Consider the following 283,693-nt stretch of genomic DNA (forward strand, 5'->3'; position numbering starts at 1 on the left):
GGGAGGTGTTGGCGTCACCATTTAAGAACCGTGTGGATGTGGCACTGAGGGATGTGGTCAGTGGGCACGGTGGGGATGTGTTGGGGTCACAGAATCACAGAATGACCCGGGTTGGAAGGGACCTCAAGGATCATGTAGTTCCAACCCCCCTGCCTGGCAGGGCCACCAAACATACACCTTTACTAGATCAGGTTGCCCAGGGCCCGGGTCGGACTGGATGATCTTAGCAATCTTTTCCAACCTTACTGATTCTACAGTTCAATAATCACTAGCACTGGCCTCAGCTCAGTGCTGTGGTCCTTACGCAGGGACGGCAGCAGGGGATGGTTCTGCCGAAGCTCCCTGGCAGCGATCACCGCTCCTGCAGTCTCCTGGACCGCATCTCCTGCTCTATTTTTAACATCACCGCGGTGCCGCGGCCGCCACCACAACCCGCTGAGCCGAGTGCGAGGGCTCCCACCGCTCCGGACCGGGGGTCGGCACCAAGCCCGACGTGCCGCTGTCATCCTGAAGAGCGCAGGGGAGGGACCGCGCTGCTGGGGGCGGGGGGTGCCGGCGCCGCGCTCTGAGGAGGCTCCAGCAGCTCCCCGGGAGCCGCCGCACCGACGCGCGCTCCCGCCCGCAGCCGCAGCCGCCTCCCCGGGCCGCGAGGCCGCCGCAAGGCCGGGGGAGGCGAGAGCGGAGGGGCGACGCTCGGCCGGCCCCATCTCGGCCCGCATCCCCATCCCCATCCCCGTGCCCAGGTCGGCCGTGCCGGTGCCGCCCCTCTGCCGCGCCCGCCCCCTCGCTGCTTCGGCGGCGCGGCGACGCGGTGCGCGGCAGAACCGGCGGGGCTATGGCTGCGGAGGAGGTGCTGCAGGGCGCGGATCACTACAAGAGCGAGATCGAGCGGCTGACCAGGGAGCTCTCCGAGACGACCCACGAGAAGATCCAGGCGGCGGAATATGGGCTGGTGGTGCTGGAAGAGAAGCTCACCCTCAAGCAGCAGTACGACGAGCTGGAGGCGGAGTATGACGGCCTCAAGCAGGAGCTGGAGCAGCTGAAGGAGGTGAGCCGGACCGGGCTTTTGTCTCTCCCCGCCGGCTGCGGGGCTGCCCACGCGTGTCCGTGACGGGGGAGCCCCGCTCCGGCCCCCTGCGGGTGGGCGAGACGACGAGCGGGCCCCGGAGACTGCGGGGAGCAGCGGGGATGGGAGCGGGGATCGGCCGGAGCCGGGGGCTGGAGCCGGGGGGAGCTCGGGGCACGGCTGCGGATGCTGAGAAGGGGAAATTAAACCTCGCGGAGCCGAGCGCTGAGCTAACGCTGGGACGTGGGAGCCGTGTAAACAGCTGCCTGCAGTGCACGGGAAGGGAGACGGCTCCTTGTGAAGTTATTTATAGGCTGGTTTCGTTCCGGCTGTGAGGGGAATCGCTGCCATCCGGGCAGAGAAAGTAGACCTGAGGTCACCCCCGCTCGGTGGCAATTAGAGTTCTGCGTCATGCTGGAAGGAGAAATGTTTGATGCGAGGGCTGCTTGGAGTTGGGTTTAACAATGTGGTTCTGTAGCATCCAGAGCACACGGTAGGTGAGTGCTATACGGCACCTTTTGGACACGACTGAGATATCATCACGCCTCCTGTGTTCATCATGGAGGGAAATAACCAGAGGTTGAGGCTGTGCACACACATGGGATCCCAGAAGGGGTATGTGCACACATCTGCAGCGCTCATAGCCCTGCATTTCAGAGTGTCTCTGTGCTGTATTAGAATGTAAATGATTCCATCTTTCAAATGAGGAAGGGAAAATATTAGATTATTTTCCCCCAGATTTAAAAGGAATGTTTTGTTCTGCAAAAACATCTCACTGTACACAATGTGCAGAAATTCCCTTCAGTCAGAAATTGAGACCACATTCCATATGTGGAGGGAATGGAGGGAAATCACTCGATGAATTTAGATCAGATACAAGTGTTCTCAAGAGCACCAGCTTTGCTGCACTTCTAGAAACACTTCTAATAAAACGAAGGTTTCATTTTACTTGCAGGTAAACATGTTATGCTACAGGTTTGCCCCATTGCCCACAAAAACTAATTTCCAGGAAGAAAGCCTATTCAGTTTGATAACTGGCTCCCCAGCTCTGCTGAGGCCCTGCAGTAGGCTCGGCACATTGAAGTCAGTAGTCCAGGGGTGGGGATATGGGACTGGAAGGGACATGAAGGCACTAATGGGATGGATGACACGTCGGTGCACAGGTAGAAGGGGTAGAGCAAGGAACTGAGTGTAAATTCTGAAGCTAGAGAGATTAGTCAACATGGTTGACTGAAATCGAAGATGGGCACAGATTCCCTTCCTGTTTACTTCCCCTTGAAGTCAATGGGATTGTGCACTCTGCAGCTGTCCCACAGGTCAGTGCTTTCATGCTGTGCCAACCACAGCACGGATATGGAGACATCCATGGAGAGCAGAAATCCTGATGCCAAGCCAGAGAGCAGCCAATCCTGTTTCCAGGTCAGGCCATGGGCTTTCAGTTCCAGAGCTCTCCATTGCTGCAGATGGGGCATTTCTGTCCTCCATGTATTCTCCAGGAGATTTGTTCTTGCTTGGTAGGAGGAACTGCACTGATTGTTGCCACACATGCAGCCCTGCAAAGGAGGATTTGCTCATATTCCTTCCTGTCACTATAAAGTATTTTCTAATCTTTTCTGTTAACACCGACATTATGACTGTTCTATGAGTGCAGATCGGATTCCTGTCTGTGAGTGGAAGCAAGTGATGACTGTGGCTGTGAGGATTTGTACTTCCCCTCTTGCTTCTCTACATCTATAGCATCTCTGAAGTCAAAATGAGGTGTGGAAGTTGTGGTTGCCCAGTGAAGCTGTGGGTTCCCCATCCCTGGAGGCATTCAAGCCCAGGTTGGATGGGGCCCTGGGCAGCCAGAGCTGCTGGGTGGCAGCCCTGCCCATGGCTGAGGATTGGAAGTAGGTAGGATTTATGGTCCCCTCCAACCCAAAACATTCTGTGATTCAATGAAATGAGGCCTCAAGTGTGCACTGAAACAAATGACTCATCCATTCAAGAGAAACAGTAGGTGCAACGGTGTGAGAAGAGCTATGTAGCTATGTTTAAGGCTATTAGCTCTTCTTGTGCCGACTTTCTCTGAACAGATTCATTTACCAGAGTCAAATCTTAGAGTTTTATCTATGCAAGTCTTCATTTTTGGACTATTTTATTCTTGTGTTCTGTTCTAAGGAGCTCATTGTATTTATTGCTGCCTGTCTTTCCTTACTTAGTCATGGCTTAGACATCTACAATCTGAAGTCTTCTCCTACGTTACTTGGCAGTTCAAAACTCAAGTGAACTTCATTGGGGCTTTTTCCATATAGGCTGCGATACAGAACCACAGCTATACAATAATTTCCATTGCTGGAGAGTGAGATGGGAATGTAAGACCATTATAGAATGTAAAAGCAAATTGCAATACATTACATTAAATATTAATACTTGTATATAGAATATATGCTACCCACCATGCAACATGAATTGTTCTAGTAACCTCTGCCGTTTCTTTTTCTTTGTTTTTCATATATTTCTCCTTTAGCATAAGATTTGGATGCTTTGAGGCTTTCCATGCCTTATTTAATTATACCTCAAGCTAATGGAATTTTGACCGCAGTAAAAATGCTGTAGTTTTAGGGTTCCCGTTCAGAAAGTTTTTTAACAAATGTGCCCTTTACCCTGCAGTTACTAAGAGTTCAGAGCAAAATACTCATTGCTATCAGTCATGTGCATGAAGATAACCTGCTTTATTGGGGTGGGAGTTTAATTAGCAGCATATTTTGTGGAAACCATCTTTCAGCATTTTTCGTATTGGTAGCCTGCTCACACAGTGCCACTCAGAAGGGCACAGCAAAGTCAGACAGAGCTTTGGGTGCTCCTCCAGCTCTTCTTCCATCACTCCGTGCTCTCCTTGTATGCATAGGCCTACAACAAAATAGCCTGAGTTCAGCAGAGGGCTGCAGGCGCTGTAAGGAGAGACTGAGGGAGGAGGGCCTGCTCAGCCTGGCAGAGATAGGGCTCTGAGGAACCCTACAGCAACCTGCCCAGTGCTGCAAGGGTGTTACAGAGAAGATAGAGCCAGCCTCTGCACAGCTGGGTGCAGTGAGAATGCACAAGAGAACCCATGAGGCCAGAAAGTGGCATAGATTGCCCACTGAGGTTGTGCTGCCTCCTGAGCTCAGAACTGACCCTGCTTTGAGCAGGAGGTGGGACTGGGTGAGAATGGAGATAGGCTGCAGTGAGCCTGGTACATGCAGAGTCTCTGGGAGTGCCCACTGTACCCAGTTCAATCCCAGCAGCAGTTTACTGTGCATTACCCAACACGGAACAACATGCTGCCTGGAAATAGTGACCATTAACAGATCCATAGCCTCGCTCTATGCCTGAATTTCACCTTTGGTTGTCATTGACCTCAGGTTAGTGAGGGAGCGTTTTGATGTGCCTTTCTCACAGCGGGACAGCCCTGCATCTCCCTTTGTCATTCCTGTCCCTGTTCTGGCTTTCAGATGTGCAGATGTTTATATTAACCTCAGTTAAAAATAACAGAGAAGGGGTGGGATGCTGTCTGTAAGCAGACAGGGTACACGATATGGTTCACAATACGTTCCCGTAAGTTGCTATACCCTCATTGCCAAAAGTCAGTGTGGGGATAGGAATTACTGCCAAAGAAACAGGGGGACAGAATGAGCTGTGTAAACAGGCACTGATGTTAAAAGAGATGCTCATCGAATTATGGTAGGATGGTTTCCTCTAAAGGGAAATGTATCCTGTGCATTAGACTACAGAAAACGTAAGCAGCTGAAATAACGTTATGGGAAATTGCTGGAGCTTTGGCAGCAAGCAAAGAAAAATAGAGATGATCTTTTTTTTTCCCCCTTCTCTTTTTGTCAGAGGGACCTGTATTGCCAGTTCCTCTAGCTAATTGCACCATGTCCTTATGAGACAGTACAGATAAACATGTAATTTGCTAGACATCCTGCAATAGCCAACCCTTAAACAATGATAGCTTTAAATGGCTGCGGCTCACAAACTACCAGAATAAATCTAAATAGAGTTCATTTCATTTTCTCCCCATCGTTCAATTGCTTTCTTACTTTCATTCTTCTCAGAAATTTTTAAGGAATTCTTCTTTAATCTGAGGATTTCAATTGAGGCACCCATGTGTTGAACTCTGAGATAACTGGGAGTTGGATTTTATGTCATGGAAAAGTTAATTTTCCTTAGATTTTCTATAAAATATTGAATTAGTACCGAATCTAAAATGACTGATTGCAGTGTTAATGGGGGAGCCGGGCACTAAACTTCCTGTTTAAGATTTGTTAATGTAGAATGGTGGCCGCTGAACAGACTTCAGTCTAAAGGTCTGCATCTGTTTGGAATTAAGCCCTTTGTAATTACCTTTAAAAAATATTTCACTACCCTCTTTTCACCCTCCTTTATGTGAAGTATTTTTCCTTCCCTTCTGTATTGCAGCGTAGATTTTCTTTCTGTGATGTGCGTGGGTGCAGCCTATAAGCAGAACAGGAGTCAGACTTAACACCTGGCTTTATGGAAAATGCAACCGGGGGAAAATAGTGGTGGAGAAAATAACATTTGGCATAAAACTGTAATTTATGAGCATTCGTCAAGGTAAAATGAGGAGCATTGTCAAAGTCAGATGCATAGACTAAATGTGCACCTGGCCAATTTTTACATACCTTGTGCAATTGCCACTTGGAGGAATTACATGCAAGTTCTTACATATATTTATATATTTTCTGGCTGCATTAAGGGCTTCTAAAAATAAATAAAAGAAAAAGCTTCCTGATAAACCTTTCAATTTTTCAAGCTCAAAGGTGTCCATTTAAGCTCCTCATTTTTCTGTTACATTTTTGCCTTGGTGTTTTGTTCAGCGTATGGACAGTAGAAATGAAACAGGAATCACTTGTGTTTCTGCATCTCTCGTAGCTCTGCGATAACGTAGGGCTTTGCTAAAAAGTTGGCTTTGCCATGGATTTCCTTTCCCATTTTTTCCGATACCTGAGAGGGCAATGTTTAATTCAGTACAATTCTATGCTATCCACTTTTTTCTTTTTGGTGATTGTAATTTATAATGGCAGAGATGAAAAGCATGCATTCATTTCTGCCCAACTGTGGCACGATTTTTCACTTCCCTCATCTTTCCTCATTTCCTTCTGAACTTCACAACATCGTATTTTACAGGGGAGGAGGGAGGGCACGTTCTTAATGTAGAGGAATTGATACGGCATGCAAAGATATGAATGTTCCCTTTGTCCCTATACCCAGGACTGCTTGCATTGCTAGCAGCAGATGATTATGAGGATAAAACAGCAATTTTTCATACTGTCCTGTGAAGGCAGTCCACAGTACAGACCAGATACAGATGGACGCCATTAGGACTATTCCAAAGGTGAAAAACACATCTCTGCAAGGGCAGGTACCTAAAGCTGAAGTAAGCAGGTAGGAATTGAGCTAGACTGCAGGGTAGTGCTCTAATGGGAACTCTGCTTCTCTGTGGAGAGTTTTATTAAATAAAAATTTCATGATCCTAATATTGGTGTGTCTGAATGTCTTTCATTATCAAAGTTTAACAACAAACCTAATAGTTGAAGGAAAAAGCAGACCTCTGTTCTAAACCTGTAGTTTATTATATTATTTATTAAGACTATTACCACAAAAAGGCTTTTGCTAAGATGAAGATCGGTCCATTCCCACTTTCAGCATATCTCTTGTGGTTCCTCTCTCTCCGTCTGTAGCCTTTCGTTTTCTGCTGCTTATTCTAGTACAGCATTCGTGTCCTGTCCGTGATGGTTTATGCTCTTTTTTGTCTTCCCCTTTGCAGTCTCTGCAAAGAAGTGACCCCAGACAAGAAAACTGATGCACAGTGAGATTAGCACTGCATTCGAGTACTTGTGATCAGGGCTGTGAATAGAACCTATTACCCGCACAGCCGTGCTATACCTTCTCCTTTCTTTCTCCTTTGAATCACATTTAATTTGTCCCTGTGCATTATGGCTGTGTTAAATTCATCTATGCAGCAGGTAGGTTTCCATTGCTAGGAGTAATGCATACAACACCGTGCTTAACCCATAGGTTAACAAGTCCTCAGTTACCGTTTAGTCACCTTTCACTTCAGTCAGTCACTTCTGGGGTCCTTTCAATTAAATTATCTGAACTCCAAACTCCATTCCTCCTTCCTGTTTGTTGTTTGTCTATTTGTTCATTTTTAGTTTTGTGCTCTCAGACATTGGAGATGACACGTGGCAGGGTCAATGCTCTACATTCAGCATCCTCTCCGAGAAGGTTAGCCAGCACTGCACAGCCTTTCCTTTGTTTTCCTTGTTAGACTGGACAGGTTTAAATGTCGCTGCACTCAGAATGAACTGTGACATGCTCTGTCACCACTGACCAATGCTTACCTCCATGGAAGGAGGTTGAAAGCTCTTAACAGCTGCAGTTTTGGCTTCTGTTTTGGATACCCGGAGGAGGAGAACCAGCTCCTATTAGCTGTAAGTAGTTAGAGGGGCTTGGAGCAACCTTGTCTAGTGGGACGTGTCCCTGCCTATAGCAGGGGGATTGGAACTAGATCTTAAAGGCCCCTTCCAACACAGACCATTCTATGATTCTGTAATTCTATAATGCTCATCTAGGAAGATGAAAAAGGAGGGACCCCCTTCTATTGTAAGCAAACAGGTTTGTGACTGCCTGAGGAACCTGAACATCTATAAGCCTGTGGGCCCCAATGAGATGCATCCCATAGTCATGAGTTAGTGGAGCAGTAATTTATTTGTTGAGCCTGTGCCCACCGCCAGCTGGCAAAACGCTCTGCCATCCAATATCATTGGTAAAAATGCTATAAACTCAAAATTCACATTACCTCCCACCAAAGCAGGGAGAACTGGGATTGTTATAAATACTAGGCCTCCAATATGTGGACCACAATGATGCTTAGAGGGCTAGGGCATCTCTCCTGCAAAGGGAGCATATTAACAAGATGGTGAATGACATTTTATGTGATCTGATAGTGATGAGACAAGGGGGAATGGTTTTGAACTAAAAGATGGAAGGTTTAGGTTGGATGTCAGGTGGAAATTTCTTACTTAGAAGGTGGTGAGGCACTGGCACAGGCCGCCCAAAGAAGCTGTTGATTCCCAATCCTTGGAGGTACTCAAGGCTAGACTGGACAGGGCCCTGGTCTGCTGGGTAGCAGCCTTGCCCATGGCAGGAGATTGGGACTGGGTAAGGTTTGAGGTCCCTTCCAGCTCAACCATTTTATGATTCTATGGTTCTGTGATCCTATTCTTGAAGCTTAATGAATTGTTATAACCCATGATCAGTAGCTGGTCATGTGTGTGCACTTGGCTGGCTCCAAATGCATTAAGGGCAAGGTAAAAACAAACAAACGAACAAACAAAAAACACAAGAAGAAAACAACCAGGCAGTAACCTGAAGAAATGAATTTTCAGCTGATATGCACCTTACATCTACAGTGAGCTAAAAACGGGCACTAAATCTATTACTTATGAATCCGTAAAACTTCAGTCAGAGATCTGGATAACAAGTTGTAGTTTTTTAAAGTGAGATGTAAAGATATGAGCAGAAGGACTTCTTTTTAGAGTAACATGTATGATATTTGACTACGTGTAGGAGAAGCAGTAGACGGTATATCTTTGTATGGTATGTCTTTGTATCTAAGAGGGGTGAAGGCACACAAGGTTTGTTAGGAGTTTAGAACTTTGGGCATTAGGTAATTCAGTTTCTTAGGCATTAGGTAAGATTCGAAGTTACAGTGATGCTGTATATTCTTTGATGCTTACTATAACCCCCCCCCCCCAAAAAAAAAAACAAACAAACAAAAAAACCACATAATAAATGAACAACACAAAAACCCACCCTGAAGTGATATAACTGAAATATCAAACTCAGGTACTGAGAAGTTTGCACCATCAAATCTGTATTTCACTTGTCACGGAAAACACACTTTGTTATTTATTAAGCAGGCTGAGCAGGTTTGTATTGAAACCTATGTCATCTTTTTACTCAATTACAATTACAGATGATATTTGGGTAGATTCCAGGATGCACCTTTAAGCCCCTGCATTTATTTGCGTATTTCTATAGCAATCTGTTTAACACTGCTTTATGATTTGTGAGATTTGTGATTTTCTTTTTTTGCCTTCTTGCTTGCTGTAGAGTTCAGGAATGTATTCAAGATCAGGAGATGAAATGACAACTTGAGTAAAGCTTTGGCACTTGGTGTTTGAAAAGTACTTCAATCACTGTTCCAAGGGCTGAGATTATACAAGTTCAGAGTCATTCCTATGTTTGGTGTTTTTTCTTTTCTTTCTTATTTGCTTTTGTATCAGGTTAGAAGGATGAGAAGAACCTTACATCGAAAATGAGCACATAAGCCTTGTTTGGGTATAAATAACCCCTTCCCTGGGTATAGCAGGCGGTTAAGTGTTACAGCTGAAGATTATGCTGTATATGCTTTCTGTGCTGTAACAATCCTTTAGTTGTAAGATTCTTCCTGAGGGAGAGCCCTTGGTTTCTCTATCAGAGAGAGTCCTCTATTTAAACCCACTATTTATTTTAGCAGAAAGCAGTCCAGAATCTGATAAGCAACATATTTTCAGAGCTTGCAGTCCAGTGCTTTGTGTTATGTAGAGAGCTGCAGCTGTGTGAGCAGCAGTGTTTCTTGGTGCTGGAGGGAGCAGGGGAAGGGCAGAGGCAGTGAGTCAGCACGGTGCTGCCAAAGGGATGGCTCAACACCCAGTGAGGCTGACACTGGTCGGGGTCTTCACCAGGAGTGAAGTGCATGCGTCAGACAGGCAAAAGGGATGAGATATACATAGTGGCGATGAGGGAATGCATCAGCATAAAGAGATCTGTTGTGATTGCAAAGTAATTTAGTTAGTAAACATACAAAAATTGCTGTGCTAAGAACAGGCAGCACTCTGAGAAAGTGGAAACATTCTGAAAAATCAAAATCAAAATACTGCTTGTTTCATGAGCTGCTGTTTTGTCCACTAGATCTCAGTGGGGTGGAATAAATTGTTATTTATTGCCTGACAGCAGTACCTGGGGACTCTGGGATGCCTGGCACAATGAATTCAAGCATATAAATGAAAGGTTAGAGTTTTTACCGTGGAAATAGACAACCTTGTTGGGGATTTGCTATTAAGGAATAATAAGGGGCTTTTACAGATGAATAATGGAGGCCCAGAAGCTCTGCAGAGACAGGTTGCTCCATAACTGCATCAAAAATCTAGGGCTAAATAACAAAGAAAATAGAGATTTTCTCAGCTGTAATCCAGTCATTTATCTTTTAAAAATCCATCCATGTGAAAAGATTGATCAACCAGAAAGCCAAAGAAAACAGCAGCCTTGTTCTCACTGGCCGGCTTGTGCAGTAGCTTGCTCTGGTGCCAGTGGGACCAGTAAAGCCAGTTAAGAATGATCTTGCTGGTAGTTTTGCTGCTGTGATGCAAGCAAAACTTAAGGAAAAATGGGGATTAAAAACTTACGGAAACCTGTTTGGTTTCTTAATGAGTCTGTCAGTGTTTCAGTGAGAAAGCCCTTGTCATGAGGGACAGTCAGTAGCTCCTCACCAGTACCCCACTGACTTATGGGGCTGCCTTTTTACCCTCCCACCCTTCCCAGTCCCTCTCCCACATACTGCAGTGATCCCAACGCACACTCAGGGTACCTGGCATCCCCAGGTGTGACCCTGTCTCTCCTCCCCAGCTGCCCTTTCCCTTCTCCTTGTGCTTCCCCCTTTGGCTGCTGGCCATTTTTTGCTGCCTTCACCATGCTTGTAGCAGTCGTCCTACTCTTTCCCACTCAGCCCTTTCCAAAACACAGCTCCTCTCAGCTGCAGTTTTTTGTTCTTTCCTGATTTTCAATCGTTCCTTGCAGGAGGAGACCAATTTCAGCCAGCTCCCCCTGTGAAGGATGCGCCATACCTCTCCTCCTACAGTGCTCTCTCACCACAGAGTGATGCTTTGTTGTCAGTGCTGTATGTGGGAAGGTTACATGGCATGGGTTATTGTAATGGGCTGGGCATGTGGGCTGCCCTTTGTCATGGTGGTATGTGGGAAATGTCTGTGAGGCATGACCTTTGTAGTTGGCTGAGAGCTCAGGCTGACCATGATCAGGCTTGAACACTAAATTAGACTTCTTGCCGAACTGTCAGTAGTTAACATGGAGCTTGGCCTGGGATTTTGTAGGCAGCAAGCTCTGTGGGGCAAGGCCTGCCCTTATCTGCCTGTTAGTATGGAGTGCAACACAGTGAGCCTCTATTCTTGGCTGAGACAAAGAGGTCCTATGGCAATATGAGTAATTAATAATAATAATAACGGGGCCTCTTCTATGGATGGGTTATTAGAAATAATTCCTTTCTGCCAGTTGCTTCTGTAGAATGTGGTTTTGAACTCAGAGATCCTGAAAGAGATAATCAAAACACAAGCAGCTGTCACAAACCTTTAGCTTTGTTTATCTAGGCTTTTTGTACGTCCTGTTGCAGCACTGAGGTCTTATGCAACTGAACCTTCTTCTATTAAAGACCATTCTCAGTACAAGTGGGTTTCATCTATCTATTTTAAAGGGAAAAGAAGCAAGGTCATGCAATGCAAACCAGTTATCCCCTATTGCTCTACACTCAGTTCACTTAGTGCATGTGGTGTTGCTGAACAGAATGAGCTGTGATGGGTACGATGGTACCCTGCTGCAGGATGATCCAAGTAGTCACAAGAGGTGGCCTCTTGTCTGCAGATGTCATCTATGAGGTGGTGGTAGCTCAGAGTCCATGCAAGCAGATTGGGCCTAAAGGATGGATGAAGCATTTGGTTGCGTTGACACATTGAAGTCCTTCAGCAGCTGTTCTTCATTGCAATCTCAGTAGCGGTGGCATCTAGGCCACAGGTTGTCTTTTAAATGAACCTGGTGTATGATAGTGAAAGAAGCACTGTAACGTTGGTCTGCCTGTCCACATGGCTCATCAGGGTCTGGAGGCTCTTTCTGTCCATCTTCTTCCTCATATGTACGGGCCTTAAGAAGGCCACAACCTTCTTTGTAGCCTCTGTCAGAATTCTTCTAAAAAAGGCAATAGTGACTCCTGAATTTAAGGCTAGGTATCCAAAACATACTTTGTCCTTCCAATTAGTTCCATAATGATACAAAACATATTCATTCAATGAATGCAAATCTGATTTATTCAAGAAGCTGGTGACATGATGGTGAAGATGAATGTGATTAGGAATGTCACATCGTAATCACTCTTTTAGTGTACTGGGCTCCCAGTAAGCAAGTAAGAATGCAGTCAGCCTCAGCAGATCATTGCTAATGAAGAAGATAGTCATTTCAGAACTTACTTTTCAATCTCTGGTCTATTTCCATGCTATGGTAACCATAGCAATTACAGTACAGCTTCACTGTTTTAATCTTGCCATCACCAAAACCTCTCCTGGTGACCAGCATGTTATTACAAGGAGCACACTGTGGCCTACAGCCAAAGCCACTGGTACTAATGCAAAATTAGATTTTATCTGTTCTCATAAGGTATGCAGAGCCAGGTACACTGAGTATTTTTTCAAATTATTTTTTATAAGCAGATTGAGCTCCATGACAACACTGTGAATTATTATCTGAATTCTCTGCTGCTGCAGCTCTCCTAAATTATGCTAGCAGAAGATTTGGCCCTCTATAGTGTTAATTCATACAAATCTAATAGCAACCGTCATTACAATTTTCCCAGAACTACAGGGTGTTTTGATGGGAGGCCTTGGCAGTAGAATGCAGGTGATGATGCTGATGATGACTCAGTGGTCAGTGCTCTGTCTTCTGAGTCTGGAGTGATCTACAGTTAGTAGTTTGGTATTTTGTGTGATGTTGTTATGAGAAATAAAGCCATCTATTTTCATAAAATTGTTCCTTTTCTTTGCAAGAAGACAGCATTTTGTTTACCTTTTTGTAGATTTGGTGTCAAGATGGCTACTTAGGATGATGAGTTTGCTCTTTCTAGTATTGAACTGGATGTTTCGCTGCTGTGCTACTTTCTCCTCTGAGGGAAGAACCAGCTCAGTTCTAGAATAAACAATTGAAGAAGGGGATGTGATGGTTGAGAAATAATTATGCTGTTTCCATTCAATGTTGTCTGCATATTGTAAGGGTGAAGTGATTTCTGCTTTGAAAGAGCTGAGTAGAGTCATGGGAGCCTGTATGGCCTTACTACGGCCTCTTTTAAGAAGCATTTGGGGAGAAGGTCCATATTGCTTTGTGCCTTTTCCCTACTGGTTTATCCCTAGCTAGCTACTCTTATAGAGCTGGTAGGAAAAATTAATCACATTCATAGTCTTTATATCTCAGTGAAATTTGGTCATAATTTGCCAACAGATTCTAAGTTATCAGCAAAGGTGAAACTTTTTAAGAGTTCATAGGAAATGGGCTAAGACTTGCTGTCTCTTGTGCCTTATGCGTAGCTAAGTCTTTATGATACTAAACTGTGCCCAGATACTTGCAATGCTCTAATACATCCTAATGAAGTTTAAAACCAAGTTCCTTTCTCAAGCACCTTGTTGCAAATTCTGAGATACTCTACTAATGTCAGGAGGAATCCAGGTTTTTGTGGAGTTTTCCACAATTGGGATTTGTTTGCAGAAAGAGGATTTTCTTTCATGATAGTTATGCCTTAGCTGGGTTATGAAGCTTTTGCTTTGGTGCAGCATGGAATGAAAAGGGCAGCAGTACGAATGTCAGCTTTTATAACCCAGGAAGCCGCTTACATTGGAATAGGTAAGAGAAGAAACTGGTCCTAACAGCTAACCTAAAAGTTGTTGTTTTTTTGTCAGCGTTAGCTGGAAATTTGAACTAGTATACTCGAGGACTCCCAGTGAACAAGCTGTTTGTATTAGCACTCACTCTAAGTGTGAGTCAAATACTTGACTGACAAAGGACTGAAATGTGGGCACACCAGTTCCCAGGTTAATTACCTACTCATTTAGTGCAGTGCATCTTTCAGAGTCTGTTCAACAACCTGAACTAAGAGATCACCAGAAACATTATACAGCAAGACTTTTTCTATAACATCTATAAAGAGTGTTGCTATGAAAATACTCATTAAAAAGGCCTAATTTTAAGTTTTGCAATCTGGAGGAGGAGCTGATAAGTAATTTATGTTATGTGGTTTATGAAAGATAATTTTGTGTCTGGAATCCATTTGACTTGCTGACTATAGAAGCAAATGAGTGAAATGGTATGCTCTTAAGAGACCTGCTTTAACCCAGAACTCTAATCTCACGGTAACAGTCAACATTAAGAGGTTAAATAGATAATCATGGAACAGTAGGTCTCCTAAGATGTACATTCTTTCCACCAAGCTGCTCAGGATTGCACGTGTCATATCTGTGCACAGTGATCTATAGTATCTGTGAACAGCCACCTGCCAGGGCCAGAGGCTGGGGATACTGGCAGTGTTGGTTCTTGTAATGGCAGCATTAAAGAGCTCCAGCTTCAAAATTGCTCACTGGTTGGCCAATGTATAAATGGTTTTAAAAATAACTACTAACATATGCTTTTATCATGCATCTTTTTTTTTACCATATAATATAGGCGTAGAGTTTAAGATGATGTTATCAACTCTTTTCCTTCAAAAGATCAACTCTCCTGTCCTCTCTGTGCCTGTGAGTGGGGGTTTATGTAAGTATACAAGCATCACTGGGAGTTAGGTGAGATGCCTGTCAAACCACAAATGTAAGCCTGTTTTCAGCAGTCACTGTATTTGTGATCACAATAAATTTGATTGTGATGCAGAAACTAAACTTGCGTCTCTAACTGGCTGAAATGAAACGGCTTCTAAATTAAGATTAAAACAATTCAAAATAGCTCGCAGCCTTTCCTTTCAGTTTCAATGGAAGCCTGTTTTATTTCCTAGATACTGTCTCAATGTTATCTACATATCCATGTCGTTCAGAGTAGACGGTTCTTAACTTCCTTTGTAGTGGAAGCACAAAGTAATTTGACAAAGCAGTGAGAAAAAGAGCTTGCAATTATTATTCATTTCAAATTATAGCATAGTATAGTTCGTATTTTTATGACAGTCCTCGTAAGAAGTGCAGGTAATCACGCTTTGTGTTTGCATCCAAAGGAGGACTGGAAAGCAGCAGAAAGATGGTTGTAATTTCTAACTGATAAACTGGACTGCCACTATTGACACAGACAAAACAACACGATTTCTTTTTTATGCTACGATCCTTGTCCGAAATAATCTCAACAGTTAAAGCAATCTTTGCAATATTGACATTTTTGTAAGGTATTTCTGTGCAAACATTACATTTCTGCATAGAGCTGTATACATATAATAATTACCCCCGCTTAAAGAAGCCTTGTTCATAATTTATGAATTACACTCACATTCCCACAAGCTCAGAATATTGAAGTAGTTTATTATAGGTGTACACAGACAGTCATGAAGAAGCTCATTTTTAATTCATATGGGATTCAGTATTGCATAAATTGACAGCTTTTAGTGTCAAACACACAATGAGATGATCTGGGGAATATTCCTACATGCACACGTGAAATCTGCTGGTGGGTACAGGTGCAGCACTGGAAGCCTTGCAGGAAGCAAAGCCATTGGGTGCAGTTAGGTGTGGGCTGTCTGTCTTTCTGATGAAGTGAAGCTTGGAGAGATGTAGAATTTTGATGGTACATTTTCCTAAAGAGAGCAGCAGAGGATAAGAGGCTGGTTGGGAACATTTTAAGGAAACCAGGCTGACCCAGATTTTCTGCACAGGTGGGGTTTACAGCAGTCCAAAGAGACCAGGTATTCTCACCGTCCCTGAAATCCCACAGTGTGAGACCAAGGATGATTAAGCCTGCAGTCATATAAATTATTCTTGCTGTTGTCTTACCGGAATAAAGGATTATTGCCTTTACCTATTGATCTTCTCTCCTTTGCTCCTCACTACATTGCCCACTTCTGATGGCCTGATTGCTCCTTAATGCATTTTTGGAAAACATGTGATGACAAGCAAGTCTAAAGTCTTTGTGTTTTAGTAATATTAAAAGGAAAAGCAAAATGCGGGCTATTTTTTTATGTGTATGGCATAGCATTAGGATCAGATGAGAGAGAAAATGAGAAGGGAAAGGAGGTAGGCCTTGAGGGGTGGGGATGTTCCATGGTTATAACAGGGAAGCCATGTGGATTGTGAATTGACTAAAAAGCTACGGATTGATCTTAATCAGTATTCCAGGAGCTGTTTCTCTGTCTGAGCTTTCAAACTGGAGTTGGCTGTTACTTCTTTGATCTGGATGCTTCCAGTGCTATGCTAAATAAAGCCACAGCAGTATTTGAGACTGTTAAAGAATCTTTCTGATTCAGCTGTGTGTCCCTAAGGGCTGGGTCAGATTGGTATAGGGCAGCTGATGGCACAGGAGCTGTGATGAAGGATGTGCTTTGGCTTGGGGTCTGCTATGTTTATTCTAGAGGTTTTTGATGCTGCAGGGTGCTTTAATAATTAAAAACAACAATCCTGCCTTGTTTGCAGTCAAGAAATGAGACAAGCTAACTCCTGGCTACCTGCTCTGCTCCTCTGCTGGATGCGAGTTCTTTAATGATGCTGTAGTGGCAGGGAGCATCCCTCCACATTGACTCCTCATGCAGATGAAAATGAACCTTTGTTAATGCAGTGTTGTGAGTTTTGCTATCCCTTGCAGGGAAGGAAAGGCAGTATTGCTTTATTACTGCCTGTGAAGGCCACTGTCTCTCCAAGAGAAGAGGAGGGGGAATCTAAGGAAAGTGGTCCATGGTTTTGTTTGCAGCAGGGGGCGTTAGCTGGATGGATGCATGTAAAGCAGCTGAGGGATCTCTTCAGGGCTGTGGCTTGTGCTTACCTCGAGAAAGAATGTTTCACTTCTTCTGAATGTATTTTTACAAATGTAGCTTGAAATCATTTTCAGTGTGGTCAGAAATATTCCATGTGCAAGCTTGAGAACTGCAGGAGCTGCCAAGCCGTGAGTAGAGCTTCTCTCGGCTGTGGGTAAATGTGCTGCTTTTGCTGATGTGTCCTGAAAGGCACCAGAATCTTCTCAGTTTTGTTGAGGTAAATAAGGTTTCAAATAATGCTCTTTCTGCGTTTCTGTCATTTAGGTACCTCAGCTGTGGAAATATAACTGAGGTAAGAACTGAGCTTCTGGAGTCCTTTTGGCTGAGAGTGTGTGAGAAGTGGTGAACTCAGCATGGCTTTCATTTCTGATGGCAGCTATTTGGGAGATGCATTTAGAAAAGTCTTCAGGATTCTTTTTTCTTTTTAAAGTGTTTCCTATGGATTGACCATGAAATGCTAAGCAGGAAAACCTAAAATGTGAGTTTTTTCCACTCCTCTTTTCTGAAGGATGGATAATAAGTGGTTGCCTACAAGTATTTAGAGCATTCTTACCCTGGCGCAAATCTTTGTCCTAGAAGCTCTGATTTAATGGAGGATATGGTTAGGAGGCTTTTCTGCAATCAAATTACCATGCATTTTTATTAAAAGAATAATTGTTGATTATACAGGATATTCTTAATAGGAGTGATACTACCAGGTTATGGCTTTGTCTCGTGATTCCTTAATTAAAGCTGTGTTTTAGGCTACTCTATAGCAGAGCCTGAAACTTAAGTCCTGCCTTTATGTCTTGTTTACGTGCGCAAGGCTTTCATGGTTTGCACAAAGCCTTGATCTGCAAACAGAAATGTGGTTATTCTTCCAAATTACTGTTTAGACTGCAATGTCAGTGGGGACCATAAAGACGCCGCTTAAACTGGAGGCTTGAACTGAATGTGAATTCACCTGGTCTTCGCTTCCATTGCAGCAAGTTTGGCTAAACAGTGTTTAGGAGGAATCACGGAATTACAAGTTGATCTTGTTATGCCCTGTGTCTAGCCTGTAAAATTACCTGTAATGATTGAATAAGAAATATTTATTTTATAGTTATATTAAATAGTTTTAAGCTATAGATATTTGCTGATGGGTATGTGTTTTCTGTCTGTATTTCCTGCTGTGTTGCCTTGGTTTCTTGATTTCTTGTTTTTCTTTTCAGTGGCTCTGTCATCTATTTCCAATTACCAGGCTTTCTTTTCTTGAGTGCTCAAAGTAAACATCTGGAGAACTGCACCATGTACAGCTGTCTAAGCTTTCCCAGATATTTCTTTGGTTTATATTCAGGGACTACTGTAGCAGCAAATAAGCATGGGATTATTTTGGCAGAGAAAATATCTATTTGCTGGTGATTTTTATATATGCAAAAGCATTTGAAATTGCATTTAGTTTGCAAGTTATTATGGAAATTAGTTACTTCACTAACGGAAGAAACAGTTGACAAAAGACATCACAAGGCTTCTCTGGATGGTGTTTTTTTTAATTAGTTTAAGTAAATCTTATGTAGCAGTTGAGCTGGAAATCTGGGCTACAGTTGCCCCATTGCAACACCCCTGTGTGTGTGTATGTATATATATATATATATATATACACACATATATATTCGCTGCTGTGAATTCTTTTCTCTAAGCAAGCACTGTGCTCTGCTGTACATGTTAAATATTTAAGTCTTCCACTGAAAAAGAGATTCGACTTGCACAACAATGAAGTACAATTTTTGCTTTAACAGACTGTGTCTTGTAAGGTGAATTCACCTCATGCGTTTGGGAGAGATGCTCTGTAAACCTCTGAGGAATCTCCTTGTCTTCCTTTCAGTTTTCACAGAGTATTTCTTAGTCTGCAGTAAATCTGGTCACCTTTCTATCCTTGTCTTAGACTGTGAGCTCCCTGGAGAAGGTGATCCCCAGCTGTGGGGGCTCCTGTGCATTTGTGGCAGTGAGTGACATGGTTAGTAGTGATGGGTTGATGGTTGGACTAGATGATCTTAGTGGTCTATTCTAGCCTTAATGATTCTATGGTTTTGTGATTGACTAGAAGGATGTTTGGCACTACTGCCATATTGGTAACTCACCATTGGGATACAAGTCTTACATCTGCTGAAGTTAAACACAAACCTCCTCTTGGCTTAAGCCAGGCTGGAATTTAATTCCCAGCATCTGACTAGCCAGTTATTGTTTTTGTCTTTAATTAGCCTTACATAGTGTAATGAAATGGGTTTATCTTGCTGACAGTATAGACTGTGGGGCTCCTTTCTTACCTAGTAGAGGGAGAGGGACAGACTAACAGACTGCAAGAGGACACTTCCAATAGTGCTACCACTGAGAGGAGCTACAGTAGATTGGGCAACAAACTTCTGGATGGCTTGATGTTAGGGGAGAAATCCTATCCAAGGTACTTACAGCCCCATCATTCTGATTAGCATTTGGCTGGATGAATGAATCTGTAGAGTTTAAGGCTAAAAACACTTAACAGTTTGTGTAAGCTGACCTCGTGAGTAAGTGCTGGAATATAAAATTCCCATTAGCTCTTTGTTCAACCCCACAGTTTGCATCTGGCTCACGGACGTCTTTTGAGAACGCATTCAGTCTGGATGTGAGGGCATGAAGAGGACTCTAACATTTCCTTAGTGATTAATTTTATTAGTTAATTCTTTCTGTGATTAAAAATGTGTTCCTTACTTCATATTAAATGTGTTTGGTTTTAAATTCCACCTAGTGTTTCTGTTTGTGCTTGTTTCTCCTTCAGGAAATAGCCCTAAGGACATAACAATATTTGCCTGAGGTGTTTTGTTTTTTCTTCTTAGTCAAGTCACCTATTTATTGCCTTTCATCTGTTAAACAAAATGAGCTGCTTACCTTCAGTGCTGAATTTTCGTACAACCTTGAGACGATACTGTAATTCTCTGTATTCCCACTACATTTTCAGTGTCTCCAAAAAGAAACAGGCAGTTGGAACTCTGAGTTAATCCAGTGTACGTGTAGCTAATTCCTTACTTGAGGAGAAAAGTACCTCTGCCAGCTTGAAGAATGGCCTCAGCATGCTGTGTGATTGGCCTGGCCAGGTAACTATTCCAGTTGGGCCCTCTGCTGTGGTCTTTATTTTGCTTTGTAGGAATCCTTGTTTTTTGAGATGAGACAAAATGTAGGTTCAGAATTAGTTCTGACATCTGTTGCTTCAAGGGTCAGTTTGTTCACAACTGAAGTCCAGCAGCGCTTGTAAGAAGCAAAACACATATGAATCTGAACCTTATTTATTTCAAATAAAGCCTGCCAAAGCTGAAAACTATGATGTTTGAATGTACAATTACTATAACAGCCATTTTCCATCAGTCTGCAAAGGAATGAATACTAGCAAGACTTGCATTAGCCTTGCATTGAATTTGTTCAATCTGAAGCCTCAGCATCTGGCTGTTAGTATCTTAGAGTGCTGTGATGCTGCTTTCAGTCTTCCTTAGTGACCTCAATCTGACAAACCTGGGGGACTTCAAAGAAGAGCTAGTAGCAAGGTAACCAAGGTGACCAGTGGGATGTTAGTAGATTGAGTGGAGGATACTTGGGTATGTTACTGCAGAGTAATAAGCTATCATTATACTTCTACCTAGTCAGTCTCAGTGTAAAACTTCAGGGCTTCTTGTAGAGTTGCCTGGTGAGAGTCTCACTTGGTGAGACTGATAAAGGACAGCAGTTAACAAGTGGAGAAGATGGCAGCCTGGATGGTGGCACATTGCTTGGCAGCAGGCCACCTCTGAGGATGGTGGTCAGCCTTTCTGCTGGTTCACTGTGGTATGACATTTCAGTGGTCTGCACTGGCAGCTGAGTTACTGGATTGGCACTTGCATTCTCATAGCTAAATGTGTTTGACAGGCCACTTTTTGGGGGGGGGGTGCAGTAGCTGCTCAGCCCACCACATTAGTTAAATATCTGTGAGCTCAGGATGGCCAGTCACTCAGCTCTTCTGAGGCTGATCACATTATTGCTCTAATGTTGGATCATATCCTCCCCAAGGAGATGCTGTTGCTGTTCACCGGAGCTGTGCTAGCAGGATATCAACATCACGATGGGGCTATTGTGTTTGTGTAGAGGTTGTCTAATGGAGTGGTGGGTCATGTGAGTGGGTGGTTACTCATCTCTGCTGCAAGTTAGCACATCTCCTTTCTAGTGTCTCTTTGGGAAAGCATATAATTTTATCTCTGCCAATCACTGTTTGTATTGTTATGACTCATTGAGTCTTGGTAATGAAATGGGACCTCACTGAAGTAAACATTGCACAGGCACGGGACTGGAAGATAATATTTGTCCCTGAAATCTTATAACTGTTAACATGTGGGTACACTTGGGTTTTGGGAATGTCCCGTTCAGGTATAGTGAAGGCTTAAAACTCAATTGAACTTCCAATCCAAGAATGGGCACAAAAAGAAAGAAACAGTAGCATGGATAAGGTCCATAGTCCAACTTGAGGGGAAGTTGCCGGTAAGGGGCTTAAGTTAAAACTTGATTGTAAAGTGCTGACAGACCTTTGTGGAAATCTTTTCTAAGTAATTATTTGTATGAGAGCAATTGCTTCCCTGCTGGAGTTGCATGATGGAGTGGGAGCAGGAAAGAAATATCGTTTAGGTATCTATAGCGGTTATTTATCACTTTGAATAACTAGTAATTATGTATTGGGACAGCTCTAGGAGGGAGTCTGGCCAGCAGCTGGCTAAGTATTGCCACCCTGAACGTCTGATTTGCAAGTGAATGGGCTAAATGTAGTGGTTTGTCATATCCTACCAATCCAGTGGGATTTATAATCCACTAAAAGCAAGTGTAGTTGGGGCGATTGGGCATCACCAGCACTACGCCTCACGTAGTGAATGCTAAACTACATGGTTTTCTCCCCAAAATGCAGCCAGCTGATATTAAGCTCATCAGACTACCCTCTGTAGTGGCAGCCTTTGCTGTTTTTGACAGCATATTAAATTGTTATTTATTATTGTTATTGTTATTAATTGTTAAATTAATATTGTTTTTTAGGATGTTGTTCTGTTTTCAGTCAAAATCGCTGCAGGTAATACCCACTGGATTTATATGTGGGTACAATTTAGCTCAGGAATCTAAGATGATAATTGCTTAATTTGATAACACACGCTGTGGAAACCTCAGTATGTTTAGATTGCTGTAACTAATGAACTTTGCAATCAGACACCATAGCAGCTTAAATCTCATAAATAAGATGCCTTGTGGGTTTTTAGATTGTTTTGGTTTTAATCTGTTTAAGGTAAACTGTTGATCACAGCCTGAACCTCTGATTAACCATCTGAGGCAAGCGACGGGTCAGCTGTGAGAGCACAGGTGAAGGTAATTCAGCTGTGCTCCCAGAAGGGGTGGAGCTCTCCAATTAAGGGCTGACCATCACTAAGGTGGCATTTCTTTTTGGAGTTTGTTCCTGTGTGGAGTTTTTGTGGTGAGTCTCAACATTGGTGAGCATCGATCTTGACTGAAGGCCTCAGCTTTGGTGAGTCTTTTCTTTGATACTCTCCGGCTGTTCATTTACTTTGTAATTACAACTATATACTTGTATTATTCCAAGTATGTAACCTGGTATTGAAATCTATCACTGAATCAAACAATTTTAACTACAGTGCTGCTGCTTGTAGCCTTTTACTGATTATTCCAGCTAAAATGAGATAAAGTACTGCAGTTGTTTTGCTTAAGAGAGAATGAAAGCATTTTAATTGAAAAATAATTAGTTATTAGTCTCGTGCTGTTGATTGTCTACATATCCAGAGCGGCTGTTTCTCTGTGTTACTTCCTAGGGGGTAAGAGCAGGTCATGCACAACGTATATATTTCAGCTCCAGTAGATCAGTAGTTTTTTTTCCAGTATACCACTTAGTTTTTTAAATATCTTTTATGGATGTCCTCAGAATACATTTAACTACACTTAAAAATAAATAAGCATAGAACAGGAGAAAAAAAATTCTTTTCCTGTTTGTGCATATTTATGAAGCGGTTTGATATGAAACAAAGCATCAAAGAGTTTTGCCGACAATGCAAATGAGGCAGTTTGGCACGTCTCTAACTCGTGTTGCAATAAAACAGGACAGACCTTCACTTCCTAAACCAAGGTTATCTCAAGTGGAAGTAGCACTCCTTCTCTTCCAGTTTCGTTTGGCTGCAGCTAAAATTGGTTTTACCTTGTCTGCTTCAGATTTGACAAAGCTATGGAGTGTACTGGTTCAGTTTGGATTTGGGGAGATGTAATTGCACAGGCTTTCTCTAAGTGTTTTCTTAGGTGCCATCTGTTTCTTCTGTGACATGTTCTCGTGTCGCAGATTGGCGCATGTGAGATGTAGCGCTGCTGGATGTTGTGACTGCTACCAAAAGATGTGGTTTTGCAAGGTGCAGTACTCCTTCAGTATTTCATATGCTTTGATTTTATTTTTTTTTTGACAGCTTGTCTATGGATGGTTCCTGTGATGCTCTCAGAAAATTTTGTTACCAATTCTGCAGTTAGCGTCATTCCTTCTCGCAAGTTTAGGCATGCTCTAATTGTCATTGGAAGCCTCCTCTCAGCTTAAGCTGTGCCACTCAAAAGAACAAAAAAGGCAGGAAACTTACATTTTGAACAGGCTGGAAATTTGGTGGGTAAGGTCACAGCTTGCAGTTCATCCCTCTACCATGCTGTGGTGGTGCACTCTGTAGGTTACTACTCCAGGGTAGCTCTAGGTTAAGGTCTGACATGCACAAGAGATGAGGAAGCCTAAAATGTTGGCTTAAACGTGCCTTCTCTCTAGCGTCCTGTAACCAAAAACAATTAGGAGGTGGTGTTGCCAGGACCCAGTAGTACTCTAGGAGTGTGAAGGATACAGTCGTGGCAGTGCTGAGATGTTTGATGAGCAGAAACAGCAAGGAAGTAGGTGGCTGAGGGTTAGATCTAGATGATCCTTGAGGTCGATCTATGATTCTGTGAACTGAAATTAGATCTGTGGGTATTTGTGATAATATTCTTATCCATGTTGTACCTTTTTAAAAAATATTATGTTTGGTTATGTTTTGCAAGCATAATTGTATGCTAATGGCATCACCAGTATGTTAGTTACCTCAAAAGTAGCAGTGCTGCAACCTGGATTATAACAGATGGCTAATGATTTGGGAAGAGTGGCTGCATCTTTATACCTGAATTTCTAGATCATTAGTGCATCTGAAGACAGGAGACATCTAAAGCTTATTGCTTCCACAAGCAGTAATTAGTTCCTTTCCAGCAGTTCATGGATAGTTATTTATTCTGTATGATGTGCAGTCATTGATTTTTTTTTCTTTTTTTCTTACATTTACTGTCTGAGAAGTAAAAGATGGAAGTTAGGAAGAGACAGATGGCAGTGGAATATATTTTATTGTTACACAAAGCACATTTAGTACTTTTTTTTTCTTGTATGGAAAAGCATTTTGGTTATTAAATGATCCAGTATGATATTAAGTACAGAGCTTGACTATTTGCCAGGCTTTCATGGTCATGGCTCATGATACTATGACTTGCTAAGCAAAACTACCATAAGCTTATACTTGCTTCCTTGCTGTGACAATGTGTGCGCAGTGCTATTGCCAAGATGTCCACACTGTGCTGCAAGCTGCTGCATTAAGTTCTGCTGGGACTATCTGCTTAAGAGCTGGCTTTTATTTTGGTCAGCGATGAACATACTCGAGGCAGACTATATAATGGAAATAGAATTAAAGGAACTGCATACAAAACTACAAACACTCAAAGCCTGCAAAGCAAATAGGGACTTTACTACTGTGCAGTGGTGGATCATTTCAATGGAAATGCTGAGTCACAGTCTGAACCTGTGATTGAGCACCTGGTGGGAAGGCATGGCCAACCCAGGGGAGCATAGGTATGTACAATGTACCCAAGTCACTAGAATAGTGGAGCCAGGATGCATCCCTTCCCAGACCTCATTTAATAGTTGACAGTGGAGGCAAGAGTATCCTGCTGGAGATCTCTGTGTTCCTGAGGCCTTCTGAAGGTAAGCAGTGCCTTTCCTTTATTTATTTCCTCACTTACTGCAGCGTAGGACCTTGTTACTCTGCTGTCATTGCTGTGCTTTCCATTGTGTTACAATCACAGAAGGGATTAAGCATGAGTGTGGTGGCGGCAGAATCTGAATTAGCAGGTTTGCTTGCTCTAGACCTTCGTTCTTCAGGCTGTGGTTAAAACCAACCTTTTTAACCCCTGAGGACTGTGGGCAGTTGCAAGCATTGTTTAGTTGGAATCTTTCTATTAGGGAAGTCCCTGCTTAGTGAGGCTGGGCAGCCAGTGGCTGTTTTGTGTGGTGCTGAGAATCAAGTCAAGTGGAACATAACTGGATCGAATGGTGAATGCCTTGACTGACTTACAGTTAGCTCCTTAATTGTAGGTGGTCATAAAAATGCTAATCTTCTATTTTTGGGGGTGATACTAAATGCGTTCCTAGGCTGCAAGTCCCCATGTGGGAGAAATCGTTTGTAACGTGTACATCTCTAGCCAGATACTGAATTAATAGTGTGGAAGGTGAGTTGCAGTGCTTCAGGTTTGTTTGCATCTGTTATGGTAAAAACAAAATCTGCAACTTTGTTCTTTGAAATAAGATTTCCCCTTCTACCAAGATATGGAAGGCATGAGGAGCACATTACATGGAGTTGTAACTCCTGTTAGTTATTTCTCTTGTAGTTTAGTCTACATCAGGCACCTTTGTAAGTGTTAGGTGCTTTATTTCCCTGACTAAGGAGAACAGGACAACTTCTTGATAATGCAGTGTGGTTCCAAGTAACTGGCAAGGTAATAACTGCTGTGAGTGAGGTTATTCTTCATGGCTCTTGCCCCACATCCACCTGTAGGTATAGTGCAGTTTGCCAGGCTCTGAGGCTCTGCTTTGCTCTTCACCTGTTCCTATTTTCCCCATGCTTCTCTCCTAGAGTTTGCTGCTTCCACCAACTTATTGGCTCAGCTGCATATGTGCCTGTTGTTCCAGGGAGGCTCTGCATAAAGAGTGTCCTTTTCCATCTGTTCCCTGAGAGTGTTACTCCCATCTCAGGAGGAGTCTGACCTTCCTGGATGAACTCCATGCTTTATCTCCTCTGTAAAAGTGTACTGATTTCTAGCTGTGTCTTTGCAAACAGAATTGGAAGGGTAAAATGGGAAGAATGGAAGATATGGCCTGAATTTGTGAGACAGGAGCAAATGCCTTCATTTCTCTTAGGGAAGCTGCTGAGGGCTGTGCTGGTGGTTTTGTATATCCACATGGGGCTGAAGAAATAAAGGATAAAGCAACCACGGCAGACTACCCAGTCTGTAGGTTTTCTATTTCTGTATTTCCTGGATCCTTATGTAGCCTTGCCAGGATCTCTTTGCTCATCATTTGAACAGCTGATTTCCGGAGAACTCTTCATATTTGGTTGCAGCCTCTTCCAGCTTTTTGCTTAGATGTTTCTTGAGAAGAGCCGTTCACTGTGAATGCTCAGCAACTGCTTAAGGATCAGCCTTGGCAAGATTCTGCTTGCTTCTGACAGGTGAAGGGGCCAGCTCTGTAACATGCAAACCATCTCAAAGCCTCCAGTCTATGATATCCCAGTTACTCTGGTCCTGTGGTGGTAGCTGAGAGTGGTCACAAGTTAACACAGAGAAATAATACAGCTTCTGTCTCATAGCAACAGCTTCTTCCGTGCAGCATGTGCCTCCCTTTCCTTTTTGTAGGCTGACTTGTAAATGAGGAGAAATCAGAGAGCCTTCTTGTTTCTGCTGCTAAGAAAAATTATTTGTCTATCCAGTTATTTAAGCTATTTAGGAACAATCTGATGAGCAAACTATTTATATCCATATATATATATCCATATATGTGTGTATATATGTGTGTGTGTATGTATTAACAGAGCATGAAAGTAAAAATCTCAGTATGCATCAAAGATTTTGCTGCAGTTCTGATAATCCTTCTGTTCTTTGAGGAGGTAGGAAGAGACAGGTGGAGGCAGGACAGAGCTGCTACAGTCTCCTTGTAGAGGGGGACTTACCTGAATGAGTTCTTTTATGATGTTGCTCTCTTCAGTAGCTTTGGTTTTGCAACAGTGATGGATAGTTCTATTTTATAATGAGAGATTCTCTGCTGTATAATATTCTCTAGGATACTTCTGAACGGTAGTGAAAATTAGTAGGAGATATTAGTGGCTTGTCTTTGTTGCCACTTAATATCTAGTACAATCTGTTTTTGTAAAGGAGATTTAGAATCCCAGCCACAGTCCAGCATGTTTTATTGTAGATATTGTATAGAGAACAGATTATTTGTGCCTGGGGTTATTGCAGGCATATCTCCCAGACTAATCTGGAAGTGAGCATGAAGTTGTGTGGACGTAATGCTTGGTTGCTGTGAGAACTTTGTGATAAGGAGCTCTGAAAAAGCAAAGTATTGATACATAATGGTTGATCTAACTTTAGTGCATGCTGCTTTAGTGCCTTTTTACCGTTAACCCACAAACCCGTCCAAAAGGATGGAGAGAAGGGGTAATAACAGCTCAATCAATTTAGAAAACCTGTCTTTCAGGTTGCTATCTGTCAGCAGAACCTCTGCCTTTCAGAAACAGTTCTCAGCAGTCTCCCTGAATTACATCTTTAGAGTATTTCTGAGGTTTCCACTACAGTTTTGTTCTACTTGTAGATGAACATTTTATGGTTGTGTTAGATAAGATGCAATGCCATGCTGTCAGTATCAGCTGCTGATACATGCAGTAAGGAATCATGGAATCATTATGGTTGGAAAGACCAGTAGATTATCTTGTCAGTCTGTCAACCTATGCCTGTAATCGTTCTAGGCAGTGTCTCTCAGTGCCACATCTACATGATTCTTGGACATCTCCAGTGTGAACCAGGTTGACTCCACCGTCTCCCTCTGCAGCCTGTTCTAGAGCATCACCACTCTTTCTGAGAAGAAAATTTACCCAATATCCATCCTGATCCTCCCTTGGGGCATTGCCTCTCAGCCTGTTGTTGTTACCTAGGAGAAGGGTCTAACACCCACATCACCACAACTTCCTTTCAGGCTGTTGTAGAGAATAAGATCTTTTGTGAACCTTCTTGTCCCCAGACTGAGCAATCCCTGTACCCTTAGCTGTTCCCAACATAACTGGCTTGTGCTCCAGACAGCTTTGCTGCCCTTCTCTAAACAGGCTTCAGAACCTCAATATCCTTCTTATAGTGAAAGCACCAAAACTGAACACAAGGTGCTGCCTCACCATATCTGAGTACAGAGGGACAGCTGACTTCCTGTTCCTGCTGGCTGCTCTATTTCTGATACAAGCCAGGATGCTGTTGGCCTTTTTGGCCACCTGAGCTGGCTCACATTCAGTTGGCTTTTGAACATCAATCCCAGATCGTTCCATGCAGCTTTCCAACCACTTTGCCCTAAGCCTGTAGCATTGCATGTGGTTGTTGTGACCAAAGGACCTGTCACTTGGTCTTGTTGGAGCTCATGCAAGTTGGCCTCAGCCCAGTGATCCGGCCTGTCTAGATCACTCTGTAGTGCCTTCCTGCACTCAGGTTTATCAGCAGAATCAGTCACTTTCTGAAAGGAGGCTGCAGTGAGAGTGGGGTTGGTCTCTTCTCACTGGTGACAGGATAAGCCTTAAGAAGTGCTGGGGAGGTTTAAACTGGATTTCAGGAAAAGCTTCTTTACGGAAAGGGTAGTTAAGCACTGGAAGTGGCTCCCCAGGGAGGTGGTTGAGCCACCATCCCTGGTTGTGTTTAAAAACCATTTGGTTGTGTTGCTCAGGGGCATGATTTAGTGGAGAGTTGTTTGTTAGGATCGTATGGTTAGGTTGTGGTTGGACTGGATGATCTTTAAGTTCCTCCCAGCTTGGTGTCATGAGCAAGTTTACTGAGGGGGTGTGCTTGATCCTTTAATCTAGATCATCAGTGAAGACATAATATTGGGGCTGGCCCTGTTTTGACACCCAGGTACACATCGCTGGTGACTGGATGCCAGCTGGATTTAACTGCATTCACTCTCTGGGCCCAGCCCTCCATCAACTTAGGAGCATAAATGTTTAACCAAGGAATTAATACTTTAAAGAAGGCTTTTCTGTGTGATCTGTACTTCACCCATTTTTTTTGGGTAAGAGATTGCTTTGAATATAAACATGTAATATCTGTGTGTCAGAAAAGGGACAAAAGCCCTAGAGCTGATGGCACCCCTAGGGCTTAGTTTGCTGTCCAAATCTGAGGATTTGCAAAATCAGTGAATATTTGAATTTTAAGGTTTGACAAACATAGATGTTTTGGACTAAAAGGCCCAGAAAGCATAGTGAAGATCTAAGGAAATGTTTTAATTATATGGTAAATCTGAAGCATGTGAATGTGACTAATCCATCCAAGACTTGCATTTTTGGATTACTGCACAATGACGTTCAGGTTACTGAGTATTTGAGTGAAGTTTTCTCTCTTAGTTTATGCATGAACTATTCCAAATCAGCAATCCCTGACTTTCCTTCTAACTTTCATTCTACTTATCTTTTTTTTCATTTTTTTTTTTTTTCTTTTTTACATCAAACAAGTATCAGGTAATCTACCATAGTGTGTGTGGTAAACCATAATGTTTGTTTGAATGTACATTGATTTGCAGTAGGAGACGATGTGGTCCTTTTGCACAAGGACTCAGTTATTTAGGAATGTTTATACAATTAATATCTTCATGAAGGTGTTGCAAAGAAATTGCTGTTGGGAACTAAAACTGATGAGTCTTACATTTAAAATGACAAAAAAATCACAGGAAGTAATGCTTATGTTTCTAGAAATAAATGGGTGTACATGTTCTAGGTTGTAACCACCTCAGGCTAGGTTTAGAAGCTGCTTGAAATGTAAGAGCTTGCAACTTTCAGTACAGTTTCAAGGAAGACCATTACAGTTGCAGTAATATTAAAAAAAAACTCTAATAAGTGAAGTCAAAGAGGAAACGTGATAGCTTCTATTAGACCAAATGAGAAAGTAGTAAAAGCAGTCAAGGTTTTCAAGGCTTAGGCCTTTGCTCAAGCTTGAAACTGGAGCATTAAATTTCTGTGAACAGCTGACTCAGGCCTTTTGTCTTGTCTGTGTGTGCCATCTCTTAGCACCCGGTTGCTCTGCAGCAGGAATACTGGGTTATGTACTTACTACAGAAATGGAAGATATTTGAACTATTCATCAATATTTCTTACTGGTTGGACAAAACAAGGAGCACTGCTCTATTCTGTAACATAGAGTGCTTTCTCTTGGCATTGCAAGTAATGACAGCATTGGCTAAATGCCCACAAAACTCTTCTTGTGTTTAACAATGCGCAGATTTAATAAAGAAGAAATGCTTCATGGCTCTATATAATCATGGTTTTGTTAGGAGGATTGCAAAACAAAACACTTTGATCTATTAAAGAAAGTGCTTGTAACATCATCATATGTGACAAAGCACAGGTGTAACTGTAGTGAGTCTTTCACAGATACAAAGGGAGAAGTTGCACAGCAGCCCTGGTTCATTCCTTTCATAGCCTTTGTGTTTAATGCATTAAGTTAAATGTATTTATGACTCTGCATGGCAGTGATAAAGAGCTTATTGGATCAGAACTCTGGGATAAATCAATAATGAAACTCCTCCTTCACTGTACTTATATTTGCTGATACCTGGAGGGATACTACTGAATATCAGAGATGAAGGAAAGAACTCCTGAACAACTGACAAACTGTTTTTATCAGATAGGCGCACAAGAGCTGTTGGGGGATTTAAAATTCATCCAAAGTAATTTAGATGTAAAGTACATCAGTAATAACTTCATGCAACAGCTGTCGAAGAGTAACACCTCTTGCATATTTCCAGAAGCAGGAGTTTGGAGTAGCTAGCAGAGACTGGAAAGTTCCTCATGCAAACCATTACCTGTGTCAGCACCTTCTTCTGCACTCAGTAATATGAATAATTTAGTTCTCTGCTAAGGTTGGTAATATAAGTTTCCCAAGGCCTTCTTTACATTAACTCTTTATATTAGGGCTTCCCCCTTGCGCCCCAGAATTGTGTATATAGGCACAGGCTGCACAAAAAGAAGCGTTATGTTGGTGAATTGAAGTCCTCCTTAATATATTCTCTGAAGTCTTTATGCTAACTGAAGGCCTTCCCTCCCAACTCTTTTCTGTGTTAACATTGCTAGTCTGGATTGCTTATGAAAGTTGATCACCACTTAAAAATATATGAAAAGATATGTTGTTTGCAGTGTTGGGATGCTGCTATAATTTCTGTGAAAAATTCAGATTAGTGTTGTTAGGCAATTAATAGTACCAGCTGCCAGGCAAAGTAGAGGTACTTAATATGGTTCACATTCATGCTTTCCAGCTTTGTTGAAACAGTGGGAGATCTGCCATGATTATAAAATGCTGTTACCAAAGTTCAGTGCTCCTCTCGGTGTAGGGAAAGGAGAAGGAAGGGGGAGAAGCAGCTTTGTATTAATGGATGAGCATCTTGCTGAAACTTGAGTTGTTAAGTAAGCAAACATGCTGTTGATGAATCTTTCCATGCTCCCAAGAACAGAGAAGCTGTGTATGTACAGTGCAGTTTTTGAGCTGCAAAAATGTGACACCTGTCTCTAGCAGGGTTGTTTTACTAAATGAATCTAGGTCACCTGTGGAGATTACATCAGGTCAGTTGTCTTCCTTCCCAGTGTCTGAGGTTCAGGTAATTCTGCAGCTCAGAGACAATCCAACTGGAAAGCCTGTTGAATCCAATTATGTTGCATGGACGGAGACCAGTAAATTCTCTTTAGTATTGTGAATGAATTGTGAAATATATAGTTTAAAGGACTATGTGGATGTGGACTAATCTTGAACAACAGCCTTCAAATCAGTGAAGCATAGACAGAGGTCCAACAAGGGACAGGTATGTCCTTAGTTTCCTGTTTCCAAAACTTGGTTTGTCTTTGCCTCTGAGAATGGCTGAGGCTTCTTTCTTCTGATATAAGGAGCTCACAGACACCACAGTTAAGAACAGGTTTACTTTTAGCTGAGCAATGCAGGTGTTGCTGAAGAAGGGCAAAAAATGTTAGAGAAGTTCCATGAAGAGTTACTCAGGAGGGCAGTCCCATCTCTTACCTTGGAGCCCCAGTCAAATGGCAGGAAGGCAATGATGTGGCAGTGAGGAAATTGATTGCTATAATGACTTCCTCCTTGTAAAACATCCAGTTGCACTGAGCTTTGCATTTTGAAATGGGGAACTATTAAGTTATGAGGAGTATTTAAAAGGTGGTATTCAGGCGAAAGAAGTGAGAGGGCTCAGTGGTCTGTCACCTCATAAATCCTTAGCACAGTGAATCCAGAGGCTCTGGAAACAAAATGCAGGTGGCAACTGCCCTGCTGAGGTGGGCAGAAGATGACTTAGCAGCATCTAGGTGAGGAATAGAAGGGAAGTGTGGGACCAAGTGGAATGCTGTTACATATAGGCAGATAGTAAATAAGTAAATCAAACATGGCACAAATATTTCTGCACTAATACTGGGGAATTGAGAAGCAAAATAAATACTTCAGTACTTAATACTTAAGAAGATGATGTTGACGTAGCACCTATCTTAAAGTTAGTAGTGCTATGGCAACTGAGGGGGATAATGCAATATTAAATTATAGGGGAAGACTGAGTGGGCTTAGCTGATGGAGAAACTGTGTTGCATGATAAAGCTTAAGGTCAAGTCAGATTAGCAGCTTGTCATAAGTAAGAAAACTCAGGATGAATTCAGACATTAGATATAGGAAAAAAAAGTGTGTGTGTGTATGTGTATATATATATATATATATATATATATATATATATATATATATATATATATATATACACACATATACTCGAGGTGTGGCCTCACCAGAGCTGAGTACGGAGGATAATCACTTCCCTGTTCCTGCTGGCAATGCCGTTTCTGAAGCAAGCCAGGATGCCATTGGTCTTCTTGGGCACACTGTCAGTTCATGTTTAGCTGAGCATCAATCAATACCCTCAGGTCCATTTCCTCTACAGTCTTCCAGCCACTCTGCCCCAACTCAGTAGCACAGCCTGGGGTTGTTGTGGCTGAAGTGCAGGATCTGGCATTTAGTTGAACCTCATCCCATTGGCTTCAGCCCAGCTCTTCAGCCTGTCCAGATCCCTCTGTAGGGCCTCGCTACCCCCAAGCAGATCCACACGTCCAGCCAACTTGTTGTCATCTGCAGGCTTGCTGAGGGTGCACTCAATGCCCTCATCCAGGTCATCTGTAAGGATATTGAAGAGGACAGGCCGCAGCACTGACCCTTGGGGGACGTCACTTGTGGCTGGTTGCCAGTTGGATTTAGCTCTGTTTACCACCACGCTCTGAGCCCAGTCTTCCGGCCAGTTCCTTACCCAGCCAAGAATGTACCTGTCCAAGCCATGGGCTGCCAGCTTCTGCAGGAGAATACTGTGGGAGACAGTGTCAAAGGCTTTGCTGAAGTCTAGGTAGGCTATGTCAACAGCCTTCCCTTGTCTACCAGATGGTACATAGATTGTAGAATCTATTGATTCTACAATCAATAGATTGTAGAAGGAGATCAGGTTGGTCAAGCAGGACCTGCCCTTCATGAACCCATGCTGGCTAGGCCTGATCTCCTGGCTGTCCCCCATGTGCCATGTGATCTCCCTCAAGACAATCTGCTCCATAACCTTCCCTGGCACTGCGGTCAGGCAACTGGCCCGTAGCTCCCCACATCCTCCTTACAACCCTTCCTGTAGATGAGAGTCACATCGGCAAGCCTCCTGTCTTCTGGGACCTCACCAGTCAACAAGGAGCGCTGATAGATGATGGAAAGCGGCTCAGCTATCACCTCTGCCAGTTCCTTCAGCGCTCTCGGGTGAATCTCATCTGGCCCTGTGGACTTGTGGCAGTGCAGTTGGAGCAGTAGATCTCTGACTGTGTCCTCCTGAATTGTGGGGGGGTTTAGTCTGTTCCCCAGCTGAGACTACCAGGTCAGAGAGAGGAGTACCGTGAGGATAACTGGTCTGACCTTTAAAGACAGACGTAAAGAAGGCATTAGAACCTTTTGTCTTTTCCTTATCCTCAGTGGTCACATTCCCAGCCTCATCCAGTAAAGAATGGAGGTTCTCCTTTGTCCTCCTCTTAATGTTGATGTATTTGTAAAAGAGTTTCTTGTTCCTTTTTACTCCAGCAGCCAGGTTGAGTTCAAGCTGGGCTTCTGCCTTTTTGATTTTTCTCTCTACACATCTTAATAACTTCTCTATACTCTTTCTGAGTCACTTGTCCCTTCTTCCACAGGAGGCAGATACTCTTTTTCTCCAAGAGCCTCAAGAATAGCTCCCTGTTCATCCATGCTGATCTTCTTGCCTGCTGGCTCATTTTGCGGCTCAGGGGGACAGCCTGCTCCTGCACCTTTAAGGCTTTCTTCTTTAAGAGTGACCAGCTGTCTTGGACCCCTTTGCTCTCTAAGACTGAATCCCAGGGGGCTCCCCCCACTAGTCTTTTGAACAATTCAAAGTCTGCCCTTTGGAAGTCCGAGGTAGCAGTTTTGCTGCTTCCCCTCCTGGTTCCACCAAGAATCAAGAACTCTACCATTTCATGGTCATTCTGTCCAAGACAGCCCTGAAACATCCACATCTCCCACCAGACCTTCTCTGTTTGTGAATAGTAGGTCTAGTGGGTCAGTTCCTCTCGTGGGCTCTCTCACCATCTGCATCAGAAAATTATCCTCCATATACTCCAGAAACCTCCTAGATTGCTTCTTCTGTGCTGTGTTGTATTCCCAGCATACATCAGGGAAGTTGAAGCCTGCCATGAAGACAAGGGCTGGTGATTGTGCAGCTTCTGCCAGCTGCTTGTAGAATGCATTATCTGTCTCCCTCCAGGATGTCTGCCTTGTCAGCCCTTCCCTTGATCTTTACCCACAGGGATTCAACCTTATCATCCCCAGCCACAAGCTCAGTAACATCAAAGCAATCTCTAACATAGAGAGCCACACCGCCACCCATCCTTCCTTGCCTATCCTTACTGAAGGGTTTTTAGCCATCCATTGAAGTATTCTAGTTATGGGAGCTGTCCCACCATGTTTCTGTAATGGCAACTAAGCCATAGTTTTCCTGACACACAATGGCTTCCAATTCTTCTTGTTTGTTGCCTGTGTTGTGTGCATTGGTGTAGATGCACTTCAGATGAATCCCTTGCCTCACCCCTAATTCTGTTACCACTCCCCAAGGCTCATCTCTAGTGGGTCTGGTTTTATCCCCTTCCCCCTTCATATCTAGTTTAGAGCCCTCTTTACAAGTCCTGCCAGCTCCTGGGCTTCTGCTTTGAGACAGGTGATACTCATCAGCAGACCTCAGGCCAGGCGCCGAGTAGGCAGCCCCATGATCAAAGAACCCAAAATTCTTACATTTGTGTCAGCCTCTCAGCCATGTGTTTATAAGGTGGGTTTTCTTGCTCCTCTCAGTGTCCTTCCCCGCCACTGTAGGAATACAGGCAAATACTACTTGTATGCCTGCACCATCAACTAGCTCCATAGAATTAACATTTGGATAGGCGGGGTACTTAGCACAACAGTTGACATGGCTTTTGAAGCAGGAAGTTAAGCCTCACAACCTTACTGGAGTTCCTTTGAAGCACATGATGGACATGTAAACAAAGATGACCCCTAGATGATATGATATATATGACAAAATCCTTCATTACTCTTCATTTAAAGATATATAAAATATAATTTCATAGCTATTATTGTCCTAAAGGTTAAATCTTTATACAAATCATTAATAGATGAAAAATTATGAGCTGCAGGTATGAGTAAAATGAGCGAATCTCATGGGTAAAAGTACCAGTGAAATACCGCAGAGGTCTTTGCTGGATCCTGTACTGCTCAGTGCATTGATGAATGACTTGGAATAGTCAGTGAACAGGGAAGTGATAAAATTGCTGATGATACTCAGGTAGTCATGGTAGTCAAACTGAGATCTTGCACAGAAATTGCTGGCAGGCTTGATGAGTTTGTGCAGCTGGGCAACAGAAGGGCAAATAAAAATCAATGCATTGATTAGAGCTGACACTTTCACTTGAGAGCTGACATCTGAAGGTTATAGAAGACATTCTCCTGAAAGCAGCCTTTCAGAAGTGGTTCAAGAAGAAAAAAGAAATCAAACAATAGGAATTATTAGGGAGGGAATGAGCAGTAAAATTCAGTTTTCCTGTGTAGGTCAGTGGTTCACCCACGTCTAGAATATGGTGGTGCAGTCCTGGCCTCCTTTCTCTGGTGTAGTTTAACAGAAGTAAGACAGACAGGAGTGACGTGGATGATTAAAGAAGGATTTCTGAAAGCAGAATGATTAATCACAGTGTGATTCTTCAGGCTGGAAGAGAGCTACAGAGACAGGGATATGATGGAGGTCAATGTGTGCATGGCTCTCAAGGAGGAGATGCCTGGGGAATGGCCATTCACTGAGTCTTCATGTGAAGGAATAACGTGGCATCAAGAATAACTAGTAGGCTACAGCTTCAGAGCAAATAAAATAAGTCTCTGTGCAACGTGGTTAAGCTGTAAAACTTGTAATGTGGCACTTCACTGCTTTGTTTCACAGGGTGACAGAACATGTTTCTGCTCGTACCTGCTGAAGGCTGCAGCACTGCCAAACATACAAACTAGTGTGCCTTCTGAGGAACTCTTACTGTGCTTCTCAGCTTCTCCCTTCCATAGGACTCTTCTGTTGTTAGCTGTTGGAGATGGTAGTTCAGCCTCTGATTTGTACAGCCTTTATTACCTCCTTGGAAATAAGAAGAAAAAGGGAATGTAGGAACAACTATCTGTGATTTACAACCGTCTTTCATAGATCTGTATTTATAACGCATACAAGTAATTCCTTGTCATCCGTTCTCTATGTGTAGCTGCTTCAGAGCTGTGAAAGAAGCAGGTGAGAACTCTGCTCCCAGAGAAGCTGGTGCAGCTGCAGGTTTTATGTATTGACATAAAGCAAGCTCACTACCTTATAGGCAGAATCACTGGTGAGTGAAAAGTGAATGAAATGCTGTTTGCAGTTGTGTAACGTGCTGGCTTTCTTGGTTTCCTGTTCTGCCTGTCATCATGGTTGCACTCATCCTAGCGCTGACTGAAGTGAGAAAGTAGGAACAAGGGAGGAGGAAGAGGAAGGCCAGGGAAGACTGTTCATGTAAGCAGCTTGTGCTTAGCTTGGATTGCCAAGCTTTGCTTTTCATGCTGTTCATAGAAGTCTCATGCACGTGATCGTTACGTGAGTGTTGCATTTGTTTAATTAAAATAGTTTTTCTTTTTGGAAGCAGGTGTAGAGTCAGAGTTTGGTAAATCCGTTTGATCCTGTTAGCTAATAGATAAGCACGCGCTTGCAGATAAAGTCTAAAGTTTTGTTAGGTGAATTGCAATTAGTGAGACAAAGTTTTGCTGCACTTTTGCAATAGGATTATTTTTTTTAAGCTATTTTGCTGGTTAGGCTTCAGTTTCTTTGTCCTGTCTGTATTGCTGTAGGGCTCAGAAGCCTCAGGAAGTCTTTAGAAATCTTTCATGTTCTTTCACTAAGAAGGTGACCCAGCAACCGCTTGAAGAACTGGACTCTTCAAATGCTTTCTATTTGTGGTGTTTGCAGGGCAGAACAGAAGAATTAGGCTGGCAGCAGGAAATACGGGAAGAAATAAACCATTCATTCCTTGCAAAATAGGTCAATGCTCCCAGCATCCAGGGGGTAAGCAAGGGGCAAGCTCTCCAGTGTTTGTATTGGCTATGAATGGGATGGAGAGCGTAAACTGTGCGTAACCCTATCAGAGTAAGGCATGGGGTGACTTAGAAATAGGGAGGTTCATCTGAGGATGGGCAGTGGATGGTGTATGTTTGGTAGTCACCTGGAACTTCTAGAGAGAAATTGCACAATGTGCTGAACTCTGTAGTGGCTGGAGGAAGTCCATACTTAGTTAACGTACAATTAAGCAGTCTGAGAAACAGCTAAACAGCTTTAAATAACACAAATATTGCCAGACACTAATTAAAAATGATCTACGTGGTTCTGTTTTAATAGCCAATTGTTTTTCGTTACTGCCCTGGTAAGCGTTGTGTTTTGTCTCAGTGGTAAAAGTCAGTTCCTGTTCATGATTCTGAATACCTTTGCCTTCCACTCTCTTCCTATGACACATGAAAATTAGTGTCTATGGTTCCTACTGCTTCAGGGTGCAGGGAAATGCTGAGTTTAAATCATGTAAGTGCAAGAGTGTAACAGTCCTATTTTTTGAACTCACCTGACAGAGATATCTTATTAATGTGAAGGAAAAATCAAAGCAACGTGTACTTCAAAAAGCATAACTTTTTTTGGTTAAAAAACAAACAAACAAACATTGATGACTTTTACTTATAAAAGACAGAGATGAGCTGCAGGTAAAAATATAAATTATCCAGGTTTAAAATGGTTGCTGTAGTAATTAACAATGTTAATATTCTGAATAGTTAATGCTTGATTTTTAATGAGCTGTTTAGTGATTTTTTTCATTCATTCCCAGGGTCTAATTTTGTATATACTTAATTGAGATTGCACACATAATTGATTTTGCTCTTATGAACTCTACCTGTGTTAAAGCTCTGTGAAGCAATTTACACCAGCTGGAATTTGAAGGCGTTCTTTCCCTTTTCATAAACCAGCCAGTTCCTTTAAAGCTGCAAGGTGCCTGATAAGTCTACTCCTTGTGCCACAATGGATGTTTTGATTGAATTACTCTACTTACATTTCTGTTATGCAAGCTCTTCTGTTCCTTTTCAGCTGTCCTATGGAACTGGTAGAGATATTTTCAAGTAGTAGTTCAATATTTTATTTTTCTTTCTCCATCAATTTGATTATGATCCTCATGGTCACATGCAGAGAGTATGGGGAAAGAATTCTAAGGGCTATGTGGAACAAGCTACCTAATTGATGTTAGTATTCACTTTCTTGTGCAAAAGGATGGAAATCTCCTTCTCCAGCACTGTCCACAAGAGCGCTTCATTAAGTTCATACCTTAGACTGTCACTATGATGTAATAACTTATCCTTTTAGCTCCTGGCTGTTTATATAACTGATACTTTATAATACTTTATAATACTGAAATCCTTACTCATACATTCATAATCATAGAATGGCCTGGGTTGAAAAGGACCTCACAGATCATCTAGTTTCAACTCCTGTGCTGTGTGAAGGGTCACCAACCACCAGATCAGGCTGCCCAGAGCCACATCCAGCCTGGCCTTGAATGCCTCCAGGGATAGGGCATCCACAACCTCCTTGGGCAACCTTTTCTTCTGTTGTGTCAACTGTACAGTTGGGGATGCACTCAGTCCCATTCTCTTTGTTGATAAAGGTGTTGAAAAGCACTGGTTCCAGGAATTAACCCTGGGGGACATCACTTGAGACTGGTCTCCACATGGAGCCATTGACCATGAAACTCTGGTTGTGACTACTCGACAAATTATTTATTTATTGGACAGTCCACCCTTCTAATCAATTGCTCTCTAATTTAGAGATAAGAATGTGGTGTGGGACCATGTCAAAGGCTTTGCACAAATTGAGGTAGATAACATCAGTTCCCCTTCCTTTGTCCACTGATGCCATCACTCCATCATAGAAAGCCACCAAATTGGTCAGGGACAACCTGTCCTTTATGAAGCTGTGCTGGCTATCTCGGATCACCTCCTCATCTTAACATCTTTTTCAGGAGGACCTGATCCACAAGCTTCCAAGGCATAGACATGAGGCTCACTGGCTTGCAGTTCTGCCAGGTCTTCCTTTCTCCCTTTCTTGAAACTGGGGGGGTGATGATTCCCTTTATGATATGTGCAATTACAATTTAGGTATCCAGATAGTGTTAAAATGGCAAAGCAGATTTTGTTGTTGTTGTGTTTTTAGTTTTCTATAGTGGAGCAAGTTCTCTTATGGTGGAAGCAGGATTCTTGTAAGTTCTCAATAGAAATTCCTGGGTCTGATGTCTAGAGGGCTTTCTTTGTGGGAGCATCTCTTTAATTTCTGTGTTTGAATACATGGTACTTTGACTGTGTTTAAGTACTGGTGGTAAAAATTATTTTTCTGCATGAGTATTTTTGGAGAAAATTGAACAGCTCATGAATTGTGTCATTTTTTTAATAGACCTTTAGTTTCTAGTAAAACTTTGTTTGTACAGCTAAGTTTCTTTAGAGGTGAGGTGTGTTTAAGCCAATGTCTCCCATGTTTTAGCCATCTGGTAGTGGTCCTTTTATGGACAGATAATGGTTCTTTTTTCCTCCTATTGTTTTACCTGTTTGTGGGTGAATGGCATGCTAATAAAACAAAGCAATTCTCATTCATAGTGGGACATCATCCAAAAAAGAGGCATTCTGAGCAAGAGAACAAGGCAGTTCGCAATTAGTGAAGAAATATTTCTGGCAGGAGGATTTTATCTGTAAGAAAACGGTGTAGTTTCTATATAAAGTTCCCAGCTTTGCAGATCTGACATATGGGGGTGTTTATTCAGGAGTGTGATTCATCTCATATTCTAACTATAGTTATAACATTTTGAAAGGCGTTCCATAATTTATTCACTGACATGAGTTTTCACAGCTGTCTGCATGGCGAAATCTTTCACAGCACTGCAGAAGCAGGGCAGTTAGTTCTTCCAGTGGGATCTGACTCAGGGGCCAACTCTGGATTTGGATAAATGGGGCAGGTGGACCAAATGTGCATTGCTCTTGCAACGAGAAGCAGGCATGACCTCTTCGTAGTGCTGATACTATTAGTGATGGTCTTTGAATGCAGGCTTGCAGAGATTTCTTGTTGCTCTCCTATAGACAAGAAAAAGAACAAAACAAAAACCTCACTGTAATGATATTGGCTGTTGTACTGTGTGACCCTGAGTATAGTTTACTTTATAGCCAAGAGATATTTTGCTCCCAGATGTCAGCACACAGAAACATTAGCAGAATCAATATCACATTAAAGATGCAGGCTCCATTAGGCTGATGTTACGGATGATTTTCTGCGAGTGCTGATGTCATGCTTGGTTATGTCTGTTTCTGGATCTTCATGAGGTAGCAATAAAGCTTACTCAGCCCTGCGAAGGACTTCAGCCTCTCAGGAGAGCCTCCCATGTGCCTCCTCCTGCGGTGCTGTCCCTCCAGGCACAGTTGCCCAGTTGCCTCCGGGTGTTCGGGTGCTGCGGTCTCTCCTGGGCTGGGTGCAAGCTGGTATGCTGGATGCAGGCCTTGCAGGCCTTGCCAGATGGCCGAGTCACCCAGAAGAGGAAGGTAGGTTGGAAGCTACCAAAGGAAGAGTGCAATGCTGGGGAGGTCACCAGGTGCATAGATTTCTTCTCTGTCATTCCTGTATCTCTTTGCATGACAACGTGTGGTGCTATCTCAGGGTGCTGGCCTCGGCTTTGCTTCTTGAGTTGTGCCATTGGCTTACTTTGTGGCCTTTAGCAATATATTCTTAACTTTCACCACAGGTAAATCAGGGAAATAATGCTTCTTTATCTTTTTATTCCAGATACCTTATGTAAAGGTGGTAAGTACTATTATTCATGGGTTAGTTTGTTTTTTCCATTCCTTTTATGAAATTTTGTATATTAAAATTAAATTATTACATACTGTACTCTGGAAAGATTTGTTTCTCACTTAGGGTAGATCTTGCTTGCTCGCTACTCTGTTGCTTTAATTAATATTATGCCAGTGCTCTTCTGGAAAGGATACATCAAAGGAAAGTGATAAGAGTTTGAATTTAATGATGTTACCTATATAGTGTAAAAATGGCTGGTGGGGACTTCACTAGTTGAATATTCAGCTGTGCTTCTAGGGAACTTCATTAATGCAGTTCCATCAAAGCCCAGGAGAAAAAAATTGTGAAGTCATTCATGCAATTAGAGTTTTCATAATTACATTAGCAGGTCCTATGAAGTTTTATCAAGTAGAGAGGTAAGGTAGCGGTTTATGCAGCCACTTTTATAACTTCATTTACAAATAAGATCAGTGATTTAAGTTTCTGACCATAGGTTTTGACTATTGAACTCTATATTCTTGGTATTTAATTTTGGGTACATCTTTCTAAAACATCACTTTAAAATTTGATTTTAAAGTGTTTAATCAGCTACTCCTTCTTCAATTTGATTCTTCATCAGTGCAGATTTTCATCTTTCCCTCACTAATGGAGTAAATAAATCAATACAAATGACTCACAGTCATAAAGTCTACTGAGTTACAAGCTTATGCAACACTATGAACTGTGCAGATGTATTGTGTTAGTGCTTCAGTTTTGTTTTACAAAGCAGCAGGTTTGATAGGGAAGCTAATATGGCTGACAAGAAAACTAAGACAATTTTCTGTTCCAAAATGGTCCATTTTGGACTTTTTCTGCAGTTCTGTCTAGAATTTCTTCATAGGTTTTGCTACCACCCCAGTTCTCGTTAGGCTGTCAGTGTGCCAGGGCCTCTGGATCTGGTCACAGCACCCGTATGGCCTCCTTACCAAGGGAAGCTTCCCAAAGCCTCTGTCCTGCTATAGCAGTGCTGTTGGGAGCTTGAAGCTTTGTAGGGGCTTCCTTTTCCATCTTCTGGACTTTTCCCATCACTTTCTACTTCTGCCCCCCTTGGTGTTATTTTCTTTTAGAGTAGCAGTCACTTCTTTACAGGGAAATGGATTTCACTGGGAGGCAACAAGTGACCAGCTGCCATTTTATTTAACTACAGCTGTCTGTGTATGCAAATATACTTACAAAATTCTACTTAAAACTACATATGAGCAAAAACATGTGCAGAGTGCATATGTAATGCACAGTTCTTACAGTTTAATACCTACATATAAGAGATTTTTTTAAGCCTCCTAGATGAAGACGTACTCTGAATCTGGCATAACCTTCTCATGGTATTGTTACTGCTGTTAAAGACTAAATCAATTGGAATTAAATTGATGTGAATTATACAGTTCTCTGGGAAACTTGCAGCTAGGGGTAATCGAGCAAGGATTTAATATCTTCCCAAGCAGTGCTGCATTTTTGCATAGGAAGGTGGTGTGGTGCTGGAGGCAGAACCCGGCAGTGAGGCTGTGGCAATGCATGCTTTTGTTCTGCCAACTAGTTAGTGTCTAATTGATCTCAGATGGTTTTCAAATTGTGCCTAAATCATGTCAGTGGCAGAGCTGGGAAGGAACCTGAATAAACCTGAGTTAGTGAGATTGACTCTTGTGACTGCCCATTCAGTTTCTCCCCTTTTGCAACCCAGTTTATAATAAAGACAGTTGTTCACACCTTTCTATACCCTCCTTGGAAGAGAAACAGTTTTGGCAAATAAGTGGAATTCCCCATTCCTTTTCTACTAGAATCCAAACCTGATAAAATAATTGAACTGATTTACTGAACACTGGTCAGGTCAGAGACCGGGACGTTACATCATCCATCGGCCTCAGAACTGCAGCCCACAGCTGTGTGGTGGGCAGTGTCTATCTCCTAGTTACGATGGGAGGTGAAAACTAACTCCATCCCAGCACATTGTGATACATTTAGTTCAAAGATAAAAATTACCCTCAATTTCCTGTGAGCGTACAGATGTTGATGCAATTTGTCATGCTGTCAAAATTTATTTTAACTGTGGGTAGAAGGTAGAAAATCTTTTGCTTCTTTTCTCTTGCGTTCTGTAGCTGAATTGGGGCAGATGAGGTGTAAGAAATAGAGATGGTTCCTTTTAGAGAATGTAAACTTTGCACTTTTAACTTGCCAAGCGTGCAGCTTTCATAGCTGGAATACTTCTTTCATTATTCCTGTTCTAGAAATGAATTCTTCATTGCCAGAACTGAAGTGTTCACATGCTGCACATCTCATGAACAAATCTGGTTCAGATGACTTTGTAAATGAATTTTATGTGGAAAGTTTCAGATGAAGGAGCTCTGTAACATCCTATTTAACACTGATTTAATCTACCAGGATGCAAGCTTGCCACACATATGCACATATTAAATAAAACTCAATTTTTTTGAGGTATAATCCATTTACGATAGTAGCTAATATATTGTGTTTCAGTGACAGCTTTAATGGGACTGTTTCCATTCCTGAGTTCTCTGATGACTTTGGATATTACAGCTCTCTGCAGTGCTTTGACAAGAAGTTATTCTTCTGTGGTCTTAATTTGCTTCATTGGTTAGTCATTGAACATAGAGAAAACTGGAGCTTGTTGATGCAGAGGTTGTAGCACTGTGTTCAGTAGCTGCATAAACATCTATTCTAGTGAACTGAGGACAATTATTCCTAAAATATGTCAAAATGTTCTTCTCGCTTTAATCCTATAAACCCTGTATTGCAATTGGAAAGGAAATATGCAATAAGTTTGAAAAACAAAACGTTAGTTCAGAGTTCGTAAAAGTCAGGGGTGAAAGGTTTTACTTGCTTTCACAGATTTGACCTTGACTTAAATATGTCCTGCTGTAGGTAGTCTTAAATGTAGTAGGCATGGGATCTCATGTTACTTTCATATATTCTTTATGCGCTCGTGTTTCTCTTTAGCTTTGTCTTTTTACACTGCACTGAACTGAATGGATACTTTTATTATTAAATAGCTGATGAAAGCTCTATAAGTGAAAACTGTTAGCTAGAAAAGGAAGTGGCTGAAGGAGTGAGGAGAAGGTATATAAGCCTTCCTCCCATGGATTTGCCGCCTTGTCTTACCAGGGATGCGGATCAGGCTGATGCTCTGTGGATACGAGAACCTTCTTTCTCCATCTACTCCTACTTTTCCTCACCCCTCCCTGTTACTCCCCTTATGTGGTTTCCTAAGTAGGCTGTGAGGAAAGCATCATAAAGCTCTAACTCTTTTGGAAAGACAACTAGAGAAAAATTATGTACATTGCAGGCTTTGTGAGATCCTTGAGAATCCTTTGTAGCAGTTCTCCTGTATAAATGTTGGAAGAATGGCACCTTAGTGGCTGCACTGACAGGTAGGCAGAAGAAGAGTCTCCAGTTGAGTAGGCATTCTATCATTTCAGCTGTTGAAATGGCACATAATGTAAATTCTGCAGGGAATTGTTCTTGTTTAATTAGTATTCCATATCATCACATCATGCGACAAGCTATTGGGTGCAGAAATACAGCACAGTGCAGAACTGTGTTTCCTGGTTTCCCTACCAGTCTCATGTGAATTCTGGTGCTCCAGAAGGAAGATGCAGTGGGAGGTACTGCATTTCCCAAGAGCCTCCACATGATTTCCAATTCTGGATGATGTGAGAAGGGCTCTCTTGTCTTTCCTGGGCTGATAAAGGCTCAGACTCTTCCGTTTGTGTTTTGTTTCTTTGATTTATTATTCTGCATTATCTCACATTTTTTTTAACCAATTAGTTTTCTTCTATATCAATTGGGCTCTTTTCCTCTTCCTTCTCCTGAGAAAAGAGAGGGTGATTAACTCTTCAAATCCCAGCAGGAATCTAGTGTTCCAGTAATTCCATTGTTTTTTCATTTCATCAGGGGGACTTCAACAGGCTTGAGAGCTGGGCCCATGTGAGCCTCGTGAAGTTCATTGGAAGAGTAGTGGCCAGCAGGGTGAGGGAGAGGATTGTCCCCCCTTTGTTCTGCCCTACTGAAGCCCCATCTGGAGTCCTGCATCCAGGCCTGGAAACTCCAGCACAAGAAAGGTGTGGAACTGTTGGAGCAGTTGCAGAAGAGTCTGCAAAGATGATCAGAGGTCTGGAGCACCTCTCTTATCACAAAAGGTTGAGAGAGTAGGGGTTATTTAGCCTGGAGAAGAGAAGGCTTCAGGGAGACCTTGTAGTGGCTTTCCTTTACCTGTGGGATAGAAGAGAGAATGTATATCAGGGAACATAGTGATAGAACAAGAGGCAATGGCTTTAAATAAAAAGGGGAGTTGGAAATGGATGATTTTTTAAAAGTCCCTGCCAATCCAAATCATTCTATGATCAGTAACAGAAATAACAAGGGATGAGGAAAAAGTAGATGTAGTGCTGCTGTAGGTCCAGTATTCTAGTATGAGTTGAGAAAGTGCTCTCTAAATGTTTATTTCTAGATCTGATTCTTTGTGGGTTCAATATAATGATCTGACAGATCCCTATAAACAAGGACTCATCCTGCACCTGTAAAAGAAAACAGAGAAATCTTCCCTTATTTGCACCTTCTTGACTTTTTTTATTCCTAATTTCGATAGATCTATGCAAGAAGCAAGGCATGATGAAATCGGTGCCTTTACATAGCATTAGAAGCTGTTTATAGTAGTATTAAGATTTCTTAAGCTAATATTTGAGTCCTGATGAAACAGGGGAAGATGTATCCCCACAAATCATGGTTGCTACTGAATGAGTGTTTGTATAATTCTCACTGGTGAAATGCATCTTCTTGCTTTCCTGCCATCTATGGTATAATTACCATGCCCTACCATGTGGTTAGTGGAAATCTGTTTTCATTTCAGTTTCATGAAGAAGTTTAATTTTGATTTCAAATTTGATATCCTTAGGAAAACATAAGCAGCTGCTCTTCCTGTAATTACAAGCTTTGAAAAATGCTAATCTCTCATGTTTTCATCTTCTTTCCTCTGTGGTCAAATTCATTGCCATGATTCTTGGCAATTAACTGCTTTATTAGCAAGCTCACTGCATGCCCTTAATTACCTTCTAAGCAAAAACAGTCATTGATTTAAATCTGTAATGGCAAATAATAAGATCAATGGGAAGTCATTCCTTCTAAATGAAGATGCATAGTAGCCATGTTTAGATTTGTGAAGTGTGGAATCATTTATCTCTTTGGACAGGCAGTAATAATGCTATCACATACTTTCAAGTAAGTTTGAGGGTCAGCTAAGGAAACAAAGAAAAATCCTTTCGGCTTTTCTCTTTCTCCTCCATCGCTGTGGGAACACTAGGCAGGATGTGAGACAATGCATTGTCTGTGCCTCTAAGGACAGCCACAGGTGACATGAAAGAGGTAAGGCATTCCATTCTGTCTTTTAGCTTGTCAGTTATGTTAGGATTAAAATACATATACAACATTTAGAAATTACCTCTTTCCTTAACCTTGTGACAATACATGTGTTGAAAGGGTTGATCAAGCCATTCTGTCATCTCTGATGTTGTTAAAACAGATGGAAGTAATTGTTTCTGGGAAAGCTGGAAATTTCAGTAGACCAGCTGTAGGTCAGTAACAGGTTGGTATTCTTTAAACATAAATTTCACTATGTATTGATATCTGTTAGCGTCCAGTATTCCAGAATCCTGAGTAGAATTGTCTGTTATTTGATATCCAGGATTTTCTATGTAATGCTCACCTGCCGTCTTGGGATATTTGCAAATGGGTACAACACTGAGGACTTGGAGTTGAGATCCATTGAATTCAGTCAAAAGGCTCCAGCTGTCATCTTCGATCTCTTGGTGAGGTGATTGTGAGTGGTGGAGGTGGAGGTTGATATGCTCCAGTTCTAGATGGAATTAGGATTTTAGTGGCAATTTGATCTACACCTTATTCTATATGGCTGAATCTGATTTCACCAAAAAACAAGTATTGTGCTGAAGGTGGTTTCACTGAGCCCGAAGCTGATTTTCATCTCTTTTGCCTTTTTAAAGCAAAAACTATTTTTGCCTTGGTTCTACGACAGTCATCTCTGTACAGTGAAGGACAAGTTGTTGAGGCTGTGACTATTTTGAGAAGCATTAATTGAAGTGACATAAGCACTTGAGATGTTGGCATGCTGCATGAGAGAGAAGCTGGGTAACTCAGGCAAGCTTGCAGGACAGGACTCAAACTCGTGCACAGGCTAATGTGCAGATTTGCAGGCAGTGCAAAGAAATATTGGCAGTTTGGATAACAGTGAAGGCAAGGAAAGCCCTGAGTAACATATGACATAGAGGACGCAAGGGATGCTTCTGTCCCTCTATCCAGGGATGCTCAGAGCAGCAGAGCTAAGGTTGCTCAAGGGCTGCCAGCTCAAATTTAACCACTTGAAAAGATACCATGCCTGGATTACCTTGTCGGAAGCTATCATTGCAGAGCCTTGGGACCTAAAATTGGATTGGCATTTTGTCTTTAGGGATATTGCAGGATTGCATTTGCTATGAATATAAGGATTTCAAGTAAGGGACGGGGTGTCTGGTATCTTGGACACAGATTAATGCAGAGAACAGTAGCTTAAGAAATAAAAATAAGCTCAACTAAAGCATTACCTAAATAATGAAAAATTTAAATTTTTGCTTGATCTTCAAGTTGTTTTTCTATGCTAGTGCTAGCAACTAATTAACCTTGTTAGCTGAAGGATCAAGGAAAGACTCTGCTAAAGCCAGGTGGAAGCCTGCCCATGTCATTGAGCAGTCCTTGGCAAGGCTCTTTCCTCAATCTGATTTTATATGCATCTAAGAGAAAGAATGCCAATACAATAAGAGAGAAGACATGTTTTTTTGGGGGGGTAGAAGTGCCAAATCTGTCTTCTGCTTTATTAATGTCACTTGCTGTGTTTGCTGAAAACTCCAGTCATGCTGGCCATTATCCATCTGATATGATACATGTGCTGTGTGACCACTTTGAGCAAATCTGATTTTACCAACTCTGTGCTAAGAAAATTGTATAAATTGCACTGAGGTTGTTACTGAGAATGTGAAAGTTAAGGAATACTCTGGAAACTTCATTCTGAGAAGGGTGAAATTTAAAGTTCCTCTTCAGAGTGAGAGGAAAACCGCATTATCAGAACTGGAGCTAACGTAAGTTCACGTGTTTCTGTCAGATAGATTGGCTGAAAGAAGAAACAATAAAAGACTGTGGTAAGAGAAAGGGCTCCATCTTCAGCTGAGTTGTAAGACATCAGTAGTGCGATGAAAAGGATCATTTTAAGGAAAGTCAGGCTGTGAGTAATTTCTAGGGTTCATGGCCATGGAGTGTACCTTAAGAGAACAAAATCAGATAGACCGCTTCTCATCCCTAAACAAACTGTAATATATATATATATGTATATTCTGACCTTATGTTCTTGTCTACCCTACCTTGAGCATAAGCATTCAAGTACAGTCTTTTCAACCTCAAGACATGAGACTACAATGCTAGTACAATACAATGCTACTACTAAGGCAGAAGTTTATTCAAGAGACCGTGTATGAGATTAGCTCGTCAGTACCGTAATTATAGAAGTGAATCCCCTATTGATGAGCCATCCTGTCAGTCACAATAGATCTGTCCCTTGGAGAGAGCCTGTATGGCATCTTTCTTGTATGAGCAGTTTATTTTTCAATAGTTAAGAAAAACACAAGGGTTTTAGTTTGTGTTGTATATCCCTTCCCTCTTGTTCTCTATGTATTGTTTTGTTGGATTGATTTAAGTTTCTTAAGAATATGGCAGGCAACAACTGTACAAATCTCACTGTAAAAACTTAGGTAACAGAAAAGCTCATTATTCAGTGTTTTATCTGCTGCAGAAATCGTTTTATCAACCAGTGTGACCCCACATGGTATGGGATGTCTCTTTGGTCAGTCTGCATCAGCTCTCCTGGTTCTGTCCCTTTCCAGCTCCTTGTGTAACCAGTTTCCTCACTGGTAGGGCAGCACAGGGAGCTGAAGTGTCCTGGATTTGTGTTGGCACTGCTCAGCAACAAATAAAACATCACTATGAGATCATTCCTCTCATCCTGAATCCAAAACACGCACCATACCAGCCCATAGGAACAAAATGAATATTCAAGCTGAAATCAATACGCTGAAGAAGAAAGACTCTAATAGGCAACTGTGCAAATGATGAGCACGAATCTCACTTAAGGTTGTTGGTGGACTAAATTTGTAATTGCAAAGAACGAACAATAGGTTAGAAATGGTTATGAAAGCTCTTGGTTAGGGAAACTGGAGAAATGTAGTAGGGGCTTCTGTTCACATGTGGCTAATTTTAATGTGTTGGTTTTTCCTATTTCAGTACATTCTATTTCTCTTCTGAAGCGGTTGCTGCTACTGTTTAGGGCTGTAATTGAGTTCTGTCATTGTGAGGCAATGGGCGAAAGGAAATCTTTGTTCTGTATGATGATTGGGGCTGTACTGAATACATTTAATGCACAGTATTTCTGAAAAGAGCCTGGTCATTGATTTGTTACATGAAAAAATGTCTTTTTCTAACTTTTCTTTACTTCCTAAACTGAAGTGATCCACACCTGTGTTAATATTCAAGCACAGAAAACTAGTTCTGGTCTCTGGAATTAAAGATGCAAAATAATCTGCATGTGCCTCCTTGGAAGTACTAAGGGTCATTGATTTATTAAGTGGTTTCTGAAGAGACAACTTTCATATTTTGCTGCCATCAAAAGCATTCTCTCCTAAGGAATTAGCAAGAATTTGCTTTCATTTGTATGTTTTGTTGCATTTTTAATAAGGGAGGAGGAAAGGGAAGTCTAGTTAAGTGCCAGAAGTGTGTACATTGGGTGGGACTCTCTGCCGGATGACCAAAGGCTTTCTCTGATCCTGCTGAATGTGTATGGGTGAAATCAATGCAAATATTTTGTGTGCAATTCTCTTAGCCTCAATTTCCGTAATTTAGCTGACTGTAACGCTAATAAAACGTAGGTGAATCAATCAAATTCCTGTCCGGCAAAGTATGAGCCATTACAAAGCATGATGTGGTGGGGGAAGAAATGTCTCATCACAGGAAGGCATTTGGAACTGGGTGGAAGTAGTAGGAAGAACACATAGCCTCCAGGCAGTAGCTATCCCATCTCTATCCCATTCTCTCCCTTTTTTGTACTTCTTGTGATCCACAGAGATTTTGCATTTTCCCCAGCGTTCGTTTTGAATCTGTTTTTTGGTCTTTGTGGGAACTAAGTGGATGGTTGTACCAAAACAGGAGCTTGATTCTGAACACAAGGACTGTATTTTATTACAGGAGAAGTTGCTATTTTAGGATACATATGAAAAATAACGTAGAGTTTGATCTGAGATAAACAAGACTGGTTAGCATTAAGGATATGAAATATTAATTCAGAATGTTAAATGTGGCTTTTATTCTAGGGTTTTATTCTAGGTCTGCTCAATAAAGACACAAAACAGATATAAAGTGCTCTTAATGGTGATGTCTGGGATTGTTGCTGTCAAATATGAAGCTTCGAATGTGTGGGCTTTTTTGTTTTGTTAATCTACCTTTAAAACTATTTTTATTTGCTTTGCTATCACTAGGGGAAGGTGAGGTGGTGGAAGACTCAAAGATGTTCTCTCAATTATTGAGAGCAAAGTGTAGGGGCTGAAGCAGCCTTTTGTGCATGTGAAGAAGCAAGCTATTTCAGGCTTTCCTTAAAATATGGGGATTTTGTGCCAGCCTAGTTTGATGCACTTGGTTGTAGTATGTCACATAAGAAAGATGTTATATTGTGGTTTTAGTCTGTTCATATTCACCTTGCTTTTCTACGCTTGGAGATCTTGTGTGTTGTGGTTTTATGATCTCTGTTATCAGTACTCCATATCATAACATCATGTAGTGTACTGGGAGTTAAAGAGTTAATGCTGCAGTTCCATGGGTTGTTGGTAGTTCTGGGTACTTCCTCTCACAATGGATGAACTACAGCTCCCAGCTGACTTCAGTATTCCATTTCCATTATCCATTGAGAGGAAAAGATAAAACAGACTGGGAGTTATTAGTCTGCTCCTCTTTTTCTGTACCTACAGCTTCTCTGAGCAGCCTGTGCCAGGGCACTGCTGCCTCTGAGTAAAGAATTCCTTCCTAACATTTATTTATATATTATTCCTTCCTAACATTTATAACCTAATTTAGGTTAGAACCTAAATTTCCTCTCTTCTAGTTTAAAGCTGTCTACTTGTCCTGTTGTTATTAAAAAGTAATTCCCCTCCTGCTTTTAATCTCCTTTCCAGCACTGGAAGGCTTAATTGAGGTCTCCCTTCTCTTCTTCAAGCTAAACAAGCCCAATTCTTTTGACCTTTTTTTCATAACAGCACTTGGCTTTGTCTATGATGGCCCAGTAGAACAGGTTGTTTGAGTAGAAATGTGAATGCATTTTTGTTAAGGACTGTACGTTTCCAAATGTGTTGCTGTTCCAAGCAACCAAGTTGATTTGTTTTGAATTTTTTCCTTTATACAACTTTAGTTATTCATTTGAATGGAACTGGACTGAGTTGCACCTTTGATTACTGCAGACTGCAAGAAAAACAAAAAAAAACATCCCAAAAACAAACCCAAAACCTCAATTAGCTGAAAAAGATGCTGCAATCCTATGAGATCATCTACTGCTTTGGTGATGTTATTGAACTTGATTCTAATGAACGTTGGAGTAGCAAAAGCAGAACCACAAAAAGCAGATGAGGTTTTCTGGCAAGCTTATGTTTTGGAGAATATTGCTGTGTGATGCCAGCAGTTCAGTCCATCCTTAAAGAGACATGTAATATTGGTAGAAAATTATGTCAGCCATTGCTATGAATACAGGGGTAGCTGGGATAGATTCTGTTGTTTGTGTGAAGTAAATGCATGCTGCAGTGATTGAATTGTGATTCAGATTCATAACTCAGCAGGCCAGTCTGGTCACTTGGATATTTACTGTTCCAGTCTTACTAAAAACATAGAGGGTAGAGGGTTTTTTTGTTGTTAAAAAGCAGGTATGAAGTAATTTTTCTCTATTAAACTGAAAGCTAAGTTTCACTGGGGAAAACTGAGAACCCAAATGCTCATTACTGTGTATTTTTTTTCTATAGAAGGTAGTTGGAAGAGTCACTGCTTTGAAATAAGAATCAGATAAAGGTTTAACTTAAAGAAAAAAACAAACATGGGAGTTTAAATATAATACAGATAGCCAGAATATGCTATATCACATTTTCTATGAATGTTCCAGGCCTTATTCAGCCTGAAGTAATTGAGTAGCTGGAGGGAGAAAATAAGGGGCTCTGTCATGATCCAGTGAAACTCCTTCTTTGTTATCAGTGCCATGGAAACCTGGAGGCCTGTTGACATGCTTAAGGTTATCACGTGCCTATGAGCTTTCTTGGATTTAGCCCTCTTTTGCATCTTTATTGAAAATCCACTCAAATAACCTCTAGATCAGTCTTGCTGCAGTTTTAACTCCTAAACCACAGTTTGCAGCACTGTTGCTTTTCTTCTAGTAGTGCTGTGTCTCCAGTACTGCTTTAGTTGCTCTTTGTGGCTTGAAGTGAGCCCAGTTTCCTCTCTTAACTCCTTGTAACTGATGTGACAGGGTAAAATGTCTCTGGCATTTAAAAGATGATGATATTGATGCTGTTGTCAGTGGCGGCAGTGTGGTTAGGAATATTTTACTCAGTAGTCCTAAGCCTGGAGTGTACTCCCACATCCCGCCTATAGCTTAGCTGCTAAGTGGTACCAGCAACCTTACAGCTGGTCTTGGATATCATGCTGATAAGTGTGAGAGGTGGGAGAAAACTGGCGTTTTCTGTAGTAGAACAGGAACATCTATAATGGAAAGCTATCTGATGGGGACGTTTGTGGTTGTGTTTTTTTGGTGCTTGCATCCTCTGGAAAATACTAATCATGCCTTAAGTTGCATCACCTAATATTAGCAGCTGTTCATAGCCTAGCTTTATTTCATGGCCACAAAGAGAACATATGAAGAGAAAATCTGGAACCCATTAACTTAAACATTTGCATAATAGTGTTTCAGCAAATGAGTCTGTCCAGAGAGAGTGCATGGCTCTCCATGCATCGTCCAGTAACACCTAGCGCCTCTGGAAGGACATTGCTTAAGGGGTGCTTGAGAGTAGGTAAAAATGCTGTAGACTGAAGTACGTACGTAATGTCAGTAGGCTTAAACTCACTTAACAGCACACTCACTTAACAGTTCTTCCAAGGATCTGGAAGAAGATGAAGGCAGGAAATTGTTGGCATAGAAAGATTCCTAGCAGGAATCTCTGAACCCTGTGGGTAAACCTATTCTAAGGCAATACATAGAGAATACATAGAGAATATTAAAAATAGCTCCGAATGAGCATTGAAGATACTTTAAAAAAAAATGAGCAGATGTTTGATTTTTCTTGTGTGATGCAAGTTAACGTGACTGTAAAATCCACCTTTTGGCAGTGGTATTTTCCCATAAAAGGACAACAACTGCCTGATGGGCTTAATTTTCTTTACGTCTTGCATTTCTGCAACTAGTTGGAAACGATTTGTGTGGAATGTGATTACACTGTAAGAAACTTTTCTTTCCTTGTCACTACACTCAGCTGCCCTCTGACATCTATTATGTCAGGTAGCCAGATGCATTTCCTTTCATAAGGTTAGACACCTCCCAGTCCTTATACTGTGACCCCTGTAGTACTATTTTTTGTTGCTTGCTTCCCTGGAGTTGCTAAGCAGAAGGCTGATGAGTTCCCTGCTGAATTTCCAGGACTGCTGAATGAATAAATTGTGTAGGGGAGTGAGTGGGAAGAGAAACAGCTTTTTTCTTTTTTTCTTTTTTTTTTCTTTTTCCCATTTGAACTGAAAGCAGTTTTCTTTATAATAGCGAAGCAAGTAAATCATTAAAGTGAGCAGCACCAACAAGTAACGATTAGTCTGAAATGTGCCAGGGTGTAACTTCTGAGTATGGTTATTTTGTAGATAAGGCACGTGATTATTTTCAGAAGACGTTAAAAGCAATTTGCCTGTAATATATTCATGGAAAATAATCTTTGGTGTTTCAATAGGTTGCTTTGTATCACAGGCTGTCAGCTTGGACTACGTCCAAAGCAGGGAGGAGAGTTTTTGTAGCAGTGCTCGCTCCCCTGCCATCCCCAGCTACATAAACTCAGTAGGCTGCAAGATCTAACAATCTAAGTTCTTGCTGCTTTTGTTACACTATGTAATAATTACGAAGGACAGGAATGATTATACTTATTTATTCACATGTATTGGGATGTAAAAATATGGAAAGAGCTACATGCCATTATCACTGAACAATTAACTCATGGAGTTCCAGCTTGCTTATCCCGTATACAAGAAAATATATCTCCAAACTCTTCAGTATTTGATGCTGCTGTGATAGTACAGTCGACATAGGTGTGAAATGTCTGTGGAATAATAGACAAATGTTTTAAAGGAATTTGTAGGGAAGATTACGTGATGGAAAACAGCTTGTTTAGTCTGATACAGTAAGATTCTGTTTCAGCTCTTTATAGAAAATGTGAATAAAAGCAGTGGAAATAAGATGTGTTCTGCCTGGTAGAGTAAGTGGAGTAATTGGAAGCACACTTATTACAAAGCAGCCCGAAAGTATAATTGATAGGTCTCTAATTAGCTGCCAGAAAGAAAAGAAGAAGGGACAGTATGTGGAAAGCAGAATTACTGGAAGATTTTTTGTCAATTAGAGATTTTGTTTAATGTGAAAAAGATGTGTTGTAGGCTTGTTGGATGCTGTGGACATATATTCTATGTGATGTTTTTGTTTCAGCTGATCCAGATATCCAAGGTTATTGTGCATGAGGGTGATAATCTTTCGGAGGCTGTTTGTATTTTAGTTTGCTGTGAGGTTCTAGAAGTAGACTGCAGCTACAAATGAGATCCTTGATGTGCTAGAATTTACTTTTACTGCCTGTGTCAGTATCTCAGATGCTTATATGAAGCTGCCTAATTCTCCATCTTTCTGAAATTTGTTTCTTCTGTTCCCTCTTGTCTCTTGTAGCATTTCCTCATTGTTTGTCTCTGGTCTTTGCTGATACCTTACATTGCAGCTAGATTGTTTCTGTGCAACCTGGAGATCTGGGTTTTCTTGTCATGGACTCATAAGCTAGGAAGAAACTTAGTTCAAAGTAATTGAGACCTCAGCTATCAAGAGACAAGCCACAAGTCAAAACCTGCTTGTTTAGATGAGGAACCTGCTTTTAAAAGGAATCAGTTATTCACAGTCCTAGTGAAGAACATGATAGGAACATGAACATATCTTTATACAAGTTATGTAAGAGGTCTGGGGAATCCTTTTTAATTCACGGCTGTCCTTCACAATAGCTCCCATCTTGAGTATCACCAGTACTGGCTATTAGCACACCATTGTCTGCTGATCTTTCAGTGGTCATTTCAAAGTACTTTCAGAAGACTAATTCCTGTTTCTTATTGCATGTAGTGCTTTATCTTAAAAAGCTTCTAGTAAAGTACTGTTATTAACATAAGGGTTTCTTTCTGGTTCAGCAGAAATAATAGGGCAGGCAGCCAGGCCATCACTCACTGTCAGTGTTATAACAGCTCAGAATCTAATTAGTTTATCTCAAAACTGTTATTTGTAGTAGGGACTTTCCAATTTAAATTCTGAGTACAGAGATGCACTGAACTCTTACGGTTTGAAGAATAGTCACAGTTGACAGTTATGGTACTTTGGGTGAAAATGTGGATATTTTCTTCAAATCAGGAGGTTATTTCAGCAGCAGTAAAATTGACTGTAATTTTATGGTTATGGTTTCTGTCTACTTGGGCCACGGTTGTTTTAATAAAGAATTATGGTACCATTTCTGTCCTTTCTGCTATGTGATTTACCTTAAAACATCTATGCAGGCTTTCTAAATTATTCTGATGAGTCTTTAAAAATACACCATTGTAACATCAAGTGATGATTTGTACATACACAAACTATTTTGAAGCTTTGCCAGGAACAGTGCTTATACTAGCTGTCTTACTTTGTAGAATCACTAATATTGGAAAAGATCATCCAGTCCAGTTGTCAACCTGTCACTGCCATGCCCACTAACCACGTCCCTCAGTGTCACATCCACGTGCTTCTTGAATGCCTTCGAGGTCTCCACCACTTCCCTGGGTATTTAAAAATAAAACATAAGCTCTTCTTTCTTGACTGCCCTTATCAAAAGTTCCTTAAAAATTTAAAGCAACCAGTTAAAGACAGTAAACAGTGACAGGTCCGATTTGGTAATTTAAACAGAGGAATCAAAGTATGATCAGTTGTATCACCTATTTCAAGACATGTGGAAATATTTCCTATTATTTACACAGTCCTGGAGTAGTGTGGAGAAGGAATTTTGATTTCTTTATCAAATCCCACATTCATTGCTCATCAAATTGAAATTCTGTTATAATTATTTTCCTTTATCTTAGATCTATGGAATGCCTTCTGCTCCTTTTTTAAGTGGAAATACTAACTAGAATTTGTCTTTCTAGGAAGCTTCAAAATAACATAAATTACTTATGTGTGCCTGATTTGAAACTAGGTTACAAGTGATTTGATGTTTCTAAAGCACTGATCTCCTGCCTTTTAAAATTCAAGGAACTTTGAGGTGTAGGAATGTAGGTGCTTTATACCTGAGGCGCTTTGAACCAAATGGGCTATTCTATTCAGTATTGAAAAACATTAGTGGGATGATGTGATGTGATGATGTTAAAAAGCATCATCACTGTAGTATCTACTCAGCAAATAAAAAGAATGTTGATCCATCTCCACCATCCTTCTGAGTACCATATTCCTGTTGATGTGCTATTATTTATTCATATCAGAAGAGGTAACTGTAAGTTTCAGCTACCTAAGAAAAAAATTGTCTTAGTTAATTACTAACTTAGTCAAGCAGCAGTGAGGTGTGTTGGTGCACAAAGGTAAGTCAAGTGAAAGTGGTCGTATTGGAAGTTATTCTGAGGTTTACAAGATAGGTATAAAAGAAACCAAGAAACTAACTTGCAGCTCCTGTGTAACTTCTAACTCTCCTCCTGGTTCCTTTTGATGATATCTGATTTGTTTGTTTTTTGGGTTTTTTTTTAGGAGTTATGTTAATATTGAAGATGAAAGATAGGGTTTTGAGGATGGTGACAGTGCTGGTCAGTGTAATTATGATATTAAAACACTGCTAACTGAAGTGAACTCAGTAGTTACCAGTATAATACTTTCAGTGTTAAATTTATATAAAGAGAAAGGTTAATGAGCTTCTTTCAAATGTGTTTTTAATTTTAAGAGCAGAATAAATCTGCAAGCCTCAAGAGACCATTACGTTAACTGTTTAATCTGCTGTAAAGTGCAGTCTATAAAATTGTAGCCATTTGTTGAGACCAAGATCTTGATTCATGTAGTAGTTGTATCCAAGCTTTACCATCAGTCTGGTACCAGTTAGATGTTGGGTAGGTATCACTGACTTATCTGTAGGAGTATAATTGTAGCAATTGTGGGTGAAGAGCAGGAGCATTCAGGAAAGCCTGTGACCTATTAGTAAAGCAGTGCTGCTTCTCTTGGGACATCAAAGTGAACTTACAGCAACATTATTCCACTAAGGGAACTGTAAAAATGGATTTGCTATGTGATTTGCTGAACACCATTCAGCCCCTCCAGTTGCAGTATTTTTAGCTACAGCTGGAGATGGTGGTGTTCAAAGATTTGCGGCTCATTCTATTGGATTTGGGACTGTTCCATGTATTTAGAATTCAGGCTGTTGTTTTGTCAGTGCTGCAGCAGACTGGAGAACTGCAGATAATGCAGTGCTCCTGCACAGTGATATACACCTGCTGCTGACCTAAATTATTGGTTGTAAACATCCACTGCTCCTCAGCTTCTGCAAGATATATGTACTGGCTCTGTGGGATTATGGCTGGACCAGCAGTAGGTGTTTTCATTCAGTTACTCTCATTTTTTATTCTTCTGTGCCAGACACTTATTGTCTAACAGTGGTGAACCAAAGAAATCCAGTTACATTCAAACTACTTCACAGACATAATTTAGTTTAATAGACACCAAATCACTGTTCCTTAGAAACAAGCTGCCCAATATATCTTCTTGTCTTCCTTTCAGTCCATCTTCATTTGAACATAGGCAGTCCTTTTCTTTGCTAAATAACTGTTTTCTTGCCCTTAGCAGCTGTAACACCTGGTCCTTTACATATGCTTTTTATCTGTTCATGAATTTCGTATGTAGTTCCTCTGATTGTCTCTGGTACTTAAGCCTGTTAAATACTGCTTACCCTTGCTTTGGAATCAAATAACATAAAGGGGTGGTTTGGATTAGGATTTATTTGTTGTTTTCCTTCCCTATTATAACAGTTATATAACAATTACTGCTATATTAATCTGATCTCTTCATTATTTGACAGAATCACAGAATGGCTTGGATTGGAAGGAACCTTAAAGCCCACTCAGTCCCATCCTCTTGCAGTGGGCAGGGCTGTTATCCAGTAGCTCAGCTGCCCATGGCCCCATCCAACCTGGCCCTGAGTACCTCCAGGGATGGGGCAGGTACTCTGTGCTCTGGGCAGCTGTGCCAGGGCTGGGTAAAGAATCTCCTCATGACGTCTAGTCTAAACTTGATTAGTTTAAAGCCATTCCCTCTTGTATGAGCTAGCAGCGTGCACTTGCAACCTGGAAGGCCAACTGTGTTCTGGGCTGCATTAAGAAAGGGGTAGCCAGCAGGGAGAGGGAGGTGATCATTCCCCTCTGCTCAGCTCTTGTGAGGTCCCATCTGCAGTACAGTGTCTAGGCCTGGGGCCCCTAGTACAGGAAGGACTTGGACCTCTTGGGCCACTAAGATGATCAGAGGGCTGGAACACCTTTCCTATGAGGAAAGGCTGAGGGAACTGGATTTGTTTAGCTTGGAGAAGAGAAGGCCCTTGGTGAGACCTCATTGTGGCCTTCCAGTACTTGAAGGGAGCATATAAACAGGAGTGGGAATGGCTGTTTACAAGGGTGGATAGTGATAGGACAAGGGGGAATGGTTTGAAACTGAGACAAGGGAGGTTTAGGTTAGATATTAGGAGGAAGGTATTCACGCAGAGGATAGTGACACTGGCACAGGTTGCCAAGGAGGTTGTGGATGCCCCATCCCTGGAGGCATTCAAGGCCAGGCTGGATGTGGCTCTGGGCAGCCTGGTCTAAGTGGTTGACAACCTAACACATAGCAGATGATCATTGTGATCCTTTTCAACTCAGGCCATTCTATACTTCTATGATATGATTCTATCACTATCTGTTCCTGTTAAAATTCAGTCTCCCTCCTAATTATAAGCTCGTTTTGAGTACTCCAAGCTGAACAAACCCAACTGTCTCAGCCTTTGTTCATAGGAGAGGTGCTCCATCCTCTCCAATTAACTTTGTGGCTCTCCTCTGGACCCAATACAACAGCTCCACATTTTTACTTCAGCTGTATCTTCATCCTATTTATCTAATTACTTCCAGACCCAATTCTGTTCCTGTGTTTTGTGCGACTTACAGTCTTTGTTTCTAGTATCCTTTACAGACATTCTCAGTCTTTCAGTTCCAACTTGTGAGATATCCATTTCCCTTTCTTATTGTTTCTTCCTCATCCTTAAATTTTGCTTGACTTTCTGGTCCTTCATTGTAATAGATTACCATTTAAATAGGCCCTTCTTCATCCTTATTAAAAAAGCATGCAGAAATTCATCTTTTTCTTCCTGTAAAATCATTCAACCCTTCAGATATTAGATCACTCAGCCTAACTGCTGCTCCCTAGCGGGGGCAGTAATCACCTTCAAGAGATGTTTCATCCTTCATACTCTGTTTGAAGCTGCCTTTATTGTGACTCTGTTCCTTCTTGTTCTTGAGCACAAATGCAGCTGCAGTTCTCTGCAGTGACTTCTGTGAAGATCAATGAGGGGAGATCTGAGGACCATATAACATAAAGGCTATCTGATAATGCAGTAAAGCCTTTAAAGCACTGCAGGACTCATCAACTCTATCTTTTTAGCTCATTTTTAGTTATTGGATTAGCTTGCATTTCTGAATTGAGCACAACCCTGTCATCTACTATTCTGGATGCTTGAGCAATTTAATTTTGATCTATATTTTACCCTTCCATTGCAAATCACTCATGTCTCCCAGTTTAAGGGCTTAATATAATTTGGTATGGTTCTAACTTGACTGGCATCTAATTTCATTTCAGTAATAATTTGCTCATTTCTGCTTCACTTATGATCCACATCCCTCTCCGTTTAATAATGTGCTCTGGCACAAAGTTTTTGTATTTGGTTGATTTTGTTTCTAACGGAGTGTAGGCAGACCATTCGCTGTGTTCTTCAGGACCTTCAGAATGTCCTGCTAAATGAGTACTACTGAATGTTTCTGTTTCTAATGCCCCCACTTTTGTGGCTGTTACTAGACCTGTTCTTCCTGCCATCTTTTGGAAGCTGCTGTTTGTGCGTTACTTGATATGTAATCACCATTCCTTTGATTCCACTTCTGTCACTATAGTGACTTGAATAGTAGCTTGTGCTTTACGTGTTTTTATTTATGTTTTTCTATTTCATTCTTGTGTCCTTTCTTTAAAAAAGATTCCTACCAGACTGAAGTGCTGAAGCTTTACTGTTTCGGAAATGTCTTAGAGCGATTGCTCTTACCTTTTCATTTCTTTTTTATTTAGTAGTACATTACATTGTGGCACTACACTACCAACCAAGCATGAACAGCAGTGTTTAGGTCATATAATTGAAATTTGTTTTCCTTTTAATTATATTAGGGCAATACTTCTGTATACGTGGATAGAGGACATGATATCATTGAAGAGATCTGGAAGCTCCTTCTGGTGGTCAAGAGTAATGTGTTTCTCGTAGTCCCTTATGACCAGTCTCAGCATGGCTCCTTTTTTACCATCAGATGGTTCAACGTGTGGTGGTTGTTTTCTTTGTATCACGTTTGTTAAACTTTCTGTCATGAAGGTTCCTGATTTTGTTCAGCTTGGACTCCTGTTTATTTGCAAACCAGTAACGGTATCGCCATATGACTTATTGCTTGCTCTAGAGGCATGAGCTTATCTGGCACTTGGAGTATGCACCCAGCCTGCAGTGGTGCTGTGTGAAATAGGTGTGCGTACAGTTGTCACTCCGTTGTCAGTTGTGTGCTTTGGTTGCTGTCTTTAAAACAATCTTTTTAGTAAATGTATCTTAAAAAAGTGGTGTTGTTAGTCGTATACATTGACCATGTAATACATTTGGTATGTGGTCCAAGAGAAATGCAGTTTCCTCAGTGTGTGCCAGGCATGGCAAAGGTTGGATGCCCATGCACTAGACCATGTCTCTAAGCACCACACGGATGCTCTCTTGAATACCTCCAAGGATGTGTGCATTGCACACATGGCGGTAGCAAGAGTGTTTTGGTTAATAAGGAGATTTTCTCAGTAGCATATGATTTTTAGAGAAATATATTTAGTGATTTAAAATGCAGTGTAAGCCCCACTAGAGGTGCCGTGGGGGTGGCCTCTTGCAGGGCTGTGGAGCCCGCTGTGTGCTGCCTGCCCTCCTCTTCTTGGGGCGCCGTGGCCCCCCATCAGAGCGCTTGGTGCTCCGTCCTGGAGCGGAGCGGCTGCAGTCGCAGTGCTGGGCGCTGGGTCCTGCTGCCTCGTGTCCCGGCTCCTGGTGGGGCTGCTGCTGCTGCTCCCCGGGGCTGGGTGCGGCACGGAGCTCAGCAGCAGCCGTGTGAAGGGCTCCGCTGGATGTGCCGGGGAGCTCCTCGGCGTTGGGACCCTCGGAACTGCTGGAGAGTGCGGCGCTGGGGGTGAGGGTTGTGTATGTGGAGGAAGCCGCGGGGCTGTCCTCCTGCCCCCGTGCAGTGCTCTCGTGGTCGAGGCCACGCTTCCTCCGAGTCTCCTGGCCGCAGCAGCTGATGATGCTGTCAATGAGCCAGTGGATGATCGGCACGGCAACGGGTCCCACGCTGGGCTCTATGCACCGCACCATGGCATCCCTGTCCAGCCCCAGCTGACACAGGCAGCATAGGAACAGGCTCTCGGTGGACCTGACCTGCCACCACTGGATGCCAGGGATGGCGGAGAGCTTGTGGTGCAGGCCGGGCAGCACAGGGTCGAGGATGTGGCGTCGCTCCCTGAACACTGCCGCCCACTCCTGCGGCTGGAGGCCGCCCGCTCTCGCCCTCATCTCTGGCCCTGCAGCCCTCTGCTGTGGTGGCAGCGGCGCAGAGGATGGAGCGTGTGCCGCAGTGCCGTTGGTGCTGCTGCGGTGGAACCGGGCAGGGACCGGCACTCTGGGTGGGGAGACAAGACACTCCATGTAGTCTTCATCATCTCCCCACAGGCAGACCTTGATGGTCCTCATGTCTGTCCTGCAGAGCGGGCAGCTGGCTTTCAGCATGGCCCAGCGCTGGATGCAGCCGAGGCAGAACTGATGGTTGCATGGTGTTGCATACGCAACGTCCCATCTTGCCTCACGACAGACGGGACACGTCCATGCCTCCTCTGCGGCCATGGTTTTTGCCCTGCTGCACGTGAGGAGAGTGTTCAGAGGCAAACTGCCCTCCTCCACCGGTGCTGTAGTGCTGGTGTCACGCACTGCAAGAGGAAGAGAGGTCACAGTCACTCACGGTCCCAGTGTTTTCTGAGGAAAGGCCCCATTTGCTCAGCAGGAATCCCTCCTGGCCTAGTGGCTGGGCTGTCTCGTGCTCCCCCACCAGTACTGGGCCAGGCACCCCAGGGGATTTGTCCCTGCCACACCACTCACCTCTGCCACTGTGGGCACGTCCCGTGGGGCCCTGGCTGCCTGCACTGGGCAGGGCCAGGGAAACACGAACGATGCTGTGAGGACGGGCACTGGGAACTGCTAGAAGCAGCCACAGGCACGGCCCAGCACAGCCAAATCCTTGATCGCCTTCCAGACCTCGCAGAACCGCTCAGTAGGAAGCCAGGAACAAGCCAGACTGAGGCAGGCCCTGCTGGCGCACCTATAGAAGCAGTGACTTGCATGGAGTCACAATCCGTTGCCCTGTGATATCCTAGCCTGTGTGCTTGGTGACATCACTGGGGTTGAAAGGAACTCCGAGGTCCTCAAGACCAACCGTTAACCCGGCTCTGCCAGGTCTAAAACTAATGCAGACATGTCCAACCCCTCTTTAGTGCTAACTTTTAACATCATTCTGTGTTTTTAGTGATGTTTTCATGAGGCAATAACTCACATTATTAAATAACGCATATGTTTTTTTTCATATATACGTTAATTGTATAAGTGTATTATTTATTTTATGTGTGTCCTGAGTTATATTTTTTTAATATTTCATTTTGACAGCCATCTCCAGAGCTGGGCAAGCTGCTCGTGCTTCTGGAGGCATCATGAAAGTGCAAAGTGGCCCTTGTTTTACTGCATTCTCTCAGTTGTCTGATTTCTGTTGGCTTACACTCGTTCTGTCATAGATTTCTTTCTGCCACTTGTACACTCAGTCACTTGCAAGGACCAAACACATACGTGTGTGCAAGTGGAGAACTGAGCATCACATCGGACTGGGGACACCAGTACTGAGTTCTCGTTGTGTATCTGGAATTATTAACTGGGATTGGCAAACTGGCTTATGTTTGTGTTAGCTGTGAAGTGTGGGTTTGATAGCGTACCACACTGTTTTGCTTTGTTCCTCATAAATGTTAGTTAAAAATCCTGAATTTCTTAGTTTTCATGTTTTCCTTTCCTAGATATTTTATTACTTCAGCCTTGTTTTTCATTGCCTTGACACCTCGTCTTTAGCTCAGGTTTCTTCTTTTTATTTACCTGAAAGTGCCAAAAGAACATCACTGAGGTTCTTTAGAGCTCCTATTCTGTTTCTTCTTATCCATTATCTTGTGTTTTGTTCTTTGTTTGTAGAGTCTGCTCTTAAACTCTTATTATTGTCTTAAAAATTTTTTCAAAATCATGAAACACTTGTGGAAGGCATCAGTATTTGGTTTCTGGTGCCGCAGCCTTGTCGATGGCCATCCAGGTTGTTCTGAGCTCTGTTTCTTGGTCAGCATGGTGTTCAGAGGCACACAGAGGCTTCCTTTCGGAAAGGAAAGCTCTGGCATCCGATGCTATTAACTGATTTAGCTTACAAGCTCAGCACTCCCTTGTTGACTGCTGAACGAAGCCTTCTCCTGTTGGTTCTGCTGCTCCCCTGCTCTGCAGGAGCATGACTGTCGCAGGAGGAAGGCAGCCTATCTGTGCTCTGGAAACTGCTGTGGTGAAAATTAGTGGTGGATCTGGACTGTTGTCACTTTCTTGTGTCTAGGTGGCACTTGGTAGCCTGTCCTGCTGCAGTGATAGAAGTAGATATCGTAGAATGTGGTCATATCATAGACTGGTTTTGTTGGATCTCAAATTTACCCAGTTCTAACTCTCTTCCATTGGCATTGCTGCCACCTGGAAGTTCAGGCTGTCCAGGCTCCATGCAACCCAGCCCTGGGCACCTCCACCCACAGCTTCTCTTGGCAGCTGTGCCAGGGCCTCACTGCCCTCTTGGTAAAGAATTTCCTCATGACATCTAATCTAACTCTTACCTCTTTTAGTTTAAAACCATTCCCCTTGTCCTGCTGCTGTCAGATCGTGTAAAATGTCATTGTCGAACATTTTAATAAGCTCTCCTTAAGAACTGAGCATACTTAATACAGGCAATGGGGCATGGTCTGCCCTCTTCTGTTTAAAACAGGTTGCTTTATGCACCTGTGGTGTGACTGCAGTGCTACTCAGCAGAATGCCAGTCCGCCATCTTACACAACCTTGTATGTTGGATGAGTCCACCATAGTATGACCTGGCAGAACTTCAGTGAAGCCTGCCTTTGAAAAGAAAGGAGTGTTTTTTAGTCTTGTTTCTTGTTCCCAAGGACATACCTTTGTTTAGAGCTTTCAACAGCTTAAATTAGTAGTTGCTCGTGTAAATGCCGGAAGCAGCAGAAATGTTTGAATATTCTTTCATTCTCTTTAAACTTTGAGTGTAGAAATAATGGTTCTCAAAGCTAATGTTGTCCCATGCAGGCCTATGTACTTCAGTTCCAGGAGCTGGAACTGGCATCTCTAACCTTGCACTCAGTTCTCTAATCCTGTTGTTTCATGTCCAACCGTTGTTTGCCACATGCTGACATTAAGTATGTTGTGTAATCACAAGGAACGAGTCTCATTAATGACCTGTGATGTAGTCAGCACTGATGTGCTATTGGTTGATGGAAAGAACTGGAAGCAATACAAATCTTAGTAATAAGAAACAAATTAAGAATTTAAGGTGCTTGTGATAATTAAATGTATTAGAGTACAAAAAGTGTATTTGTTATCAATTTTTAGCAGTTGGGAAGGTCTTCTTTCGCTGCCTTGGGTATTTTGAATCTGAGTTAAGACTGATATATTTTCCTTGGTATTGGCTTAGATGTAGCTCCTATTTCAGGAATTATTGAGACTTCTGCAGTAGAATAGATTGCGTGTGCTGGTGCTGCAGATAATTAAAACGGAAGGTCTGGTTGTGCTTGAATTCAGTTTTCTTAGTGTTGACTTTTCCAGTTTTTCAATGCTCTTCCATGTTTAAATAATGAGAATTCCTGCAGTTAAACCGTAATGGTCTCACTTTTGACCATTTTCATTATTTTAGGATGGTCTTGCAGATACGTAGGAAAAAGCCCAGTCTCAGTCATAGCTCTTTCTACTATAGGCCCTGAGGAGTTCTATTCCATGTTCCTGCTTCAAGCATCTCGAATGACGTTAGTGACCTTGTTCATTTCGTATCTGAAGCTCAAAATTAGGTGTTGCTCAGGATCTTGCCCAAGACAAGTTTTGAATATCTAAAATAATAATTTTAGATAATCTCACATGGCTCCTTTTTTACCATCAGATGGTTCAACGTGCGGTGGTTGTTTTTTTTGTGTCACATTTACTAAACTTTCTGTCATGAAGGTTCCTGCTTTTGCTCAGCTTGTACTCCAGTTTCTCTGCAAACCAGTAACGGTATCGCCATATGACTTAAGCTCTTACTTGCTCTAGAGGCATGATCTTATGTGGCACTTGGAGTAATCACTCAGCCTGCAGTGATGCTGTGTGAAATAGGTGTGCGTACAGTTGTGACTCCGTTGTCAGCTGTGTGCTTTGGATGCTGTCTTTAAAACAATCTTTTTAGTAAATGTATCTTAAAAAAGTGGTTTTCTTAGTTGTATATATTGACCATATAATATATTTGGTATGTGGCCCAAGAGAAATGCTGTTCACTCAGTGTGTGCCAGGCATGGCAAAGGTTGGATGCCCATGCACTAGACCACGTCTCTAAGCACCACACAGACACTCTCTTGAATACCTCCAAGGATGTGTGCATTGCACACATGGCACTAGCTGCAGTGTTTTGGTTAATGAGGAGACTTTCTCAGTAGCATATGATTTTTAAAGAAATATATTTAGTGATTTAAACTGGAGTGTAAGCCCCACTAGAGGTGCCGTGGGGGTGGCCTCTTGCAGGGCTGTGGAGCCCGCTGTGTGCTGCCTGCCCTCCTCTTCTTGGGGCGCCGTGGCCCCCCATCAGAGCGCTTGGTGCTCCGTCCTGGAGCGGAGCGGCTGCAGTCGCAGTGCTGGGCGCTGGGTCCTGCTGCCTCGTGTCCCGGCTCCTGGTGGGGCTGCTGCTGCTGCTCCCCGGGGCTGGGTGCGGCACGGAGCTCAGCAGCAGCCGTGTGAAGGGCTCCGCTGGATGTGCCGGGGAGCTCGTCGGCGTTGGGACCCTGGGAACTGCTGGAGGGTGCGGCGCTGGGGGTGAGGGTTGTGTGTGGGGAGGAAGCCGCGGGGCTGTCCTCCTGCCCCCGTGCAGTGCTCTCGTGGTCGAGGCCCCGCATCTTCCGAGCCTCCTGGCCGCAGCAGCTGACGATGCTGTCTATGAGCCAGTGGATGATCGGCACGGCAACGGGTCCCACGCTGGGCTGTATGCAGCGCACCATGGCATCTCTGTCCAGCCCCAGCTGACACAGGCAGCATAGGAACAGGCTCTCGGTGGACCTGACCTGCCACCACTGGATGCCAGGGATGGCGGAGAGCTTGTGGTGCAGGCCGGGCAGCACAGGGTCGAGGATGTGGCGTCGCTCCCTGAACACTGCCGCCCACTCCTGCGGCTGGAGGCCGCCCGCTCTCGCCCTCATCTCTGGCCCTGCAGCCCTCTGCTGTGGTGGCAGCGGCGCAGAGGATGGAGCGTGTGCCGCAGTGCCGTTGGTGCTGCTGCGGTGGAACCGGGCGGGGACCGGCACTCTGGGTGGGGAGACAAGACACTCCATGTAGTCTTCATCATCTCCCCACAGGCAGACCTTGATGGTCCTCATGTCTGTCCTGCAGAGCGGGCAGCTGGCTTTCAGCATGGCCCAGCGCTGGATGCAGCCGAGGCAGAACTGATGGTTGCATGGTGTTGCATACGCAACGTCCCATCGTGCCTCACGACAGATGGGACACGTCCATGCCTCCTCTGCGGCCATGGTTTTTGCCCTGCTGCCCGTGAGGAGAATGTTCAGAGGCAAACTGCCCTCCTCCACTGGTGCTGTAGTGCTTGTGTCACGCACTGCAAGAGGAAGAGAGGTCACAGTCACTCACGGTCCCAGTGTTTTCTGAGGAAAGGCCTCATTTCCTCAGCAGGAATCCCTCCTGGCCTCATGGCTGGGCTGTCTCGTGCTCTACCACCAGTATTGGGCCAGGCACCCCAAGGGATTTGTCCCTGCCACACCACTCACCTCTGCCGCTGTGGGCACGTCCCGTGGGGCCCTGGCTGCCTGCACTGGGCAGGGCCAGGGAAACACGAACGATGCTGTGAGGACGGGCACTGGGAACTGCTAGAAGCAGCCACAGGCACGGCCCAGCACAGCCAAATCCTTGATCGCCTTCCAAACCTCGCAGAACCGCTCAGTAGGAAGCCAGGAACAAGCCAGACTGAGGCAGGCCCTGCTGGCGCACCTATAGAAGCAGTGACTTGCATGGAGTCACAATCCGTTGCCCTGTGATATCCTAGCCTGTGTGCTTGGTGACATCACTGGGGTTGAAAGGAACTCTGAGGTCCTCTAGTCCAACCGTTAACCCGGCTCTGCCAGGTCTACCACTAACGCAGTCATGCCCAACCCCTCTTTAGTGCTAACTTTTAACATCATTCTGTGATGTTTAGTGATGTTTTCATGAGGCAACAACTCACATTTTTAAATAAAACATATGTTTTGTTTCATACATACGTTAATTGTATAAGTGTATTATTTATTTTATGTGTGTCCTGAGTTATAGTTTTTTAATATTTCCTTCTGACAGCCATCTCCAGAGCTGGGCAAGCTGCTCGTGCTTCTGGAGGTGTTATGAAAGGGCACATTGGCCGTTGTTTTACTGAATTCTCTTAGTTGTCTGATATATTCTGGCTTACACTCATTCTGTCATAGATTTCCTTCACCCGCTTGTACAGTCAGTCACCTGCAAAGACCAGACACGTACGTGTGTGCAAGTGGAGAATTGAGCATCACATGGGACTGGGGACACCAGTACTGAGTTCTCGTTGTGTATCTGGAATTATTAACTGGGATTGGCAAACTGGCTTATGTTTGTGTTAGCTGTGAAGGGTGGGTTTGATAGCGTACCACACTGTTTTGCTTTGTTCCTCATAAATGTTAGTTAAAAATCCTGAATTTCTTAGTTTTCATGTTTTCCTTTCCTAGATATTTTATTACTTCAGCCTTGTTTTTCATTGCCTTGACACCTTGTCTTTAGCTCAGGTTTCTTCTTTTTATTTACCTGAAAGTGCCAAAAGAACATCACTGAGGTTCTTTTGAGCTCCTATTCTGTTTCTTCCTATCCATTATCTTGTGTTTTGTTCTTTGTTTGTGGAGTCTGCTCTTAAACTCTTATTATTGTCTTAAGAATTGTTCAAAATCATGAAACACTTGTGGAAGGCATCAGTATTTGGTTTCTGGTGCCACAGCCTTGTCGATGGCCATCCAGGTTGTTCTGAGCTCTGTTTCTTGGTCAGTAGGATGTTCAGAGGCACACAGAGGCTTCCTTTCGGAAAGGAAAGCTCTGGCATCCGATGCTGTTAACTGATTTAGCTTACAAGCTCAGCACTCCCTTGGTGACTGCTGACTGGAGCCTTCTCCTGTTGGTGCTGCTGCTCCCCTGCTCTGCAGGAGCGTGACTGTCGCAGGAGGAAGGCAGCCTTTCTGTGCTCTGGAAACTGCTGTGGTGAAAATTAGTGGTGGATCTGGACTGTTGTCACATTCTTGTGTCTAGGTGGCACTTGGTAGCCTGTTCTGCTGCACTGATAGAAGTAGATATCGTAGAATGTGGTCATACTGTAGACTGGTTTTGTTGGATCTCAAATTTACCCAGTTCTAACTCTCCTCCATTGGCATTGCTGCCACCTGGAAGTTCAGGCTGTCCAGGCCCCATGCAACCCGGCCCTGGGCACCTCCACACACAGCTTCTCTGGGCAGCTGTGGCAGGGCCTGACTGCCCTCTTGGTAAAGAATTTCCTCATGACATCTAATCTAACTCTTACCTCTTTTAGTTTAAAACCATTCCCCTTGTCCTGCTGCTGTCAGATCGTGTAAAATGTCATTGTCCAAGATTTTAATAAGCTCTCCTTAAGAACTGAGCATACTTAACACAGGAGTGGGGCATGATCTGCCTTCTGTTTAAAACAGGTTGCTTTAGGCACCTGTGGTGTGACTGCAGTGCTACTCAGCAGAATGCCATTCCACCATCTTACACAACCTTGTATGTTGGATGAGTCCACCATAGTATGACCTGGCAGAACTTCAGTGAAGCCTGCCTTTGAAAAGAAAGGAGTGTTTTTCAGTCTTGTTTCTTGTTCCCAAGGACATGCCTTTGTTTAGAGCTTTCAGCAGCTTAAATTAGTAGTTGCTCATGTAAATGCTGGAAGCAGCAGAAATGTTTGAATATTCTTTCATTCTCTTTAAACTTTGGGTGTAGAAATAATGTTTCTCAAAGCTAATGTTGTCCCATGCAGCTTATGTACTTCAGGTTGCCAACATGCTGACATTAAGTATGTTGTGTAATCACAAGGAGGGATTCTCATTAACGACCTGTGATGTAGTCAGCACTGATGTGCTATTGGTTGACGGAAGTAACTGGAAGCAATACAAATCTTAGTAATAAGAAACAGATTAAGAATTTAAGGTGCTCGTGATAATTAAATGCATTAGAGTACAAAAGGTGTATTTGTTCTCAATTTTTAGCAGTTGGGAAGGTCTTATTTTGCTGCCTCGGGTATTTAGAATCTGAGTTAAGACTGATATATTTTCCTTGGTATTGGCTTAGATGTAGCTCCTATCTCAGGAATTTTTGAGACTGCTGCAGTAGAATAGATTGCGTGTGCTGGTGCTGCAGATAATTAAAACGGAAGGTCTGGTTGTGCTTGAATTCAGTTTTCTTAGTGTTGACTTTTCCAGTGTTTTTATGCTCCTCCATGTTTAAATAATGAGAATTCCTGCAGTTAAGCTGTAATGGTCTCACTTTTGACCATTTTCATTATTTTAGGATGGTCTTGCAGATACTTAACAAAATGCCCAGTCTCAGTCATAGCTCTTTCTACTATAGGCCCTGAGGAGTTCTATTCCATGTTCCTCCTTCAAGCATCTCGAATGACGTTAGTGACCTTGTTCATTTCGTATCTGAAGCTCAAAATTAGGTGTTGCTCAGGATCTTGCCCAAGACAAGTTTTGAATATCTAAAATGATAATAATAAAAATCATAGGATTATGAAAGTTGGAAAAGGCACTAAGATTGTTTCATCCTAGTGTCATCCCATCCCCTCCATACCCACTATCCCTGTCCCTCAGTGCTACATCCACGTGTTTCTTGAACATCTCCAGGGATGGTGACTCTATGACCTGCCTGGGCAGCCTGTTCCAGTAATTCATGTCTCTTTAGGAGAAGAAACACTTCCTACAGCCTGACGGATACTGCCCAGTTGCTCTGACCCCATGTTTTGCTTCTATGCCACTCTCAGTATGAATTTCCATTTCTCACCTGAGAATTTCCTCAGTCACAGGTTGTGACCATTGCCACCAACTGTCCTTTTCCAGTGCACCTCTAAAATATTGTCTTCTCTATCATCCTATCATCCCTCCACGCAGTAGAGGTAGAGGTATGCAAGTAACTTTCCGCTTCTAGGTCTTAAGACTCATGATTGGTTTTACTTTTTAATTGAGAACAGTACAAAACATTTAAGAAATGTAAATAAATGGGATGAATATAACACAACGAAATGTTTTGCCAGAGAAGAATACTGTTTCCTGCACAACTTGAGACCAGATCTCAGAACCTTCCCAGTACTGAGGCTCAGTAAGCTCAAAGCTTTCAGGTAGTCCGTGAGGTAGGTAGCGTCATATGTGTAAGTAGTTCTGTTCAAGTAATCCATGGGAATATGACCGTTACTTTTAAAGATTGCACAGACTTGTATTTCAGTAATAATTTGCTCCTTTCTGCTTCGCTTATGGTCCACAATTCTGTCTGTTTAGTAACTTGCTCTGGCACATAGTTTTTACATTGGTTGATTTTGTTTCTAACGGAACGTAGGTAGAGCATTCACTGTGTTCTTCAGGACTTTCAGAATGTCCTGCTATGAGTCCTACTGAATGATTCCATTTCTAATGACGCTCTCCCTTTCGTGGCTGTTACTAGACCTATTCTTCCTGCTATTTTTCTGAAGCTGCTCTTTGTGCATTACTCGATATATAATCAACATTGCTATGACTCCTCTTCTGTCCCTATTGTTCTCTGAGTGTGTCCCATGCACGACGAAGGTTGCATGCCCATGCACTAGACCAGGTCCATAAGCACCACACGGATGCTCTCTTGAATACCTCCAAAGAGCAGCATTGCGCACATGGCATTAGCTGCAGTGTTTTTATTCTGAAGAAGACATTCTCAATAGCGTATGGTATTTCAAAGCAATATATTTAGTGATTTAAAATGCAGTGTAAGCCCCACTAGAGGTGCCGTGGGGGTGGCCTCTTGCAGGGCTGTGGAGCCCGCTGTGTGCTGCCTGCCCTCCTCTTCTTGGGGCGCCGTGGCCCCCCATCAGAGCGCTTGGTGCTCCGTCCTGGAGCGGAGCGGCTGCAGTCGCAGTGCTGGGCGCTGGGTCCTGCTGCCTCGTGTCCCGGCTCCTGGTGGGGCTGCTGCTGCTGCTCCCCGGGGCTGGGTGCGGCACGGAGCTCAGCAGCAGCCGTGTGAAGGGCTCCGCTGGATGTGCCGGGGAGCTCCTCGGCGTTGGGACCCTCGGAACTGCTGGACGGTGCGGCGCTGGGGGTGAGGGTTATGTGTGGGGAGGAAGCCGCGGGGCTGTCCTCCTGCCCCCGTGCAGTGCTCTCGTGGTCGAGGCCCCGCATCCTCCGAGTCTCCTGGCCGCAGCAGCTGACGATGCTGTCTATGAGCCAGTGGATGATCGGCACGGCAACGGGTCCCACGCTGGGCTCTATGCACCGCACCATGGCATCCCTGTCCAGCCCCAGCTGACACAGGCAGCATAGGAACAGGCTCTCGGTGGACCTGACCTGCCACCACTGGATGCCAGGGATGGCGGAGAGCTTGTGGTGCAGGCCGGGCAGCACAGGGTCGAGGATGTGGCGTCGCTCCCTGAACACTGCCGCCCACTCCTGCGGCTGGAGGCCGCCCGCTCTCGCCCTCATCTCTGGCCCTGCAGCCCTCTGCTGTGGTGGCAGCTGCGCAGAGGATGGAGCGTGTGCCGCAGTGCCGTTGGTGCTGCTGCGGTGGAAGCGGGCAGGGACCGGCACTCTGGGTGGGGAGACAAGACACTCCATGTAGTCTTCATCATCTCCCCACAGGCAGACCTTGATGGTCCTCATGTCTGTCCTGCAGAGCGGGCAGCTGGCTTTCAGCATGGCCCAGCGCTGGATGCAGCCGAGGCAGAACTGATGGTTGCATGGTGTTGCATACGCAACGTCCCATCGTGCCTCACGACAGATGGGACACGTCCATGCCTCCTCTGCGGCCATGGTTTTTGCCATGCTGCACGTGAGGAGAGTGTTCAGAGGCAAACTGCCCTCCTCCACTGGTGCTGTAGTGCTTGTGTCACGCACTGCAAGAGGAAGAGAGGTCACAGTCACTCACGGTGCCAGGGTTTTCTGAGAAAGGGCCCTTTTTCCTCAGCAGGAATCCTTCCTGACCTAGTGGCTGGGCTGTCTCGTGCTCTACCACCAGTATTGGGCCAGGCACCCCAGGAGATTTGTCCCTGCCACACCACTCACCTCTGCCGCTGTGGGCACGTCCCGTGGGGCCCTGGCTGCCTGCACTGGGCAGGGCCAGGGAAACACGAACGATGCTGTGAGGACGGGCACTGGGAACTGCTAGAAGCAGCCACAGGCACGGCCCAGCACAGCCAAATCCTTGATCGCCTTCCAGACCTCGCAGAACCGCTCAGTAGGAAGCCAGGAACAAGCCAGACTGAGCCAGGCCCTGCTGGCGCACCTATAGAAGCAGTGACTTGCATGGAGTCACAATCCGTTGCCCTGTGATATCCCAGCCTGTGTGCTTGGTGACATCACTGGGGTTGAAAGGACTTACAATGTCATCAAGTCCAACCGTTAACCCAGCTCTGTCAGGTGTACCACTAACGCAGACATGTCGAACCATGGCCTGGACTGCTTGTGGTGTGACATCTTTTGACTGCTTACTTTTAACTTCATTCTGTGATTTTTAGTGATGTTTTCATGAGGGGAACACATTTTTTAATAAAATAAGTTTTGTTTCCTATATACGTTACTTGTATAAGTGTATTATTTATTTATTTTTTGTGTGTGTGTCCTGAGGTATAATTGTTTAAAATTTCCTTCTGAAAAGTAATTCTAGAGTTGGGCAAGCTGCTCGTGCTTCTAGAAGCATTATGAAAGGGCAAAGTGGCCTTTGTTTTACTGCGTTCTCTCAGTTGTCTGATTTCTGCTGGCTTACACTCATTCTGTCATAGATTTCCTTCACCCACTTGCAGAATCACTCACTTTTATGGACGAAGACATATATGTGTATGCAGGTGGAGAAGTGAGCATCATGTGGGACTGGGGACACCAGTACTGAGTTCTTGTCGTGTATCTTGAGTTCTTATTAACTGGGATTTGCAAACTGGCTTTTGTATGTGTTAGGAGTGAAGGGTGGGTTTGATAGCATACCTCGCCATTTTGTTTTGTTCCTCATAAATGTTCGTTAAAAATCCTGAATTTCCTTGTTTTCATGTTTTCCTTTCCTGAATATTTTATGACTCCAGCCTTGTTTTTCATTGCCATGACACCTCGTCTTTAGCTCAGGTTTGTTCTTTCCATTTACCTGATAGTGCCCACGTGTTGCTCTTCAGAAAAACATCACTGAGTTTCTTTTGAGCTCCTATTCTGTTTCTTCTTATCCATTATCTTGTGTTTTGTTCTTTGTTTGTGGAGTCTGCTCTTAATGTCTTATGATTGTCTTAAAAATTGTTCAAAATCATGAAACACTTGTGGAAGGCATCAGTCTTTGGTTTCTGGTGCTGCAGCCTTGCCAATGGCCATCCAGCTTGTACTGAGCTCTGTTTCTTGATCTGTATGATGTTCAGAGGCACATGGAGGTTTCCTATGGAAAGGAAAGGTGTGGCATCCGATGCTGTTAACAGATTTAGCTTACAAGCTCAGCACTCCCTTGGTGACTGCTTACTGGAGCCTTCTCCTGTTGGTGCTGCTGCTCCCCTGCTCTGCAGGGGCTGTTGCAGGAGGAAGGCAGCCTTTCTGTGCCCTAGAAACTGCTGTTGTGAAAATTAATGGTGGATCTGGACTATTGTCACTTTCTTGTTCCTGGTTGGCACTTGGTAGCCTGTTCTGCTGCAGTGATAGAAGTAGGTATCGTAGAATGTGGTCATATCATAGAATGGTTTGTGTTGGAAGGGATCTCAAATTTACCCAGTTCTAACTCTCTTCCATTGCCGTGCTGCCACCAGGTAGTTCAGGCTGCCCAGGGCCACATCATACCCAGCCCTCGGCACGTCCAGGGATGGGGCACCCACAGCTTCTCTGGGCAGCTGTGCCAGGGCCTGACTGCCCTCTTGGTAAAGAATTTCCTCATGACATATATTCTAATTCTTACCTCTTTTAGTTTAAAATCATTCCCCCTTGTCCAGCTGCTGTCAGATCATGTAATATGTCATTGTCCATCATTTTTTTAAGTATACTGTAAGAACTGAGCATACTTCACACAGACAATGGGGCACCTCTTCTGTTTAAAACAGGTTGCTTTAGGTACCTGTGGTGTGAGTGCATTGCTACTCAGCAGAATGCCATTCTGCCATCTTACACAACCTTGTATGTTGGATGAGTCCACCATAGTATGACCTGGCAGAACTTCAGTGAAGCCTGTTTTTGAAAAGAAAGGAGTGTTTTTAGTCTTGTTTCTTTTTCACATGGGCATACCTATGTTTACAGCTTTCAACAGCTTAAATTAGTAGTTGCTCGTGTAAGTGCCGGAAGCAGCAGAAATGTTTGAATATTCTTTCATTCTCTTTAAACTGTGAGTGTAGAAATAATGGTTCTCAAAGCTAATGTTGTCCCATGCAGCTTATGTACTTCAGTTCAAGGAGCAGGAACTCGCGTCTCTTCCCTTGCACTCAGTTCTCTAATCCTGTTGTTTCATGTCCAGCCGTTGGTTGCCACATGCTGACATGAAGTATGTTGTGTAATTACAAGGAGGGATTCTCATTAATGCCCTGTGATGTATTGAGCACTGATGTGCTATTCGTTGATGGAAGGAACTGGAAGCAATACAAATCTTAGTAATAAGAAACAAATTAAGAATTTAAAGTGCTCGTGATAATTAAATGTATTAGAGTACAAAAGGTGTATTTGTTCTCAATTTTTAGCAGTTGTGAAGGTCTTCTTTTGCTGCCTCGGGTATTTTGAATCTGAGTTAAGACTGTTATATTTTCCTTGGTATTGGCTTAGATGTAGCTCCTATCTCAGGAATTTTTGAGACTGCTGCAGTAGAATAGATTGCGTGTGCTGGTGCTGCAGATAATTAAAACTGAAGGTCTGGTTGTGCTTGAATACATTTTTCTTAGCGTTGACTTTTCCAGTTTTTTTATGCTCTTCCATGTTTAAATAATGAGAATTCCTGCAGTTAAACCGTAATGGTCTCACTTTTGACCATTTTCATTATTTTAGGATGGTCTTGCAGATACTTAACAAAATGCCCAGTCTCAGTCATAGCTCTTTCTACTGTAGGCCCGGAGGAGCTCTATTCCATATTCCTCCTTCAAGCATCTGGAATGACCATCACGTGAGCGACCTTGTTCATTTCGTATCTGAAGCTCAAAATTAGGTGTTGCTCAGGATCTTGCCCAAGACAAGTTTTGAATATCTAAAATAATAATAATAAAAATCATATGATTTTAAAAGTTGGAAAAGGCAGTAAGATTATTTCATCCTAGTGTCATCCCATCCCCTCCATACCCACTATCCCTGTCCCTCAGTGCTACATCCACGTGTTTCTTGAACATCTCCAGGGACGGTGACTCCACGACCTGCCTGGGCAGCCTGTGCCAGTAATTCATTTCTTTTTCAGAGAGGAAACACTTCCTACAGCCTGATGGATACTACCCAGTTGCTGTGACCCCATGTTTTGCTTCTTTGCCACTCTCTGCATGAATTTCCATTTCTCACCTGAGGTTTTCCTCAGTCACAGGTTGTGACCATTGACACCAACTGTCCTTTTCCATTGCACCTCTAAAATACTGTCTTCTGTATCATCCTATCATCCCTCCACACAGTAGAGGTAGAGGTAGGCAAGTAACTTTCTGCTTCTAGGTCTTAAGACTCATGGTTTGTTTTTCTTTTTAATTGAGAGAGAACAGTACAAAACATTAAAGAAATGTAAATAAATGGGATGAATATAACACAACGAAGTGTTTTGCCAGAGAAGAATACTGTTTCCTGCACAGCCTGAGACCAGACCTCAGAACCTTCCCAGTACTGAGGCTCAGTAAGCTCAAAGCTTTCAGGTAGTCCGAGAGGTAGGTAGCGTCATATGTGTAAGTAGTTCTGTTCATGTAATCCTTTGGAATGTGACCGTTACTTTTAAAGATTGCACAGACTTGTATTTTGACAATAATTTACTTTTTTCTGCTTTGCTTATGATCCACAATTCTGTCTGTTTAGTAACTTGCTCTGGCACAAAGTTTTTGCATTTGGTTGATTTTGTTTCTAACGGAACGTAAGTAGAGCATTCACTGTATTCTTCCAGACTTTCAGAATGTCCTTCTATGAGTTCTACTGAATGATTTCATTTCTAATGATGCTCTCGCTTTCGTGGCTGTTACTGGACCTATTTACTGCTATTTTTCTGAAGCTGCTGTTTGTGAGTTACTCGATATATAATCACCATTGCTTTGACTCCTCTTCTGTCCCTATAGTTCTCTGAGTGTGTCCCATGCACGACGAAGTTTGGATGCCCATGCACTAGACCATGTCTGTAAGCACCACACGAGTGCTCTCTTGAATACCTCCAAGGAGCAGCATTGCGCACATGGCATTAGCTGCAGTGTTTTTATTCTGAAGAAGACATTCTCAGTAGCGTATTGTTTTTTTAAAGAAATATATTTAACGATTTAAACTGGAGTGTAAGCCCCACTAGAGGTGCCGTGGGGGTGGCCTCTTGCAGGGCTGTGGAGCCCGCTGTGTGCTGCCTGCCCTCCTCTTCTTGGGGCGCCGTGGCCCCCCATCAGAGCGCTTGGTGCTCTGTCCTGGAGCGGAGCGGCTGCAGTCGCAGTGCTGGGCGCTGGGTCCTGCTGCCTCGTGTCCCGGCTCCTGGTGGGGCTGCTGCTGCTGCTCCCCGGGGCTGGGTGCGGCACGGAGCTCAGCAGCAGCCGTGTGAAGGGCTCCGCTGGATGTGCCGGGGAGCTCGTCGGCGTTGGGACCCTGGGAACTGCTGGAGGGTGCGGCGCTGGGGGTGAGGGTTGTGTGTGGGGAGGAAGCCGCGGGGCTGTCCTCCTGCCCCCGTGCAGTGCTCTCGTGGTCGAGGCCCCGCATCCTCCAAGCCTCGTGGCCGCAGCAGCTGATGATGCTGTCGATGAGCCAGTGGATGATCGGCACGGCAACGGGTCCCACGCTGGGCTCTATGCAGCGCACCATGGCATCCCTGTCCAGCCCCAGCTGACACAGGCAGCATAGGAACAGGCTCTCGGTGGACCTGACCTGCCACCACTGGATCCCAGGGATGGCGGAGAGCTTGTGGTGCAGGCCGGGCAGCACAGGGTCGAGGATGTGGCGTCGCTCCCTGAACACTGCCGCCCACTCCTGCGGCTGGAGGCCGCCCGCTCTCGCCCTCATCTCTGGCCCTGCAGCCCTCTGCTGCGGTGGCAGCTGCGCAGAGGATGGAGCGTGTGCCGCAGTGCCGTTGGTGCTGCTGCGGTGGAAGCGGGCAGGGACCGGCACTCTGGGTGGGGAGACAAGACACTCCATGTAGTCTTCATCATCTCCCCACAGGCAGACCTTGATGGTCCTCATGTCTGTCCTGCAGAGCGGGCAGCTGGCTTTCAGCATGGCCCAGCGCTGGATGCAGCCGAGGCAAAACTGATGGTTGCATGGTGTTGCATACGCAACGTCCCATCGTGCCTCACGACAGACGGGACACGTCCATGCCTCCTCTGCGGCCATGGTTTTTGTCGTGCTGCACGTGAGGAGAGTGTTCAGAGGCAAACTGCCCTCCTCCACCGGTGCTGTAGTGCTGGTGTCACGCACTGCAAGAGGAAGAGAGGTCACAGTCACTCATGGTCCCAGTGTTTGCTGAGGACTGGCCCCATTTCCTCAGCAGGAATCCCTCCTGGCCTTACGGCTGAGTTGTCTCATGCTCCTCCACCAGTATTGGGCCAGGCACCCCAGGGGATTTGTCCCTGCCACACCACTCACCTCTGCCGCTGTGGGCACGTCCCGTGGGGCCCTGGCTGCCTGCACTGGGCAGGGCCAGGGAAACACGAACGATGCTGTGAGGACGGGCACTGGGAACTGCTAGAAGCAGCCACAGGCACGGTGAAGAAACATTTCCTACAGCCTGACGGATACTACACAGTTGCTGTGACGCCATTTTTTGCTTCTATGTCACTCTCAGCATGAATTTCCTCAGTCACAGGTTGTGACCATTGACACCAACTGTCCTTTTCCAATGCACCTGAAATGATGTCTTTTCTATCATTCCTCCACACAGCAGAAGTGTGTAAGTAACTTTCCGCATCTATGTCTAAGACTCATGCCTTTTTTTTTTTTCATTTTAATTGAGAGAGAACAGTACAAAACATTAAAGCAATGTAAATAAATTGGTTGAATGTAAACACAACAAAGTGTTTTGCCAGAGAAGAATACTGTTTCCTGCACAACTTGAGACCAAACCTCATAATCTTTTTAGTACTGAGGCTCAGCAAGCTCAAAGCTTTCAGGTAGTCCGAGAGGTAGGTAGCCTCAGATGCATAAGTAGTTCTGTTCTTCTAGTTATGTATAGGATTGTGAAGGTTACTTTTAAAGATTGCACAGACTTGTATTTCAGTAATAATTTGCTTTTTTCTGCTTCGCTTATGATCCACATCTCTCTCCATTTAATAATGTGCTCTGGCACAAAGTTTATGCATTTGGTTGATTTTCTTTATAGTGGAGTGTAGGTAGAGCATTCACGAAACTACCAACTAAGCATGAACAGCAGTGTTTAGGTCATAGAATTGAAATTTGTTTTCCTTTTAATTATATTAGAGCAATACTTCTGTATACGTGAATAGAGTCCATGATATCCATGAAGAGCTCTGGAAGGTCCTTTTGGTGGTCAAGGGTGATGTGTTTCTCGTAGTCTCTTATGACCAGTCTCAACATGGCTCCGTTTTTACCATCAGGTGGTTCAACGTGTGGTGGTTGTTTTTTTGTATCACGTTTGCTAAACTTTCTGTCATGAAGGTTCCTGCTTTTGTTCAGCTTGGACTCCAGTTTCTCTGCAAACCAGTATCGGTATAGCCATATGACTTAAGCTCTTACTTGCTCTAGAGGCATGATCTTATCTGGCACTTGGAGTAAGCACCTGGCCTGCAGTGGTGCTGTGTGAAACAGGTGTGCGTACAGTTGTGACACTGTTGTTATTTTGTCCGTTGTGCTTTGGTTGCTGTCTTTAAAACAATCTTTTTAGTAAATGTGTCTTAAAAAAGTGGTTTTGTTAGTCGTATACATTGACCATATAATATATTTGGTATGTGGCCCAAGAGAAATGCTGTTCCCTCAGTGTGTGCCAGGCATGGCAAAGGTTGGATGCCCATGCACTAGACCATGTCCCTAAGCAACACACGGATGCTCTCTTGAATACCTCATGGATGCAGCAAAAGTGTTTTGGTTAATGAGAAGACTTTCATAGTAGGGTATGATTTTTAAAGCAATATATTTAGTGATTTAGAATGGAGTGTAAGCCCCACTAGAGGCGCCGTGTGGGTGGCCTCTTGCAGGGCTGTGGAGCCCGCTGTGTGCTGCCTGCCCTCCTCTTCTTGGGGCGCCGTGGCCCCCCATCAGAGCGCTTGGTGCTCCGTCCTGGAGCGGAGCGGCTGCAGTCGCAGTGCTGGGCGCTGGGTCCTGCTGCCTCGTGTCCCGGCTCCTGGTGGGGCTGCTGCTGCTGCTCCCCGGGGCTGGGTGCGGCACGGAGCTCAGCAGCAGCCGTGTGAAGGGCTCCGCTGGATGTGCCGGGGAGCTCGTCGGCGTTGGGACCCTGGGAACTGCTGGAGGGTGCGGCGCTGGGGGTGAGGGTTGTGTGTGGGGAGGAAGCCGCGGGGCTGTCCTCCTGCCCCCGTGCAGTGCTCTCGTGGTCGAGGCCCCGCATCCTCCAAGCCTCGTGGCCGCAGCAGCTGATGATGCTGTCGATGAGCCAGTGGATGATCGGCACGGCAACGGTTCCCACGCTGGGCTCTATGCAGCGCACCATGGCATCCCTGTCCAGCCCCAGCTGACACAGGCAGCATAGGAACAGGCTCTCGGTGGACCTGACCTGCCACCACTGGATGCCAGGGATGGCGGAGAGCTTGTGGTGCAGGCCGGGCAGCACAGGGTCGAGGATGTGGCGTCGCTCCCTGAACACTGCCGCCCACTCCTGCGGCTGGAGGCCGCCCGCTCTCGCCCTCATCTCTGGCCCTGCAGCCCTCTGCTGTGGTGGCAGCTGCGCAGAGGATGGAGCGTGTGCCGCAGTGCCGTTGGTGCTGCTGCGGTGGAAGCGGGCAGGGACCGGCACTCTGGGTGGGGAGACAAGACACTCCATGTAGTCTTCATCATCTCCCCACAGGCAGACCTTGATGGTCCTCATGTCTGTCCTGCAGAGCGGGCAGCTGGCTTTCAGCATGGCCCAGCGCTGGATGCAGCCGAGGCAGAACTGATGGTTGCATGGTGTTGCATACGCAACGTCCCATCGTGCCTCACGACAGATGGGACACGTCCATGCCTCAGCTGCGGCCATGGTTTTTGCCATGCTGCACGTGAGGAGAGTGTTCAGAGGCAAACTGCTCTCCTCCACCGGTGCTGTAGTGCTGGTGTCACGCACTGCAAGAGGAAGAGAGGTCACAGTCACTCACGGTCCCGGGGTTTTCTGAACAAAGGCCCTGTTTTCTCAGCAGGAATCCCTCCTGGCCTAGTGGCTGGGCTGTCTCGTGCTCCCCCGCCAGTATTGGGCCAGGCACCCCAGGGGATTTGTCCCTGCCACACCACTCACCTCTGCCGCTGTGGGCACGTCCTGTGGGGCCCTGGCTGCCTGCACTGGGCAGGGCCAGGGAAACACGAACGATGCTGTGAGGACGGGCACTGGGAACTGCTAGAAGCAGCCACAGGCACGGCCCAGCACAGCCAAATCCTTGATCGCCTTCCAGACCTCACAGAACCGCTCAGTAGGAAGCCAGGAACAAGCCAGACTGAGCCAGGCCCTGCTGGCGCACCTATAGAAGCAGTGACTTGCATGGAGTCACAATCCGTTGCCCTGTGATATCCCAGCCTGTGTGCTTGGTGACATCACTGGGGTTGAAAGGACCTCCGAGGTCATCAAGTCCAACCGTTAACCCAGCTCTGTCAGGTCTACCACGAACGCAGGCATGTCGAATCATGGCCTGGACTGCTTGTGGTGTGACATCTTTTGACTGCTAACTTTTAACTTCATTCTGTGATTTTTAGTCATGTTTTCATGAGGGAAACACATTTTTTTACTTGTATAAGTGTATTATTTATTTTTTGTGTGTCCTAAGGTATAATTGTTTAAAATTTCCTTCTGAAAAGTAACTCTAGAGTTGGGCAAGCTGCTCGTGCTTCTGGAGGCGTTATGAAAGGGCAAATTGGCCCTTGTTTTACTGCGTTCTCTCAGTTGTCTGATTTCTGCTGGCTTACACTCATTCTGTCATAGATTTCCTTCACCCACTTGCACACTCACTCACTTGTAAGGACCAGGCATATATGTGTGTTGGTGGAGAAGTGAGCATCACGTGGGACTGGGGATACCAGTACTGAGTTCACATCATGTATCTTGAGATCTTATTAACTGGGATTGGCAAACTGGCTTTTGTATGTGTTAGGAATGAAGGGCGTGTTTGATAGCGTACCTCACCATTTTGTTTTGTTCCTTGTTAATGTTAGGTAAAAGTCCTGACTGTATTTTGAGAGTAATATTTTTTTTCTTCCATTCCTTTATTTTTTATTATTTTTTTTTTTTAATGTATATTGAGCCATAGTCCTTCTATCTGCAGCAGACACTGATAGAGGGTTTCTCCACTGCTTATTTTATTCACGTGCATGGAGTATTCTCTTCTAAAACACAGGTCTCTCTTTCCTTGCTGCATCCAACTTCCTTTGACACATCCCAGGCAGTGACTTTTATATGGAAAGCATGTTCTTCCTTAGAGTCCTGGCAGTTTTATTTCTTTAAAACAACCCCATACCAACCAGCCTTCCGCAACACTGGAAATGAAGGAAAAAAAACCACTTTCTCTGTCACTAATCTGTGTTTCTTTTGATGATATTTCTATTGGTCTTAACGGTATATTTGTAATAGTTGTAGTTTGATCTGGTGGTATTGTGAACTCTTTAAGGTGCCTGCATAGACTCTGGTGCAAGTTTTTACATCATATGGTTCATTAATATTCATCTTGTTAATAGAAATAATTTTATTGTTGGTCTGACTCATTTTAAATGGAGCTGCTTTTAAATTACTGGTGTAAAACTAATTAGTTGTGTTGTAGATAAGTGATGCTCTTTGTTGCAAGCTTCCCTTTTCTTGTATTTTCTGTGCCTGGAGGGAATTCTTAGGAAGGGAATTTAAATCCTCATCTCGAGTGCTGTTGATGACAATTAAATGGAAATTCTTGTTCAATCTGCTTTTACTGGATTGCTGATGAACAGTGGAGGACAGTACTGAGCTTCATTTTCATGATAGTGCTTTCTTTATGTTGTCTGTAAATGTTTCCTGACACACTTAAGAATAATTTCATTCCTTATTAAAAAAAAAAAAAAAGATAATAATGGAATAGTATGGCTGCCTGCAGCCTCATACTGTGGCATATTGATTTAAATCAGCACAGTGTGTACTGGCACTGTGAAAGGATGGCTGTGCCTGTAGCCTGTAGCTGAGTTGAATGTAAATGCTGTTTAGACCAGGACTTTCAGAAGGTTTTGCTGATTGTTAACTAGTATATGAATTTCAGCTGGCCTGTAGACATCTATGGTGTGCATGTTTTTACCTGAAGCTTCCCTGGGGAAAAGGCTGTAAATTGTTTGCCTTTGTGCTACAGTCCTGCATCTGTAGCAGCCAGTATCTCTGTCTGTTAAGTGAACAGCAGGAGACATGCAATCTACATAAAGATTTAATCTAAACTATGGATGGTTAGCGGCATCGGACTTTCCCACTTTATTAGCAGGTGGATATAATGTGATGCTGGTCAACCCATCAGTCACTTCTGCAAAGACATCATTATTTTTTCTTTACATTGCAAAGCTGCCAACACACAAGTCAGGTTTAGGTTCATGGAGGGCACAGCTGCATACCAGCTGATTTTGAAGAGCCTTTTTAGCTGCTCCATCTCTATGCTTTGCTATGTTTGGCATAGAGAAAATCCCAGTATAGGCCTCTCTCTGCAACCACTGGCTCCTCAGCAAAAAAAAAAAGTTACAGAATCTTGAGCTTTGGTTAATGAATGGTGAAGAAAGATCTAAAATATATAGAAAGCTTAAAAGAGTTTTTTTATTTTCAGTAACCCCAGGAAGGCTTCTCTAGAAAAGATTTCCATCTGTGTTGTCATACTGAAGTTTGCCTTCAAAACATGCTGCCCTCTTGGATAATCCCAGCCTTCTTTCCCCTTGCTTTTGTGTTAGGGATGCGGAAATAACTGATACATAATGCATTCCGCTTTGCAGCAAGTTAGCAGCTGAAACAGGTAATCATTTGAACAAGTTCAATGCTACTGCATTATGTAACAGAGAAACTACATTAAGTGTCACAGTCATACAGGTAGGATGCTGCTCATCCTGATAGCAGTCATTTTTTGTTGCACCTCTTTATGGTGTTTTGATCAGTAGGATTTTTCTACTGCTCTTTTATAAATCTTTGCCCATTTTATTTATTTCATGCCAGTTTGCTTCTGTCGGTGGCATTTCCTTCTAGAATTGTCCTGAGTTCAGTCGCAGATGATTTTTTCCTCAGGCCTTTCTCTGTAATTAGACTGACCTCTTTCCTGTGTACATCCACTGCCACTGTCCTTTATAATGCACTCAAATGTTGAACATTGCTTAAATCTCATCGTTTCATAGTTGTCAGTGCTCAAATTTTAGGAAGTCTCAATTCTCCATATATACATAGTACAATTACATAATACAGTTTACAGGCCTGAGTGTTTAATGGCATCTTGTAGCTCAAGTTTTATGATGATCTTGAAATAAGTGAATCTCCTAACTTAGTCAGTGGCATCCTTTCAAGCAAGGTCTTGAGAACTGTAATGGGAATGGTGTGATATGAAATTCAGACTGTTAGGGTAGTCTTTGTCAGAATAAGTGTGGAACTAGCTGAAAAATACAAAAAATAGGCAACTGTGCAAAAAACTGTTGCTGTATGGCTTGACTTAGAAGGAAGGAATCTTGTGGATGTATACAATGGGCATGCTGGGAAAACTGAAACTTTCTGTCATTGCATATAGACCATGAAGAACAGAAGCAGGAATTGAATTAAAAGACATCTTGCATTATTCTCCATGCTGCATGGATTTGCATAATTTCCATTGATATGTAAAGAGAACTGTGCTTTCTTCCTTTTCATCCTCAAACTTTTAACGTATTGACAGCAATTTTATAAATAAACGGGATGATATAATATACAGTAATGTTCCATATGGGTTTCGTAGGAAAAATTTGATGCAATGAAATGATTTACCGTAAGTAAAAGAACAAATGGAGAGTTCTGATACTGTGCAAATAGAATACTGTGAATTTGCTGATCTTCTGGGAAGCTCATGTGTTTTTGGCAGTCATTTGTGCTATCCGTCTTTTAGGAATAAAGGTTTATTCCATGTTATTCCATGAGATTACAGGAAAAAAACTGGAGAACAATACCTGGTTAATTGCTGGTCTTTCTATTTCTCTGAGGCTCTATATGCTAATAGGAAAGCGTCCACTGTGCTACTACAAACATATACCAAAGAAATGTTTTGATTTTCATGTATAGAATATGATTAAATAGTAGTCTAGATAAATCTTTTGCTATCCTAAGTTCTGTTGGTGCCCTGAGCAGTTTAGTAAATGGAGCAGAAGATTTTATTTACTTTATTTTCTCAAATCAAAATGGAACGTGGCCCAAAATAAAGCCAAGTAGAATTTCTGAGAACTACATATCCAGCCACCTTCCTCAGTATCTGTATTCTTTACCATTCTTAGACATTACAGGTACTAATGTACACACTCACACTAAATTTGAGGAAAATGTAGTATGTATATGAAAGGCCATAATTGATGTGGTTTTTATCCATATGTTTTATTTTAACTGTAGCCCACTGTTAGAAGGAGCTCCAGCTCCCATTTCTTCATGAGCTTCTCTATCCCTGGCAGTCTTATATTCTGTTCTGTGTATTGGTTTTTCCCTTTGATACATGTCCTTTGCATTTGTCCTGAAGGGTATCTATTATACTGGAACTTTTTGCTTAGGTCTCAAATTAGGAACAGTGAGCCACTGAATATCATCATATTTTGTAAGATAAAATTTATTAGCGGTGTTCCTGAAAGCCTTCCTATATTTACAGACAGGGTGACTGAACCAGTGTTTAACAGTTTCATTAAATTCAGTTTCATGTTATTGGGAAAATCCTATTCAGCAAATTGCTGATGCTTGCTATTTCAGTCACTTGCAGTCTTTGGAGAAGACAGCTGGGTTAATACATTATTGAATATTTTTAGAATCCTTTAATGCTGAGTTCACAGGAATCTCCAAGTAGACTTAAAAGCAGCAAAGTTTTTTGAACAGTTTTGCTTTGAAGTTTCTAAGGGGCTGCTGCAGTGCCAGTAAAACTTAGTTCTGAAGGCTATAAATAACAATAAAACAATGATTTCCACTGGCAAGTAGATCCTAATGATGGGAAGGCAAAGGAGGCCACTGGGTACAGCAGGTACAAATGTGTACTAAACATTATGGTTTAATGGATCTGGGCAGAAGTTAGGGGTTCAGGAAGAATTTTCCTCTGAATGAACAGATACTAGAGTGACTTACGAGACATAATACCTCCTGCATTGGAAAAAAAGCCCAAACCTTTCAGTGCAAATACATTTTCTTTGAGTTAAGATAGATGAGGGACCTTTTTCCTGTGCTGGGCTAAATCCAGGATATAAGATGCCTTGTTTTATTTTTTGAAATTGCCAGTTAGACCGTATGGTTCAAAGTTACAAGAAGCCTTTTTATTCGTATTATGAGGTCAGCTGCTCTCAGAAAAGAACACAGAAGATGGAAAATGCTTTAGAAACTTGGAAAGATTTGGAGTTGTTTGGATGCTTTAAAACAAAACATAGAATCATTGAATTGCTCAGGTTGGAAAAGACCTTAAAAATCGAGTCCAACCACAGCCTAACAATACTAGCCTAACTCTTAACAGTCCTCCACTAAATCATGTCCGTGAACATCACATCCAAACCATTTTTAAACACATCCCATGATTTATTTTGCAGAGTGGGAGAAGAAAGGAATTGACGAATACCGATTGGCCTCATTTAGAAGAGTTAAAATAGGCAGTAATTAACAGCTAGTTAGCTGTACACCATCTTGATCTCAGTGGTGGCTGCCTGGATAGGGGCCATAAATCCATACTGCAAATGAGAACTGCTTCAAGATGCTTCATTTAGCTAAATGAGATGGTAGCCCTCAGCTGCTAGGAAGCTGCGAAGGTGGTATTTATTAGGTCAGAGATTGGTACTCACCAATCTATTTCATTCCCTCTGGCTATGCAGGTGCTCATTATTGTTGACAACTTTTTTAGAGAGCTTCAGTAGTTTAATAGTGTGCTCTGTTTTCCTCTGGTAGGCATTTGGACAGTCTTTCTCGATTCACCGCAAAGTGGCTGAAGATGGGGAAACACGAGAAGAGACGCTCCTCCAGGAATCTGCATCAAAAGAAGCTTATTACCTGGGGAAGATTTTGGAGATGCAGAATGAGCTGAAGCAGAGCAAGGCTGTGGTTACCAACGTTCAGGCAGAGAATGAGAGACTCACTGCTATCGTCCAAGACTTGAAAGAGGTAAATGGGTGTGTGTGAGGAGCAAGGGAGTGATTTTCTTGGAGTTTCTTGCACTGATTGTTACTGAATCATGAAAATGCTACAGGATGTGAAAAATATTCACCTTCCTGGCAGTCTGTGATCCTCCTGCAGGCCTGCCAGCTTGAGGGAGCTGTGGCTTAGAAAAGGAAAAAAAAAGAACTCTCATTATGATTTTTAAAGAACAAAACTCACTTCAGGCAGCTATAATTTTATAAGTACTCTTAGCATTTTGCTTTGTATTTTACAATGCCTACATGAAAGTGCAATTTATGTAACTTTTTCTTAAAAAAAACCCTTCTGACATTCATACAATTACTTTTTTTTTTTTCTCACCACCTGTACTGTTACTCAGGTATTTTTTGAGTTGCTTGCATTAGATAAAGCTTTCAACAATCTTCTTAAAAATCAAAATGCACGCTTGCTCGCGTTCAGAAAACTGACAACGCTGCACACTTTTATTTATCTGCTTTTGCATGCATACATCCACTCGTTCAAATCTTGATTGTTCTATGCATACCTGCTACAGTTTCAGTTCTCTACGCAAAGCAGCCAAGTGCTTGGGGGAAGTCAGTACTTGGTAGTAGCCCCATATCTTCCCTGCTTCCCTCATGAATACTTGGATATGAAGGCTCCCTGCTATCCAGCTGCAAGAAAAGACCTTTCTTGGGTGATTTTGAAGGACTCTTCCTATATGTGGACTTAAGGAAGATCACGTTTTCTATAGCTGAGTTGAGTGTCATTCTTTTTACTTACAGTAACCCCTTGGACAGGATCCCTTACTCTAGGTTTAAAGATTATTGCACACAAAAGGGTGAAGCATTCTTATTTAATTGTTGCACTGAACTTGCACATAATACAAGTTGGACTTCAGTAAGAAATAAATGCATGCTATTTATTTCCAATATTCAAGTGAACCACGTGATTATAGTTGCTGTCTCAGTGGTTAGCAAGTAATAAGAAGGAAAATCAAGTTTATACTCATCCTAAAATCAAATCCTAAAAGATCTGTATGTGTAGCTCATTACATGTTTACCCATGCTTGGGTAAAGCTCACAGGAGAGCAGAATCCTTTTAACCTGGGTTCAGTCACAAACAACCAAGTCAGAGGATATGTGTTTGTCTTTGTACTTGTTTCCTTCCTCAGGGGTCTCCTCAGGTTCCTTCAAACACAGAACTCCCATTTTCTGACACAGTTATTGATCTATAATTTATTCAGAATGCAGTTTCAATACCTCTCCTCCCTAGAATATTGATTGTCCTCATCTCTTTGGAGATAATAGCAACCCTTAGTGTGGGAGCAGCTGCAGTTGTTTCCTGTTCTAATGCTAAACAGAAACAAGCCCTGGTAGTTAATTAAAGTGTGGAGAAGTAATTTGCTTGGATTTAAAACAGGCTGATAGACTATTCATTTATTTATGATATTGGACTACAAGTATAAATCCTTTACTGTGTGGAACTTTGTATTTCATGGGGCTACAGTCAGTGTATTCAAACAGAAGTGAGATTAGTGTCTTCACTTCATGACTGGGCTAACACCAGACACTGTTGATGATTAATTATTTCAATATGGTAGTATATAGAAGGTGATTGATACCGCCATGGGCTGTTAGGCATCCTGTCACACTGGATTACACTTGTATCTCACCTTGTGCTCAGGAGTCTGATCCTTGTACCAAGCTCAGTCCAATCAGGTAAATCCTACGTCAGTAACATCCAAGTGGCCACAGTAAGGAGGTGCCCTTCTGAAATATGTCTGCTTAGTTCTGGGTACTGCTGACAAGCAGTGCATAGCTTACTTCAAGTTTTGATAGCACTAAGATGGGAAAAAAACAACAAACAAACAAACAAACAAACACCCCAAAAAACATTGATTTAAATGTCTGGTGCATTTTGGTGTGAAGACAGTCAATAGAAGATGCCACAGGATGATAGCTACAATAAGAAAGTAATTTGTCTCTTTAACAAGTTCATTTGACAGTTTAATTGGAGGAAAATAGGAAAGAAAAGTGGGCTTTATGTAAGCAGCCCTACTGAGTGCTGGAAAGATAGATTCTGGATTTAAGTTATTTGACTGTATTCAGTCTTCCTCTCCATGCCTCCAGCCTTCTCCCATCTCTAGTCTGTCCTGGGAATTCTCTTTTAAAGATGTTCGGCTTCCTGATTTTGCTAAGAAATTCATAATTATTTGAAAGCCTGTGAGCATTTTCTGAGCTGTTACAATACACTCACATAAATGCTGATAGCTTTTAGGAATCTTGGGAATTCCATAGCCCTGGAGTTTAAAAATTCATGCATGTTTGCAAGTATGTGCTACGTAGTCACAGCTGTTGTCTGCAGGGCAGCTTGACCTGCATCCCTCCTGTTATAATAGACTCGAGTCCCTGGGGATCCTTCATCTCATTCTCAGAAAGCAAACAAACTGATTTCAGTGCTCATCATTAGGAAAAAGGCATGTTTTGGAAAAACAAAAGTATCTGTTTTACACTGAGGATGGAGAATGAACGAAGGATCTGTGTACCCAGACGGCTTTTTAGATCCATGTTAAAATGATCAGAAGAGTAAAACACTGGCGGTATTATTTATGACTTAATAAAACTCCCTCCCAAGAGTTTTGGATCAAAATATTATCTCCTAGGCAAATAAAATATGCGCCTTGGGAACTAGGTAGATTTTTTTTTTTTCATTCTTTTCTCCCACCAGCACGTCAGATATGTAAGTAGAATGCTATTTGGAGATTGTTACAACTGTCATAAGCTGAACCAGAAAATAGGCTGATGCCAGTCAGAGACCAGATTTCATGTATTTTGTGTGCTGTATAACTTAGGGCGGATGGCCTCTTTGTGTGGAGAGATCAGCAGGGTTATTTGCCCATTTAACCTTTTCCAGCTGCATATGCAGTTCCTCTCCTTGTTCAAAAGGCCAAAGGAAAAAACTCGTAGAAGCATATTTTACAAATATGATCTCTTCTCATTTTCCAGTGGTTGCTTTCATTTATTTAAAAACAGTATGTTTACTTACAGTCAAGAGATGAGGGACTGTTTCTTCCATTTCTGCCACTGTGAGGTCTTTCTTTATAAGCATAACTCTGTAGGTGAATAGCAAGGATGAAATCACTTTCACAATCACAACCTACTGACAGAGGTGGCCACACTAGCAGAAATGTTGCAGCTCAGAGTCTAGAGCAGAAAGCTCTTGCAATGAAATCATGTCCCTATTCTGTAAGGAGGCTGAATGCCTTGGAGCTGCGTGTCAGCCTCAAAATTGGTGGAAACTGGAAAGGAAAATGCATGAGGGAAGCAGGGGAAGCTGTAAAAAAAAGATGCTTATACAGTGTGAATTTTGCAGGTGTTATGAGACTAAGATTAGGATATGTGTGAGGTGGTAGATTAATGCTTTTGTGCTTGAAGAGTCTAGCTTGAAGAGATGCTGCTCAGCTCTTCCCAGCACTCTTGCATTCATGAAACGAGACTAGTGAAAAAGAGAAGAAATATCCTATATACGTGGGGAACTGAAGAGTTAAACCTCATAGTCTGTGGTGCTAAATGTCACTGCAGCAGCTGCTGGGCTTGCAGAAAGAAATCAGCACTTGGGTACCTGCAATCCAAGAGATAACAGATGAACAGGGGGGTTTGTTATGGCACTGTTAATGAGCCATGGCAACAATATACATCTGGGCTTCTGGACAGCCAAAAAAAAAAAAAAAAGGGATAAGAGCAGTGGAAAGCAGATAGGGAGAAAAAGCAAATTGATGAGGGATTGTGTGCTGAAACCAAGTAAAAAAAAATATCTTAGATTAAGTTGTGTAGCCCCTCTGCCCTTGAAATCAATAGCAAAAAGTTTTATTCACTTTGGTGGTACAAAGATCTTGTACTTCCTACTAATCAGTGAGAGCATGAGAGTAATGGCTTGGACTCTGAGGGGAATATGTATATGATATGAAGCGTCAGCACTTGTTCTGGGTGAGTTATTGCAAGAAATCTCTCTGCTGGCTTATAGCCATTTTATAAATGCAGCTTCATGCTAGTGGTTACACCTGCATTCTGAAACATATGTACACGAGAAATGGGAAAAGTTATATTTTATATTAAATGCAACTCCAAAAAATTGATAGCAGGCTATTTCAGTTTAAAAAATGATACTTTTTCAGTTGGAAGAATCGGAAGAACTTAAGTTTTTCTCTCATTCGTGACAACCCAAAGTAGAGCTTAAAAACTTTTTATGCCAACACACATCTAGTAAATACCCACACTGTGTTCTTTTGTTGCTGAAGGCTTAGACTATGACAGGAGTTGTTGTACGTAGCGCTTCCTGCTTAATTCAGGATGTAGTTACGTCCAGAATAGATCCCTCGTCCTGGAGGCTCCTTCTGTAAGTAGATACCTTGGTTTCCATCTGTAGAATTTTCTGCCCACCTAGTGGTCTGTTTGAGTCAAGTCCAGGAACACCTCTTTCTTGAACTCAAGTCTGCTACAACTCTTTTGCTGGACACTGAAAACTTGCTGTAGGATCTCCCAAGGAGATGTTTCCCCATCTGACCTCATCCCAGGGTATTGTTAGCGCTGACCTAATTGGAGGAGAGAGAGTGCCAGCAACATCCTATACTTGGGTTCCATGACAGGACAAGGGGAGATATAGATTGGGTATAAGACAAAATGGTGGAACATATATAAGACAATAAGGTGGAACAAGTTGCCCAGAAAGGTGGTGGATGCCCCATCCCTGGAGGCACTCAGGGTCAGGCTGGACAGGGCTCTGAGCAACCTGATCTACCTGTGGGCATCCCTGTTCACCGCAGGGGGGTTGGATGACATAGCCTGTAAATGTCCCTTCCAACTCAGTGATGATTTTTTGACTGCTGCAAGGTTTGGGACTCAGGTATCTTCTCTGACTGAGAGAATATGAATCCATTTCTCCCTCTGAAGAAAATGCTTCAGCATTCAGTGTCAGACTATTTTTGGGGTGAGATTCCTTTAGGTGAAACTGTTCCATTTTGTTGAGGGGATGGTACTTTGTGGGTCAGAGTGAGCAAGCTTGTAATGAATGACTGTCGCCTAAGGGCTACACCCACTCAGCTGGGAATAGGGAACTAGTTCTAGTCTCTTTTTCAATTAATGTTTAATAAGAAATACTTGAATATTAATTGAAGCATGGACCAGAACCCCAGTCTCTCCTTTGTGAGGTTGGACGAAGGTAGCTGCAGATAGCAAATGAGGTAACTTTCTCCAACTCTCTGTTGAATAAAGCTGGAAAAGGTAAGCAAGTCCAAGAGAGGATCACTGCCATGAACTGTATGGAGATACTAGACACTGCAGTGTCCTTCATGAGCTCACCTGGCTTCCTCCTGGTGTGATCCAGTACTTCCCAGTGGCTGCCTCCACAGAGCCATCCTGCTGAAGGACAGTAGTTTCTTTTGGCACTTTCACTGATGAACTAAAGCTGGCATTATAAATTTATTTATCAACTACCAACATTATGCAGGTATTTGCAGCAATGGCTTCATTTCTAGAGAAGAAAAAAGAAATAGTTGTGAAGTATTCAGTGCACCTATCTATCACTAATGGTGTCTTCATCTTAATGCATCTCCGTGCAGACACTGCTTTTTGCAAAGAAGCTGCAGAAATGTGATGCAAGAGCAGGCTATGGAGATTGCTATAGAGGTTAGAGCAGGGAGTGACAGAGAAATAACAGAACTGTTTATCTTGTCAGGACAGCTCACTTGTCATAATTTAGGATAGTATTAGCATAGTCTTTATAACTATCTATATTTACATTCCTTTGGTTTAGGAAGTTTTCTTCAATTGAACTGGCTCTAAGTTAGGCTTAAAATATAAATTTATTATTTGCCAACTGGTGGGTACTTTGCTCTCTCTTCTTTCTGGAAAAGTTTACTGAAGGGAGATTTTCCAGCTTGCTGGTACCTAGCCACCCTCATAAATTCTTCTCCCTCCTTTGATGGAAGTGCTAATGTTTTAGCAAATTTTTCAGCTTCTTGAGACTAAACAAAACAAAACGTGTTGTTTCCTTCAGCTTTCAGAAGTTCTGTTCAGATAGGATGAGAGGTAACGACTTTACGTTGCATTAGGGAGGTTCAGGTTGGATACTGGGGATATTAGGCTCCCTTTTTCCAGGGAGGTTGTGGATGCCCTGTCCCTGGTGTTCAAGGTGTTCAAGGCCAGGTTGGATGGGACCCTGGGCAACCTGATCTAGTAAATGTGTATGTTTGGTGGCCCTGCCAGGCAGGGGGGTTGGAACTTCATGATCCTTGAGGTCCCTTCCAATCTGGGTCATTCTGTGATTCTGTGATACAGTCTGCAGAAACTCAGCAGTGTATGTTTGTGAGGCAGGCTGGATGGGGCAGAGCTGTGGATTTCATCTTCACTGGTGTTTGCTAACAAAGGTTTTTTTTTTTTTTTTAGCTAATTCTGACCTAGTTTGTGAAGCAGTTTTCTAAGGGCATTGTTTTGCAGACTTGGATACTGATACTCATTACTTTTTCAATTACTGTCTCTGTTCTCAGAACTTTACTGAACTTCTTTCTGAAAAGACACAAAATGGCTTTCTTTAGCTTGGAGACAGAAAATAAATCAGGCTGTGAATTGTAATCCTACCAAACCTCTTCTGGTGCTGTGAGACAAATACCCTAATAAGCTGATAGTTTATGTCTCAAAAGAGCTCAAAACATAGGCATCAAAACCTGTCCAGGCCTGATTAGCTTGTGTTGACCGCTCCAGAGTACCCTTATCAACTGATAAAGGTTTAATTATGAATCTACCATTCTGTTTCATCTACTTCCTAGTTATCACTAAACACTTCCTTGTGGTTCTTGTTTCACATGTATGCCAACAAACCACTCTCTCTAGCAAGTGAAACCCAAGGTGGCCTTGTAAGATTTGCTTTCATATTTCCTGAAATGTGGTTTATTGTCCTGTAATTACTCATAAATTTGCCATGTTTGAAAGCGTGTACTCCTCATGAGCAAAAAGTACAATAAAATAGGAAGGTTACCAGTGCAGGATAAATACATTTTGCTGTGATGCTCTTTTCTAGGGGTGATCCTCAGCTCATTGTTCTGCTGGTTTCACATCCAGATATAGCTGCAATCTACTCAAACCAGATTTGGTTGCTGTGTTTCCTGTTAATGAGCCCGGAACAATGACTTAGGATGCAAACTTGTGATCTGACACATGCATGACACTATTTTCTTTGGCACTGTTCGGGCATTTAGCTCTTCTGTGAATAAAAGAGTCAAACAATGGACAGTAGGGAGGTCAAAAAAAGGCCAGGCGGGATAATAGAGCATTACCAAGGGACTGTTGCATAAACACAGAGTGCCTTGTTACAAACACTCTAATTCCCAATTTCCTTCAGAAAGGGTCTTTTACAAGGCCTCAAATAGAAAATGAAAGAGGGTGTACCTTCAGCTGTGCTCCATAATCTCTAGGCACTGATTAATCAAGTCAGGACCGGGCAGTGAACTGTTCTTACATAAGGTCTGGTGAAATAATGACCTCTTATTTGTGCTGAGGTAGCATCTGAAAGCCTTTTGTGTACCCCCATGGACAAGGTACTCTGTGAGAATACGCAGAGAAAACAGAGGTAGAGGCCAGAGGTAAATGTGTTTAAAAAGTAGTTGGACAAACTTTATAGAGAAGGGGATTGTCAGTGCTTACTATACCTGAAGGTCCAGGACTAGTGCACAGCTGGGAAATTTCCTCAACCCCATGATGCTGGGGAAGATGCCAGGAAAATGTATCATATAGTGTCCCCATTTCTTGTGTCTTAGGCTCATGTGAGTGGTCACTGCTGAAGGCAGAATATCAGAGTAGCAGTGTGCAGCTGTTTTGTGCATCCTTGTTTTGTTTCACTTTTAATATATTACTTTGCTGAATTGTTTTTGTTTCTGGACATTTCTCGTATGAGCTGCTTATGCTGAATCAGTCTTTTCAGTATTAATTTTCCGGTTATGAATAATTTGGGCTCTAGCCTATTCAGGTGGTGTGGAGTAAGAGATTTTGGCAGCATTAGGATTAGCTGCATTGCCAGTTTTTAAAAATCCTTGCAATGTGATGTAAACCCTTCAGAAGCAATAGCCCAGAAGCACTGCTGATCTCTACCTTGTGACTTCATTCATTTGCCTGGGATTAAGTGAGAAGGAAGGAATACTCAAGTTGCCAAACTTCCTAAAGCTCAAGGCCAATGGCTTAAGCTTTGCTTGAGATTAACTCAGCAGGAGAAGGAGAAACTTGCCCAAAGTCTTCACCCTTTGGGTGCATCAGTAAGTCGAGCATAAGTCTCAGTAACAATAAAGAATATTAAACAAGGAAAGAAAATAATTTTGCTGTCCCTTCTCCAGTTAATTCCCTTTAGTGATAATATCCTGAGCAGTTTCCAATCTCACAAAAAGGAGAAAAAGAGTTAAAGCTTCTCTGAGAGACGGACGCTGTTCTTCGCAGCCCTTCAGTGTTAAAACTTAAGTGCCTGGCAACTGCCGAATGCTTTATGCCTTAAGGACTCCTTGGGGTTATACCCACAGTAAATGTGATGGATTCCCAGCCATCAGTGCACAAACAGTGCAGTCACATTTCTTTTCTCCTGGGAGCCCCATGTGCACTGTAGCTCTGCCTGGTTTAACCTCCTGCTGTTGACTTTCTCCCCTTCACTGCATACAGATATATATCTGTTCTCCTAGTCTGCTTTCTCCATAGCTTTTGATACTGCTCATGATTAAGAAGTACAGAACTGGGGTGGTTGATTCAGAGATGAGATCTACCAAGCAAATTCAGAATAGCTTCCAGTCTCCTTTGGAGCTGTTGTTAGTACTTAGACCTGGAGAGAAACTCATCATGCTGATCACATGTGGACAGCAATTACCAGCTGGGGCACACTGCTTCCACATCTGCTCTTAATTGTTCAAAACCCCTATTTATTTTCAGTGTTTTTTTTTCTTGTCCTTTAATCAATACTGATTTATTTTTTAAGGGTTTCTCCTGAGACTTACTAGGTAATTTTGGGAAATGCTATTTACCTTTTCCTAGGGAAATGTCTTAAGATGTCAGGGCAGAGAGCATTAATATTAACCTTACCCTGGGGCTGGATGATCTGTTGGATGTAGAGTGAGGCTGAGCATGATGTACCTAATAGAAATATTTGGATAATTGATGACTAGTAATTACTTCCTTGGCAAAAACAGTACAAAACAAAACAACCTCCCCCCAAAAAAACATCAATAAAACAAACAAAACAAACACACAGAAGCAAAGTCTACGAGACTCTGAAAAATATGAGAAAGGTGGGTGATTATATTGTCTGTGCTCTGTATGGTGGCATCTTCTATTTTGTATTCACTCAGCTTACATTATAGGAAATGGAACTCTGCCCTATGCAGCAACATGATGCCATCTTTGAGCATGGTCCTCTGTGGAGTAGGTTCTTGTGCTCAGATCTCTCTTCTGCCTTAAGCCCCCAAACTCATTACTAGTTTGGCACTGGTATGAATTGTTAATAAGATCTTGGCTTTCACTATGCGTGCTAATTGTGCTTTCTGCAAGGAACTCGGTTCTCGAGGGGAAAAATGTGAGAAAGATGACAGGGCAGTGAACAGCCAGAAGCTCAAATATGCCCCTTCTTTCTCTCCCTTTGCCCTTATTATAGTATATGAGACAAGCTGGTTATTTTTAGTCATTCTCAGCAGTTAGTGCCAGTCAGCATCCAGGAGGAGGGCAGTGAGTCAGGCAGAGGTCAGACAGTGTTATCACCCTTTCATTGTGATGGTCAAATCCACTTTTAAGCTTCAGGATTGAGAGAAATGCACTTTTGCTGGCAAATGTTTTAGATGTGTACGTGCAGATGCTCATACATAATCAGAGCTTGTCTGCTGCTGTGACATGATTGTTTTAAAAACACATCAGATAGGTAGAAATAGACATGAGTGCAATTTTTGTCTTTGGTGCTCATTCATTCTGGCTGGTGGGCATTTGGCTCTTTCAGCCAAATGTGTCTTGAAGGCATCATAATAGATACATGGTTTTCATGTTGGTGGCAGGTCAGGATGTCTGCTCTGATTCTGGCTGTGAACTGTATGTGAGGAATTGCTGTGGCATTACGGTGTCAGCATCAAAGTGGGGCGGGTTAAAAATGGGCCATGTCTTGTGCATAGGCTCAAAGGCAATGCAACACAGAGTTATGGCTAATGATACAGGGTAATTTCTATTTGTTGCCTATATTCCTTCCTGTCTCATTTTAGGAAGGGAAACAGCAACACAACAGCAGTAAAAAGATATCACATTATGGGTTTTTTCTTAGTAGCCATACTTGATTGAAAATGCACAGACAAAGTTCTGGTCAATATGGAGAAAGGAAAATGGATCTTTGCTAAATGGCTTTGCTCAAGTGGTATGCTCATGTATCTGCAGCTCTCAACTGAGGCATGCACAGATCTGGTAACAGATGAGAAAAGAAGGGAGTTAAGAGAGGAAGATCTAAATGATATGTATATATTGGTTTGGGTTTCTGAGTAACTACAAATATATCAAACAGAGAAATTCAGTATTTCGGCCTATATCAAGTCATCAGCAAGGTTCCACAAATTCATTCTGGCTTGGTTTGCTCCTGAAAACTGTCAGAAGAAGGATGGCTTGAGTTTGTTGTCCAGGTCTTCAAATGTAGACCTGCAGGCTTCAAATACAGAGCTACAGACACTTCACAAGATGGGAACTTTCAGTTCACAAAAAGATGTAAGCATGTTTTGAAGCAGAATGAAAAATGTGTAGGAAAACATTTGGATAGGCTTACTGATGATACTTTCAGATGTGTTCCTAGGCATCTTGTAGAGCTGGTACTCACCTTGTCTTGGCTGCAGTTCTAACAAACATTTTGCTGTTTGACAGGAAAGAAATAGATGAAGACTTACATAATTTGAGTGTTTTTGATGCTCATTTTGGAACTAGATGATCTTTGATGTCCCTTCCAACCAAAACCATTCCATGACTCTAAAAGTTTATTGTAGATCTTTGAGACATCATCAGAATATTTTTATTTTTGTTTTGGAGGTTAGAAGATACAGCAGATTTTTTAATACAGCTTCATCTCTCCGTGCTCTATAAACGTCGCTGGTGATTTGAAGTTGATCCTCTGACAGCTTTTTTGTATTTTTATGTAGTTTTCTGTTTTTATCCCTTGCAAACACTTTTAAATAGCCAATTATTAAATTACCATGACATTTTTCTGGCACTCCAAAACTTCTGAAAGGGGCTTCCTCCCAACCTGATTGCATAATTTCACCATATTTGTTCTGAGATGAAGTTGTAATGGAAACTACCATTTTTGTAAATAAACCATTGTCAGTGAAACTGAATGCTAAATTTACTGTTGAAGGTTAAAAATATATTGTATGGTTCATCCATATGAAATTATGTTGACATCCTCTAGGGAAAGAGTGCATGTTCTGAAGTTTAAAAGGTAAAAACAAGCAAACAAAACTGATGTGAGTCTGGAAACTTAAAACAGGAAATGTGCACCCCTGGTGATGTTTCTGTTTCGGAAACTCTCCTCAGTTTTGCATGTTATCGATAGCAATAAGCTCTTTATTTGTCATCAGCTGTGATGTAGGGCAGCTATACCACCTGCCTCCTTCTGAATTCAGGCTGTGAATTGCATGGGTGACCTAGAGAGGAATGCAAAGAATACTCTTAGCTTCTTACTGCAGTAGTCACTACGGCAAAGCAAGCCAACTGCCAGCTTGGCTCTAGTTGTATTCTGATAGTAGATCAATCAGTCTTTCATACCCATTGACTTTTGGGAGCCATATTTCCTTTGGAGACACAATAAATGCATCGTGCAAACTGAAACTTTTAAGTAAGTTCCCCTAAAATAGTGTTTGGTTTTGTTCTTAGCCAAACTCAGAGATATTATTGATTCTTTTTAGAGTCATGTGCTACAGCCTCCACAACTTTGTGCCTTCAGGCAGGAGGAGCTGTGATAATGTATTTAAAGGCAGGAATAGTTAGCAAAAATCGTTCTTATACTGAAATTGGAATATCTCTTTCTTCCAAAGGCAGCATAATAATTGGAGATGTTCTTTCAGTCTTGTTGCTATTTTATTAAAAACTATGGCAATAACTTAGAGCAAATTGGAAAGATAATCTTTCTTTCCATCAGGAACCAAATGCAAAGATTGGATTGTCTTGTGTTTCATACCATATTGCACGAAGCTTTGGCTGTGAGCAAGCTCACAACCATCAAAACAAAGAGGGGGGCTTATTATTTTTTTTCATTGGTACTTAAAGAAATTTAGCCATGGCTGTTTCTAGCCTGTCCACTACTGCAGCAAAATTCTAGTATGAGCCATGTCACCTTACAGCATCTGAAATGTAAAACCATACACATTTTCATTACCTTTTAGTTTTCCTTGAAGTAGTGGAGGCAGCTCCAGACATTGTCCCCGTTTAAGGCCTTGAAGGTCAAGTTGTATCTAAAGCTAATGCTGCAGCTGAAAATAGTTCAGACCCTATAATGGTGTCATTCAGTGGTGTGGGAAAATAGGTTGTGAAAACAACAGTGAAGTAAAGTAAACACATCACTTCCTCCACTGAAGCATGTAACTCAGCAGTTTCTGGAGTCATGGTGCAGAGCCATGTGCCGCCTTCTCCTCTGGCTTTCTCCTTTCCATCTCCTGCCTGTAATCCATTAGAAGAATCCATTATTTCACTGTGATTGGGGTTAGCTTCTAAACATGATTTATTGCTGCCTCCTCTTACAAATATACAGATAGAGCCTGTGCTTTCAGCTTAGATGTTCTCCAGTTAAATTCAGATTTTCTTTGTTCCTGCAATTTTCGCTTTATAGTGTGGGGCTTTATTGCACAGAATTGATAGCCTATTGCTGTTCAGCTGTGGATGGGGAAGAACAATTTGCTCTGGACAAATTATATGAAGTAGACATTTTGCCTTCGGTTAGGAAATGATTTTTATCTTCTTCAGAACAGAAATTGATTTTCATTTAAGTGTTTTCCTTGAGTTTTAGAGTTTTCGTGTATTTATTTTCTTCTGGAAGATAACAATAAGCATGGAACTGTTAATTTGGCCCTTCAGCAAAATGCATCTGAAACATGACATCTCCCAACTTTACGCTGTGCTGCAGCTTCTGTGTGTGTGCATGGTGCCCTGGTCCATGCCATACTGGTATCTTGCATTTTGACATACCTTAAAAGCTTCACTGGAAAATTTGCTTCCAAGTGCGAGGTGCTGCACTGGGGTTGAAGCAATTCTGGACACAAATATAGACTAGAAGAACTCCTTGAAATCAGCCCTACAGAGAAGGACTTCGGGGTCCTGACTGATAAAAAGGTGGGCATGAGCCAGCATTGTGCTCTCTCTTGCAGCCTAGAAGGTGAACTGTATCCTGGGCTGCATCAACAGAGAGGTGAGGGAGGTGATTGTCAATCTCTGCTCTGTCCTTGCGAGGCCCTGTCTGCACTACTCTGTCCTAGGCTGGGAACCCCAACACCAGAAGGATGTGGAGTTATTGCAGTGGGTCTGGAGGAGGGCCTCCAAGTCCTTCTCAGTAGGGTTGCCCTCAATGAGTTCTTCTCTTACTCTGCATGCCTGTCTGGGATTTCTTCAACCCAAACGCAACACCTTGTGCTTGGTCTTGTTGAAACTCATCTGGTTCATATGAACACACTTCTCTCATGCTTGTCCAGATCCCTCCGGATGACTTCTCTTTCTTCTGTTTTGTCAACTGCCCCATTCATCTTGGTATCAAACTTGCTCAATCCCACTATCTGTGTCATTGATAAAGACTTGGAACACCAGTCCCAGGCTGGACCCTTGGTGTATACCACTCGTGATCAGCCTCCAGTTGAGCATAAAGCCATTGACAATAACTGTCTGATTGTGACCATCCATCTGATTCTTTATCCACTGAATAGTCCATATTTCTCCAATTTAGAGATAAGGTTGTAGTGTAGAACTGTTTCAGAAGCCTTACTAGTAGTGTAATGCTGATGTCTAAACTGCCCATAATCTTCCATGCCAAGGTAAAAAAGAAAGTTTCTGCCTCAACCATGCAGGATTGTATTTGATAGGTGGGTCATTTTCTTGTGTTATGGAAACGATAAAGATCATCTGGATAAGCAAGGACTAGTGATTGCTGTTGTTACCTCAGAGGTGCTGCCATCTGTTAGCTCCCTGGGTACTTGGTGAGCTAATTTTACCAATCTGTTTTTATAGCACATGTTAATACCTTTCATAGAAGAGATAAAATACTTCAAAAATGCGTTCTGTTTCCAGTAGGACTGTTTTTGTGTTTTTTTTAAAAAATATGTTGTGTTCTACAAATCCTCTACCTCTTTATATGTTTTATTTCTCCTGTTAGCTGAATGCTCACACTGTCTTCTAACTATGCTCTTAAGTTCTTAAGGTTATACAATTGATTCAAATTTACTGTGATCAACTGAGTTTTTTCACCTAATGGATTAGTTAATGTGCAGAGGCTGAGTTTCCAAGTTTTAATAACTGTGTTCTCTTGCATTTGAAGGTTCACACATCAGTGATGTGTTTTGCAACTTGAAGCTCAGAAATACCCAAGATTCTTTTTTTCCCCAGTGCTGAGTGAAACGTGTATTTCCAGGTGCTCTTGATTAGTTTTTATCTGTGCTAGTATGAATCTATCAGGCTCTTCTTAATAACCAGCAAGAGAAGATGCAAACTGTCTTGCTGCAGCTTTCTTTACATTTGTTTAGTGTGAACTTCATTCCTTTCTTGTTTTCTGTTAAATTATAGGGACTTACAACTGGCTTTTCCATTTAAAAAAAAAAAAGCTTTTTCAGAGCATTCCTTCTTTTGCATCTATTCCTTCCTTCTGTTTCTCATTTGCTCTCGACGTTGTGAGCTGTTGATAAACCAAGTTTCTAATTGAGATTCTAAGCAGGAAAAACCACATCATTTGCTTTTGTTCTTCCATGAAAGCCCATATTAATGGAGACTGCCGTATATAAGGCAGTTCTCTTACACCTTTGAGAACAAAGAGGAGTTCCTGTCTGTAGCATTTCAGTGTTTTCAAATTGCTGTGCTGAGCCAGGAGATGCTTTACGCAGAGTCTTGACCGTCCTTATCAATGCAGCTCACAGTCAGCACCAGTGATGGCCTGATGAACATGGTGCACATAGGAGCTGCATCTCTGGGACAGTTCCCAGGGCAGAAAGAAGATGAGCCCTTGGTCTTGCTCAGAGCCTTGCTGAGAGCTGGTGTTTGACCTCAAGGCCACCGTGCAAACAGCTGAGCCACAGGCTGGTGCACTCTTTGCAGTCTGCAGCTGTCTCAGTAATGTGGGATCTGATTCAAAGCTCATCAAACTGACTCAAACTCATCAAATTTTAAAATTTCCCATATGACTTCTAAGTGAAATATTTCATGTAATTCAGAAAAAGGAAGAAAGTCAGGCTGAGGTGTGATTAGTTGAGTTCCGACTAACCTTGAGTACTACTCTCTATTTCAAGCAAAAATTTTGGGGCCTTATCAAACATATAAGAAAGAAAAGATATTTTCTCAGGTATTAGCTGGTAAGTATTAAAATCCTTTTGATAACACATGACATTATTAATGTCTGATGAGGATGAACTCAGACAAGTAACATGCAGGCATATTATGATTTACTTTCTCTGTTGTACAGTTTAAGCGCGCACTAACTGGAGCACAAGCTAAAACATGCATTTTAACTATAAGCAGTCATCTTGTTTGTTATTTGAACTATGCAGGCAGAAATTGTTAGCCAGGGTGTTTCTGAGCCTATGCTCAGTTTCATAAAGCCTTTTGGGAAAGCAGCATTGAGAGAGACCAGCCCATCCCTCTGCCCACAGCTCATTGAGAGAGATGCCTGCTGATTTCTGTTTAGGTTTTTGTCAATGGGGGGGATAATGCTGTTTTTATAGCAAATAAACAGCTTGTCATCACTGCTGTACTTTGTTGATGAACGTTGGCAAATAAGCAGCATGTAAGATTATGTTTTTCTTTTCTCGCCTCTTTAAATTTATCTATCGTAGATGGCATTTGTATGTCTTTCATCAGCTCCTGTTCAGCTGAAATGACACATATTTGAGAGAAATTAGTCTTGGCTACATGCTCATTACACTCATGTATCTAGATTTAAAAAAAATGGAAATAAGGAGAAAGGATTGGAGATGCAGAAAAAAATGCTTTGTGGTCTTCTCACAAATGGTAATAGAGAAAGAAATCCCCTGGAGATTGTATGGTCAGTCTTACTAGGCAGGGCAGGATGCTTGTATTGCTGAACACAGAACAAGGAAGAGCGGGAGAAGCCATCAGGATGGTGCTTACATTTGAAGCAAATTATTGGAAAAGATTCAGTGGGCGTTATCTGGGTCGCCAAAAGCATTCTTTCAAGAGAATGAGAAGAAAGATGAAAGCGTTTGAATGGCCTGTTTAGATTTGTTCAGAATCCACCTCCTCTGCTATGAAACTAGAATGTCTGCTCTTAATTACGTTGTTAGGTAAGCAGCTCCTAAATAAAATCTTGACATGATTAGTGTCAAACAGCAGCCTGAAGGAACTGTGTTAGGGCAGTTGCAATCCTGTAATGAGACAGAGTGAAAGTTTAGTCTTTGTTCTACTTTTGTGTATGAGAACAAGCGAAGAAGACTGTATCAGGAAGAGCTGTGATCCAGTGATGCGCTAGATGAATGCCAAAGAACACGTCTGAATTGTGCTTGGGTTCTCCTGAGGCTCAGCTAATGTGATCTCTGAGGGACTCAGGAGTGTGGGGAAAACATTTAGAATTCAGTGGCTGGTATCTGCCTTTGTTGCTATAGGAGAGATGTTTCCAAAAGCTTCAGGTTTAGTGATTGTAGCTGGAAAGATCCACAGAGAAATAAAGTTCCTACTTCCTCAACTTGGAAAGTTCTTACTTTCCAAGCCAGAAATGGATTTTAAACTCAAGTCTTTGAACTGCACCTAGAGGAAAACCACACTTTATTGATCCCCAGTGCCTCCTTTACCTACACCTTTAACATCTCTGATCCCAAAGTGAGGATAGGGATATTCTTTTCCTAAAGCAGCTCAGCTCTCTCCCTGATGCTTGCTCCAGCTACGCACTCCCGAAATGACATCAGCTTGCTGCAAAGAAATGCTGGCCATACTCTAGATCACCAAAATGGGTACTGTTTGAATTCCATAGTCTGGGCTCACACACTGCAGCAGAGCACAGTGAGCTTCTGCCAGCAGAGGCAGGATTGGGGCAAAGAACAGACAGATGTAGTTGCAGGGTTAATTTTTCCTGCTGATGGCTGTAATCTTCTTGAAGAGATGCACTCTGCACAAGCTAAAGCAGAATTACATGTGCCACTGCTATGTGATTAAAGGTGAAAGGTAAAGGCTATTGAACAAGCAGTCAGTGCCTGACAGAGGTCATGGTTTGCAGAAAATTATGATACCAGAAACTCCATTTGTGGGATTCATCCCATTTTGCCCTTATGTGTCATATGCTGCAGTGCATAAAGAGCATGTTGCAAGTGTATAGGCATGATGCATATTCCACCTACTGTATATGTATTTGTATGTGGGCAATGCAATGATCAGGAAGAAGCAAAGGGAATTCTGTGGTTAGAATAAAGCCCAGTATAATCATTAAGAGCACAAAGAATTGTTAGCAGCTGGGGTCATCTTCCTTAATAGACACTGATAGCAATATTTCAAAGATGAAAAACCTGAGAATGGTCTGCAACTGTGCAGGTATGTGACAGGCAATATATTGACCAGTTAAGGGAGGGAAGTTCATAAATCTTATCTTACTCCTCTAGCTTGTCTGAATCTTGACCTAGTTCAAGTGCAATGCTGATTTTCCCCCATGAGGATAGCTGTTGTTTCACTAGATTGATTGTTCTGCTGTGTTTTTTGCAGCATATGACTGAATTCAGTCATGCTATATCAAGCCGATAGAGCATACAAGAGAATAAGAACTGAAAAACTAGCTTTTAAACAGTTATTTGCTGAAACTGCTTTTGGATTACATCAGTAATAGTATTACACCAACGTCTTGATTGAATTCTTTAAAAACTCACAGAATTTTAGAACACTGTAATGAGCTTGGGGCCATCCTCGAATGTTCTATTTTATGTTAAAAATACAGAAGGAAAAAAGAAAAGGAGCAGAGGCTATCAATCAGCCCTGGCCTGCTGGGATATTAGAAAATATAGATGGAGCACTTTCAGACTGCAGTCCCTTATGCACAGGGACATTTCTTAGCTGGGGACACAATGTGGGGAGGAGGCTGCCTAGGCACGTGGGTGGCTGAGTTGGCACCCCCGTTTCATCCAGAGATCACGAGTTGGCTTTCAGACTTAGAAAATGAAGACGTTGGTGCTGAGATACTTAGAGATTAGATCTGTCTTTGAAAAAAAACACACAACTAGATGTTTTCCTGTCTGCTTGTGGTGTGGGTGTGTTCTTCTGGATTTCTCTAAATCTGGAAAAAGAGTAGTTCTTGATTTGTCAGTGTCCTTCAGCAAGGACAAAGGGGTGCTTTGCTCTTCTGCTGAGCTGGGGACTCTGCAATTCAAGGGCTGCTGAGAGCCTTTGCCCTACAAATGCTCTAGCTGTTGTGGGGGAGCTCAGTATTTGTCACAAGCTGCTCTCTTCCTCTCCCCATAAGGTGACTATAGGCAGTTATCAGTGATAGTGTGAATACTATGTTTGGGTGAAGTGTGAATACGCCCTTTGGTTGAGCAAAGGGCTGTTTTAAGATTTCGCATGCATTTCCAGTTCAGTCCTTTTAACCACATCTCGATAATTCAATAATCCTCAGAAGGCTCCTGTTAGACCAGTACCCATCATCAGCTGTATGGAAGTCAGTGGAAACAAAAGTTAAAAGGAAAACAGTGGTGCTTTTAAAAGGTAATACAAAGGAATAGGATAGATAGATAATCTCACTCTATTTTACTCCTTGAGTAAATACTGCATTTTGTGGCATTTTGTTCTGTTTTGATGCCTTGAAGGCACTGAGTGATATTCAGTGTTTATTCAATTTCCAAAAGAATAATTGAATTCCAAGGTGGTGCTGCCATGAACAACATGCTTGAGTAACTCCTGCAGAGCATGTTGTTAGTAGTCAGCCCTTGCACTGTTTTGCATTTGTATTGCTGTCCAGTGCAGCAAACAGCAAGAGCCTTGTTTGCTCAGCCTTTTATGGACTAGATAGAAAACTGTCAGCGTAAAAATTATTAATGCTGACTGTAATAGATACATGAAGTGGGACTGTGGAGTATCCAGTCTGTATTAAAATGAATAAAGGGAAGGGCAGATTCTAGAAGCCAAGATAAGGTGTCAAACCAATTCATGTTGAACTGTCAAGCTTACTACAGTGTTGCAGAGGCATTTTCTGAGTATGGGTATTTTCACTGTCCACATGAATAAATCCAGGTAACCCTTTGTGCAGTGTACATTATCAAATCTTCCACGTGTGCATTTGTATTCATGAATTACCATGTTTGCTGTTATGAATTAGGATTATGTGGAAAATTCAGTCCTAAAGGATGCAGTTTATAGAGAGATGAAGTGCTTATCCTCATTTATGTTTGCCACCTAAGTCACTCAAATATATTACCTAAAATAAAGATGCCAAGTCTTGGAGAAGAAGAAAAAAAAAAAGGCATTAGTCATCAAGTCATTTTCATCTTTTTCATATTAATCAGCTGTTGTTTCCAAACTGATGTTTCTGCTCCTGTCACAAAAATCAGTGTGCGGGGGTTGGTGAGGGTTCTGTACACAAGGTCAAATGTGCTGAAGAGCGCTGTGCCTGTTTTAGCAGCAGATGGGTAATGTTACATGGATCTTAATTATTGAAATGAATCCTGACTTTTAGGAAATGCTCTCCCTTATTAGTGACATTATTGGCCACATGATAATGGTTCCGTTCTGTGGCACAGATGTGTTCATTTAAAAACACCTCGTTTTTGTCCTTCTGGAGAAGAATGAGAATCACTGAAGTTTTCTGTGCTTTTTGTCCCTCCTCTCTGAGAAACCTTTTATACAGTATCGATGCTTTTCAAGGATAACTTGAAGTGTTTTGTTGTCCTTGAGAGGGAGATGTGTGCACGTTTGCAAGTAGCTTTTAAAACACCTCTGTAGCTGGTGGTCTGCAAGAATAATTTGAATAAGGGAAGCTGTGTTAGAAGCCTGGGCTTTTACAGAGCTCCTTTGATGCTGAGCATTTGCAGCTCCTCTGTAGCACAATAGCAAATGTTGCAGCAGATGATTACTTGAAACACACACATATATAATTATATAATTATAAAAAATAATTATAATTATATCATTATAATTATATATATATATATATAAAAATAATGTGTGTGTGTGTGTGTGTATATATATATATATATATATATATATATAAAACGTGTGAATAGTATTTTATCTGTTTATTCACACTAACTTCTAAAACATATTAAATAGTTCCTTCTTTACTTCATTCAGCATATTCCTTCTCTCTCAGTCCACAGTGAGGAAACGCTCTAGAAGGAATGTAGAATGTTAATTGTGGTCTCCTATTCTTTCTTCTCTGATATTTAGTTACCTCTATCATCTTCACCCATGTCCCTACATTCCTGCTGTATTTTGTGCAAGGGTGTCTTATGATTCCTCTGGAATCATAGAATCATTTGAGTTGGAAGGGATCTCTTAAAGGCCATCTGGTCCAACCACCCTGCAGTGAACAGGGACACCCACAGGTAGATCAGGTTGCTCAGCATCCAGCCTGACCTTGGGTGTCTGCAGGGATGGGGCATCCACCACCTCTCTGGGCAGCCTGTGCCAGTGCCCTTACTGTAAAAGTCTTTTTCCTTAAATTAATTAAAATTTCCTTAATTAAAATAGCTCCAAGTTGTAAGGAGGGGAGGTAGTTGCCATGGGGAGCAGAAAGCATACAAGGAGCATAACTTCATGCCTGAAATACAGGAGTTTGAAGTTCTTGTCTGGTGTGTTGGAGACAGATTGCAGCAGAGAGCTCGGAAAACACCCTGACATCAGAAGTTAGGGCAGTACAGCAGAGAGCAATGCAGCGCCAGCTGGGGCATATTTTTCTATAACAACCAAGCATAATGAATGTTAAAACAGTTGAAGTTGGCCTCTTCTTGTGTGTTGCCACTGCAGTTTCTTTTCTCTTTTCCTCCTTCCATCCTCAGAAATTCACTTTTGTTGCTCTCTGCTCCTCAATATTTCAAGGCACACAGTAAAATCTTAGCCCTGCTGGAAAATATATGTGTTTTATAATTTTCATTAATAGGGCTGGGTTTCATCTGAATGAAGTTACAGATTTGTGACTGAGCAGCAGGTATATCCTAGAGACGTCACTGGTTTCTGTTCCCTATATCCTGCTGGTGCTGCTGTCTCTGTGTTCACCCTTTCAGCAGTGTCGAAGAGAAAGTACTACTAAAACCATCTTCCTTTTGCTTATGGAGGTGGTTTGCTGCCCTCAGTCTGTTTGATGATGTGGAAGAGAGCTTTGGCCCAAGGGAGGCCAGGAGCAGCAGCTGTGCTGCTGCCAAGCTGGAGCTGAGCACAACTCCACACACTATTAACACAACTTTTCTTTGTCCATCAGCCAGTGCCCTGTTGGGTCTGGAAGGGAGTTTGGCACTTTTCACCGGACAGATGGCCTCTCAAAGGGATTCTGTGGCTGACAGATGTCTATCCCAAGAGATCAGTTTAGCTTTAGAACTGGCCCTGGGTTTCCTGAGCTTGAAAAGGCCTGTGTGAATTCTCCATCAAACAGCCTGCCCTGAGGCATTGTCATGCAGAATCACTTCTGTTGGCTTCTTAAATTGTGGGTAGAAAGTGACAACACTCACTGTTGCTGTAATTGACAAGAAAATAAAGAAAAAAGGCATTTAATCCCAAATGCCCTAGAATACCACTCTCCCCCCCGCCCCCTCATTTTATTCCTTTTTTTTCTTTTCCTGAGCAATTTGTTTTTAATATATTTGTAATAGTAGTCAGGCATGGGATAACAAGTGATACAGAGCAGGCAACAGCACCAGTTCAAAGAGTTTGTAGGCTTGGCTATTTGTTGCTCAGCACTATTTAGTGCAATGGGAATAGCAAGAGTACCGCCCCTCTCAGTACAAGAAGGGCACTGAGGTGGTGTGTGTCCAGGAAACGGCAGTGAGGCTGTGAAGGGGGTCTGGAGCACAGAACCTATGGGGAGTGGCTGAGGGGAATGAGATTGTTGAGTCTGGAGGAGGCTCACGGGAGACCTCATCGCTCTCTACAGTTGCCTGAAAGGAGGTTGTGGTGAGTTGGAACCTGTTCTCCTGTGTAAATAGAGATAAGGGAAGGAGATCCAAGTTGGATATTTGGAGATATTTCTTCTCAGGAAGGGTGGTGCTGCATTGCACAGGCTGCCCAGGGAGGTGGTGGAGTCACCATCCCTGTAGGTGTTTAAGAACCAGATGGATGTGGCACTGAGGGATGTGGTTAATGGGCATGGTGGGGATGGGATGGCAGATGGACTACCTGATCTTAGTGGTCTTTCTGAACCTTGATGATTCTACGAAATTGTTTTAACAGAAGTGCACTGGTAGGGGTTTGTGCCCATCCTGTGCTCTTCACCTAGCTTGGTGCCCAGGGCTCTTGCAGGGCAGTTCTGCTCGCTCAGCAGTAGGTCTGGGCAAACTGCAGCATCAACAGGACATGGGGGGAACAGGGCTGGACCTTGGGGTATGGCTCATCCCTGTGTGTATGCGGCCCATCGGCACCTGTAGAAATATGAAAACCAGAAAAGGCCAGAGGGGACTGTTGGTGTAGAGCTTGTGTCTGCTTGTTTGTATGAAATGTGGCCATAACCATGCTCCAGGGTGCAAATAGTTCATTAGCTTCCTTCTACCTAGTCAGTGTGGCATGTGAAATAAATTCTCCCTCTTTTCAGAAGTGTTTAATGCTGCCAGAGCTGCAGGAGACATGTGACCAGCAGAACTTCTCTTGAAACTAAATGACCTCCATTGAATCCTTCTCATGTCAAAACTCTTCTTCCAGCTAATTGATATTTTAGTATTTGCAATGACCGTATTTTAATGCATGACTTCATTGTGCAGATATGTGGAAGGAATCCTATGAACCGAACTGTGCTGTAACCCCGGAGCCTCTCACACTGCTTTAACACAGTTTTGTTCAGTGAAGTTTCTCTTTGAAGGAATGGTGAGGAATATTGCAGCATTGTTTGTTACAGAGTGCTAATATGAAATATGGATTGCTACTAATGCAGTCAAGATCAAACCATTATATATTTTTTCATGTTTTCACCAGATAAATCTATATGTTTAGAGATTTATCTCTTAATTTATACAAAAGTCCTTGTAACGTGATGTGACAGTGCTATTCAGTGGGAAATGTAAATGCACAAAAAGAACATTAATTTGTTCTGTATTTTTATATATACTTCTATATATGCGGAAATCAATGAAATAGGTTTTTTATGGGGATTTATATGTAGTGGGATTTATGACATTGAACATTATTGGTTTCAAACTGTAGTAACTACATAAATGGGCCATTTAACTGCTTTTGTTAGAAATGCACCTTTACTTCTTTAGATTTAGCTCTCCAATTAAATGTGTTGAGAGTTTAAGCTGATGAAATTATTAAATTATTAGGTGAATTGTAAAATGCTTCATTAAAAAGCTGTTGCTGGCGAAGCAACTTGAAACATACATCATTTTAATCTGGTTTCTATTCAGTGTATTATAGCTAATATGTGGCTTTTTTCATCCTTGTTTTTGATAGTGTAAATTGTTGTGTAAGTAAATCCACAGGAGGGGAAGATTACTGGTATTTATTATTCTATTATTTTCTTTTTTGTTGGTTTTTTTTTTTTTTTTTTTTTTTTTTTTTAGACAGTGAACTGTGTATCAAAAGCTAAGGAGATTGTTTTAATGATAAGCAAACATTAAGATCAGATGTGATACTCAAATAATGCCACCTGGATGAACCACTTTGAAGCATAAAATCATTGAAAATGAATCTGTGAAGTAGTTTATTTTGGGGTATAGAGATATCCATAGATTGAAAGGGAAAAACAAATGGTTCTGAAAGAGATGCTGTGTCCCAGTTGTGCTAGGTTGTCTACATCCATGAATCACTTGGAGGATCAGGGCTGCAAAGTCTACAAAATGTCAAACCAGAACAGACAAGGTCATCCACAAAATCCCATAATGGTTTTTAATATAGACAGAAACACAGAAAATGTCGCTACTTCAGTTCCAAGTGAGTATTCTTGCTCACAAACTAGGGAAGCTTTAAGGCAAGTACAGAATATCTTGTGTGGGGACTGAAAGCAATTGATGGTAAATAGAAGAAAATGGTCATTGATCTTCTATTCCCCTTTTTGTCCTCTCTTCTCTTGACTTCCCTTATCCCTTCTGAATGAGTAATCAGGTCATGCCAGGGGCAAGCTGGGTATCTCTGCAGACCAAGGCTGGCTTTCCAGCACTTTCAGATGGTTCATGACCCTGCTGGCTCAGCCCAAAGATTACCCCTGAGCCCTTCCCTCTCCTTACTGTGCAGCACCACTTCAGTGTCCCACCCAAGGCAGCAGTTTCTCTTTAGACATTTTCTCACTTGCTCTTTGTACCACATGAACTTTTCTGGTTTGCATACATCCAGAATTTTATGAGGTTACTCTTAGCCTCTATTACACCCAGGTAATGAACAGCAGAGTAGGTACTCTTAGTTAGTTGGGTACGATTTCCTTTTGAGGATGTGGAGATCTACAGAGCTGTGTCTCCCTGACATGGCAGATCTTTTCCTGGGTCTTTTCACTGTAATGTCTTCCTCTCTGGATCCATCAGTCTGGAGGGTTGGCTTTACAGTGGTATTCTCTGTTTCTGCTACACTGTAATTACAACTATATACTTGTATTACTCCAACAATAGAGCACTGGATAGGCTCTTCAGGGAGGTGGTTGAGTCACTATCCCTGGATGTATTTAAGAACCATTTGGATGTGGTGCTCAGGGCCATCATTTAGCAGAGGGTTGTTAGGGTAGTATGGTTACGTTGTGGTTGGACTTGATGATCTTTAAGGTCTTTCCTAACTTGAGCAATTCTATGATACTATGATAAAAACTATTAATTTTTGATGGAATAATCCTGAAGGAAGTCCCAAATAAAATTTTGGCTAAAGTTGTGCTGGTAGCCCTTCAGGACCTTCCCCATGCATCATGAACTTGTTCATAATTACATTTGAACCTCTGTTAAACCATATCTTCTGTGATTGAATTATTATTATTCTCCCTAGAAAACACGCCTTTTGTTTTCCTCTGTGGAGTAAATAGGATGTGCCGATCTACAGCAAGGTGTGTCAACATGTGTGTGAGATTGCACATATTAATCTAAGCATAGATTTTCTATTAGATTCAATTTACTGCTAGTGCAATAAAACTGTCATCATATCAAATAATGTTTTATATACTTCAGGCATAACACAGCTCCATTACATTGGAAGTATATAATTTTTCCTTTGTTCCCTTATTCGTGAGTTATGAAAATTATCAAGTAATGCACATCATCATGCTGCTGCTTGCATTTTTCCAACAGACAAGTGATGATTTAGTCAGGGTACTTGGGGGCATCTAATTAGTTTCTCATTAGAAGAATGAAAAATGTAGAATGAAAAATGGTGCAATTTACTGCAGTAAGGATCTGAAATCTTTTTGTGAAAATTTGCACGACTAAATACTGGGGAAAAGCCAAAAATCTAACTTTCCAAAGGGACAGAGAATCCCAAAGAACACAACAACAACAACAAATGCCATCAGAAATAAACCATGTACAGCAGGTCTGAAAAGGTATCTGAGCTTTTGTGGATAGGTGTCCTACACAGCATTTATCTCTGCTGGAGCCCTCCGTTCTTCACTTCTCATTATCTGTTGTGTTACATTAGGAGTGTGTTGAGTGATGTGACTGACATCTTCCACAGTTAGCGCTCACATATAATTAGATGCAATGCTGACAAGGACTCTGTGGCTTGCTATGGCTTCACAATAAGGTCTTTCCTTGTTTTGGGGTCAAATTTCAGCCATTAAAATGTTATTTGTATATCATTGGCTTCATCTCTTGGGTTAAATTGTTTTTTATACATACAGGATCTCAGAGTGAATATTCTCTGGAAGTATTAAAAAATACTGAGGGTGTGACCTTGCGAAGGTGCCTGGCTCAGTTGCCCTGTCCTGAAAGCTTAATGTTCAGTGCTTACTACCGGTTCAATTTAATGATGACTTATTTTCCTGATGGGAGAATAATTTGAGTCATATTGTCCTCTAGTGGCTCATACAGATAACTGCCCTGCTGACCGAATCTCTTTGCCTTGTGTTTTTGTATCCTCTGACAGTGTCTTCATAGAAGCCCTTTCAGAAGAAGATTGGTACAGTGATCAAATTGGAACCTTAATGACACTGTATCAAGTACAGACCTGTCTGTCTTCTATAATTATATGTTGTCTCTTTGAGAAACATATTTAAGATGATTCAAAATAACAAAGGGCACTTGTGAGGAGACAATATACTGAAAATATGAATGCTGGAAATAAGTATATGCTACTTACTGACAGTAACAGAGTATTACCTCAGCCTGAGGTTTGTCATACAGGCTGAAGAAGAGATCATTTGCACAAAACAGATAGAGATTTCCTATGGATAAAGCAGAGCAGCACTCCTGCATTTCCTGGGCTGAACACTTGTTAACGGTGACAATGGCTTTTGCACTGCAATGTCAAAGCTTCACCTTTCCTACAAAATGGTGAAAAGGTCATAAAATCACTAAGGTTGGAAAAGACCACTAAGATCGTCTAGTCCCAACCATCAACACACCCTCACCATGCCCACTGACCGCGTCTCCTAGTTAAACCATGTCACTCAGAGCGCCTGGGCACTTCATAGCCAGGCATCTGCCGCTGTGATGGAGGCATTTGCAAACAGAAGGGATCCTGAGGCAGGGAGAATAAGGCTATGGTGTTTTCCCTGACAAAATGCACACCTTCCATTAGAGAATTTGTCCTGGTTCTTGTTTGACCAAATACTGAGAGTAACAAGAAATGGAGTAGGCTCTGTAGAGATGGCCTTTATGTGTATAAAAGGAGCTGAAGTGCTGTAAGAGGCTCATATTTCCTACTTCAAAGATGAAGTAGGAGGGGAAACTTAATGGTGAAGAAATGTGGTTTCTGTTTACAATATGCCGTTTACAATAAAGGAAAGCAAAATGAGTATCTGAATCTTACAGAGTTACCTTCAGAGGATTTTGAAAGTGGTGTGCCATATTCTGTGTACCCAAAGTAATATCAGGATTCAGTAAAAGTCTTTGATTTGTGTCCTCCAACTCTGCCTTTTCCCTTCCCCCCTGTTGAAGAATCATTCCTTTTGACCACCAACATTGATGGCAGATACTGGGTGAGTAGCAGAGTAGCTTAATTCTGTTAGGCAGAGCTGTGCAGTCAGTGGTACCCATCAACAGCCTCTGACTTGCTCATATCCCCACACCTGGCAAGCACAGGTAAATGCTGCCACTGCAGATATGCCAGCAGAAACAGCATGTATGAGGGCAGCTCTGTGGTGTAAAATGCCTTCACCTTGTGAAATAATCTGTGGTGCCATTTGTAGAATTCACTCACAGGTTTGCTAAGTAGTGACGGGTGCAAGAATATTTGCAGAGTTGCTTTTATCTGATGCTCTGTGACTTCTTTGCTACTGGAGAGCCTGTAAACCAAAGACATGCTTCCCGTCAGTATTTCACAGTGCCTATTTGTTCTTTGTCTATGGAACCCACTCATTGGTTCTGTTATTCTTTGTTTCTCTCTCAGTTCAGGAACTGCATTTGCTAATAGGAAAATGAAAATGGTGACGCTGTGTGTTCCAGACACCTTGCAATCCTGCCCCATGCAGCAAGGCTTGGGTCGGTTTTGGGGCATTGCTGTGCAGCCCGCTGCATGGCAAGTCCCCCCAGCTGCCCATGCTTCTCATTAGCGCCTGCAGATATGAGTATGCACATGGGTCTTGCTCAGTAGCAGATGTCTTTACAGAACAGATGCCGTTATTCATTGCTTTGCTGTATGAATGTAGAGAGTATCTTTTGATGGAAAGCGGGTGGTAATTTTATTTAGATTCAACAGAGTCTCTGAGCAATGAAACTAATGAGATGATAAAGCCTTGCCAGGCTTACCATTTCAATAAACATCTAATCTGGAAAATGTTTTAATCAAGCTTCCCTATCAGATGTTCTCATTACTGCGCTGCCGGCGCTCACCGGAAGGTTTGCTTTTGCCCCGGATCAATTACAGTTTTGATTTGCATGTTGAAGTCCTTTCTATTTGGGGTTTACTTTTTTGTTGGACTTCTTCTGAAGGTACCTTCACTCTCTAGAAGGGCTGTGCACCAATGGTAACGCTCTTGCATTTTCTCTTGCCAGAATAATGAGATGGTGGAACTGCAGAGGATACGAATGAAGGACGAAATTCGCGAGTACAAGTTTCGGGAGGCGAGGCTTCTGCAGGACTATACCGAACTTGAAGAAGAAAATATCACTCTGCAGAAGCTGGTATCCACGCTGAAACAGAACCAAGTAAGTGTCGGGAGATACTAGGTACTGTGCTGGGAAATGACACTATTTTCTCAGGTTTCCACAATGTGATCCAGCAGGGCTTTTTGATAGAAGTTTCTTTGTTTGGCAGTTTGTTGTTACTCTTTGGTTAGATTTTTACTTGACACTTACTCATCCTGCAGCAGCGTTACTGGCCGTTTTTGACATACGGTGAGGCCCTTTCCTCATTTTTAGGAAAACTGAGGGACTGTTTCTTTGCAGAACTTTCTAACAGTGCGATCACTGTTACCATAGCCAAGGCTGCATCTTTTTCCTTCCTGTGTTTCCTCCCATCTCTCTGCACACTGACCTCTATGCCCAGCAGCAGATGTAGGTCGGCCACCATTTCCTCTCACTTTGTTTCCCTTGCTCTGCTTCCTCTTCTAAGTGGAGAAAAGAGGACATCATCTACTCCATTTTTTATTTCTATTTTGTTTTTCCTTTTCCCTGGGTTCTGCTGTTGCTCTCTGCTCAGAAATGCTAACCAACAAGTTTGACAAGCTCCAAAAATAGACAAAGAGATGTCAGGTACTCCTAGTTTGTCTTTCATGTTTTCCCCGTGGCAGTGAGGTACAGCTGACAGCAAAGCAGTGTGCTGTATTACTTGCTGCAGTGCAGAGCATGCCCCCAGGAGCCACCATAAATCACAGCCCCATTAAGTCAAGATGCAAACAGCAGCCGAGTCTGCCCTCTCTCCCTTATAAAGCACAGCTTCCTTGGCTGCTGGGTATAAATACTGCTGAGGAAGTAATCACAAACACAGTTGTCTTTTAAATTGAACAGAAGAAATTTGTTTTCATGTCAGAAAACTGAGTTTGCCATGATAAATAAGTAAGCATCCAAGCTGGAGGATGAATGTTTCTTTTAGACACTTCCCAGACCAATGTAACACTACATGCAGGAAGAGCATTTTCCCAACTTCCACCAAATTGCAGTAGCACTGCTCTGCAGCCCCCGCATTACGTCCCAGCATAGCAAACAGTTCCATTAGGGCTTTTAACAGATAGCTAAGGCTGCCAGTTTCTCATGGCAGCTTGTTAGCCACGCTTACTTATTCCTGCAGGAATATGCAGTACTATTTCATCTATCTTTGCTGTTCTACCCTGCTAGCTGAAATGCAATTGAAACGTTTAGAACAATGGAGCAGAGCCACAGGGAATGCACAGGTAATGTAAGTGAGTGTGGTGTTCCCTTATTTATGAAGACCCAGGCTTTCATGCTCCTAGCACTGAATTTCTAGCAGCTCATTTTTGTGTCAGAGTTATTTACCAAGCCAGCAAATTCCCTCATTGAGGGAGGCATATATTTTTTCCTTACCAAGCTTGTAAAAGGCATTTTTTGCAGGAAAAAAATAGAAAAGACCACTTTACAGGCCATCCTAGTTTCTGACAGAATAAAATCTGTTTGCCAGTGTTTGTATTTGTTGTAATACTTCATTCTTAATGGAACCAAATGCTGGAATGTGGGGAGAATATGGTCAGTATTTCTTCTTTCACCAAACCATTAAATTGTTTCATCCAGTATGGAGAATTTTTGGCATTTAGAAATTAAAAAGTGGATCTTAGAGTTTAAAGGGATTGTATGAATAGTTTGCTGTTTAATTCTTAAAACTAAATACCTGTTGAATAAAGGAGAATCTCATTTAACACCGAGAGCTGAGACTATCCTGCAGTTTCTGTCCCTTCCTTCAATATTTTTGAACACTAGGAAGACATCCAGACTCTTTAGAATATCCATGCCTGAATGACTTTACGTCTGGTAAGTATTTAGGTACAAAGTAATCTGCAGAGCACTTGCCATTAATAAATCAGATTACAATAACCTCAGATCTATACATACCATGATATACCAATGTTGCTTATGGTAATTCATAATACAGGCAAACCTGCATGAAGTATGAGGGCTACTCCAAGAGTAATGCCACATATTTTATTATGTTGGCCCACGATCTCAGAGGCGATTGTTGTTGTTATAGTAGTAGAGCTTGAACCTTCCCAACAATATTCCATTACACTTTGTTGCTGTGTGACAGGTGGTAGCAGAGGGGCAGTCTGGCAGAATGACATCTGACATGGAAGTACGTATAAAGCAAAAATGTGCCACTGAATTCCTCCATGAGGAAAAAATGGCACTCACTGATATTCATCAGTGCTTGCTGAATATTTATGGGGACCAAACAGGGGATGTGAGCACAGTGAGGTGATGGGTGGTGAGTTTCAGGAGCAGTGACAGCAAAGTGAAAGACAAGCTGTGTTCTGGATGGCTGTGCAGATTTTTATGAGCTCAGTATGCAGCCTGATGTTCACTTCTGGCAAAAATGCACAGCTAATGGTGGTGTCTGTGATGAAAGATAGTGTTTTGGAGCTGAGAATGTGCTCTGTCAAGTAGTGTTACTGTGCTCTTTGTATCTGTTTTAGTTTCCATGGAAATAAATAGGAGGCAGTACTTTTGGAGCCACCTAAGCACACTGTTTATAGTCATGTTACTATAGAACAACTATAGAACTGTAGTTAGAAAAAATTGTAATGTTCCCTGATTCTCTCATGCTGAAAAAAATGAGCAGTGGAATCTTCAACAGAACTCTACACACATTTTCTATGGGGACAATTCTTTGCAGCTGCAGGCAATGTGTGGTATTTCATGTTGCATTTCCTGTAGCACTTATTTCAACAGGGCTGATAAGTGGCAGGTTTTCATGACTCAAGTTTTAGTATTATGAATGTTCTTTGTCTTGTCTAATTCAGGTTGAATACGAAGGCTTAAAGCATGAGATTAAACGATTTGAGGAGGAGACAGTATTGCTTAATAGTCAGCTAGAAGATGCCATCCGGCTGAAGGAGATTGCTGAGCATCAGCTGGAGGAAGCTCTGGAAACTTTAAAAAATGAAAGGGAGCAAAAGAACAATCTGAGAAAGGAACTTTCCCAGTACATCAACCTCAATGATAGTATGTACAATAACCATATTAATATATCAGTAGATGGATTAAAGTTTGCAGAAGATACAAGTGAGCCCAACAATGATGACAAAATGAATGGACATATCCATGGGTCTCTTGTGAAACTTAATGGTGACTACCGAACTCCCACGAGTAGGAAAGGAGAATCTCTGCACCCTGTCTCTGACCTCTTCAGTGAGCTCAACATATCAGAAATACAGAAACTGAAGCAGCAATTGATGCAGGTAAGAGTTTCATTTTATGTCCTAAAGCTTTTGGATACGCAGCATATGTACTCCACTGCCAGCTTTTGCACTGACCTCAACTTCCTTCAGTGATGTTCTTGGCTGACGTTTAATGGGTAGAAGAGAAATAATGTAGGTACTGTAGTTGCAGGTAGTTGGATTCTCTTCTGTTTAGTAAGGGGAGGTTGCAAATGGAATCAAGTACTCTTCAGTATGACCAAAGCTATCTAGAAAAAGAAATAGCACTGAAATACAGACTTACCAATAAATGCAGTTTGAACAAGATTTGAGCACCAAGAGAGAACAAAAGGAGAGGAGCATTTCTTTTAATTTAGCGTTAGAATCATAGAATATCCCAAGTTGGAAGGGACCCACAAGGATCATCAAACTCAGCTCCTGGACCCACACAGCACCACCAAAGCATCCACACAGCACCCAAACCCTATGTTTGACAATATTGTCCAAATGCTCCTCGAACAACTGAGAAGAACTGTTCCAGTATTACAATAGAATCTGTATGTTTATTTTGGTCGTATATTAAGTTGAATAAAGATTGATATATTCCTATGCATTTATGCATGTTATATACATATGCGTGTTACATGTACCTTTTGATTTCATTCAGAAATACAGTGCTAAGAAATATTTGGCTTCAGAAAAAAATCTTCTAAATATTCACATTTTAATATGCATCTCAATTATTTTCAACCATAATTTACAAGTAAGTAAATGCAAAATAAATACGTAGCAAAATATGCTTGAAAATGAAAAAAACACAACTTTCTGTCTGTGTTTTGTCTTGTTTTATTGAAAACTGAGCATGATGAATCAGCAAACTACTTGAAAGTAACTGCAAATGCTTTTTGTCACCTCTGATTTTAACATCATTATTTTTTGTATACTTCCTTAACATACAGTCAGCCTTCTGATGCTCACTAGCTGCCCTAGGACCCTAGAAGGAGCCTAGAAAACAAATACAACCATCTTTTTTGGTCTCAATGTTTTGTTGAGCCTCAGCAAACTTGAACAAAATGCCTTTAACATCATTCAGCATTGTAAGGATGTTGACAGGGTTGAAAAAGAGAGACAGGCCTAGCAGGATGCTTCTATTTAGATACTGGGAAGGCTTGCTGCAAGCTGCTGATGTTTTCTCTTTTTAAAGCAATCATCTGCTCTATTAGGTTGTCTCAACTCACCTTGAGTCACACAAATTAACTGTGAAAAATTCCACCAAAAATTTTCTCCACAATAAATGGGAGATTTAATTGGGTTCAAGCTGACAAAAGGTAATTCTTCAAGAAAATTGGTTTTTTTTTCCTCCTTAGCAATTTCTTTGCCATGTGGCATTCAAACAGTTATATCTCAACATTTGGCATATGCTGCTCTCATTTACTCACAGAAGATGTACTGTGATGGATAGAGCTTCTGAAGATGACCCTCTCTTGGGAAGTATGCTTATGTCATTAGGAGAGCGGGCTCCTTTTTTGAGAGAATCAAATATTTCCCTTTTGTACCTGTTTGTGGCAAGTTTTTCACTCCGCAAGCTCAAAAAGAAACATGTACCAGAAGAGCTAGCGTGATAGGCTAAGTTCCTCTTGCAACTTTGGGATGCTAGCGCTGTGTTCTGTGTTGGCTCCTAGAAGAGATAAACGATAAATAGCAATGATAAAATTGGCTTTCAGTACTGCAGACTATCAAACAAATTGGAAGGAAGTCTCCTCTAGCTGAGATCTTTGAAAGGAAGAGTGCATTTCAAAATGGGTACAACTGCTTTTGAATTGCTTTTATTTTCACTTTAAGATTGTGGCATGGATAATTTCTGCAGCTGCTAATTTCATCAACAAACAAACAGACTGACTGAAAAATGTGGTAGTCTATTCCCAGAATTTTCCTCTATGTGGAAATAAAAATAGGTCGCAAACATGAAATACAGTTTCTGACCTTAGAAACAGCAGAGCTATTACTATTCAGAAGGAGTACTCCAAGTGCAGTTGGAGCTTTGTTCTTTTCTCCTTGGAAGTAGGAGCACGTATTGTTCATCAAACAGAAGTGGATTAGCTTCATCCATAATTACTGGACTAGGATGAATAAAATTCAGTAGGTCTGTGTGTTTCATTTCACCTACTGTCCAGGCTGGCAGATGGGTTTTAAATTTGTGTATTTTCTCTGGAAACAATCCTTTCTGTTTGAAAGAAGTATTTGTTCCCACAAGCCATTTACGTTCAGCAGAAAAATGGCCATAAATGTATCTACTATCTCTGATGTAGTTTTTCTTCATGATGGCTGAGATCAATAATCCATCAGTTTCAGTTCTGTCTGATGAAATTAGGCAGACTCTGCAACAGAGTGCCTCTTTAACACCAAGGTGCTTAATGGAAGGCCTGCTCTTTGGTAATGCAGGCTAAAGGCAGATGGGGGCAGCAAGTAGGCAACGGTTGTATTGATGATGTACTCATTGCCCTCTGCTGTCTTCCTCCGTGCTACAGCACAGGCTATGCAGTGCCTACGTGGAGCTGCCTTTATCTAAAGAGGCTAATATTTTTTGGATCATAAAATAATGATGAGCTTTCACCCTGTTTTTTCTTCTTGAGTCATCAGTCACCTGTACATAAAAAATAATATATGAGGACAATTTTGAGATGTTTTTAATGTGGCTTCTGTTTTCATCCTTACAATATTTACCTGCAGTCCCTTGCAGGTTGTAATTGAAACCGTGTTTTGAAAGCCTGTCTGTAAAACAAAGGGATCATCGTAAGTCTAATACTTTGGTATTTCTGAGCAGCAGCCACTGCTTGAAATCCTTGGTATGAGATAATAGGAGTTTGAACCACTGCTTGGAACATTTTGTGAGATGGTGTTGCTATCCTCAGAGTATCTAAAAGGCTTTGCTCTTCCGTCACTGAGTTTCATGGTGGCTGTTTTGACTCTTCCAAATGCTGCCTGGAGGGATGCTGATAGAGAAGGCAGTGCTTTTTGAAGGGCCCTTCAGAAGGGACAGCTTTGATTTCTCTGAATTAGCAATTCAGCCACTCACAGTGGAAGTGTGGAACACGACATTTTGTCTGCGTGTATAAACATTGGGCTGAAATACCACAGCAGTGAGAGAGAAAGAGCAGTCAGCCTAATAGGCTCTGGATCCTACTGCAGAAGCCATGAGAGCAAGAAGCATCCTGTATCATCTGCTTCCCAATTCACAGCTCAGAAAAGGAAAAAGGCAGAGAAAATAAAAGTAAAAAGAAGTTGGAGTACTGTGCTAAAATTATAAAGAGATTCATTCAGAGCTATTATCATAAGTAATGAACATCTGAGCAGATCAAACATTACGTTTTTCTTGCTTGCTTGCTTTAAGATGTGGTGTATTCAAACTTCAAAAAGGGTCCTCCAGGACCTCTTCTTCTTTTCAACATCCTTATTTCTCTGTGGATATTCAGTGAGGAACTTACTAGGTCAGAATCAGTGGACTGTTAGTTACAATGATGCAGTTACGCCTATTAAATTTCAGAGAACATACGTCTTGATCAATCCAGTATCATTACTCTTGCTGACTACCCTTAGTGCTTGGGCACTCATTCTTCAGTGAGCAATGTGTAAAATTGTGACCTAACAATGCTGCAAATGGTAGCACAGTTTTATGATTTAGGGGTATACATTCAATATTATGTCTTTTGGAACCCCTCATGATGTATATGCAGAGTGTGGGAGTGGATGTAGTGAATGTGTCTGGCAAATGTTTGGTGTTGAGCAGAAAAACACAGGTAGGACAAGATGCCGGGTGTTTTACTTTGCCTCTGTTGCAGGTGGAAAGAGAAAAGGCCATTCTCCTGGCCAACCTGCAGGAATCTCAGACGCAGCTGGAGCACACCAAAGGAGCCCTGACTGAACAACATGAGCGAGTCCACAGGCTTACAGAGCACGTCAACGCCATGAGGGGTCTGCAGAGCAACAAGGAGCTGAAAGCAGAGCATGACTGTGAGAAGGGGCGAGACCCCAGTGAGGAAGCACATGACTACGAAGTGGACATCAATGGTTTGGAGATCCTAGAATGTAAATACAAAGTAGCTGTTACGGAAGTGATAGACCTTAAAGCAGAAATCAAAGCCTTAAAGGAGAAATATAATAATTCTGTGGAAAACTACACTGAAGAGAAGGCCAAGTATGAGAGCAGAATCCAGACTTATGATGAACAGGTGACAAGCCTAGAGAAGTCAACCAAGGAAAGCCAGGAAAAGATGGTGCACATGGAAAAGGAATTGCAAAGGATGACAAGCATAGCGAATGAAAACCACAATACCCTCAACACCGCCCAAGACGAGCTGGTAACGTTTAGTGAGGAGCTGGCTCAGCTCTACCATCACGTCTGCCTGTGCAACAATGAGACTCCTAACAGGGTCATGTTGGACTATTACAGGCAGAGCAGAGTTACCCGCAGTGGCAGCCTGAAAGGCCCGGATGACCCACGGGGTCTTCTTTCCCCGCGGCTTGCCAGAAGGGGAATGGCATCACCTGTAGAAGCCAGGACTCCGACTGAGCAGGTGACAAAAGAGGCCGCAGAGCCTGGCAAGGATCAAAGCCCAACGAAAACACCTACAATTTCCCCTGTCATCACTGCCCCTCCTTCCTCCCCGGTCTCCGACAGCAGTGACATTCGCAAAGAGCCAATGAACATCTACAACCTCAATGCCATAATAAGGGACCAAATCAAGCATTTGCAGAAAGCTGTAGATCGGTCACTGCAGCTGTCGCGTCAGCGTGCTGCAGCCCGAGAGCTGGCACCCATGATTGATAAAGACAAGGAGGCCTTAATGGAAGAGATTCTGAAACTGAAATCCCTCCTGAGTACGAAGCGGGAGCAGATAGCAACCCTGAGAGCAGTGCTGAAAGCCAACAAGCAGGTAAGGTGCCAATAAAACAGGCGGTCGGGAGTGTCTGTTATTTATACAGGTCACTTGGCAAGCTTTCTCAAGAAATTTTTGGAGGAGAGGTTTCACTCACAGGTTACCGAGCCTTTCACTGTATCACAGTGAGGGAAGGCCTTTCTGCCCTAACACCCCTAAGCTTTTCAGCTCTGTGTTTTCTAGCACCTGTTCTTCTCTATAGCACTCAACAGGCCCACAAATCTTGAATGCCCACCAGCAAATTTAAGGGCATTTCAAACAAATATTGCAAAGCTAAAGCACACCTCAGGAGGAGAATGGCAGATGTGAAAGAGTGAGCGGTCACTTTGGACTGAACAGAAGCTGGACATTTCTGTGATAAAACACAGGGTGAAATGCAGAGTAATTTTCTTTACAGGTCGCTGGCAATTTTTAGAAAGATTTATGTTTTATTCTTATAACTTTTTTGCATTGATGTGATTAATAGATTCCAGGTCTGCAAGCAATTTAGAAGTTGTGTGTAAGCATGAAATTGTATTTACTACAGTTAGTCCCCTTATGCTCCAAATTAAGTCTGAATGTAAGAGGCTGCAAGGACAGTCGCCCAGGGCTTTTCCCATCTTTGAAAGTGCTGTGGTCACCACATGGGGGCACAAGTGCTGGCTAATGGAGTGGGATCCCATTTTCCAATGACAGTGATAGGATTTCTGTGTTAAAATTTCCAATAGTCAGGTAATCTGAAGTTAAGATTCAAATGTAATTGATGTTTGGATCTGCAACTTCATTTCTCAGTACTGGGGATTTTTAAATTGCAGCTATATTTCAATGTATGTTGAGTCTTTTATAGCATTTCCTCCCTCTCTGCAACACAACACATTAAACATTAATTCAATTAATCAAGTACCATGCCTAGCAAAGCAATAATAACCCTGAGCAATTATAGGAGGATTTTCCATGTAATTAAGATGTAATTGAAGTATGTGGCTTTAGGTTCCAAATTAAAGACTTTTTTCATTAGCATAGAGCTATCACTTATTTAGTGATACTAGAAAAGAATGTTGCTAAGTCCTACTCTCTTTATAGTGTTTTTTATTATCATTACTGTTGGTAGGGGAGAAATTGCAGGCCAGTCAGTGAGATCCATCCCATTATATCCATTAAACCCAACGCTAAACTCCTGGTGCTCACTCACTGGTTGAGCGTCTCAGGCTCACGATCTCCCCATCGCTGTTGCTCTGATATATTTCCACATAAAGCGGTTACCGACCTGTTGTTTTTGATGTACTGTACCATGAAACAGGAGGGCAATGTTTCTCAGAGCACGTTCACTCTGTCCTGTACTTGGCTCTCCCTCCTCCCTGCACACCTGTCTTATCTTGTTCCTCTACTCGATCCTACCCATGTCAAAACTCCCCACTGGTGGAATTAAAACGATCTACCCCTGTCAGTGCTCACTGAACTAGTGGAAGAGAAACAACTCACCTGACTGCTTCACTGCTTCATGAGAGGTTCAGTAAAAGCCAACACTACATACAGGAAATGTTGGACCCACAGCAAAGGCCTACATCACATACCAGAGGTACTTCACTGCAAAACCATAATCTACCTCTCACAGTTCTGCTGTGTTGTAGCAGTGCTACCAGCCTCTGCTGATGTGTCCCAAGAACCCAAAGCACATCTCATATTCAGGAAATGTGAGTCAAGATTAATTCCCTTGAGTTCCTCCCTCCAAAACAAAGCTTTTAAGCACAAATGGTTGGGAATATTTTTCCTCAGTTTGTTCTGTTTAGATGAGCCTACAGAGGACATCTGGTTCGGGTTTTTGCATTTTCTCTAAAGCCACAAAAGAGCATCGTAGAATCATGAAATGGTTTGGGTTGGAAGGGACCTTAAAGCCCACCCAGCCCCAACCCCCTGCCATTGGCAGGGCTACCACCCAGCAGCTTGGGCTGCCCAGGGTCCCATCCAGCCTGGCCCTGAGCATCTCCAGGGATGGGGCATCTACAGCTCCCTGGGCAGCTGTGCCAGGGCCTCACTGCCCTCTAAGTACAGAATTTCTTCTTAACATCTAACCTGAACGTTCCCCTTTTTAGTTTAAAGCCATTCTCCCTTACCCTTTCATTATTAGACTGTACAAAAAGTCAGTCTCCTTTCCTCTCATAAAATCCCTTCAAGTGCTGGAAGTCTCCCCAGATCCTTTTCTTCTACAAGCTAAACAAGGCCAGTGAAGCTGATGTTTTCATGCAGTTATGTCTTTTCATGCTGTATGTTGTGCTCTGAGGCACTGCAAATGCTCAGAGGAGCACTGGGGGCTCTGGTGGGGGCATTGAGCTGAGCAGCTGGATGTGTCCCCTCTTGTCCTTGGAGGTGTTCAAGACCAGGTTGGATGGGGCCCTGGGCAACCTGATCTAGTAAAGGCATATGTTTGGTGGCCCTGCCAAGCAGGGGGGTTGGAACTACATGATCCTTGAGGTCCCTTCCAACCCGGGTCATTCTGTGATTCAGTGATTCTGTGTCCCAGCTGCCACAGGTGCCAGCTCAGCTCCTGGCCTGCTTTGTGGAAATGCTGCCACAAAGAGCTGTGATTGTGCTGGTAGTGCAACCAGCAAGGATATTGAGGTGATTTTCTGGTTTGAATAATGCCAGAAAGCAAAATGAGCACAATCAAATACACTGAAAAATGGCAGTGTCTTCCTAGAGCGTTCCACCGTTCAGATCTGGATGGGGAGATCAGCAGCAGAGCCCTGGATCTTGTATTCGGAGGTGTTTATCGATAACGAACTCACACCCTTAATCAGGGAAGCTTTGGTGCCATCTCGTGACCACCTCAAGTATTGCGGCATCACGTAAATGAACAGCTTTCCCAGCCATATGCTACGTTGCTGCGTGCTGCCATCCTGTGTTATCTAGGTACAGAGACACATGGTTCAGCAGAAGAAAAAAGCAACGAACCTGAGCTGTGTTCACTTCTCTTCACAGTAAGTTACCCAGTTGCAGGAAATCACTGAAGGGCTCTCTCTTTCTCCTTCTGTTTCAGTGGGCCCAGCAGTGTGGCAGTGCAGTCAGAGCTTTTAAATCCTTAACAGCATGCAGTAAATGTTTGTACCTGACAACCCATTGCCTAGCTCAACTCATTTGGCAATATCTAATTCTAAAGTCTTTTTATTCTAGCTATGTTTTCTTTCAAAACATTTTCAAATCAACATTTTAGTGTTAGGCTGGGCCAGAAGTAGAAGACAGCGAACACTGTAACCCGGAAAAGAAGCTGAGATTTGCTATAGGACTCTGCAAACTTAAGGCCTAGGAAACTGATTATTAAACAAATCAACAGTTCGAGATAGGAAGTCACAACATCTTGTTGGCTTGCTTGCTTTATTTCGTCGTGATGTATGTGTCTATTTGTAGCCATAATTGCTATGTCAGCACCAGTTTAGTGGAGCAAACCCAAGTAGCTTTAGCATTAACAAGGAGAATAAATTGTAAAGTAATATGAAATTAATTATATAATACCTTTTGGGACTAGTTCAATTGTGGTTTTGATTTTGGTCTCTAACAACATACAGAAAGCAGAGCTGCCTATGAGAGAAATTTAATTTAAATTCCAGTTGAAAAATGATTGGATGTTTTTGCAAGTAAATAGTTGCATGGGAAGGAGCTGAGTCAGCAAGACCTTCACGTTTGTATTGACAGTAACTGTGATGCTTGCAGCTTCCATAACTGAGATACCTGTAAAGTTCAGAAGACATAATTGAATTACCCCGGATATGCAACATCTGATCCATACACAAAAGCTCAGATGTCATACAGACATTGTGCAGTGGATTTTGTCCAGTGAGGCTGGTGGAAAGATTGAGTACCACATTTGATTTCTGCGCTCAAATGGCGGGTGGCTGTTATCCCTTCTTGTACCTACCACTGTAGCAGTTAATATTCTTTTTGCAGCTATTTTTTTTTCACTTGGTTTGCTTTTTCTACTCTTTATATAAAGTAAATGAGAGTGAGTCTTCCTAGGATATGGAATATAGAGAAAATGAGGTTTGTTCACAGGTTTCTTGAAGGCAACCTTTAGGAAGCTGAATTTGGGCACGCTTCTCTTCTGTCAGGATAAGGAAGGGCATGGAAACCAACATGATTCATTAGATGTAGTCTTGGAGATTGGCAGTGAGGAAAAGCAAACAATTTTTTGCTACTTTTGCTGCTGGAAGAAGCACAACATGAAGCTGTGGCTTCAGTTGGCTATGTTCCTGGGCATGCCTAGCAGTGCAATGGAGGGGACCAGATGCTTGGGTACCTCTGAAAGAGGGCATCCAATTGCCTTTTTTCTCCTCATCCATGCTCCTTGTTGCACATCCTGACTCTGAGGTACCTCAGGCTCATTTTCTGCCTTCTTGGCTCCCCAGACCAACTCACTGCAAGCAGAGAAGAAAACCATCCGGCGTGCAAAAGGTATGGTTGGGGAAAAGCTGGGTAATTATTCTTTCAGTGGCAGCTAGCCAATATAGATTGACTTAGCTACTTCACATCCTTAGAGCCGAGGAGTCTGATAGCAGTCAGCTTTGGTCAGCATCCAGGTCCCAAACTGATGAGCTCTGGGTAACCTGAGATGTGCACAGTCTGAAGCCCACCAGCTCTTGTGAGGACTGACGGAGAGAGATGAGCGTTGCTTGAAAGCGATGCCCTTCTGCTTTGTTGTCCCTGGCTGCCTGGCTTCAGGTTTCTAGCAGAATCCCTCCCTGCTTTTTTCTCCTTTCTTTATCTTGCCTACTAAAAACACATTTTTCTTAGTTTTGTATACTTTGTTGATACTGAACTTGTGCCATCCATTCTTCACAGCTCTTCATGAAATTCTCTGGTACAGGATACTTTCCCCTTCAGTCTCTACTAGGACAGGGAGAGAATTTTGCTTGTGAAGAGTAACTGGAAGTTCAAGATGGAAAGGGACTGATTTCCTTTAACTGTTTCAGTCTAGTACTTGCACACAGTTTCCATGATATGTGGAAATACTGGGTTTACAGGGAATACGTATTCCCAATGCTGAAACAGTTAAACGAATCTTATTTTTTGAGGATTCTCACATTAGGTGGAAGGAAACATATCTTTTAGTCATTTTCATTCCTAAGGAAAGGAAAAAAATCTCTACATTAATTCTGTATTTGAACTGTCATATATAAAGAACCGGACACTGGATTTCTCTTGTATAACAAAGACCTTTGAATTCCAGCTTTGGGGCCAAACTTAGTTTGACCTATAAATCCTAGCGCTGCTCTCATTTCTGCCTCATTAGAGACCTGAAGATTTGTGAGTAAATCTGATTTAATCATGCTTGTTAAGTAGGAATTTGTCCCTCGACTCACTATGTCTGCATTTCCCTTTAAAAAAGCTTTATTAAACATTATTAATCTTTCTTCTCCATGTTAATTTACATGTATGTTTTTACTCATGCCTGAAAATGCAGAAAGCTGATGATTTCTGCTTTGTCCTGACAGGGCACAGGGTGGTGTTGAGCATCATACATTATACCACAGCATATGTCAGTGGGGATGATAAAGCCACATTTATTTGAATATATCCCTGAGTGTTTTGTTGTTACTGGTTTTTTGTTTATTTGTTATTTTTTTAATCAGTTGCTGAGGATTTCAACTTTGATATGGGAAGACTTTGAGCAAATACCTGTACAAGTACAAGTAGTTGCTGGGGATTTTTAAGGATCTCTCAATATAAAGTAGTGTGAAAGTGGAGATAACTTTATTGTTGAGTACACAGTTGTGGAAAAAAAAAAAAAAAAAAAAAAAAAGAGGTAAAATTTTAGTTTTGCCATCTGAAACTTTGCCATTTCCCTAAGTGTGAATTACTGTGTTTTCACAGACGTAAATATTTGGTTAAGAGACGTTGTTAGTGACAAATCCAGCAAGTTCCAGAAAACTGACTTTAAAATAGGTTTCTAACTGTTTGATCATTAGCATCTATTTCACATTCCCTTCCTTGCTGCTTTAAAATAATGCTGTTCTACAATTCTCTCCCATTCTGGTGGCTGGAGAACTCACGGGATCAACAGGGGAAAGTAATTGCTGAAATGCAATTTCAGCAGTGCAATTTATTCTACCCTAAATGAAGTGAAAAAATAACACAGGATGAGCTAGGCCAGGCCATGTGCAGGCCACAGGCTGTGGATTGGACACACCTGGAGTACAGCTTAAAGGCAGCATTAAAGGGCACCATCTTAGCTGTTATCAGATAACTGTGTGATAAGCAAATGTCCTTGTCTGTGTTTTCAGACAGCTGAAGTGGCATTAGCCAATCTGAAGAATAAATACGAAAATGAAAAAGCTATGGTGACTGAAACCATGACCAAACTACGAAATGAACTGAAGGCTTTGAAGGAGGATGCGGCAACCTTCTCATCCCTGAGAGCGATGTTTGCAACCAGGTAAGGGAAGTGATTTCACCATCTGCCTCAACAATGTAAAAGTAAGTGTGCTAATTGGGAGCAGGCTTAGCTGTGTATGTTGGGTGCTTAGGAGGAGAAATAGAAATGATTTTCTGCAAGGTCAGGGATTTGCTGGGTGAAGGTGAATGAGTCTTACAGTGCACGCTGTGAAAAACTTGCAGGCTTTCAAGTGGTACTGGAGAATAGCAATGTCAGTGCAACCTTGAGTAAAGTGTTAAAAATGCCAATATCAATCTCCAGTCTATTTGCATTTATAGGGCTTTGTTAAGTGGAAATCAAACAGTAGATTTATATGGCTGATACTCATATTCAGAAGTATGCCATGATTTGGTCATGTAAAGCTGTCGTACGGATAATGATGATCTTCAGAATCCTATGTTTTCATTATCATGAGATTTATTACTTACCACTGGAAAAATCTATTTCATCAACCAACCCGTGCTGTAATCCGGCACTAATAATTGTAAGGCCATTGCAGTTTCACATTCCAGCATGAATTCTTATTTTCTCCAGCTGTATTCAATTTATTAACTTCTTCTTCACAGGATCGAAGTTTCACTTATCTTCTGTAGCATAGTTCCTCCCAACAGGGCAGTAATTAATCATCTCTCTTCTTTCATTCTACCACATTCAGAATAGCCTTTGGTTTTAGCTCCTTTGTAAAAATCACCTACAAATAATTCGCTTTTGAAGATCCAGTGATTCCATCAAAAAATTCTGAAGACACAAATAGTAACCTCAGTAATAACCTCAGGAATTTTTTCTGTTCATGTCATGATTTTTTCCCCCCTTATGATTAAATGCAATGCAGATTTCTTGCTTGAGCTTTTAGTCTGTAAGCAGTAAGACTTCATGCCTCATGCCAATATCTCTCCAGCGCTCTCTTGTAGTATGTAGGTGCCATCTCACCTCTTCCAGCCTTTTTTGGTCCTTTGTTGCTTAGTGACGGTAGCAGCAGCATCTAGGAAAGATGGAAAAATGGAGGAGGGGCCATTTGCATGCCATGACTTTGGTGCTGTGTACAAATTCATCATAGGTTCATCGTTGGAAGAGTACGTGTAGTGCCATAATGGAAATGAAGAACCAACTCACCAGGTGAAGTGAACCAAGGTAGCTCTGTTCATTTCATTGACATCTAGAGATTGCCTTCAGGAAAGCAAACTTCTGTATATGTTTTAAAAATACATTTGTTGATCTGTATTTACAAACTCATTATTCTAGGAGTTATACAAATGTACTAACTCTGTAAGACTGCCTGGAGGGCTGCTAAGCCCTGAAGAGAGAGATGGTGTCTTGGGTGTAAAGCAAGCAAGGGACTTATGTGGAGCCAAGTTATTAACCTGCAAGATAAAACAAGTTTGGAAAGATTTAAAAGTCACACTTTTGCTGGACAGAACACTCCTATCCTAAAGGTGGCAGGAGACTGTGTCATATTTTCCATGAGAATTAAGCTCAAATGGTGCCATCCATCTAGAAGCCTATTCTAAATGTCGTGTGTAGGCTGCAATGAAACTTCTGTTTCTCTTCTACAAACTATAAAGGGAATCTGAGTGACTTGCTGAGTTACCGATTTCCCCTTTATAGTTTCTAATATTAGTAGAAAGAAAACTCACACAAATTATCTACCGCTGTTTGTAAACTCCATGCAGTTGTGATCTAAAACGCACTGCATAGCCTATGGAATTTATCTCTGCCCTTGAGATCATAATTTCTGCACAGTGTTTTCTAGGGGCAGTGATGAAAAGTTATTCACTCACTGAAAAATATTGCGCATCAGTGGGGTCCTATAGATTTTTCTATAAAATATTATAAAATATTACTTTACCTCCCTTACCCTGCAATATTTTCACCCTCATAACAAAATCAATTTATCTAACTGTTCACATCATTGGCTCATTCTGAGTGCTTCATTTGGTATAGCATCCATTTCCAGCTTTGGAAAGCCATGATATACTGTAGATGGGGATCATGACTGGTTTTTTTCTGTGATTTTGTCCACTCCTTAAGTACTTTCTTCAGTTCTGCTCTTCCTCAACTCTAAAGTCCTTCTGTCCAACTTGTACCTCTACTTTTCATCTTTTTATTTGCCTGGATTGTTTGTTTCCTAATCCAAAGTCTCTGTGGTCCTGGTCTCTACAGCTTCTTCTTTCTATCTTCATTAGCCTTTATCCCTTTTCAAATTTACATCAGAGCTGCCAAGGATGTGTCCGCAGTTCAAACTCCCTTTTCCTCATACTCTTCTCTTGGATCTTGAAACCACAAAAATTCAACAGACTTACAGGTGAAGGAGGGTCAGTTTCCTAAGCCCTTCTTGTAATCTATTTGGAAAGCTTGCAATGCTGGAGAAAGTTGAGATGGTGAAATTAACTGGAGAAATACAATTTATCTAAGCTGAGAAGAACAGCTAATGTTACACCATAACAGTTCACTTTCAGGCATCATAAATATGACAGTTTTTAAAGTCAATGTCTTTTTACCTGTGATACAGTTTTGGGGGCATGCAGTAGAGGCCACTGATGGGGTCTCTTCCATAGCAGCACTAGGAAGTATGGACAGATCCTACAGCTATCCTGGAGGAGAAAGCATTTATGAGCAAAAGAGAATTATGTTTAGGTTGGTAGAGCAGAGATATGTCATTGACACTGTCTGTGGGTTTAGTTCAAGCTCTGCTAAGATTTATGTGACCTAAATTACGCCTAGGTCCAACTCAGTATTTGATTTGCATTCCTCATGTGTTAGTTTATACAAAATAAGCAGTTTTATGGATTTGTCTGCTTCCTTTCTGAGAAAAAGGAAGTGAGAAATAGGAGAAATCTTGACTTCTGTGCCCATGAGAAGTAGACCAGCATACAACAAGACAACAATGATATTTACTAGTCAGTTGCATTTTACACTCATCACAGGACAAGCGACAAACTGGGAAAGAGCTCTGATGTGGGTGACCCCACTCTGGAGGTGTTCAAGGCCAGGCTGGGCTTTGAGCACCCTGGTCTAGTGGGAGGTGTCCTTTGCCCATGGCAGAGGGGTTAGAATGGGATGATATCTAAGATCTGTTCCAATCCAGACTGTTCTCTGATTCTGTGCAGGAGGATGTAATGTAATTTCTGTCATCCACTGTTTCTTGAGGCTCTTTTAAAAGGCCCATTCAGAGCCCTGGAGCCCTGCCTACTCTGCAGTGCTCTGCAACGTGTCAGGAGTTATTTCTCTTAATAGCTCTTAACTTTTTTCTTCCTCTGTATGCTGTGAGACTGCACTCATGTTTATAAAATATGTGGGCAAAAGGCAGTATGGACACGTAAAGTTTTTTTCTTTTTAAATTGGCAGCACTTCTATTTTTATCCCTTACTCGCACGTAGCAGGGATTATTTTGTTGCAGGGAAATGCCATAGCTGCAGGCAGTAGCTACCTCCCACTACATGGAATAACCTTTGTTGCTGCAGACTTCAAGGAGATCTCAGGCTGTTAATTCAGTGGTTTCTATAGTTAATTATGGCCTTTACTTGTTTGATTTAGGTTTACCTATTCTGAATGTTGTTTCTCAAAAAAAATATGTATTCTCGAGCAACCGACACAGGGACAATGGCCCACATGTTTGGGCAAAATAATAGGAAACTTCGAGTCGTGGAGGTCAGATGACTGGAACCACCCAGACGCTGCAGTGAACTGCCAAGAATGCTGGATTGCTATTATGGGGAGACTTCTAGAAAGGGCATACACTTAATGAGAACAATTAGAAAACGTTGTATTTATGGAATTGTTTTTATCTTGAGTGTGAGGCCAGCTAACAGCGTTTAACTCATCCAGGTTTCTAGGGCCGTTTTTGTTAAGAGTTCATATCAGGTTTGTCTAAGTCTGCATCAGTTTCATCCATATCCATGGAGGTTGTATTAATTGTTCAGTTATGCTGTTTTACAAAGCAGATTTCTAGATACAAGAACATCCTGAGGCATGAGAAAAGAACAGTCCTCTTCCAAAAAGAAAATTGGCTTCCAGGCATCCAAAAGCAAGGCAGTTTGTTCCTCTAGTGGCACAGTGCTACGAGTGTTGTTGCAGATGTCACTTCTTTATTTTATTTCTCAACAGAAAACATATTTGAAAAGAAGCGTCCTCTTGAAATAGAGGAAAGCAGGAGAGAATGAAAGATTGACACAGAATCTATCTGGTTACAGGAATGAATCTTTAAAACTCTGATAGCTCAGACACTATAGTAATTCCTGTTTCAAATGAATTTAATTTCCAGAATGCTTGTTTCATCCTAGTGTTTCTGTCAACAGCACCAGCCATGACATCTGTAAATATCTCACAGCCTGCAACAGACTGGATGTGCGAGTGCACTTCAAGTCAACCAGTGTTTTAGAAATATCTCTCTTCCTCAGGGCTTAAATACAGTCATGCTTGCTAATGTCCTGTAGGAGGAAGGTAATACTAAAACTAGAGTTGAAACTGTGGCTGGCTTGACCGTTATTCTTCCATTTAAAGTGTCTACGTTATTCAAAAGGAGAGTGCCATGCGTGTGTGCATTTGAGAAGTGTGAAGTTTTGCTTATGCTTTAACTCTGTTTCCCAAGAAGTTTAAAATTACAAAAGTCAAATCCTCATTCAATATGTTGCAGTAATTATGCAGCGAAGCTGTTTAGATTTACACAAGGTAATGTGGGGAGAAGATTTGATGAAAGCTGCATTATTTCATATGAAAAGTCCTTAGATATTACCACAAATGTCTGATGATCAGGCAGCGTTGCTATGTGTGAACCATTTCACTGATGGCATACATCTACCATTGTTGCTGATTAGATGTTTCTAATTTTAATGAATTGTAACTGTTTCACTTCAGAAAGTCACTAAGACCATTCTGAAATGCCTTGCTCTTCCTATTCCTAATCAGTGTTTAAAGCAGGTCTAAACTGGATTTGATCCTAAATGCTAACAAAATTATAAGGAAAGTCATTTTGTTTCAAAATCTGCCTCAGAGATCCGATGTTAAGTTAACTGATTAGAAACATATTGTCATGATTATGATTACAGACACAGGTTTTACTTCTGAGTCAGAAGTATTGGCATTCAGATCCAAGTCCAGATTTGTTCAGCAGGACAAGAATTCAGGCTCTCTGCTTCCAGAATTTGGTTCAGCAAAAGCTTGGATCTGAATTTGTCCCTAAGACTGAGGTCTGGAATTACGATCACTTGTAGGGCTGGTTCTTGGATCAGTTCCTCAGATTTCTGCCTTGTTTGTTTTCCCAGGTGTGATGAGTACGTCACGCAGCTGGATGAGATGCAAAGGCAGCTGGCAGCTGCAGAGGATGAGAAGAAGACCCTAAACTCTCTGTTGCGCATGGCTATCCAGCAAAAACTTGCCCTTACCCAACGACTGGAGGATTTAGAGTTCGACCATGAGCAGTCCCGACGCAGCAAAGGCAAGCTTGGAAAGAGCAAGATCGGCAGCCCTAAAGTAAGTGAGGAGGCATCAGCCACCGTGCCAACCATAGACACTTTCCTCCTGCATAGTCAGGGCCCACAGCAACCAAACTTACTGGTCAGCAGTGGCACTCAGAGGAAAAGGTATGCATGCAGCGATCTTTATAGTACAGTGCAGTGTCCAGACTTTCATTGAAGTCGTTCACTGAATTGTAAACATTATATTTTTGCTTTTCTTTTCTTTTTTTATACTTTGAGTGGGGAGAAGGAGGTGGGGAACATATGAATACGGAATTCAAAGCCTGGCAACATGTGGTTCTGGTCCACCTACTCACAGTGTTATTTCCTCCTTAATGCAGTGTTTTGCATTATATTCTGTTGGTGTCTCAGTGCATCTTGTGTGTCTTTAATATTAGTGTAAATGTATTTTTTTTAACAACACTTCCTTAAGTTTCCCTTAAGATTTTCCATAATGAGCATCTGAAATCTGAAATAATTGTTCTGTCTGAGCATTTCAGCGCTTAACACAAAAGAAGTTGCATCTCTTTGTTAAGCTCTGATGCTCACTTGCTCTTCATCAGTGCAAAAAAATATGGATGTGTTCACTCTGATCAATTTTTCTGCATAGGAGCGAGCAACCTTTTGAAGGGGGATGGCTGCCATTCGTAGCCTAATGCAAATATTTTGCTGTTTAATCAGTGAGTTCTCATCTTGTCTTGTGACTGTCCTGCTAAAGCCCTGTAGCTGTGGGGATCTCCATGGTTCTGAAGACAAAACAGGACTCTGCTAGAGAAGTCCTAGACAATCATTCCTTTTCCTTATATGTTCTAGTCACAATGCAAAAATAAGAGAACGTTCTGGGAGCCTTGTACGTATCAACTCTGGGATACTGAGATACAAATCAACCTCATCTCCTCCTCCCCTAATATGATTTCCAGAGCAGGCAAGGTGCTCTGCCTTGGAAATGACACGGGGTGGCAACAGTAGTTGGTTTTTTACCTATTAAGCAAATTAACACAATATTGTCATTCGTGAGGCTTCGAAAGGTAATTAAAGTAAAACTCTTTTGTTTCCGTATGTATTTTTTCTTGGATCTCCTGCAAGACTATTCTCACCTTCCCTTTGTGATCAGAGCCATCCCAGGACTTCAGGGACCTACCTCCAGAAATTATTAAGAGCCCCCCCTCATCCCGCCTCCACAGAATCATATCTTCTGAGGGGTCCCCCTTCCATGAGTGAATTCATCCATGGGCACCGTCTCAGCAAGGAAAAAAGGTTAACCGTGGCCACACCAGGTAAACATTTTTTCCTTGGGTGCATGTGGTGCTGAGTGGTTAGCAGAGCAGGGGACCCTCCCAGCACTGCAGATGCAATCTAATTTGGGTACCTTCTTGCGACCTGAACAGCAAAATGTCTTCTCCTGTGTCACCTGTAGCAGGAGCTGACATTCTGCCAACTGTGGCCCAAACTGGTTCCAAATGCAGTGGGGGAAGTCCCACTGTGGAATACATGGGTGCAGTCCTGCTGGCATCCACAGAGGCTGCACCCCTGTGCTTAGGTGGTGCTCGGCTATGGCGATAGTCATCAAAGGAGACTCAGACCAAACAGGATAGAGAAGTCAGAGGCATGAGGACTGATGATGGAGTTGCTGGCATCATCCATCTCCTACTCACACTGCAATATTCAATTAGGTTTTTCTAAGGTGAAATGTCAAACTCAGATGATGTAGTTTACATAAACTGAGTTGTGAAGTGTTGTCTTTGCAGGAAGCTTTTGCTCTTCCTTTCCTGCCAAACCGTATTTGCTTAGAATAATGCGCAGAAAGGAAATCCAAACTGAATGCCATTTCAAAGGTTATAACATCTTTCTCCTGACAAAGCAATAACTACTTTTCTTTTGTGCCTGTGCAGAACTTTTAGCCTGCAACCATGCACACCTTTTTCATGCAGAGTTTTGAGATTTCTTATACACAAAAAGCAGAAGTAGAATATGTAAAAGCTAAAATCCATGAAGTGCTTTCTGCTGAAGTAAATATGTATTCCAGAAAGCTGAGCAATCCCCTGGAGTACTTTATTTCTCAGTGCCATCAATATCACACCACCTTTGAGTAGTGCCATGCAAGTAACACTTGTAACACTCATAAGGACAAGTGTTAAACTGCAGTTAGTGTTTCTGCTAAGGAGTGTTGCAATAAGTAAAGTGAAGAGCTTGCTCCTTTGAAGAAAGGGTGGGTAGGAAAAAAGCAAAGACTTTTAAATTTGTAAAATAAAAGGTACAGAGCTTTTGCAAGGAAGTGGAAGGAAGTAGACCCTCAAATAGCAATCTTCTACCATACATTTTACAAGACTTCTAGTTGTATTTGTACTTCTAATGTACAATTTACAAGAGACCATCATGCCAAGAAGAAATGGTGTATAGTCCAAGGACTTGAGGACCTTTGTGTAAAGATGTGACCTCTGTATTGGATCTTCTTTGGTGGTTAGAAGAAGCAATGACTTAAAAAGAAGACTGCTCAACAGATAAGACAAGCTGTTCTGCAAAATTGTTAGTTATAAATATATACATTCTGCATTACATAGTAAAATATGTAATCCTTGAATACAGAGCTATAGGTCCTCACTGTCTTTGTGCATTAAATTTATGTCCTCATTTTTGTGGACCACCATCTAATATCTCACAGAGCATCACAGATTCACAGTCCACAGATTGAGAAACACTGGTAGAGTCTCTGACTTCTTGTGGTAACAGAGGCCAAGGGATAAAGCAGCTTGAAAAGTAGAATTACCTAGAAAATATGTATGTTTAGAGTCTCATCTGGCACCTTAGGTACATCTTTTTAAGTATAAAGTCTTGAGACAGCACTACTGATTTATGTCACAGTTTCCTTTATGATCATTAAAAAGTCAACTTTCTGAATGCATTTGTCAAAAATGTATTCCATCAAATGGGCTTGGTCTTAGCCAGGTATCCTGGTGAGCCTGACATGTTCAAACCAGTGATTTTTCTCTGAGCACTCCAATTCCATTCTCAGCAGAGCCTATGTCAGAATCAGGTTGAGGATCAGCATCAGCCTTGCCAGTTCCTGGAAGACACTAAGTAGGATTTTATGCGATCTGTCTAGTTATCTTTTTTTTCCTGAAAGTAAGGAACAGTATAAGAAGGTGTTCTGCTGCCTTTAGGGAATGTTTAAAATGCCTGCCTGTAACAGAGAATTTATTTTTCCAGATGATATATGCAGTAAAACAAGCAAGCGATGTAACAACACCCATCTTCTTGGGTGGGTGTTCTGTGGCACTGAGCTTGCCGGAGTACAAGAGGCATCTGGACAGTGCTTCCAGACAAATGGTCTGATTTTTGAATGGCCCTGTCTGGAGCCAGGAGTTGGACTCAGTGATCTTTATGAGTCCCTTCTAACTCAGGCTGTTCTATGATTCTTCTTCATCACAGAGATGGCAAAAGAACGACATCCAAACTCATACACTAGGAGTGGAGAAAGAGTGAATCAGGCCGAAATTAAATGTGTTGGTTTTCAGTTTTGTTTTTTAAAGACATGAAAAATTTCCATCTTCTGAAGATTTCAGCCACATGATATGTGTGATTTGCTATCCTTTCATTAGCTCTCAGTACTGTAGGAATGAGAGGCTGTAGCTGGGAATACATTTGATGGAGGCCAATATCCAAAATGCTGCTTTCTTCAGAAGAAGGACCTAGCATGAAAACACTCATGAAGCCCTGAAGACTCACGACTGAAGCTAAACTAAGGGCCTTTCAAGAGAATAATTTCTTACTTGATCTCCCCTTGACTGCCCTCAACTTTTAATCAGCATGTTTGTCCATCTGACATCAAGCTGAGGCAGTATGACCTTATCTGGGTCTTCTAATTGAATTAATGGCTCCTAACCACTGTGGCTAAATATATCACTCATCCATTTCCAAAGTATCACACTTGGTTTCCTCTAGGTAATACTCTAGGGAATGGTATGAATTTAGTTTTGCTGTGCATTTCTTTTTCCCTTCTGTTATTAGCATGTATTTTTGCACATCAAAATCTTTATTATTCTGATAGACAGATCCAGCCTGTATTTGTCCAACAGAATTCCAGCCTACTTTTGCACATTGCTTTTTTCACAATTACCCGAAGAATTTGAGGCATAAAGACAAAGGCTGTTTTTGGCACTGTTTAAAACTGAATTAAAAACGACCTTTCCTTGCAGTTGCACTCAAAATCCTTCCAAATTTTCATATATAGGGTTTCAAAACAAAGTCAGTAGATATTTCCTATTATCTTACACTCAGAAAAATGAAATATGATTCTTTTGACTTCTTCAAGAAAAGAACAAGTGAGAAAAAGACTACTATAAGCGCCCTGATACTACTCCTTTTTTTTCTATTACTTTGGGATGGAAATTCTCAAGGTTGAAGTTAAAATTCTCCAATTCTGGAGCCAATACAGTCAAATGTTTTGCCTTATAAAAGTAGAGAAAGGAAGAGAACATGTGACACATTTCTCTCAAATCTGTAGCCCACCTGAGTTCTTGTGTTTGTTGACACAACCTGGTTTAGCCAATCAATAAGCACCACTTTTAATGGCTTTTAACAGTTAATTTTGGAGAACTGTTCTTTCCACAAAGCACATTAAACCTGAAAGTTTGCTTGATTTTCAGGTGTCTTTCAAGGCTGTTTTACAGAATGGTGTTTACTTCTCCTTAGAAGAGACTGATGTGGAAGATAAAGACAGCTCAAGGATTGCCATACAATAACACAACTGCTCAAGCACTTAGCTCACCACTTCTCCTATAGTATATAATATAATATATATACTGCATAGTATGTAGTATAAAAGTATATATAAATGCTTATATATATTCTTAACAGAAAATCATCCAAGACTAATTTCTGCTGTAGCTCTGCTACATTCAAATCAAATATGATTAACAATTTGATACAAATAACTAGTTTTTACTTAATGGTTTGCATTCTTACCATCAAACTCAGCTAAATTTGTGTAAGACTGAAGGAAATTCCCATAGAACAGTATGTTAATCAGTGCTAATAGATTATCCAAGAACTAATTTTCACCATCTGAAAATAGAAATTGTTTCTAAAAGCTGACAAGGGAAACAATAATGAAAGAAACTCAGTCATCCAAACATGGAGGTTAAGAGTTGTCATTGTTAACTTCCCTTTTACAGGTAGTGGTTTCGCCTAAGAAAGATAAGTTAGAAATCTGGGAATGCACAGTCTTAACAATACGAGGAGCGGAGGGTCTGCTTAGTAGGGTAGTCCTTACAGGGAGTTGTAGGAAATGCAAGGTGTTGTGTAACCTCTCCCACCAGAAGGGCTGGGCAACACCTGCTGCTGCTATTTTCATTTCTTCACACTATATGTTGAGCTCTTTCTAGGTGTAATGTTTAGGAAATGCTTTTAAAGAAATATTCTATAGATTGAAACCAAAAGCTCTTAACTTTCTCTTATATGCTTCTTAAAATAGCGTTGTGGAAGTTGTCGCATGGGACAAAATTCTTGGCTTCTGTCTTGGCTTTTTTACATTGTTCAAGTAGTGTGAAGATATGGAAAATATGTTCAGTGAGAATATTATGGGTAGAAACTCTTGGTAGGAGATGAAGCTGCCTTTCCCCTCCCACTTGGGATGCAGTGTTTGGGAAAATGATCAGGAGTGGTTCAGGCTGATGCTACTCTCAACTAACTGAGGAGGCTGTCCACAGAGAAGACCCTCACACCTTGCATAAATGGAAAGGCAGGGGGGATGGGGAAGATGTTTTAGATAGTGATTTGTGTCTCTTTCATTATGTGGCGAGTAGGGCTTAAGCTCAAGGTCTGTATCTGTCTGCTTCTTTTTCTTGCTTAGAAATATTTTGCAAAAAAAAAAAAAAAAAAGGTTCTAGCTTTGCTTTTGAACTTCAGTACCAGGATCACAGCACTTCTTGGAGATTTCTGGACCACGCTACTGTAAATACTACTTCAGTTACCTAAACTTTGCCTTTTTTTAATACACTTCTTTCACTTTTGAAACAGTAGGTCTGTTAGAAATCTAAACAGTGAAGAAAGCATGGCTTAATTTAAAAATTATAGTGGAAGAAATTGTTTGAGGAACATTGTCAGATGAGACCTGAATTTTGTTAGGAGCGTGCTTTGTAGATCTTCATAATTGATCAGATCATCCTGTGAACAGATTTCAAAGTAGTTATTTACTTCTCCTACTCGAGTTATCTCCGAGCTTATATAATCAAGCAGGTTACTAGCAGCTATAGCAAGACTCATGCAATATTGGTATAACGTGCATTTGCTCTCCATAGAAAGCAGATTTTATGTGACTTAAGGTGTTTTGAAAAGTTAGAGGGTTTTCTTGTTTGTTTTTAGCTGAACACGATGCTCTGCACAGAAAGGATAATTCAGTCATTATTACCTGTGTTCCACTTTTTGTTCTGCATTGTTTTATTTTCTGTGACTTTTGTAAATATGACATATCTGTGTATATAAGTGTTCATTGTTTAATGAGTTTTATTAGTGCATATATACAGATATACGTATATACTTTCTTGCTCTTGGGGCCATGTCGTGCATCTGATATGCTCATTTAACAAAGCTTAATGAGCATTCCATGTTTATACCATTTCAAGCATGGTACATTGTCCTTGTGAAGGCCGTTTTGAATTTGAAGAAGAGTATCCTTGCCAAGGACATTAGTTGGCTGTAACTGATGAAGAAGTCAGCTAGCTAAAATGTACTTTTACCTCTTGGTGCCACTGTGAACAGGATTTTTTGCTCTATGCTTTTCCTCTCTTTCACTTAGCTTTCCAGTTATCACAGATGAGACCAAAATCATTTCATGCTGATCAGTATAATTTAGCTACTTCAACATAATTTAGCTGCTATGTCATGAATTCACTGCAATTCTATGGGTCACGTTGAATTCTTACTTGTATTTTTTCTTCACATAAAAAAGTGGATCCAAAATAAAACCTCTTTTAATAGAGATCCAGATCTGTTTGTTAAAAGATTTGTGGGGAAGAAGAAAAAAAGAAAAAAAGAAAAGATTGCAGTGAAACCCATGCCTTCCTGTCGCATATTTTCATCAAAAGGTTGTTGACATTTTTCCTTCTATATCCAAGTTATGATCTCATTGTTCACTGGAATATTAAATGTTAACTTAATTTGCTGAAGTTCTCCAGTAAATCTTTATTAGACTCCTGGTTGTTTCTAACAAAATGGGTATGCAGGTGATACATTCTATATTATAGGTGTATTGCCAGATATTTCTTGCTTTCTGTGAAGATTTTGGGCTTTGGAATCCAATGTTATCTATTAGCTAAAATAGCACCTAAAGTTTCTTGAAAATGTTGATAACAAAAATCATCTGTCTTTATCTTCTTTTATGACAAGGTTTAATGTGGTTTCACGACTTACTGATTTTTACCATCAAATATACAGGAATATTCAATATTGCGCTTCTCATCTCATAAAATAGGCAAAGCAGAAGTGAGTATTGGTTTAAATTAGACACACTCATATTTTAGCTCTCTGATAGAGCAGTTCCTTGGATTGTTGTGATGTATGGAGTAAGTTCACCAGAATTCTTTAATCAAAATGAGTATTTTTAATAATAAATATCTTCCTGCCTGCATTTTTAGACCTGTGAAAACTTACAGTTGTACCTTGTGTTGTTTCTTCCAAAGCCTATTTAAGCTGCAATTCCCATTAGCTTCAAGTTTTGGCTTGGGCCCTTGTTTTCCTGTAAAATACTACAAATATTTTTGCTTTAGATTTATTTGTGACCATCTGAAATATATCATAGACATTAAAGTTTCCTTAAAAAATGGGTAATCATTTAGACTGAAGTATGATTTATTTTAAGACCTTTTTTTTCCCTCTTTTGCAATCTCTGAAATGTGTGTCTGATAGTGAATAAGTATTTCATGATGCCTCAGATCTTTCTAAATGTGCTTTTTATGAACTGTGTATAAAAGAAACCGAATGTATGTATTCTTTCAGCTTCTACCCATCCCATTCCTGCTGTTTTACTAACCCATTATTTAGCTTCCTGACAGATTTAATGAGGAATTACTTAAAGCATTTGCAGAAACCATTTGAAAAATGACATAAACTCATCATGATATAAAAAGTGTGAAAAAACCTACAGAGTTGAGAAGAAATCTTTTAATGTTCTTAGTTTGCACTTGGAGAATAAATGTATCTCACAGATTCTATTAATGATTAGGAAGAAATCTTCTATTATTATTACTATTCTTAATATGAGCTCCAGTAAAGAGCAAGACTGGCATATAGCTTTGATATCTCAATATTGCAGCACATGGATGGATGTGGAAACAGCCCTCAAGGCTGGGGATAGTTTAGATCTAAAAGTAAGGTAGAAGTGAAGTCATGCAAGGCAAGATAAGGGGAAAGTATTTTGTTACTGTTACGTAGATGAAAGAGTTCACTAGAATATAGCCAAGACACCTGACATAGTATAGGAAGCCACTGAGTAACAGATATACTAAGCTATGTCTGTCAGTGTGAATCTGTCACCTAGTGCACAGAGTTGTTAATGATGCTCCATGGGCTCCATGTTATCCATTTAGATAACACTTCTCTAAATGTTATAAGAAAATAGCTATTAAATACCCTGCCTGTTCCAACAAGCTCAGTCATATGGTCTTACTTCTGAGAAGCAGTTAGCAGGTGGCTTTCTGTGATGTTTATTCTGAGATTATTCTATCTGGCCAAATCTGGAAGGCAAATGGGAAAGAAGAGCAGGTGTTGGAAGCTTGGGAGTGTAGAAACAGAGGGACATTCCTGGGCTACTTTGGAAGACAGTGAACAAACAGGAGTAATAGGAGATGAAGATCAGTTTGCAAGTGAGAGTTCAGTAGCAGGCTCACAACTCTTAACATTTATTCATCAAATACTGAGAAGACTAGGAAATAGGTTGTGGAAGAATTCTTTTTTTGTTGCTCTTGAAACATCTTCAAGTAACAGAGGTCATTAATTTCCCTGAATAGTAAGTTTAAGATACAGATTTCTTTGTAAGGCTTAGTATACAAATTTCATACTGTGTGTTATTCAGTATGAAGTAAGTCAAAACTCATCCCTCGTAGATAAATCTATCTACAATCAACTATCCATCAACTATCCTTTTTGTTTTCTTCTTCTTTTCAGTTTAATGGGAGGGTAGAACTGAGGGAAAAACCAAGGGATCTGAATACTGAAAAATGTTTAAGAGCTAACTGACCACTGGTGTTGTTTATGTGGAGCGTTATAGCAGCCAGAAAAGGACTGGTTCTCATAGAGTCGGGCAGCATCTCTGTATCATGACTAAGGCCCCCTGACACTGCTGGTTTTGGTCTGAGATCTGGACAACCCAAGTCAATCCTGCTCTAGAAGGGCTGAGGTTCATTAAGCTGACCGGGCTCTGCACAGAGCATTACGTGGTGACTCCACTTGGGTCCTCTCCTTCCAGAGCTGCACTCATTTTGCAGCTGACAGGCTTCCCAGCTGGAACTTTGTACAGGGAAAAAGTGACTGTGTTATTTCCAGACCCAAACTGACCCTGAAAGCAGGAGAAGGGAGAGACTCTGCTGATCTTTGACCTGTACCATTGTTCGTGCCTTTTTCCTAAGGTGAACCATAGCTGTTCTCTCATCAGCTGTTTGTGATAACTGTTACCACTGAGAGTTCCTTTTGGCCTTGAAGAAGTTCAAAGTTTTCTTATAAAAGCAGAATATTAAGTGAAACTAGCTCGTCAAATATTAGCTTAAATGTTTTTTTCATGAACTATGAATATACATATATATAAAAGAAGATTTATCTTTTTTCCTCTAGACATAAACAGACGTGTCTCATCAAACTGCAGTTTGAAAGCACCTCTACAAGTCTCTACTCAGCAAGATGGGCATGTGTTTTACTAGCTTCTGCCCCATTCTCCTTGGCAACTTGCATTTGTCTTTTGAGTTTGGAGGTTCTCCTTGTTCCTTGCCTTCGAATAGAGAGGAGTGATTCATTGTCTTCATAGGACTTTGATGGGAGGCAATGTGTTTCTGCCTCTGCACAGCCAGAAGACTCCTTGTTTATTTTTTTGCCCAGTACTTTTGACTCATCCTGTTAACCATTCATTCTTTTCTATTAAACTGTCACCTCAGAGAAGAAAATAATAAATTACCGTATAGATGGGGACAGCTTCTCTTTTCAAGTACATTGTGAATTACACCTTAACAGACATGTTGTCAAATTCCTCAGAGTCAGTTGACATTGGATAGTGTGACACAAACTATGGATCCTGTAAAACATTTAGCTCTGATAGGAAAGGCTTTCAGTTATCCTGGAGTGATTGATGAGATATTCAGGGAAGAGTGTTTTAAAAGACTGAAAAAAACCTCTATCTGGTGTTCTTTTTTCCCTTCCAATTAAAAATAGGTTTCCCCAGTGTTTTCCTTATCAGAATTACCAGATTTGTAACACTACCTGTTTATAAAACAAAACAACAACAAAAACTTGGTTTGTTGATTGTCTCAGTTTAATCCTTTGAGATAAAATAGAAAACCTTCTTTAAAGATAGTTAGGCACAATTAAAACTGCTATGTATCAGTCATTCATTCCCAGCATCTCCAGTATGTATCTTGGGGTTCTTACTGTTCTTAGAGATCTCTATGGAATGCTGTCAAATTTACTGAATATCAAAACGTATCGAAATGTTCCACTGCATTCTATTGGGTCTTCAGCAGGTGGGACTAAAAATGCTTGCGCATAGAATTTTCACAGGGGACATTGCTGATGTCAACAGAAGGCAAGCCCATATCTCAGACGCTAATAACCCCATTTAGCAGCACTGTGTTGATTAAAGTCATCCAGTTTATAGACTGGAGGGCAGAGCACACATTGTGACATGAGGAAAATGCATTGTTTTGGTGGCTGAGTCAAAGGGAAGCACAGGAAAATATTTTTTTCTGAGATTTGCTCTCAGCAGGTAATTTATAGTAGCACACACAGTTCTCGTATGAACAGATGTAACTTCACTGAGCTTGTTATTTTAATGCTCTTACATCAGGAGCTGATTAGCCCAATTAAGACTGGGTTTTAGATTCCCAGTGAAAATCAGCACTAACTAATGTGTGAAAGAAAATCTCTGAGCCCTTCACATCTCTATTCCTAGCAAATGGCAAAAACGTTAAGAACTAAAAAGCCTGAACAAGCCTGACCTGCAGTAGAATACATGCCTCCGAAGCTCCAAAAGGTGCTGTGGTGATCTGATGTTGCCATAGGTCCCTGTATTCACTTCACACCATGCTGAACTCATTAAAAATCAGCATGTCCTTTTTGTTTTAGTGTAGCTCCTCATTGCTTTTTATGATTGAAATGGAGATAATCACTGACTTGCATTTCTTTGTCACAGTCTCACAGAGTCTTTAAGGGGTTCTTAGGAGCTCAGCCAGCCTGTATCATGTCCCAGTCATTCATTGCCTCACAGCAAATGGAAATGATAGGGAAACAGAACAGTTTGTATTTAATAACTCAGTGCTCTTCTCTGAGGTCATGCCATGTATAATCTGTTTCTGCTCCCCAAGTATCTTCTACAGAAATGTCAACCTGTCCTTTCATTTGGTAGCTAGATTGACACTCCTACAGCCTCAAACATTCAACTTTTTAATCTTTTTTTCGTACTGACTTTCCTTGTCTTTATGGCATGTGGCAGTAAAGGCATGTTTGAAGCTATTAATCTTTAGAGTAGAGTGTTTCAGAAGAGAGCATTCTTTTACTTGACACAAGCAGAACTTCCATCGTGGAGCAAAAAGACCAAATGCTGTCTTCCAGTTTTCACCGATGACAAGAAGTCATTTCACGACTGTCATGGCTTTAAATAATAGGGTTGCAAATCCGGCAGAACATTTAAAAGGATTAAACACAGAAGGAATAAAGTTAGCTCTGGCACAGCTGCTTGGATTTAAGTAGATAGGAGTCTCTTTGAATTTCAGATATGTACGTGTAAGCCATATGCATTCTGCTTAACTCTTTCCCTGCACAGTGCTCACATACTTCACTCTGAAGGGACGTAGAAGAACAGTTCAGCCTTTTTAAGTCATGTGGGCTACCAGTTGCAGGTGTGACTGAGGGTGAGCCAGGTTCTATGCATGTTGCTGACACCAGTGAGAACTACCATTGTGTGAAGTAGGGAGATTGCTTATGTTGAACATTTCTTATCCAAGCTGCATGATGCCTGCAGAATCTGACTCAGTTTATGTGCTCTGCCAAGTCTAGCAGATGAAGAGGCTCCATAAAATGTTTGCAGGATGTCTGAGATATTAGAGTAGGATTGTAAATCAGGCATTTGCATTATTCCTGGCAAAGCCTGCTAGAACAGTTTCTTCTGTATTTATGAAACCTACCCAGACCTTTTCATCACACAGCATTCTGCTGTCTTCTTTCTCTCACTATCTCCTGTAAGTTGTTGGGGAAAACTTTGCTTTGGACTTCTGCAAAATAGTTTGTATAGATTAAGCCATCATTTCCCTTCTATATTTACAGGCTGCTCTGTCTGTCAGGCACCACTTTCTGTTCATCTGAGCTTTGTGCTGAAGTGACGGGCCCTTTTATTAGGGTCTGTATGAGTTTTAAGCTCTTGCATTCCAATGCTGCAAGGACCATGGTGACCATCTTGGCATATGAGAGAATTGCACAATATCCTTCTTTCTCTTCTTCTTCTTGACACAATGGTACCTGCAGTAGCTGTACATAAATATTTCTGAAGTTGTTATCTATGTACTTGAGAATATAACCAAAACCTTCTCCTGCTGTCTGAAGTAAGAAGAAACTAATGATTTGGTTATGCTTGATTGCACCCACTGGAGATCAGCACGGATTTTCATAGGAAGCAAGGGGAAGCATTCTGGCCTCATACAAAAAGGAAATGTCATGGTGCTGGATTTGATGCTCACTCTGTGGGAAGCTGCACTGCTCTGTGCCGTACCTGTTATCATTTAGACTCCTGACAGTAGATTACTCACAGATTCATCCACTTGACTGAGACAAAGAATAGAAATGCATTTCAGAGGCCATCCTTGTTCTAAAGAGAAAAGGTTACTGGTATTGAGCTTTAAGTAGCAGCAATCAGGAAATTAGATTCTTTCCTATCACATGAAGTTTGATCATTTCAATTTATCTCACTCCTTCCCACTGAACGGTTAGGCTGAGAACAAAAGATCTAACAGCGCTAGAGATAAAAAGTGATCTCCGGTAGTTCTCCAGGTGGTCTGAATCTCTCTAATGCTCAGAAGGATGCTGAGGTCTGACAATCTGAGTCATGCAAGCTGTGGCTAGATTAATGTGGGGAAAACTTATTTTGACACTTGTGAATCATAATAGAAAATAATGAGCCCCAAAGCAGGTTTTTTTTTTCATGTTCAGCTACTTCTCTTAACTCCTCCAAATACTGTGGAGTACCTGCTGTATTGGTTCCTCCTTTCCTTTCTCTATGAAAAGACATTGTCAAAAGCACTGTTTAGAAGTTGTGAGGACTTTCTTGCAAACTTTTTCTTAAAGATCACGGTGAGATGGCATCTGTAATAACTGCTTTAGGGATATAAATTCTTTGGAGAAATTTTGAGTAGCTTTATTGACACTTTTTATATTAGATGTGAGCAAAACAACTTCATCATCTGCAGAATAATGATGGGTATAAGGTTTAAACTCAGATCCCAAATGCAGCCCATTACAGCTGTCTGGTTAAAATAATTAATTGCCAATGTTAAAGGAAGACAAATGTAAATGTCCACTGCTTCTGAAAAGAAAAAAAATAAAGGCAACAACTGATGTTACTTCTATCAGGAAAAAGGTGTTCCTGTCAGATAAGGAACCACACAAATATTCCTCACTAAATCTCCCCATCAGATGCACAGCCTGTGTATTGCTGTTACTAACCCCTTGCTCTGTAATCTCTCTGTATATATGTCTAATTTATCAGTTTCTTGTAGATTGTCAGCAGCCTGCTGCCTCCATACCGCCACACGGCTCACAACTAGCCAGGGGGCCAGATTGCCAGAATGTCAGGTAAACCAAACTAACTCTTTTCTCTTTGCACATAGCTGCATGCACGTCTGCAACTCCCCTTGTCTTCCTTGTTCAAAACCTCTTTGCTACGGTTCTTCACTAACAGCACCTTGAGCAACAGTGATGATTTCTGCAGTGACAATACAAACACGAACCACAGATCCATGCACTTACATCAATGCAAAAATGTTAAAAGAATGCAAAGTTGTATCTTACAGCCCTCATTTGTTCTAATTGTTTTTGCAGTTCCTCCATGTTGCCAAAACAGCCGTGATTTTACTATGTTGCTAGATAAATTTATTTAAAGGGAGGACTTGATCTTTAGGGCTGGGCACAGATTTCCATTTTCATAAGGTGGCATTTTAAAGGTACTTGAGATATCTCAGCAGGCACAAAAAACAAGAAAAAAAGAGATGGCAATGCATTTTTATCAGTTCATAGTATAGTGACAGTGTGCACACAGTCACTTCTCATTTGAAAGAGTTTCCGTTCTTTTTAGACCTTACCCTGATCTGCAGTGACCCATCTGATCTACAGCCCTATTTGCAATGAAACTATTTCCCATGGAATGCTAAACTTCATGTGTAGAAGCCTGCTGTAATAATGCAAACTGGAGGAGGGATGGGCTGCGGCTTTCAGGCTGCACATGAGGCACTGCTGAGCACTCCTGCCAGCTCACAGGTCTGTCAGCAGCCTTGGAACAGCCTCTTCATATGCACTTCTCTGTTATTCCTCTCCTAAATGCTACCAAACTATTGCTTCTTCAGTTTTAAATATCCTTCTCAGAAGGGAAGAGCTACATGACTTAACACTGCTGTGCACTTGTTGGCAGGCATTGCCTTGTTCAGCAGATTAACCTGCAGAAAGGGGCACATTCCAGGGGAAAGCCTCAGGGCTTTCGGGTTTGTCCCTGAGTGCTTCCTTAGTTAGAAAGATCTCATTGGCCACAATCAGAGCTGGATATGTTGGTCAAGAAGGTGCAGTTGTGCATCTCAGTTTTTCACAGTAGTTTTGAAGCTGTGATGATTCCAGTGCGTATGTTTGGGGGATCCTCACTGGAAAAGCTAAGAGCAGATGGAAGCCGAATGAAATTCCAAGATACATCTAGTCGACTTGTTTAGCTGTACATCTGTCTTTTTGCTCATGCCTGCGTGTTTCTGCTAGAACCTGATCTGGAGAATCTAGGGGAACCTTTTGTTAGAGATGTTCAAAGTAAACCTACGAAGCAATGTGTGAGAAGCTCACTCCACATTCCATGCCTCACCTCAGTTTCTAGGTCCAGAACTGTGGGCAAGCAACCAGACGTAGGCCTACCTTGAAAAGTAATGGATGACATTCACCCCTTCCTAGCATCAGTAGCTGTCTGTTTGATCTATTATATTGCGCATGACTGAGATAATACTGTCATCCAATGTCTACAAGAATGTGTCTGTCTTTGGACCAGATGCTGGGCCCAAGTTATCTAAAAACCAATAAAAACAAAACAAAAGTCCTGATACCGCAAGTTAAACCAATATTCATTGTTCTGTAAGGAATTATAATCTCATTTCTTGGAAAACAGGAAATACAAAGTAGGGCTAAATGTTAAGGAAATAAGATTGAAGATGAATAGGTAAAAAGAAAGGGCTGCATTCTGAAAATATCGCTGGTCTGTTTGTATTTTCCATTGCCGATTCGTTACATTTACAACCTATGCCAGAAATTATTGCATGTGAATGATGTCTTTAAGAAACAACAGAGTATTTACTAACACCAAAGGGCTTTGCATGACGTTTTTCAATTGATTTTAGAAATATATGATGAGCTTTTTGAGTTCTGGGAGGGGAGAGAGCTGCTTAAAACCAGACGATAACAGCAACGTGAAAAATTACATGGACCGTATTCATCAACTGAATCGATATCTTCCCAAATGATAGCAGCCTTTAAAGAGAGCATTACAGAAATGTTTAAAAAGCAGCAGATATCCTTTGGGCAGAAATGTAACAGTATTCTCAGTCCGTAGCCAGCAGCTTTAAGTTCTTCCATATCTTTCTATCACTTTGTGTTCTTTATCTCACCTGCCATCCTCTACTGCCTGTAACTGTCAATGTACCTGGTAGCTCAGCTCCAGGACCTGCTGCCACCATCACCCATCCTGCCATAAAAAGCACCCCGCATGCCATGTGTCACTTGCTGGTTCTGTTTGATGGATAATGCAATTTTTTGCTTGGATAGTGCCACATTAATCTGCATAACCAAACTGGGTGTATTGTTCTTCTGAAAGGAGGGCAGCACAGCAATAGAGTGTTAGGATGAGATTCAAATCTACTAGGATTGTAAGTGATGGGTGTATGTATGTCGCTGCCACGGTGCCTGTACTGATAACCCTGTTATATTTTTCTCTTCTCAATGCCCTTAATATTTATTACTGGTTGAAATGGGAATGGTGAGACAAAGTTTTCAATTCCTTTTGTGGACAAAAGTATACTAAGTATACTTGTATTAGAAAGTGAGAAACAACACAGAATTAGTGTGAAGAAAAGAAGGATGTAATTCTAAGCATAGTGCTTCCTAAATGGAGCATATTCTGGAATAGTTTTTGTTACAGTATTTGCAGTCAAGGTTGATTTTGTGCTGAAATTAATGCCAAAATGCTAATGAGACTGAATGTGTATAGAGGAGAATTCTACTTGTTTCAGAGGTCCCGTTTCAGGTCATTACTGCACAAAACCAGTCTTAAGCGTGGCCATTTTCTCACCAGTCCTCTCTCTTGAAGCTAGAACTTCATTCATTGTTTATTTTTAAAGCTGGGAAGAAAGCCCCAAAAGACAAACATGCCTCTGCTAATGAGAAAGGGTAACGTTGGGTTTCTATTCCTTTTTGACAATTAGAAGAGTCCTTTTGAGGAAAAAAATATGAAATAAAATGGGGCAGCAGCAGAGGAGAGCAGGGCAATCTCTGTAGAGAAACATGACCATCTTTTTTGTCTTCCCATGTTAAAGTTTGAATTCACTTCTATTTCTCTGAAGGACTTAGTAGTTCTTTCTTAAAGACTATCTTGAAAGCTTAGGAGGTGCTGAAGGCTGGATATGGCTCTTAAGGAGTGGATAGCTTCTAGAGTAAATGCAAACCTTTTGGGTCCATCTCCAGATACTCCTGAGACAGACTCATTTGAGAAGAGCAGGAAAAGATGGGTAGTAGATGGGAAGTAGGAAACTAGATGGGTAGTTTTAGATGATATATGAACTGAGGAGTCATAGTCGTAAAAAGCAATTAACTCTTTGGGACTGACTTACTCAGCCAAATTCAAAATGGAGCCTGTGAGGTCCTGAGCTCCCGTAACTCACTCTTACCAGCCATTCTGTCATCAGGCAGCTCATCTTCAGGGGCAGAAACATGAAGCAGAGTTTAACTGAAGACATGCAAGTTTCTGATCTTCAAAGAAGCCTGGAGGTGCAGGGGCTCCAGCTCCTGTTGAATTGCAATACCTGTGGATTTTGGGGGTGTAATCTCCTGGGCTGCCTTGCTTTGAAAATGTGGACTTTGCCATCTGCTTTCTTAATGGCAATGGTACACACTTGTTTCTGTCTCGGGAAGTGCAGTACCATTTCTTTGTTTCCTGTATGTAGAACTACAGACACTTTCAGTACTGCTGGCATTTCCAATGGCAGACTTTCAAATACCTCTGGCATTTCAGATTGATTCATTTCCAGCAGTAGGCTAATTGCGTGCCTTCAGCCAGCACTCAATAGTCTGTACTGCAGAGATAATATGCATGGATTTTAAAGAAGGAAAATGGAAAAAAACAGATTTTATTGAAGACAGGGCTGTGAATTGATTGTGATTCATCACATATTGAGCTTGGAATAACTTCAAGACCATAGAACGCTTGAAGGATTAAGGGAAAAAAAACACCCTTCTCCGAGACATATTTTTTTGAATAGATTACATTTATTTGTATAATGCTTTGGAATCTTGCTTTGCCATATGCTTACCTCGAAAGTTTAATGGCTGACACTTAGCTTGGCATCAGCTAGATAAGCTGAAGTTCACCTTCATAAGACAGGATGGGCCAAGGCTGAGGAATGATTTGGGGCTCACTTGAGCAGCGTCTGCATTGCCTGCTGCTGCGCAGTATACACTGCTGAGCTAAGTAAGCAAACCTGTGTATTTGAAGCTTGGCTTGAACGTTATGGAACTGTGCACCAAGGAGTGGGGTTGTGTTCATGTTAACTTCTCCTTGTCTTTGTGCTGCCACTAATAGACCACGACTCCAGCCACGTCTGGTTTATTGAAAGCTAGCTCAGACCCCTCTGCACTATATGACAGGGCACGCAAACAGCAATATATGTGTGTGTTGTGAACTGCCAAGCAGGCTGTCTACACCATGTCATGTCATACATCCAGGTGCTGCTAAACATGTGCATGCTGGGGATTTTCTTTCTTTATGCTGCGTATCTGAGGATGCAGATTTAGGGATGAGTTCTCCTCACCTTTTAGAGTTTGTTTCCAGCCTTGTACAACTTACATGCACATAAAACCTTGCCGTGTATTTTAAGCACTTGTTTTTCTTTCTAATTTTCAGTCCTAGTGCTCTTCCTGAAGAGCAGCCACATTCCAGCTCTCAGTGTGCCCCTCTCAACTGTCTCTCTAAGCCTCCTCCTTACCCCTAATCTTCATATGCAACGTAAGAGAAAACGCAAACAGAGTGGAGCTCGTGCAACAAAGGTTCGGGTTGTTCCCAGCGAGCGGGTAGACAATCCTGCCTTGTTGCTGCATCGATAAGTCTGGATTCATATCCACTGCTCTGGCAACTGAGGGAAGGTTGAGAAGAAGAACACAAAGCACAGAGCCCAACCTATCGAGAAGACTTTTTATGGTTCCTCTGATTGTATTCAAACTTTACTATCACAACTAAAGTGTAGTGAAATTTAATATCTCAACAGAAATGTTCCTCCCAGCTGCTTGGCTTTACCTCTGAAATAATGAGAGACTTAAGCCAATATTAATAAAGTATGTTACTAAACCCTACCCTCATAACCTCTGAGTTCAGCCATAGGAACCAGTTCACATTTTCTTTTGTCATTAAGGGTGTGATATTTCCTTCTTGCTTTATTTGCACCATAATTTTTTGTTTATAAAATGCAGTCTTTTTTTTTTGCAAGAGTTGTATTTAATTCTTTTTATTTTATTTTTTCTTTAAACAAGCAGAAATAGCTGAAGTGAAGAATGACTGTGTTAATATTAAAGAGAGGCTTGTTGTATTGGCCAGCACACGGCCAATTCTTATTGCACAAAAATGCTGGCAGTGGGTTGAATCGAAATGTTAGTGATGACTGTATATTTTGCTGCTGCACTGATACTGTTTATGCACTTGTTTTTTAATCCCTATTTCATTAGCTTCTGGTTTTGTTTGGGCTTTTCACTGGAAGATTATTATTTAGCGTAAGGAGCTGAGAGGATGATGACGTGTTGGTTTGTTTTCTGTTTTGCTGCATTGTAATTCTGTTTTTGCATTTCAGACAAGTAGATGAATTGGTGCTGTTTTTTGGAGTTACTTTCTATTTGGTATCTGAGAAAAAAAAAAGAAAAAAAAGAAAATCTAAAACAAATATAATGTCGTGTGCTAATTAAAAACATTCTTTCTTCCTGCTCCCATATTCAGGATACTAGCTTGAGGCCTTACCCTGAAAGACTAGTATGAATGGTGAAGTTGCAGGTATTCGGTGTGAAATATTCTAAGGTGAAATAACTCCTGCAGGTAAGCTTAATTAATGGTGTGGATCAAAGCTAGCAGGACTTCAGTGCATTTTTTCCTTGCCAAAAATCAACAGATACAGAACCTTAGCTCATGTCAGTTTATGACAAATACTCAGGTGATCTACACTACACAGACTCTATTGCAACAGTGCACAGTGCTCCTAGTTAAAGATTCTTTCCTGTAAAAGCTGAATAATTTGTTGGATTTCTCTTTTATTTATTTCATTACTTTTTTTTTTTTAATAGCAAGTTTCAGAACAAAATCAAGGATAGCAAAATTTACTTTGCACAGTACCTGACAGCAAGGTAAGCTGCTAAGCCGTAATGGTTCGGCATCTCTGGGGCTTCTCATCTAGTCATCACATAGAAGTCTTCATTGCTGCCCGCTTGTTGGTAGTTAGCAGTCCTTGCTCTGTCAGGTGGCCTTAATTTATTTACAGAACAAAGGCTTAGATGTTTTCATGTCTTTATTCCTTCTCTGCAGTTCGAGTGTGATTTACAAATGGGAAACACGGCGCAGCCTAAGATACAGAGCAGTTGGGCAAAAATTGCTGCAGATATGGTTGGAATAATTTTTCACATTCTGCCTGAGTCTGAGAAAATGAATTCGGGCTTCTGTTAGAAACAGTGCTTACCAAATGTTATGATACACAAAACATCAGCAGAGGAAAGAATCAGCGACCAATCAGTGTGCCTAATAATTATTATTTCCATGGTACCAGTAATGAAGGTGCTGTAAATAGAAATATTCTCTGTAATCAGCGGTGTGTGTCAGTTGTAGCCTTGGCAAAGGAGCTGAGCTATTGTAACAAAACACTCAGAGTCAAGGGTGAAGAAAATAGGAATAAACTGACATCAGATTCTGGTTGGATTGAACAGACAACTCTCGGCAATGTTCTGCTTAGGTTTACCATGCAATTCACATGGTTCTTGTATACACTTACATAACTATTTAGTGTCACGCTTAACCTACATGTTGTCTTGTCAGAAAAAAGTCAAATAAAATTCATTCAGCTCAATCATATTGTTTGATATGAATATTAGCTGCTATTTTGATTTTTACTGAAAAGCAAACAACAACAAAACCATTTTTGTTGGAGGCAAACGCTGCCTCCCATGAGCACCTCACAGTTCCTGACCTTGCAGACTGTCCTGGGTGTAGTTATCTTCTGAAACAGTGCTGATGCCTTTGACCAATAAGGACAGCTATTGTTGATGGTTAAGCAGAAAAAGAGTTTGTGTTGCACATGGAATAGAGTTATTGCAGTTACTTGGAATAGATTCTCCTATTTTCATATCCAAAACAAACATATTCCCTGAATTTTAGTTCAACAGGAATTCAGTGAAATGCATTTCTTTTCTATATAGATATGAATATATTGGGAAAGAAAAAATAATGTTGTAGTGGAATGTTTGTTTGGTAATGTATTTGTTTCCAATTGTGATTTGCAGAGCAACTTTGGGAAATTGAAACATACCAGTGTGTCCATGTTGATTAAGAGTTATGAAACAGCATTCAATGGTATAGAAATCGTGGCCCTGTTTTATAGAACTAAGTGGGTTTATTAAATTTTTTATCCTCTTAAGCTTTAAATTCTTCATTTCTAAGTTTTCAATTTACATTTTTTAATATGTAATAAAGCAAGTAAATGTTGGAAATCGAAGAGATCTAGAAACAAACCAATCTAAATGTACAAATGGCTGTAGTTATTGCATTGTAAGTTATAAAACTGTGTAGGTCCCCGGGGACAACTTTTGTCAGTTAACCAGTACAAAATAAAATGCATATCTTGAACTTGAGATGATAAACTCTTCTTTCTTTTTTTACGCAGCGATTGACGGCGTGCAACTTTATGAACCATTTTGTAGGCAATATTTACATACAGACAAAAACAGACACAAAAGCCTGGTTGTTTGGGGTTGTTTTTGTTTGAGCTTCAAAACCTACTTTCTTTGCCCATTTAGAATTGACTTATGGTGGGGTGTTACCTATTCTGATTTTTGAAGAATAACTAAAAAGGATACATACGTGCTCAGAGATACAGAAATGTGTCCTGCACGGGAAGGAAGGAATTCAAATTCTGCTCTGATTTTCATATATGAAATGAAGTTTTTGTTCTCTATGATTCTTTGCATTTGAAAGAGCATTTTCATTTCTGCTTTAGTTTTAATTGCTGAGAGAAATGGTACAATTCTGGAAATCCAGTTTATAGGGTGTGTGTAGAAATGGGGAGGGAAAAAGGGAGTGTGGGGGGGTGGGAGATGAATAAATAAATATAAATTGTAAGATGTAATAGTATGGAAAGTATATTTTCTATCAGAAGTTTAATGGAGGCTTTTACAGGAAGAGGAACTATTATAATTTCTCATGCTGATTGCATGGAAGTTTCTGGCTTCTAAGTGGAGGCAGTAGTGGTATTTGTTCTGATTGATCTGATTGACAGGTTGGCACCTCTGTGCTTTCTCCATCCACATTTTTCATAGTAACTGAGCGTAAGCATGGCTATACAGTAGGTTTCATAGGTTGAGCTGTAATTAATGTAACGCTGCAAGTTTTAATGCCAAGATGACCTTCAATTTATTTCTGATTAGAAAGGTTGTTAACGTGTTTAAGCCATTTACCACATTTAAGTGTTAACAAAAACACAGCCCAGTTCCCATTGCACCGCTAAAGACACCTGCAGGTCTGTGCCCTTATTTTGATACCAACCTTGCTGTTCAATGTGCAGCGCTAATGACAAGAGTTGTGCTGCCACAGCTGGACTGACCACCATCATCGTCATCATCAGGTGTAGATTACATGAGCCCTTCTGAGATCTGTCTCCCTGCTTTGATGGAAAATATCCATCCACCTAGGATATAAGAATTCTATGTTTGAAAATGGCAGGCCAGAAAATTCTTACTTCTTGTGTGATCTACATACTCCTCATGTTAAAAAGGCAAGGGTGCTATCACCAAGGATTTATATTTCATTCTGAGGTCTTAAATCTGTATTGGATTTGTTAGGTCTGACTGTTAGGTCACAGCCTAAACCAGTGATTGAGCACCTGGTGAGGGGACACAGCCAGTCCTGCGAACGCAGGTGGAAGTAATTCACGTGTATGACTGGAAGGGTTGGAGCCTGGCTTTACCCCTCCCTGACCTCATTTAAGGGCTGGCTGCTACCAGGAAAGGATCTCTGCTTGGAGATTCCTCCCTTTGAAGTGGTTGCTGAGATCTGATTTTTGGAATGGGTAAGCAACTCTTTCTTTGACTGGATTGCAACTGTTGTTCTTTTTTGGGGCAATGTAGACCTGCTTACCTGCCATTACTTTTCCCTACAAGATTTTAACTTATTTTCCCATGAAGTTCTTCAGAAGACCCTTTATGAAATCTAATAAAAACAAAGTGACAAACTAACAAACAGTAAAGGAAAAATCTGAAGTTCTGTGACTGGTGTCAGCATGTAGGTAGACTCCGGGTGTTAGGGCTCTGTGTTTCAGAAATGTCTTTCCATGAAGGTCCATATCTGTTCAGTTTATCATTATTCACTGTTAAAGAAATAGCAGGGAAGAGTATGTTTGGTTGTTTGTTTTCCCTCTGCAATTGTGAATTAAATTATATAGTGACTTGATTTGAAGAAGGCTTTGGAAATCAATGAAAACGATTGATTAAAAACTTGTAGTGGATGAATGTGATAGCTGGATTGTTATTCAATCAGATGTGCATAAGAAATAAGTTATCTAGCTTGTTGGTGTTTATTTGCTTTTCCCTGTTCACTGGTATGGCTGTGTGTGCTATGCCAGTGGATAAACTAAGTCTGTCTTATTTGTTGTTGCCCCCATTGGTTTTCAGCCCTATGGTTTGACTGTTAAAGGGTTAATTAATTTGATACTTTGTAAACAACTTAAAACAAAAAATGAAAACGGATGTTTTGTGACTTTTGTAATCTATTGAATGTTATCATTTGCATGATGTTCTGTATCTGATGAACCATACGGATTGCTGTGTTCCTTTCACAAGAGTTTTAACACTGGTGGAGTTTGTGACAAACACAAGTTTGTATACTGTATGTTTGCTGCTGTAGTAACTCAGCTACTCCTTCATTGAATTGATGTTATGTTGTCCTGCCTTCTTGGGGTCCAGTGATGGAATGCTTCTAGATGGTGAAGAATATAAAAGTATGTATGTTCTTTTGCTGAAGACTGAATATTGGAAACTTTTATTGTTGCTACTTTTTGCTAAAAGAAAAAAAAAAAAGTTAAATAATCCTTGTTTCTGAAAACGTATCATTTGTTTTTGAAAATTGAAGTAATTCCCATGTAATTCCTTGTAGACAATCCTAGATTAACGCCTTGTGAAGGATTCATAATGTCTGTGCTTGTACATGTGTAATGTGATCATGCAGCCAAATGGTTGGGAAAAGCACTCTAGTGCTGAAGAGAACAATTAAAAGAAGCCGATATACTGATTCTTATGTCTTTGTTTCTATTACAATTACAGTGTAATGCATAACTGTTCCAGTGAATAAACTGGTCATTTTTGTTCATTTAACTCCATACTGTCTGGTCTATTTGTATTTCTATCAGTTTGCAGTCTTTGCTTGCGCTGTTACGTTGCTTTATGTTTTGAAGACCTAGAACTGTGAATGGAAAAGGTATCCAAATGAAAGGGAACTGGGCAAGGGAATATCAAGGGGAATCAAAACTAAATCAAAGATGTCTATTCTTAGTTTCCTGATATTGAGGGTGAGGACTGATTCACCAGACAGGGCTTTCAATGCTCTTGAGTGTTCTCCACACTGCTCCAACACCTGTATAAGGTCTCAGTTACAAGAGTGTTGTGCAAGATGCAAATCCCTACTGTCAGGGAATGGGTAAGCGAAAGCAGTGATAAAGTCAAATTAAAACTGGGCTGGGACTGCTGTGTGCAGTACAGCATGTTGTGGCTGCGTTTTTAAGGTTAGAATCATCTCTTTTTGCTTGTCAAACTGCCTGGCTTTTCCAGCAAGTGGGCCTGTGGCCCTCACTCCTTCAGCAGCCAGGCCTGTGGTGTTTCAGGTATGTAGCTGTGGTGGGTGGGTGGCTGCTGCAGCTCCTGCTGTGACCCTCAGTGCTCCTAGAGTCTCCGAGAGGTAGTAAACATGTGACTTCTAGAAAGCGGCCTGGGCAAAATGTTTTGTGATCATCCTAGCAGAAGTATGATTGTTTGAGGTAGGATTTTTATCCGCCAGCCATTCTTCCCCTTCTTTTAAGTGAAAAGGTTTTCTAAGAATAAGTAAGAGAGAAAGCGGACTTTTCTTCCTGAGTGCATTAGTCTTGAAAGCAGTTCTGCAGAGGGCTGTTACTTCTGTAAATGTTCCCATGGCTAAATTGGTTTGAGAAACTGCTAACCCCAGTTGCTCCTGCCCCTTTCTCTGAATCATCTCTTCAAGTGGTCCCGCTCAGCTCTGGTGGAGGCAGCGCTGTAAGTAAGGTCAATGAAACGGTCTGACTTTAAAATTGTGTGCGTTTTTAACCTAAAAATATCTCTTCAAGTTCCAGAGAAAATGTTTGTATAATCTCTCCCTCGGGGAGCGCCATTACCTCATGTTCTGGAGTGGGAGGTGACTTCTGACAAGTGAACTACTGCATTTCCTGTAAAAAAAAACAATGTGTTAGATGATAACGGAGAAGATCCTGGAGCTCAAGTTCACCAGTGCTACTGCTGTATGTTCTTGTTCCTGGCTGAATCCTGAAGACAGCAGGAGCTGTGGTTCACCCCTCAGTGCTACAGACAACTGACAGGCTGCCGGCTCCTCAAGTTAGGCTCACAGAAATGGTGCATAATTCTGAGCGGTGCTTAAACCCTGATTTCAAGGTATTATAAATGAGAATGAAGGTACTGATAATAGAAGGACATGCAGATGAGCCTGGCATCCACTGCTTTTTGCAGTCTGTGGCTAGTCTTATACATAGAACAAAATGTGGGAGCTAGAATAGATAATATTTTCCCAGAATACATGTATTATTTGGAATAAAGCCACACAGGTACAACTGCTTGCTTTTCAAAGGATGGTTTGAGTAACTGCCTGAAGGAAAAGTCCTATTTTTTCCACAAAACGAAGGCTTAGTGCTACAGCTGGCAACTCACTGGAAGCTAAATGATACCGTGAAAAATGCTGACCTTTGCAAGAATGATGGAGCAGTAAATTAGTAAACATCTAATTCACTTATTGTCTATAAATTTTTGTGCCATATGAGAGCTGCCTTCAGGAATGAGGTTGGATGAGCAGTTCTAGAAAATTACTTAATTGTGTATGATTCTAAAAATAGTTGAGAAAATGGTATTGGTGGTACAGCTCCATAGAAAAGGTTTAAAGGTTAGAAATATAACATGGGAAAGCAGTGTGAGTACAGAGTTTTCCTTGGAGATCATATTGGAGGTAGTGGAGTTGCTGTCCCTGGAGGTTTTTAAGCAATGGGTGGATGTGGCACTGAGGGATGTGGTTTGTGGGCATGGTGGTGATGGTTGAACTAGGTTACTTTAGTGATCTCTTCCAGAATTAATGATCTTATGATTCTATGACATCCTGAATGCAGAAGGTTGAACCCTATATTTATTCACCCTCACAGAAAAGGGGGAGATCTACGGTAACCAGATAAAACTATTGTGTTTACAGCATGCATCTTCTATCCACCTACACTAAAATGCTTTGTTATAGAAATAGGGAAGCTCTTTAAGGGACATACAGCCTCTGTAAGCTCAGATGATTTGAGGTGATCTGTCCAAGGGAGGTTTTCCTACTAACAACTTATTAGTGTTCTAAGGTGAAGTGACAGCTGTCCTTCATGGCACAGTGGCTGCTACCATCAGGCCTTAGAACACAGGAAAGTTACTTAAGGAATCAGGTGGATTTTGAGCCATATCATTCCAAGCTGGTTGGGAAACCAGATTGCCCCAAGTGAATGGACATGGCTTCCAGCTCACTGCTTTAAGTTTGATCTAAAGAGATCCTCGGGCTGGAGCAGAGCTTGTCTGCGCTTGAGATGGCTCCATCTGGTTTTTGAGTACTCGGTTATGTAGAGGAGGTCAGATGATGGGCACAACATACAGTACCATATGAAGATGTGGCTGAAAAATGTCTGTGACTCAGATTCAGGCCAAGTGTAAAATACAAACAAAAGAGTGTACTGCATACAAATACCAGCAATCTCAATGTCCTGCGTTAATGAAAAAGGAAATGCCTCTGTGGAGCCACAACCGCTTTCAAAGGCTCCTGTTATCTAAGCCAAATGCAAACTGACTCTTTTTATCTTCAGAGCGTTCTGTACGTGTTAATTAATTCTTGAGACATCTTTGCGAAATGGGTATTGTTATCTCTCACTTTCAGGTACAGAAATTGAGACTGAGAGGATGAAAAACACCATCAATGTTTAAGATGAGCCAAGTTTCTTAACACATAACTCTACTTCTCTGCTTGTATCCACACTGCATACATATGAAGAGCGTGTGGTTTTTAGGTATGGTGACTGAGTATTGTCAGCCAGTTTTAGGCCCATGCTATAGAAGCTATGTTACTGTAGCTTCTGGGTTCATTCAGAGCTGGTTCCCTGTCCCGACAGTGCTTGGTATTAATAGATCCTTACTATAAATAGCTAAGGTTTAACATCAACAGTCCTGTTTTAATATCTTTAGACCTACGCCTTCCTTCTGACTGTGTCAGGCCTATAAACTAAAAAAGCAATCTGACTCACTAAACCCAAGATGATAACACTGCCTAAACACTGGAAAACATTTCTTCTTCTAACGTTGTTAGCGCAGTGGAATGTAATGTTCTTTTTCTGGTAGAGAATGTGGGCTTCCTGTAAGTTGACAGCATTCCTTTAAAGACTGCACTCAAAATCATGAACATGTATCTGTGACCGAGACCAAATTAAGAGTCTGGGTTTTTTGAATCATAGAATCGCAGAATGGCTTGGAAAGGATCCCAAGGATCATCAAGTTCCAATCCCCCTGCTACAGGCAGGGCCACCCACCTCCAGATCTGGTCCTAGAGCAGGCTGCCCAGGGTCCCATCCAACCCTGTTGTGTTTGACGTTTCAGTCCATGCTCAGCGCACCCCTCACCCATGCAGTTATGCTTAGTTGTGTTTATGTTTGAATACAAAAATGTGGAACATTTCAGTATGGTAAAGATAGGCCCGTTTGCAGTGAGTAAAATCTTGGAAGTGTGCTGCAGAACTCAAAGTAGTGAGTTCCAAAATTAGGCATTGTTAGATCTCTGGAGGGAAGGTCTGATTGTGATGTGTAGTTTCCCAAAAATCTATTGAGAAGTAGAAGTATGAATAAGCGCTATTTGTGACATTTGGTATGCAAAAGGGAATTAAGTGGAAGAGAGCCAACGTTTATGTCCTTTTCAGAGTCTTTGCTCCAAATAATCTCATCTCAAGCCACGAGCAGTAGTCAAGTCTTGCTGCAGAAGGAGAAACAGAAAGCATGGTATTTCCTCAGCTGCACCTTGCCTTCTCTCTCCCTTTTGCTAAAATAACCTTCCAGAAGATTGTTTTCACCTATCGTTAATCTAAATCAAAGCTCAAGTACTGTTACTAATGGTGTCTGAATATCTGATACTAATTGGATAGTGGGAAATATATTTAATTAACCCGTGGTGGTGATAATGAAGAATATTCTGAGACCTCTAAAAGCAATTAGTCTTGCTAAGGGCATGCTGGTCTGAAAGATATATCTAACAAAACTAATTAAATTGTAATTACCCCCCCTAAGCAGCAGAATTAAGGGATATATGGGATACCCTTTTCTCAGCACCATTTCTGTAAACTCCAAGAATTTGTTTACAATAGAAGACCTATTTTTGCATGGCAAAAGAAGAGGATAAGATGTGGTTAGCATGGAGGCTGTATAGAGAAGGAATGTTTCTTCCTTTTAATTGTCCCAGTGCTTCTCTCACAGAACTACCTGTTAGCATTCATCTGGTGGTCTTTTGCATGGTAGACAAGGAAACCCTGGCTGTAAGGTTTCAATAGGGTTCTTAATTAAAGTGACTGGAAGCCAACAAATCCTGCTGCTGGTTGGTCCCCGGTGACTGCCTTTGCTAGGGCACCTGATGACAACAGGGCAGTTCTTACTTCTCGTGTGTGGCTCCTAATTGACTCTGCAGCTGCTTCTCACATGGAAGTAAAACCAGTCCCAAGAGATAGTTTGTGCTGGGGAGTAAATATTAAACAGCTGGATGTATTTTTTTTTTTATTTTTATTTTTTTAAGTAAGCCAGTGTAATGGTGTAAATCCAGAGTGTCCTCTTGTTCTGATACATGCTGGGTGCTGCACAGGGAACAAGCGCAAGGCTGGAGTCCCTCTAATCTTTGTAAACCATTCCCTGGACTAAGAAAGAGTCAACAGCCTCAGGCTGAAGTTCACTTTGCCCTTGAAAGCTGGATCCTGTGTTTGCCTGCTGATTTAACTGAGGCTAAGTAACTCCCTCATGCTTACTTGCTTGTTCTGCAGCTACTTTGTGCGTTGTGCTGCTGCTGCTGCCATCAGAAGACAATTTTCTTCTGGGATGTGTATGAGGGCCTGAGCTGCATGAGATTCTTCTTTAATTAGTATCCTACTCTATCTTCTGGCATATCAGTTCTTGTCTTTATTTTACTGCTGGCAGAACAGGTTTGAATCTTCGATTCACAGGGGATGCAAAATACACGGTTAGCTGTTCCCTGGCTTAGGCAGGGCTTTATTAGTATGTATTTTCTGTATTATAAGCTGCATTTTATCATGGAATCATGAATGGTTTGGGTTGGAAGGGACCTCTAAGATCATCTAGTTCTAACCCCTGTGCTACAGGTAAGGGGATATCTCCCCCTAGACCAGATTGTGCAAAGCCCCATCCAGCCTGGCCTTGAATTCTTCCAGGGAGGGGCATCCACAACCTCTCTGGGCAACCTGTGCCAGTGTCCCACCACTCTCACTGTGAAGAATTCCTGCCTAATACTTAGTCTAAATCTACCCTCTTCTAATTTAAGGTCATTTCCTCTTGTTCTGTTGCTACCTGCCCTTTAAAAGTCCCTCCCCAGCTTTCCTGTAGGCTCTCTTCAGGTACTGGAGGGCTGCTATAAGGTCTCCACAGATCTTTATCATTTTCATGCTGTAAAGCTGCAACTCTCTCAGCCTGTCCTCATAGGAGAGGTGCTCCAGCCCTCTGATCATGGTTCTCCTCCAGACCTGCTCTAGCAACTCCATGTCCTTGTGCTGGGGGCCCCAGAACTGGACACAGTACTCCAGGTGGGGTCTCATAAGAGCAAAGTGACAGGTTAATTTTTAGTTCACATCCAATGGACAATGGCATTCTTTTCTGTCATACCCCAATGAAGGTACTGTCCACATCAGCCTTAAATAAGGTACTCTGAGGTATGTGTAATGCTTTGAATCATACCATCATTTCAGTGAGGTGCCAAGATTGTTTATTCTTTCTCAGGGTGTAGATTAATGCTCTAAAAATGCTGTTATGTGGATTTACTAAGAGTTACAGCATGAGGAAGTACAAAGAGAAACTAAAGCTAGAGAAGAGATAAACAGGTAAGGTAGACAAACAGATTTTTACTGTAATTCATATGAAAATAAAGGTAAACTTTAGCAGAAATAAGGAAAACTGACCAAACACAACAGAAGAAACAGTCTCACATAAGCAGCCAAATGAAGTCTTCTGAAGGTTGTTTCCATTAGAAGTAAAGGTTGGCACAAAGAGGGGGCAACATCTTGCATACAAATGAAGTATTTAATAAACTAAGGAAAAATGGCCTGTTTTCCAGAATGCTTTGGTGATCCAGCAGCATGAGATAAGTGATTTCAAGCCTTTCGTTTGCCAGAAGTGCTCAGTCATTATTGTGCTGCTTTTCTGGTGGGGAGGGGAGGAGGGGCTAAAACTTGTCACCTTCTCCACCTCTGTGGACTTCACGGGGCAGGTACCTACTGTACCTCCTACATGCAAACAGGAGTAATTAAGTCTGTTTTCCACCACTGCATTTCTCACCACCCTCACAGAAAGATTTTGAACCAGATGGCCTAGCTATAACCCACACTCAAATGTGGCTTAGCAGTGGTTTACTGGTTAACTCTTTTGCCATACAGCAAAGGAGTTTGTGATACTTCCCACATGTTGTCTAGGATGGGTGGTACAACGCAGGCAGACCATTTAGCTGGGTTGTGTCATATGTTTCAAGCAGAATTGGCAGCGTTCTCTGTGGTTAAGCTAACCTAATGTTTTCTGTCCTCAGATCCTGTTTCTATAGTCACTAAATTTTTGATCTTTCAGAGTGAAGTTTTTCAAGATAGCATCTCTGACTTCCTATGCTTAGAAAGGCGTTATTCCTGTTGCTCACACAGTCCCTCCATGATGAAGAACACGTGAAACCGAGTGCAGTGTACAAGGAAGAAGGAAGGGCATGCCAGGAGGGGAGGCCAGTTGTTGCCAAGTGAAAGCAGGCAGAACGGACATGCTGCTGGCATACAGCAGCTCAGAGCCAGCTTTAACCAGCTGGCCCAGGTCTGTGCTGCAGCTAACTGAAGGGAGGAGAGACAACCAGCTGCTGTGAGACGCTTGTGCTGATCTACAAATGCTCTAAAAAATTACCACAAATTCATTGTCAGCATGACTTTCTTCTGTCATTGACTGTCACCTCACTGCTCAGTGTCTTGGATGATCTCCTGATGCCACAGCGCAGTTACAGGGATTCTCTGAAGTGACCTTTATTTTCCAGTGACATTGAAATAAGTTACCACTCCCCGATAACATCATGGAAAACAAAATTAACGTAGTTCATACCATTTGGGTAGGATTTTTGCAGTGGGTGTGTTTGTCCTTGCCTCCTTGCCTGTTTTCCTTCCATGAGCAGAACTCCATATTTAAAGATGCAAGTACAAGATTTAACAATAAGTGATAATTACACCAAGCTAACGATTAGCTGGTGAGCAATTGGCAATACTTGGGTTGAGATCAGTTTAGTTATTGTATGTAAGAGAAACAGACAAAGGTCTTCCATTTTCATTCTTGTTTTCATCCCATGGAGTACTGGTTTGCGTTCTGTTGCTGTACTGCCCTATTGGGCAACTTCGAACAAATAACTTCTCCCTTCAGTACCTCATTTCCCTCCCTGTCAAATAAGGCTGATCCTTGCCTCTTTGCTGAAGTGCGTTGGGAAATACTGAGAAATTCTCTGCCTCTCTTCCCTTGGCCATGCTTTAATGAGTAGTTGTGAAGCCCACTCTGATGCTCAGTGTTCTGATGAAGAATTAAGTGTGCGCCAGCCTTCTCGAACCAGATTCTTATCTGAAGAAGTTAATGATTGATCCGTGGTACATACCCATTAACTGTACAGAGTTTAGAGGAGTGTGTTGCTCTCCTGTCGCAAGGAAGTCAGTCTGTGTACTTCCTGAAGAAATACTCTTCATAACACAGGTAGATTCACCTCCATATGCCCAGCCCTTTTCAGGTAACTGAAGTCGGGAAATAAATCAGTCTTTTACCTCTGAGTCATAGCTTTTCTTTATATGTTTGCAAAAGGAAAACCCAGTGTTTACAAGAGCACAAAACCTGGAAGGTGATCTGACTACTTCATTTCTCTTGGGAATGAAAGAGAGGACATTGACCAGCTTGTGGAAGAGAATGATTTCAGTGAGACCAAAACACTGAACAAGCTCCTGACAGACCCAAAGGCTCTCACCCTGCACACAGCAGCCTCCAGAAACAGGTGGCAAAAGCGCAGATATTTTTCCACCATGCACCATGTCCCAATTAATCAGAAGAATAGAAGCCTTCTGGCACTGTCGCTAGATAAGTGAACCTAAAGCCAGTTCTCACAAAAGCACAGCTGCTTTCGGGTTGGATATTAGGAAGAATTTCTTCTCAGAAAGAGTGGTGAGGCAGTGGCACGGGCTGCCCAGGGAGGTGGAGATGTTCAAGAACACAGCATGGATGTGGCACTGAAGCCCTGCTCTCCTGTGAACCCGCCGCTCTGAGGAAGCAGCGCAGGTGCAGCGCCCGCCGCCTCAACTTCCTCGTAGGAGAACCCTGTGGCCGCAGCGGGCCCAGGGAAGTTTCCTCACGGCTCGGGCTGGGCGGAGGCCGCGGGCTCAGCGTGTCGGCGGGGGTGCGGCAGGAGCCGGGCAGGTACCGCGGGTAGGGCAGGGCAGGGCAGGGCAGGGCAGGGCCAGGCCATGGGAGGGAAGGGGCGGGGAGGGCAGGTGAGAGCCGGCGCTGGTGGCGGCCGGAGCCGCAGTGCGGGCGGGGGACGCTCCCCCAGCGCGATGCTGGTCCCGCAGGACGGCAGACGGGGAGGGCGCTGAGCTTCTCCTCACTCTGCCTCTTCTCTCTGCCTTCTCCCTCGTCTCGAGGATGAGCGGAGCCGACGGCATCAACTTCAGGCGGGCGGCCATCCGCAGGAAATCCACCCCGGGCCTCGGCCCCATTCCCTACGGAGCAGCGCCCACCCGCATCGCCGGCGCCCCGCGGGGGGAGCCCGCCCGAAGCCCGCTCGCAGGTATGTATGGCTTCGGTGGTTCCGAGGACAGGGATGAACGAATGGCGTTCGTTAAATCCTGCCAGCCCTCGGGCTGAGGGAGCGGTGAGACGCGGCACAGCGCCCGCCCCGGGGCCGCCACCTTCGCCCTGAGGCGGCTGCGGGACCTGTCGTGCTCCACAGCCCCTTCAAACCGTGATACGGTCGACTGAGGAGGATTGTGAGTCCCCTCGGTATTACTGTCAAAAGGAGCTATCGGCACAGCCGAGCTTTTGGGAGTTTCATGAAGTTCTGGCTTAGGATTGAGTTGATGCACACAGCTGTGTGTATGAGCCATGAGGCTGCGTGATGTGGCAGCTCAGCCAGCGGGATATGGGCGGTTTTATAGGTGTGGGAGGCTGAAGTGGTCAAACCAGAGTTAGATCTCCAATAGACACTCATTGTGAATGCACCAGGTAGAACGTAGAGAGGGGAATGCTGTCTCTTCATGAATCCCCAGTCAAGAGATGTGTTGGTATGAATATACACAAATAAGAAGAGGCTATCTTGGAGACTTTTCAGCATTAGTGGGTCACGGTGTTGGCAATGTATGTAAATTTATTTGTGGTGGGGTTTTCTTTTGAAGGCTATGGCTGTGTGTTTACATCTGGAAATAGGCATTAACAGCTGTATTTGTAGCTTGGAGGCCTAATGGATTTCAGCCTCGTGTAGCATGGAACGGAAATGGAGCCCTGTGTTTTGTGTTACTTCTTACTTCAATTTCACCAGGTTTTTGAATAGAATTGGTTGAGTTAGGAGAGACCCTAGACCAACTCCCCTGCAATAAACAGGGGCACCCACAGGTAGATCACGTTGCTCAGAGCTCCGTCCAGCCTGACCTTGAGTGTCTCCAGGGATGAGAGCTTCTCTGGGCAGCCTGTTTCTGTGTCTCACCACCCTTGCTGTAAGAAACCTTTTCCTTACACTGACTCTAACTCTCCCCGCTTCCAGTTTGAAACCTTTTTACCTTGTCCTGGCCCTGCTAAAGAGTCAGTTCCTTTCTTCTAGCCTCCCTTTACATACCGAAAGGGTCTTCCTGGAACCTTCGTGGAGGCTGAATGGCCCCAGGTGTTTATCATTGCCCCAGGTGTTTATCATTACTCTAGAGTCCTGAATAGCAATTCCACACTCATCTACAATCCTTTGTTGTTGCTTTTTTTTTGTCTGTGCATACACTAAACTCACAGGTGATTGGTATTTATTAAGTGTACACACAATGCATGCGTAGCTTGTACAGGCTCTTGTGTCTTTTGGGTGACAGGAAGGTTGTGAGGGTTTTGAGGTGAACAACATGCTGCTTATCAGGTATCCCTGTGTTTTGGTAACAAATATCATACTACTTTCCTGAACCATGATTGATAAATATGATTGTATTATGAAAGAATGGCTAAGTGAAGATGAAGAGATGACATCTGAAAGCATGAGAAATAGAAGGGGTGTCTTATTGGTGATTTTTAGCTTTTCTCATGAAAAATAAATAAATCCTTCCATGTGATTCTTGCCTTGATTCTCCAAGTACAAACCTTAATTCCCAGGTGCAACATAAACCTGAGTACGTTCTTTCTTCTGTCAAAACTGCAACAGTCTCTGAGAATGATGGTTAGTGTTGCATCAACTCCAGCTTATAAAACACAAAGTGGATTCTGAGGGGCCTTCTAATGCAGGAGGATACCTTTGACCTGCTTGAAATCCTTTCTAGGGGGAAGGAGGAGTTCTTGTAGCCTGTGCATCTCCTTTTCTCAGCCAAGGGTTGTGAAATACAAGAATTAATTTTCTTCTGCCTGAGGGCTGGACTCATGCAGTTGGTTCAGATCCGTGTCTGACAAGCAACTGAAGAAACTAGTTGCGTGACTTGAGTTACTTTTCCTTATAAATGCATTAGAAAAAACTCCGGATTCTGTGTCCCGCAGACTTACCAGAACTCTCTCAGAATAATTTGTGCATTAATTAGCAAGAAGACTTAATAATAACTAATGCAACTCCTTTATGTGCAAGAATTTCATCAACAGCCCTTGACATTGGTGTGGTGAAGAAGGGGATATTACAGGTTTTCTGTTCTGGGAGATAAGGTCTGGTAGTACTTCTGTTCTTGGTCTTGTCTGAAAACGCTTCCACTGCTGAAGTGGCCTACTTAGGTTGTATGTTATGGCACTGGACTTGTGCTGTGTGTTGCAATCTAAGTGTCCAATCTTTACTGGGCATATCTTTCTCCTCTTCAGCATACTACAGTCTGAATCATTTAGATTCACTGTCATGGATTAAATTGCAATTGAGTTCTATCAATTGCAATCGATATTGTTGATGCTTGAAAAAGATTGGTGTGTTTCACTATCCATGGGACCAAGTGAAAATGGTGTCCTTTTAGAAATCGGCATCAATTTAAAGGCCTGAACAAAAAAGTGCTTGAATCTTCCAAAGTGCTTTGAGATGGCTGTAAAATGTGAAGATTGATATCTAGAGACAGTTTATGGAAGGGCTTTCAGTGGAAAAGTATGATTAATAATCCATTTTTGAAGGGAATAATTAATGGGATTTTTTTTTCCTGCTGTGTTAGAATTCAGACTTGATACTAACTGGAGCAAATCTGTACTTCAAAAGCAAGTCTGTACTTTAAGTCCAAACCTACTGTCTGCCAAGAGTTAGGTGTAGGCTGCCACTTGCTTGCTCAGCACTTCTCACAAGCCAGTCACTCTTCAAAGTGTGAACCTGTCAGCACTTTGTTGCTTCATTGGATTAAACTGCACTGGAGGGCTGTATATCCATGAGTTAACTTCATTTAGCCTTGTAAGGAAGGCAATTCAGAACGTGAGGGCTCAGTAACTTGCATTCCTAGCAATAAATGGCTTCTTTTCTGATATCAGCATGTTTGCCTTTGTCCTTGCTACATACTGACTAGATTCATTCCCTGTGAGATGCAAATCTTGTACTGTTTCCGTGGCTTTGTTCAATTAAGTGCAAATTTACACCGTTTCTGGACTCCTTTTCCCATTCCCTTTTATATATATATAAATACACGGCTGCTGGCACTGCACTGCATGTTGGCAGTGTCGGACACTGCAGTATGGGTCTCAGGGAGCTGAGGTGATTTGCATTCATGGCAGCATTTGCTGCAGCAGGGTATCTGCAAACACTGACAAGCAAAAAGAGTAAATCTCCCTGCTCCTGCTGTTGTATCTTTGTGTGTTAACTTGGTATGATTTTATGGGATGGCGTAAACAGAACTGTGTGAGTCTTTGGGGTTACCTTTTTGCACTAGGAGACAGCTAAATGAGAATATAATACTGTTCTATGAAAAATACCTTCTGTGTTCAGGTGCTCATTTTTTTTTTCTTTAAAGTTTGCCCTGCCTCATTGGTTTTTATCGTTGCTGGGTTTGTTCCATTTTATTTTTGAAAATAATTAACTAATTAACTTTGGACTGTCATTCTCCTTGCTCCTGGCTCAACACTGAGTCTGTTGTTGACTCAGTCTGCAGTGACTGTGCAGTGTGTTCAGAAAAAGCCCTTATGGTGGTGAGGGCTAATCTAAGCAGTGCCTGGGATCCCTAGGTGCATCAGAGGTACATCCATGAAGAAGAACTGGTTGCCTTCTGTGTTTTCCTGCTAAGAGCAAAGTTTGTGAAAGTTATCTAAAGTTGATATATCTTGAAGAGAGCTGATACTTGCAAATATTGAGAATGGAAGGTAACTGTTTAGGAATTTGCTGCTACATATTCCTCTCCCTTCAAAAAAGGATGGAAGTTGAAGTATAAAAGCATTGCCTTAAGCAGAACTTCTGTGGAAATACACTAGCTATTAAATTTGCCTCTTTGCTGCTCTTAGACAACTTCCTGTTTCTGTGGGACACATTGATCCCATGTGCCTCCTATTGAAGCAACTGCGTTGCGTGGAAAGTGGCAGGAAATGGAACTTAGTTCCTGAATGTAATTTTGCTGTTTTCTGATTCATTTCTCCTTTTCATCTCCAAATATTTAGGATCGTGATATCCCTTTGAGGCCACTAAGAGTGTGCTGTTGAGTTTGCAGACTATCAGGAAGGTAGCTGTATGTTTTGGGTTGGTTGGTGTGGCTACGTAGCTCTTGCCAAGCAACATCTGCTTTACCCAGGAATTGTTGGTCTCGTAATACTGACTTCATGGAGATCAGGAATAAATGAGACTTCTGATTCACAGGTGTTTGACTTGCCAGTGACAAAACACAACAGTTTCAAAGAAGAATTTGACAAGGATTTGCTAAAAGTTTAAGTCTGTTTCTTGCCAGAAAGGCTTCTCTGCAGTGGACCCTGAGAGATGTAAATGCTGCTAAATGCCATTCCTGAAGCCCTTGAAGGGATAGCTGAAAATAAGTAAAGAATAGCTTGTGCATGTGATCCAAAGGAGTCTGTTACACAAAAATCACAGGAACAGGTTGTTTTTGCAGTTAACTGAATAAGCATATTTGGGAGATTTTTGGATTGGTGGGGAATTTGCTCAGGGACTGTGTTACTTTTGGACAACCAGTAAAGCAAAAAAAGCAAGCTGTTGGTACAGAAAAATAGCATTTGCCCTTTGGTTGTTATTTTGTCCTTTATCAGTATCTGTGCTTCTTAAAGCTGCACTTGTCAGACTTTTCCCTCACTTTCATGGTGACAGGCTATCTCACCTCTCGGCATTTCAGGCAAAATCTTATTTAACATTGACCAGTATTTTTATTTGATGTTGTTTGTCAGTACATCTTGAGTACAGTGGGATCTGTGTTACAGTGTTTTAACAGCCGTGTTTTGCACTGTTATGACTTAAAGTAGCGTTAAGTATTTGCTGTATAAGACAAATTATCTTCCCAGGATGAAGAATTTGTCAGAGGGAAATGAAAAAATATGAATAAAGTTTTAAAAGAAGATACTAATATTTTATTTATTTATTATTTCCCTCCTTCTTCTTCTGTTTCTCTTAATACTGATTTTCGTGAGAATATTATTATCAGTTCAATTCTTTAACCAAATTACTGACTGCAGGTCTTGTAGCTAATGTTCCTTCCTTGTGAGGAATGTAATGCATTCTGTTACAGAATGAGATGCTGCATGTAGTATTTCTCTTGAATGTAAGTCAAGCTAGGGTGTATAATTACACTTGTATAAGCATAATGATTTCTTCTGTCATTCTAAATCTGAGACGAGTAGCTAATGCAATAGAAAGGCTTTGCTGCCATTCCATGAGACCTGGATGGGCTGGAGAGTTGAATAGAGAGGAACCTGAAGGAGTTCAGCAAAGGCAAGTATAGAGTCCTATGCCTGGGGAAGAACCACCTGCACTGGTACAGGTGAGGGGCTGACCTGCTGGAATGGAGCTCTTCAGAGAAGGACCTGGGTGTCCTGGTGGGCAACAGGTTGACTGCGAGTCAATAGTGAGGCCACATCTTGACTCTGTGTCCAGTTTTTGGGTACTCAGCTTAAGAAAGACAGGGAACTTCTGGAAAGAGCCCAGAGGAGGGACACAAGGATGACTGGAGTCCTGGAGCATCTCTCTTATGAGGAAAGAAGGAGAGCCCAGCGACTGCTCAGCCTGGAGAAGAGATGGCTGAGGGGGAATCTTATGAGTGCTTGGCGGGAGTCAAGTGGATGGGGCCAGGTTCTTTTCAGAGGTGTGTGGTGACAGGGACAAGGAGCAGTGGACACGAACTGGAACACAGGAAATTCCATCTGAACATAAGGAAAAACTTCTTTACTGTGAGGGTGACAGAGCACTGGAACAGGCTGCCCAGAGAGACTGTGGAGTCTCCTTCTCTGGAGATATTCAAAACCTGCCTAGATGCTTTCCTGCATATCCCTTTGTAGGGAACCTGCTTTAGTGGAAGGGATGGGCCTGTTGATTTCCAGAGGTCCCTTCCAACCCCTACAGTAAATGTTGCCTCCCTCTCTTGATGGTAGAAGCATCTTAATCAAATGCATTACTATGGACATCACTGAGCACATGTACTTCTGAGAATAGGAGACAGAGTTCTCATTTAGAGGGGGTATCCCAGAGCTATAGGTTCTTGAAACACACAGGAAAGCAAAAGGAAGAAGTTGAAAGAGGAATTTCTAAAGTTTTATTTTTGAAGCAACTGCCTTAGAAGTGGCTTTTTAACAGAAGTGGCTGCAGCAGAGTAAACTACTTCTGAAATTAATACGAAGAGGGAAGGTTGGGGCTTTGTTGAGATGATGCTGAACAAAATGAAAATCAGAGATGTCATCTCAGTGCATAAATACCCAACAGTAAGACTCTATCAGAAGATATGGAGAAGCGAGTCATAGCAGAAAAGGAGACAAACTAATTGCTACGGTAGTATACAAAGCAAGACACGTAAAGAAAGATAAGTATATTTTAATGATTGTTAATGCAATTTACTTCTGATTATACTAAACTTAGTAAAATGGAATATGAAATGGGTTAAAACTGGAGGCAAAAGGAGTGGAGTTAGAGGTGTTACAGAGCAAGGGGAACATTTTAAGTTGCTAAGTATTAGCGCTAAGCGTGTCATGGATGTTAATGTAAAATATGTAAAATAGCCTGGAAAGGTGGAAAAATGATTTGGATCTCTAATCTGAGACTTAAAATCCTGTGATTTATTCCTGACTTCTGAACAAACGTCCCAATGCATAGATGATATTGCATCAGGATTACAGGTCGAGCCTCTGCCCAGATGTTGATGGATGTTAGGGAGAGAAAATGTACACTAACAGTTAAAAATAATTCAGACTGATTTATAGGCTGGATTTCTTCTGGCCTTTAAAAAATTTGGCTTTTCAGAGTGGAGTGTGTGATCGTTAATTCTGTTTGTCACTGTTGTTATCAGGCTTTTCAGCTCTTGTAGCTGTACCCAGCCTTGTAGCTGTGTAATTATACTGTAACTGCATCCAACTTCTGCATACTTGGAACTTATGAGGCCTGAGCAGCCTCCTATTGCAGGTGCTGCACAATGAGGCCTATCCAGGGGTTGCTGTGGGCACTCTTCCTGCTTTCAACCTCTCCCTTCTCACTTAGAAACTCTGCACCAATAGGATTTGATGGAGTTTCTCAGTGATTCCTAGAGGGACCTCACAATGCTCAAAACAAAAACCAGTAGATGATTTTCCTTCTATGTGTGTGAGCTGTGAGACATCTAGATCTGAGCAAAGCCTGAGTGTCCAGTGGGAGCAGGGAGGTGATTGTCCCTCTCTACTCTGCCCTTGTGAGGTCCCATCTGGAGTGCTGTGTCCAGGTCTGGGGCCCTCAGTACAAGAAAGACATGGAGTTGTTGGGGAGGGTCCAGAGCAGGGCCACAAAGATGATGGCTGGAGCACCACCCATATGAAGACACGTTGAGGGAGCTGGGCTTGTTCAGCCTTGAGAAGGCTCTGGGGTGAACTCAGTGCAGCCTTTCAGTAGCTAAAGGGAGCCTACAAACAGGAGGGGAGTCAACTCTTTGGAAAGGTAGATAGCAGCAGAACAAGGGGAAATGGTTTTAAGTTGAAGGAGGAAAGATTTAGGTTGGATGTCAGGGGAAAGATCTTTACTGTGAGAGTGGTGAGGTTCTGGAACAGGCTGCCCAGAGAGCTTGAGGATGCCCTGTCCCTGGAGGTGTTCAAGGCCAGGTTGGATGGGGCCCTGGGCAGCCTGCTCTAATATTAAATGTGGAAGTTGTGGCTCTGCCTGTGGTGATTGGAGGAGCTTTATGATTGGAGCTTTATGATCCCTGAGGACCCTTCCAACCAGGGCCATTCTGTGATTCTGAGTGCAGCTCCTCCTTCTGGTACCACTGAATTCTGGAGGTACGAGGAGAAGGGAAGGAATAGAGAGCTCTTTCTCTCTGCTGTTTGTCTGGATGAGGATCCTGATCCACTGATCTTTTCTCCTTCTGGGTACTGCCTGTTAAGTGCAGTCTGTATGCAGGAAAAGGGCAAATTCTTATTCAAATAATGGTTATATTGGTAGTCTTTATTCTCCTTCCAGTCTGAGCCACTCAGTTGGTAATACCTTTTCAGTCTCCTAGGTTCTTTTCCCTGATGGAAAGTGGTATTTTAAATTGAAAATCGATGCTGAGCCTATAAGAGATTTTGAAAAAAGAGCTAAAACTGACTCAAATTGTATTATTGCTGAGGTTAATAATAGTATTTGAAGTCTCTCTCTTAATGTTTTGTCTGTGTCAGGATTTATCAGCTCCTTACAGTGAATAATCAGACTATTTTTCTTTCTTGTGCTCATATACTGCAGTTCATTGTCTTGTCTGCGATGCTTCAGTTTCTTAGCTGAATATTAATATGCTCATTATTTGTGTTAACATCAGTGACCGAGTTAAGAAATGAAACTTACTGGCTAATTACATTCATCTTCAGAACTGGGGATTTGAGAATGGAAACACAGACACTGATACAGGAAAAAATAATTTTTTTTTGTTAGAACTGGAAATCTTTTCAAGTTCTGTGTGGTTGTACTGCTTGACCTTCTTCAGATGACTCTTGTCACAATGCCCCTAATTTTAATATAGGCATACTTTGCATTCCTTTTATTCAGTCTAACGTTAACTTTGGTCATTAAGACCAAATACATTCCAGATGAGAACTACAAGGGCTGCTCTGAAAGTGATGCCTCCTATTTTATTCTGTTGGCCCATGACATCAGAGGTAGATATTGGTGGTATTGGTAGAGGTTGAACCTTCCCACCAGTATTCTGTTACATTTTGTTGCTGTGTGACAGATGTCAGCAGAGGGGCAGGCTGACCAAATAGCAACTGGCGTGAAAACATGGATGAAGCAAAGGTGTGTTCATTTACTTCATGCATGCAGAAAAAAGTGGCACCTGCTGACATTTATCAGTGAACTGAATGTTCATGGAGCACAAACAGTGGATGTGAGCACAGTGAGGCTGTAGGTGGTGCATTTCAGCAGCATCAGCAACAGGTTACCTCCACTGGTGCCGATTTTTATGAGTGCAGCATGCAGGTTTTTGATGCTGGTGAAAATGCACAGCCAATGGTGATGCCTGTGTTGAAAAAATAGTGCTTTGTAGCTGAGAACTTGCTTTGTAAAATAGGGTTATTGTTCTCCTTGTAGCTGTTGTAGATTCCGTGGAAATAAATAGGAGGCAGTACTTTTGGAGGGGCCTATGCATTATTAGAATGTAAAGTAATTTGCTCATGCGTATTCTTAGCAGTAAAAATTTCTGTCCGTATTAGAAAACAGTAGTTACTGCTGCAGAAGTTTGACTTTCATCAAGTTCTCCTGGTAATCTGAACCAAGTGTTACTCTGATTACATTGTACTCTCTGGAATAGTGAATGATAATGCAGTAAGCAGTGTTCTTTATAATTTGTTAATCTATATCTGATCCAGTGGACAAATATGCTGCCCAGGCTTCCAAGTGAAGGGCATGCTGATGACTGAGCTGGCTGTTCACAAACTGGTTAAAGCCTGCCAAGCTAGGCTAGGGAGCAGAAGCTAATGGCTGTAGGATGCTGGGGGTGGCTTCTGTGTTTGGGTTGAATGGTAAGGTGCAATTGAGCTAAAACACAACAGTCCCACTGGCTGGTTTTGCACATAACCTATTTCTAAACTTCCTTATGTCCTTACCCTGGCCTCCAAGCAGAGTAGATCTTCAGAATAAGACTGCTGACATGCAGTCAAAGGAAGGGAATTAAAAGATCCATCCTGTCTGCTGGATATAGCCAGTAAGAGTCAGTGTAGGCATGGCTGTCATCGGTGCTTGGCTTCCATGTTGGGAATTACCCTTTTCAGTTTTTATCTTATTGTCTGTGTAAGGGCTTTATTTCTTGTGCACAGGATGTGCTAAAAGGCTTTTGCTGACAGGATTGAGAACAATATTAGAATTCAGTGCTCTAATGAGGAAGTAAAGAAACTGAAAACCCAAATGAACTAGCTTTCAAAGGGTTTTGGTATAGCTGAAATAACCAAGTGTCTGTTCAGCTTAAGTGTGAAGAATTACCACTTTCTAGTTTGAACAGCTGTTCACTTCTAAGTCTGATCTCTGCTTCTCTTATGTGTCTCACTCTGTAGTTACCTACATTTGTATGAGCTTACTTTGGCTGTTTCCAGTAAATGCACTTGAGCTGTAACAGAAATGTAGCCTTAGTTTAAACTGGTTTTTTTTTTTCCCCTGTAACCTACAGAAAATGTTTAGAGATAAAGGTGATTGATGCTGAATGAGAGAGATTGATTTCACCATGTGCATGATTTGCTGGCATTAGTGTTGACATCATATAGAAAACCAAATATTATTTCTGAGAGTGTCTCATACATCCCAAATTGTCAGATTTATTCATTTTGAACAGTGATGACTAAAGACATTTTCCATACCCATACAGCATCCATGAGAAATAGCACGTGGCATCACAGCTGTGAGCAACACCACAATCCTCTGATAGGACAAAGCCTTCAAGCCTTTTTAAAACTTATTTGATGCGCATTATTCAGACTCCTATTCTGTAAAACCCATGACATTCAGTATGGTTTTGTGAGAGCATATTAACAGAACTCTTTCAAAAATGAAAGTGATTTTAAAGCTGACTCTTAGGAAGAAAATTGCCAGTGTCAGCAAGAAGTTTGGTGATAGTACTGAACTGTGTGCATGGGGAACAGATGTGGATAAAAGCAGTTTAACTTAACTGCTCTCCAGGTAATGCATCTGGGTGTGATGTCCTGAACAGACAGATATGGTTGAAGTACAGAATCCAGATCCTCACTTGTAAAGAAATGAGTGTACAACGCTGCAAATGCAAAATCAACTTATCCTGTTTATGCCTACTAAGTGTTGTAAGTGGCACTTTCCTTCCACCAGAAGGTGTTATTCTATGTATATATTCTATAGTTCGGTAACAAATTTTGCAAATTTTCCTTTAGAGTAACACTGTGAATAAAGTTTCCTGCAGTAGGAACTTCAGCTTCCTTCTGCTGCCCTGGTGCGCAGTGCTATTGTTCACACCAATGCTGGCTTTCAGAAAATAAAACTCACTATTTCCTCCCTTTGGTCCCTGGGAAGGAGATTAGAGAACTGAGCAGGAGTAGATGACTTCTGCTCTTTGAAGGCTGTGGGAGTGTGTATATTTAGTAGTCTTCCATCTTGCACGGTGGTCTGTTCAGATCTGTTTGCTAGTACAGATGTATGTACAAAAAAAAGGCATGGCTGTCCCTCTGCTTCCCATATGTTCAGTCTGAGGTAGTCCGACATGCCCCTGACATTTGGGCTGTGCAGCCACATGCTACCTCGAATCTATTGTGAAAATGACGGAATTTCTTATTGTTTTCTCTTAAGAAATCAAATTAGTTGCCTGCTGTCAAATATTAACTTCAGTTTCAGAAAGGAAAAATACTTTTTAAATATGAAAAGTGAGAATATCTCATGCTTGACAAGGACAGCGTACTTTCATTAAAGTCAGTGAAGCGTGAGTAAGGCTAGCAGAGCTGAAACCTGCAACACAAAGAGCTAAAGAATCTGAAGTATTAAGGCTGGAAACTTTCTTTGTACATGTGCAAGGACAGGTTGTTTGAAGTTAAAATACAATACTGTTTACAGTGGATAAGGGCATAGGAACAGCATCAGCTTTCTGATAAGGCTTTTCTTCTTCAGGTATAGTTCACAAGGGGTAAGAGAAACAGGAACAGTTTAGTAACTGAGAGGAGAGAGAACAGTGAGCTGAGAGCGCCGTGCTGAAAGAACGCTTTATGCAAAGAATCTTTTCTATTATTTTTCATGGTGTGTGGGCATACGCTGGAAGATCTTTCTGAGAGATGGCAGGAGAGTTCTGATAACTGGTAAGCATGTTAAACTTCAAATGAAAACGTTTGAACAACTTTACAGCAGCTGCAAGCAAGCAGCATGGAATAAAAAGTAGAATAAAATCCAGCGCTTCTTAAGAGGAACTTCTGTTTTTAGCATATACTTTTGTTTTCTTCAAGTAGGTAGAAGGGAATTGGATATAAAGGATATAGATTCTTCTACCATGCTTTATGAATTAATCTTTTACTTATTTATTTTCCAAACAGCAGTCGGTCAGTGATGACTTATTTGGGAGATGAGGGCAATCGATACAAATATTACCTAAAAGTTTCCAGAAAATAAGGAACACCTTTAAAAAATTAAATTAGAGACTCAGGAGCTAAAATCTACCATTAATAAAGTAAAAACTTCTCTAAGAGGAAGGTGTCTAATGATCGATGTCTGCTGACTCACAGTGCTCTTATCATATGAGTATCTTTAGCAAGCCACCATGGTGCTTTGTTGCGCCAAGCAGAATGGCTTCCCCGTGCGTTTGCTCTGTCATGGGTGTTGCTGTATAGCAGTTTTTTAAGCAGCTTTTATTATAGTCATTAAATACTCCCTGTGTATGAATCAGTGGGCCATTATAATCCCTAATGTGATTTGATAGACTGAACTCGATATAAGCGTTTGGATATGGTTGGATATGGATATCGTCTCAGCTTAAGCATTTGGATATAATTAATACCTTCACGTATTAAACCTTCATTTGTATATTTTTATTTATTTATGTATTTATTTTTGAGATTAAGCCAGGCTTTCTGTTCTCCATGTTAACAAATAAAGGTCAGGATCAATACCTCTTAGCTGCTGCTTTTTGTCTTTTGTTGCATATAACCATGTCTGCCATATGGAGTTTATGGAGTAAGAGGAAAAAGGGCTACACGGACTGAGATTATTCTTCAGGATTATCCACTCTCATGTCTTAATGGTCCCTTCCGACCCAAACCATTCTACAAATCTATGAGTCTGCGTATGTTTAAATAATGTTGCCTGCCTGCCCTGTTAACAAAGTGGCTGTTTTGCGCATGAGACCGAAGATATTGAACTGAGACAACAAAGCCAGCAGTGTTTTATCATTGGCTTTGGAATATATTCTGTTGACGACAAGGCTAGTTTTATTTTATGTAGCATATTAATTTGAGTTGAAAATGTGCATACTTGTCAAGTAGATTTAAACAGTGAATTTTGAAATTGAAGATGATAGTTAATGCATATCTGGTATTGTAAGGTAACTCAACTGGTGCAAGTGGTAGAAGTGCCGCTCTGCTACACAGAGGCTCGAATCCCGGGGGTTGGACTCGATGATCTCTAAGGTCCCTTCCAACCCGCACGAGACTGTGATACTGTGATACTGTGAATAGATTAAGGAAAAGTTTCTGGCAGTAAATTTTCCTATGCATTTTTATTACCCTCCCCCTACCCCCCTTTAAAATTCAGAAGGGTCTTGAATTTATCTGTTGTCATAGAAATCAAATACAGACATATCTGGGTACACTGAAAATAATCCAAGTATTCAAAGCCAAGCGCGTGATTCAGCAGAAGACTACCATGGGCTCTTTTTGATACAGGTGTTGTGGTTACAATGATTATGAATATAGTATAATGCATAACACTGATGACAAGAATTGAGATTTCTGAAATCTGAAGCTGAATTTTATTCAACTTCAGTGAATTTTATTTGTAACAAAGTTAATGTCACAGTAGCATAAACTGAGAAGCTCCTTAGAGATGGGAAGTTCTTTACACACGGTGGGAAAGGCAATGTGGTAGCGGTGCTGGTTATATACAAAATGCTTTTGACCACGTTGAGGAACACAGTGAGTTACAGTAGAGTTCATGTCCCCAAATGCTGCAGTTACCCCTTCAGTCTGTTACCAAAGACGACTGTTTTGCATACTTCCCCATATCTTACTTTTTGTGTGTGTTTGTTCCAGTGAAGTGCCTCATTCAGCACTGGTTTTAACAAAACAGAACGTGGAGTGACGTGAGAAAGAAATTCACCTGAGGGGAATGTTCCTCCGTTGACCTTGTCTGAACTTTTTTCAAATGCTTTAGGGCTGATGTACAGTCAGTAAACCAGATTCTAATTTCACTGAATCACACAGTCACAGGATGGAAGGCACCTCAGGGATCGTAAAGCTCCAACACCCCCCCCCCCAACACACACACACTACAGGCAGGGCCACTTACCTCCACATTTAAAACTAGACCAGGCTGCCCAGGGCCCCATCCAACCTGGCCTTGAGCACAGAGACAGAGGTGCCTCTCTGGGCAGCCTGTTCCAGCACCTCACCACTCTCACAGTAAAGAACTTCCCTCTGACATCCAACTAAACTGTTGTTTAGTTCAACTGTGAATCATGCGCAAATATTCTGTGCCTGGTAATGCTGTGGTTCAGTAGAGGTGACTGCGTTGACTAAACTGGCCATGTGATAAGAAAAGGTGAGAGGTTTAATACTTAATCAGCTGGATGACGCTCAGTCTTTTTTATGTTCAAGGTGAAAGGAATGTGGACAGGCAGAAAATACGTTTGTTCCCTGCAGAATTCATTTTTCTTTTTGAAAGGTCTCCTTTTCACAGATTGTGTATATGCTGAAAGTCCTATTCACACTGTATAATGCCTACATTTAGCTGTAGTTCAGCATGTTCATTTTCTATCTTAGTCCAGAACCTAGAATGAAAATGCACCAATTTACCGGCATACTTCTTTCTTTGTGAGTTGCAAACTTGGAGCTAGAAAGCAATGGTAAAAAACTGGAATTTGAGCTTAGGCAGTCAGTGGAAGTGGATAAAAATGATTACGGCCGGTGAAAGACCCTTACCCTTTTAGTGGCTGAAATTCCTTCTGCTGTAATCCCTGTACAGTTCTTTCCCTTTGGAGACTGCAGCTACTTATGCTGAATAGTGAAACCTTTCTAAAACTCAGTAGATGTCATTACAAAAAAAACCAAAACACCTAGTGCAAATGCAGCCTTCTCATGTTCCCAGGTTTTAAGTCACTCAGTGTGGTTCTCTGAAAGCTTAGTGAATCCTTTTCTGAAATGCTGATGGTTGGCAGAATAAAATTGTCTCAGCAGTTTTCTGTTTTGTCCTTCTTCCTTACTGCTGAGCAGCATTAAAAGGAATGACATACATTTTGATGGCAATATTTTAGGGTGTAAGAAGCAGGCGTACCTGCTAAGCATGCTTGACTCTAAGTAGGAACAAACAGTCTACAGGCCAAACCACTATGTTGTTGACTGAATCATGTCCAGTATTAGTTTAAAAAGTAAAAGAAAGATTTAATTGTTTAATTGTTACATGTGTTACTACATTAAAGCCACTTAAAAATCATACATGGTCTATGCCAATATCTTGTTGCCTGCTTGAAAACATTGACCTGACTGGTAAAGTTAATCCTAGTTCTACTGAATCATCACACTGTGTGATCAGCCATAGACCTCAGCATGGTGACTGTAATTCTCAAGATGCCGTGGAGTTCTCAGAGATAAATGGTGTCACACAGTACTGCGTGCTGGGGGATATTGCTGGGCTGATTGTTTCAGACAACTGAAGTTTTCTATTCATCCTCAGACAAACAGATGCAATTGCAGACTGGCTGACTGCTGTGAAATGCCAGGGATTTTAATTGAGAATTGTGGAGTGCTTTCAAATGAAATGGAAAAACTGTATATTTTAGGTTGCGTTAAAATAAAACCATCGATATTTTAACAGGAATTTATTGGTGTTTTAAGCTTAAAAACAAACAACAAGCACATTGTTGTGGGAGTTCAGAATCTTGAGCAGATAGTCTGTCTATTTTAAACACCTTGTTGATAGCATAATTTCTGAATTTTTATTTTATTCAAAAATAATTACCTGCTCTGTATGGCAGGGAATACAATTTTGAAAGAATTGAGACTGTTTATATTTATTAAAAAATGGTTAACTTCCCTTTCAATGTTATTATTCAGGTAGGTACTTTTCATCTCAGAAGCAAATCATAAGCCTTCATTAGTTTTGGAAATTTCTCGTTTGAGAAAATATATTTGGCCTATTTATGGTTGTTTCATGATGGGCATTGTTTGCTTAGAAGACAATTCTGGAGGTAAAAGAAACCAGGAAGGGTTGTTATAAGTCAAGAAGAATGTTACTGTGATTTATTTACCCAGTATCTCTGTTATTATACAAATGGTCATTGAAACTTCACGTTGCTGCATAAACCACTTCCACAGAGCGTGGTGGATGAGATATGTGTATAAATACATATATTTCCTCAGAGTATTTTCACACAATAGGCTGTAAATTAGAGAAACCAGAACTACCAAACTACTTATCCCGTTTAGGCTGCTCTTGCTTATTTTGAGAAATCTTTAACAGCATTGCGGCAAAAAGACATCCTGTAAAATGATTGGCCTTATGTGCAATGAGCACAAAACATTTCGGCTGCAGGCTTTCTCTAAAGCTGTTTAATACAATCTCATTGCTCCAATACTTGTGAAACTGAGAAGTGGTAACTGGAAGTTGTGATGGCTGTGCCTGCCTCCTATAGAAATGACTTCCTCCTTTGGCCAAACAAGCAGAGTAAGATAAAGCATATTTATGGTGTGTTTGCAGTAGAGATGTGTTATTTTAAAGATAAACTGGCAAGGTTCAGGTGTCTTTATTATAAAATAGATTTTAAATAAAGACAACTGATGATCCTCAGATGTAGGTAACACAAAAACTATGTTTTTTTATGTCAGTTGGTGCTTTCCTATAGAAATAATAGGCAAAACTCAATAAGCAAATCACTCTTTAAATGCAGCCTAGTAATACATTCTTTAGGTAGATGCAATAGCGAGATTTCCATTCATCCAGACAGACTTTAATGACCATTTAAGAGTCCACTTTCTGGAGTACATGTTAGACAGATAGAGTTCAGCAATGGGAAAGAAGGGGAAGCATTCTGATCTTTTGCTAAATACTGGCATCTTATATGTCTGTAGAGTAGGTCAAAAGGTCAAATTAGTATGAAAATATGCATCATAAGGTAGGAATAAAGCTCTCACTTTTCAGTTGTTTTATAACTATGCTGTTTTTTCAAAAGCTCAGCACTCTGGTGAACAAAACCTCTCCCTCTTATTTTGGTGTTGAGAGCCACAAAAGGAAGTGAAAGATGGGAGCCCTTCAGCATGTAGGCTGTACAGCTTGCTTTGGCGTGTGTGTTGAGGATGCGCAGAGCAAGCAAGATTGATATAGGAAGAGCTGTGTGTAGGGCCAAGTAGAAGAAGTGAATTCATAATTTGTTAAACGCCCTTAGGTATCTTCTCAGGTAAGTTAATATATTACTGCGATTATATTTAAAATGTTGCACAATGATAAGAGTACAGTATAGGTGTTAGCATTTTCCATGGAGCTTCTTTTCTTAAGGCAGATATTTAATAGAGTGAATATTTAATTGAAAAGTAGTTGTGGATTTGTCTATTCTGAAATGTTAAGGGGGAAAAAGAGAGGAAAAAAAAATTGTTTAAACTGTATTCGATTCTGCCAGCAATGCTATTTAGAATTAAAATGTTTAATTCTTGAATGTAGTTTGTTAAACTTGAGTATCTTTATATAATTATGCATAAGGAAAGCTGAAGTATCGCTCAGTGCGATTAATTAGAGATTCGAGGGCAAGGCAGAAATTATTCAGCTCTGTAGCCAGGATTTTCTGAACAAATTTAATAGTTAAATAGCTTGGTTTTTTGAGGAAATGAGTTCGAGTTCTTCTGAAAACCAGTTCACTAATTTACAAGGCTAAATGCTGCATTTGTGTTTTCTAACTTTAGGCACGCAAACCAACAGATTCAGATACATAACTTGAAAGATTAACATCAGTAAGTATGTTCCTAAGTATTGTGGCTGTTTCTGGAAAAATGACAAATATCCAATGTCTGTATAAAATAAAATCAAAATTCTTGCTTGCCCATTAATGGAGTGTTAAATTTGCCAGTACGAGTAAAATCTAAACAGGGTAAATGGCATCTGCAGACTGCTGAGGTTTGTAGTCCGGTGAAAATGTGAGTTCTGGAATGCAGTAATTAGATGGGGTAGTCAATACTTGTTAATGAAGCCTGTGCTTGTGATCCATCTTTAAAGGGAGAGAAAAGCAATACTGCCCTTCCTGTGGAGCCCTTATTGACCTGCTGCAGCAGCTGCTGTCTGCTCACACAGCTCATCCACAGAATAACTAACATGCTTCCCTTAAGAATAAAATAGTCTGTTTTCCAAAAGTGATGGAAGTGTTTCAAGAATACAGAACAAAATGCTGCTGCTAGAGGATAATGAAATACGAGGTGTTTGGCAGACAAATTTTAGACACTCTTCTCTGTGTGTTCTAAAAAATGCCCTCTTAAAGAGACTGGTGCTGCTTAATTCCATTAACTGTATGGGATGCCTACGCAATAGCCAGGCGTGTTACTGCACTTGAATGTGCGTTTTGTCCACGCTTTTATTCATGCTTTTCCCATGAAGTGTTTTTCTGATTTTTGTGTGTGTGTGTATTTTTTTTTCCTGGGATGCCAACTTCTAGGAGGTGATCAGAATAGCGGGCTTATGGCAGCAAACTCTTCTTTATTCTAGCTGTCAAAGCCAGTTTGCTGGGATCAAAGATGGTGAAATGGTTTCTCTTAGAACCGAGTCTTTGCATGGTGTTTCTTTGAAGGCTGTTCTAAATCTGGCTTAAGATGTGGAATATGTCACTGAGGTCTTTGTCATCCCATTTCTTTCTGCAGCTACAGGGGGAAGTACCAAGGTTTGGGAGCTGCTGGTTTTCCCATGATAGAGGAAAGCTATTACTTTTTTATTTTGGAGTAAAATAAATGAAATTGTTAACTTTTGGAAATTCCTTTATAAAAGATTGTAATCAGTTTTATTCAGGATGACTCCCCAGCCATGAGCAAGAAAGCTAGTCAAAGCAACAAATTCTGTTTCTGCAATTTATTGTGCTTGTTATGCTTATTGGCGTGATTTGGTAGTGTTCAAAGCTGTTCTTAGAAACTCGTATAGCGGTCTACAACCATCAGTAGCTTGTGATACAATTCAGTGCTCCCAGAGCATTTACATCTAAAGGAAGATGTCCCTTGCCTTCGCTGACCCCTGGGCTCACATTTTTTCTTGATGCATCTTCCAAGCTCGCCACTGGTATAGATGGGTTCCGTTTTTCTTATCCTTTAACAAAACTTCAGATATTGAAAGTGTTTTCTTTCTTAATTAATATTGAGAACAGCAACCATTAATTTAATGAAACAAAGACTTCTTGAGTGTGTGTTTTGTCATGACTGTGCCAACTTTGTATTTGCAAGACGACATGGTGACAGACGGCTAATGGTAATGGTGATCTTTAGGTTGTCATCTTAATCCTACAGGCATTTAAAACTTCTTTGCTTTTGTGTTTACAAGATATCAACACAAACCTGTAGCTGGTTGAGCTGTTAGCATGTTGAAATCGCTTCTAGGCTTGTATTTATCAAATGCTTTGTTTGTAGCTGGTTTATGTTCTGATATTTGCAGACCTTTACTTCTTCTGTGCTAAAGTTAGTTAAGTGAGATACTGATCTTTATGTGGAGGTAACTCCCAATAAACCTTGTGTGCTCATAGGTAAAGTTTATGAATTCAGCTAGGCTGGAACCATAGGAGAGAGGCAGTGTCTTTTGCACTGACAGATGAATGGGGAGAGAAGGAAAAGTAGGAAGCCAAGCTTTTGAGTCCACTGAATCACTGGAAGAGTCCAAACCAAAGTTGAAAGCTGCAGTTTAGACTTATATTTTCCCTTCTGTCTGATAAATCTTCTTGCAGTTCTAAACTGGAACTACGGCTGAGGCTTTATTTGGGGAAATGTAATGTCAAAGTACAATTTTATATGATTAAGGAATGAGCTATATTGAGTCTGTTTGTACTGTCTGACAGATGAAAGGCCTTATTTAAATTTAGATGCTTCCTCTGTGTTGCCTTGATGGAACCGTAAAGTTCTTCTCAGATGGGGCTCTATGCTTTGAAGTAAAGAGGGAAGAAAGTGATGCTTTAAACAAGGCATTTGTGGTATTGTAGAAGTTCCGGGAACACAGTGGAAAGAACTGATGTTCTGTGTAGAAAATACAATTTTCAAGGGAAAATATTTGCTTAGAAAAAAGTATATTAAAATGAAGTTGCTGATTCAAGTTCTGTAAGTTTCACTGAAGCCAGGCGTAGGGGGAAGAGGAGGAGTTCAGTTTTGTCTTTGTAAATTCAAAGAACAAAGCATAGTTGGCTTACATACTTGTCATTGTTTCTAGATGAAGTGTCTGTCACCCATTTAAAAGAAAAAGCTGGAAAAAAACCCAAACATGCACTGTATAAACCATTGACACACACACACAGAAAACCTCTATTTCCCCAAGACCAAAACCAAATGACCTAAGCTTCAAAAATGGAAGAAACATTAATTTGTGCCAAACCTATGGTTACTTCTTTTGTAAGCTTTATCAGGGAGGGATTTCTGAATCTTTTGTAAGAAGCACCTATTATGTGTGAATTTTGAGAGAGAAGCAGCTTGTAAACTGAGGTTCCTGCATTGCACTGGAGATGATAGTGCTATTTGCAATTTGCAAAGCAAAACCTTCACAAGAGGTCTAAGTGTTACTGTTACCATATTTCTTCCACCCTTTCTTCCACGCACTCCAATGACTGTCTTGTGGAGTTTGATTCTCAAGCTTCAAGCATATTTACATACAATGCTTAGTAATGTTGGGTCCTGAAGAGTGTTGTTACTTAGACTTTCAGCTCTGTGCCTTTCTATTCCTACACCTGGCCTCAGCTCTCACCAAGCTTTTCTCCAGACTACTGAAGAATGCACGAATGCAGCCTTCCTGCTCATTCTTCAGTGCTGCCGATAGGTTGTCTGTCCTAGAGGAGGAACGGTGGCATCCTATCCAGAAATGTTGATCTAGTGAGGTGGTTCTACCAGGAACTTTGGGCCTAAAATATTCTCAGTGTCCACAGACATGAAAAATCAAAGCTCTTAATATAGGTTTTAGCTCTTATGTAGGTTTTAGCTTGAGTCAGAACAGAACAGGGCATTTTCCTTTCTCTTTTTATTTTATTATTTTATTTATTTTATTTTATTTTATTTATTTTATTTTATTTTATTTTATTTTATTTTATTTTATTTTATTTTATTTTATTTTTATTTTATCTTATATTTTTATTTAGTGATCTGCTTCAGGGCTTGCCAGCCATTGCTTTGCTCAAGGTGCTGACAAGTTCATGTTCTCTCCTGGCTTCCTTGGACTTTTGGAAGATCTCTTATCTAAAAGGACTTATATCTGTGCTGAAGTCCTAGTCCTGTATTCTTTGATCCACTACTGTGTTATGTGAACCTCCTGTGACTTTTTTTTTCTGTTCTTGGCTTTCGGATCCTGGCATTGTCTTAAGATAGCTCCTGTAGTTCAAACTGCACCAAAACAGTGAGGTTTATGGAGCAGAAAGACTGTAATACACAACACTGTTACTGCAATGCAAAACACTCCTGGTGAAATATAGTCTTTATGTAGTGGAGAGGTTGTCCTAGGTATTGCAGAGAACAGCTTGTTCCTTTATGAAACTTGACTTGTACTTGTTTTAAAAACAAAACCAAAAGCTAACTAAAAGTAAATGTTCCTCTCAGTAAGTTTATCTCCCTCTGGTAGTCAAAATGAAACTGGTGATCCAATGATAGTGTGTGCAATTGGGCTTATTTTTAAAACTTCCTTCTTGAATGGATTCCAAAGAAGTGTTCTTATCTTTGTAACTCAGGGAGGCACAGCCAGCATAGAACAGACACTGCTAAACTTGATAAACCTTCTTTGAACTTTTACTCATCTTGACACTTGAACTTTGAATATCATATCACTGGTGTAAATATATGTGTATCAAAAGATGGGATTGACTTTTTTTAGGGAGGGTTGTGGGGTTTTTTACTTTATTTTATTTTATTTTATTTTATTTTATTTTATTTTATTTTATTTTATTTTATTTTATTTTATTTTATTTTATTTTATTTTATTTTATTTTATTTTATTTTATTTTAAATAGGTATTCGACTAACTTGTGCTTCGTGAAATTTTTTTTATTTAATATTAAAGTTTTGTTTGAAATTCTCTTGAATGTAGCCAAACTGATGAACCTCTCTGATTGCTTGTTCAGTTTTTAGTATCTTCTCTCTTCTGTGTCCCTAGATATGATTCTAGAGGCACAAGCAGGATTTTGAGGTTCCTGTTTTATGTCCAAGTAATTTCTGTAAGTAGAAAAGTAAATGTCTGACTGGCAGCTTCTTCAACAGGAAATGTATGTAGCCTTTTTGATTTGTCTGACCATTACTGAAAGAGTCAAGGTTGCTGATTACTTGGAAAGAGCAGTGAAGTACAATAACCATGATTTCATAGAGTCATAGAATGACTTGGGTTTGAAGTGACCTTAAAGCCCACCTAACCCCAGCCTCCTGCCATAGGCAGGGCTGCCACCTAGCAGCTCAGTCTGCCCAGGGCCCCATCCAACCTGGCCTTGAATGCCTCCAGGGATGGGGCACCCACAGCTTTCATTGCTTCTGCTTTCATAATGGTTTAATGCTTTAATGAATGGCTGAGTAGCTGTAGAATTCTGCCCTTTCTGATGATGAAGTTGTGTGGTTCTATTTTTTATCATGCTTATTGTGTAGATTTTTCAGTTTTTATAACAATACTTGTTGATAGTTAGCTAGCCTTCATGCAAACAATCACCTTTGGTGTGGAGTAGCTTCCCCTCACCTCCCACACATATTGTGTACTGGTCACCCTTGTAACTAATTAGGTACAAAATCACATCTTCTCAGTTCCCTCAAACCTGGTAAACTTTAGACGGCTTGTTCGCTTCTGATTAAATAGAATGAACTGCAGAACTTCTGTCTGCAATAAATATTTCCTTGTTGTTTGAGTGGTTAAAATAAGTCACAGGTGATTCTGTGGGTGTTAAAGGATGTGACACAATGTTTGTGGATCTGCCTTTCTTCCTGCATCTGTCTTGGATACTTTTTTTTCCCCAGCTGAATCTGTATGTGACGTATTCAAAAACAAAGTGCAGATGTTTTATAATGTGTCACTTTTGCATTTGGCTTGCACACCTTTACATTCTTCTTCCTTTATCACCTGTTTGCGAGGTTCCTGGTAAGCTCCCAGAAATATCACAGAAATGATATGTTCATCCTTTACATCACTTCTGATATCAGTGTCATGTTTTACAGACATATTTTTACTTAAAAAAACAAACCAAACCCAAACCCTCCCAAACCAGAACAGCGGTCAGACTTCAGTTAGAAGCACACTGTAGTGTGGGAAAAACAGTTGCTTTCTCTTGGGTTACTTTTGACCAGATATAGCCCTATTCAGACCTAAAATACTTGAAAATATATAAATCACCAGTGCTTCTCAAAAAATACCGAGATAGCATTGCTGAGAGCCTTATGCATGAGTAATCTTAAAATACTTAGAGAAGTTTCGTATAGGCTGTCTGCCCAGGAGTGTCATGCGTTGCCCAGTAAAAATAGATCTGTTGTGATATAGTAGCAGTTTAGAAGTAGTCTCCTTTGGATTGGGATGTGCAGAACTAAATTCAGAGCTGTACATGGGGGACTGGCAACTCTTTAAGTAGGATGTGAGCAGGAAAAAAGGAACTTTGGTAGCATTTTTGGAATAGTTGTATTGATGCTGAACCTGGGAAATAGCAAGAAGAATTTTCAATTCCTAAGAACCCTGGAAATTCACTGTCTGCTTCATGGAATTTTTCCATACAAGGTCTGTGTTTGAACTCCCTGGTTGCATTTTTCTAATACGCTTTTAGAACAGCTAACTCTTTAAACTTGGCATAGAGAGACAGCTGCAGTCCTAAAATGATCCTTGGCACTTTACTGCTTTCCCCAGCTGGCAAGTTTTCCTGTTGTTTTCCTTTTCCCTTTTATGTAAGTCAGTTGATGATATTTGTTTGTTCTGTAATGGGGAAGCAGTTTCCTCCATCTGATATTAGAACAAAGTCTGATTTTTATTTTCATTTCTGGTTTGCTTTTTTCTCATGCAGCTACTTATAAATACCATGTGTGCCATCCAGAACTGTGTGCTCATTTTTCTTGGTTTGTATTCCTTGCTTTAAAATGTCTGCACAACCTCCAGTAATTAATGATTGTTTCCTCTTTGTCCCTTCATAGCCAGTGGCATTATTAATGCTGTAGTTACCCACATCTGTACAGAGAATGAAGGAATAAATTGAGGACAGAGAAATTCTCTATGAAACCAAAGAACTGGAACTTAGATCTCTAAAAGCATTTCAGTAGCTTACCAACAGGCTTTTCTCTTTTGTCACGGAGTTTTGTCATTTTAAGTTCTCCATGCAGGTTATAACATAGTTATTCTTTCATTAATTCCTATTTGGATAGCAGTGTTTCTCACTATGTTGTTGTTTTTTTCTACTTCGCTTGCTTGGTTCAAAGCGTCTCTAAAGCAAAATGACAATTGTTTTAAAGTTGTTTGTGCTGTTAAAAATGAGAAGGACAGAGTGGTGTAGTGAACTTCTTTGAAAAGAATTATCATGGCCTGTCTCAGAGAATGTGAACCTACTTGCGTGAACGAAAGGATGTATTAAAACAACTTCTACATCTTTTCTGTGTTATGGTCTCTGTCTTCTGTAATCTCCTGTTTAAGCTCAATCTCTGTTGTCCCAGATTAGTCCTAGAAGTTATTTATCCCTACCCCAAATAAACTATTTAAAAATATTTAGAGATAAGCAAAAATTCCAGGAAATTTGCTTGTGACTTTAGCTAAGGTCCAAGGTTGTGTTGCATATCATCCATGCAAAATGCCCTCGGACTTATTTTCTATGAATAATGATAAAGTGATATTATTTAGGCTTTCCTGCTTCCTCTGTTCCCCACCCCTTCCACCACTGAATAGAAGCCAAAGACCCCAAACAAAATGTCAGTTTGACATTTAGTGAGTCCTTCTTTATTTTCCTTCATACAAATAGTTGTTCAATGCCTTTCTATCAAAAAAATGTAAAAATCCTTGTTCTTCTATGAGGTTACTGAGTACTAAAACTCCTCAAAGGATTCTTTGAGGGGAAAAAACAAAACAATTTTACCAAATTGTTCTCATCTCTTTCTTGTTTGTTTTCTTTTTGTCATATACATGGGCACTTCAGAAAAGGTTTAAAACACTTCAGGCTCATCAGATGAAGAAAAATAATGAGTAACTGTTACAGCTGGTGTTGTTGTGATACTTAAAATTATACTCAAACAATTTGCTCAGTGTTTAATTGTCACATTTGAGCTTGTAGGAGGAGCCACTTGATCCTGCTGTGCTTACATTTCTTGGAATCTTGCTCTTTGGGTAGGAAAGGTGTGGTAAAATGGGATTATTTTGACTTCCAATGTAATTTTAGTTACTGGAGCACACTGTTCAATTGATAGGCCAGTCAATTTATATGTATTGCCTAGAAGACAGGAAAAGAGTAATTCCTTATTCTTGGGTTAATTCTGGAGTTGACACTGTTTCATATTTATAATGGTTAATTACCTGGACAGTGGGAAGGAGGGCATGCTCAGCAAGTTTGTAGATGATGCTGAATGGAGGCAGGGGATTTGGTAAGGGTAGGGTAGAGGTGATATTCAGAAGGACCTTGTCAAGTTGGATAAGTGGATTGACTGAAAACTCCTGCTGTTCATCATGGGCAAATCAGAATTATCTGAGCTACAACATCTCTGGGCAATAGTACAAGTTGGTGTTTGGAGAGCAGCAGTGCAGAAAATTATATGGGGAGCTGGTGAATAATTTGTATGAGTAAGCAGTGTGCCCTCATGGTGAAGTGGAACCAACTGCAGCAGGTTTAGGAAAGTGATTGTTTCAGTGACAGTTCTGAAGGTGTAAAATTGTCAAACCATGTGTCAAGACATACAGAGAAGATGAATTAAATCCTTGGAAAATGCAAAGCTGACCCTTTTTGAAAAAAAATATTTTTAAAGGCATGAAAGAACATTGTGCTCTTCTAGGCTGCAGTATTTCTTACATAGGCATCCGATTTCACTGTCGTGTTACGGATATCCTAAGACATAAAAAGACTAGGAAGCAGTAAGAGTTGAAAGAGTAAGAAAAATAAGCAACAATGTTTGCACTCTTAATATAGTGAGCCATCATTGTGGGTGCATATGGCTTGGCAAGAGGCAGGGCATTTGTTCAGAATTTTTCTTGGCCCTTGCTACATGAAATAGTTGTCTTGTATGATACAGTTGATTCATATAATTTACCATTCAGGAGGATGCAAAGAGAATGTGCAAGTGTAAGGGTGGCCAGATGGTGGCAACCTGGTGTGACTTGAACATGATAAATACCGTCTAGAGCCTGTCTTGCTTACAAGCTTAAAAACAAAGAAACACAGTCACCTCACCACCCTAAACCAAAGCAATATGAGGGGATTGAGTGTACCCTCAGTAAGTCTGTGCATGACACTAAGGTGGGAAGAAGTGTTGAGGGTAGGAAGGCTCTACAGAGGGATTGGTATAGCCTAGATTGATGGGTGAGGCCAGTTGTTTGAGGTTCAGCAAGACCAAATGCCAGATCCTGTAATCTGGCCACAACTGCCCCATACAACTCAAGGTTTGAGGCAGACTGTCTGGAAAGCTGCATGGTGGAAAAGGGTCTGAGGGTTTAGGTTGTTTGCAAGGCAACAGAATCTAAAAAGGATTATTCATTTATCTTGTTTGCTTATTCAAATTAAAAAAAAAAAAGAGTTTGAGTACAATCAAACCTGGCTATTGTTTTCCCCCTGGGTATGCTGGAAATGAAAGAGAATGTAGTGTTAACTTGGAAAAATACCTCTGTAAAGTCATAACATTTTTGCTTATTTTGATTTAGCGGTAGGTAGTCTTCCTAAAATACAGTTCCTTGGCACACTAGTTTCAATATTCAGCAAAGATGTATGCTGTTGAAGGGGGAAGGGAAAATAGTGAGAATGTTTACCGTTATGTACTGTACTTACGCAGGCTTCCTGTGTATCCTGAGATTGCTTCTCAGATCTTTCTGCTCACAGCTCTAAACAACATAATTCCTTGAATCTCCAGAGACAGCTGTGGAAGACAGTATGGCTTCTTGTGGTTTACAGTGTCCTCAGAGTGTAAATACTTATAACTGGAACCTTTTCTGGCTTTAGCATTTCCTGAATTCTTGATGACAACAAAATGGTTGAATTTTCCTTTTTAAAACAAAATACTGAGCAATCTCTCCCTCTAGTCAGCAAGCAGCAGAGATGTTTCTGACTCTAGCTGCTGCTTTATTGGAAGATGGCAGACATGTAGAATGCATTTACGTGCAGAGGACAGTGTCCTCCACTGCTTCTAAATTGCATGGTGTCAAATGGAGGATTAACATCCTATTTCAGCATTGCCTTTGGTAAACCCCAAATGTAGATGCCTCTGGTCTGATGACAGAGTGTCTTAAATTTGGATGTGCTGAATGTCCTCCAAATTGAGGAGCGGATGCATTTTGGAGATAATTTGTTTTCAATCACATAGTACTGAATTAAAAATCTAGTCTGGAGTGCCCTGTCGGTTCTGCAGCTTTCAGGTATAAATGTCACAACTTATTAAAGTCTCTGCTTGTTACAGCAGATCGACTGATTAATAACTCAATCTGAAACCTGTTGCACAAGAGATTTCTCCATACTGTATCTCATTATATTATGACAGTATATTAAAAAAGATGCTGGCTGAAGCAGTAGAAATATGAAAAGATAAAAAAATCACTCTTGGGGTGTAGCCTTAATTATTATTTCTTATTTAAAGTTACATTAAGCCTTTTATAAAATAATAAATGTTAAAATAAATGGCACTATAGTGTATGATGTAATGGTGTTGTATTCTAGGTAATTGTGGTTCAGATGAATACATGCTCTCTGTAGACTGTCAGATGCAGTCATTCATTTGTTGATGATAGCAGTTGTTCCTAATAGTGCTGAAATCAGGTGTAGTCTTGCAAAATTTTTACTGTGATCTCAGTGGATTCAGTTTCATTCAGAAACCATTTCTTCCAATAATCTGAAATTGCAGGAAGAAATAGAAAGTAAGAATTCAGTGTCTGCTATTGAAGTGACAGGAGGTTGCTAGAAATAATGTGACCAAAAAGGTGGTTAAGATTTAGCTGCACTATAAAGGCGGCGGCTCTTCCCCCTGGAGTGGCCCCAGGCATGCACCCATTTCTCAGCAACAACCAAAGCGTCAGTGTGCTATTAGCGCTGTGTCTACTGAAACCAGGGCACAGGGTGGGCAGTGCTCTGCAGTGCTGATTCAAGTGGTGGTAAATAACTGTATGGATTTTGATACACTGGCTGAAAACAGTGCTCTGAACAGCAACGAATATGCAGCCATGCCTTCCATTTTGATAAAGGAGTTTGAGAATAAGTTTCAGGAGTGCCAGAAAAATCAGTCTATGTTTGCAACACCATTATCAGTGGATGTACGGACATTACATGCAAACTTTCAAATGGAATATATGGAGTTGCAGTTCAACTCAAAAATCTGATCATATTTCTCTTGTAGACTTTTATAAGACCTCTTACCAGAGGAAAAATATCCTTTGCTTCACAACCACACCTTATTCACGTCACATTTATTTGTCAGTATGCCCATTTGTGAACAGTTTTCAGGGATGAAGTACAGGAAGAGTAAATTTTCAAGCAAAAGCTTAGCTGAACACCTTGAGAACTCACTAAGAATGGCAAGCACTGCCATAGAACCAGACTGATTTGGTAGTGTCACAAGAACAAGGTCAAATATCCCACTAGTTCATTGTTTTTGTTTTTTCCTTTTTTGAACGTGTTAAGAAAAATATTAAAATTTAAAATATTTTGTTACTTATGTATTAGTGATACCACATATTTTACAAGGACTGCTCTGAAAGTAATGCCTCCTGTTTTATTATGCTGGCCCATTATCGTAGAGGCAACTGTTGGTGGTACGCAAGTAGAGGCTGAACCTTCCCACCAACATTCCATTACACGTTGCCATACGACAGATGGCAGCAGAGGGGCAGTCTGACAGGATAATATCTGACATCCACAGCCTCCTTGGGCAACCTGTTCCAGATCGTCACCACCCTCTGTGTGAAAAACTTCCTCCTAATATCTAACCTAAATCGCCCCTGTCTCAGTTTAAAACCATTCCCTCTTGTCCTGTCACTACCCACCCTACCAGCCCAGGTAGTAGTTTGATTTGTTATTAGCATCAGGTGGCTCCTAAGATTTCATCCATTCATGTGTTTCTATAGCTGTCTTTATTGCAGATGATTAAATGACAATTTTCTGAAATCCAAATTTTCCCACGTCATAGAGCAATGGTGCAGTAGATGCATGCTCAGCATTTTGTTTGAGCTGATAGTGCTTCCTGCTTTCAAAAATCTGTTTGAGGTGGGGGCACTCCAGTGGATGTTACTGGTGTCTCCCTACATCAGTCTTTCCTGAAATGCACTTCTTTGTGAGGCTCCATAGTGTATTTGAAGCAATTCCTTTTGCCTTTGTAAGTAACTATCTGGTTTTCTGCTTTGCCAGGTGATCGTTTCTTACTGTTGTGAAAGTCAAACAAGCGCTAAATAGTTTCTCAAAAAATAAAGCTTTAGGTTTGCACCTACTTCACTTTGACATCTTTTTATGATTTAAAACTTATCCCAATATGAGAGCTGAGAAACTGTTTCCTGTGGAATCTGTCACTTGCTGTGGTTTTTCTCCACTTCCTAGGAGCTGGTAATTCTAATATCGTTGAGAAATGATGATACTGCTGTTTTTCAAACAATTCCTTACTGCAGCTGATGCCTATGAGTTGTGCTTAGAAAGATTCACACATTGCAACTTCAAAGAAGAGTGTCTGAAAGAGGCAGTTAGTTGCACACAGTAGTTTGGATGACATCGCTCATACCTCATTTATTTTGGAATCTGGTGAAATAGACTTTTCTTGCTGTATGTAATGTACCTGAAAAGCACTGTTGAGTATTTAATGGACTTCTGAAGAAAGCATATGTAACAGATGGTGTGACAGGTGAGTGTATGGCTGTCTAGAGCACTTTATAAGGAGAACTGCTGGCATCATCTATCTAATTCTATAGAATTGTTCGTAATGGCTCATCCTGTAGCACAATGGAAAATGTCAAGTCTTTCATTCTGGTTGAAAATTGTCTAGTACAACTTTGGTAATGTAATAGTCAACACAGAAAAGAGCTAGAAGGTTTTGGCAGTCACTGCTTATGTATTTCTATGTTGAATTTTGTATGGCTTGAACATGTAAGCAGCAGAGAGCTTGGGCTTTCTGCTGATGCTGGCTCAGTACCAATGTAGCACAGATAAGAAGGTCAATAGAAAAAAACCACTAAATGCAAATGTTAAGATTGTTATGCTTGAGTTTTCTGGTATTGAAAGATATTAACTTACTCTAAGGCATTTTAACACTGTGAGTAGTGAGACTACAAGTGGCAGCAACTTGCAGAAATTCTTTTTATTCAGGTATTTCTAGTTCTTCACAAACTAAAACACAGAATTCCTTTTCACAATGAGAAAGTCATTCTTCACTGCCAGTGTTGCCTATCATTTTCCTAACAAATGAGGGCGCTTAAAAGCAACTCAAGATGTCATTAGATTGCAGCTTATATAAAGTGGGGTAAAACACAGCTATAGGGTTGCCCTTATTGGTGACTCTGAGTCAGATAATTCTTAACTTATAGGGATTTTATTACTTTTTTAAGAAACATTTGTTCTGACTTAAGTGCCCACTCACACAGTCTGTTGTTGGTATGTGTTGAAATATTTCTTGTTGCGTATTTCCTGAAATATATCAGTGGGTTATGAAATTCAGAACTTCTCTTTTTTTGTATATATGATGAGTTGATAATGCTTGTTTTATGACCAGTTTAAAGACTGCCTCATAGTTGGGTAGTTACTTGCATGAAAACTTTGGAATGTAAGGAGTTCTGCTCACAGCAATTATATACCAATGTAAGGCATGGGTGGCTGTAAGTAGACCTCTCTTTATGCCTGTTTTTCTCCTTTCTTTGTTTTTAGTACTTCATTGTTTTTGAAGTAAAATAATTAATTAATTTCACGTTTGTCTCTTTGAAATATTTTAAAATAAAGGTATACGTGGTTATTTCATCTTGTCCTGGAAATAATATGGATATCTCAAAGAATTGGTATACAGCAGGAGTCAAATTAAGTCTTTATTAGTCTGTGATTAAGCTTCTCTAAGTAGGAGTGCAATCTGTAACCTAGACTTTTTTTCCCCTGCTAATATCAACAAGGATGCTTGTTTCTTGCTGTCAGTGAGGAAGGAAAAGTCATTTATCAGTGTCTGAAAGCTTTGGAAACTAGGGCAGTTGTGCTGAATTGAGCTCTCATTGCATGGATGAGCAGCAGTGGAAGCAGAGCATGAGTGCACTGATCAAAGGCAGCTAGCACAGCAGTGAGAAGTAGAATCTTGTAACCTTCCTCTCAGCACACGATGGCTTTCTGTTTAAATTTGAGCCTGTTTTCTGACGCTTTTATGGTTTCCCCTTCTTATTTTCCCATTGCATGTAGCTTGAGAATAGTTGTTAGGCTATGGGCGGGAGTGGGAAGTGTGTGCTCCTACAGCCCACCCACAACATTAGGTAGCAGTGCATCACCAGATAGGCTCTTCTCTCAACAGCAAAATTTTCTACCAGTGTGCCTATGTTCCATCAATTTAAAATGTAAATATAGGCAGACTGGATGAAGAGTATTCTACTGTAGAGTTTATACATAAATGTTTATCTATACATATGTATATAAAAATACATGCACTGTGTTTACACTGTGTTCATCCCTGTCTCTACTGCACGGTCTTTTGACTCATGAGCTCATCAGTGCTTATAGCAAAGAGTAAAAACTTGGAACTAAAAACTTTTGTTTTCAAGTTTACGCTCTGTATCTCTTATGGGATCATCTGGAAGCCCCAGTAATGATCAAACTCCCAGTATTCATCAGGTTTGTCTATGTAGTCTGTGCCAAAACTTGCACTTATTTTGCAGCTGTGAGTTTGCTGCTCATCCTTTTGGGAAGGCAAAGACAGCATGGTTAGCTTTGAGCCATTTACATGCATTTGTAATAAAATTACAGAAATATTTGGGGTGTCTCCAATGTCAGACATGGCTGCTGCCAGCCTAAGAGGTACTGTGAAGTGGGACTGTTTAAAAATAGTTAATTTACTTGTGTGAAGTGGTATGGGATGTAGGTGGAATGGTTGGCATTCACTGGGTGGCCATGGCAGCTAGCAGTAAATGCTGCACTGCTGCTTTTCCTTCTGCTGGCAGTGGAGCCAATGCCAGAGGGCAGGGATGGGGCCTACTCCACCCCTGCCTAATTACGTACCAACAGAGAAGCTTCAGGTGAGGGGAAAGGAAGATGTTTTGTAAAACAAATCTGGTGCTTTGTCAGAGACCTGTTGTGGATTGCTCAGGGGAGTGTTTGTGTTGGATCTAACACGGGTGTTTCTAAATCTTAGAAGGCTGTGTCAGAGCTGTGCCTCGTGAGTCTGGAGAGGGACTTAAATTGAATCAATGTGTATTATATGAGTTGGTCTGTTAAATTCATTTTAAGCTTGTTTTCTGAGTTCTTTGCCACTAATAGGTTAACCACCTGTAACGGGCTAAAGTACAGTATACTGAAGTAATATTTAGTGCAGCTTGATCACCACCACCCCAGCCGTACCTCAGATTACCTCTGTGAACTTCTGGAGTTATAACAGTATTTTTTCTAACAAAGTTTAATGTTTAAAGAATTAGATTTGGTGAGGCTTTTCCAAGATGCAGTAGCCCAGAAGTCCTCCATTTCTAATCTGAGCCTCTCTGAAAGTCTTCAGTGAACCCTGAAGAGAGAGGAAAACCCCGTGACCATAGTTCCCACCCATGCACTACTTGGATGTCTGTTCTGCTTTCAGTGGGATCTTAGCTGGTAAATAAAGAGCAAGGGACAGAGTCCCTGGGGTCAGTCAGTCCCCTAGAGCTGCTGTTACTCCTATGTTGCTCAGAACTCTGTCCAAAGAGCCGCCTGTGATCTCTCTTGGAGCCTTGTATGTCTGAGCTTTGGCTGGCTCAGCTGTCAGATGCTGAATGTGTCAAACCAGAATTCTGCTGCTTTTCCATGGAAACGCTCTGTGCAATTGCAGAAATAATCAGGTACGTCTGGCGGTTGCTGTGCCCTATTGTTGGACGTTTCCAGACTCTACCTTGATGAACTGTTTTCAGCAAAAATCCAGCTCTTGTCATGTTTCTGTTGGTGTCACTGTTGATTCTGCTGTTGCAATATAAATCCCTTGGTGTTGGCTGTCCCGTTTCTCTCTGCCCATGCACAAAGACAGCTTCAGACCTCTTGCTTCTGGGTACCACTGATATAAGCTGTCTGTGATTTGTATGTGCTGGGCCTGAGTTGCTGTACTCCTCTCAGGGAGGCTGTGCAGTCTTCCCTAAAAACTCTCCTTTGTGGTACTTTCTACTGTTGATATGAAGTAATTCAGTTGTTTGTTTGTTTATTTGTTTTACAAAACAAATGTTATTAATGTAACTGTTTCTTTGTGCTCAGCAGTTTTCAAGGAAAAGGAATTCTGTTTGTGGGTCTTTGAAGCAGCAGTATTTTTTGGAGTTAGGTTTTATGTAATCTGCTTTCCACAATAATGGGTTATTAATCATACTTTGCTAACTCTGTAGATATGATTTGCAGTTGATTTTAAAGGAAAAAATACCAAACAGCATCCTTCCTTACGGGCATGACTAACTTGGAGATAATGCTGATACAGCTCAATGGTAAAGTTACCGTGAAGTACTTGGAAACTTAAGGAATTGCAGATTGTGGAATAAATGTTTCAGTTTGTTGGGCCTGTGCTCCCCTAAGGTCTTTTTGAGACACTGAAATCTTGACATTGCTCCTTCTGTAAGGAATTTAATTTCATAACTTGAAAGTTGTTCTGGAAGGGAACCTATGAAAGAAGGATCCCTTTCAGACTTGTGCAACAAATGCTTGTGAGTCACTAAGACAGCCTATCGTGAGCTCTGACCATGTTTCTTTGCTATCCTTTAATAATAGCTGCCAAAGATAAACATCCACATAAACAGTTGTTGTAACCTTTGAAGAATGATTTGCTGCAGAGACTGGAGGCAGTCCATGTAATTGAACTAGTAAGGAGATAGCTAGCCTGTCTTCCTACTGCAAACCTACTTTTATAAGCTGTAAGAGTTAGAAAGGGAAAGATTTATCACTCAGAGTGTTTACGTCACTTAATCAAACAGTAGCCTTAAGAACAATGGAAAAACAGTCACTTCCTTTTCTCTCACATCCAACTTGCATATCTCTGACCCTGTGGGACACAGTGTGAGAGAAGAAGAAACTCAGTAGTCTTAATGCTCATGTGGCTTTGAGGAACCATGTTCTGACTGAAAACCATGTGGGCTGAAAGCATTTGGGAAGTAAGGGGAGCACAGCCCATCCAAATGTGAGGGCTCCATTTGCTTTTTATCTGCAGAAGTGCTGCTGATGAGGTACTTGCTGCCAGCAGGGCTTATTTTATTGCTGTTTTGCTGCTGCAGTGTACAGTGTTATAGGACTGGAAGACCAGCTTTGTAGTATGAAGGGATCTAAAAGGACTGGGCTGGAAGCCTTATTGCTTCTATGGTGATCTCAAAAAATATTGAATCTTGGAAGTTTTTCTATTGTAGATAAATAAGAGGAAAAATTGTGTCAGCGCTTGCAATTGCTTACAGAATATTGTTAATACTCTTAAAATTTTAGACACCCTGTCTCCCTTAATTTGGACTTTCTCAATACCAGATGCTGTCAACATAAAATAAATTCATACACATTACACTGAAGCTGTTACTCATAGTGATAATATACCCGGCTGTCTTAATTATATCTTTTGCTAGAGAAATCTCTCTTCTTTTGAAACAGGCGTGAGAATTTAAAGTATCCTTATGCTTTTTAAAGCCACATGTCACATTCTGGTACAAATAATTCCTTTTTTCTTCTTTTTTTTTCCTTCTTTTCATTTTACTCCAGCAGCACAAATGTACTTGAGTCGTACATTTGTGTTCTCCTGTCTAGAGCTTTAATTACAATAATAAGCTCATCTTGAGGAGTTAAAAATGTTTTCTTTTCAGAAACTAGTGATACTGTAATAGAGCAGTCTGATGATCTATTGTAGTGATTTCTCTCCAGCACTAACTTACAGTTGATACAACTGCTAGAATTACAGGGATATTTCAGTACATCTCTGAGAGTAGGTATGAGAAATGAGCTAAAGTTCAAAACCACATGCATGTATGGCCTGTTATTGATTACCTGGATGCAGTGGTTGGCTTTGTTAATAAAGGTTTTAAATCTTGTGCGGTGGATGGGGACTAACTTCTGTTTGTTTTTCTCAGATTAACAATATACATTATTTTAAACTCAGGTGGTTGGTTTTAGATTAATAGATTTTTGGCAGTCATAAAAAAAATCTAATTCAAACAACGCGTGCTTCTAAAATCCAGTTCAAGTCTCCAACTTCAGTAAAATACCAAAGCTTTTGTCTATTAGATAGCAGCTAGGACTGGGAAAAGCTGAAGTACATAGTGCCATCATTATAAAAGAGCTCTGTTTTTGGTATTCCTTCCAATGCAACCAATTTAGGACACAGCGTGTTAACATGTTGCTTATTTTTCATTGCTAGATTCTGTCTAAAACCAGTTTATCCTTAAATAACTCTCTGGCTCATAGTGGGCCAAAGAACAAAAGAAGTGGCTATGTTGTCTTTCTCTCCTCCATCTCTCCTTATCAGCATGTTGGGTGTGCTGTTTTCCTCTCTTGATTTCAAGCAGTTCAAATTAAATATTTGTCAAATATGTGGAGGATGCTTTTTAAATGTTGCTCCACATAACTGACTGCTTTTGCCAAAACTTGTAGTGTATCCCATGGCCCCTTTTCGTCATGGCTGCTGCATGTAGTTTGTTAAAGCTGTGGAAAATCAGATTTAAGAATGAAGGAAATTAAGAGAGTGAAGTAGATTCGGACTGCTGTTGCCCTTCATTGCCATACAGTGGGTACAATTTGCACATGTAAAGCTACAGCTTGAGGATTTTTGTCACTGTAAGGAACAGGCCTTCTAATGTTAAAGTACTTTTACAATTAACTTATATTTCACTTAACTTATATATATAAAGTCTAGAAAGTTACTTTGTTGGAGGTCTCTTACGGAGGAAAACAGACTAAAACTGATCTGGAATCCCTGTAATTTTGAAGTCAATCTGCTTGCCAGCAATTGTAATGGTTACATTTAGTTGTGTTTTTTTTTCCCCCAGAAATGCGTGAATACATAAAATCTACGGCTATACAAAGCTCATTTTTTGAGCTGTGTTCTTTCCTTTTAAGAGAGAGAGCAACAAATGTTGATGTGTTCCATAGTGCTTAAGCACAGAAAAGTTTTTATTATTAACATTTGGCAAATTAAATAGGAAATCAGCTTTCTTCCTTACATTATTTTACCCTTGTGCTGGTGAATAGTTAAGTTTGGTGCCCGTGGGCGTTTCAGAAACTTTTGGAGATGTAAAAATGGCTGATTTAGAGGCAGACAGTGTGTAGAGAAGATTTTCTTCCTCATTTGACAATGTGAGACTAAATAAAAGCGACATACCCAACCCTGAGTACACACTGTTGTGCCAGGAGGGGGGTGGACAGAGCTTCTCACTGAGCACTTGGATGAAGATGAACGGTGCGAGGCAGAGTGATCCAATAGCCCTGGGGTGGGAGCTGGCAGAGCTGTGTTTTCCTCCACGCCTGCCACCAATGCTTGAAATCTTGTTTTGTGTAAGAAGTGCAGGTCCCTTCCTCAGGTCACGTCCTGCTTCGTTGCCAAGTGCTTTGTAGTTGCAGTCTCACACAGCTCATGGACACAGGACCTCACCCACAGGCAATGACAGCGCTCATCGGAGCGGCTCCCAGTGCTGATGTGCAAGCGATTTAATAGCAATGTGTGAGAAAGACTGAGCTGCACTTGCTGTGAAACAAAGCTCACTTGCTTGTGCATTGAGGTTGAGGGAAACTGAAAACTTAAGAGGGGAAGAAAATCACTGACCTCAGCCTGGGGTCACCTGGAGGAACAGATGAGCTTTTTTGTCACGATGGATTCCAGTGAAGGGTTTGTCATCCCTCTATAGGAACCTTCTATAGGAGCCATTACTGCACTGCAGGACCAGATACAAGGGCACCAAGGGTGAAGGAGGTAGGAAACCATTTTCCCTTCCTCAAAAGATCGATTCACATATAGGACTTTGAAGTCCAAATTTGGCTCAACTTTTAGTGAAGTTACCCACAGATTTCTGACACACTGTTAGTCATGTGCACTACATGGCTCCAAGAGTGAGGGAAACAAAAGTTAAATGCGTCAGCACATTTAGTCCATGAGCTACTGTGTTGTGTACTTCACATCCTGTGGTTAGCACTTTGAATGTACTAGGATGTGGTCCTGTGCAACTCATCATCTTACAAAGGCTTAATATATTCTTCCCTAGCTCTCCTTTTCCAGACAAGACCATTACTGGTTGCACTTTAGAACTCACTCCCTTCTCAGCCCCAGCTGAGGTCAGTGTGAATCTGGCTGTGCTGAGCTGGGGCACACCAGTGCTGGAGGTGCACAGTGGTGCAGGACCTGGACTAGTGAGAGCTTTGGTTTCAGCTCTGGCTTTGATGCCAAAAATCCCAAACCTTTTCCAGCCACACCCCCACCAGCAGCCTAGCTGTACAGCAGAGAAACAGCAGCTTCTGCCTGCTGAATCAGCAGCAGATGCAAGAGCAGATAAGCCTCAAAGGAGCTGAGACCAAAAGCAAGGAATTAGTCCATTCCCAGTGAATAAAGCCTGGACTGGGAGAAAATAATGGGATGCTCTTAGAGAGCAACTGCAGGGTCCAGGAGATAGAGAACAGGCAGCACATGTTCCATTAGTACTGAACTGAAACTCATTCAGAGAAAATAAACCTTCCTTTAGAAAATAATTTTGCCAGGGGGGAAAACTGCTCTCAGCTTATTTCTCTGAACCCTTCTGTGCTTTAAAAATACAAGAAAATTCTTGCTATCTCCACTTGCACCTTAGCATGTGTGTTACACCCCTTTTCCCCCACGCAGACGCAGGTAGAGGCAGTGTCAAGGTTAAACCTGGTGGAAAGCTTTGTTAAAGGTGCTCCCAGCCTGCTGGCGAAGGCACGGCACCTGCTAGGCATGCCCAGTGCGCGCCCGCAGCCGGCTCTCCCTTTGGGAAGGATTTGCAAGGCTGAAGCACAAAGAGCGCTTGTTGCCCAGTCTCCGGTAGTCTCCCAGTGCTCCCACTAGCTGGGGAGGACTGGTTACCATGGAGGCTGCCATCTGTTCGCTCCCCGCTGGAATGTGATTATCCGTGCTGGGTTGGGAACCGGCACGAGCAGGGGAGCGTGTGCTGGCTGCAATTATCTGCAATGGAGTGTGGTAATGGAAGGCTTGAATGAGCGAGCTGGAGCAGCACATAAAAGGATTTTACCAAAACTGTTAATGTTTTCTAGCCAAGAGGAGTGAATGCGGCTTTCTGTAAGGTCAGTGCTGAATTCGTAACGTGTGCAGGTGATTTTTAATGGGGCAATGTATTTATGATTTGAAGCTGGTAGCACCATGGCAATAATGCTTATTGTTAGGAGTGCAGCGAGGAGGAGGAGCGGTTGTGTTTTAAAGATTTCTCTTTTGGTTCAAGCAGTTTAATTTGGAGGTCGTTAAAGCAGTAAGTCAGAACAATCACTGGCCACTCTGACACAAATGGAGCAATTCATATCTCTTGTCTTTATGAAATGCTGTTCGCTGCCAAATCTGTTTGATTTACATGCCTTTTCACATTGATTGCTTTTTGTCTGAGCGATATATGTATATATATATTTATATACACATATATAAGCTATAAGTGCTTTGTTTCTCATACTGTACTGAATGGTGAGATGGGGGGTAGTGTTGAAACAGGGCTATCAATACAATGGATTTTTGGGGTGTTTCATTCAGTTTGTGCAGAGGAAGCAGTGTAAGGTAGGCAGAATGCAGTGTCAGTTTTTTCACTCTTCACTCCCACCCTCTGCCCTTGCTTCCAGCTCACAAACTGACCAAACATTCTGGAGTGGCATAATTATACAGAGACTTCGCACAAGTTTTCAGGATGCCCTGCAGATATTGTGTCTGTCTTGTTGGGAGGATGTCATGTCAAGGAAAAGAAATTGGAAGTATATGCTTGTAAGGCTTTTGTGTCCTCTAAAAGACATTTTTGCTATCCTCTAGGAGAAGGCATGTTATTATTATTTTCCATAAGAAATGCATGGTAAATATTTGTTTGCAGTTTAAATCATTGTCATAAGGGGCACTAAAACTCATTCCTTTGAGTCCAGTTGTAAGCCAAGTAGATAAAGATTTATACTGGCAGATATTCTTAGTCCTGTAGGGACTTTCCCTTTTCAAATAAAGCTCTTAGACTGCTTCCCTCTTGCCAGGACTGCCATTTTCATTTGGTACGGGGGAGAGTACTGCTAGAAGCTTTTAATTAAAGCTGTGTCAATTCCTAATTCTGCCCTCTGCTTTCATGCAAGTAAAATGTCAGTTCATTGGAGTCCAGGAGAAAAGTTACCGCTGTGGTTAATAAGTCGCTATTGCAACATAGTTGACTGTGATCAATTTTTAACCTCCAAGAGGTTTTTCAAGTCTTATTGCCTACCAAGAGTGTAGGGGGGAAGGGAGTGGTTATTTCTTTTAGTACTTACACTGTTGGTTGTATACCAGCTTTTTTTATGCTTCTTGTGCCTGAAGTCCTTTCAGATGTCATGTTACTCTTGCAAGTTGGTGGAACAGGGTGAGTCTTCTCAATGGAAGCTGCATTGCCTTTGTAATTCAAAATACTTCTTTTTAACCCCTTCTTTCTCCAGAATTTAAGCATTCTGTTGCTGCTGAAGTGGGTGATTTATGCAAATACAATGGGCTGCAGTGGACTTGTTCACACGTGCAGGTTGCATGTCTGTAATTGCATCATTAGAACGAGCACAGGAGGCAGGTTGGCTTTTGTGCTTGGAAGTAGATCAGACTTTCATCCTTCAAACACTGCTCTGAAGCCTGAAGGGTGTCAGGAGGGAAGGGTAACCACCCTGAGGTCATCCTGGAGCTGATGTGGAATGCCTTTCCGTTCACTGATCCGCTTCTAGCAAGGCAGCTGTTGCCAGCAGAATTCCCTTTCAATGGGGATGGGAAATACTGGCTCAGTGGCAAGTCTTTGCAGAAAGCAGCAATCATATTGACCTAAAGGTAATGTCTTGTGTGTCCTCCTGGAGGTGATTACTCCTCATTGCTATCTAATGTGCTGGGAAGCTTGTTTTTCTGCTGTCTTTGCTAAACCTGTTCCAAGGATAAGCAATGGGACTTTCCATTTGGTGTTCTCTAGTTCTGCTTATTATATTCTCTGATGAGCAGAGGCCTGAGAAAAATATTAATTTTTATTACTGTTATTTCCCTTTCTGAATGATCTCTATGTAGCTGTTGAATACACGCATTTTCTGCGAGTAAATTTTACTTTAGGTCACTGGGTCAGTCTTGATTTGCAGATATGGGATTTAAAGACTAGGCACTCTTTAATCCATTTTGAGCATCTGGCCTTTCATAGTAGGCATCCCATTTCCATCTATCAGAGCGACTGTTAAATGTCTGCTTGAAATTAATTATTTTTTAAAAGATTTATTTTAGACTTCGGTGGATTATTACGGTCAGCTCTGATATTTATGCTTAATGCAAATAAATGAGGGTCAGTGCAATCTGCTACATGATCTCTTGAAGGAGATTTGTTCTGAAACACTGGCTTTGTGGGCCAGCAGACATTGTACTCAGCAGTGGGATTTTTTCTTAGGATGGAAAACTCAATTTTGATACACTGTCTTAGAAAAAAGGCACTCTGAATGAACTCCCCGCTAGTTAGTGCCTAGAAATACAGCCTAGTACACAGTCGGTTTTTCATAATCTTGTTTATAATACATATATATATACACACACACTGAGCTCTTAGTGAGATTTGCAACTAAATGGTGAAATCCTGAGTCAATATACAGGAGGCTGGCTTGCATATAAACGATCACAATTGTTCTCTTCAAACAGACAAGTCTTTCTGCTTTTCATTCGACGCATGACTGTGGAATGCTGTTTGACATGACTTGCCTTTATTTATACATTGTCTTCAGGCTGCTACTTTGCAGAGTTTTTAAACACACTCAGTTTTTGATTCACATTCTCTCCTGCCATTTGCTGGTGTATTGTGAACATTAAAATAAACATGCTGAGGGTCTGTACTGTTTCCTGATGGTAACATGGCTATTTGGAGGTTAAAGCCTGCAGCTCCCTCTGAAGAGTTTGCGGTTTTGGGAAGTCTTGGTGCCTGTTTACAAACTGTTCCTTTTGCAACTCACAAGGAATAATGGAGTCGTCGAGATGCTGGATGTGGGAGGACAAAGCTGCTGACACAGCACTGCTGCTGTTGGTCTGTCTGCAAGACCTCACGTCTCCTATGCCTTGTATGGGTGGGGATAAAAAGCAGGCATTAACACTTCTTGGATGATACTAGGAGTACTTAAACCAGATTTTTGAAAACGTGAAATTCGTTTGAAATATCATGAATCCATGAAATCGGTTCTAAAGCGGATCTTCTTACTAAACCACTGCAGTGAGGTATTCGTGCATGACTAAGTGTAAGAGACTGGCAATGCATGGAGTCATGACACACCTAGGAATCGTGGCAGGTTTTTTTTAGTCTATTCCAAAGGGGGGCTGGAATGATTTCAGCAAACATTCCTTTCAGTTAATCATTGCTCAGACTTCACAGTTAGGAGGACGGAGGAGGCACATAACTGCAAGCCAACTAAGAAATGTTTTGAAGAGACATTATTTCAGAGGTGTTTGGTTCATCCAGTTGCTTTTACTGTACATAACAATTAGGTGCTGATTTTAAATACAAAAGTACTACTTGTTCTGATAAAAATGTGAGAATTGTTTACTTTGTAATGAATAACCGAGCAGAGCAAATACTTGAGTACATTTGGAAAAGTGGAGCTCAGAAATGGATAGTCACTGACAACCATGTGATTTAGTTCTCATTTAGCTGTTCAATGGAATTCTTTTCCAGTACATAGATAATTACAGATTGTTACAGTCTATTGAAAACAAACAAACTTTAAACTGCAGCAAGTGGCCAAAAGCCAGTGCTAAACTGTGCTTCAGAAACTGAGCAAGAAAGATCAAAATCATTGTCTGTGCCGTGAGAGTCCTGTTATCAAAGCATTGAAGCAGGTGGTTGAGAATTGGATTCTACCTATCAACCCAGAGCCAGCAGCCATGGCCAATCCTCAGTGCTTCAGAGGACACGTAATGGAGAGCAGACACACAGGGAAGAGAAATCTGGTCCTGACAGTTGGCTGGTGGGAATGCTATTCCAGCTGTTCATCTTTAGAGTTTAAAAACCGCAGTTTTTAATGCTTGTTCTTGACTATCTGCAGTCTTCTGTTAGCTTGTATATCCTTTGGATTATACTTTGCTATTGTGGCTTCCTCATTTACCTTCATGAAGTTCATAAAGATGTGCTATTCATCGTCATTCCATTTACACTTACTCTTTGGGAAAACTAGAAGTCCACATTCATACCCAATTAAGTAGGAGCTGTGATAACAGCTCCGTGTTTCTGGTATATTTTTGGTAGCTGAGGTTAAAAATATGTACTATTTGAGCCTTCTCAGCTGATGAACTCTGCCTAAATGGGGGACTGTTGCTTCAGAAGTCTTGAATTCCATTCTTTTTTTGTAGTCAAAAGTTTTGTTTTGCAGGCACCGAGCTGTGTCACAGGCAGCATGTTGTATTCCCTGGAGTGCTGTGTGGTAGAAGGAAGATTAGCCCAATAATTTAGAGTAACGGTTTGATTTTGTACTTAGTTATTCCTGCAGGGTAAGACTCACACTTTCCTTACTGGTGTCTCCTCTGTCCCAGCATGACTTTCTTCCTGCCACATTCTGCTACCAATTCCTACATGAATTAACATTTTTGTCTTCCCCTTCTTAAGGAGGTCACTGCTAAGGAAAATGAGTGAAAGCATGAAGTGACTTTTCATTAGTTCAAAATAGTTTATTGTGGATTTCCATATAATGCTTTCAGTAGTTACACTGAGACTGATATCTGTGATCTAGAAGATGCTGTCTTTACTTGCATTCAACATGGTTGAGTATTGAACAGCTGTTGTTAAGCTTGCCAAAATATTACAAGTTCATAGTTTATATAACTGCATCTTTCCTTGCCACTTTTCTTTTTGAGAGTTCTCTGGCAGCTCTGTGTGCCAAGTCAGCTTCCATGACTAATTTTGATGTGGATTCTCTTCAGTAGCTCTTGTTCTTGCCATTGCTTGGAGCCCTATTTTGCTGTTATGACTTGGACACCCACTGTAAAGCAACTGGCAAGATTTCTTGTCCTTTGACTTGTCAAGATTTCCATGTGTGAGTCAGTTTTAATTGTGGAAGCTGCTAAGAAATCTTAAAAATAGCTGCTCTAAGTCGAAACCAAATGGAAAGCTTAGTGGTGGAATTAAAACTTTATCTGAAACTGAAAACACAACACAACCTAATCTGATGAAATATTCAGAGGTAAGTGTGTGAACGCTATTTGCACTCAGTGAAGTCAGCAGTGCTGCACTGCTCTGTCTGCTAGCGTTGTGTTATTTTTGGTACATGCTCTTCAGAAAAAACTCATCCAGTGTGCTGTAGGTAAAGCGCAGGTTTTTACTTGTTTTACTGTTTGTTCTGCATGCTGTGGCCTTGCTGCTGGCATAAGAGTATGATTGCTACTTTCTCGTGTTCTTTACATATGCGTTAATTATAAAATATTGCCTTTGTAAACAGTTGCCTTTAATTTCAAGACCTGCCTTGTTGCTGATGTTAGCCTGGTATATATATATATATATATATATATATATATATATATATATATATATATATATACATACACCATATATATCAGCAACATATATAGGTGTGTATATATATATATATATATATGCATATATATATATATATACCTATTTTCTTTCTGTTAAAAGATTCTGAAAATTGTGGAATGTTTTTTGCTTGTTGTTTAACACAGAAATAGAACGTGAGTTGCTGGCTGAGAGGGTTTTTTATGTTGTTTTTTTTTTTTTGCATATGCATGTGTGTTCTGTGTAAAATCTTCAGCATGAGTGAACGATCTGCAAAGCTAATAGAAATGCGATATGACTGCAGTTTCACGTTCGACATTTGCAGGGAAAAACATCGCATGGGACACAGTCATTAATGGGAAGGATATCCACTCAATCCAGTGTGATCTACTTACAGTTATTTGATACTGGAGACTATTAATCATGTTTTGATTTATTAGGATTTTCTTTGTGGATCACTGAGCGCTGTTTTAATCCATGTTTGTCACAAAATTGGGTGAAATTTAAGATCCGTTTCCATAAGAAAAGCAGCAATGACTTTTTACTGTGCATGTTTTATAGCTGGCATTTTTTCTGATTCTGGGGTTGTGGGTTTTCTTTTAAAATTCATACACAGCAGCGAAAGAACTGTGAGAAAAAGCTTATTGATTGCTTTCATGTTAAAATAGATGATGAAAAGCTATTAGAGGCTGAGCTGATGAGGTTTGGGGTGTGGGTAGTGATAATTTAAAGGAAATCATAGTTTCATTAGTACTGATGCAGGCTGTGTTTAACTGTCAGAGTAACTTCACTATGTAAAATGTACAGTCATGACTGTCACTGATCTTGCACCCATATTGTATCAAAAACTGAAATCAACTTCTAAATTATGTCATTTTTCACTACTTTCTGTTATCATCACCTTCATTTTCTGAAATAATTTTGTTTGGGAAATCCCTCTTGGTCATTTTCCTTTGGACGCTTAAATTTAGCAAGGCTAGATCATAGAATCATAGAATCGTCTGAGTTGGAAGGGACCCTTAAAGGCCATCTGGTCCAACTCCTCTGTGATGAACGGGGACACCCACAGGTAGATCAGGTTGCTCAGAGCCCTGTCCAGTCCGACCTTGAGTGTCTGCAGGGATGGGGCATCCACTGTGTCTGTGGGCAGCCTGTGCCAGTGCTTCACCACCCCAACTGTAAAAACCTTCCTTATATCCAAACTAAATTTCTTCCCTTCTTCTCTTCTTCACTTTTAGTTCGAAGCTATGGACTGGAATAAATAAATAAATGAGTAATATGTGCTAATGTCAGAAGCTAATAAGACCTAAAAGGACTGTGAAGAAGGTCCCAGTTTGCTGACTATCCCATAAGTACTAGATCAGGATGTTTAAAGCAAAAGGAAATAGTCATTATAGTGGAAAATTTTAGTCCCAATATGTTCTTAGAAGCTGATGTGTTCTGAAGAAAGTTGCCCTGATGCCTCATAGAATGTGATGGGCATCTTGGAAAAGGGTGGAAGGGAAAGGACAGTAGTATTGTGCTACCAAGTTTCTCTTCTCCAGAAAGCACAGACAGAGTTGAGGTTAAACATGTTGGAAACACCTATACCACCAAATATTCTGTGCAAGAAATACAAGTGGGATTTGAGAAGAGGCCAAACAAATTCATGGTGAATATGCCTGTCAGCATCTGTAGAATACAGTATGAATGCATCCACTGACTCCAATCCCCAGACAACGGATGCTGGAAGCCATGGGGATTGAGGGAAGAATCATTATGAGCTTCTGCTGTAGGTTACCCAAATATTTGCTACCTGTTCTTTTCAGATATAGGATATTAGATTGAATGAATTTTTAATATATTTCTTTTCTTGACTACAGTTAGTAGCTTATATGTGCTTATCTACTCTGGAAATGTACTGATGTCTTCCACTGTGCTGCTTATCATGAATCTTTCATGCTGTTTTTCTGTTAACCCCAAGTAAAAATAATTTCTACTTAAATATTTACTGTCTGACACTGCCCAAACTTACTTTTTGTTAATATTTCTGTATAGAAGCGGAATCACTCTCACTGCATGCTGGTCTGTTTTGCTGCTGAATCTTTGGGTTTTTAACATGGCAGGGATAGTTTTAAGGTTGAGGATGTAGCCTATCACTTAATGGCTAAATGTAGAAAAAAGTCTGTGTGATTATTTTTCTAGTTTGGATTGTTTTGTTTGGTTTGGATTTTTTGTTGTTGTTGTTTTGCTTTCTTTGTTTGTTTTCTTAGTTTATTGTGGTTATCCCCCCTTGTAAAACAAGCATGTTCTTTTCTATGTGTAACGTGTGACCAAAAGCTAAATTAACCAGAAAAGGAGAGTCTGTGTTCTTCAGCTGTTTTGCAAAGTTGTTAAATGAGCAATATGTTGAATCTGCAGGTGAAGAAAGGCAGGTGGCACAGTGCTACTGGGATAGGGCCCAAACATCTCCCTCCCTTCTCCTTTTTTGGCCCTCTGTAAAGGAAATGTGTGGCTTACTGTGATAGCAGCTACCATGTTGTTCTCATCTGATGAACACCAGCCTGGCAGCGCTGGGCTCTGGTAACTTAGGCCTCCATCCTGTCTGGAAGCAGTGATAAGTGGCCTCCTTGAAGGTAGTGGAGTCACTGGGGATAAGGCAGCACCTGCAGTGCAGGCAGGAGGGCTGGAGAAGTGGTTTTCTCCTGGGGAAGGCACGGGGGAGATAAAGCATGAATACAGCATAAGGAAAGGCAGAACTGCCAGGCCACAGGGTCTCCACTTGGTATTTATTTGTTCACTGTGTGACAGTGTAACAGAAAGGATAGCACTGTAGTCACTTCCTCTTCCCTAAATTGCAACATGAGACTTTTCTCTCAATTTTGTAGAAACCAGCCAGATTAAAAATATTAAGAACAGGAAGTACAGGAAATAGAAAACTGTTGAAATGTTTTTATTTTTATTTTTCCTGGGCAATCAAACTCAGTTAACTCAATAGAACTATGAGCATTTAATTATTTGTTTGGAGGGTGTCACGTTGCTTATATGCTTCAACTAAATTGCAGACACCGAGATTCGACAATGATAAATGCTGTGCAAACGTAGGACAAAAAGGTAGGCTTTTCCCTTAAGAACTTCTGTTACTTCTCCTTTGTGCTTTTGTGCAGCCACTGGTTTTCCCTTTGGGGCATATGTTACAGCTGAGTTGGAGGGAGGGAAAAAAGAATGGAAAAATACTGCTATTTGCTTTCTAATTGTGGCATGGCAACTACTCATCTCACCTTCCTTGGTGTTGCTTGTCTCAAACCCAAATCCTTGCACGTGAACCAGGAGAGCTGGGGTTGGAGGGAATCCGTTGGAATAGTATTTGTTCTCAGAACTGGAAGGGTAAATGCCATTATAATACGATTGTTTATGTTATGCTGCAGATCCAGGATCCCTCATAATGTTTCTCACCTGGTGGTGGATGAGTTATCCATTTATTTAAGGTCCTCATGTTGGTTTTTGTTATGCTAGTCCTGAATACTCATTTCTAAACTGCCTTCACACACAGCCTTCTGCTGACTGGACTTATTCTTGTCCATCCTACTCCTGGGTCACTTGTTTCTGTAGGTCATTTGCTGAATCTAGTGGTTTGTTCTCCATTTTTATTTTTTGGTGGTTACATGCAAAACCTGAGTTGCTGTACCACTGCTTCTTCCTTCCTCACATGCCTGGGTGGCAAAGCCTAAAGAATGTGGCTTAATGAGGCAAGTTACTAGGTTTGCTTGCTGGAAGGAATTTGTCCTCTCTCTCCCTTGCTCCTTCTGTTGACACTGATACTCATCTGGCCCTATAGGCCGGCTCAGCCTGCTAAGTTATCGGACCAATCCAAGGGAAAATTAATATGTTTCTGGCAGATTAGTGAGCTGAACTGGCTTTCAGCACTGCCAGAGAAGACTCTCAGCAAGGAGAGGAAGAGCAGTGTGTTCCTTCATCAATAGTAGCTTGACATAACCATCCTCTTGGACTGCACACTGATTATCTCGCCCTGCCTATCCTGAGGATATTGGGCAATCATGCATGAATTTCACCCTTTGTGTACCCATTCAAGGGTTCCTGTCAACTCTTCACAGCTACTGCATTCAGTCATCATTAACCTCTGCAGTCATGGGCTGTCCCCTACTGCTGCCCCCGGATGACATGTCAGAGCTGAGTTAATGTGACAGGCTGGCACTGGTATGAGCACTCATGTTCCTGCTGAGCTGCGCAGTGCTGTGATTTCCACCATGCACCTCATGGAGCTTGTCACCTTGTAGAAAGCACTGGTTCAGCTTGCTGACCTGAGAGAAAACTGTTCGCTTTGCCTGTGGGGATTTTCGTGCTGGGTTACATTGGCTGATCTTGGGCTGATGTTTTGATGACAGTGAATCTTGACTGTAGCTGCAAGGGGGGAATGATGGGAATACGATCGGTTTGTGTACTAGAACCACTAGACTGAAATGCAGCTGTAACATAACCCACATCCTTGTGGGCATCATCTTCTCCTTTCCTTGGCAGAGAGGGGAAACTTATGAACATCTGTGTGGCAGTTCCCCTCATATGCAGGTCCTAACAGCAGGTTGACTTTTTAAGGCATTTACTTTGTTGCCGTGCTCGGGTTCTGCAGTTTTACTGTCCATTTATGGCACGCAGTTCCTGCCTTTGATCACTATGTACCACAGTATTGACAACAGAAACCACAGAGCACCAGTGGTAGGGCTATTCTGGGCTCTTGCACTTGTCTGAAGCCTCAGTAGACTAGGCAGCGCTCAGACAGAAAGCAGACGATAGCCTGCACATCAGCCCAGCAAGAAGGTGCAGCAGGAGGAGGAAAAAGCAGCTGGCCCTCGGCTAATTGTGCCTGGCAGTGGTTCATATCCAGCCTCCAGCATTGCATCACTTTTTACTGATTTTACACTATTCCAAGAATCAAGAAAAGGACAGCACAAGGAAGGACTGACAGGAGAGTGGACTTCTTTGGGGTGAAGATATGCTGTACCTTACGAGTGGGGAGCCAAGACAAACCCTTGCTTAAGATTATTGTAGACATTTTAAGTCTGGCTTTTAGCAGCACCTTGGAAACTCTTTTGGATTAGTAACAAAGCGTGCCATTGCCCAGGACCAAATTACTGTGCTTTTGAAGAACTAGGGTGGAAAGGAAAAGGGAGAAGATTAGTAACAGCGTGAAACAACTGTATCTACCTTATAGGAGCCATGCAAAGGGTGCCTTTTTAGTTGTTGTGGTTTTAAGTCTCATCTTGGATTAAAAAAGATATTTAAAGATCTGTCATGGAAAAAGAAAGAAAGAGGGTGTGTTTTCAAGGTACAGAGCACTGATGTTGTGGAATTCAGAAGTGCTTTTGCTGTGTTCTATACTAGAACTTCCTTGGGGTGCCATCTGATCCTTCAGATGGCACAAAAAATCACTTTTTCTCCATCACCAGCTTGCAGAAAACTTCATAATATATTCTGACACAGTGTTCTCAGCAAAACTCTTCCAACACGGTGCTCAAAGAAAGTCTGCGGTAGGAAGCCAGATGAAGGCAGACTGGCTGAATGTTGGTCCGTGATTCACTGTCACATGAGCTGATTTGTTTTCAGGGATGTGTGTCGGTGTGGAATGTTGCCTGTGTAGCTCTTCAGTACTTGGTTCAACTTTTCAGATTTCCTGAGTGCTCGTGATCATGTGACTCTTCTCAACTACAGCTTCATCAAATTAAGAATATTCCAAGAGGTAAATAATTTGAGCCCCCCTTCCCTGCAAAATGGGAGAAGTGCTAAGAGAGTTTGTGAAGCTTAGTTTGAAGAGTGCCCAGAGTTGAAAAAACAGCGTAAATATCCTATATTTACTGTGAGACATCTGTAAAAATGCTTTAGAACTGGAGTGATGAAATTCGATGATTTTGTGCTGAGAAAACTGTTTTGTAGAATGTCGCTAGTTTAGTGTGGACCAAACCCATAGTGGTTTTACTTTGAATAGTTATTTTATTTGTATGTATTGAATGACAGCAGCTATGCAGTGGAATGATTTTAATTACCCACTAATGAGAAGATTTCATTTAACTAGCTATTCTCCATGCCCATTTATCTACTTTTAATAAAATCTAATAAAATTAACTTTATTCCTTAGTGTATTTACCATGAAGGTTGTAGGTGCCCGCTAGGGATAGGTAAGACATAATTGCGCCTCTTGTCAACGTGATGACAACTAATGTGACATCTGAATGTAGGTTGTACTTTGTACTATCTCTATTCTTGAGTAAGCAAAGCTGGATATAAAACTCGTGTAACCAAGGGAATAGGTTAACAAGATGTCCCCGTTGTATCTGTTTTAATCTTTCCTAAGTCCCCTTATCTGCTAGCTAGTCAAACAAAGATAAAACAATTAATCTTTTACCTTTTTTTAAGATGGAGAAGCTAAGCATGTGTTTTGAAGTTAGGCTTTGGAGATGCCTTTATACCTGTTTTAATATTCCTTCTGGAAATGAAATAAAGGTCACAATTTCCTTCAACTTTGTAAAATTCTTTCTTTCCTGGAGCAAATCAGGAGCTGGAGTTGCTCTTTGTGAGTTGCTTCACAGTGATGGAGTTGTTGGATGAGTAGAAGATGGACCCTACAGAGCAGGTCAGAGCTCTGATCTGATGTCTTCTGTGCCTTCCATCTCGGGGGTGTGCCTCTTACCTCAGACATCTGAGGTATCAGCAGAACCTGACAGCTCAAATGTCATTCCTCCTACACAGCTCATATGAAAGAGTTTGAAACAGTTGTGGTACCCACAAAAGGGAGAGTTGGTGGCTTGTTGCAGCACTGCTCTGATGGCCTCTCACCTTTTCTTCCCTTATGGTGAAGTCAGTAAGTCATATTTATATAATTGTTTTTGCTGTTAATATGATTTTGCAGCCATTTATTTTAGTTTTCCAAACTACTGTGTTGCTTGTGTGAGAATGGAAAACTTTATTGCTGGATTCCCATCTGCGTTTAAAATCTGCCCTCTACTTCTGTGACATACATTATCAGTGCTTGTCTTGGGTTATGAAGAGGGCATCAGGTTGTAGGAAGACTGGCAAGGTCTCACGGGCAGGTGAACAAAACAGGCACGTGGGGAAAGAGTGTAGTTTAAAATGTGGGAAACAGAGGAGAATATTATTTTCTCTGCAGAGGTTTTTCTGGAGAGAAGCGGTGTTCTGTTGTAGGCTTCCTTCATTTGGAAGCCCAAGAAGGTTATGGTCTTTAAATTAGTGGAGATGAACTTCAGAACAGACACGTAACCCATGCATTGGAGTTCTTAGTCTAGTCTCTTACTGCAGGATTTTATAAACTTTGTCACTTAGTCACTTTTTGATTTAATGGTGTATTGATGACCCAAGTGAGTGAGATTTGTATCTTTAAACACCCTGGGGTTACTGGTTAGGAGCGTCAGGTATGGCAAATTGCAACTTCCACTTTTAGCTGTTAATAAAACATGTGCCTACAATGAAAACAACACATGAGAGTCTGTGTCGAAGTGCTAAAAAAGGGTTCCATTTAGATTTCAAAGCTCTGTGCATAGAACTCAAGTCTCATCATCTCTAGAAGAAAAACATGCCAAAGTTTTGAAGTCAATAGGGGAAAATAGTTGTTTTCACTGGGTTTGGCAAAAATCCCTTTGCTCAACATCTGTAGTAGAAAGGAAATAATTAGCTGCCCTCATTCAGTGAACTGTCTCCTCAGTGAAAAACAGATATTTATAACAATGGTTTGTTTTGCAAGTGCATTCCCTGTAACCCTTGGTAGTTGTCCTTCAGAGCAGTTCTGCAGAGGCTCGCTTGTGCGTATCCTTCAGCACAAGGCTTAGGAGTGGACCTTGGAGGAAGGGGCTGCAGGGAGATGCGGTTTGGAGCTGTGGTTGGAGGTGACCTCAGCTGCAGTGAATGAAGAGCTGGCTGCTGCATTCTGATTCATATTATCCAAATTGACAGGGCTGGACTATAAATCCTAGTTTCTTTCTCCTCCCCATATAACTGCGTGCCAGCCTGTGACCACGTGATGGGAGAGCTCACATGTGAGCAACAACAAAATGCTACTTGCTGTAACTTCTCTTTTCAGTTAGTCCTTTCACTTCTTGAAAGTTTGCATTTGCACAGTTCCGAATTCATTGTAATCTCTTTGTGTTGTACCCTCGGGCACAGGATCCACTTTGTGCCATTTAAAAATTGGTTTCAAGTGATTGCAGGGAGCTTTAGTCTGTGCCAAGCGGGATAACATTCTTCATGAAAAGAAGGCTTTTTTTGGTCACTGCATCAGCATCCTGCACATCGTGTTTACATTGTTCTAGGAATAAGTTTACATACACACTAAGCAGGGAAATATGCTGCTAGAAATATGCACAATGTGCTGTAAATGGAGAATGAAGTCCCAACCGCAGAGTCACTGCTTGTCCTTTAACCTTGACACTGCTTTATTTTCAAAGAGCAATGCAGTTAATAGAGGCAAAACTTTCATAGCAGCAGCTGGGGCATTAGACAAAACAATTTACAGTTGTCCCTCCTCCTCTCTCTCCTCCCTTCTCCAGCAGTGTGTCGTTACATAAGCTGATTTCTTTGTTTTTCCTCTTTAATAGTGAGCAGGCTTCAGTCCTTTCTCTGAGCTGACTGGCTTGCAAGCTTACGTTTTTCCTCTCAAAACAGGCTGGCCTTCAAAGAGGAGGAGCACAGCATAATTGAAAGAGCCGGCCTGTAAACTGCCGGCAAACGCTGCAAGAAGTCCTTTCTGACTGCTTAGAGTTGTGTAAATAGGATGCATGGGAACATGCCATAGGGTTATTACTGTTGTGAAAGCAATTCCTCGTGCAGTGGTACCGGAATAGATTTTAAAAAATAATAATTAAAAAAAATGTCTTCTGAACCAGGTAAGATTGAATGGGATGCTTCTGTTAAACCTTATCTCTTCAAGGCTTGGGGGATTTGGCCAGAGGCACAAGTCAGGTTTTCTAGAGGGGTGCCTTGTAGCAAATAAACATGTTAAAATCCAGCTGCTGTGAGGCAATACGACTGGAATGTGGTTGTGTCTTTTTGCTCTTTTTCTGAGTAAATGAGATTGCAGTTGCTTGAGCTGCTTGCCCAGTAAGTCTGCCACACGGGGAACTGTTACTTTTGGCTCACTCTGCAGCTGCTTTCACCAGCTAGAGACTTTCTAAAGCAAATCAGTTTTGTGATGTTTATTTCTACTTCTGACGCATTTGCCAGACATACAGAAATCTTTTCATAGCTGCAAGGTTTCTATAGCTCACTTCTGTGAATCAGCAATTGAAATCTGTCTCTCATTGTTATAGGAAATAAGTGTACACTTCTGACATGCTTAGCTTTTCTTGAGTGATCCTGCAATAATCCATTTAACTTTCACTTACACTACTGCTAGTGTACAGAGTAGAGTACTGTCTTATTCTTCCTTCTCTTATTGCACCCTTTGATGAAAGGTGTGAGGTTTTGCACTGCAAATATGCTTCTAACTTAATTTCTAAGAATACTTTTGAAATTTCTCCCCTACGTGTGACTGCATTTTCTAGTTCTGAGAAAATTTCAACTTAGGTTGAGTTGAAATAAAAGGGCTTATAATCAGCCCTAACAGCTACATATTTTTATTTCAGTTCTCCACAGAGCTGCAGGTGAAATATGACTGTGGGAGGTTTGGGATCAGCGTACCAGTTTCCCTCTGGAAAGCCTTCTAGGAGTGAATAGAGGAAAGGGAATGATTGCATAGGTAAACTTGAGGGATTTGCTAGAGAAGCTTGGAGCAGATGGATGCAAATGTCTCTGCCTCCTGACTTCATTGCTGATGGGCATCTGATTTTTCATGCCTACAAAGAGCACTTGTTTTCAAATTTTATCCCAGTTCCCTGTTTCATTACTCTTTATCCACTAGATATTGATAACCACCTGGCAGAATGGGAATCAGACTTTTACCCTCATTCTTTGTGTATCACTTTTCTGAATCCTGAGAAGAAAGTACATATGGTTGTAGGAAGCTTTTTTTTCCCCACAAGTCTTTCCCTTAAGAGCAGTTTTCTGGGATGTGTATGCATACTCTCGTCCTGTAAATGCAACATGCAACCCTGGTGGATTTTCAGGAAGCTCAGTGGGGTGCCATGACTACTGTTTTTGGTAATACAACTTGTCTTTCTTTTTGTCCTTTGGCTTATATTTGGTGATTTCATTTGGCAGAGGCCTACAGTATACTTGCTTACAACAGTGACAGTCTGAATGTAAAGGATGCTGGTGAAGCTGTGATATCTGAGTATATTCAGAGATTGTGGCATTTTTTCAGGCAGTATCTTTGCTTTAACTCTGGTTAAAAGTTATGTGAAAGCAGTTAGCACAGTAGTGGACTCTCTTGCAAATATCTTGCTTGAAGGGCAAGCAGAAGGAGCTTCTAGCAGCGTGCTTCTAGAGCATGTAGGTACCTCATAGCATAACCTTTTCAGAATGGTATCAGGAGACCAAAGTACATAGACAGTATGCATAGAAAAGGTGATATGAAATAGTTCCAGTCCGTGCGGATTTGAAAGGAAGCAGACAAATATCCCTTGACATTCCTATATTGCATCAGAAAGACATTTGGAGTTATTGTTTCTGCTGTCTCTTGCTGAAGCACTGCCAGCTTATAGTCAGAGGTGGGTGAGACGGAATCGCTGAGCCAGAAGGGAGAGTGCCTAGTCAGGGATGCAAATTCATACATCACTTTAATCATTTCTCCATCAATGTCAAAAACTCAGAGTTGAGAGTGTGGCCCATAGGCTAAGCAAGAGAATTCTTCCAAGTATTGAAGGCCCAATACATGAATTTTATAGAACATACCTTTTCTCAAGCTTCAGTTTTGGAAGAAAGGATCTTCATGGCTTTCTTTATATTCACTATTAGGTGAAAGCATCACTGAAAAACTGATCTCAAAGTGATCTTAAAAGTTCAATGACACTGTGACCCACAGAAGTCACCAGAGAGCTTGGTGTTCTCATTAGCACAATCACTTCACTTTGCACTACTACTGGCAGCCCCAGGAGTCTTCTGCAAGTCTTTTCTGTGCTAGGTGCTATGTAAACAGAGAAACCCAGCCTGATGGTTTACGTCAGTGCTTGTAAACCCAGTGAAATTGTTGAGTCTTCACTAAAAATACAAACTAGCTATGGCACGCTTCTTTTCCCCCATCCTTCCTGCCTGCTCTGGGCTTATGATCATTATAAGACAAAAGGACTGAACCCTTAAGGGAGTGGAAATGCAGTGTTCCAAACAGTTGGATGGGCAATACTTGACAGGGAGAAGAGTAGGCTGTTAGAAAACACAATCTTTGCTTTATTTTCTTGTAAAAGTGTTTAACATATTGTCACTGCTCTCACTTGCTTGTGAAGAAGCCTATACAAGAACAGTGCATCACTTGGTTGGATGGGAGGGAGGTGTGGAGAAAGGGAAAAGAAGGAGGGGAGCAACAACTGAGTAAGGTCATAAAAGGTGGAGAGAGCCTGGAGTGCTGCCAAAGCTTGCACTGTGAAAGTAATGAAACATTTAGCCTTAGACAAATGTTGTGAGATTTTTGTTTATGGGTTGGTTTTTATGAGGATCAATTTCATAGATTTTGTTTGCAAGACTTTCTTCCCCAGCAGCAAGCTGTCAGTTTTAGGGTTTTTTGTTTTATTTTGTTTTTTTAATGAATATTTTTATACTCTTTCTTCTGATGCCATACAGTGAGAATTAAAGGAAAACAGATAAGTATCACATAGGAGTCCTCATGGTAGGGCTGCAGTTCCATGAGCAGCTCACCTGATCAAATGGAAAAATGCTGCCAAGGGGCTGCCCAGTCCTTCTCTTAGACTTTCCCAAGCCATTTCAGCTCACACACAGGAGAAAATGAGTGTGATAAAAAGAGTATTGTTTTCTGCTGGGATTCCATTGGCCTGGAGTTAAATCCAAGTATTAGAATTGGTAAGAAGTAAGCGGTGGGAATTCAAAGGATGGTGTGGGAACGAGAGGATAAAGCATTCTCTTCTTTATGGGTTTGTTGTTTGGTTTTGAGCAGCCCGTTTCGGTCTGTCCTGAGACCATAAACATTTTCATTTTCAGAATATGTGCAATGTGAAAAGTTGCCATGGCCTTCAAATGTTCTGGACAGAACTTGGGCTCTTTTACATTTGTTTCTGTTGATGGTGTTCTGGTGGGTTCAATGTTTTTTTTTCTTCTGCATGACCTTTTCTTAAAGCATTTCCTATCCATTTGGGCATTCGAAGATAGGGAAGTGATTTAAACAGTCATCTGGCTGTTGAACTTTTTGGGACAGAATGGTAAATATTCATCCCAGTCTTCCTGAAGAATAGTATTATAGTTTTCCAAATTAAGTTTTATGATATGTCATTTTAAATCCATCATATAGCCATTATTATTATTATTATTATTATTATTATTATTATTATTATTATTATTATTATTATTATTATTATTATTTTAAATATATTTTAAATAGAATTCTGGAAAAGAGAAGGTGGAGAAATAAATGAAGTTGCTGTGGATTTGTTTATCTTGGCTATTTCATAGCATAAAATATATGATGTTGAAGAGATGATAGCAGTGATATGCAGGTCTGTTAAGCTGAAGGGAGCTCTGTGACCAGCAGCACAAGCAGGAATTATGGCTGGCAGTGTAAGGCTAAGGCTCTATGCCTTTGGATTCCAGGCAATATGCATCTTTTCATAAAGATGATTAAAAACTGGTGAGTTAGCATTATGATCTCTCTGTCATGTTCTTTATAGGCAAGATACCACATACAAACTGTCATAATTACAGCAGGTTCTGAGGAGGCTGCACAAGGAAGGTCCTTCTTAAATATTTCCAAGGCTCTAAGTGTACTTAAACAAGGCTTTTCATGGCTTTTCTTACTATTTTTCTTCCCCCCCCACCCTCCCCCCAACCAGGTCAAAAGCAGGAAGTGCTTGAATTCTTGTGAAGTGCCCAGCTTCTGGTTCTTTATATTTCTGTTTTGGTTCAGTGAGCCATTCCCAGGGAGCTGCTTGTTTTTCTCTGTCTCGTGGATGACGGTTGTTAATTACTTGGCAGGGAGGTCGGAGTGCTCAGGGAGGCTGACAGCAGGCTGCGTGCCCCTCACTTCGGGGAGGAAAAGCGTTCTCTGCTGAACAGCTGGAGCAGCGTGCAGCTGCACTGCTGGTACTTATTTATGGGACTGCAGCCACATGTTTCTCTCTCTCCATCCTCTCTTTGTCCTTTATCAAGTGCACAGTTTTAAACATATTTTTAACCTTTCAAATAACGGAAAGTGTGCCTGGTATCCTGTTGGGGTGCTATTGTGCAGTTATCACCCTGTTCTTTAATTACAGCATATTATTTCAAGTCTTGACTCACGTATTTTTAGAGAAGAGATTTTTGATTTTTATTCCCTCTCCCTCCTGTTTCCTCCAACTGTAACATCTGAGAAGTGATTCAGTAGAATTAACATTATCTAATGGCTACTTTCCTCTCAAAAAGTAGTCTTGTTTTCCTTTTGCATTTGCATCCTTGCCCAAACTCCAGTGCATCTGAGGTGAATGAAAGAATCTGGAGGAGAGCTAGTAGCTGCTGTTTTTCTGGTGGGATTACATTTTTGATGGCTTAACCTTTCCGGACTGTATCCTGAAGCTAGATGCATGCCAGTGCTGGTGCAAAGAAAGCGCTGGCAGCAGGCAGCTGGGAGGGAGGGGAGTGGGTAGAACAACTCATGTCCAAGCTGGCTGGCTCTGGGATGGTTTTGGTCTGTCAAAGCTGGTTTGATATACTGTGACTGCCTCAGCAGCTGGATATGGGAAGTACTTCCTATCTTCTGTCAGGGATAATTTTATTGGCTGGTATAGAACAATTGACTTCTGTTTGGAGCTTTGGCCATTCTGCATTTCAGATAAAATACATATGTATTTATGCATTTAAATGGCTCGAATGCTGTTAGCACGTATACTTACACAGCATGTGCTCAGATCTTCAGAAGTAATAGATGTCAGTTATACTTTGAGCCTACTGTAATTAGACTGTTTTCTGTTTTTTTTCCTGTGGGTCTGTGGTGTTCAGCATCCTGTTTCTAAAAATGTTTTCTTAGCAATTAATCTTTTAGAAACAGAACTAGCTGAGTTTGTCTCAAAGCATATGTCTATTTTCTAAAGTAGCTCTAAGTTGAGATCAATATGAAATAACTGCACAGATACCTGGGCAGAGTAGAAGATAAAATTTCCATGACTGAATTGTCAGAGAAGTCTTCTTAAGGAGAGTACAATGATAAAAATGGTTTGAATTTAGATCATACTTAGAATCTTTTGAGTTGGAAGGAACCTCTGAGGGCCATCTAGTCCAACTCCTCTGCAATGAACAGGGACACCACAGCTAGATCAGGCTGCTCAGGGCCTGATCCAGTCTTGCCTTGAAAGTCATTAGGAACCAGGGCATCAACTGCAACACTGCTGCAGGTGCTCTCCTTAATATGAAGGGTTAGACTGTGCTGCTTAGTACAACGTCATGCTGGTTATCTTACATATGGTAACAGGAGGAAAATATACCACATGGCAGAGTCTAGGCAGATAAAGCAAAAGAAACATTTAGGTCTCAGTGTCACACCCCTCATTTGGATGAGTGACTGTTCAGTGATCGGTGAATCTGCATATGCAAATGGGGTGCCTTATTAAGTAAGAGCTCATGGTATTTTAAACCAATGATTGCCATCTGTGTAGAATATGCTGATATCAGTTGAAAAGTCAGCAAAAAAAAACGTCGCTGCTTAGTAAAGCAGTTGCTGGGGAGACATTTCTCACCTCACAGTTGTACAAAGAAAGATAAAAGGAAAAAATGCTTTGGGGAAAACTCAGCAGAGGTGCTTCTTGCTAACCTGTTCTGGTGGCTGAGTTCATGACAATGGCTGTTAATACAGTAGGAACTCGAGAACAGCACACAAACCTTACTCAGCCCCTTCCTTCATCAAATACGTGGGAAGCTGTGAGAAAGTCACAAGAACAGGGATGGAAGGAAGTGACCTTTAGAACATGCTCACCAACTTTACCACAGTCGCTACAGGGACGAGGTGGAAGCATGCAGTCAGTCAGCTCCCAGAACTGTAAAACTTCACTGTGTGAGGAGTTCCAAGCTGGGTGTGGGCTATCATGTATTATGAGACTAGCAAAAGGCCATAGTAACAAGGAGGGAGAAGCTGCCTGAAATTATCTAAGGTAGAGGTGAGACAGTAACAGCAGCATAGCTGAATGTGGTTTCAGGATCAAGTTATTCTGCATTAACCTGGTCTGATGAAATTGCTGCAGATTAATAGATATGTTTTCTTTTTTGATGTGGTTTTGTTTATGTATGTGTGTGTGTCCACTTGTAGTTGTCAGAGGCATTGGTAACCCTTGAGTTTTGGAGATAGCCTTTGGGACAAGAAGAAGGAAAAAAAGGGGCTCAAACTGCATAGACTATTTTCTATTCATGCTATTTTCTGAAAAACAAATGATAACAAAGTCTCTACACTGCTACATATTTTAAAGGTAAAAAAACACTACTCTGTGTTTTCTGCATAGGTTTTGGGCTTGATAATCCCATGTTCAAATAGAAAGTGAAAGCAAGAGTTTGAGGGATTGTTTCGTAACACAGGATCTAAGTATGTAAGTGAAAGAGCAGTTTCCGATTCCTGTAAACTGAATTGATTTTGCTCTGAGCTCTGACTGAAGTTGTACGTTTTTCTGGAGTTCGCTGAAGAGCCGCTTCTCTCTGGTAGTTGATTTACAATTGCTATCAGCAAAACCAGTGTTTGTAAGTAAATGTGACTCATAAGGACCTTAATGAAGTACATTCTGTGGTTTTGACCGAGGACTTCAGTTGCAAGCTACTCTTCTGAAACCACAAGCCATGTGTCAGCAACTTATTCTAAACCAGTGGCATCCAGTCCAGGGAGTGCCAGAATTGGGCACTTCTGCCTTCTCCCTTCAGCACTTCTGCTCTCTTTTGGAAGAGAGAGCAGCAGATGCAGGTGTCTGTGGTCCTGCCTTCTGAAGCAGCTGCTCGGTCAGTAGCACAGCTCACAGACCTGCTGTCTTTTATCCCTCTGATTGGGGAAGATGGAGGAGTAGAAAACCACAGCAGACATGGCCAGGAGATAGGTCTTAATGTTATCTCAGTGATAACAGTGAGAGTTATCTCTCTTTTACAACTCTCCATCCCTGCAGCCATCAGTAACCTCAGCTCTAGCAGTCCTCCTCTCCTAAGGTGCTTCAGCATCATTTTCATCTGTGGTATCCTTCAGTGTATGGCTGGTTAGACAGCATTGTTGGACTGTAGATAATCTTAGGATAGTAGTGGTCCAGTAGGGAAAAGGTGCAGAAGTTGATGACTGCAAAGGCTCATTCTCAGGGTGGGGTTTTAATACCATTATTGGAAGTCATTCACTGTTTTTTTTACTGCTGTATTTTACACAAATAGATAGCATTGACAGTATATGCCATTTGGACTTCTATCAAATTAACTTTTATTTTAAAGACTCTGCAAGCTCAAAGTAGGTTTTTTTTACTTGCTTTGCATTCCCTTTCCTCATGTTGCATCTCCGCATTCCTTACTTCAGAGCATGCCCTTCTAATGAGGTTATATTGGAATCTCTGCATGTTGTATGAAGAAACTGACTTTTTTTTTTTTTCTAAGGAAATCAAATGGCTGTTTCCTGGACTGAGCCCAGAAACAAAGTCTTGTGCAGTGCTTTTCATTTTATTGGAAGGGCACCAGCAGTGAAAGTTATGTTATTGTGCTAATCCAAAATATAGACAAATGCTAAGAGGGAGCCTCATTAGTTGCTTTCTTATTCCTTTTTTCTAAACCACAGCAGATGCACAGGCCTGCTTTCATGGAAACTGCTATTAGATCAGAGCTCAAAGAACAGAGATCACAGCCAGACAGGGAGGCAGATCTACATCATGGTGAGTCTGCCTGCATTAGCCAGTGTTGGCACAGCATCTGTAGGGAATGTGAAATTCACCATTCACTCCTTTAATTTGTGTAATATGCAGCATCTGAGGCTGAGATCAGGAGATTGCTGATGTTAAATCTTACTTTGTTAGCATTTAGTGCTTCCTTTTAAAGACCAGGCTCTGGATTCTTAAGGCAGGTAACCTATTAGAATGTGATGGCGTTGACAGTTGTGGTAGCCTGGCAAATTCTAGCTGTTCAGCAGGCAGATACTGTAAACACCGTTTCAGTCTAAAACTAAAAAACTACTATGGGAAAGACGCATAGTTTCTTCCAACCAGAACAACCATAGAATCTAAGAAAGCACATGAACAGCATTGTGGAATGCTTGAGTCTCATCAGCACCCACAAACTGGACCAGTGTGATGACATGACTTAGACCAAGCTGGAACGGGTGTGTACCTGCTTTGAATTGGGTTCTATTGTGAACACTCTGTATAACCCACTTTAGTGTATTGGAAGTGGAATTATTTCAAAAGTCAAAGAAGTTTTTCTCATTAGAATATTGTTTCTGTGTGTTGCATGGTTGGACTTGCTGAAGTTTGTTTCTGTTCTCCTGTATGCTCAGCTGGATGTAAGAGGCTCAGATACTTGGTGTTGTGTATACTGTAACCGGGAAACCTCAGCTCTGCGTTATTATGTAAGCTGATTTAGCTAGAAAGAAGCTGAATAGTTTCTGATTCCCAAGAAGTATTGTGTGGCAAGGATGAGGGCTGCTCCAAAAGTATTGCCTCCTATTTTGTTACCTTGGCCCACAATGTCAGAGGTGGATGTCAGTGATACAGTGTTATTGTGCTCTTTGTATCTGTTTTAGTATAGATGGAAATCAATAGGAGGTATTACTTTTGGAGTGACCTATATATTTGGCGTCCAAGTTTTAAGTTCAGTAAGGATTCATCTCTTTGATTTCTTTATCAAATATTGTGGAGCATTCACAGAGCTTATTAAACAATATCAATACACTTTTTGCTGTCTACAAGTAATACATGTAGTTTGATTTTTTCCTTGCAACATATGTTGTGAAAGTACTTGTTAATCCTGGGAACGTCTCCATGCAGTGATATCAGAAATAAAAGCCTTGTTCTTGGAAAGTGATCTACATTTTTCTGTTGAAATTAGGATATATCTATATATTTTTCCTTTGTCTGGAGAACTGCTTTGCAAGAAAAATCTCTGTATTTTTCTGTTTTGCTACTATATGTATCTGAACAACTTTTTTACTAAAACCTGAACTGTGTCCTAAGTTTTGCCAAGATTCCACCCTTCAAGGATAATTCTAAACTTCTGATATATATACTTCCTACTCTCTTCCATACTCCTAATTTACATAGTTTGGGTTAGTCTAAGCAGTTATTCTTAAAACATGTTTGGGTGTGCAATTAGTAATATGTATCTCATAGTCTGATATGTGTTCTTCACAAGCAGGACAAGCCCGTGAGTGGTAGGTACCGTTTAAGTTATTAGAAAATTAGTTTTGAGGGCAGGGTTGGGCACAACTGTGGGTAAAATCCATGACCTGGTTTGCTAGATTTCCTGCTCAGGCCTCAACAAATCTATTATTATAACTCCCTGTGCAAGAGTTCTTGAGCTGCCTTCTTGTTTGTGCCCAGGAAACTGCTTGTCCTTATACTGGCCCTGCCACAGTGTTCAGTGAGTGAGTGAGAGGGCTGAATGAATCTCTTTTAGTGTCAGCGCTACTTTGTGCTATTTTGAACTGATCAGGAGATTGTAAGACAAGATTCTTGTGGCTAAACTGATGTTTTTCTTACAAGTTCAGTAGGGAGAATATTAGCTGCACCTCCGTGTGTGTTGAGGGCGAGTAGCAAGGGTGAAGCTTTGCCTGGACGCTGAATAAGAAAGTGTGGCAAGACTGTGGCTGCTATCCTGGGAATGTAACACACGGGTTGCATTTGTAGTTACATCATTTGAAACAAAGTAAAACTTATTTTGAGACTTAAATTTTGCCTCTGGACAGTCACAGGAGAATAACCTTTTCCTTCATACAGACATGTTGCATTTCTTTCATTCAGAATGTACAATCAAGAGTAAGATCACAGTGGCAGTAAAACATTAAGTGGCGATGGGAAAGTGTAGATGGTAGGAGTAAAACCAGATATGATAGAAAATCTAGTGGTGTTGAGCCTGTCTTGGTGAAGCTGGGACTGCTGATGAACTACCTATACAATGTGAAAATGTTAGTCTAACCTCTTGTGAATACAAGTAAGCAATATTTTCATGTTACTGACCTTTCAAGCTGGCTAAATGTTCACAACTCCAAGTTATTTTTAATTAAAATGCTCTGAAAAATTAGATAATGTTTCTTAGCTTCAAATATCTTCCAGTTTTCTTGTAAATTATGAAGAAAACAGTTAAGTGCTCGTCAGATTTGGAGTGTTTCTCTTTTCTGTTAGTTATTTATTATCTCTGCTTTATCACTCGCATTCTTGCTTGAACCCATTAAATTTTTTTTTAAATCCTTCACTTCATTTCATTGTATCTAATTGTCCCCAATTAAAAGAGGGAGTATTAGAGATGTATTGGTGAACACAGGAACTGTCTAGTATTTCATTGCTCATTGCATTTCTGAGTTCAATTAATGTCTCAGTTATTATAACACATAGAACCACAGCAACACGTGAGTGCTTCTTTAATCAGATCAGAATCAATCACAATGGGAATCTATTTCAGCCCAGCAGCATCTGTAAGCTTTTGCTGCATGTCTGACTTTTTGTATACACAATTGGATTTTAAGTTGCACTTAGAACAACTGCATTTCTAAAGTGTAGACTATCTTGCTGCTTGCTTAAATGGACAGAATTGAACATCCCTACTGAAATATGAATGAGCTTTAACAATACCAGGTGCTGGTCCTGCATTAGAACAGGATGCCCAGGGAGGAAGTGGAGTTACTATCCCTGGAGGTGTTCAAGAAATGTGTAGATTGTAGATATAGCACTAAGGGACGTGGTCAGTGGGCATGGTGGGGATGGGCTGGTGGTTGAACTAAATTATTGTACTCGTCTTTTCCAACATCTGTGATTCTATGAAATGCAGGCCACTGCTTGTAAAGCATTTGGTGTTTTTGTACACACTGAAAACAAAGTATTTGGAGCTTTGCTTATAATATACTTCCAAACCTTTGCTACTAGATACATATCTGTAGTGAATATTCCTGTATTTCTGATATTTATTTATTTATTTATTTATTTATTTTTCCTACATCATCTGGAAGGTATCATCTTTCACTGACAAAGAAACCAGGATTTAGATTACCAGGGATGTAAAACAATGCTTTTTGTCCAAAGAATGTAACTTCTCGTAGTTAGGTTACCTTTTTCCATTCCAGCTTTCCATATGAAGAAAGCTGAACATATTTTATTTATCCTGTTATGGCTATATTACACTTCAAAACTGAGGACTGAGGATGTGAGATGGTTAACAGAATTACAAGTTCAAAATGTGTCTTAAATGTTTGTGGTGTGTCAGTCTGTAGGAAATACACCTCCTAGATAGAGTGAATTGCTGGTATAATGGCTCATGCAAACAAGAACAAATTGAAGATAGTAAGTAGGGGCTGTTAAAGAAGTCCAGCTGTATTTCTGCCTCTTCCCTTATGGCAGCCAGCAGTGCTGGAATGGCCGTTGGTTCACTGACCCCATCTGTGTGATCCATCTTTAGTTTTGTGTCATTTTTACTGCTTGTCTCACTGTGTGGTTGTACAAGTGCTGGTGCTCCCCTCCAAGCCTGGGGTGAGACATAGCAATGAGAGGAAGCTGAACTAAATGGTGACAAGGTGAGAGGCAGAGAACTGAACTGTTCTGTTTAGCAACAGCTCTGTATCTGATTGTGAGTGTTAACTTTAAACAAGAAAAAGCATGGAGATAAGTTTGTGTGTATAAAGCACGTTCCTATTCTGACCCTGACAGTACCTTGGTTTCTTAGAGAATCCTTTTAATAAATAACAAGGTACAATTCTGATGGAGATTTCCATTCTTGGCATGAACAGTTAACAATATGCCTTCTACTGATCTGCAGTTGTGGAGCCAGAGGTCCTGAAGAAGTGTGTTATCTGTCAAATCTACAGTCTGAACAGTTTTCATAAAGCTGTAGGGTGTCATGCTTTCACACTCATCGCAGAGTTAGAAGAGTGATCTGAATGTAGATTTCTAACATATGTTTCAATTGCCTACATAATGTGTGGGATGTACTGATCCTGCCAGAAGTTGCTGTTTCTTCAAATTGTTTCTAAATTGGAGATTTCCAAGTTGAAGTGTGAGCAGTTACAATATGATACAATATGATTCTGTGGTGGAGAGAAATTCAGCTGTTTGATGAACATCACAAAGACTTGCTCCTACAAGCCTTGTGCCATCTCCTTAGTCTGTCCAAGAGCTTTCAATACTCCACTCTATGTAGAGAGGCAGGAATGGCACAAGGTGAATCCTTGTGAAACGAGGAAGGAGCTGGGACAGAGTTCCTACTGCTTAGTACAAGATGGCTTTCTGTGTATGGAGATACCCAAGGAAACACAGCTGAAGAATTTGTCTGAGATCGTGGGTGTCTGAGAAGCATCCACGTGGAGTGGGCCTCATTAAATAATCATCTGGGAACAGACACCTTTATATTCTTGGGAGATGCATTGCTAACTGAATGAAATAGAAGGGGGAGTGATGCCATGTTGCAGCCACAAATGTCCTGTGCATGTTGTGATATGAGTACCAGTGCCTTGTATGGGCAGGTTGTTGATCTCAGCATAAACCTCTGCAAGACTCTGTGTTTGCAAAAGCAGATTCTTGGTGAAATGCTACTTCAGTGCTTAAAAAGAAATTGAGCTTCTAATAAAACATAAGTACTTTAGAATATTGTTGAAATCTACATGGTACTGAAGGACCTTTAAACAATGGTAAGCAATACCTCTGGAATCCCTTTCCACTGCTTTTTAATGAGCGTGCTTGACTGTTACTGGGAATGGCTTGATATATAATGGATTTTGCCTTGGGATAGGAAGATGTGTTAGATCAGTGCTTCCAGACTCTGCAGATCAGTTGTTTAGAAGACAACAGAGCATTGAATGGTTGGCTGGGTTTTGAATTTGTTTTTTTGGAAATGAGTAAACAAAACCTCGACTATACTTGCGTTTCTGCTAGTGGAAGCGAGCAAAGATAAAGCAAAGATAAAAATGAGATAACAAATAAAAACAATAAATGTAAGTGTTCAAAGTCTGCCATAGTTATGTTGTTAAAATGGAAATAATTAAGGCAACACTGCAATAAATGAGAAGTGGATATTTCTCCCATCCCTTGTTCCTACCCACAAAGTTGTGGATTTTTTTGATTCAGAAGTGGAGGAACATTAACTTAATTGAGATACCGAGTTCCTTCACAGCAGTATTTTAAGTCTTTTAATTACATTTACAGAATGAATAACTTACGCACGCACATCCAAAAGTGCATAGTCTAGGCCTATGTGAGTACATTCCAATACATGCATTTACTACAATTTCTGTTGTTCAGATATGTTTTCCTTTATTTTCTCATCCAGTTCTCTTACAAATGGCATCGTGCTAGCATTCTCTCAGGTGAAATAAATTCCACTCTGCTAAGACAAAATGAAATAGAAATGTCGACTGTCTTTTTGCTTTGCTTTCATTTTTAATGATGTAATTAGTAGCTCTTGTCTCCAAAAGGAAAGAAAAATAAACGTTTTGAATGCATAGTATTTTGTGAATACTCTGAATACTCAAATTGAACAGCTGAACAAAAATGCTGTTTTTTCAATGTTTCTTCTCCTAAACAAGCCTGTTGATAATAAAGATAGCAAGAAGGCAGCTAGAGATTGTAAGCTTTCTCTAGAATAACCTGGGATAGTCACAGGGGAAATATTTTTTTATATATGCAACTCTTCAAGATTTAAACAATTTAATAAATCTCAGTGGGAGGCAGTCTCTGTTTTTACAATGGGATGCTTCGAAGTGAAGACAAGCATTCAAATTTTCTCTGTAGAGAGGCAGCAGCACTTAATATACATGTATATAATCATTCTACCGTGCATTTAATTCTGTTTCTAACTCATGCTTTTTGAACATGTTTTTCAGGCAGCAGCATCTGTCCAAAGTCCTTAATATTGTCGAGATCTTGTCCAACAAGTGCCACAACCAGGCTAGTCGAGCAGAATGTACACAATGAAGCGGCTCAGGGAATAAATGGAAGTGTGCCAGTCAAACAGTCCCCACGTTCAGCCTCAAATCCAAAGCCACAAGGTAAGTAGTCTCAAATACTTTGGTTAGGTAATATGTGCTTCAGCTCATGCTTTCATAGAAATAGAACACTTTGAAAGGGCAGTACTTCTCACAGAGAAAACAGTGGGGTAAAAGATGGCCACAGAAATACGAATGTCCTGTAAATGTTTTGAATCTGGTAAATTCATATTTCACTGAAAAAGCTTCTTAGAAGAAAGGTTAGACTTAGTAACTAATATGGTTTTGAAAAATAAAAGCTGGTATCGATATACCTCTGTACTTGCATCACAACTGTCTAGCAATCTGCTGTATGCTTACTGCCAGGTAACTAATGTGAAATTCTTTCTCTGCCCAAGATGTGAGAACACATGTAAGCCCCTTGTTTGTATTAAGCTATTGTCCGTCTGACTTCATGTCAGGAAGGAAATTCAAAACTTCTGGGATTCCTGATGACTTCAGCTGGAGTCTTCTAGTGGGATTATGTGGAAAGAAATAAGAACTCAGCATTTTCACAGTAAAGTTCTCCAGTATATCTGCAGAGTAGTTGATCTCCCTTCTTCCTGTACATAAGCAGTATTTATAATATTAGAAGATGGATAGATTTCTAACCTACATGTCAAGGTTATTTATCTAAACCTTGAACAATTTTTATGTGGTCTTCTGAAAAATATTGATGATTCTGCTGAAGTTGATCATAACAGAGGGCCTATATGTTCTGTAAATCTTGAATTCTAAGGTAATCTGGTTTGGTGTCCTTTAGGAGTGATGTACAGTAGAAGCTTCATTCATCTCAAAAGGTAAAAAAGATACAGTTTTGAAGACTGATATAATGGTCCTACTCAGTGGATTGGATTCTGAGACACATTGCTGATATGGCATAAGCTAGGGACTTAAAGAAAACTAGGTCACATCTAAGTCGTGTATAGAGACTACAATTACGTAGAACTTTCATGTAGTGGATTTAAATACCTGTCTATCAATCTGTGGGAAAATTCATCTTGAAAACACTTGTATTAGTTCTGAATTCATCTTAAGGAGGGAAAGAAATTTTGCCGGGTTGCCACAAAAGCTTTGTTTACTTATAGTGAATGAAAGCAAAATAAATCTGTATTTCTTGTTCTGTTTGTTTTTATTAAACCTTTGATAAAACATTTTAGATTAATGAACAATACTGGCAGTCATATATAAGCAACGCTTATCTGAAGTGATCTTTGTGACCAGTTCCCAGGGCTCTTTTAAAAGCATTATCTAAAGATCAGTTAGCAAAGGAGCACATGCTCTTCCCAATAGAAGAACTTTAGAAGAAAATTGGGTGATGAATGAAAAGACTTAAACTTTTCAAAACTAAAAGTTTTAGCTGTTTTTTTGTTTTTGTTTTAACAAGTGATAAGGCACAGCAGTTTCAGTTTGATATTAGTGAGAAATGATTTTCCAAATTGCTGTTCTATTCATGCAAATACTGCATGTCCTTTTGCAATGTGAGGAAATAAGATCACAGGCTTGAATTGCAGTGCCCATATGTTTGGTTGTAGACAAACTGCAAAAAGACTTTCAAAACTGACAAGAATGTATGCAATCAAAATGAGAGAGATAAAGACCACTTTGTGGTTGCATCGTAAGTGAAATACGGGTATTTTTAATAAGGGTAACTTTTAAATAGAGGAAGAATTTCCAAAATCTTGCACTTGAAGTGAACCATGAACTCGGAACTTGTTTTGGTCTCTACTTGGTTACTGAGAAGTAGTTTGAATATTTGGAAACAGATCACTTAGAGCAGTTAGAGCAAGTGAATACATTTCTGAAGAGAATACAATATGAAATTCTTTTTGTTCATATTTTTTTTTCCTGGCATTTAAAGGGGAAAACAAATTAGCTGTGTGATACACTGACAATGAAAGAGCAATCTTTGTTCTGAAATAATTCCTTCCATCAACGATTTAGCAATTCATATGTTGAAATTCTTTGAGTATTGCTTGATTCATGAAAGCCTGCAGATTTGGAAGAAAGACAGAGAGTGGATGACAACTGGTGATGGAGTTAAACAAGGAAACTGTGACTGCAGAGAAATGCAGTCTGTAGCAGCTGTGAAATAAGGTGCTTTGCCATCACGTCCGTCGTGCGTTGTATGGACTAATCCAGACTGGTGGTAGTCATTGGAAATAGCAATATATGCAAATGTGTTCTGAGGCAAATGTGATGTTTGAGAAATGAAGCAAACTGCTAAAAATAAGAAATAAAAATACAGTGAAATTTGCAAGTACCTACATATAGTTGGGCGATGATCAGGACCTCACTATAGCGAGCTGCAACATGAACAAAGTGATCATTTTTCCTACGTTCTTCTATTCCGTACGTTTAGAACCTCTTGCGTGGGTTTTATGTGATGTCCAATTGCTAAGTATTAGGTACTCAAAGTGCTGTCTGTAGCAGCCAGTTTCACTGTAGGGTGAAAAATATGTTGAAGTGTTAATGCTTCCTTAAAGCAGAGAAGTGTCTTGTCAGTTGAAGAATTTGCATCAGTTGCTCATTTAGATTTTTCTAATGAGCAGTGAAGAGTACTTGTGAATCTCTTACTGATGCCAGAGACGCCTTTGTTAGTGTTGGAGATGATGTGCCACTCCAGAAGATGACCTGCTCTGTTCTATTATGAAATGGCATAGACAAATCTCAGTGTCCTGGGCTGAAAAACTCTTAAAGGTCTGCAATGTAGACTATTTCTTTCACAAATTGAACTTCTACAAGTAAAGGTGAGCTGGACTGAATCTGAGAGCTGTTTCTGGCTAGACTTCTCAAAATGAACAGTGATTTAAGAAACCTGTAGCAATACTTAGAGACAAGAAAGCTTGATTTCAAATGTTACATACAGAAAGAAGATAAATGAGAGAACAAAGCACACTTGATTATAATTGACCTTGTTTCTTAATATGTTATTGGAAGATATTTGTTATATAAAAATGTGGATCTGGTTATTTTGTACTGTTCTTCCTAGTGTAAGTCTTTGGCATCTGTCCAGTTGCACTTGTATGTCTGGATCCTCATGTAAGTGACAAAGCATGAAAAAGGCAATGGAGGATGAGTCAGGCAGAATAGCTGCAGGTATTTGTCACGGGAACTTTTAGCTTAATATTTTCATTGAATTAAAATTTAACAGCATTTTAACCATCATAATTTAAATGCGTAGAGGGGGAATGAATAGGTGTTTTCCAAGAGAAGTGATAAATGGCCTTTGATAATATACCCTGGCACCGGCTGAGGCTGTTGTACCTGTTTGGGCCATTTGCGGGTGTCTCAAATGAGCTCCCATTTCCTTGCATGTACAAAGTTGAATGCACGTCTAGGGACTACAACTTAAACCTTAATTGCACATTTGGGCTGGCATATTACAGTAGTAGCTACCAGAGTATACTGAAAGGTTTTCTCTAGGCAGAATATGCTGTTCAGATCTCCTAATAAGCTCAAAATTCTGCAGTGGAAATGCAAGAGTATTTATAGACTTGAACAGAGCTCTGTATTATGCAGTGTATTACAATGCTCCAGTCTTCTCTCATTTTTTTTCTTTAAGATCCTTGCCGTGTGCACACTGAAAAATAATCTGATTAAAACAAAGCACTTCAGAAGTACACTGAGGGAAGTATTAATGCAATTTGTTTTCCATAATCCCTGTTAACAATGTTGACCTTACAGAAAGGTTTTAAGGGCTTTTTATACTACTGATGCTTTTCTTTTCCTTGATCTTGTGACTGTCCTTTTCCCACTGCTCTATTTCTAAAACCAACAGCAGCCATAGGAGTAGCTGATTAGGGGGAAATGCTGCCTGTTAGGTGGTAATAGCGAAACAGAGAGTATATAACTTAAACTCAGGATTCTCTTCTGAGGACCTCAAAGGCATTTTCAATATGCTGGTGTAATCTGGTTTGACTGGAGGTTCCTTGTGCTTGCAGTAATGAATTGCTGTTACTTTACTGGTTCTTTTCTTTCATTTTTTGTTTAGTAAAGGATACAAACACGCACAGCCCTTCCACAGAATGTCTTAGAATTTAATTTTTGTCCCAATGGATCTGGTGTAAAAATAGCTTTGAACTAATTCTTTCTGCTTAATTAGTAGATGTGAACTCCCTCAAGTTTAGTAGTTTTAATATATCCTTGTGTGGGTATGAAAAGAACTGATGTACGAGTCCATCAAGTAAGAACACGCAGGACCACAGGCTCTGCACAGTGTATTGCAAGAGCCAGAAGCCAGTCCAGTGCTGGTCAGTAAATCTACTCGATGTCCTCTTTCCCATCTGTCTCCTACCCTGAGGGAATGGCAATGCCCACACTCAGTTACGTGGCCTGCTTTTCCCAGGCTGCTTGTCTCGTGTTTTTCAGCTGTCCTGCTGCCTTTGTCAGTGCAGTAACCTATTCAGCGCTTTGACAGCTCGGTGATGCTCATTGGCCTAATTCTGCCAGGAGTTCTCAGGGCTCCCTGGGAAGATGGAGTGTAGAAGAAACTGCTCAGCTCTGCTGCAGCTGAGCAAACGTGCACAGCCCTACCATAAGGGCTTCTGTTGGCATACTGCAACACTTACACAATTGTATGTTACACAGAATCACAGAATGACCCGGGTTGGAAGGGACCTCAAGGATCATGTAGTTCCAACCCCCTGCCTGGCAGGGTCACCAAACATACACCTTTACTAGATCAGGTTGCCCAGGGCCCCGTCCAACCTGGTCTTGAACACCTCCAGGGATGGGGCATCCACAACCTCCCTGGGCAGCCTGTTCCAGGGCCTAACCACTCTCCTAGTAAAGAACTTCCCCCTAACATCCAACCTAAATCTTCCCTCTTTTAACTTAAAACCATTTCCCCGTGTCCTGCTATTGTCAGCCCTTTTGAAGAGTTTACTCCCCTCCTGGGTGTAGGTTCCCTTCAGGTATTGAAAGGCTGCAATGAGGTCACCCCGCAACCTTCTCTTCTCCAGGCTGAACAAGCCCAACTGTTCTGCTTGTTTTAGTGTTGTTTTGTAACTATTTGAAAATAACAATATTTTCAGTTTTGTTTCTGCACTGCATCCTTCTCCAGTCTTCCTTTTTCATTGTGTTAACAAATACAAACAAAGTTGGAAAGAACCAAAGGTACACACCCATACATTAAAGAATTTGAACGGTAGTGTTTACCTTTCACAAAATCACAGAATGGCCTGGGTTGGAAGAGGCTTCAAGGATGATGAATCTACAATCCCCTGCTACAGGCAGGGCCATCAACCTCCACATTTAGCACTAGACCAGCTGACCCAGGGCTCCATCCAACCTGGCCTTGAACACCTTTCTTCTCCCTCTATTTTGTTTGTCCACATTTGTAGTTAATGTGATTGAAATGTTAAGCTCTTTGTTTTACATTAATTTCTTCATTGTGCCTCTCATGATTCTTTCCAGAATGCAGCTATCACTGTAGTCTCTAAGTACAGTTTGGTTATTGGAAGCACCGATAAATGCTGCTTCCTATGAATATCATCTAAGATATGGATGGAAATTCATCCTAAATCAAGCGATCCATCAGAGCTGTTGTATTCTGTGATAGTATATTTGCAATAATCTTTTTTGTTACCACTTTCAAATGTTGGTTGGCAGGGTTTAAGCTTATGTTATGGTGCATGGGTATTACAGGGTAGGTCAGGAAGCTGTTCTAGAGTCAATGATATGACAAATATGGCCTTTTCACATCCATCTATTGAGCATCCTGTATCAGTGCTAATTCTGCTGTCATGTGAGATGCACATAGTTGCTGATGTATGTTCTTGGCCTCCTTTTCTTGTTGCTTGCTCTCTAGCAAGCCCCTACGTGTTGTGGGGAAGTTGCAGGCTCTGCAGCACACCTGCATGCTGCCTGTGGAGCCCAAGGAGCAGTTGCTGCCACAGGCAATGACTTGTCTTCTAGTCATTACCCAGTTAAACAGTGGCTGATTGTTAACAGTCTAACAAGAGTTTATAGTCAGGGTATGAAAAAAAAATAAAGAAAAATATTTTGTGGGACCTAGATTTTCAGCAATATACACATACAAAGGTTCAAGCTGAAGGCAAATCTTTCTTTTCCACTGGCGATCATTTTTGAAGTATTGAGGGAGAAGATAATGAGGGCACCAGAGTGGAGCAGCTCTGTTTAGGTCTCTCTTGAGGAAAGATTCACAACTTCCACAATGTGGTTAGATCTTACGCTCAGTGCCTTTTTGGGATAAAATCTGCATTTGTAGAGGCCACACGAGTTTGCTACAGAATACCAAACGGGGGGGGGGGGGGGAAGGAGAATATGGAAGGGAGAGGGGCCCTAATATTTTAGCTTCAACAGTATGTGGTTTGGCTTTTATATACTATAATAAGAAAAGAAGATGCTTGATACAATGCAGCACATAAAAGGTTAAATGAAGTTCCTGAATTCATAATGCAACCTAAAAGCTAAGTAAATGGAACAATTTCTCTTACTGTGATAACTTCTTATGCAAAAGTTTTCATGTTTTCTGACCGATCATGCCAACTGACAGATCACTGTTACTATTTGCAGTGCCTCCAAAGCCACTTCATCTGCAGAAGCTATCACCTGTTACATACCAAACCTCTAGGCATAAAGCTTTATCAAGTTCAAAACCAAGAATGGAGGAAGATACACCTACACCTGTTTCTAGTGTCACAAAAGAAAAGTCCAGCAAAGTGTCAGATCTCATCCATCGTTTTGAGGGATGCAGGTATGTGATGTGATTTTAATCCTTTTGTGATTCTGTTGAAAGAAGAACACGGATACTGTGGTAGTGTTAAACCTATCTCTGCCAGAGGAACTGGTAACAAAACAGCATGTTTTGAAATGATACAATTGTGTATTTGGTCTGCACAGGCCTGTTCATTTTGATGAGGCACCAGTCTTAATTTTTCTTTTAAACAAGCAAATAACAGAAAAAACAAACCTAAAACCCACAATACTCGGAGCATTGTTAAAACATCCTGAAAAACATCAGCAATTTAATTTCGGAATGACACTTTGAAGTGAATCCTAAATTCTTTTGTTCTTGTAGGAAAAAAAAACACAAAGCACCCACATTTCTCTATTTGCCTGTAAAAAGGAAAGTCCTGACTTCCCTTTTATACTGACCGTAATGTCTTCAGATTATTCACGTGAAGCGAGTTAGTTGTATTGATGTGGCATGTATCCACTAAACTGCATTGTAGTACTTGGTGATCTCAGTTGAATATATTTATCTTCCTTAGTTTTTATACTGCATTTTACAAGGAAGACTTGGAGAAACATGAGATACAGTTAGTTCACAAAATAGTGCTTCTTGTGTGCCTTTTAATTGGATGCATATGACAAACTCTGAAACAGAAGTTTGGAATTCATCTGCTCTGTATAAAGAGAGTGACATTCCAGAAATCCCGTGACAGAGGAGCAATTCAGGAAGTGTTACAAGTACAGGACATTGCTTTCTTCTGTTTCTTTAGGATAGCAATGTTTTGAGGCTTGTACCGGACTGAATGTGTGATATACAACAGAGCATGTCCTAATGAGACTGTTGAGTGTTAAGGTTTTCACTGAAATAATTCCTCCTTGAGGTGGAGGAAACTTAATTTTTTATGCAGAAACAGCTGAGTGTTGCAAAAATAGGTTTGTTTAATGGAATAGAAATAATTTCAGAGCTTCATCTACAGGAAACTTCCATCATTTTGCACAGGCTTAATTGCATTGCTGTCATGACAACTACAGAAAAGTGGGAAAAAACTCTGTAAGGCAGCACTGCAGGTCCTGAGAATTAAACTAGTTTGAATCCCTGGTCTTGTTATTACTGTTTCCTGTTCTTTCTTCAAAGCACTATCCAAATCTTCTTAACACTGTAGTGAGCCTAGGAAAACATTTTTACCTCCTTGATCTCTCTTTCTAGTAGTTGAGAACTAACAAAAACTTCTCAAATAAGATACAATGGTGTGTGCTTTTAGTTTTTTTGTTTGGTTGGTTATGTTCTTTATGTCTGAGCAGTTCCCTTTTGATTGCGTATGTGGATTGTGGAGAATAAGGTGCATAAAAAAGAGTTTCCCTAAAATTCTGCCTTTGACCAATAAGGACCAATATAAAGACATCAAGGCATCCTGTCCTGATGGATGTGAGCCGCTGTTTGGAATCTCCCTGTCCATAGAAACACTGCCTTCTGTGATAGCAGTTTGTTTTCTGAAAGAAAGCTCCACGAGTTCACTATGCCCTTGTGCCATTAAGCCCTACATTTCTTCCTGTTACCCACACCTGCTGGATTGTATAGGCACTCTCTAAATAATATGCAAATAAACTCAACAAGAAAGCTTCAAAAACTTTCCTTCTTGTAGACTGTAAGGGCTTTTTGGGGGGGAGTTAGGTGTGGGAGAAGCTGAATAACCTTTTTGGCTAATGTTATTTATTAAGTACACCAAACAATATCTATCTACTGATAAATTCTCTTCAAAACTCTGATCTCTGCTGTTGAGAAACTTCCTAAGTGGCATGCCCAGTGTCCTGCTGTGGCTGGGGAAGCAGTGCACATTTTTAAAATGACCTTACCTCGCAGAGCAAGTCTTCCATGAAGGCAAACTTCACTTGTAATTATTGGTTTGCAAATGGCTTGGCAGTGTGTTCATGAAGTGCAAACTCTGATTGCCAATTATGATAACGTAAAAAAAAAAAAAAAAAAAGGTAATTAAACCATTGTGCTGTATGTATGCAGTGGAAAAATGTGAACTTCTTTTGTTATAGGATAGAAAACGAAGCTGGTATATGTTTTTCACCTGAAGTATACAGAAGTTCAGAATATGCTTGCAATGTTCTTGTAAACTGTCCAACAAATAAGGAGTAAATGTACAGTTTATAACTAATCATCAACTTCCTGGTAGATTAATAGTCCATACTAAGAACTATGTGTTAAATCTCAGTCATGTTTCTGTTTTTCTGGTTGAATGTGGTTTGATAAATGAGCTTAAAATCCAAATGCTCAGGTTTTATTATGGTTTCAATGATTATATTTTTTTCTATTTGCTGTAATTAAGCCAAACGTTTTTACAGAGTGGGCTAACATTTATATTATCTTAAAATTCAAAGTCTCAAAAATCTGAAATAGACAGTGAAAGGTACAAATGAGGGATAACATATGTTCAAAGCTGAGATAAAATATGGGGGGAAAAAGCCTCCAGAAGAGATGCATCTTGAAGGAAGGATGCTGCTAAAGAAGGAAACTGGGGGAAAAAAAATGGGATAGTAACCAAAAACTCTGCCTTCAATATGCTGAGTTAAGGGAAGGGATGCTAAACGTTCTCAGACGTTTTTCATGCATTCTTAGCAGGCAGTTAGGGAACAGGTTCCCTGTTAGTTTAGGTATTGGACTAGTACCTGGGAGAGAAGAATTCTTTCCTCATTTCTGCTTGTAATCTTCTGGGATAGTTGGGGCAGGTTGCAGTATGTATTGAGGCTTCATTTTCCTCGTCTCCTGCATGTAGTCAGTGATACTGCCTTTCATTTTGAAAACTGAGATACAAGAGAGATGGGGATGGAGGGAGTCAATACAGATAGCACTTAGGTTTTCCGGTGAAAGATGCATGTTTGTGTTTTAATGGAGAAATGTGGTTTAAGTATTGATGGTATGAACTTCCTGATATTAACGCTGGAACAAATAGTTTGGAGGAACTGCTTATATGGTCTGGCTGTCCTACTCCCCATAACAGGGGTTTTCTATAGTGCTATGTTTAACTGTTTTTTTTTTTTTTCTCTATGTTTTGCTTGTTTGGTATATTTAGCCCATTCAGTCCTATTGACTTGAAGAAAGATTCCTCTGCTCTCAATGTCTCTAAATCTCAAGGAAGATATGGGTCAACGCCACCACCTCAGCCAAAACTCCCCTCCCAACACCCACTACTAAAACAGGGAAACAGTAATACCGACAAAACTCAGGTTGCACTGACACATACAGCCAATGGAGTAGCAGCACAAGACCAGGTGGAACGTGAGGACAGGATACTTGACCGAGATTCTACTGTGTCCATCCTGGTTTCAGACAATTCAGTCAACAGCAGCTTGGTAAATGGAGAAAGAGTAAGCACATCCAGAGATTCACTGGAAACTACAACTTCCTATGAAGGATCAGTACTTAACAGCTGCTACAGGACTCCAAGCAGTGATACACTGCTCCCCCCTGACAATGAAATTAATACTAACGTGGAGGAAGAACTGAATGAGGAAATCGTCAAACAAGACCAACCTGCAGAAACAAAGGTAAAGAGAGAAGTTGTTAAGTTTTGGGTTTTTTTTTCTTCTTGCAATATTGCTATTTTGTGTATATTTTCCAGATTTCTATTTACAAAAAGAAGTTTTGTAGAGCAAATCAGCTGAAAATCAATCTGATGAGTTTTCCTCTACTACCTTTATTAAAAAGAGGATATTTAAAAGGAATCAACAAACTTGTCTGAAACTACAAAAGGAGATCTGAAAGCCTGACTATCCAGTGGCAATTCAGTGATATGGTTCTGAAGTGAGCTAGCAAACAGAAAGAAAATGTGATATGGCACAATTTTCTTGGTTTATGCAATGCCACCAAAACTATTTTGATGTTTCAAATGTGTTCATGGTGAGTTTAAAGGAAAAAAAATGAAAGATGTGCAGAAATTTATTTTTTCATTCCTTCTTTATCAGGTGAGGGATCTGAGGGTACCAAAAAAAAAGAAAAAGAGAAACAAACTGAACCTGAAATATGTGTACAATTATGTGTACATGTTTAGCACTGTGCATCAGCTATGCTAAACTGTGAGGAAGATATAGTAGCATACGTGAAACAGAATTTCATATGTAGTAAATTACAGCAACAGCACTTCTGGCAGAACTGCTGTGTGGATCCTCATCTTGGATGTAGTTGTCAAGTCAAATATGGAAAGGCAGTGGCAATATGCTAGCTATTAGTAGACATGAAGTTCAGAAAATATGAAGTATATGCCTCGTTATCAAGAGCTGTGACATGATGAATTTGAGCCTCTTCATAAGGAAAGTTTAAAATAATTAAGGGAAATAAGTGGGCGGAAGAAAGTCTGTCTTGGAAAAATTAATTGCTGAGAAAATTATGTGTATTTCCTTTTCTAAAAGTTTGATTTTGCAGTTTACCTTCTCATACTGAAGTAGTCATGGCCAACTGGTATAATCAATAGTTTCAGCCCATCTTTGCTTTGTGAGTCACTGCAGGGGGCTGGGCTAGCACTCTCCATGCCCTCCTCTTCACCACACAGCCAAAGGGGTGAGTGGATGGTCAGAAACCATTTTGTGTTACTGAGCACTGCTAAAGCTGTTCCCCAGTAGCAGGTGTACACTTGCATCAGCTAACTACAAAACTTCAAAGCGATTCTGGAGCTGGAAATACAGGACTTCATAGATTCTGATAGTGTTTCTGTCTGTGTCTTCACAGAATCATGGAGTGGTTTGCTTTAGAAGGGATTTTTAAAGACCATATAGTTCCAATCAGTTCAGCCATGGGCACAGTTATCTTCCATTTAGATTGAGTTGTTCAGAGTTCTATCCAATCTGGCCTTTAACATTTCAAGGGATGGGGCATCCACAACCTCTCTAGGCAATCTATTCTAGTGTATTCTATTCTAGCAAAGAATTTCTTCCTAATATTTAGTCTAAACCTACCCTCTTAGTTTAAAAAGATTACACTTTGTGCTATTGATATACTTTCTGATAAAGAATCCCTCCCCATCTTTCCTTTAAGTCCTTTTTAAGTATTGGAAGACTACTACAAGGACTCTCTGAGGCCTTCTCTTCTCCAGGCTAAATAATTCCAGCTCTCAGCCCTTCTTCACCAGAGAGATGCTACATATCACCTTTGTGGCCCTTCTCTAGACTTCCTCCAACAGATCTATGACTGTCTTATGCTAGAGGCCCCAGACCTCAATACAACACTCCTGATGGAGTCTCATAAGAGCAGACTAGAGGAAAAGAATCGCATTCCTTGACTTGCTGACCACACTTCTTTAGATGCAACCCAGAACATGACCAGCTTTCTGGTCCATCAATGCACATTGCTAGTTCTTATTCATTTTTTCATCTATCACTGTACCAAAGTCCTCCTCATGACTGCTATCGATCCACTAATTGTCCAGTCTGTATTCATGTTTGGGATTCCTCCAACCAAAGTGCATAACTTTGCACTTGGCCTTGTTGAACCTCATGAGGTTTGCATGGATCTACCTCTGAAACATGTCCAGATATCTCTGGATGGCATCCCTTCCCTCCATTATGTCAGCTGCACCACTCAGCTTAGTGTCATCTGTAAACTTGATGATTGCATTCAGTCTCACTGTCCATGTCACTGACAAGGATGTTTGATAATAATACCAGTCCCAAAACAGACTCATGAGGGAAACCACTTATCATTGGTCTCCACCTGGGCATCAAACCATTGCCTGTGATTCTTTGGATGTGACCATCCAGCCAGTTCCTTACCGACTGATTGGTTCATCTGTCAAATCTATGCCTCTCTTTTATACAGATGAGAATGTTGTGCATGACAGTGCCAAATGCTTTGTACAAGTCCAGGTAAATGATGTTGCTTGCTCTTATTTTTACCCACCAGTGCTGTAACTCTATTGTAGAAAGCCTCCATGTTTGTCAGTCACTATTTGCCCCTGGTGAAGCTCTGTTGGCTTTCACCAGTCACCTCACATAGCATAGTTTCTGGAAGGTTCTGCTTCATGATCTGTTTCTTACACAGCTACATTGTTTTCATTCACAAAAGAGCACCATCTCTCCAAGCCCTTGCATATAACTAACTAGAGACCCTGCATGTATACATGGAGGGTAATTTCATTAACTAGGAAAGATGGATCTCATGTATTACATGATAAAATATAATGGGTCCTGCCAAGAAGGTGCTGATATGTAGGTAATTGTTTTGTTGATTTGTTTTGAGGATTTCTTTGATAGTAATGTATAAACATTGTTTTCTATCTAAATGTAATTCCAGTGTCAATCCAGTGTGCCTTTAACCTGCCATACCTTACTTTATGTTTCCATCTTCTGTTCAGCAATGTGTGCTTCCCCCTGTCTGTGCCAATAAAAGTGCTGAATGCTAGACTGGCAATGCTAAGCCTGCATCCAAGTTACACAGGAAGGTGCTGGCAGGATTCTCCAGGAAAAGGCAGAAATGGGAAGCAGTTGTATCATCAAATCCAGGAAGGAAATGGGACAAAGCTTTGAGAAAATGTGACTGGGAGCAATCTCATTTTAATATCTTTGGCCTGTTGAGTAGCTAATATATGTTATCTGGCTTGTAGACCAAGATCCAAACTGCGAGGTGTGTTACAACTCCTACTAGATGTACTTGTTGTTGGTGCTAGAAGGATGAAAAACAAAATAGAATAAGACCATGTGAGTTAACTCTTAAGACAGATATTGGAGTACTGAATCTGTAAAAACTGAATTGGATGACAGCAGTTTCTGAGATACAAGCATCTTCTTTAGTAACATTAAGAGTCACTTCTACCATGGATTGATCCCTTAGGCTATGCTTTACATAATAAAACACTGATTTAGATTAGGATAGTGCATTCTATAGACTGAAATCATCTCTGTCAAAGTAGCTGTTGCCGTGCCATCTGGATGGTGTGGAACGGGAGAGGCCTGACAGAGCCTTAAGCTGTTACTGTGAGTCGGCAGTTTGTAGATTCTGCTGAGCACTCCCATGCACTTGTATAACATTCATGTTGAAATTTTGTTGTGGTGCTGTGCAGAAACAGGAGTTGGATTTCGTGACCCTTTTGGGTCCCTTCCAACTTAGGGTCATCTGTGTTTTTGTTAGTCTGCTGCTGGAAAGGGTGAATTAAACTGTGCAGAACCCAAGCAGCAAATGGTTTTTAGACCTAAAAAAGAAAATTTATTTTAAGTAAACATTACAATGAGTAACATTACTCATCAGTTTTCCACCCCACCTCCTTGTCACTGAAGTCAGATTCTTACATGTTCTGGAAAAATTTAAACAACTAAATTTTATTTTTCTTATTTACTCTATTAGATAGTCTGAAAGTCACAAGCCACAAATACCGCAAGGAAGAAGACAATTAAAACTTAACTTTTCTGCCTTGCAGCAGAAGCACCTTCTGTCATATATGTTTTTTTTTCCTCTAAAATGCGGAGGATGAAGAGTACAAGAACATCCCAATCAATTAGTTTCCTGGAAAACATCTTGTGAGAAATCTGCTGCTGAACTTAATTGCAGGCAAGAAGACAAATGCTTATGTGTTTGTTGTGAAGTTTGGTAGTAGGATATTTCATGTGTGCTACAGGTGGAGAAGAATCCGTTGCACATCTATAATAAAATAATTACCTGATGTTTCCTTATAACAGCCATGCTGGGGACTCCGGTGTTTCAGAGTGAATATCATGTATTTCTAAAAGCAAGGTGAAATTTTGATTCAAGTGGAATGAAACTTTCCTGCTAATTTAACTTTCTGCTAAGATATACTTAACTGTTGCAATGCTAGATGAAGAGAGAAAGTGGAAAATCCCAGTTTTAAAGTTTTACGTTCTTCCTTAGCAGAATTAAATCATGAACAAAGCTGTGTATCTTTAGCACATAATGTTAATATTCAGAAGAATCCTTTAGGGTCACTAGGATCTTCACTGTTTTTCATTGTTGCTGGGCAAGAAACTCTCCAATTACTCGCGTAATGAATTGTTGCATGGAGTTAATGTGGCAGAAGGTGGTGGTAGCATTCAGTGGGTCATGCATAATTGAGTGGTTACCTCAATTTCAGAAACTAACTTGAGATTAAATTAAATCTTAAATTCTCTTGGGCATTTACATTTATATTCCTAATACTTACAGAACAAAGTTTCAGATCAATATGCAATCATGCCACAAATTGTTTTTGGAAAAGGAAAAGCTCCCTTTGTTACTGTAGACCAAACTCAGTATTTAAGTCAAAACAAAAATCCCACAATGTAGATTAAATTGCATTTGCCTGTATTTTAAATCTCTCACTTTGTCTGTATTCCTTAATATATTACTGCAATGTTCTTGAGTCAAGAGCTATGATAAGGTAAGAGTAAGCCATACTGTATCACTATCATGTTGCTAGGTATAGTTTTCTTGATGGGCAGATGGTTCTTGTTTGGTTTGGGTAATATGTTATGATCGTATTGGAATTTTCTTTATATGAAGTCTGCTTTAAGTTAGTGTGATTTGTCCAAAATTAGGAGAGTGGAGAAACAATGTTAGGAGGAAACATAAACACAGATCAAAGAGTTTGCATCCTCAATTGCATTTTACATACTTCATCTTAACTTCAAAGCTCAGGTTGGGGTTAAGAATTATTTACTTTTATAGAATCATAGAATGGTTTGGGTTGGAAGGGACCTTAAAGACCATCTAGTTCCAACCCTCTGCTGTAGACAGGGCCCTTTCTGCTAGATCAGGCTGCTCAGGGTTGCATTTAAACTAACCTTCAACACTTCCAAGGATGAAGCATCCACAGTTTTAGTTTCTGAAGCATCCATAGTAGCACAATGGTACAAAGAATGCAGTGCTTTGTGCTGAAGAGTACGCAGTAAAATCAAGGTGAAATATGTAGTTTAAACATGCGATCTAAAGATACAGATTTGGAGTCCTGCCTGCATGGACCTAGTTAAATATTTGGAATGGAAAGTATGGTTTGCTAGAAATTATTAATATTGAAATACTTTAGTTAATAAATGGTTCAACCAGAAAAAATAAATAAATAAATAAAAATGTCTGTTTCAGGTCATTAGGGAAGCTACTTTAAAGATATGTAAGTAAAAATTCTCTAAAATTGCAGTTTTCAAGGGTTAGTATCTACAGGTCAAGTAGGACTGACATTTCAGTTTCTCTGCAACTATTAGAAAGCATAGAGAAGTTCTAGTTATCTTTAGCTCTCTTGTTTGGAAAATAGTAGTACAATAATTAAAATTAATGTTCTAAATAAAAGCTGAGTTGGCATTTTTGACATGGTTGCATTCTGTTTTGGAATGGAATTCAGGTACTCAGTCTTACCTCTCATTTCTAATGTTATGATCAACAATTGAAACCTTATTTCTAAAGTGAATGGTCTCTATCACTCTAGCTGTTCCTGGTTGGTTTTGTATGTTGAGTTGCCTTGTTTTATGGGCTGTAATGGATCCCCCAAGCCACTGAGAAGTTGTGCTTAAAATAATGGAGTATGTATCCAGGTATACGTTGTGTTTTTTGCCTTCTGTGTTTTATTAACTGCAGGGTACCCAATATAAATGCTAAAAAGCGTAAAGAAATATCCATTCTTTTCATTTCTAGTATCTTTTTATCTTGCTTATGAGAAGAGGTGCACGCATTTATGGTTATGTACTGTGAAAATAAAGCTTAACTTGAAACAGAACAAAAATTCCCTTTCTCTATTAATGATTGCATCAGATTTGAAACATCAGTTCTTTAGGCAAGCACTGAAGCTTGTAGCAGATTAATATTAACATATTTTTCATGCCTGTTTTTTCTAAAGTTTCTTCTTCTAAGACTTTTTTTTTTTTTCTCCAGTCGTCTCTATGAACTTTTTCAAGACTGTTTTGTTGAACGGCTCTAATAACCAACAGCTCTGAGTCATTCTCACCACTGCAAGATATTATTCAGGATTTATGTACCAAATTATGTTTCTGCTCTTCAGAATAGCCTCATGCAGATCTGCAGACCCTGTTCCTCTTCTCCTTCTCTGCGTGCCCTGAGCCTGTGGCTGTGCCCCCTCCAAGTAGGGTGTGGGTGCTGAAGCTGGGGACAGACATGCAACATGGGTTTTGCATGTCATTCCACACGGCTCAGTTGTGAGTCTTTCCTTCATATGGGAAGACCTGAAACCTATATATCTGAACCTGTTTCACCCCTTGTGTTTGGGACAAGCAGGTGCCAATTCCATCAAAAAAAGTTCAATAAGAGATGGATGTCACTATCGACAAAATGGCCCGAGACTTTTTGTTTCCAGCAGGAAGGAAGCAAGAGTGACCTCACGTAAACCAGATGCTTTCTTTTAGATAGGGTACCAGGAAGATAGGGATGTGAGAGTAAGAAAAGTGAAAAAGATGGAGCTAGAAGTAGAAAACAGTTGGGAGTTCTTGTAAAATGTGGGCAGATATTGAGGTGATATAGTGGGAAACTGAGGACTACCCTAAAAAACCAAACCACTAGCAATCAACTTTTGCACTATTCTTGCACCGATCTAACCCCATAGGTGGATGTTCCTATGCTGGAATAAGAGCATGCCACTGTGATTAAAAGATAACTCATCCTTGGTGGATTTTTTTTTCCCCCACAAAGACAAGTACTAACTGTAGAAAGGAGACCAAAGCTCTAGAATTAGAAAGATGTGTAAAGGAGATACGAAGAATGGAAAAGCAGGGAGTTGGAGCATAGTGGAAGAGCAGGGGATTTGCCTTGGCTGAGGGGTGAGAGGGAGATTTTCCCTCTCCTGTTTAGTTCGAGTAATATTCTGAGAACTGTAGATGGGTTCTGTAGCAGTGCTTCAGGGAGGTGGGGACTTGCGGCAAACAAACAAACAAAAAAACAAAGAAAAATTGAAGAATAAAATCTGAAATGTATTTGAAAAGGAACAAGTAGCCTCCACATTTTTATGCCTCTGGCAAGACTGTATGTGAGATTCTTTGTTAATGACTGCACTAAACAGCATGCTGGGGCTGTAACAGCTAATCCTTCAGCTCTCGGCAATGTCTCTTGACAGCACTTAAAATGCTGTTCTGTAGGTTACTGTGGTTGCTATGCTGATTGAAACAGATTTAATGAACTGCTTTGAAGTCTCTACTGAAAGCCTGTATTTAGGGAGGGGACTTGCTTTGTAGCAGTGTGACTGTTAGCACTGAAGATCGGAATTGTAAAGTATTCATATCTGGAAGACCTGCTGAATACTGAAAGGGGAAAGAATACATGGTACATGAAAGCTCTGTTCTTTACTGCTCACTTTTTGGCAGTATGTACAACTATATGTACATGCAGATATTCATCTTGCAGAAAGCTGTAGGCAGTTTTAAATCAGAAATCTATCAGAAATCTCTATTTATTTTAATTGAAGGTTTCCAAAATTTGTTTACAAGATTCCTACTTTCTCATAAGCTCCATTTGGACATAGATTACCACTTCCTTAGGACTCAGATGTCATTAAATGTCAATACTTTGCAGCACAAAACTAAACCTGGAAGGAAATCTTATAATGGAAGAGCTATTTTGTTGAATATGACACTTTTGAGTATGAGACTTTTATTTAGTATTTTGGAAGGGTGCACTTTAAAGGTTTTGAAATAGTGCATAATTTTATATTCTAACATATTAAATTTAAGGTTGAAATTTGAATAAATGCTTTAAGTTTTACATTTGGCAAAAGAACCAAAAATATGTGGTTTTTTTGGTGTAGAAAGACTTTAAAGTGAAAAATTCCTTAAGAAACAAAACTTAACTTACTTAATATAAAGAGCTGTGGGGGGAATATTCTAATAGCAGTCAGTCATGGATAAGCAGTGATTGTATTGATGAACATAACACATTTTTTATGATATTTTGCAATGGTTCTGTTATGCAAAGAACAGCCAGTTCAAAAAAATTTCAAAACGGGGGCGAGGTAGAACACCAACTAATTCCATCTGTTACATTTTACTCTGTAAATGAGTTCTTCCAGCACTGAAAGGTTGATAGTACTTGGTTACCAGGCTGGAGCTGAGCTGTTCAGTAGGGAGTTGGGGCTTTGGCAAAGATTCCTATACAAACGGAGAAATATTAAATGGGTTAGTCTTTGGCTTTTGCTCCGTAGTTTTACTGATTTCTTTCTTTTAATCCTCCTCTGACTTTTCATTTTGCTGATTAAATTGGCAGAAAGCTTCTATTTTCCAAAATAGGGTGACAAATGCTAAATGTGAAAGTTGATTTTCAGGTGCTTTTTGGACTCTGAGGTCATTGTGTATATTTTTAATATTTTGGGTTTGTTGTTTTTTTTTTCCCTCCTAATTTATTGCTATGTTTTCTCTAGTATTTGAAGAGTTCTTCTTCTTCTCCCTTAGGAGACAGATGAAGAGAAACGTCACAAAATTGCCAGTGAACTCCTGCAAACAGAAAAAGCCTATGTTAGCCGACTTGGCCTCTTAGATCAAGTACGTTTCTCTCGAATTTGCTTTTCTTTTCTTTCTTTTAGTTCATTAAAATGGCTGTGTGCATGTGTAAATTATGGAAAGGAGGTTGTACGTTTTTCATATGTCACTGACCTTTAACGTTAGTCATTTGTGGTTGCTGCAAAACTACACTCACTCATTTGTTGGCTTCTCTTGAGTTGGACAAGAGGTTATCATTTTTTAGTACTGAAGTTGCCTGCGTACCAGCAAATTAAGTCTTTTGGACTTGAGCCACATGAACAGCATATCTCTTTGGTGCTAAAGAACCTATGAAGATGCCCATTCTAAACCATACATGCCCTATTTTCCCATTATACATTTAGATCAGATCCTGTTAAAGTGAACAAAAATTACTTCTCCCACAAGAGAAGAGTTCTTATGCCCTGTAGAATCAAACTGATAGTTCTTAAATTTGAAAATCTGTAGTTCTTCATATTCTTTTCTTATTTACTTTTCACAGCACGCCTACATCCATTTTATCTGAGTAGTTACAGCTATGCATTGTCTTACTTCATGATATTTTTCTTGGATATCATTGTTTAAACTTCTCAGTTCCAATGCATAAGTCTTGTACATATTGCTGAGGAATAAAATAAGAAGCTTTGACTGATAGAATAATCATTTGGATTCCTTGGGGAATCTAAGTAATTGTCCTTAAGAGTAGTGAGAGGAAAAAAAAAATCTGATTTGATTGGGAAAAAAAACAATAAACAATATTTAATTTATAGTTTTTACTGACAAGTAATCATAAAATCATAGAAACACAGAATGGTTTGGGTTGAAAAGGGCCACAATGGTCATCCAGTTTCAACCCCCTGCTATGTGCAGGGTCACCAACCACCAGACCAGGCTGCCCAGAGCCACATCCAGCCTGGCCTTGAATGCCTCCAGGGATGGGGCATCCACAACCTCCTTGGGCAACCTGTGCCAGTGCATCATCACCCTCTGTGTGAAAAACTTCCTCCTAATCTCTAACCTAAACCTCCCGTCTCATTTTAAAACCATTCCCCCTGTAATATACAAGTATTGTCCTTGATTCAGTCGTGCATAGATTACTCTATGACTGTTTTCCAAATATTAGCTGGATAGAGTTCTGAAAATGGTTTCAAGCACAGATGCCCAACTAATGATAGTGTGAGGAAATCAGAAGATTGTGGCTGTTATGCTTCTAAATTGGGTTGAAAAGTATGTAACCTTTATAGTCTTTGAAGGAATTTATCCAAATTTTCTAACTGTCCTCTCAGAGATGAAGCAAAGTGAGTATATTTTAAAGTATAAATGAAATTGTGAGACATGGACTGTGTGAGATATAGCTCCCCATGAGCATGTGATGTGTGTTAAGAGTTACACGTCTCTACTCATTTTGTAGCTACAATTCAGGTAACGCAACTGATGGGGAAATAATGCTTTTCTTTTTTTAACTTTAGAGACTACAGTAATATTAAAGTCTTTTGCACTTTAAATGGTATAGTTTGTGTAGTCTGTTATAGTCTGTCAGTTACTTGAATTTTTAAAGGATAAGGGGCTACGGCATACAGACTGTTGGGCTAATGGTAATCTGAAATCATGCTCGCTTAAGAGAATGGAAAACATGACTGGAGAACTGGGAAAGCTGAGAATATCTAACTGTTAAAACAGACAGGATATTAGAATCAGACTAGAATGGCGCTGCTTCAGCTTGGCTTTCCTTATGTCTGCTCAGCCTACAGCTCAAAAGAAGAAAGTTAGGTGTAACGGGAGGAGTAGCTTTTAACTTCTGGGAAAGGAAACAATTTCTGTGATTATCTGCCTGTGCTATTGAAACATTAGTCTTGTCCTGATTGGAGTAGGAAAGAGAGGAAGGGTCTTCATCCAGTGATAACAGATAAAAGGCTAATAGGTTTGGGGCTCTTTTTCTGCATTGCAGGTATTTTACTCCAGACTCCTTGAAGAAGCCAACAGAGGTTCTTTTCCAGCTGAAGTGATTAACAAAATCTTTTCTAATATTTCATCAATAAATGCCTTCCACAGTAAATTTTTACTTCCAGAACTTGAGAAGAGAATGCAAGAATGGTAAGAGATGATTCACTGATTAGTAATTTAATAAAACAACGTCTGTAGAAACTGTTACAGGGTTGAGGTAGGGAAGATGCTTTCATAATTAAGTGCTCCAATCCCAGGAAACACTGTGGGTAGGAGAACATCTGCTCCTCTACTCTTCAGGGTCTGTCTCAGCAGAGGACTTTCATCATTAGCCCAAACTAAGTCATCTATCTTACCGAAGCCAGTGAGATTACTCATTATTAAATGCCATGCTGAACTGGGGGTTCAAACTAAAATTGTGCAACCCGATGAATTCATTGCATATAATAAAAAAATTGAGACAAGGTGGATGTATTTGTTTTGTGCTGCCCTTGCAGAACAGAAATAGGAATAGAATAGTTCAGTTGCAAGGGACCTTCAAAGATGTAGTCCAACTGCCTGACCACTTCAGGGCTAACCAGACATTACAGTATACTGTTAAGGGTGTTATCTGAATGTCTCTTGAATGCTGACAGTCAAGGGACATCAACCATCTCACCAGGGAGCCTCTTCTGGTGTTTTGACCAATTTTTCCAATTGGAACCACACCTGTTGCAGCTCAGTGTGGTTTCCTTGCATTCTGTCATTGGTCTCCAGCACAGTAATCTTTCTTATTATTGGTTTCAGTAGTAAAATGGAATACTCATTAATTTGTGTTTGGGGTTTTAATTTCAAACAGAAAAGTAAGTCAAGAACATTTGCAGCAAGGAAGATGTGTTAATATAGTCCCTAATGTACTCATCTACTATTGTATAGTATCTTTCTCCTTCCTTAGTGTATGGGATTTTGGAGATACTAAAATATGGCCATATATTTCTGGTCTATCTTATGAAATTGTTAAAAACCATCTTTAAAGTAGGAGTAGTTACCGTGCACAAACTGTGGTAGCCCTGAACAGTCCATAATACATGAAAGTAAATAAAACATGAGTATCATGATATACAACAAAGTTTAAGACTTTTCTTATGTTCCTTGCAGAATAACAAAACAAATCTTCAAAACAAATTCTCTTCATCTGAACAACTGAAAAAATTTTAACAGAAATAGATTGCATAATCAGGAGATGTAGAGCTGAACTTATGCTTAAAAAGCAGCATATACTACATTTTGTCAGTATGTATCTGAAATTAATTTTAGGATGAACTCTCAAGATCTTGCTCTGGATTCAGCACAGAAAATGGATCACGCTAGCTTTGCATAACGCTAAGTTGCATTCTAATTATGCATATGTAATTATATAGCTTTAATGGTTTAATAGAATTTTTGCAGGTGAGCTACAACTACTGGTGCAAAACTACTAAGTTGCATTGTAAGCAGCTGCTTGGAAAAAACCTCTTTGCTATGTGTGAGGAAGGTTATTTAAATGTCCTAAAAACATTATGTTTTTGGGAGAAGATGGAAGAAATAGTGTGGCTTAAGGAAATGATTTTTGATCATTGTTGAAATTGCTTTGAAATTGCTTTTCCCAGCAGTTCTCTTAACTATTGATAGAAATACTGAAGTATTGGTACTTGTATGCACTACTTCTGTTTAAAATTACCATAAAAAATCCAACACCTCCCCCGAGATTTGGTTGTTTTCAAACACTTAAAGTAAAAATCACAGAATCTCAGCAGTTGGAAGAGACCTCAATGTAGAGCTCTTGAAATTGGGAAATAAAGCTGAAGCAGATTCTTTTTCTGGAATAAAAGGTCGTATGTGTCTAAACTTATCCAGTGGAAATGAAGCTGTTGGTAATGGCATATTGAATGAGCTAAGCAACAGCTGGAGCTGAATATCTCTCTTACAACATATGGCTAAAAAACAGTGCAATATATTTCCCATGAAAAGAGCAAAACAGAGCATAATAACAATTCCAAGTCAAAATACAAATCTGAATCTTTTTTTAATGTACCCAAGCAAGTCCAGTAGCAAATACCCGTGCAGAATATAAAAACACAATGTGATATCCTCTGGAATTTTTGGTGTTTTCTTGAGGACAAATTATTCAGCACACTGTTTTAGACTGTAGTATTCTTTGGCAATTTCAGAACTGACCTATTGATGTGAATTTAGCTTTAATTTGGAGCTACAACTTTCAGTTCCATTCAGTTGTCTATTAGCTTGTATATTGTAGTCACCTTGGCTGCATTTATTTTTACAGACCTTTGCTTTACTTCCTCGGTCAGAAAGTCTCAACTATTTAATCCTAGAGTTTTTTACAATGCCTAGGTGAATAGCACTGTGGTCTGATAACACCAAAATAGGAATTGTTTCTGTATCTGCAGACAATGTGAAATCCTATTTCTTGAGCTTGCCAGTGTTTGCTGTTCAAGTAACTTTCCCTTCTGAACAGCTTTTGGAACAATGGTGTATCAGAGTAGGGTGCCAGTGTAATTGCAGAAGGTTGCTTCTCTTCAGGCCACTACAGAGTGCTGATTTTTGACTTTATTGAATCATAGAACCATTAAAGTTGGAAAAGACCTCTAATATCATCTAGTCCAACCCCAACCCATGCTGGCTAGCCATGTCAGGAATGGTGACTCCTCCACCTCTCTGGGCAGACTGTCATAGTGCCTCACCACTCCTTCTGAAAAGAAATCATTCTTAATATCCAACCTGAACATCTCCTGGTACAAGTTGAGGCCATTATCACTAGTTCCCTGGGAGAAGAGACCCCACCTTGCTACAGACTCTTTTCAGGTGGTTGTACAGACGTTCAGAGTCATAGAAATACAGAATGACTTGGGTTGAAAGGGACATTGAAGATCATCCTTCCTTACAGTTGCAACCCAGCTGCCATAGGCAGGGCTGCCACTCACTAAATCAAGTCCAACCTACTACTGAACTCCAGAGAGAATGGATTTCTGAATGAGTGTTTGAAAACAAAATATGAAACACGTTTTATATTGCAGTTCTGAAAGATGCATGTGTGCTGCTATGCTTTCTGTGTGCACAGAGTACAGTTTCTCTGTGCCTGTCTGTCAGTTAGTTTCTGTACTATTCTGATTTGTTTTAAGATGCTCTCAGTAATTGGGAATAATGTGGGAAATATACCACAAAAGTCTGGAATCCCAGCTATTCTCACTACTCCATCGATTTTATCAGATAAATAATAATCTTTTTGAAGTTGTAAATGCATGTATTTATACAGAGCACTGGAGGGAAGCCCTGTAGTATGGATTTGGTCCTCAAACAAAGCCACAGGTTTTTACTGAGGGTACAGTATATCCACAGAAGTATAGGATGAAATAGTACTTTGGAGGAACTGCAGGTAAAATAATTTAGGTTGTGTTTTGTAAAGAAAGTGTCTCAGGCTTTCCATTACAAATAGCTTTCCATTTTTCAGTGATCTACTTGGTCTGTAATGCTCACACATCACCAAAGAGAATGCAGAAACTCTTTCCATGTTAATTCAGCTCCTTTTTAACAGTTGTGTTGAAACTCTACCCAAGGTGATTCCAACAAGGATTCTTTGTTAAACGCTTGAAACTTTTTGATAACTGTGTGTGACTTTCTTCTTTTCTATCTGCTCTGAGGTTCTACTTTCTTACTCTGCAGGTCTACCACCCCTAGAATTGGCGATATTCTGCAGAAGTTAGCTCCTTTTCTTAAGATGTATGGAGAGTACGTAAAGAATTTTGATAACGCAATGGAATTGGTAAAAACGTGGACTGAACGATCACCTCAATTCAAATTCATCATTCAGGATATTCAGGTAATGGGGAGAATAATGTAGAGCTGCAAGTAGCACTAGCATATATAAAGATGTTTGGGATTTTAGGAGAAAAAAAAGAATAAAGTGGAAAATTACAGAATCCTCTAGAAGGAAGGGTTTCTTTTCTCCACTTCATGCTGCAGTTTTTCTTCTCTCTTCACATATGCATAAATACCCACATAAATCCAAACTTTCCACTGCATCACAGAGAACCAGTGCGTAAAGGTTGAAACATGGGAAGACTGAATACATTTTTTTTTTTGTCATAGATACTGAGAGTAAATAGTTTTAGGATAAAATCGTGCATCAGTGCAGCTTTGGATCCTCGTGCTGAATCTGCAGGTGTTCTGTTGGCTTGCACCAGTGCTGATATGCAGAACACTTTGCTTTGGAAGTAGGTCTGAAATACAAAACGCTGAGCCGTAAAAAGTAAAAGGAGTCTTGACGGCAACATACTGCTCTTCTCAAAGAGCGCGTTTCCTATGCTGTAGTGCTCCCTGTAGGTTTTGCTGTGAAATGCAGGTATGTATCTTCGTCTTGAGGACCCAACATTGAGAAATACTGCAAGATATTTCTGCTTACATTTTGTTGCAATATAGGGAATCTTGATTCCAAATGAAGTCAGGCAGTAATGTGTATTTTAATGTAATCTTTTCATTACACCTAAGCTTATGGAAAAGGGTGTGCATTTTAAATACATCCCCAGGAAGTATGAAGAAAACTCACAGAAAGCATTCTCTCCTCAGAGAGAAAAAAGACCCTTTTATTGCTCATTTAGGAGACTTTTTCTAACATACGATCCTGACCTGTTCATATGAACTCGGTGCTCTTTGTCTTATTCTCAGAGTTATTACAAAATGAATGTTAAAATACAGTGAAGTTGGGGAGTGTTTTTTTGGTAGGGCTTCCCTTTATAAATTCTACTGAATATTTAGGATATTACTTTTACAATTACATTTAGGAAAGAACTTTGTTTTGTTAAAGTAGATTTTGTAATATTTTTTTTTCAGAAGGTCTGCCATACATGTTTCTAGAATAAATTATTTGTCTTATCTATTATAATTTTTGTTTTACTAAATACCTGTAAATTAGGTTTTTTTTGCTTACTACACTGAAATATGTTTACAATTTTTTAGAAGGAAAAAGTGTGTGGAAGTTTGACATTACAACATCACATGCTAGAGCCTGTACAACGCATTCCACGCTATGAGATGCTTCTAAAGGACTACCTAAGGAAATTGCCTCAGGACTCCCTAGACTGGAAAGATGCTGAAAGTAAATATCTTCTAGTCAATAAAATAGCGGTAATAAGATTGTAGTAAGGGGATACTGTAAATTAAAACCATTTTTAGGGGGGAAAAAAGTGATAAGAAAAACACTGCAAAAAGAATTTATTCAGTGAAACAGTAGGATTGGAAAAATATTTGAAAATCAGATGAAATTAGTATAGAAACTGTAAATCCTTTAGTCATTCTAATGGAGTATGTTAGTTTTGCTTTAGTTTTGGAATTGTGCTCAAGTTTTTTGTTTGCTTGTTTGCTTCTACTCATCAGATTATTATTTTTTTATGCACATGTATTTTATTTTATTTGGAAAGAAAAAGAGGAAGATTTAGGCTCTGTTTTGTTTTTAAACTCTTACAGGGAAAAAGAAAAATCAATTTTCAATGTTTTTCCTCTCTGTATTTCATTATTAGTACGATTATCATAAATGTTAGTAATATGAGGTGTCTGAACTAAAAAAATCACACTATTGTGTGACATTCTGGAGTGCTTTGTGAAAAGAGGTGAGAGAACCATGACTGTTCCTATCTCAAAAGTGTGATTCTAAGTACTGAAGCTCACCTTGAGGTAATCTACAATGATTCTCTTCTGATCTTTCCTAGTGATTATTTCAATTTGGTTGCTAAATTTCTTGTGTTGTCCACTTTACCTTTGTTAGTTATTATTGATATTGCAATGAATTTATCGCAGTACGTAATTTATGTAAAAAGTACAACCGTTTCTGTGCAATAGAAATACACACGGAAATGCAGCTTTTTGTTTTGCTTTTCTTTTTCTTTTACGTAGAATCTCTGGAAATTATATCCACTGCAGCAAGCCACTCAAATAGTGCAATAAGGAAAATGGTAAATTATTTTTGTTTTACTGTTCATCTTTTAAAACACTGTATTTGAATACTTAGGATTAGGATGTGAAATTAACATTTGCCCTAAATGGGAAAGAATTACTTTCCAGTGTCCAAGTGATTGCTTCTACTCACCATATTTGTATGGTTCCTGGGGATGATAAGCAAAATTTGACAGTGCACCTAACCTGCAAGTTCCAGGTTGAAGTATCTTGGACTCTTAACCTTGTTGCATCTGTTTCTGTTGGTGGAAAAATAATGTTTGTAGAAAGTAGTTACTGTCTTCCTGCTGTTGTCAGACCAACACGATAGGTATACTTCATTAAGTGTTCTGAAAGACTTGGTTAGTATTCTGAAGTTTTGGACAGTAAATTATGGTATATATACCAGCATTTTTAAAGACTATCATAACATTTCTTAAAGCTGTATCAACCTGATTAATCAGTCATCATGGTTGACTCTATATAGCAGCAGTATATGTATATAAATATTTATATACTTTAAAAATCTTTTTACAAAGCTGACATTCTCCAGACTTACACAAGCTCCTGGCATTTCTTTTAAAATGCATTATGATCAGTGCTATTAATTAATAAGCTTCATAATTGTGTTTTCCACGAATAGGAGAATCTAAAGAAATTGTTAGAGATATATGAGATGCTGGGAGAAGAGGAAGACATTGTGAACCCTTCAAATGAACTGATAAAAGAAGGACAGATCCTTAAACTTGCTGCTCGCAATACATCTGCTCAAGAACGGCACCTTTTCCTAGTGAGTATCATGCTGCCTTTTTGCAAGGGTGGCTGTATGTTTTTCTAGACTTGAAAGAAATACTGAAGAGAGAAGCAAATTCTCTTCCAGATGATTGAGTAACCTTTCCTCTAATGATATTTGAGCCTGACCAAACCCTGTACTGCTCATAGGAGGGCATGAGAACACTGTTCAGACCAGTGAACCAGCACCCAACAACTCATAGAATCATAGAATTACCCAGGTTGGAAAAGACCTTGAAGATCATCAAGTCCAACCGCAGCCTAACCATAGTGCCCTAAACTACCTGAGGGTAGCTTAACTGCTTTAAACTACTATGGGTTTAACTACCCATTGTTAAATAAATATCTGCCCATCTTAAGTACAAGTTCAACCCACTGGTTTTCTGTTTTAATATAAATAAATAAATGAATTTTGTTACTTACGTACAGTAACTGTATTATATAGTTTATATGCAGCCCGTGACAATCCCTCTTCACTCAGTAAACCAAAAGGTTGGACACTTGTGTTCAATAGCATGGGAACTATGTAGTTCTCATAAAACAAAAATGTAGACGCTTGGGATTTCAGTCCTAATAATAGATTCTGTGCCTTGGTCCTCATATAAGCCTCATGGTCCTGTGGAAACTTGTTGTTATGACAGTTCATCCTCTTGACAGGAGCTTGTTTCTTCTCTTAGGAATAACAGACTACAGCAGTGTGCCTTTAAGCCTCCCTTGGAAAAGGTGTAATGTAGTTCATTGCTTAACAAAAGGGGTGAGAAGTTCAACAGGGATTTGAGTATCTCTTTTTTAAAAATACCGAGAAAATGTGAGGAATTCTAAATCCCATAAAAATATTAGAAAAAAAGATGTTTTGCATTACAGTTTTGGTCTTTGCATGTATCAGCTAAGCAGAAATGAACCTGCTTTCCACCTATTTAGTTCAGCTTTGTGATATAGTCCAATTCTCAGTAGGAACTACCTGTTTTCTGTGTTTTTGTTAATGTAAAGCCATGTATTTATTTTTCTCCCCAGTTTAACAATATGTTGCTCTACTGCGTCCCCAAATTCAGCTTGGTAGGATCAAAGTTCTCAGTTCGAACCAGAGTTGGCATAGACGGTATGAAGATTATAGAAACTCATAATGAAGAATACCCACACACTTTTCAAGTGTCTGGAAAAGAGCGAACGCTGGAGTTGCAGGCCAGGTAAGAGAAGTCTTTTGCCTTTTTTATGGAGGATTAAGTTTATTCATAGATTTGGAGGAAGATATAGTTTTTCATCTTAATGGCAGTGTTTTGAAAATAACGTAGGCTGCAAAAAGCATCAGTTGTCATTCTAAGAATCTCTTGGAGTGGAAGATGCATCTACAGCATATAGTATGTTGCCTTTCCTTGTTGAAATATCCAAGACAGTTGTGAGTGAGCTGCCTGGAAAGTTGAGATCAGGGTATGCAAAGGAGATATGTCTGGCTTCATCAAGAGTTTTCAGACACTGAGTATTAATCTGGGCAGTGCTGCAGCCTCTGGTTCCTAAACTACCTTGGTACAAATGGGTCAGTTCAACTCCGGGCTCATCCACCCAACAAAACTCCCTGGTGGGGTTATATCCCCAGAACGATGTTCTCTACAGTGGTCGATGGGTACCTACTTTCCTCCACTACTCAGATCTGTTTTCAGTTTATTTTTCTCTGATTCCAGAGATCAGTCTCATCCTGAAAGACAAGTTTTTTTAGTTCTTCGGTCCCTTCCTTCCAATTGCACTCTTCTAAATGGCACTCTTAGACTCTTTATTGTTAGTTCTCAAATCTCTTTCTTTCTGGGTTACCCTTCTGTTGCTTCTTTTTGCATTGCCAAGACTAAATTTTCCCTGTCTGCGCTACCTCAAGTAAAGTAGAGCCATTTAACATCCACATAGCCTGTTGGAGCTTCTTTAAGATCTTATTCATAGTAATCAGGATGTAACTGCAACTTGATATCTGTGTTGGATACAGTTCTGTGTCTCCACCATATATTCGAGGACAGACTATAACTTGCTATCAAATCAAAAATTGCAAGATATTTTTCTTTATGGCAAAATACTTAAGAGTAACAGTCCTGTTGATGTATTTCAAAGAGAAATCTATCATACAAGGTTGGAGTTTAATATATTACCTCTATCTAATTTGTCACGTCTGTATGTTTTACCTGTACTTCCTGTTAAGTCATCTGTAGTCCATCCAAACATGTAAAAAGGAAAAGTCAGCGAACTGGTTCATAATGTTGAAGAGTTTTCCTTTTATTTCAACTGGATACTTTTATTGCCAGTGCAAAAAAAATTGAAACAAAGCAACAAAAGCATTAAGAAAATTACTTTTAAGGATGAAAATCTGGTAGATGGATGTACAGGAGAAACATGTGTTGGTGTGAACTTAGTAGTGCATGAAAAGAGAGAACAAAATGTACCTACACCTAAATATTTAGCATTTTCCTTTTTTCCTTTCCATCCTGATCTTCAAAACAAAAGAAGTAATCAGCAATGGGAATACTACTACTCATGGGTTGTTCTGTTTGTTCATTTTAGTTGAACAGTTAATGAGCAGCGTTGTCTTACTTTGAATTAATGAAAATTAATTCAGATTCTTGGTTTTGCAGGAAGTTACTGATAGTGAAATAATGTTTTCTGAACTAGTTTTGGACTAACGTGTCAAATATTTCTTTTAGTTCTGAACAAGACAAGGAAGAATGGATAAAGGTAAACCTTTCTACGTTCCTTCTTTTTTTTTTTTTTAATGTATTTTCACTGAGGCAATCAAAAAGCAATATTCATATTTTCTGGCTGTAGTTTCCCTCTACTAATCAATAAATGGTCAGAATGCAGGCTTTCCATTCAAAGTGTAGTGCATTTGAGGAGTTTTTCCATTGTTTTTCCCTAGGCACTTCAGAATACCATAGAAGCTTTTCAGCAGAGGAATGAAACTTTCAGAAATGCTATTGCTAAGGAATATGAAGACATGCCCATCGAGGTTTCTGTGAGTTGCTTTTATTTCCTTTGTAACCCTATTAGTACCCATTTTGTTCTTCAATAGTTGGAAAAGAAATAATCAGAAGCAGCTTTGTTTTCTGACTAATCATCCTTAGAGCAAAAAAAGTACAAAGTAGTCGTTTTGCTGGTAATTGTTTTTCTCCATAATGCCAAATCTTATAAATGAGTCTTTTTTTATTTTTCCCCTTGAAATGCATAACAGAGTATCCTTTCATTCGTGCATAATCGTTTCTGACTGTGCTCTTTGTTATTTCTTGTATGGATTTCAAAATCCATTTAGAACTGTGTTTTGCCATTTCCTTTCCAGAGGAAGAGAATGATTATTTTCTCTATTAAGATTTCTGTACAACTGGTTTATTTTATCCTCCCATCCTTCCCCTACCTTCTTCAGAACGCTGAGCTTGGGAAGAGAGCACCAAGGTGGATCCGAGACAATGAAGTAACCATGTGCATGAAATGCAAGGAGCCCTTCAATGCACTGACAAGAAGGCGGCACCACTGCCGAGCATGTGGACATGTAAGTACAAAACTGATGCAGGTGAGCTTGGAAATAGCTCTGAGCACACTTCTGGTGGCTGTTATACTGCAGTTTGTTACTGTGCTTGTGACTGAGAGGAGAATCTGAGTAGCACCACAAAGGATCTTCTGTCCAAATTAGTTGGCATAGCAAATTGGAAAGTAATTTGCAGCAGAGGTAACGTGCATTTGTGGAAAACATCCAAAGTATGAACTGTTCTGTTATTGCTGAGTGGCCTGCACTGATCTCAACAGGTTGAAGACTGTTGAAATAACATAAACCTTCATTACCTCTATCAGCACTGGCTGCCTCCTATTCCCATTTTGCTACCACCTCTCTCTTATTTGCAAGCAGACCACGAAGAGGTGTTGTTAAAACATTTTCTTTGGGTAGTCTTGGAGCTTTTACCAGCTGATTTCACGGTTCGATTCTGTGAACATGCCTGAAGCATAAGAGGAGGATAAGGTGGGAAGAAGAGAATATTACTGCCATTTTCCATATGTGAGGCTGCAATAACACGTCACTTTAAAATAATTAAACAACAGTGGTATGACCTAAGAGTTTTCAGAAGTTAATAAAAGAAGAGCAAACATCCTGTGCTTGCTTTCTTTTTCTTGCCAGTCGGCAGCTGTTCCTTTGTCCAGCAGATGGTAGTGCAAGCCCAGATTTCATTTTTTGATACAGGCTATCTTGTATGGCTTCTTTCTAAATTTCATATGTGATGTGAAGGCTTATTGCATTTACAGCTCTGCTTTTGTTCTTTGCTGAACAATAGAGACTTATTCAGAAGCTTCAGTTGTCATCTGTTTTATTGCTTCCCAGATTGTTCTATCTTAAAACTCCTCCATAAATCTGAAGATCGCACCTTTACTCTTACTTCCCTTTTGGAGTCTGGACTCTTATTTGAGTTCTGTCACATCTCCTTCCATTTTAGTCTTAAGATACATTTCTATTGGGAATTATTTTGGGTCAGTGAGGATGTCTTTCCAGCAGTGAATAACTGGAAACAGAAACAAGTGTTCTCTATGGATACTGGTTGAGGGTAGTTATCTAGGTTACTACTACACATCCTTGGCTCTTCACAAAATTTTTTTCAGGTCTTTGGGTTGTTCAAATCCACTCATCTGCCTTACTTTACTGAAATGACTCTACTCACTGTTTTATGCAGGGCGTCTTTTTCAGCTGAAAGAACATTCCTATATGAAAATACTTCTAATGAAAAATCTTCCTTCAGATCTTCTTGCATTTCAATTTTCTTAAATATTTCTTAGAAAGAAATATCAGCAGTATAGCATTTACTTATGAATTTACTTATTATTACTTATTCCTTATGAACAGATTCTGAAACTGTAAGTTCAGTGTTTTTAGCAAGTTAAAAATTAGACATTTCTGGTGTCTTTTAATTAATTTTTTTTCTTTCTAAAAGTTATGCTTTTCTGGGCTTATGTGGAAAACATAATGGTTCCACATACCTTTTCAGGTTGAACTGTAAAGAAAATGGGAGACTCTCTTCCTACAGCATAGCTTGTCCTGTATTCTAATTCTATTCCTATATTTAGTTTATATGTATATTTGAAAGACTAATGGGATTTTGTACAGAGTTGTAATGTAAATAGTGAAGAACACTTCTAGTTAAGAATCAGTGGCACAAATTTGGATGTTATTTTCAATTAAACTATTAATGACATAATAGCCATTATCTTTCTTTTTCTTCATAATTGAACAATACATTGCTATTAGATATGATCATATTAACTTCTAATTAAATTGTTTTCATGAAATTTTATAAATACTTACAATTTATACATCTGCTTATCTTTTTTTGTTGTTTGTTTCTAAGGTGGTTTGCTGGAAATGTTCTGATTATAAGGCACATCTTGAATACGATGGCAATAAATTGAATAAAGTTTGTAAGGACTGCTATCATGTTATAATTGGTTGTACTGATAGCGAGGAAAAGAAGAAGAAAGGCATCTTGGAGGTATGTCATGTAAAAATATCACATGTGCATAACTGCAAGCAGTTTTGACTCATCAATAAATGAGAAATGGTAGGATTCCTGTGGGACTTTTTTGTGTTTGAGGAAAATAAGGGACACGTGGATCAAATTCATCTCATCCAATGGATTATGCGTTTCACCATTCATCTGTCACAATACTGCTACAGGACTCCATTAGCACATTAAATAGTCAAGAGACTGCTGTTTCTTGTTGTGGTGGCTTTTTAAGGTAGCTGAGGAAACAACAGTCTGCATGCTGTTGTAATGAAGTGATTAACTACCCTGGGTGGGAAAGAAATAGAGCTAAGGAAGTATTAGCATGTAGTCATTTTGTGTTCTTCCTATTCTTCTCAGCATCAACATTTAACCTAAGAAGTGTGTCATTCTGCCCTCCGATTCTGAGCAATTCACCTAATGTTAGGTCTAGAATTAAGGCTTGCTTTCTTATGTTATCCGTAGAATGCATTTACATTAGATCTTGTCATAGTATTTTGTTGCTGAAATAGAATGGTTGTCCTATTGGATAGTCAGTAGCATTTCAGTGCCTTGCATGATGTTACCTTAGAATTAAAACCTTATTGTGGATACTAAGATACAGAGAAAGGGTAGCAGTAGGAGGAAAAATATTTAGCCATCTAGAAGTGTGGAATCCAGAATTACTGGTGAAAGAAGGAACAGATTACATGTGCATTAGAGTGCACGTTTTGTGACCATATGTATGTAATACTGACATAATCTCCCTATGTAGTTCATTACTTGCTCAAGCTCTTTTGCAGATATTATCCAAGATGTGCTATGACTAGTGGTGTATTTCAGCCTTTCTGTTCTGTGGGTTTTAGTCTTTATTAATGAAAATTTACCTTCATTTTAATGCTTTATACTATCCTAGATTGAATCTGCTGAAGTCTCTGGAAATAGTGTCATATGTAGCTTCCTTCAATACATGGAAAAATCAAAGCCCTGGCAGAAAGCGTGGTGTGTTATACCTAAACAGGAAGCTGTTGTCCTCTATATGTATGGTGCTCCACAGGTAAGCAAAGAGGAAATAGAAAAGCTTTTAATAAATATTGACATTGACATCTGAGGAAGAGAATTCAGATTCCTTGGTAATGGTGGAAAGGTGTAAGTGTTTTTACCAGCTGGTGTAGTAAATGAAACGCAGCAGGCAGGCAAATTAATTGGCTGTTTCTAATCAGGTACTTCTTCTTCTTCTTCTTTTTCTTAGGATGTTAAAGCTCTGGCTACAATTCCACTTCTGGGCTATACCGTTGATGACACTCCAAGAAGTGCTGACCTCCCACACAGCTTCAAACTGACCCAGTCAAAGTCTGTGCATAGCTTTGCTGCGGACAATGAAGAACTGAAACAGAAGTGGCTAAAAGTTATCCATTTAGCTGTCAAAGGTGAGACGTCAGAATGTCAAAATGAACTGCAAGTGAATTTAGAAGATCAACCCGAATCTTCTAAAACGTCTGAATGCTGAAGCTCAAGAAAACATGGTATTGTTAAAAAACTCAATTGGATTTGTGTTTAACTTTTGAGGAAGGTTAACCCGTTAGCCTTTCTTTGCTCAATCAAGCAAAAAGAAAAAGAAACAAAAACACAACTTCCTACTACCATATATGTCTTAGCACTTTATGTTTGGGAAAAACTCTGGTCTTTCTAGGGATTTCTTTCTTGTTCTCTTTGCTCTTCTGTTGTTCTGTCACAAAGAGTGATGTACAGGTCCATTTCAGAGACTTGTAAAAAATGTGAATACTATTAGGAATCCCTACTAACTTTACTGTACTACTTGTTGATTGTGATGCACATTTTCTTTTTGAAAGTTGCTATTTGGTTCATGTTTGCTACTTTCATCATGAGTGCAAATATTGAAGCTTCCTGCTTACGTATTAGGACTTGCAACAGGATAAAAGATATACCTCCACATTGCCAAAATAGATCTGTAGTTAAATATACAGGGATAGTTTGGTTTTAATGTAAGTAGTTTGTAGGTTGAACTCCACAGATCTGTACATATGTTGTATTCATTTGTTTCTTTTTAATTAAAGTAATGCAAATTGCTTTTACAGGTATACTGGCTTTTAAAGTCTCGATTTATCAAGGAAACAATAGAACGATTTTCAGTCTAGAAAAGAATACATAAAAGATGAGAAGTATATAATATATGTACAGTATTAAAATGTACAATATTGGATTTTTGCTCTTATTTCCTGAGACTGGGTTCCTGTTAGTGAATAATTTATTTAAAAAGCATGTTTTCTATTTGAAATTAAACTGTCCTAAATTAACAAATACTGTTCAGTGATTTGTTTTGATAGCTGACACTTAACGATCTCGATACTTTTATGCGTTAAAAAAAATAGCAGTAACGTAAGTGGCATGCAATGGAAAAATAAGTTCCAGTTGTGTTTAAAGGAGTAGTCATTTTTCTTCAGTGTCCTACCACCGTTATCTCTTAAGAGTGCAGTAGTTCGTTACTAAAATGCACTATGCAGATTGAGATAATCAACAGATTCTGTTAACCTTCTGGGAACGGTATTTTTGTTATTATGGTTATTGGAACAAAAGAACATTTTCAATCTAAATATTGTGATTGTTGGAGAAGATTAGATACTACACTACTTATTTATGACAGTGGTTTCCAAGGATCGCTGTTGTAATATGGAGACTGCTTTATATGCATTTAGTATGAAATATGAGCCTGCAAATCATGAGGAAGGGAATCATATATGTTCTACAATCACCTTATCATGAGAGCATCCAGAAGTGTTACTTCTCAATATAACTACTGTCTGTATTTTAAGACATAAGAAGCTGAAGAGCCCAGGCTTAAGTCCAGTTCTGTTGGTAACACGAGGGCAGATTTCAGTTATCATTTTTTATAATGAAATTTCCAAATGAATTATTGACTAAACTCCCACTTGACTCTTTTTTTTTTCAACACTAGAAAAAAATGCTCATTTTACTTAACAAAAGATGGTTAGAGTAAGCTTTGCTTTTAGCACCGTATGTACCTGAGTACACAGTACTTGCCATTTTTCAGTAAGAAGGTCACAGCTTCATTTTAGTGGTCTGGATTTTGCTCTCACCTGCACAAATCCAAAATTTATAATGGCTTTTAGACTTCAAAGCTTTACACTAGTGTTGGTTATAATCAGAACATGGCATTGCAGGGCGCTAACTCTACAGTTTACTCTGCATGTCAGTTCTGAATTCTTCCTTGGGTGCTCCATGTGTTCAGATTACTATGTTTGTAATCCTAGTGCTGCTTTTATCTGATGTGCAAGCTCTTCTGTAATTCTTTGCGAGATGTTAAGTTACTTCTGATTCCAGCTGCCTTCACTGTCAGTTATGGGCGGCTTAAGGTGTATAGAGCTTGTGTTGGTAAGTTCCTTCACATCTTCACTGGTGTCTCTCTAGCAACACATTGCGTTTTGACAAGAGATAAAGTAACATTCAGACAGGTAGGGAGAACTCTCTGTGGTCTTAGAAAGGGGGTATCTTCTGGAAGAATCTCCAATGCACATGTGGGATCTGCAGGGTCATCTTTTCATACAGCATCATGTATGAAAACATCACTTCCCACATTCAAGTTGTTGAGGGGTGAATTTGCCTGAAAAGAGATCCTTATCTTAAAGGATAAGATGGACTGAATTATACTCAATATGGTGAAACAATTGCAATCACTTAGTACATCCTGTATTCTGAGATCCTGCAAATTTAATTCTGGGCCAAGTAGAAAGACCCATTTCCAGCAAAATAATTAGGAGAACATTAGAAGCAGCCATTTCTGGTCTGCTTTATTGTTATAGCGGTACTGACTATCTGAAGCTGCTTCAGTGGTTTCAGCATATCCCAGACTGAGCTCTGCATGTGGACATAATGTGGAATTAAATCAGCATCATTATTATATTATTAGCAGTAGTTACTTATTTGGATTTCAGCTTCATGTTCTATTTCAACAATTAAAGTTTATACCGTGGGATTCTTTATTTACTGTAGCAGAAACTCATTCATGTTCACTTAATTGCTTGGTCAGAATTACTGCATCCTGACTCAGAAGATAACAGCACACAAACGTGTGGTTCTGTGTGTATGAAAAGTTGCTTCTAGATTTATCCACCTTAGCAGTTTTACACCATTCTCCACAGATCGACTCCCTCCCTACAGTATCCAAAGCTTGTTCTTACAACTGCAAAGAGAAACGTTTTAAGTAGTAAGCACTGTGGCTTAAGTGTCATGACCAAAGCAGTCAAAGCCATCATTCTGATACGGTGTAGGCTGTTCCCATGGTTTTAAGTGGTTTTAAGTATTTATTAGCTACGTGTGTAAGGAAAATAAAGCATAACTGAGCATTCATTCATAATACATGAATGTATGTGAGTGGCTCTGCTGCATTATTTAAACTTTGTCAGTCTCATGTTCAGGAAATGCTCACTTCTAGCTAAGAATGATCAGCCCTCAGTGCAGTTTGAAGCAGATGAAGCAAATTTGTGTGATTTGTCAGTGTTCAAACAGAAGAGTGGCTTAATTTTTATCATGATATTTGTTTGGAGCATATTATATTTTCAAAATGATATGATATTTTTTGCCCTATTACAGAAAAATAATATATTATGGTGTTTATACCATTCTTCCAGGTCCTGTTAAAATTGTTTTTGGTATCAGGCAGTTGTGCTTAGTTGAAGAGCTGCTGTAAAACTGATAGCATATAGTACTTTCAGATTCCTTTACACTGAATAGTTCTGTTTATTCCAAAAGGTGTTTAATTTTTATGTATAAAACAGATATTGAGAATAAAAAATGTTATATTCTCTTTGGAGCAGAATATTAAACTGTTTAAATTGCATGTAATACAGTGGCACCTTCTTATGCAAAACCATCTCGAAGTGCTTTATAAATCTCCTCTAAATCCCTTTTATATAAAAGAGGCTTATTATTCTTCATGTGTTTAAAATATGAATGCAACTAAGGCATGGATTAAATGTAGAATAAATACACTACAACTTGCGTAAGTTTTAGATGAGGTTAAGAATAGATGTGTATTCTAAAGAGTTCTGAGTGGAGTCAAGAGGAAAAAAGAGAAGTATACACTTTAAAAATGCCAGGAAAGGATGTGGAAATGTCTGACAGGCTCCTGGGGATTCACTGTGTTTTTCGTTGCCTGTTTTTTCTTTTAAGTACTTCCCACCATACCAGTATACCACCAATACACAAACTGGGCCGTGTTTTGCATCGTGATTAAATAAAATGAACAAATGGCAGTGGTTCCTTGTACTGAAGAAAAGGGATTTCAAGAAAACAATTAGGCATTCCACATACAAATAATTCTAAGTAATTAACAAATAACTTTATCTGTAGATATATTTTGAAATCCTTAGCGGGTGTAAACTAGCATATACCTGCTGGACTTAAATACACGCAGAATCAACCTTACATTCTATAAGGACATAAGTGGAAAATCAGTTACTCCACTTTAAGACCCGCTGAATTCCTATGTCTCATCTGGAATCACGGTACTCAGCTGAACTTCAGAGGGGTTTCACTTGGAAGACAGTCGGTGTAGGAGTGAGAGGAGACAGCTGATAATCTGAAAGCAATTGGAGAAAAGAAAGAATTTTGTGGCAGACTTAACTATCCTTAAGATCAATCCATTGGTGAAAGGGGGATCAGTCTCAATTTGTGGTGTACTCCTCTTTGGAATTTGAACCAAGATGCATAGAGTGATGTTTTTTCTTCATTCTGTAGCCATATTGGTATAAGAATGTACCCATAACTGACCGACAGGACTATAGTGAAGCACGTGTCTTGGATGAGTTTTAATCTGCTAGTCAGATTGCTTCCTAAATTCCTTGTCCATTAACAGATCATAATAGTAACTTATTGTCTATGAATGTATGCATATATACACATATATATCTGTCTGTATATGTATATATATGTGTGTGTGTGGATAATGTTTGAGACTATTATTCATACAACCTGCTTCAAGCAGTATTTTACAATCAAAACCACACTGTGCTGCATTCAAAGTATGATCTATATTGATTGTGTTAAGTATGCTTTTCTGGAGAAAAAGTGAATAGAATTAGAGCTCCTTCTGTGGCATGATTACTATTTCCAACTACATAAAAACAACTACATAAAACCAAAACAGACTAAATCCAGTAATGCATTCAGTCTGCTTCCTGTTTAACTTTGTGATTACAATTAGGCCCAGAGTCATCCATGGCATTTTGCTTTTATCCCTTCATCCTAACACAAGAGAACCTAGAACATATTTTCTCTCTACTAAAATTTCAGCAGGTTTCCATCAATAAAATGTATTATCAGCCCCTGCATAACACAAACCTACTTTGCTTTGTAGTTCACCCTTTGTTGATTCCTTAACTATGGTAACAGCATTCAGAATAAGTGGGGGAATTGCATCAAAGCATTGTTGAAATAACGTGCCCTAAGAGTTCTAAGAAAGAAGGCAGATTTGTTGGATATGGGGAATTGTTTGTAATACAAATACTGTTTTGGTTTTTTTTATTCTATTAGCACGTTCCCTACTCCGCAGTCCTCAAGGCAAATTAATACATTAATTTTTTTAGTGGGAGCTGGATCAGCTGTAATGTGACATCAGCATTACAGGCTACGCGCTGTAATTCCCCTTTATTATGAAAACATTACGTCTGGTTTTAATTGGGAAAACACTTTTTGTTTGTAAAAACAGTAATATTTGGAAGAGGTGTAAATTTATTCTGGCTTTGCAGTAAACTGAAGAATATTTAAAAGGTGAGATTTAAATGACATTCGAAGTCGTGCAAATGTAAGTGGTCATTTTTATGGTCAAAAATATATGAATGTAAAATAATTGCAGATATTGTATATACTTTCTGTAAGATATGTATATTTGGTTTTAAGGTGGGTGGAGAACTGTATAAAGTAAGCACTTTAATTTCCATTGAATACTTAGAAAAAAATAAATAAAATCCTGTAAAATAAAGGCATCATTCAATAAGTATTGTTGGCTGATTCTATTTGGTTGGTTGGTTGCTTTGTCCACCTACTGCTTATTTTCTCTGCTGATGAAAACAACATTTCCAGTTGTTCAGGTGATGGTGAGGAGCCGTTTTGGAACAGCGTTAACTAACCTGCCAAAATACAACCAAAGGAATGGAAGATATATTCCAGATGTACAAAGGGCGGTGTATAATGCTATGGCATCTTACACTGGGAAGACAAAGATGTTGTCTCAGCAATCCTTCACAGTTTACATCTGAGGCTGTATAATGGCAATAGTTCTTTTCTATAATGGGGTTTGCTACGGGAGTACTTTGTGAGCAACCAAGACCAGAAAAGTTCACCGTGTCCCCACAGCACTCTTAGTGTTTGTCAAGCTATGAACAAAAGGGAGAAACAAGACATTGAGCAGTTGTTCAGCGTAATCTCTTGGGCACTGAATTCAAGTAGTGAGGCAAAAGCAAACCATTAATTAGCAGGACTACGATCCTAAGCACAGACAACTTAGACACTTAGAATCCATTCACTAGCTGAGCACACATTCTGCCAGCTGAAGACCTATCTAACAGCATCTACTTCTTTTCTAAGAGTGACTTAACAGAACCATCTGTTGTAGCCTTCATTTCCATTACCTGTGTGCACAGTGAACCCATTCTGATTGTATCTGATTCATCATCGGAGTTCTTCTGCACTGAGGTGGGTACAGTCGTTCAGAAAGACTTCCCTAAGAATAAAGCAGAATATTAATGGTGTTAATTTGTTTGTTCCTGTCTGGAATGAGTTGAGCACAAGAATTTTATTTAGCCTCTGTTTTTCCTTCTGTTAAACAGCTGAAACAGTTTCATATTTGAAGCACAGAAGGTAAGTCTTCCCTCTCTACTTACATATTTTTTCTCAATGATTTCTCTGACTTCATGTTCCTTTATGATTAACTCTGCTTCTAAACCATTGTGTTCCTCGGGTTAAACAGTATGCAGTGTGCTCTACATGGAGACAAAAAGAACAGAATTTTCCTTAAAGGGTACTTTAATGAGAAAATAATGATAACGTTCAGGTTACAGGGAAATCGTAATCATAACTCTTAATTCCTTTATATTGACAGGCTTAATAAGCACCGATATGTCTACTTACTAGGAAATCATTCAGGAGTCTTATTGAGCACAGGGTTAATATGCACAGTAGACATTGTCTCCTCCGAGTTGAGGTAAGAGCTTGACCAATACTGCCTCACTGTCAATTAAACTGGGTGGGAATGTGTGAGTGCTTCCTGACATGGGAGCCTCTGGTAAACAGAATACTTGAAACTGTTTTGTGTTTTAAAGAGACTGGTCTGAAAGGTGTTGTGGTGTCTCTAATGAACAAGAGGAAGGACCTTAATTAATGCTCTTACATCTGCCCCCTTGGCCCTACACACCAGATAACTCTGGCAGTTTTATCCCTGTCAGACCCAGTTGGTGTGGTAAACCAGGATACGTCCAACAGAGTTTATTTGCCTAAGATCTACTCCATGATTGTATTGCCGTGTCTATTTTAAAACAGCATTCAGGTGTCATGAGCAGACCTGTTGTCTATCTCAGACTCTCACACTTCTTCACGTTACAGCATATTTTTCAAATAGGTACCTAGGTAGATGAAGGCCTAGGCCTAGATCCCCAAATTCCCCATGTGAAATTTCCTCTGCACCATCCTACATAACTGGAAGACTCCTGACTTGTCTAGATTTGGTTTGTGCATTTGTGATATTAAAGTAGCCAATAATTTAAGAAACAGAAGCAGCCTTGGGAGCAGAACCTAGGATTACTCTCTGTCTGTTCTTTGGTCTTGCATAGCCTCTTGTTCTCAACTGCGCCTTCTCAGAGGCAGCCAATCTCAGCAGTCTTGCATGGGGAACATGGAAATGAACTCTCTCTTGGGTCTTTAGACTGGGCTTTAGACTGGTTTCTGCTGCATGGAGAAGCCTTTTCACTCTGTGAAATTGAATGAATGGCCCAGTGATGGATGATAAGATTACAATCATAATTCAGTTTAGACCTATAGCATAACTATGTAGAACTACCTGCCTTGCCTGTTTTGGCTTACTGGCATGTTGCTCAGCTTGTAAAAAGGAATCCAAATCTTTTAGCTCAAGGCAAGTAGCACTTACAAAAGACCTATATTTTATTCTGGAATTCAGTTTCAGGCCAGCACTTAGCTAGCCCTATTGACTAAATGTTCTTCTGTTTTGTATGAAAAGGCTTTCATCGATGCAACCCAAGACAACTCTTTGGTGCTATGGCATGGCAGGTAAAGATACTGGGTCCACTTCAGAATTAAAAATCTGTCCTAAACTGAAGAGCTGAGGTAGATCACAGAATCATAGAATGACTTGGGTTGGAAGAGACCTCAAAGACCATCTGGTTCCAGCCCTCCTGCTGCGGGCAGGGTTGCGAACCACTAAATCAGGCACTAGAGGTATCTATTAGTCTTATACCCAGACTGTGATGGCATAAACCACATGCATTCCTTCATTATATTTCCTGTTTAAAATAGTGCCAATCACAATATAAGAAGGAACATGCATAAGAAAGTTTGTGTTAAAATAGATAAACAGAGACAGTTTTCTTTTTGGCATACTATTTTATCTTAACATATGGCCAAAAAAGACCTCAAGAGACAGTCTTGCTTAAAATAACAGAAGCAGAAATAGCAGTTACAAGGCTCTATCATTCCTGAATGCCAGCAAATCTGTTGCATCTTAATTCCATGGGTATATTTTTCGTTTCCTTTCCAGTTATATTTGTACAGTTGAAGGCTAACCAAGTGTGTGTTTTATTTTTCAATCGATGGAAATTATGTTTGCTATTCCCCGAAGTCTGGCCACCCCAACTGAGGAAGGGACGTAGGGGGCAAGTGCTCTGGCACAGCAGTCTGGGCTGATAAGGAGATCATTTTTATCTCCAGCCAAAAAGGTTTCCTCTCATTGGCCTTTAGCAGAAATGCTGATATCCTACACACACTTATCAGAATGCTCCGCCTTTGTTATTGATCGATCAAACTCTACGTGCTTGGTTTGCCCTATGGCTCTTGGTTTCTGTTCCCTGTCCCTTCCTTAACATAAAAGCTGCTATCATTTCTGCAATCATGTTTTGAGAGGCTGAGTGAAGTCTCAAACATGCCCTGGGTTTGAATCCCACCTGTGGCGCAAGTGGTAGAAGTGCCGCTCTGCTACACAGAGGCTCGAATCCCAGGGGGTTGGACTCGATGATCTCTAAGGTCCCTTCCAACCCGCACGAGACTATGATACTATGATACTATGATGATATAGCAAAGAATAAAAGGAGCAGTCAGTTCTTTACTAATACAGATTGTCCAGCAAAGATGCCTTTCTACCCCAGAATTATTTTGTTATGCAAGAGGCTGAGTCTCACTCTAGATAACACATAACTTGGCAATTGTATCAGCATTGTGACTTTCTTATCATTGGATGAAGAGTGAGGGCAAGCCTGCCATGCCAAATCAGCAGAACCCCTGAACTAGAGACTGGAAAAATCAGATCTCTGACTCTTCTGGAAGAAGACAAAGCTTTCAATGTTGCCAGCTTGGGCAACCCTTGTAAAACACCCCAGAAGGATCAGACTGCAAAGGAGTTCAGGAATTCCTTTCTTGTAACGGTGCTTGCTGTGCAGATGTCTGGTGCAAGTGCTATCAAGAATTATACCATGAGGGTGGCTCTGAAAGTGAATCCTCCTACTTTATTGTATTGGCCCACAGTGTCGGAGGCAGATGTTGGTGGTACAGCAGTAGAGGTTGAGCCTTCCCACCAGTATTCCATTCATGACATTTTGTTGCAGTGTGACAGATGGCAGCAGATGGGCAGACTGACTAAGCGGTGTCTGACATGGAAGTACACATGATGCAAAGTGGTGTATTCTTCTGAAGAAAAAATGGCACCCATTGTCATTCTTTGATGCCTGTTGAACGTTTATGGAGCCCAAACAGTGGATGTGAGAGCAGTGAGGCAGTGGGTGGAACAGTGCAGCTGTGGTGACAGCAATGTGAAAGACAAGCCATGTTCCACCCATCCATGCACAGCTGTCACATCATGAAATGAAGACTGTCTCAGTCAGCTCATCCACACAGATCAGCAGATTACGACCAGGGAATTGTGTGCAGAGCTGAATATCTACTTCATTGCATTGGAAATGATGGTGGCAACATTGGAATATCACAAATTTTGTGCCAGGAGGGTAACACGAAGAGCCTGAAGGGGACAGTTTCCAGGATCATATCACTGCCAATAACAGGAGGTGGTGTTACCACTATAAGCCAGTCAGAACAGTTCATGGAGTGCTGGCAAAATGGAAATTCCCCATGGAAACAGAAGTTCAAGATGCATTACTCAGTTGGTAAAAGGACGTGTGCTGTCTTTTGGGATGGGAAAAGGGTGATCCTTCTGGATTTCCTGGAACTCAGACAAACCATCAACTCTGACTACTACATTACTACACTGACTAAGCTGAAGGCTCAAACTTCCAGAGTCAGTCCGGGGAAGAAGATAGCTCTTCTCTTGCAACACCGTAACACCAGGTGCCATACCAGTATGAAAATCATGCTGTCAACCTTGGTTGGACTGTCCTACAACATCCACCATATAGTCCAGATTTGGCACCTTCTGACTTCCATCTGTTCAGGCCAATGAGAGACGGACTGTGTGGGCAACATTTCCCTACCAACTACACTGTCATAGCAGCTGGGAAACAGAGGGTCACTTCCACTGGTGAAGATCTTTATGAGCATGGCATGCAGGACCTTATTTATTGCCAGTGAAAATGTGGTGTAGCTCATGATGGTACCTATGTTGAAAAGTAGTATTTTGTATTGAGAATTTGCCAAGTTGACATTATCAAGGAATAATTTACAAAAATATTTTGCCATTACTTTTTGTGCAGTACTAAGTAGTATGGTGGTGTACACACTGCACATGTTACATTACATCATTGAAACTTTAAAATGTAGTTATCAAATATTTCTTCCTCTAGACAAAGATGACAGCAAGGAAATAACCTTTAATGTCATGGTAGCTTGTAGTTTTCTGGCATGAAGTCATTAAATAGCAGATGAGTGGTCTGCTCTTCTCTGCATGTCACTATAGAATCATAGAATCATAGAATTACCCATGTTGGAAAAGACCTTGAAGATCATCAAGTCCAACCGCAGCCTAACCATAGCACCCTAACTCTAACAGCCCTCTGCTAAATCATATCCCTGAGCACCACATCCAAACGCCTCTTAAGCACATCCAGGGATGGCGATTTGTCTGAGTTAAAGGAAGCAGCTGATGATGCAAAACAGTATAAGAAATTCACACAGTGGAGAAGGAGAATTGGAAATTCTGTTAATTTTGTTCTGACTTCAGACACGAAAACAAGCAAGCTTATAATGAAATTAGGACACGAGAATTTCAAAGCTGACACCAAATTGGTTTTCTTTGCAATATGAGTAATTAGATCATGAAATTTACTATTGCAGGATGTTGCTGCAGCCAAGAATTTTACTCGATGGCACACAGAAATATATTATATGGTATAATGCAAATACAACAATCTGGTTTCAAGTAGCATCGATAAAACAGAAGGCACGTTGATCTGTCAGCTTCAGATTTTACAGACAAAATCAGATTTAATAGACAGGATTGTGATCAGAAGATCTTATTACCATACTTTTATAATTTCCCCAGGAATCCTGGTGCTTAACGTACTCAGAAATGACATCCTGAGGTAGATTTATATCAGGTCAGATTCAGTGCGGCAGTTCCTGTTTTCTTATGTTAATTAACCTTTAGTAAAAACCAGTCTGTCTCTTATCAGATCTTTGAGTTTCTTGCCCTGTACAACATAAGCCTATTAAGGAAATTAGATAATTAAAGCTCAGGATGGTCACTGCTTGCCAAAATGATGACTGCTTTGGTGCAGTTGCTCTGGATTGAGGTAAGTGCTGGCTTTGGTAAGTTGGTAATAGACACAACATTTTATAGCAAAGGTATTTCCAGAACCCACTTTTTAGCCAGAAATAGACAATGTGGTA

General features: G+C 40.8%; 7 protein-coding genes across 20 annotated transcripts; 2 read left to right on the forward strand and 5 right to left on the reverse strand.

Annotated features, from left to right (window-relative positions):
• Nucleotides 1-820: 820 nt before the first annotated feature.
• Nucleotides 821-158,485, forward strand: BICD1 (BICD cargo adaptor 1). 11 transcript variants are annotated; one of them, XR_014943784.1, is made up of 10 exons: nt 821-1,048; nt 88,101-88,313; nt 116,797-116,949; nt 119,712-120,149; nt 123,947-125,041; nt 131,299-131,450; nt 136,712-136,919; nt 137,990-138,180; nt 150,871-150,946; nt 155,511-156,537. XR_014943784.1 is itself a non-coding variant. In XM_015866227.2 (10 exons), exons 1-10 carry the CDS (start codon nt 836-838, stop codon nt 155,596-155,598), a joined length of 2,937 nt encoding a protein of 978 aa, XP_015721713.1. In that variant the 5' UTR covers nt 821-835; the 3' UTR covers nt 155,599-158,485. The 11 variants fall into 11 exon arrangements, 9 of the variants coding, with proteins under 9 accessions (XP_015721713.1, XP_085397090.1, XP_015721703.1 ...); XM_015866227.2 differs by having other exon boundaries at nt 136,712-137,029; nt 155,511-158,485; XM_085540964.1 differs by having other exon boundaries at nt 138,018-138,180; nt 155,511-158,485.
• On the reverse strand, nt 62,019-63,123 carry LOC146762427 (uncharacterized). The gene has a single exon (XM_085536780.1). The coding sequence runs from the start codon at nt 63,042-63,044 to the stop codon at nt 62,019-62,021; it is 1,026 nt and encodes a 341-aa protein (XP_085392906.1). The 5' UTR covers nt 63,045-63,123.
• On the reverse strand, nt 66,995-68,023 carry LOC146762428 (uncharacterized). The gene has a single exon (XM_085536781.1). It carries the CDS (start codon nt 68,018-68,020, stop codon nt 66,995-66,997), a length of 1,026 nt encoding a protein of 341 aa, XP_085392907.1. The 5' UTR covers nt 68,021-68,023.
• Nucleotides 72,518-73,929, reverse strand: LOC146762429 (uncharacterized). The gene has a single exon (XM_085536782.1). The coding sequence runs from the start codon at nt 73,559-73,561 to the stop codon at nt 72,524-72,526; it is 1,038 nt and encodes a 345-aa protein (XP_085392908.1). The 5' UTR covers nt 73,562-73,929; the 3' UTR covers nt 72,518-72,523.
• On the reverse strand, nt 78,191-79,216 carry LOC146762430 (uncharacterized). The gene has a single exon (XM_085536783.1). The coding sequence runs from the start codon at nt 79,214-79,216 to the stop codon at nt 78,191-78,193; it is 1,026 nt and encodes a 341-aa protein (XP_085392909.1).
• Nucleotides 79,816-82,483, reverse strand: LOC146762431 (uncharacterized). The gene has a single exon (XM_085541010.1). The coding sequence runs from the start codon at nt 82,038-82,040 to the stop codon at nt 81,003-81,005; it is 1,038 nt and encodes a 345-aa protein (XP_085397136.1). The 5' UTR covers nt 82,041-82,483; the 3' UTR covers nt 79,816-81,002.
• Nucleotides 158,486-169,725: 11,240 nt separating the features above from the next.
• On the forward strand, nt 169,726-277,631 carry FGD4 (FYVE, RhoGEF and PH domain containing 4). Of its 4 annotated transcripts, XM_015866274.3 has the most exons (18): nt 169,726-169,827; nt 170,052-170,197; nt 237,126-237,290; nt 243,807-243,987; nt 247,046-247,520; nt 256,335-256,424; nt 258,349-258,494; nt 262,044-262,200; nt 263,337-263,475; nt 264,270-264,328; nt 264,952-265,098; nt 266,115-266,287; nt 267,782-267,812; nt 267,994-268,089; nt 268,495-268,620; nt 270,461-270,601; nt 271,509-271,649; nt 271,845-277,631. In XM_015866274.3, the coding sequence occupies exons 2-18, from the start codon at nt 170,053-170,055 to the stop codon at nt 272,100-272,102; spliced, it is 2,670 nt and encodes an 889-aa protein (XP_015721760.2). In that variant the 5' UTR covers nt 169,726-169,827; nt 170,052; the 3' UTR covers nt 272,103-277,631. The 4 variants fall into 4 exon arrangements, with proteins under 4 accessions (XP_015721760.2, XP_085397154.1, XP_015721788.2 ...); XM_085541028.1 differs by lacking the exons at nt 169,726-169,827; nt 170,052-170,197 and adding an exon at nt 181,820-181,977; XM_015866302.3 differs by lacking the exons at nt 169,726-169,827; nt 170,052-170,197 and adding an exon at nt 208,161-208,604.
• Nucleotides 277,632-283,693: the final 6,062 nt, after the last annotated feature.

Source organism: Coturnix japonica, chromosome 1 (genome assembly GCF_054131305.1).
Source record: "Coturnix japonica strain WE chromosome 1, WE-NBRP24, whole genome shotgun sequence".
Classification (NCBI taxonomy): Eukaryota; Metazoa; Chordata; class Aves; order Galliformes; family Phasianidae; genus Coturnix; species Coturnix japonica.

Bases quoted from the DNA above. Each gene is read 5' to 3' on its own strand.
- BICD1 (XM_015866217.3), top strand. From the start codon at position 836: ATGGCTGCGGAGGAGGTGCTGCAGGGCGCGGATCACTACAAGAGCGAG. The intron at 116,950-119,711 runs GTAAGTGTCGGG...TGTCTAATTCAG, and splicing joins CCACGCTGAAACAGAACCAA to GTTGAATACGAAGGCTTAAA. The intron at 120,150-123,946 runs GTAAGAGTTTCA...CCTCTGTTGCAG, and splicing joins TGAAGCAGCAATTGATGCAG to GTGGAAAGAGAAAAGGCCAT.
- LOC146762427 (XM_085536780.1), bottom strand. From the start codon at position 63,044: ATGGCCGCAGAGGAGGCATGGACGTGTCCCGTCTGTCGTGAGGCAAGA.
- LOC146762428 (XM_085536781.1), bottom strand. From the start codon at position 68,020: ATGGCCGCAGAGGAGGCATGGACGTGTCCCATCTGTCGTGAGGCACGA.
- LOC146762429 (XM_085536782.1), bottom strand. From the start codon at position 73,561: ATGGCAAAAACCATGGCCGCAGAGGAGGCATGGACGTGTCCCATCTGT.
- LOC146762430 (XM_085536783.1), bottom strand. From the start codon at position 79,216: ATGGCCGCAGAGGAGGCATGGACGTGTCCCGTCTGTCGTGAGGCACGA.
- LOC146762431 (XM_085541010.1), bottom strand. From the start codon at position 82,040: ATGGCAAAAACCATGGCCGCAGCTGAGGCATGGACGTGTCCCATCTGT.
- FGD4 (XM_015866274.3), top strand. From the start codon at position 170,053: ATGAGCGGAGCCGACGGCATCAACTTCAGGCGGGCGGCCATCCGCAGG. The intron at 263,476-264,269 runs GTAAATATCTTC...TCTTTTACGTAG, and splicing joins AGACTGGAAAGATGCTGAAA to AATCTCTGGAAATTATATCC. The intron at 265,099-266,114 runs GTGAGTATCATG...TTTTCTCCCCAG, and splicing joins AAGAACGGCACCTTTTCCTA to TTTAACAATATGTTGCTCTA.